This window comes from Macrotis lagotis, chromosome 2 (genome assembly GCF_037893015.1).
Source record: "Macrotis lagotis isolate mMagLag1 chromosome 2, bilby.v1.9.chrom.fasta, whole genome shotgun sequence".
Taxonomy (NCBI): Eukaryota; Metazoa; Chordata; class Mammalia; order Peramelemorphia; family Peramelidae; genus Macrotis; species Macrotis lagotis.
In genome coordinates this window covers 196,550,547-196,794,339 of record NC_133659.1, presented here as the reverse complement: position 1 = coordinate 196,794,339, position 243,793 = coordinate 196,550,547, and the positions used below count along the sequence as shown (strand labels likewise).

At 41.9% G+C, this 243,793-nt stretch overlaps 5 protein-coding genes and 1 pseudogene across 15 annotated transcripts; 3 read left to right on the top strand and 3 right to left on the bottom strand.

The window, feature by feature from the left end:
• Nucleotides 1-1,200: 1,200 nt before the first annotated feature.
• On the bottom strand, nucleotides 1,201-9,360 carry ACBD4 (acyl-CoA binding domain containing 4). Of its 2 annotated transcripts, none has more exons than XM_074224345.1 (9): nucleotides 9,183-9,360; nucleotides 8,710-8,830; nucleotides 8,533-8,617; nucleotides 8,107-8,227; nucleotides 7,484-7,567; nucleotides 6,603-6,703; nucleotides 6,374-6,458; nucleotides 5,677-5,813; nucleotides 1,201-1,858 (listed from the first exon to the last, which is right to left on the bottom strand). In XM_074224345.1, exons 1-9 carry the CDS (start codon nucleotides 9,268-9,270, stop codon nucleotides 1,736-1,738), a joined length of 945 nt encoding a protein of 314 aa, XP_074080446.1. In that variant the 5' UTR covers nucleotides 9,271-9,360; the 3' UTR covers nucleotides 1,201-1,735. The 2 variants fall into 2 exon arrangements, with proteins under 2 accessions (XP_074080446.1, XP_074080447.1); XM_074224346.1 differs by having other exon boundaries at nucleotides 1,203-1,858; nucleotides 9,127-9,196.
• A 2,092-nt stretch (nucleotides 9,361-11,452) lies between these two features.
• PLCD3 (phospholipase C delta 3) lies at nucleotides 11,453-41,334 on the top strand. The gene is given in 18 exon segments (XM_074224357.1): nucleotides 11,453-11,682; nucleotides 22,105-22,266; nucleotides 22,581-22,809; nucleotides 23,986-24,115; nucleotides 27,873-28,101; nucleotides 28,426-28,627; nucleotides 29,089-29,233; nucleotides 30,851-31,003; nucleotides 31,354-31,458; nucleotides 33,994-34,026; nucleotides 34,028-34,102; nucleotides 35,677-35,841; nucleotides 36,782-36,941; nucleotides 37,641-37,757; nucleotides 38,466-38,632; nucleotides 39,164-39,299; nucleotides 39,453-39,602; nucleotides 40,008-41,334. Coding segments are annotated over 18 exon segments (2,607 nt in total). The 5' UTR covers nucleotides 11,453-11,522; the 3' UTR covers nucleotides 40,097-41,334.
• A 2,008-nt stretch (nucleotides 41,335-43,342) lies between these two features.
• On the bottom strand, nucleotides 43,343-109,421 carry NMT1 (N-myristoyltransferase 1). The gene is made up of 12 exons (XM_074224344.1): nucleotides 109,013-109,421; nucleotides 82,991-83,102; nucleotides 78,723-78,867; nucleotides 58,584-58,702; nucleotides 57,560-57,651; nucleotides 55,976-56,092; nucleotides 54,873-55,043; nucleotides 53,919-54,027; nucleotides 51,342-51,512; nucleotides 49,669-49,836; nucleotides 48,316-48,453; nucleotides 43,343-47,189 (listed from the first exon to the last, which is right to left on the bottom strand). Exons 1-12 carry the CDS (start codon nucleotides 109,147-109,149, stop codon nucleotides 47,169-47,171), a joined length of 1,500 nt encoding a protein of 499 aa, XP_074080445.1. The 5' UTR covers nucleotides 109,150-109,421; the 3' UTR covers nucleotides 43,343-47,168.
• An 8,982-nt stretch (nucleotides 109,422-118,403) lies between these two features.
• Nucleotides 118,404-148,966, top strand: DCAKD (dephospho-CoA kinase domain containing). 10 transcript variants are annotated; one of them, XM_074224351.1, is made up of 6 exons: nucleotides 118,404-118,622; nucleotides 119,543-128,959; nucleotides 135,553-135,713; nucleotides 136,263-136,466; nucleotides 140,180-140,267; nucleotides 143,457-148,966. In XM_074224351.1, exons 3-6 carry the CDS (start codon nucleotides 135,602-135,604, stop codon nucleotides 143,731-143,733), a joined length of 681 nt encoding a protein of 226 aa, XP_074080452.1. In that variant the 5' UTR covers nucleotides 118,404-118,622; nucleotides 119,543-128,959; nucleotides 135,553-135,601; the 3' UTR covers nucleotides 143,734-148,966. The 10 variants fall into 10 exon arrangements, with proteins under 10 accessions (XP_074080452.1, XP_074080456.1, XP_074080451.1 ...); XM_074224350.1 differs by lacking the exon at nucleotides 118,404-118,622 and having other exon boundaries at nucleotides 118,682-119,758; nucleotides 120,906-128,959; XM_074224348.1 differs by lacking the exon at nucleotides 118,404-118,622 and having other exon boundaries at nucleotides 118,682-121,136; nucleotides 121,214-128,959.
• A 31,127-nt stretch (nucleotides 148,967-180,093) lies between these two features.
• Nucleotides 180,094-180,364, bottom strand: LOC141511391 (cytochrome c oxidase subunit 6B1-like; annotated as a pseudogene).
• Nucleotides 180,365-223,795: 43,431 nt separating this feature from the next.
• C1QL1 (complement C1q like 1) lies at nucleotides 223,796-232,157 on the top strand. Its single transcript, XM_074220603.1, has 2 exons — nucleotides 223,796-224,454; nucleotides 231,909-232,157. Exons 1-2 carry the CDS (start codon nucleotides 223,855-223,857, stop codon nucleotides 232,086-232,088), a joined length of 780 nt encoding a protein of 259 aa, XP_074076704.1. The 5' UTR covers nucleotides 223,796-223,854; the 3' UTR covers nucleotides 232,089-232,157.
• The last annotated feature ends 11,636 nt before the right edge of the window (nucleotides 232,158-243,793 follow it).

Here is a 243,793-nt window from a genome sequence, read left to right as displayed (position 1 = left end):
AATGTCTTTAAAAACAAGACCAGGCTAATAAGGAAAATTGTTTAACATGACCCTACTTGTATAACCTAAATCGGATTGCTTGCTGTCTTGGGGAGGGAAGGGAGAGAAGGAGAAAAATTTGGAAATTTTACAAAAAATGAATGTTATGGGACAGCTAGGTGTTGCGGTGGATGAAGCACAGGCCCTGGAGTCAGGAGTCCCTGAGTTCAAATCCTGCCTCAGACAATAATTACCTAGCTGTGTGGTCTTGGGCAAGCCACTTAACCCCCTTGCCTTGCAGAAACCTAAAAAAAAAGTTGAAAACCATCTTGTAACTAGAAAAAAAATATTATTAAAAGTGAAAAACAATTCAGGGGCCCCAGGTTAAGAATTCCTGCCCTAAGGAGACTTCTTCCCCTCAAATGAACTTGATGATTTCGAAGGTTCCTTCCAGTTTCAAGTCGGTGAGTCCAGGAACCAGCGGTCACGTGACCGCCATCTCCGACAAGGTGCTTCCCTTCGCCTTGGGGAAATGACTTGCTCCAAATGGGGGCTGAATGCCATCCCTCTCCCTTTTACCCCGTACCCCAATTGATAGGACGCTCCCCAGTGCGTGTGGGGGGACAAGTCAAGGAGGCCTCGCGGCAGGGAGCTTGGCCTCACGGAGGCGGTAGCCCTGGCCTGGCCCCGGGGCGCCCCCAGCGGGGCATCTTCAGCCTCGGGTGAGCCCGGCCCGGGGCCGCGTGTGGAAGCGGGGCGGCGGCGGGCCGGCGGCCCAGCTGCGGGAGGCCCCCGGGAGGCCGCGGCCCCGGGCGCCGCGCGGGGCTCAAGGGAGCCTTTTCTGCGATTAACAAGTATTTCTGTGGAGGGGCGGAGGGCCGGGACCCGGGGGGTGGGGGGCCGGGGGGCCGGAGGAGTGGGAGGCCGGGGGCCCGGGGGGGGGGCCGGAGGGGTGGAGGGCCGGGGGGCCGGAGGAGTGGGAGGCCGGGGGGCCGGAGGGGTGGGGGGCCGGGGGGCCGGAGCGGTGGGGGGCCGGGGGGGCCGGAGCGGTGGGGGGCCGGGGGGCTGGCCCGGGCCCCTCCGGCCTGTACGGGGAAGTTTCTTCCGCATAATCGGGAGTCGCAGGAGTGGGGGGCCCCTCCCTCCCGGGCCCCGCCCCGCCCAGCCCCCCGCGCCCCTCACCCCCACGGAAGCTCGCGGAGGGCGAAAGTTTCCTGTATTTAATGCTGGCGCCCCGAGGGGTGAGCACCTGAGGGCCGCCCCAGTGTCCCGCCCGGCCAGCGCCCCCCCGGACCCCCCGGCGGCGCGGGCATCCCAGGGCCCAGGCGGGCACCGCAGTCATATGCCCTCTCCGGGAGCTCCGAGGGGCGGCCGCCCTTGGGGCGAATACTGACTGGTCTCGGGATTCCAGAATGTCAGTCCAGGAAACACCAGGGGCCAATTCCACCCAGTAATCTTACAGGTGGAGAAACTGAGGCCCAAAGGAGGGAAAACTTAGCCGAGATCACACAACTAGCGAGTGGCATAGCTCACAGTGAATTTAAAGGGTCAAAAAGGACCCTCGAGATCTAGTCCGACCCTCGCATTTGGCAGGTGAGGAAAACCAGGCTGGCGGGTGAGGTCCAAGCCCTCCCTGCTTCCCCAGGTGCAGAGTGGGAGACTGGGGGGGGGGGCAGGGGAGGGCAGCTGGGAAAGCAGAAGCACCTTCCTCTCTCCATCATCTCCTCAGGCAGCAGCAGTGTCTCCTAAGGGCCAATCACCTCTTCTGTCTCCGAAACTGGCGGTAAAGCCACTGAACCACGAAAGGCCACAGCAGGAGGAGGAGGAGCGCGGGGGTAGAAAGCTCCAAGGCCCAGGGCCCCTGCTGGGATGGGGGGTTCTACAGAAGGGAAGGACAGGATAAAGGTAGGGGGAGAGGCTCATAACCTGAACACAAGCCTAAGCCCACAACCCAGGCCAGTCTCCTCAACATCCCCATTTTTGCCTCTTCCCAATATCCCTATTGGTCAGTATGCCATTCTGATCCCTTCCTCTCCCCAAGCCTGCCCTACCTCCATCTCCAACAGAGCTTGCCCAACCATCACCATCCCAGCCTCTCTCTCTTTTTTTTTAAGGTTTTTTTTGCAAGGCAAATGGGGTTAAGTGGCTTGCCCAAGGCCACACAGCTAGGTAATTCTTAAGTGTCTGAGACCGGATTTGAACCCAGGTACCCCAGCCTCTCTTAAAGATGATCCAGACAGCGAGGATGGAGCCAGGGGAAGGATATGCAAACCAGAAGGTACTCAGCTAAGAGTTAGTTGTTTTACCCCAAATTTCCTTTATCTACAGCCCCAATCTTGCTATCTTTTGTATGCCGTTCCTTAAAACTCTTAATTTTACATAGATGGGAGTGTAGTATATGTAGTGGGGGGGGTGGAGGGAGGAGGTAGAAGGGCCTAAATTAAGGTCAAGGTTCATTCACTGTCCCTACCCCCACTTAAGATCCTCAAATTCCATTTTAAAAATTATTATGATATATGAAAACAAAGAAAGTAAACATTAGATTCAGAGAGCAAGACCCAATAGCAGTGATGAAGGAGGGTCAGAAGAGTTTTGGTGCTGATATCTAATCTAGTAAGGGTGAACTTATATCAATCAAGGTGATGTCCAGTAGCAAACTCTAAAGTGACTCCATTTGAGGGTTGTTTTTTTTTTGCAAGGCAAATGCAGTTAAGTGGCTTGCCCAAGGCCACACAGGTAGGTAATTATTAAGTGTCTGAGGCCGGATTTGAACCCAGGTACTCCGGACTCCAGGGCCGGTGCTTTATCCACTATGCCACCTAGCCGCCCCTATTTGAGATTTTCTTGATAGAGGTACTGCAATGGTTTGCTATTTCCTTCTACAGCTCATTTTATAGATGAGGAAACTGAAGTAAACAAGATTTAAGTGACTTGCCCAGGGTCACATAACTTACATTAAGTATCTGAGGGCAAACTTGAACTCAGGTCTTCCTGACTCCAGGTCTGGCACTCTCCTCTGAGCCATCTAACTGCTCAATCAAGGGATCAGTAGGGTAAAGTTCATGGTGAAGGGAGAAAAGCCCAGGGTCAAAGGTAGGCCACCTCTGGATTAGTTCCAAGGAAGAGGCAAAGTACAAAGACCTTTTCCACCCAGCTTCATCTGAAGCCATTCTCTAACCCTAGATATCCCCCTCCCTTTTCTGAAGCACCATTTCTTTCAAGAAGGACCACCTTCTTTAGGAAATTGTCCCTGATCTCCCAATCCATGTCCACTTTGGCTTCCTCTTCATTCACCTAGCACTGCTGTGCAGCTGTAATGTATGATTGAAATCTGTGTCATATTTAGGCTCTTGGAGGCTCTCTGGTCAGGCTTCCAGTGCATTAAAAAAAGGTTGCAGCCTGGTTCACAGACATTTCTTGTCCTTATGAGGTCAGCCACCAGTTATTGAACTATGGCCTGTGGGTACATAGCAAGATTTAAAGATGATTTATTAAATGTTTACACTATAAGGGCACTTAACCTGGACTCCAGAAACCATTTAAAAAAAAATATTTTGATCACTATTTTCAGTATAATTGGTTTCTTTGTAATCCTATGTATTTTATTTTGTGCATTTAAAAACATTCTTCTGAGAAGGGACCTGAAGGCTTTACCATAATGCCCCCCCCCAAAGTTAAGAACCTTTGCTTTAGAGGCATCAAAATTTGCATCAATGAAGAGTTTAAAGGACATAAATCCTTCCAGTATGGAAGAAGTAGTTGGCTTGTCCCATTCTCCTACAAGATAGCACAGATGGGAAATAACTTACCCAAAGTCACACAACTAATGAATGGTTTAGCAAGAGACTGAAGAATATAAGCTACATGAAGTTAAGAATGCTACAGTACCCAGGCACAAGGTTTTCCAGTTATTGCACACATAATAAAATGTTTTTTGACTTGAACATAATTGTTCAGCTCAATAATAACCAGCAAGTGAAACAAAAAATAGCTTCCCTGGGCCAGGATGGAGGCCTGGATGGGATAAAGATCTTCCCCACCCACTACCTTTAGGATGCGCTGATCTAGGTTACACATCTTTTCCCCAAACACCCTTGGGTCCAGCCCCCTGCTTTTCTAGGAGGGTGATAATCTAATGGGAATGAGGGGAGAAGAAGACAAGCATGACAGTCCTTTAGAAAGCCATGTCGGGCATTTTCAGATCTGTCCCTGAATCCCCAGTTGCTGAAGATCAAAAGGTGATAGCTATCCTTGCCTAGCTAGGAAGTAACAGTGGTTGTGTTACAGCTCTTCCTGTCTCACGCTGTGGCCCCGTACCAGGTTTTCTTGGCAAAGATACTGGCGTGATTTGCCATTTCCATCTCCAGTAGTTTAAGGCACAGTTCATTTGCCCAGTTACACACTAGTGAGTGTCTGAGGCCAAATTTGAACTTGGGTCTTCATAACTCCAGGCTCACTGTTCTATCTACTGAGCCATCTGTCTATCTCTGATTGCACCCAGATTCTACAACTGAAACATTTGGCAGGAAAAGGGGTGAGAGATAAGGGAGGTGAAGAAGAACTCAGGTACTTCCTCCATGTAAAACATACCACAACCATCATGAGTGAGTAGAGCCATCCCTACTCCTTTAGCCATCTCCCACCTGAGGACTCTCCAAGGCCTAGATGTGGCCAGGTCTGGCCCACTTACAAGCCACCTTGCTTCTCCTCTGCAGTCAGAAGCCCCCAAAATGTCATTAGTGTGTGTGGGGGGAGGGGGAACGAGACAGAGACACAAGGAGGGAGAGAGGGAGGGAGGGGGAGAGTGAGAGAGAGAGTGTGTGTGGGTATATGCATTCTGTCTGTATATGTGTCAGGACAGGACAACTAAATGGCTTGGATGAGAGAGCTCAGGCCCTGGAGTCCTGAATTCAAATCCAGCCTTAGATAAGTCACTTAACCCTGTTTGCTTCAGTTTCCTCCTCTATAAAATGAGCTGGAGAAGGAAATGGCAGACCACTCCAGGGTCTTTTCCCAGAAAACCTCAAACAAGTGAATAATTTATGTCCATATAGATGCCTCCAGAGATCTGTCTGTGTGACTGAAAAAGGAATAAAGTCAGATGGGACTACTAAAGGTGAAGGGGTGACTGTCTTTCATGCTGTTCAGTTTTAGGTGGGGATCTGCTGCCATCGCCTGCCTCTCTCTCACATGTAAGTCTGAGCAGCCTGGATAGATGGGAAGGGTTAACATGGTGGGAGGAGATCCCAGAAAACTGTGGCCAGGATGCTCTGAACTACGGCACTGAGCACAAGATGCTTGAGGAGAGGAGCCTGGGCCCTGAGGGCCCTATTCAGAGGCAGCAGAGGTGTTATGTAAATAGTGCTGGAGTCTGGAAGACCTGAATCTGTGTATGGTCTCAGACACTTATGAGCTAGGTGACCTCCCAGCCTCAGTTTCCTCAAATGTAGAATGAGAATAATAATAATCTCAGGATCAAATGAGATAACATATATAAAGCACTTTGCAAACGTTAATGGGTTAGATAAATGCTAGCTGGTGCTGCTACTGCTACTGTTATTACCACAACTATGACTCTTACTATCTTGGAAAAAGGTCTTTTAGTTTCTAAGGGGGAGGGAAAGATAAAAGTGGGACACTGGTGGGTAAACTGAGAAAAAAGGGGCAGATCTGGGTCTCTCAGGGAGGGGAGCTCACCTGAGTAGGGCGTGGCTGGTTCTCCAGACATCTCAACCTCCCCTGGACATCCTGCATACTCTCCTGCAGGGCTCGAACAGTATTAGCCAGCCAGGCTTCAAACTCCTGTGGACCTTGGGGAGCCCTTCCCACCATCTCTGCACAAACAGATGGAGAAGAGGGGCTGTCCTCACCCTGTGGCATCCCCCAGGTCAGTCCAGGTTCAGATACCTAGCACATCTGTGAAACCTAAGCTATTTTCACACCAGTCCTGGAAGGAGGATAGTGATTATTTTCCTTAATTTGTAAGTCTCAGGTCCAGAATGCTGCAGAGCACTAGAACCAGTCAATGCAGTGGGAGAGATGAGATTATTAACAGAAGATGGTTCTGCTTCCTTCACTGCTATCCCCCAGGGGGAGAAGGGAGGGGCATGGACTTTGCCCAGCCCCACCTCCCAGCCCTTTCCCCAGATTGGAGTTCTGAGAGTCAAGAGCATTTGCTTGTGTGCCAGCCCTGGGCAGAAGGCTTAGCTCCCTGGTGCCCTCCCCTGCTCCCTTCTAGAGTAAAATGCCAACCCTGGACTTTCACAACAACAGCAAACCAGGAGGGAGGGCAGTGATGGAAGGGCCAGAGGTGAGGGCAAGTAATGGGGATAGAGGAAAGAAAGATGCCCAAGGAAAGGATTGGGAGGGGGAAGGTGGGCAGGGTCTGACTGACCTCTGTCTCTTGAAAGCAAGTGGTCACTGCTGATGTCAGTCTCTCCTTCAAGTGCCTCCTTTAGCTCCTCCTGCAGCCATTCATCCTGAAGGGAGAAATCCCAGAGGAGAAAAGACTAAGACTCCATTACCTTCCTGATTCTCACCCCAACCTCAATTCCCTTGCTCCTGGGTGGGTAGGAGGGGCAAGAGTGGGGGGGAGGGTTGCTGGGGTAGAAGAAATGTCTCACCTGCTCAGGGTCTAGCTGTTCCAAGGAATCACAGAAAACCTCAGAATCCAGGTCCATGGAGGCTTTCCCATGGTTACTGGGCACCCTGGGTAGGTGTGCTTCTGTGAAAGGAAGAGAGAGAGAGAGAGAGAGAGAGAGAGAGAGAGAGAACACGTGTGTGTGCACGCACATGTGTGTGTGATTGAGAGAGTCTATGTGTGCAGAATACTATCTTATTATCTGCTACAGTTGCAGACTCCTGCCCAGTCATCCTCAATTATATGAACTTTCTTTGAAATCTTATTCATTCTGTTTTATGTATTTAAATTTTTTTTAATTTATTTAAGTCAGTGGGGTTAAGCAACATGCCCAAGGCCACACAGCTAGGTAATTATTAAGTGTCTGAGGTCAAATTTGAACTCAGATCCTCCTGACTGCAGGGCCAGTGCACCACCTAGCCGCCCTATTTTATGCATTTAAAACAACATTCTGAGAAGGGGTCCAAAGGCTTCACTAGAACTCCAGGGTTCATGACACACACAAAAAAGGTTTAAGAACTAAATAGGGATAACAGGTTCTGGGTTCTCACACCCATTCTTCATTGTAATAAAACGTGCTTACTTATGGCTCTTGGTGGGGGGATGGAATCTTTTTTTTCCCCCCATTTCCCATCTCTATGACATTGCATGGTAAGCAAAGGTTATGCCTCCTGCTTCTTCATTTCTACCTCTTGGACCCTTCTCTCCCTTCTTCCCAGCTCCCTTAGAGCTTAGATGGAGTCTCAAAGCCTACAAGTGACCTGTCCTGACTACCCCAGTTGACAGAGTCCTCAAAATGATTTTCTATTTATGTGTTGTTTGTATGTGGTTGTTTTTTTTAATTAAATCTAAATAATTACTGACCTGAAGTATGGGGGGCTGGTTCCTCAGGAGGTGGTAGGGGCTCAAGGGTAGTTCTCAAATCTCCATTTGGGATCTTCTTCTGAGCTGCAAGGGGAAAAAGGTGGGACAGGTTGTCACATTCAGCCCCTCAGTCTCCTCTTCTTCCCCCATTTCATACAAGCATCTATTTGTTTCCTAGAATAAGTCCCCCAAGAGGGGAAGCAAGGAACAACATCAGTAAAAACTGCATCAAAGCCCACATCCCTACCACCACCTAAGTACCTACCTATGGCATCGATTTTAGAGTTTTCTTTCATGAGGAATTGCAAAGAACATGGGTTTTGAAATCAGAGGACCTGAGTTTAAATCACTCTATTAATTCTAATCAATGTGATCCTGATTAAGTCACCTGACTTCACTGGACCATGGTTTTCCAATTTATAGAACTAGGGTATTGACAAGATGATCTCTACTAACCGTCTGGGGGGGGGTCCCTCAATTCTTCCTTCTATAGTTGGGTAAATGCTTTCTCTCAGCCCTATGATTTTTCAGTCTAAGAAGAACTGAGCAATTCAGAACCTTGACTCTTCTCCACCCAGTTCTGGCCCCTTTTTTGGGTGTGTGTGTGTGGGGGGGAATCTGACCTGTAAGTTTCTTCAAGAAGGTCTCTGGGGGCTGAGGCATGCCAGGAATCATCTCGTACAAGGGCACAAAGTAGTCAAACATGCCATTGTCCACCTCACTCAAGGGAACCGTGTTTATCACCTTATGGGAAGAGGAAAAAGATGGCAGGCAACCCAGCAGTAAATGTGGCCACCCCGCCACCACCCTACTTTGGTCCATAGTCTGTTCAGTTCTGGCTTGAGAACCGCTGGGGAGGAGTCAAGGGAGGCAGAGGCTAGCCTAGAGGCTTGATTCACCAGAACAGAGTTGGAATGGAAACAAGTGTTGGTCAATAGGAGAGAAGATAAGGGTCACCGTGGGCATACCCCAGAGTCCCGATGGTCGGCACCGGTTATCCCAGAAAGAAATAGGTTTAGACTTGGGAGGAAGCACAGGAAAGATTTTACCTTCTGGGCTACCACCTTCATCTCCGCAATATAAGCCACCATTGCCTCCTCCTGGGTCATCTTGCCCAGACTGTGCCAAGCATCCCTGGAGGGCAGAGGGCTGGTCACCAAAGGAACCTCCGAAGGGAGCCTTCCCCAAGAGGGCAGCACAGGGCACCGGGGCCGGGGGCTCTTTACCATTTATAGCGGCCGATGGGGTCCCAGAAGCCGGGCCTGGGCACCTGACAGGGTCCCTGGGTGGCCTGCTTGTAGTAGCTGTAGAAGCGCAGCATCTCCTCGTAGGAGGGGCGGTAGGAACCTGAGCGGGGGCGGAGGGGGTGAATGGTCCTCCTTGCCGCCTCCCGAGGCGCTCCCCGGGGCGAGGGGGGTCCCCGGGGCCGGGGCGCGCGGCTCCTCACCGAGGCGCTCCCCGGGGCGAGGGGGGTCCCCGGGGCGCGCGGCTCCTCACCGAGGGGCTCCCCGGGGCCGGGGCGCGCGGCTCCTCACCGAGGCGCTCCCCGGGGCGAGGGGGGTCCCCGGGGCGCGCGCGGCTCCTCACCGAGGGGCTCCCCGGGGCTAGGGGGGTCCCCGGGGCCGGGGCGCGCGGCTCCTCACCAAGGCGCTCCCCGGGGCGAGGGGGCTCCCCGGGGCCGGGGCGCGCGGCTCCTCACCGTTCTTGGGCAGGCTCTGGATGACCGTGACCGCGGCGTGGAACTGCTTGCGGCAGTCCGGCTCGGGGCCGCGCCGCTCCGTCCCCATTCCGAGCGGCGGCGGGCTCGCTGCGGTGACAGACCTGGGGGAAGCCCCCGGAGCGCCCCCCGCCCCGGCCAGCGCCCCCCTCCCGCCCGCCCCGGGCTCCCCACTGACCTCCGGCCGCCGGAGGAGCGCTTCGGGGGCGAAGGGGAAGTGACAGCAGCCTCGGCCAATAAGCGGGCCCCTTCCACTCCGGCCTTCCGCCTCTCGCCCACTAGGGGAGTGTCTTTCAACTTAACATGCAAATCGCCGAACTACCGATTCCCAATAGGGCGATAGTATCGCGGCTCTCCTCACCGCCCAATCACGAGGGCCGAAGCGGGCGCTCGGCGCCCCCTGGCGGAACCGACGGGCGCGACTCCGCAGCGTCCTCGTGCGGGAGGAGCGGCCCACAGCCACCCGAACCGAGGCCTCGACGGCTCCGCCGGGAAGCGCCGGCCGATCCAAAGCGGGCTTCCCCGACTCGGCTGAGTCGTCCCGAGAGGGAGGAACACGCAGGCGAGGCGGCGGCGGAATGCGGGGACCGCGGGAGGGAGACTAATGGGGAAATGTTGCTTTTCGGGTCCTGCTGGTTACACCGGGGGTGGGGGCAGTCCGGGAGTTGCGCTGCACGCCCCACGTTGTGCCGGCAGGTGGCGCTGTGCCCACGACTTCCCGACCCTGGGCACACTTGGCCTAGAGGGACATTCCGGCCCCCTGCACACCTGCACCCCTGCACCCCTGCACCCCTGCACTCCTGCACCCCTGCACTCCTGCACCCCTGCACACCTCCGGGACCAGGACCCGAGCGCGTCGCGCCTGTCGCTCATCCCGGAATGGCACGAGCCCGAACTCCCACGGGGCCGCCGCGCCGTGCGGGACGCTGCCGCCCTGGGCCCCGGGGAAGCGGGAGCTGCCGCCCGGGGCCGCGGGCCTCCGGGGCTGGAAACTGGAATCTTAGCAAGGCCAGCCTCCTCAGCGTCCTGCACGCTGTAAGCGCTTAAAGGCACGGCTCTTACAACCAATTCTGACCTTTATTCCTCCTCTGCTTGCCAGTTCATGCTGGCTTTACCCCGGGGGCCTCTCTGCACCCGCCTCCCTTTCTCCTCTCATCCTGCCACCATACTGGTCCTCATCTCCTCAGTCAATCACCCGCCTCAAGTCTCTGGGCCCCGAACTCTGTCCTCCATTCAGCTTGGCGCCAGTCTTGGTGCAGTGCCCACTTCACTTCCCTGCAGTGGCTCCCTATCACACCTTCAAGATCAATTATAACGTCTGGCTACCATTTCAACCCCTTCATAGGCATCCCATCCTCCCCCTTCCCAGACTTGCACCTATACCCCTTCCTTCTCCAGCCAGGGACACCGAATTCCTGGCTCTTGGTGACCTCCAGCTCCCCAGTGGGGCATTTTCATTAACTGCCCCCATGCCTGGCATGCTCTCCATCTCCTGATTCTTCTGCCTTAAAGTCCTAGTGAAACTCCTACCTTCTTCAGAATTTTTTTTCCCAGTCGCCCTTGACTCTGGTGTTTTCTCTCCCTTGATCATTTCCACTCTATCCTGCCTCTAGCTTGCTCCTAAGTAACTGTTTGCATGTTGTCCCACCCTTATAACCGAGCGAGGCCTGCCCTTGGTTTTCCTTTTCAGACCTATGGTTAGCTCAAACGTTTCCACTTGCAAAGTACATGTTTATTGCGGGACGGCGCGCCTGAGCCCAGGAAGCCCTCGTCCTTGCGGGGTTGGGGTATTTATTTGCTAACAAAGGCCCTGGGCCGGGTTACTCCACTGACGTCACGAAGCTGGAGCTTGGGGAGAAGGATTCCCGGCTCTCCTCTCCTCGGCACCCTTCTGGCCCCGGCAGCTCCTGCTGCTCCTCCCCGGTTCTCCGACGCCCCGCGCTCGGCTGGGTCTCCGCAGCACCCGGACCAGGCGCTCCTGCCCTTCTTTGCTCCCGACACCCGACTGCCCGAGCTGGGGAGAGGAGGCCGGACTCCAGAGTCCACGAAGCCCGGGACGTCCTTCAAAGTTCCATTGAGGAGCAGCGGCGGGGCCCCGGCCCCCGGCCCCCGGCCCCCGGCCCAGCTGCCTCCCGGCGGTTCCGAGTCGGAGGCAGGGTCCAGGTCCAGAGGGAGGGGGTGCGCCGGGGGAGGGGGCTCCGCTCCCTAGACCTGGGAAAGCGGGAGACCCGCCCCCGGGCCCGGCCTCCCTCCGTCTCCTCCTCCGCCCTCCCTTCACCCCGCCCCCAGCTGCGGCTCCTTCCAGTGTCTCCCCGGAGAGCCATGGCCGGGCCGCGGACGCCTCTCTGCCCCTGCGCCCCGCCACGGTGCCTGCGCGCCGCGTTCCGGGCCGCGTCGTGCCCCTGCTGGAAGAGACGGAGCGCCGGCAAGGCCTCGTCCCGGACCCGGGAGAGGGAGGCGCTGCGAGCGCTGAAGAAGATGGGTGAGTGGCGGGGCGGCCGGGGCCGGGGCCGGGGCCGGGGCCGGGACGCGCCGTCGGGGCCGGGGCCGGGGCCGGGACGCGCCGTCGGGGCCGGGGCCGGGACGCGCCGTCGGGGCCGCAGCCCGGGGCCGTTCTGGAACGGGCCGGGCGGCCGGGGGCGCCCACCCCGCCAGTGCCCAGCGGCCCCGTGCCCCGGGGCGCCGCCGGCCCACTCTCGGCGGGTTTATTGGCAAGGGGAAGGGTCCGGTCTGGGGCAAAGTCTCTTTACCCTGGAATGATGGCCGGGTCGGCGGGCCAGCCTCCTCCGGAATCCCGGACATCGCGTAACGCGCCCCGTCCAGGAATTCCTCGAGGGCAGCACTGGCTTCTGCCCCTTTCTGCCCCCCCTCCCGCCAGCGCTTAGCAAAGGAGATTTTATGGATCGGTATAGGAAAGAACCGATACCCCGGCTGGTGAAGACCAGACAATCATAAATCTGGAAGGCTGAGGGACCTTGGATCCAATCCAATTCCTATCCATCCTCCCCAAAAGAGAGGTCCAGAGAAGCTGAGATTTGCCCAAGGTTTCCTTGCTAAGCCCCAGATAGCTGGGAGAGAGCCTGAGACCTGAGAGTGCAGCGAGGACTGCCTTGGACCCCGGACTTCACCTCCTAAAATGTGTCCTTGCTTATCCCCCCCCATCCCATCCCGGGAAGACAGGACACTAGCGAATGCTACACTGCCAGGCACTGGGAACACTTTACTAGCATGGCCTCCTTTGATCCTTTTGGCTGGTCAGGAAAGGCCCCTTGGTCCTAGTTGTTAGAATAGATGGATGTTGGAAGGAGGATAAGCAGGAGGTTTGAGAGAACAGCTGCGGAGGATCCGTGGAAGCATCTAAGAGTAAGAGCGGTGATGGTGATGGTAAGACTCCTCACCACAAGCCATGTTCCTTTACTTTAATTTGTTAAATGACATGAGACTAGTATTAGATTCAATAGTAATAATTAGAACAATAACAGTAATTGGCACTCTAGCAGTAGACATTAATAGAGGGATGCCAACCAGAGAGGCAGCCTGGCAATGTGGGGTAGGGAGCTGGCTGGCCTTGGAGCTAGGAGGTCCTGGGTTCAATTCTACTTCTAACATAACTGACCATGAGAAATAGGAGAGAATCTTTAAGTTTGCTGTGTGTCACTGGAGGATTACAAGCCTAGACAAAAGAATGCAATTAGTATTGAGAGGGAAGGGAGGGACGCAGTCCTGGCTCTGCCATTCATGTATATAATACTGGGCAAGTTACTTCCTCCCTCTGGGTTTCAGTTTCCTCCTCTCTAAAATGAGGTCTGCTGGATTAGTTGATAAAATCTTAAAGATAAGATTTTCTTCTAATAAGGCTAATCATCATAACAAATGGTCTCTGATTTAATAGGACTATTTTAGTTATTTTGTTACAGTTTAAATAAGTTTGTGGATTGAATTGGGAACACATCTATCACATATACACATATTTATACATATATAATTACATAGATGTGTGTGTGTGTGTGTGTTTTATACACACAGTTGCCTTCTGTCGACCTGGAATACTGCCTTAAACACAGAGATATGCATAGAGAGACACATCTGCGTCAGCAGCTATCTGCAAAAAAGGGGATATGTGGGTAGCATAAAGAATGTTGGAGCTGAGGTAGGACCTGGGTTCAAATTGCCTCAGCCTATCTCTAGAGAAAGTCATCCTCCACTTGAAAGCCTCCTAGGGCAGTCTAGTCCACTTTAGGATAATTCTAATTACAGAAAGTCAACTCTTATTACTTGGGGATCCACATTCCTTCTCAGTTTCTTCTTCCCTTTTCACATTTGTGTGACCTTTTCACACAATGCACATATGGGAACCCAGTGGATTTCCCAGTCCTCAGTCGTTTTATTGGCTAGTCACAGATTTCAGTCCCCAGCTCCCTCCCTACCTCCCTCTACCCAATGGGAGATGATATTCTAGGGAAGAGGAGATGAAATGAAAGCACTTTAAAAGCTGCCTGTTACAATGGAGGGAGAGCTGGGTTTGGAATTAAGAACAGTTGAGTTTCAGATCCTGACAGGTAGGTGACCAGGTGGGTAATCTCTTAACCTCTCTGTGACTCAGTTTTCTTATCCATAAAACAGAGATAATTGCACCTACTTCACAAAGATCTTTGTAAGGACTTAGAAATGAGTCCTGCCCTTATGTGCAAGGCTATTTGTGGTAGTTCTTGTGGCAAGGAACTGGAAATTGAGGCGATTCCCCAGTTGGGGAATGGTTGAACAAATTGGGGTGTGTGATTATGATGGAACACTATTGTGCTATAACAACTGATGAGCAAGATGCTCTCAAAAAACCCTGGAAATTCTTACATGAACAGATGCAAAGGGAAGTGTATTGTGTACAAACAACAATATTGTAGGATGATCAGCTGTGAATGCCTTAGCTTTCTCAGCAATGTAATGATCCAAGTCAACTCTGAAGGGCTTATGATGAAAAATGGTATTCATTCCCAGAGAAAGAACTGATGGTGTCTGAATACAAATTGAAACATACTTTTTAAAAATTTCTTTTTGGGGGGTGGCTAGGTGGCGCGGCGGATAGAGCACCGGCCCTGGAGTCTGGAGTATCTGAGTTCAAATCCAGCCTCAGATACTTAATGATTACCTAGCTGTGTGGCCTTGGGCAAGCCACTTAACCCCATTGCCTTGCAAAAAACTAAAAAAAAAAAATTCTTTTTTTGAGAATTTCACTTTGAAATCTATGCTTTCTTTCACAACTTGACCATTATAGAGATGGTTTGCTTGGCTACACAGATATAACCTTTATCCAAGCCCTTGCTTTCTCAATGAGGGAAGTAGGAAGTGAGGGAGGAAGCAAATGTGGAACTCAAAGGTTTTTTTTTAAGGTTTTTTTTTGGTAAGGCAATGGGGTTAAGTGGCTTGCCCAAGGCCACACAGCTAGGTAATCATTAAGTGTCTGAGGTCGGATTTGAACTCAGGTACTCCTGACTCCAGGGCCGGTGCTCTATCCGCCGCGCCACCTAGTCACCCCAGAACTCAAAAGTTTTTAAAACAAATGTTAAATATTATTTTTACATGTAATTGGGGAAAAATAAAATACAAATAAAATCCAAAAGAGAAAGAAAGTCCTAGGTGCAGTGTTGAGAATCCAGAGAATTCTCCTCAAGTATTAATATAGAAAGCATGAAACTGACTTTCAGTACCTGGAGTTTTGTCTCCCTCCAGTCTTTCTTGTCCCCACCCCTGCAGCCTGTGACTTCAGGTCATAGATTCTTTCTATGAAGCTAGGAAGATTTTATTTCAGATGTAGGCATGAGATCAGAGGATGCTTTTCAGAATGGGGAGGGGAAGGGGAAGTCCAAGGGAGAGAGTGATTTATAGTTGCCCTTCATTCATGACTTCAGGGAGGTGATGCCATGACAAACACAAGAATTGGAATTGAGTGAGGGGGATGCTGTGCTAAGTCACCAGCCTCACCTTCTCCTCCAGAGCCATCTTTGTCCAGATATGGATCAGGATGACTGGAGATGACCCTAGATGTGAGGCAGTCAAGGTTAAGTGACTTGCCCAAGGTCACACAGTAAATGTCTGAGGCTGGATTCAAACTCCCATCCTCCTGACTGCAAGGCCAGTGCTCTATCCACTGCCCCATCTAGTATGAAGTATAAAGAGAGAGCCTAGATTTGTAGGAGAGGGGAAGAAGAGCCCTGTGTCACATTTGGGTAGCAACTCAGTGATGAAGTCAAGTATCCTGACTCTCAGCCTCCTCCCTTTGGGCCCCACTTTGAATCCCATTCTGAATGGGAAGGAGGATTGTTTGGCAGGGTAAAGCAGGACTCTATGATTGGGGGCACATTTGTCTGGGGGTGAAAGGCTTCTACTGTTTATATCCACAAAGGGGCACAGCCCAGGTTGTGTCAAATGTTCCTCCTTCCTTTTTCTGCCCCCACCTTCCCATCCCTAACTTCCAGTCTGGGTCTTCTCTGAAAATGGGAAATGAATAGGAAATCCCAGACCATATAAGAATCATCTTGAGAGAATGGGAAAGCACCTTAGATTTGGAGTCAGAAGACAAATTTGAATGCTAATTCTTCTCTTTATTCCCAGAGGGCCCTTGGACAGGTCACTTAGAGGAAGTTGTCATAGAGGGTAGGGCATTGGGCCTGGAGTTAGAAATATCTTGAAATCCTGCCTCAGACTTTTTCCTAGCTGGGAATTTCTCATCTGTAAAATGGGTATAATTATATCACCTACTTTCCAGGATCACTGTGAGGATCAAATGAGTTAATAATAATTATAAATCATTTACCACAGTGCCTGGCTCATAACCTCTATGGGACTCAGGACTCACTTTCCACTTCCATGAATTGAGAGGATTGGATTAGTTGGGTTTTTTTTTTAGGTTTTTTTTTCCAAGGCAATGGAGTTAAGTGGCTTGCCACACAACTAGGTAACTATTAAGTGTCTGAGGCTGGATTTGAACTCAAGTAAGTCCTGACTCCAGGGCCAGTGCTCTGTCCACTGCACCATCTAGCCACCCCGATTAGTTGGTTTTTGATCATCCCCCTTCCTATTCTACTATCTCCCTCCCAGGTTTTTGCAGAAAAGCCCATTCCCAACTCTATAATCCTCTAATCCTTTTGTCTATGGTCAGGCCATGGTTGCTGAGTAGGCAGAAACCCTGGCTTTATTAGTCGTGGGACTGGGGACTGATCCATAGTCTAGGCAGCAGGCTGAATGAATCCTCTCCCTGGGCAGAGACCTAGCTCACCATGTTCTCTGAGCCCTCTCTTGAAAGGTGAGTCTTCATGGCTGGGTAGGGTCCCTTTTCCTGTCCCTAGATTGTTCCTCTATGGTCACCCAGTGAAATGAGGGTGGAGAATTCCTCTAAAATAAAAAAAGAAAACAGGTCTGGCCAGCCTTGGAGGTGGGGAAGGCCCAGGGGCAGGTAAGGGGTAGTTGGCTGTAACTTGTGTGGCCTCCCCTCTCCTGGTCTCAGTTCCTCTAAAGTTTTTCTGAGGACTGGACCCTTTCTCTGGTTCTCAAGGCTCTCCCATAGTTGGGCTATGTAATCCTAGCCCCCCCCTTCACCTCCTTTGATAGCAGATTCAAGGGAACCAGGGTCTCCTTCCTTTACTTTTCTTTCCTGGTTTTGTTATCCTTTTGAAAGGATTGCCCTAGAATTCTTTGTACTTGGCACTAATGTCAGTCAGGGTGGGGCTAGCCAGGGGAATCTAGCTGGGAAAATTGTTGATTAAGAATCCCAGTGGAAATTGGTAAATATTAGACCACAGGGGAATGAGGGGATTCCAGTATTGTAATCAGGAACTGGCTTTTTCTTAACAGACTGGGGTAGGGAAGTATATAGACCCTGGGACCTAGAAAGAGTGCCCTCCCTACTCAGTGATTTATCTTGCCAATGCCAACAGAAAATGCCCCTTCTCCCCTCTCATCCATTGCTCTGACATGTGGTTTGGCCTTCTGCATGTCTGACATTCCTGCTGCCGACTCACAAACACTCTCTAGGTTCTCCCGAACAGTGTATCTCTCCAAGTAAACATGGAACATCCTACACTCAGAGACCCTTCTCTCCACACAGAAATCAACAGCTTTGCTTTGGAGGGCCCCATCAAGGGGTCTCCCTGGCCAGTATGCCAGTACTCAGACCCTCCCAGCTAGGGACCACATCCATCCCTTGGACCAGAACAAAGAAAGCAGTTTTCCCCACCTCCAAAGCCCCCAACTGCAGGTCAGTTTATGTTTTTAAAAGGTCAGTGGAGGGCAGAGAAGGTGTAGAGGCCCCAGCACATTCCCCCCATCATCTCTGGGTCTGCTTCATGGAAAGTGTCTGGACCTAGGTGCTGACAGGAGCTAAAAATAATTCCAAGCTGTGCTTCTGTGAGGGAGGGCAAGGGAGCCAGACTCTTCCTTTCTCTCCCTTTCCTCCTCCATCTATTCCCCTTTAGCTGAGAAGAACCTACCCATCCTGTTGGATAAAATCAGGAAAGGATCCCATATCTTTGGTAGTTCATATACCTAGTTCCTTCTCCCCAGTTGCAGTGACTAACTCTAACAATAATCTACCTTGATTCCCTCTCTTCTAAAATAGAGGCCATGGCCATGGAAAGAATGCTTTTGGGGTCTTCAGGTAGGCAAGGCCAGAGGAGAACAGGGTCTGTCTTCCCTACTGACCATTTGGTTTCCAAGACTATTCTTTCTCCCTCCTCTCTTCTCTCCTTCCTCAATGTGATTTTTTTTTTGCTTTTTCTTGCAAGGCAATGCAGTTAAGTGACTTGCTCAAGGTCACACAGCCAGGTAATTATTAAGTGTCTGAGAATGGATTTGGATTCAAGTCCTCCTGATTCTAGGACTGGTGCTCTATCCACTTCACCATCTAGCTGCCCCCCTCAAAATATTTTGATGTCTGGGTCTGACTTCTTTTTGACCACCCTTTTCCTAGGATCCCTTTCTCCTCCTTTTCCTCTCCTCTCTTCTTCTACCATCTCCTCTCCACACTTGTCCTCCTCTCCTTCTCCTTTATCACCCTCTTCATCGCTCAGCTTCCTCTCTGGCTACATCACTGAGTAAGGAACTTTGTCCATGACTGGATCTTCTTACAATTACCTGGGATGAAGAGAGAAATGGTCAGAGGTTGAAAGGTTTGATCTGTGGAATAATAATGAAATAATAATTATATTTACATAGCACTTTAAGGTTGGCCAAGTGCTTTACATAGCTTATCTCATTTGATCCTTATAAGGGCTATTATTAGTCCCATTTCATAGGAAGGCTTAGTATAGACAGACCTGTTTGGGTCAAGCCCAGAGTAGGAATGAGGAAGAAGATAAAACATCTGTAGGTACTGGTGACTTCACATTTTTCTTTTAGTTAGTGACAGCCTTAGGCCTCATACCTAACTCCTGGCTTGGGCCTCCCCATTGGTTCCTATCCTCATTCTCCATTTATCTCTCACTCTCCCCTGTGCCATTTCCCAGACTTATAAACTGAGGCATACATACCCCAGATACCCAAGCTGGACATCTATTCTGTTCTGTCAGTGATGCTGGGTCTTGCCCCTACTCCACCAGACTGGGAGGAGTCCCAGGCCAATGCCTGGAGGTAGGTGATGCATGGTGATGGGGGAACATCTGGGACATCAGGTGAAGCTGAATGACACACCCTTCTTCCAGATGTCCAGAGATGGCCCTTCTGGAGAACAAGTGGTTCCAGTGACCATCAGGGCTCTGTGGCTCTGTGGTGTGTGTGTGTGTGTGTGTGTGTGTGTGTGATTAGTGAAAATAGCAACTATCTCAGCGAAATTAGCAGATTAACCAGAAACTGGGTTTGGGGGCCACACTATAGATCTTTAGGTTGTTGGCAGAAAGAGTTGGGTAAAGCAGCCCCAGGGAGTGAGTGATTCACCTCCGTTTCTGGCATTAGTCATTTGCTTCCAATGTGTGGGGGCAGGGAAATGGGAGAATGGGGGGGCAGGTGGGGGAGGGGCTGGGCTCAACAGCTGTAACTCTGAGGCATGATTGGTTGTTGGTTATCATAGGAACAAGGAAAAGTCCATCCTCCAGCTCTCTATTTGTCAGGCAAGTGGGAGTGGGTCTCTGAACTCCACCTAGAACAAAACAATAATATCTCATATCTAAGAAGGAAAAAAAGAATTGTTCACCAAATGTTTGCCATCCATCATCACTGTCTGAGCCTAACAGCAGCTCAGTGAAATAGGAGGCACAATTATTCTAATAAATGTGCACTGAATTATACATTTTACAGCTGAGGAAACTGAATTGAGGACCTTGTTTCCAATCTCACCTCTGACATCAATTCCCTTTTGAGGCCTTGAACAAGTCACTTAGCCTCTTGGTGCCTCAGTTTCTTTATCTATAAAATGAGGAGTTTGAACCACATTGGGCTTGCTCTAGATCTATGATCCTGTGACTTGATGGTTTCCTAAGGTGCATCTGAGGGTAGCTAGTGGCATAATGGATAGCAACTGGACAAGTCATTTAATCCTAGTTCCTCCTAAATAAGATTATATATATAATGACTTTTGAATCTCAATCTGTGATCCTAGCTCAAACTGATAAATAACAGTGATGAGCTCTATTTGAATTTGAATTTCAGGAAAGAAGTTCCTTCTATGGGCTCTCAAATATATATGAGGTAAGGAGAAGCAAGGAAAAAAAGGAAGGTGTAATGGTCTACACTGCCTTTGATTTTCATCTCCTCTCCTCAAGCCACCCATAAAAAGAAAGGATCATGGAGAGGTTGGCTACTTGGAGAGGAGAACAGAGACATGTCCAAGACTCTAAGAATCAGGGAACAGCACCTCTTGGTTCCTAGTTAAGAACATAAGAGCCTAGGGGTGGTTAGGTGGCACAGTGGATAGAGCAGCTTCCCTGGAGTCAGGAGGACCTGAGTTCAAATTTGGCCTCAGACAATAATTACCTAGCTGTGTGCCCTTGGGCAAGCCACTTAACCCCATTCATTGCCTTGCAAAAAAACCTAAAAAAAAAAATCATAAGAGCCTGCAAACACATGGTTAATTCTCCATCTGGGGTGGTCCCATATACTGAAGGAAGATGTCCATCCTTCTTAGTCTCCAGAGAGCAGAAGCAGGATGGGGTGATGTGGAAGCAGGAGTAGTCTATGTACTAAGGGAGGAGAAAGAGTCATCATCTTCCCCCTGAACCCCTGTGTGGTCTGTTCCTTGGGTCCCCTGGGCTTTGATAAATTCAGGGCTGGTCTGGATCAGGGAGAAGACTACAGGCAGGAGGTTGGAGTTAGGGAATCTCAAATTAAAAGATGAAGAAGAGACTAGGAAAGGGAGAGGCCCAGGCTCAGTGGGAGGCCAGAGATCAACTCTCTCCAAAGGCAGAGTAGGTCAAGTAGAGAGCAACCCCACCCAGCCTTCCCCGTCCGGCCAGCTGCCAAGCTGAACCTTTGCCCATGAGTCCGTTGCTCCCAGTTTGCTGCTCTAACCTCCTTACCTGGAGTCAGAGCCTGAGATGTCATTTGTTCCCCCCACCCCCACCCCTCCTCTCCCACTACAGGACAGGGCAACAGGGAATGTGAGGAGTGGGGTTTAGGTTGCAGTGAGAGAGATTTAGGTTAGATAGGAAGAAGAACTTCTTGATCATCAGGGTTCTGAGCCAGGAGAAAGGATGCTGGGGGCTGTTTCTGGAATGCCCGGGGTGTGCCATGTATTGAGAAGGAGGGCATGAGAAACCTTCATCCTCAAAACTGTTGAGGGCTAGAGACAAAAGGGGTCAAGGATAGGAATTCAGGTGGAGGGTGGAGACATAGGCCTTGGTCTCTTGTACCTTCAAAGGCTCAAGCTTCTCCTCCCAGAGTAATAAACATTGATCAGGCTGGTGTGAGAGCAAATAACCTGTTCCTCCCTGCTTATAAGTTTATTCAATACTTAAGATAATGTGGCGAGGGTGGCTTAGAACACAAGTCTCTAGAATGGAGACTTGGAAATGTATTTAGCAGTATATGAGAGGGGAATAATGGGGATTTTGTCTACTGCTCCAAGTAGAAGCATCAGAGAGGATGTGTGTGTGTGTGTGTGTGTGTGTGTGTGTGTGTGTGTGTGTGTGTGTGTCATATAAGAGGGGATGCTAGAAAGTATCTGAGATGAAGGGTCAGTGCTGAGAATTTAAGGACTCAGAACTGAGGATCTTCATGGGATGACAGTTTTACAGATTAGGAAACTGAGTCAAATAGAATTAAGTGACTTATCCAAGCTCAAATTATACTATAGAGCTATGATGTGAGCTTCAAGGTCACAGAGTATTTTTTCCAGGACAGGGATATTCAGTATCAGAGATGGGGGAAAACAAAGATGGAAGAGTTTAGTACTGAGGAGGGTGGAATTAAAGCAGGAATGGACGGTCCGTGGCAGACTTGAGGACGAGGATATTCCAATGATAGGGATGGAGGGCTCAGTGCTGGTAGATGTGGGTCTCAGTATCAAGGATTAGGGCATATTGTAGGATCTTGCAGTAATGGTTTCCCTAATTATTCTCTCTGGGTAATACAGAGAGATACAGTGATACAGTGGATAAGATGAGAAAGATTGGACTCCAAGGTCCTTTCCATTCTATCGAGCTAGTTGGGAAGAGGCCAGAGAAGTTCTCTGAGGAACCTACTTTCTAGCATGAGGCCCCTTCCCCTAAAAGCTCAGGCTGAGAAGCTGGGGCAGGGGGTGACATAACGACCAGAGCACTGACCTTGGAGACAAGGAAACCAGAGTCCAAATGCAGCCTCAGACACTTCCTCAGTTTCCTCATCTGTAAAATGAGCTGGAGAAGAAAATGGCAAACCCCCTGCCATAAAAACCCCAAATGGGGCCAGAAAGAACCAAGGCAACAACAATTCCTCTCCTCAGATCTGAACGAAGATGAGGACGTGCTGGCCATGCTCAAGGGCTCTCGGTTCTGCAAGATCAGGTCGCTCAAGTGGCACAAAGAGCGGTTCTACCGGCTGCAGGAAGACTGCATGACCGTGTGGTTTCAACGGCGCTTCCGACACCCCAAGTCTCGACATATCTGTGAGTGACCCTACACCCTCGGTTATTACTCTCCCCTAGCATGGAGAGAGGGAGTTCACTACCCTCCCCAGGTGTCTCTCAGGAGCTCCCCCCAGCTTGGGGCTGCCCATGTTGTCCTCCTTAGCCTCTGTGTCCCTCCCCAGGGGCCGTTGCTGTTCTCCAGACAGCAGTTAGGGAGTCCAAAGACTGGGGTCTGACTCCCATCCCTGCCACTAATTGGCTCTGGGCTTTAGGTCCTTGGAATATGAGGAGGGCAGCTCCCAGGTTTCTTAGTTCCCCCCCTTTTACTTCCCCTTGTCCCCCATCCTGCACAGTCTACTTGCAACACATCGAGGATGTGCGTGAGGGCCATCAGTCCGAGGGGCTGCGGCGTTATGGGGGCGCCTTCCACTCCAGCTGCTGCCTTACCATCACATTCAAAGGCCAGCGCAAGAACCTGGACCTGGCAGCACCCACAGAGGAGGAGGCACAGCGCTGGGTGCGTGGCCTGACCAAGCTCCGGAAGCACCTGGACTCCATGAACCAGAGGGACAAACTGGACCAATATCCTTTCCTGGAGCAAGCTTCCCAGGACCCTAGACTAGCATTTTGTGGGTGTGGGGGGGGAGGAGGAAGGGGGAGAGAATTCCCAATGAGAAGACTCATGGTCAGACACAGTCTCTGCCTTTAATCTGTCTTCAACCACATGACCCTGGGTGAGCCACTAACCCGCAAAACAAACAAGTACACACACACACACACACACACACACACACACCCCGAACCCCTAAAATGGCAGGCTAAGAAAAGTAATCCACAGGGAAGAGGATGAAAGACAAGGCCCAACTCAAACCCAGCCTCATTGAATCTCAGAAACTAAGTAGGGTCTGCCTGCTTGTGATAAACCCTGGGGATAAAAAGGAAAACAAAAAAAACCGCATTCCTAGTCCTAAAGAAGTTGACATTCTAGAGGAGGAGACAACATAGAAATACCAATGCACTTACAACATACAGACCAAGTAGACAGAGGATAATCCTGGAGAAAGGACAGGATGCAGAGGCTGGAGACAGGAAAAATGAGGGACCTGGGAAGACTCTTTGAGTTGAATCTTCTGAGAGACCTGGGAAGATTTGAGAGGAAGGTGAGGAGGGATAGCATTCCTGGCAGGGAAAAGGATGGGCTAGGCATGGGGGAGGAGTCAGGAAATGGAGTGTCCTCTAGGAGGAACCCCTCAAAAAGCCCCTTGGCTCTATTGTAGAATAGGAGTAAAGGGCAAGAAGACTAGAAGGGTGGGAAGGGGTCCCTGCCAGACTGAGCATACAGATGCAGTGTTAGCCTTCACTGTGATAGAGAATGCTCCGAGACGCCAGAAGCTCCCAATCTCTTGGAGTAGACTTGATCTCTGCCTTCAGGAAGTTTCTGGCCAGTGGAGAAGGCACAGTCAAGCTACCAATCAATCAGCCAATTATTTTTTAAGTACTTAAACTGTGGCCTGTGCTGGGATAGATACCAAGACTGGAGTATTGTCTCTGGACCTGGAGAGGGCTGATTTGGAAGCTCTCAGAGTGATGGGGCTGAGAGAATCCCACTGGGGGTATCTAATGAGAAGATAAGACACAGATATCCTAGATAGAGACTCAGAGTCAAGAAGAGCCCTCTGGGCAAGGAGCCTTGGGAGGGAAGGTGGTAGGGGCAGGGGAGCAGGTCCTCTCAGCGTGTGACTTCCTGAACTTTCTCACCTGGATCCATGGCTACCTACACCAGGCAGATTCAGACCACGACAGCAAAATGAGTTTCAAGGAAATCAAACAGCTACTTCAGATGGTGAATGTGACAATGGATGACATGTACGCTGCCCTACTATTCAAGGTACCTCTTTCTCACCTAGTCCCCCCTCCCCCCTGCCACTTCCCAGTCTGACACTTTCCTGTTCCTGGGACTCTCCTTCGTTCTTCTCTAGATCCCTCTGTTTTGTGACTTTATTTCCCATTCTCTATACAGATTGTAACTGAATTCCTCAATCCCTAAACCCATCCCTGCTACCCCATACCTTCAATTCTCATCATAGGCTTAAAATTAAAAGCTAGAAGGCACTTTAGAGGCTATCTAGTTCGACACCTCATTTTACAGATGAGGAAACTGAGGCACAGTTAAGTGATTTGTCAAGATTAGAGAGCTAGGATTCCAATGCAGATTTAGACTATTTTTTTGCTTTATGTGTTTGTATATTTAAATTTTTTTAATTTAATGCAATGGGGTTAAAAGTGACTTGCCCAAAGTCACACAGCTAGGTAATTATTAGGTGTCTGAGGCAAGATTTGAACTCAGGTCCTCCTGACTCCAGGGCCAATACTCTCTCTATTCACTGTGCCACCTAGCTACCCCTCTATATTTTTAAAATTAATTTTCTAAATGAATAAAATTTTATTTTCTGTTCTTATCACCTTCCATTCCCACTGAAATCCTACTTAGTTTCTGAGATCAAATAAGGATGGTTTGTGAACCCATCCCTTAGGGTCTTTTCTTTCATCTTCTTTCTCACTGACTACCTTCCTCAGTCTAGATTCTATGGTTTTGGATTTGGTTTTTTGGTTTTTGTTTTTTTTTTTGAGGCAGTATGGGTTAAGCAACTTCAGGGTCATACAGCTACTAAGAATCTAAGGTCAAATTTGAACTCAGGTCCTCCTGACTCCAGGACTGGAACTCTATCTGCTATGCCACTTAGCTACCCCTCAGTCTATGCTTTTAGGGGAGAGGCCCTGATACTACAGAGCAACCTACTCAGAGAATTGTCCCTACCCTCTTCCTTAGCTCAACAGATTGACACTCAAAGCTGGAAAGGATCTTAGAGCCAAAGCTCCCTCATGTTACAGAAGGGAAAACTGAGGCACTTGCCCAGGGAAGGGAAGTGGTAGAACTGGAACTCAAGCCCACCACTCCTGTCTCCTAAGCAAGTACTTTATCCACTCCTATTCTTTTTCTAGAAAGATTTCACTGACATCCCCTTGCATCCCCCTCCCAACCTCTTGAACTCAGCTGTTATTGAGAGATCAGGTTCCTCTCTCTGGAGCTAGCAACCTCTGGGGCTGGTTCCCTTAACTGAGAGGTTAATTCAGGTCAGGGTGAGTACAAAAGGGGAATGTAGAGGTCCTGGCCCTTTAGCCTACAGAAATGTAGGAGAAGCTAGAGAGCTCCAAGGTCTCACTGCTAGTGAGTATCTGAGATTGGATTTGAACTCAACTCCTCCTGACTCTAGAGCTCGGGCTCTTATCTAATTTTCCACCTAGTTGCCCTACCATGAACTTGTTTTTTGAAAAATACATTCCATATACTTGGTATCCTTTGTAATCCAGTGGATTTTATTTTAAACATTTTGAGAAGGGATGGTCCATTGGCTTCATCAGATTATCAGAGGTCAAGGATTAAGAATTCTGGTCTGACAGAGGCAGTTAGGTGGTACTATAGATGATCCTGGAGTCAGGAGGATGTGAGTTCAAATTCGACCTCAGACACAATAATTATCTAGCTGTGTGACCTTAGACAACTCACTTAATCCCATTGCCTTACCAAAAAAACAAACAAAAAAAGAATTCTGGTCTGGTAGGTAGATTCCTGGACATGGAATCAGAAAAAATCTGAGTTCAGAATCTCTTTTCCCCTACCCTATGACCCTAGCTAAGTCATTTCACCTCAGTTTCTCATGTGCTAAAGAATTATTATTATTAATAATGATAACTAGAATTAATAGAACATTTTTTAAGGTTTGTAAAAGCTTTGCAAATATTTTCTCCTTTTTCTCCTAAAAGTCCTATAATCTATCTCTATTTTATAGATGAGGAAACTGAGACTGACAGGTAAGTTGACTTGTCCAGGGTCATACAGCTGATAATTGTTTGAGATCAAATCTGAACTCTTATTTTCCTGATTCCAAGTCCAGTACACCACCTAGCTGCCTATAATAATATTTATAACATATGAAAGCTGTTGCCTATAATAACATTTATATAATGCTTTAAAGATGCTTTACAAATGTCATTTGATCTTCACAACCACCCTGGGAGGTAAGGCTATTATCATCCCCATTGTTTGTTATTGTGGTTGTTGTCCTCTAACTCTTGTAGCCCTCTAACTCTTCACAACTCCATGTGGGGTTTTCTTGGTAAAGGTATTGGAGTGGTTCTCCTTTTTCTTCTCCAGCTCTACAGATGAAGAAACTAGAAAAAAAAATAGGGTCACACAACTAGTGAGTGTCTGAGGTCAGATTTGAACTCAGGCCTTCCTAATCCCAGGCCTGAGCTGCCCTAATCCCACCTAGCTGCCCATTCCTGCTCCTATCCCTTCATCTACTTGTTTGTGAGCAGTAGCACAGTCTGTTGGGAAGAGAGTTGGACTAAGGCTTCAGGAAACCTGAAACGGTTTCAGGAAACAGCTCTACTGTTCATGGAAGGCAAGTGATGTAGCCAGAACACCAAGGTGTTAGAATCATAAACTCAAGTAAGACTCCCCTTCTCCTAAATAAAATTAAAAAATTAAAAGAAAAGACTCCCCTTCCCCCAACCCAGCCCAAACAGCCCGTGCTTCATAGCTATGTTCCCTTGGAGGAGGTCGATTTAACTTTTCCTTGACTCAGTTTACTCATCTGTTAGATGGGGATAATAATAATAATAATAATAATGATGATAGCATCTTCCTCAGGGTTGTTATCAAATCAAATGTGATAAATGCAATGAATTCCAAAAATTCTAGTGCTATTTTATTTTATGCTATTAATGTTAAAATAATGATGTTAAGATTTTTAGGATAACCTCTCTCTATCAAAGCACTTAACAGATTTCTGAAGTACTATGGAAAAAATGTAAATGTAAAAAAAAAGCTAGCTAATATCATTATGTGACCTTTGGCAAGCCACAGTTCACCCACCCAGGGTTCAGTATCCCCATCTGTCAATAATCCCTTCCTTCCTTCCATCCTGGGGCAAAAGAAATGAGATTGTTGTCCATGATAGAAAAGGACCATGCTGCATTTCTGAAAAGACATATGAATCATATGTAACATATTAATAACAGGAGAAATAGTAATGATGATCCTGAGGTCATCACTTGTCAGAGGTGGGAGGGGACCTGTGAGCCATCCAGGACTGTTCCTTCCTTTTATAGACCAGGAAACTGTCTCAGAGATTGAAAATGACTCAACACAAGGAACTTGACAGGAATTTCAACCAGATACAAAGCCAGTGTTTAATTTTTTTTTTCTCTACACTACCACTTTTCAAGACCTGGGTTCGAGGTTCAGCTTATTAGCTGTGTAATCCTGGGCCAGACCAATTTTTTTTAATTGCTCTAGGCCTCAGTTTCCTCATCTGCAAAATGGGCGCATTTCATACTTCTAGTTGTGTTGTAGGTAAAGGATTCTGGTCATCCCTGAAGTGTTATAGAAATGGGGGCTGCTGTCTTCTAATGATGTTTTGCAAAGCATAGCGACCCTAAAAGCTAGCTACTATTATTATACAGGTGTCATTAACATTATGAGTTTTTTATATTATGTTGGACTTGATAAGGTATATGGTGGGAGAGGGGTGGGATGGAGAGCCTAGGTCCCCTTCCACAAGATGTCTCTGCGTCCCCAGGAGTGTGACAGATCTCAGAATGAGCGACTTGAGGATGCTGAAATCGAGGAGTTCCTACTGAGGTTATTGAGACGGCCTGAGCTGGAGAAAATCTTTAACCACTACTCTGGGGAAGACCAAGTCATGAGTGCTTCTGAGCTGTTGGAGTTTCTACGTGACCAAGGAGAGGAGGGGGCCACTCTAGCCCAGGCTCAGCACCTGATCCATACCTATGAGCTTAATGAGAAAGGTGCCTGTGTGGGAGAAGATGGGCTGGGCAAGGCTTGGTGGGTTGACCTTGAAAGGAAAAATAGAGGGGAGAGAGCTGGGTAAGGGATGGGAGCAAAGGTGGATTTGGAAGAGTAGGGAGAGGTCAGAAAACCTGGGGGGGTTGGAAGGTTGGGAATGAGTGGGAAGATGAGAAGAAGGCTGGATTCAGGGGCCTAGGTAGGAGGGGTCTGTCACACTCCTTAAAGAAAAGGGCTGTTAGTGGGAAGGTTAAGCCTCTCCTCCTCCCTCCTATCCCCCCTCAAGCAGAGCTGACTCCTCTTTCCTCCTATTCTCCTGCCTATAGCTAAACAGCATGATCTTATGACACTGGATGGTTTCATGATGTATCTGCTGTCACCTGATGGTGATGTCCTAGACCCAACCCACAAAGACGTGTACCAAGACATGAATCAACCCCTCTCCCATTACTTCATCTCCTCTTCCCACAATACCTACCTGACCCAGTCCCAAATTGGTGGAGCCAGCAGTACAGAGTCCTATATCAGGTATGATTAATGGGATTCCAGAGTTGGAGGGACTAGGCCCCAGTGACCCTTCCTTGGGCAACAACAGGAAGGCCAAGAGAAAACAGCTGTTAATGCTCAGGGTCAACATGGTCCTAGAAATATGGGATCCATCTCAGGCCCCTTGAGACCTGACCTCAGGTCATCTTTGTGGTGTAGTGGAAAGAATGCAAGGTTCAGATCTTAACCATTTAAAATTGTAGAGCTATGAAGCCTCTCTTGGCCTCAGTTTCCTTTCTTTTTTCTTTTTTGGTTTTTGCAAGGCAAGGGGGTTAAGTGACTTGCCCAAGATCACATAGCTAGGTAATTATTAAATTTCATTGCACCACCTAGCTGCCCCCAACAAACAGGCCTCAGTTTCCTAATCTGAAAAATGAGAAGATTGGACTTGATGGCTTCTCACATCCTTCTTGCTAGGCTGAGCTAGGCTCTCTCTTCTTCAGGGCATTTGCTACGGGCTGCAGATGTGTGGAATTGGACTGTTGGGATGGACCTGATGGAGAGCCAGTCGTTTATCATGGGTACACAATGACTTCTAAGATCCTGTTTCGGGATGTCATACAAACTGTGCGGGACCATGCCTTCTTGGTGAGCTCCTGCCCTGCCCTGATCCCAGCCCTCAGCCCCCGACTCTTGGGTGATGAGACATCTGCCCCAGGCCAATCTTGACCATGCCCATCCTCATCGCTCAACCTTCCCCTACTTCCACAGTGACCTGCTATGGACTTGCTCTCCTTTATCTTATGAGCTTTCTCAGCCCACCTCCTTCTACCCTCCACTGCCCAATCCTGTGGCTTCCATCTATCTTGTCAAGGCCTCCCCCTTAGTCCCATCCATGGTTGGTGTATGAACAGCCCAAAGTCTACAAAGCCTCATGATCTCATGTTTTGGGGGTTGGAGCAGATTTCAGAGAGTCCTGCTATTTGGTTCTTAGAATTAGGATCAATCAACATTTATTAAGCACCTTCTATTTCAATGAACAAACATTTGTTAAACACCTATTCAATGCAGCAAAGGAACTTACATTCTAATGCAGGAGACAATATGTGCATATGTGCTGTATATGAAGTAGATAGGAGATAATATTAGAGGGGAAGTCCTTGAGGGAACATAGGCTATATATATATCTTTTTTTTTTTTTTTTTTTTGCAAGCCAATGGGGTTAAGTGGCTTGCCCAAGGCAACACAAGCTAGGTAATTATTAAGTGTCTGAGACCCTATTTGAACTCAGGTACTCCCGACTCCAGGGCCGGTGCTCCATCCCACTGCGCCACCTAGCTGCCCCACTAGGCTAAATCTTGAAGGGAACTAGGGATTTTAAAAGGTAAGGACAGAGGCCATTTTAGCCAGAGGAGAGCCAGTGCAGAGACATAGAAACTAGAAATGTAGCCTTTTGGGTGAGGAACAGTAGTTGCCATAGTGGATAAAGCACTGGCCTTGGAGTTGGAATTCAGCCTCAGACAACTTGTTACTTACTGTGTGACCTTGGGTAAGTTACTTAAACCTGACTGCCTCACGTCAGGGTCATCTCCAGTCATCCTGATTCTTCTGGCCACTGAACTCAAATGGCTCTGGTGAAGAAAGAGAGGCTGGTGACTTAGCACAGCATCCCCTCACTCGAATCCAATTCAAGTGCTTATTATAGCATCACCTCCCTGACATCATAGACTTTGGTCTTCAAAAATGAAGGAACCCCCCCCCCAAAAAAAGAAACAAGTCAGCTGATGTCTTTGAAAAATCACAGATTTAGAGCTAGAAGGGATCTTAGAGGTCAACAAATGCAACTCTTTTATTTTATACATGGTGAAACTGAGGCAGACAGCAGGGAGCTTTCTTCCAAGGGTCACACAACTATTAAGTGTTTGAAGCAGGATTCAAATTCTAGGTTTGAATAGGGTTTAACAGTGGGAGAAATGTCTTGAGAAACAGGAAAGTTTGTAAGGGTTTAGGTTGTGAAGAATCCTGAATGCCAAACAATCATAGATATGGAGCTGGAAGGAACCTCATCTAGTCCATTCTTTCTATTTTTACAAAATAAGAAAACTGAGGCTTTGAGAGGTTATAGAGATAGTAACATTGGCGTCGGATTCCCAGACTGTCTGGATTGCCCACTTTGACCCTGCATGCCTTACCCTGGGTAGGATGGGACCCATCCTGAGGGAGGAACAGAACCCTGATCCTGGGGGTCTCCCTGTTCTCCACCAGATGTCCCCATACCCTGTCATCTTGTCCTTGGAGAATCACTGTGGGATGCAGCAGCAGTCCACCATGGCTTACCATCTACGGACCATTCTGGGGAATATGCTTGTGACAGAAACTCTGGATGGGAAAATTCCCAAGGAGCTGCCCTCTCCAGAGGTGATGCCCCCAGAAGATTGGCAAGGAGTAGGGGGTGGGGTGGAGGAAGAGTGAGACAGTGATTCTGTTCCTTGTGTAAGGGCAAACTTCTCCCTCAAGTTTGGGTTTGGGAGACTCTAATATGGTCATATAAAACTGGGTATCCCAAGAGGGGAGGAAGATCTTGGCCAAAGGGTTCCAGGTCTTGGCCAGGTAGAGCATCAGGAAGAGAATTGTGCCATGAACAATAGGGTTCAGGACCTTTGAGAGTTTGTAGAGGGAACTTGGCTGTCTGTATTAGGGGAGTAAGATGGAGGAGTGGAGAGCAAGGGAGGAAGGAAGGACTGATGCTTCTCTCTTGACCCCCATAGCAACTGAAGGGCAAGATTTTGGTGAAGGGCAAGAAACAAATTGCCCATCAGAAAGGAAAGACTCAATCTGACCTGCCTAATGAGGACAAAGAAAATGAATTTAAGGTTTGGGAGTGTCCTCGAGGTCAAAAGTCTCCAGGAGAAAGGGAAGGAAACAATCATTTGGTAAGTGCCTATTGTGTGCTACTGGGGCTATTATTATCCCCATTTTACAGAAAGGGGAACTGCCTTGAAGTGACTTGCCCAGAGTTATGTACCTGAGCCTGGCCCTCTATCCACTGTACCACCAATCCTACTGCCTCTAGGGGCTAAGGTTCATTCAGTTCAAGACCTTAAAGAATCCCCCTCAGATTCCTGAGAGTTCTAGGACCTTGTGGGGTCTAGGCCTTTGCCTAGTCAGATGGGTGAATAGAAAATTGTGCTTAGAGTCAGTAAGACCTGGGTTCAAATCTTTCCTTAGAGATTTCCTAATTTCCTGTGTGAACCAGAGCAAATTAAATCAAAATTTTAGCCTCCCTCAGTCTTGGTGTCTTTGTTCCTAAAATGAAGGGGATGAACTCAGTGACCTCCAAAGTTCCTTCCAGCTCTAATCAATGATCCCCTGGTTCCATAGTTTCTCTTCTGCTTTGTTCTAATTCTTCACTGATCAAAGAACCCTAAGCAGAGAAAAACCCATCTTCTGGAACCTCTCCATTCCCTGACCTGGTTCAATTTTCTCTGGATTCAGAGGTCAGCTGTTCCTAGGTCCTAATTTCATGTTGCCACCTGTGTACCCAAGTCTGGGGTCTTCTTCTTCCTTCCTTTTTATCCTAGCTATAGAAGAGTGGGTTGGTAAGGACATATTTAGGGAATAAGAGTGAAACACAATTTCATAAACAATAGCTATTGGGCAGGTAGGTGATGCAATGGACAGGAGGATGCTGGGCCCAATGTTGGGAAGACTCATCTTTCCCAGTTCAAATCTGATGTCAGTCAGGCACTTACTAGCCTTGTGACATTGGGCAAGTCACTCAACTTGGCTTCCTTTTCCTCATCTGTCAAATGGAGAAGGAAAATGGCAAACCACTCTAGTATCTTAGCCAAAGAAACCCAGATGGGGTCATGAAGAAGTGGATACAATTAAAAAATGACTGACTAGTTATTAGAAATACATCTAGCATAAGGATTCTTTTTTAAAATTATTGTTTATTTTAACACTTATTTAAAACTGTTTTGAGTTCCAAATTCTCCTCTTCCTTCCTTCCCCTACCCTACCCCATCCACTGAAAAGGCAAAGCAATGTGATATTAATTATACATGTGAAATCATAGCATATAGGAATTCTTAACTTTTTTTGTGAAATCTTTGGGCAGTTTGGTGTAGTCTATGCCTTCTTTCTCAGAATAATATTTTTATTTTTAAATTTTTTTAACTTATTTAAGGCAGTGGGGTTAAGAGTGCCCAAGAGCATACAGCTAGGTAATTATTAAATGTCTGAGGGCAAATTTGAACCCAGGTCCTCCTGACTCCAGGGCCAGTGCTCTGTCCACTGCGCCACCTAGTGGCCCCCAGAATAATATTTTTAAATGAATAATATTAAATCCATCTCTTTGCAAAGGAAGTCAATTATATTGAAATACCCTTTCCAAAAAAATTTTTTTTTAAAGTTCACAGACTTCAAGTTAAGAGCCCTTAATCTAGAAACAAAATAACTCCCAGGTTCATTGGTATTTAAGTTTTCAAAGTTATTCCAGCCAGCTAGAGTTCCCTAGGTTTATTGGGGTTCATGATCTAGGGTGTCTAGTCCATGGAGAGATTATCTTCTTCCACCCCACAATATCCTCATGCAGATTTGGGTTTGCTCAGTTGGGTACTGTTGATTGAGTTTATTGGACAGTATTCTATACTCCAAAATTTACTCTCAAACAATGACAACTAGCTTTTATATAGTGTTTTATGGTTTGCAAAGTACTTTGCAAATATTATTACCTCTGATCTCACAAAAAATCTAGGACATAGGTGCTGTTTTTAATCCCTATTTTACTAATAAAGAAATAGATGAGGCAGACAGGGGTTTAAGTGACTTACCCAAGATCACATAGCTAGTAAGTATCAGAGGATAAATTTGAACTCAGGTCTTCCTAATGCCAGGCCCAACCTAGTTGCTATGTTTGATGGTGTTTGAATGTTCCAATACCTCCCATTTCTACCCCCAGCCCCAACAAAACCTTTCTATCTAGTGTAGAAAAATAAGGAAATATAAAAGAAGAAACATAATGTTCCTATTATATCAAAACATCAAAATAGTCCAAAGGATACACAAATTGTCTCCAAGGATCAAAAAGACAATGCCTTTCCTTATGAGAATCTGATGGAGGAGGTTATTGAGCTAAAGGGAGTGACCATTCTATTAAGAGGATTAAATATGGAGTCTGGATGGCTGTTTTTGGGGAATGGGACACAGGAAGAGAAAAGGATATTTGGAGCATAGATTTTGAGCTTGAAACAGAACCTTCAGTTTACAGATGAGGAAATCATCCCAGAAAGAAGAAAATGATTTGATCACTCTAGTAGTGAGAGAATTAAGATTCAAACCCAAGCACTTTCCCCACTATCCTCATGATGGTTGGGGGGGTGGAATTCTCCCTTGGTGTCCCACAGTTGTTGAGTTCATGTGGGGTTTCGTTGAAAGGAAAAGTTATCTGAGCAGTAACAGAAGAAAGAGCTTGGGTCTTTTTCATCAAGTGGGGAGAAGGAAGAAGATGAAAAGGTTTTTGGGGGTAAGGATGATATTCAATATTTGGGGGGGGATCCTTGGGGAGAAGTGATGGGTCATGGAAGATCTAGCCCTACTTTTTAGGCCTTCATCATTTCACTCAACATTCCAAGGATTCTGGCCTCTTTTCTTTCTTAAATGTTTTATTTTATTTTACTTATTTAAGGCAAGGGGTTAAAGTGACTTGCCCAAAGGTCACACAGCTAGGCAATTATTAAGTGTCTGAAGCCAGATTTGAACTCAGATACTTCTGACTCCAGGGCTGGTGCTCTATTTGCTGCACCATCTAGCTACCCCTTCTTTCTTGCATCATATTTTGGAAAATTTAGCCTTTTGGGGTCTCACACTGTTCACCTTTCATGCTTTGTATACTTTCAGTGGTCTCTCAACCCTCTTCCTGGCCCCTGAGCCACCCTGTTTCAGAGATCTGGAGCGCCCAGTACCCTGTCTTTCTTCTTTTACTGTGGCCATTATAAGTAGATGCCCAAGTCTGGAATTGGTTCTCCCTTTTCCTCTACCTGATGTATTCACACATAAAAAAATGTATTTTCTAAAGATTTATTTGCCTTTTTGGAAGAAAATAGGAAGCTAGGTAGTTCAGTGGATAGAGTGCTGGGCCTGGAGTCAGGGTTAACCTGAATTCAAATATGGTCTCAAAGCATATCTAGCTGTGTGACCTTGGGCAAGTCACTTAACCTGTATTTGCCTTAATCCACTGGAGAAAAAAAAATGACTTCAGTATCTTTGCTAAGAAAAACCCATGGACAGTATGGTCCATTGAGTCATGAAGAGTCAACATGATCGAATGACTGAATAGCAACAAAATGGGAGTGAACAGAGAATATACCAATTCAGATATAATTCAGTTATTTGAAGTACATCTTGAAGAAAATCTAAATTTCTTGTCTAGATATCATTTGTAGCCCATTCTATCTACACTTAGCTTGGTCTAAGACCTTCTCTAGATCTGGAACCCATTGAGGTCCAGTTTCAAAAAGAGACTAGATTTTTCTATCTATATCCACCTACTCTTTCAGTAGAATTAATACCATTCGTATTAATATTTCTAACAGAGGTTGACTCACCCAGTGTCACACAGCTAGTAAATATCTGAAGTCACAGTTGAAGTCTTCCTGACTGCAGACCCAGCGCTCTATCTACTGCACCATCGAGTTGCGTTTTGTTCCATAAAAGTAAATAAACTTTTGGAAAACGCACTTTTATGTGTGAATACATGGGGAAAGGGAGAACCGATTCCAAACTTGGGCATCTATTTATGATGGCCACAGAAAATAATAATATTGATATTGAATTATAGTATATAATTCTATAAATATATAATAATTACATTGAATTATATTAAATAAATATATAATTGTTTTATTGTATTATATTAATAATATTTAATGTTATTTTACACACTTAAAAACATTATTCTGAGGATGGGTTCACTAGCCTGCCAAAGAGGTCCATGATACAAACAAAAAAGGAAAATTGCAAAGGAGGTCTAAATATGAAAAGAGAGGGAGACTTGAAACCTGTCTTTTTTGACTCCCCTCCTACTTCAGTTGCCAAAAGGCAAAACTTCCACAAAGAGAAGGAAATCATTCACTTTTAAGTTGGAAGAGTCTGTCCAATCCTATAGAGAGGAAGAAAAGGAAAGAAAAGAGGAACAAGATGAGGAATCTGAGGAGAAGGAAGGAGAGGCAGAGGCTGGAGAGTGCAGTAAACAGGTAAGTGGGGGACTGAGGTCCAGAAGAAAGGGGACAGCCAGCTTGGGAGTTCAGTCCAGAAGGAAAAATGGAAGGAGAGATGGAGAAAGTTAGGGTTTCCCTCACCACAGTATTTCCCTATGCTCTTAAAAATTCATTTTTTCTAAACATTGTTTTTCCTAATTAAGAAAAATCTTTCCCCTTCCCTCCACTGAAAAAAAAAAGAAAAGAAATAAAGTTCTTCTAACAAACAGGGTCAGTCAAACAAAACAAATTTCCTCAATGATCCGTGTCCAAAAAAATGATATGTTTCATTTAGTAAGTTGCCTGAGTCCACCACCTCTTGGGCAAGAGGTACCCTGTTTCTTTACCATTCTCCTGTAAATCACATTTGGTCATTGAGTTGATTAGAGTTCTTAAATCTTTCAAAGTTGTTTCTCTTAATAATATTGTTGTTGCTCTCAAATCATGACATCACCTTCCTGATGACTTGGTCCTCTTCAAGCACAAAGGACAGACAACAACAGCAGCAATAACTGTACTAATTGTTCCTGTTTCTGCATTGATTCATGCAAGTCTTCCCAGGTTTCTTTGAAGCCATCCCTTTCATTATTTCTTACTGCTCTATAGTATTCCACTACATCCACATACCATAATTTGTTCAGTCATTCCCCAATTAACAAGACATCCCTTAATTTTCAGGAAAAAAAGAGCTACTATAAATATTTTGTTGAATATGGATCATTTCCCCTTCTTTGATCTCTTTGAAGTTCAGGCTTTCCCTATTCCCTTCCTCCTTTCCTGACTCTTCACGTTTGTGAAACTGTTCAACTTAGAACATCTGACTTGGGGTGGGGGGAGGATGGATGGTCTGGATGGTGGAAGCCTGGGTGGGGAAATGGCTTGTCTGGGTCCAGAACTTGTGTCTGAGTCTGGAGCTGAGATTGTTTCTGCCTCCCAGACCAAGACAAGTCCCCAGATCTCCTCCAGACTCTCAGACCTTGTCATCTACTGCTGCAACTCCCAGTTAAACACCTTGGACCTGACTGGGATCCAACCCCAACCCTGCCGGGTCCCTTCTCTCAGTGAATACAAAGCCAAGAAATTCATCAAGGAAGCTGGTAGGAGTCCAAGGAGTGGGGAAGACTGTGGAAAAGAGGAGGGGGAGATTGTCTGGGCTGGTGAGGAGCCCCTGATTAGGGAGACCTGGGGAGGAGTCTCAGGAAAGGCAGTTGTAGAAGCCAGGGGAGTGGGCAGAGGATAAAGAGTGAGAGAGAGAGAGAGAGAGATAGAGATAGAGAGAGAGAGAGAGAGAGAGAGAGAGAGAGAGAGAGAGAGAGAGAGAATCCCAGGGAGGGCACTCAGGTTGGAGGGAGGGCAGAACTGGGATGTTGGGGGCACAGAAGCCAGGCACTCAGGGTCTTAACAGTCTGAGAATGTAGACTATGTCTGTCTTAACAGTCTGCAGTCTGCAAACCATAAAAGCTGTTTGTACCAAAGGGTTAGTATAGACAAAATATTCAAGGCCAGCTAATGGAAGGAGAGATCTGACATGGGTTGGGGTGGTCAGTGTTTGAAGAATAGGTAGAATGGATGAGGAAGCCACCAGAAGATACCTTCCCAGGCAATACACAAGCATTACCTCAGGCTGAGAGGGGCAGGAATGGGCAGGTTTCTGAACTAGCCATGAGAGCCCTGTCCCCCAAGTCCCATCCAGGTTTCTGCTGTAGTATTGTTCCTGGGTGGTGGGTACTATCTCAGGTAGTGTGAGAGGAGGGGGGAAATTGGAATCCTACCCTTGACCCTCTCGCCCTTCCCAGGAAACAACTTTGTCCGACATAACATTTGTCAGCTGTGCAGAGTCTACCCATCGGGACTGAAGATGACCTCTGCCAATTTTAACCCCCAGGAAATGTGGAATGGAGGCTGCCAGCTGGGTAAGCTATAGTGGCTGGAGGGCAGGCACATGGACATCCTAGATGCATGGTAGGTAAGGGAGAATGATGGACATATAGGAAGACAAAGGGCACCATTCTGCCAGCTGGTAACTGGGGGAGAACAGATAGTGCCAGGGGAGCATGGGGAGGTTGGTACCTGGGTATAGGGGGCATCAGGAGAGGTATATAGGAAGTAAACAAATGACAAATTAAAAGGTGTGCATATATGTACACATGTGTGTTTGTGTGCCCATACTATGTATATGTACTACATGCACATGTGTGTGGGTATGTGTGAGTGACCAGGTGGGCACTAATGCTGGGTAGGACCCAGAGTTGACTCCCAGCTCTACCCTCTGGTACTTGGTATCTACCCTCCTTCCCCTTTCACCCTAACTGGTAAAACTTAACTCTTTTCTCCTTTTCCCTGCTTCAGCTGACTTATCTTCTGGCATTGACTCAGCTTAGGTGGTATAACGTGCTCTGGGTAGGTTGGACAGGGCGCCCACTGGTGCCTTAAGGTTTGAGCCTTGTTAGGAGGGAGGACTTGGGGAAAAGGGGGTGGAAGAGGAAGGAGTTGTGGGAGGCCTAGTAGCAAACTTCCTAAGCTGAAATAAGCCAAAAGCAGATAAAAGAGGTGGTGGCAGATCCAGACCCTTGATCCTGCTTATTTGAGGCTCTCCTGCCCCAATCCATTTCTTCCCACAGTGGCCTTGAACTTCCAGACTCCTGGGCGTGAGATGGACCTGAATAATGGACGCTTCCTGGTCAATGGGAGATGTGGTTATTTTCTGAAACCTCACTATTTACGACAAAGAGACACAACCTTTGACCCTGAACACCCCAGACCCCCCCGGGCCACCCTCATCATCCAGGTCAGCACCACTGACAAAACTTTGTACCTACTTGATGAACTTCTTGTCTGGGGGGGATGATGGTGGATGGCAGTGGATGGCAGTGAAAAAGAAAACTGCCCAGACTCTTAGTGGAAGGAACCTCTGGACATTCAGGGTTGGGACAGTGAGAGAGGATAGAGGGAGTGAAGCTGGGTGTGGTGAGGAATGGAATGTTTACTTGTAGAGGAAAGAAATGTGTGAGAGGCCTGAGGAGGAGGGGAGAGGAACAGTTTTTGCCAAGGCCTGGGAGGAAGAAAAGGTGAAGTGTGGGCAAGTAGTGGCAGGCATGCTTTGCCAATGTAAAATGAAGACAAAACCAGAAGCCCTGGGAAACTGGGGAGAGGATGTGGGGGGGGGGGGTCTGACCAGTGCAAAAGAGAGCTTGAGCAAGCCTCCTAGTAAGGCTTTCAGAGGGGGTGCTTGGGATTGACTCAGTTCTAGGACTTATGGAAGGAAGGGGCTGGTGTGGAGCCCCCCCCCCATTATGCTCTCCCCATTTCCCCTCCTCAGGTATTAACAGCTCAACAATTGCCCAAATTGAACATAGAGAAGCCAAACTCTATTGTGGACCCACTGGTTCGGGTGGAGATCCATGGGATACCCAGTGACTGTGCCCAGAAAGAGACTAACTATGTGCTCAACAATGGTGTGTGTGGATGATGGGAAAGGGGTCTAGAAGGTTGGGGCCAGTGGGTTTGTGCTCCTTTGGGAGGTGGAAGGGAACAGGTTCTAGCACATTCCAACTGGTACCTGTGTGAGGAGGAGGGGTTGCCTGAGAGGCCCTGTGTTCTATCTATAGGCTTTAATCCTTCTTGGGAGCAGACTCTGCAGTTCACCCTCGGGGCCCCAGAGCTGGCCTTGGTCCGATTTGTAGTGAAAGACTATGATGCCACCTCCTTCAATGATTTTGTGGGCCAGTTCACCCTACCCTTGGGCAGCCTAAAGCAAGGTAGGAACAGTGAGTTGGAGAGAGCTGAAGGGGTGGTGCTTTGGAAGTGATGAGATGGAGGGGGAGGTGAGCATGTGATGACATGGGGGACCCCTCTCCTCAAATCACTCATCTCATTGTCATGATCCTCTGAACACTGGTTTTTCTTTCCCAGGCTCTTTTTTTTTAAGTTTGTTTTTTTTTTTTTTGCAAGGCAAATGGGGTTAAGTGGCTTGCCCAAGGCCACACAGCTAGGTATTATTGTCTGAGGCTGGATTTGAACCCAGGTACTCCTGACTCCAGGCTGGTGCTCTATCCACTGCACCACCTAGCCACTCCCTCTTTCCCAGACTCTTACTGTTGGGTATCAGTGTTATCATATTGGGACAGAGTAGCATTGACACTAAAGCCTGGTTTCTTCCACAGGATACCGACACATTCACCTGTTCTCTAAGGATGGGGCTTCTCTCTCTCCAGCCACACTCTTTGTCCACATTCAGATCAAAAACCAGTGAGGGAAGGGCAGAAGGCAACCGATTCCTTCATCACCAGTACCTACTTTCCTGCTTGGAACCCAGAGGCATGGTTTTGGGCAAGGGGAGGATCTGGCCATTCTCCTAAGCAAGGAGAGCCTGTGGAATTGCCATCATTCCCTCCTGGGCCCAGAATGGTTGGAACATCCTCCTCTTGGCAGTTTCAGGTCCTACTGCAGAGATGTGGATATGAGAGTGGTTATCTGTCTATGGAGCTCCTGCATTCTGTAGGCGTTGGTCACAGACCTTGCCCTTTCCTGGATGTCTATAAGTCTTTCTGTGCTCTAGGAAATAGGTGGTCTCTTCAAGGTGCTGCTCTTTTGACCTAAAACAAGGCCAATTTGGCTCTACTATTGTCCCTATGGCCCTTGGAGCTAAAGCCCTGACCTCTTCATTCCGTAGACAATGCCAGATCTTTTCTAAGTTTAAGAGCCATCATTGCCCACTGTGATCCCATTGGCTCTCCTGCCTGTGTTTGGAAAGGATCTATATTTATTCTCTCCCAGGTAAAGTAGAGGTTAGGAGACAGGAAAACTTGAAGCAGTTTTTTCCCTTGGGGATTCTTCAGGGGCAAATAGTATTACAGATAATCTTATAAAGAATAAAAGTTTATTTTGACATTTCTATTTCACACTTCCATGTCACTGCACTTCCAGCCACAGGGAGGAGTGGGATGACTGTCCCCCATCACAATTCAAACCAGCAAACATTAAGTATTTATTCTCTGTGGGACATCAAAATGAATATTAAGACAAAAAAAGAGGCTTGTCATCATGGAGGCAAAAAACTGGAAAACCGGTCTGCCTCCAAGGATAAGAGAAGCTAGGAAGGAAAGCTAGATTAGTGGTCTATCTCCCTAGGACTTGGTATGCAGGGGTCTGGAGAGGGTCATAGTGTTCCTGGGGGAACCTTAGGCTAAATCCCAGTTTAGTACCTTTGCTGTGATCAGCTCAATAGGATTGAGACCAAGTCACCAAGATCTCCTCAACTGTCCTGCCCATTTTTCTTTACCAGAATCTGAATGAAATTATCAAAAGCATGAGACTGAGTTGAGTAACAACCAGAATTTTTAAAACTCAGGGCTGGAAATCAAAGAGGTGAAACAATGGATAAAAGCAGAGTCATTGATCATAGGCTCATAAAACCTACAGAAAAGCACATGGCAAGAGAAATTTATTTGAAAGCAATTCATGCTGTAAATAAAGACTTGGAAAGTTTTAGTGAAGTGTGCCGTCAGTCTGACAAAAATGCCAAAAAAATTCCCCAAAAAACATGACCCTGGGTTGCATTAACAGAAATGGGGTAGGGGAAAGGAAGGAAATGTAGGTGATTTAAAAATATTTTTTTTAGTTTTTTGTTTTTTTTTTTTTGCAAGGCAAACAGGGTTAAGTGGCTTGCCCAAGGCCACACAGCTAGGTAATTATGAAGTGTATGAGACCGGATTTGAACCCAGGTACTCCTGATTCCAGGGTGGGTGCTTTATCCACTACACCACCTATTTTAAAACAAACTGTCAAGGAGGAAGGTGACAGTTCCACTGAGTTCTGGGCTGGTTAGACCACACTAGAGTACAGAAGTGGTTTTTGAACATCACCTTGGAAAGTCATTGGAAGGGGGAGGCTAGGTGGTGTAGTGGATAGAGCCCCGGCCTTGGAGTCAGGAGTACTTGAGTTCAAATCCCGCCTCAGACACTTAATAATTACCTAGCTGTGTGGCCTTGGGCAAGCCACTTAACCCCACTGCCTTGCAAAAACTAAAAAAAAAAAAGAAAAAGTCATTGGGAAAGCAGACTTGGTGATTGAGGGGGGGAAAGATTTGGAAACTATAGAGATAATTACCCTAAAGAAAAGAAGGCTTACTGGAAATGCTACCCAAATGAAGGGCATTATCAGCACATGTTATCCAGAAGTGGAAAGTGAAATCTTGTGTGCAGTGAGAGGAAGTTACCAGGAGGCAAATTTCAATTTAAAAAGAGCTTTCTAACAAACAAAATGGTCCAAGAAGATATCTCAAAGTTGATAGCTCCCCAATCAGGAAATATTCAAAAAGGACAGTGATGTTGTAGACAGTAGTCTTCTATCTATTAGGTAGACTACAGTCTCAGGTTCATTACAACCCTATGATCCTTCTAACCCTTAGGGGGGCACAGCAATAATAAAATTCCTTTCCCTTTTAGGGTTGGCCCATTGCAAGATGAACTTTTTCTTGTTTACAACTCAGCTCACCCAGAAAGATGTCATCTGTTGTTAAAAGACATACAATATTGCCATTTACAAAGTGCTTTTACCTTCCTTCTCCCACCTGAATCTCACTATTCCAAACAAGGAAAAAATAGATGTTATTTGACTTATATTAGGTCATAGAGCTGGACCAGTTGCTAAAATTTACTTTTCTTGACTCCCGAGTTCCCCCACTGTACCACACTACCTATCTATCCTGGAAGGAGAGATTCTGCCTCCACAGAAGGCGATGACCTTGGCCACAGTGGGTGACATGCTAATTAAAGGACTAAAATTTCAACCAAAAAACTGGAGGCAAAGAAAACAATGACTGCTGCCTCTGCAATCCCCAGCTATTTGTCCCAAGAATGTTTATGGTCTATGGGTGTTGAGGCCAAGCCAGTTGGGTTTTCCTAGGGCAGCTCTACTGGCCACCCAGGCACTGTTCCTACTCCAAAAGCAAACCCCTAACCCCCTCCAAATTCAAGGAACTGTCAAGATCCAAACAGTGAAAGCTGATCCTGAGCCCACCTCCTCTACAGGAGAGCCCATTGGGCAGCCAAGGGGGTGGGAGCTCAGGCAAGGGAAATCATTCTATTCTGGAGTCTCTTGCTTTTCTCACACTGAATGAGCCTCAGACAGCATTGGTTCCATCATGGCTGTAGAGCTTGGGAGGAATGAAGAAAAAGCCAGGTCCTCTTTGAATAGGAGACTCAAAACCAAAGGAAGTTCCAGGTCAGACAGATCTTGTGGTTTTGAGACTAAATCTTGAGTTCTGCTGACCTGCCTTGCCTACTAGGTCAGTGGAGGGTGCCCAGCCCAGTCCAACCTCACTTCCTGTTCCAGTGCCACCTGATGCCGACAGGAATGCAAGTAAAGCAGAAAGGTTTCAGCTGCTTTATTAGAATTAAGGAAATCGCAATCACTCAATGACTAGCCACACACTTTTCTTTATCCCCTGACCCTCTGAAATAGAAGCCACTTCAACCCTCCCCCGCCAAAATACCCCCACCCCCACATACCAAAAAACTTGAGAACAAAAAGATAAAGCTTCATTTCCTCTACTGGGCACTATCCAGAGAAGCTTCCCCAACCTGGAGGTAGCCCCACCACAATCCAGGGCCCACCTGCTCAGATCCTCATCCAGTGTTCTCTCAGTGGCAAACCCCCTTCCCCAGAGGGAGATGGGATAATCAGACACATTTTTTTAGTTCTTCCAAGTCACAGTTACAAATTGATGATCTTATGTTTCCCTTAACAAGGGTCTCAAAGGGATGACCAGATTCCCACCCATCTCCTTCCTCAGCTGAGCTAGATATAAGCAGCAAGAAGTTCTGGGAGCAGAAAATCTTCTCCCCATTTGAGGAAATCACTTTCTTTAGCCAAGTCTGGATAGCAACAGCTACAAAGGACTCAACTCATCATCCACTTGCTTTGGGACCATCATGATTTAGTCCAGTATAGATAACCTGAAGATTTCCTGGCCCAGCTCCATTAGAAGTCCACTCCACCATAAAACTTAAGTTAGTAATGGTTTATCTTTTGGGAGGTGTGGTTAGGAACTTTCATGTAGGCGCCAGAGTGGCCTCAACCAGGGAAAAGAAGTTGAAAATAGGTCAGAAAAAGCAAAAACTTAAATTTCCCCCCCACAGACTTGAAGGATTAACAGCAATGCTTCATTGTGTCCCCACTAATCTGAAGTGGATTGGACTGGCTTTTTCTAAAAATCTTGACCTTAGAGCAAAGCATCAGCTTCTTCAGACATAATAGGACTTATGCAGTAAAGGGTAACTGGGGTGAGGGAGGAGCTTGTATCACAGGAGGCCTTCTCTCTCAGGTTTCTGGTACTTTAATTGCAAGAGCCAGTGGGAGTCTACCAAATTGTCCCATAGGATCAGCAGTCACATGGTGAGAGCAATTCCAAAGAAGTCTTTGGAAAAGAATGTGTTTAAAGCCAACCTGGGCAGCAATGTATGAGGCCAGAAGGACAGGGCACGATAAAGAGGCAAAAATTTGCAGGAAATCACAGGATGCCACATGGGTCCATTAAACCCCTTTGGTTAGCGCCCCAGGCCCCACCCCCTCCAGGGGTGCAGTTGCGCCATTGACCCTCAGCTTCCATGGTTACTCCAAGAACTGGAAAGAGGACCTGGGATCAGACAGTGGTTCTTCCTTCTGGGTTTAGGCCCAGAAATCCCAAGGGTGGGATAGAGGAGGGGATCAAACTCCAGGGGCTGCTTTAACAACAACTCATTGCTGACCTGAAGATCTAGATGAAATGGCCCAGCAAACAGAAAAGGATCAGGGAAATTCAAAGTCTTGGCATTTTGATAAAATGATTAATTCTATTCATGAGCAAAGTCAAGCTCAGGATCTTGCACCTAGCCACATGGTGCCAACTGTATAAGGCCTTAGACTTCACAATCCTGGAAAAAAGCCTATGCCAAAGGTTCTGTTTACTCCTGGGCCAGTGGGATGAAGTATGTTTCCATTTCATGATCCAGATTAACGAAGAAGAGCAAATTTAAGCTTTCTCAATGAGATAAATGAAAGAGCACCCTAAATTCCACCGATGCTCCTCCATGTCTGAGGTGGTTCAAAGCAGGTCTAGAACAGGAGAGTACAGGATTTTCCCTTTTTACCCCATTGTCTAAGGCAGGAAAGATCTGGGTAATTGAGCCTGTTAGTTTTTGGTGAGCTTGAATCTCTATGAAGACCAAGTCTGGGTGGGACCTTGGCTCCCTAATCCCTCCCATTTAATTTTGCATGAAAATCCTGCTATCCAACAGGCTTTGGTTTCAGAAGTCTTACCTTAAGGGGCTCAAAGACCCAGTATTATCCATTGAGTCCTAAAGTAATAGGTATGGTTTTTTAAAATAATTTACTGGGGAAAAAAATTGAAGGATAGGACTCTAAAGATCTTTGAAAAAACTTAAATCATCAGTATGGAGACTTTGATCCATTTCTATAAGCCTAAAGAGGGCAAGCAGGATTCCCATCAGTTCCCAGAACATCCAATTAGTCTACTCGTTAAATACTGTGTCTAAATTCATACAAAAATAGCCCCAACTTCAAAACTGTCTTCCTGAAAATGTCAACCAAACCCATACCTGGGAACAAACCCTTGACTCTTGACAAAGAAGGCTTCAATCAGTGGGACCAGAGATGACCTGGTCTTTCAACTGAGGTTTCACTTTCACCTGAAAGAGCCCAAAAGGGAAAAGCAGCAAGAAAAACCCTGTACATCGAGTTCTCTATCACTGAGGATGTTGGGGGTTTTTGCCTTTAGAACAAAAACTATGAGATTGTACTTAGGTGAAAACAAAATTTCAAAAAACAATGTTCCCTGGCCCTCTCTGTTCAAGCACCTCTGAAAAACAATTATATTGCTCTTTTTTTTGAAAGTCAAGGGCAATTAAAAAGCATAAAATAACCCAGTACTGAAAAATACAAGCCAAGACAAGAGTGTAAAAAACCCCTTTCTTGTAGCTAAGTTGCCTAAACTGTCTAAAACCAACATCCTTCTCCCCAGTCCCAGCTGCACCCTGGGTTGACCCCTGGGGAAGGAGCCTAGAGGATTACCCAGAATGGGCAATGGGAAACAGTTTAATGTGATGAGAACAGCTGGAAGGCACGGGCTCATGACTGGTGGCAGAAAGGCATTTGGGTGAGCAGCCCCATGGGCATCATCATGTCCTGACAGTTGTCTCTCATGCATGCATGTATCTGGGGCAGCAAGTACATGCTTCTGCTAACAGAAATGGATCCAACTAACAGGAATGGCACTGCAGTGCAATCAGTACTGTCCCAGAAGCTACAAGGAGGTCAGAGGTCCCCTTCAAGCTGATAGTCACACTAAGCAGAAGATTTAACATCCCATAGGAGAATTCTTCCTACAAAAGATGGCAATAACCATCCAGATAGCCCTTTAAAATGGAATCAGCAAATTACTTTCCTAGAGAGTAGAGACTGTAATGATGGGAATGGAAGTAGGGTAGAAGTTAAATCTTTAATGGAACTGCCCAGGAGAGCTGTGTCCATGTCACTTTCTCCCCTACTCATTTCTAATAGAACCCAAGCTATTCTTTGGAGCCAGGTAGAAGCACTGGCAGCCTGGGTCTGACTTTCACTCTACAGCTCTATCGATGGGACTCACTCAGCCAGCAAGCCCATTAACCATGTTATCAACCCTAAGCATATCAACAGGATTCAACAAAGATTCTCTTACTCTACTTTGCTCTTACTTAAATACCTCCCCCCCCTTCACCTGGTTCCACTCCCAAAGTAGATGGGAACCAAAGTGGGGTTCTTCACACTTGCTTCATCCTTGCCACACCTCCCCCCACCCCAATGTCAATACTAATGCCATTCTTCAGAGGGCAATGACTGGTGGCACTAACATGCTGACTCCCTGGCTCTTATTTTAAGGATTTTTGCTTGACACAGCTTTTCATTAGGGACTGAACATCCTTGTAAGTCTGGAACATGAAAGATATTTAAAATATTATATATATATAATATATATATTTTTATTATTCACCCGTTAACTCCATAATATGCCAATCATGAGCTAGTTTTCAGCAGTTACATTCCCTTGATCATGGCTGCATGAGGATGTAATTAATTGGAAAACAGAGACCAGAGAAGCCGCCAGAAGTGACAGCCTACGCCATTGTGATACAATTGTCAAAGTCAGTGGCTGTTTGGTGTAGCTGGTTCATTTCTGTTCCCTCAGCTGAGGATTCTCGCTTCCATGAAAATCAGACCAACAGCGGCGGGTTCCATGTCCTGCTCTGAATTCTCAGTGGCTTTGTCCAATTTTCATTGGCAGCTGATTACTGCAACACCAGTCCAACCTAGGGCAGTCAATTAAAGACAAGATTATTTTTATGTTTCTCAAAGATCTGAGCTGTTCCTATTGCTATTCTGAAGATCCAAAAAAAATTCAATGAGCACAAATTATCATGACTTTGGGGAAGGGAGGAAATCTGCTCAGGGAACTGGTTTTAAGAAGGACTTAACATTGGTGTTACAGACTTTTACGCCAAATCTCTTCAATAAGGATTTAAACTCTATGAAAATGTAAGAGAAAGTGCTGGTTCTGAATCCTACAGCAATATTGATCAGGAGATAAAATTCCATGGCCACTCTTTTAAAATGTTGACCAAACCACTACCCCAGCAGCAGGGAAGGGCAAGGGAAGTAAGGCCTAGGGAGGAGTTCCTGGGGATGACACTTGGGGACAGACCAATACCTAAAGGCAGAGGGTATTCACCCTAACCAAAGTAACACCTGCACAAGACGACATGGGGAGGTCTAGTGCTCTTGGCAAAGCATTTGTAGATTTTTTCAGAGTGTCTCACCATTCACAGGAAACTCCAATGTCACCATGCCTGGGCTTACCCAAACTATTTTTTTGCTAAGGAAAACATCTGTCTGGTATGCAGAAATGAACTTCCTCACTGCACCTCCAACTATATACATTAATACCCTAGGTAGCCATTTACTTTATTTACACCTAGGCATACTCCACAGCTATAACTCTGCTCCCAAGGCAGCTCTGAAAAGTTCATGTGGGCTGGCCACTAAAATTTTGGGTCCTCTGGACTTCCTAAAATGGCCCAGAAGTCTCTAAAGAAGAAATGAGGTGGCTCATTGTAGCAATACCCTTCCTACTTTGATGTCTCTCTCTCTCACTGTTCCCTCTATAGAGATAACCTTTCCATAACATAAAATTAGGTAGAACTAGCTTTGCTTGTCAGGACATCTGAAAGATTTTATTTCTTTAAGGCTCAGGAAGATATTTCCTAACAAAGGCCTAAAGTTCAGAAGAGCTAGTATCCCAGACTACAGAGCTACAACTCATAAAGATTTGAGTAGTTCAGACACTGCCAGAGATGCCGCCACCACTGTCTGGGTTCCTAACTCCAGCCACTCAAGGAGCTGCAAACAGGGTTAGGAGCAGGACCTGTGGATGCATACCTTCTCTGCTCCCATGCTGGGACACTTCCAATTGTAGAGATAATACTGCAGGTTGCCATCCCCAATTCCAAATTTCAGTTTCTCCAAGAATGTCTTATTTTCCATGAGATCCAGTGCGTTGAATACATCGAATCCTTTCTGTACAGGTGGCAGGGACAGAGATGAGAGGAGTGAAAAAAAGGAAGGCTAACTAGACCAGAATAATTCTCCTACCAATGGGAGATTCCTATTGTCTACAATATCACAACCCAAGTCTTTAGCTAGGAATTCAAAGCCTTCAACCATCTGTGTTCCTTATCACCTTCCCAGAAAGGTTTCCCTTTCCAGTTAGTCTCCTTAGTGTCACAGGCACAAGGCTTATATATTCTGGGTTTTTGCTTAAGCTGTATGCCCTCTACAAGAATGAAAACCTTTCTCCCTTAAAGATTCATCTGCAAGATCAGATTCTAAACTCCACCCCCCCCCCCTTTTTTTAGGTTTTTTGCAAGGCAAATGGCGTAAAGTGGCTTGCCCAAGGCCACATAGCTAGGTAATTATTAAATGTCTGAGACCAGATTTGAACCCAGGTACTCCTGACTTCAGAGCTGGTGCTTTATCCACTGCACCACCTAGCCGCCCCCTAAACTCCCTTTAGAAAAGGTCTCTCTTGACTCTATCTTGTTCATTCCTTTCTCTTTATATCCTAAAACAACCTGATATTCAACTTATGATTTTGCCCTTGGTGACACTACTTTGTAATTGTTCTTAATTCATTTTATAACAATGTGTTTAATTTTCCAAATTAGATGCCTCACAAGCTTTAAAGAAGGAATTGTGTTCTTTCTTTCTCTTTATGGCATGTGTTCCCTAACAGTTTCCCATACTGTTTTTGGCACATATAAATGCAAATTGAACCAGGGAAATGTTAAAGCTGGGGACCCTACTTGTTGTCTCAAAGAAGCCTGAACTTCTATGCACACTCTTTCATTAGAAAAAATGACTCACCAAAGATAGAGACCATCCTGCCTTCTTCCACGATGGGGAGGGGGGGGGCGGGCGGGGGGATGGAAGGAGAAACTCTTTATTCTCAGAGTAGGCCTGGCTATTCAGGCTCCTTGGCAGCACCTCCTTTGAGAACCAAACTCACTGAAATCAATCAGGAGGCATTCAGAAAGGCTTTCAGTTTGTCTATAAGTCCTTTTCTATTTTTTGGAGGGCTGCTTGGAAAACAGCTGTGATCCTACCTAAACAAGGTAAGAAGATGTCTTGGGCTGTAAATCCTCCCCTTTCCTGCCAGCAGCTACTATCCTGGAGCTCTGAGTGTCTAGCTTTGACTGTTTACCCACCCTGGCCTCTGCCAGGCCAACTCCTTACCGATTTGGCGAGGACCAGGGCATCACTCATGAGGTCTAGAAGTGGGGTCTGGGTGTGAACATTGTAAAAGGAATAAGCAGCTTTCAGGCTCTTGTGGATCGGGTGGTTCATGATGGTGGAGGGCAGAGTGTAGAAGCTCAGGAAGTCCGTCACCTCACCATTTGCATTCTGAAGGAAGAAAATGAAATGGGTTATATAAGACAAGAGTCCAGGACACCCAAAAAGATTATGAAAATGGGTAAAAGCATCACTTGTACAAAAATATTCATAGCATCTCTGTTTATGGTGGCAAAGAATTGGAAATTAAGTGAATGTCCTTCAACTGGGGAATGGCTTAACAAACTGTGGTATATGTATGTCATAGAACACTACTGTTCTATTAGAAACCAGGAGGGATGAGAATTCAGGGAAATCTGGAGGGATTTGCATGAACTGATGCTGAGTGAGATGAGCAGAACCAGAAAAACACTATATACCCTAACAACAACATGGGGGAAGATGATCAACTTTGATGGACTTGCTCATTCCTTTCAGCGCAACAACCAGGGACAACTTTGGGCTATCTGCAATGGAAAATACTATCTGTATCCAGAGAAAGAATTGTGGAGTTTGAACAAAGACCAAGGACTATTACCTTCAATTTCGGGCAAAAAAATCTCATTATCTTATTATGTAATTCTGCTATCTCTTAATTTTTCTTCCTTAAGGATATGATTTTTCTCTCATCACATTCAACTTAGATCAATGTATACCATGGAAACAATGTAAAGACTAACAGACTGCCTTCTGTCCCTTACCAGTCTGGTCATGAAAAACAAAAATCATCTGATTTTAACCAGTTCCAGTAGAGACAAGGCTGCATCTTTTATCTCTAGTACTTGTGAGGGATTATGATCAGGGAGACTGAATGAAATAAAATGATGATAAGTATAGAAGGTTGGTCAGGTCTGGATTTGGAGTTTAGGATTAGAATCAATTTTATGGATCTAGGGCTAAATTGGATCTCAGGTCTGCCAAAAAAATAATTAACCTAAACACTCAGAAGGCTTTAGAACAGGAACATCATAACCTTTTCTATTTCTTTGTGTGTGTGTGTGTGTGTGTGTGTGTGTGTGTGTGTATGCGCGCATGCGCCAAAGACCTCTTAGACAGTCTAGTGAAGTCTATAGACTAGTTACCTCTCAAAAGCCTATGTTTAAAAATAGAATACACATAAAGGAAGCCAAATGTATTGAAACAGTTTTAAAATGAGTCAAGTCTCTTGGGGGTTGAACCACTATCAATGGAAACAAGTTCCCTGCTTCATACCAATCTCACACCAATTCAGATTTGTTTCACATGGGTTAGGTCGGAACCAGATCAATCTTGAGCACAAAGTGAATTCAGCATTCACCTGATTTGCTGAATTCTACTGCTTTCACCCAGGAGAGAAATATCAGAACAGAGTGACAGAACAACAAACTCAGAACATGCCAAACTCCAATAGGAAATTCTCCCATCCTAAAGGGAGGGCTGGCTCTGGCTAGTCTAACTTTCGGTCACTAAAAATCTGACAACAGGATTACATGGGAAAGGGAAAAAAAGAGATTTCCCCTTTGCTCTAGGGATCCAGCTATCCTGCTATTCCAGAACGCTGGTGGAGGCCTCAGGGGTCAGAGATCATGTCTCCTTACCTCCACCACAAAAGTGTCAATGATGTTCTCCTGAGGAAAGAACCAGTGTTCCACCTCTTCCTGGCTCATGACGGGGGTCAGGTGGAACTGCTTCAAGTACTTGGTCAGGAGTTGATGCACCACTGGAATGTCCTTCTTTTCCATGGGCCGCAACCCAGATGTTTTTGGAGTCTAAAGAGAGAAGACACAGTTAGATGAGACTCTCAGGTTCCAAAGAAGACCTAACATTAAGCTCTATGCATCATCCAGAAATTAGACATTGCCACAGGTATATATGGTGTGGGTGAGTTGTGTGAGATCCTTCATGACCTCATTTGAGGTTTTCTTGTCAGAGATACTGGAGTAATTTGTCAATTCCTTCTCCAGTTCATTTTATAGATGAGGAAACTGAGGCAAATAGGTTAAGTATCTGAGGTCAGATTTGAACTGAGAAAGATGAGTCTTTCTGATTCTAGGCCCTGGTACTCTATCCACTATGCCATCTAGCAGCCCTACAGCTATATGTAGATGATGGGAAAGATGCCAAATTCCTCTCAGATCTAAATCTTTCCACAGTTACTTTTTTTGGGACAATTCCTAAGTAGAATGAAAAAGTGGAAGCAAATGTTATACTTTGATGTCATTTGAGTCTTTAGATCATTACTATGGTTAGGTTCAACCATCTGAAAACAATTTGGTGAAGTCAACAATTTAGTCACTCTCAGGGACAGCTTGGTACAACTTGTTTTTCCAATATCATAATCTATTGTTTACTAGAATGTATCCCTGTAAAACAAGAGGGTATGATGGATAAAAAGCAAGTCTTGGAGCCAGAAAGCCCTGGTCCAAGCCCTGCTCCTGATACATGGCAGTTGTGCAACATTGATAAGTATCTCTTGATGCTCCAGGAAACTCTCCAAAATTAAGAAAGTTAAAGAGAAGGCATTGACCTGCATCAGAAGAGGAAGACTCTTTCCTGGAAGCCCCTATACTAAGGAAGTCACAGCTCCAGCTCAATTCTGTCTCCTGGGCTTTAAATTACCTGATATATGGATCTAATTCTAACTCTCTGGGAAGAAAAATTCTGTCCCCATACCTGGCCTGGAGCTCCTACAATGACACCTAAAGTTCTCCAATAGAAAACATTCTCTTTCTTTAGGGAGGGCTGGACTCAGGTGATCAGGAAAGGATGTTGCACAAAATGACCCTACTTACCTTCAGTCACTAAAAATCTAACAAAAGAACTAAATGGAGGGGCGGCTAGGTGGCGCAGTGGATAAAGCACCGGCCCTGGAGTCAGGAGTACCTGAGTTCAAATCCGGTCTCAGACACTTAATAATTACCTAGCTGTGTGGCCTTGGGCAAGCCACTTAACCCCATTTGCCTTGCAAAAACTTAAAAAAAAAAAAACTAAATGGGAAATGGGGAAAAAAAGAGATTTTCCTTTGCTTTAGGGATACAGCTATCCCACCACTCCAGAACACTGGTGGAGGCCTCAGATGTCATGGATACAGAATAACAATAGTGGAATTTCAAACAGAGAACAAAAGTGACTTTTCTGAGAACTATATTTATTGGCTGCCCATTTGGTAGAATTATGAAAACTTAGCACTAAAACAGGAAGGAAGGAAGGAAGATATCAAAGTAAATTTCTGAAACAGAAAGTGTGCTTGAATCTGTGCTACAAATCATCATCAGGACAGGGCATCAAGAGACACCAAACCAGGAAAGGGAGATTAGCATCCTGAGTGACTCACCTGTAACAGGTTGGGGACCTAGTAAATGTAGGTCCTCCATTCTACCCCAGCTCAAAGTATAGTGTTCATTCAAAGAAACTTATTGATTAACCATTGAATGGAAATTTTCTGAAGCCAGAATGGGGCTTTGAAACAGTTCTTCTTTCTAGGATTCAGTGGCACTGGTCTTATTTTGCAAAATCAAAAAAAACCCAAAAACAATGAATCAGGTCTCAAATTCATGTAGAAAAACATGGGTTCAAGACCTGTTCTTTGCTGCTAACTCAAGCAAGTGGCTTCTGAAAAATTACCATCTGTAAAATGAGAAGGCTGAACTATATGTTCCTCTTGATCCTTTTTGGTTCTAAAATCCTATAAATCTACTGAAAACTGACTGGTCATCTACCTCCCATCTCTAGAAGAAAAGCAAGAACAAAAAATCTAAAGATTTAGTTATCTATTCCAAATTCTGTTCATGAGTCTAAGAAGGTGCAAATAATTTATAAGTAGTTGGTTTAGTAAGCAGACAGGGAACAATGTTATGAAAGTAGCAAATAACAAAGAATACATTTGTTGGCTTGGAAATGCATTATTGCACATATGAATTCTGTGGCAATAGATTTACCTATCTGTTTCTCCAACTTTTGTAAAAGGGAGTAGTTGGGTTAGCTAACCACAAAAGTTATTTCTATTTCTGACATTCCCAGGTTCTAATTATTCTTTACTTAGGCCAATATAAAATTGAACTGGTATTCTCTAAATTTATGAGAAATAATAGTGAAATTTTCTGCCATATGCAGAACTTGTCTTTGAGTCACAACCAAGTACCACCACCATCACCAACATGATGATTAACACCCACCTCTGGCAGTCGGTATAGCTTCATGGTTCGCTGCATGGTCATGTTCCTACTCAAATGTGAGAATTTCACTTCAATCAACTTCCGAGGGTTAAGAGACCGGTGCCAGTACCTGAAGAGACATAAGATTCCTATCCTTAGAAGATGTTGGCTACTTTGGAGACAAGGACATGTAAGTCTCTAGATGGCCAGAAGATGGCATGAAAGACCCACACTCAACTTCAGTTTGAGATATAAACAAATATTTCTCAGGGTCTGAAGAACCAGGTCATGCTTCAGATCTTCAGATGGTTGTACCACATCATGAAATATAAAGCATTTTCATTTTTTGTCTTTAGCCACCTCTCTAAAGAAAACTAAATCTCAATAAGCAGACATGTTTTCTTTCTACAGCAAGTAAATTAGGAGGGACAACATTCTTTCTCCTGGAACTTGGGGTCAAATCAACAAAAAAAGGCAATATTATCCCTACTTAATGCCACTGTTAACATAATTATCATTATCATTTCTTTATATAATGCTTTTACTTTTTTTTGGAGGGGAGGTGGGTTTGCAAGGCAATGGAGCTAAGTAACTTGCTCAAGATCATACAGCTAAGTAAATATTAAGTGTTTGAGGCCACATTTGAACTCAGGTCCTCCTGACTCCAGGGTTGGGGCTCTATCTACTGTGCCACCTAGTTGCCCAATGTTTTTTTATTTTTAAAACATAATTCAAATTTTTTTATTTCAATTTATCCAAATAAAGGGAGTCAAACCCAAGTTTCTCTCCCCATTTTTAAAGAGGAGTTAATCCAAGTCAAACAACAATTTAGGGACATGGCAGGAATTGGAACCTAGTTTTGTGAATCTCAGTTTAGGGTGTTTAGTGGGGCTTAAGGAAAAGCGAAAATCCTTGAGGTCAAGATACAAACACTCACCAGAACTATTCCCAGGATTGAGCAGGGTGGGATTTTACCTGCAAGTGCCGACAGGTTTGGGCAGTACTACCCCAGCAGTGTAAACAGCCTGGAAGATGCCCTCCAAGTGGACTCTCCGAGTTATCTCTCTAATCAGCACTGGTGCGACCCGCTTGGAACGCAATTTCTTATGGACACAAAGAAAGTTGATCTCTACCATCTTCTTCTCTCTGGAGTAGGAAGGAAAGATTCTGAGGAAATTAAGAGGTCTGAAGCAACAGCTGAAAAGACAAAGCTCTTTTGGCAGAGATACTTTTTCCTGACCTTTTATTAATTGATAGATTTAATATTGAGTAAGAACTGCTTCTATGTTTGGGTGCTGGCTGAAGAGACAGATTGCTAGACTTGATTTTATTTAGATTTAATTATCTCCCATTGGTTCTGAGGGTCATAAAATCCACACTTTGCTGACTACTATCCTGGCCTTGTTAATTCAGAACAGTTTAGGGTATGTGTTTTTTGAGGGGGAGGTGAGGGAAAAGGAATTGAAGATGAATTCTATCTGGAGAAACAAAAATGGGGAAGCTGAACTGTCTGATTTCCACAGTCAATAATGATGACAATAGTATTTTTACAGCTCACTGTGGTTTTCAAAGCACTTCACTTGTCATCATCTGTGGCCTTGGATGTCACATGGCTGTCTGAGGTCCAGTGCCCTCAATAAAATGAATGTATTAGATTTGATCACCTCTGAGGCTCACCCCAGGTCTAAAGTCATGACTCTATGACTATCATCAGGTCACACCAGAAAGGTGGAATAGTGTGGGGAACCCCAAATTTTGAATGATCCACAGCTGGAATCTGGTTGGGGACTTATTTTCTCTTCTATTTCTAAATGTATACAAATGAGAATTTAGGGTGAGGCCAGAAACTTAAAAGAAATTGCTCTGTGTTTCAACCTTAGCTGGAACATGCCACCTTTAGCTGGTCACCCTGCAGGAAGCTGTTAGTCTCAAAGAACAATAAAAGCAGCATCTCAGTACAATAGGCATTATGGAAGGTTCCTAAGTTTGGATGTCACCTTTCCCACTCCTCCAGTTTCTTTGACCCATTCATTCCAAGGGAGAATGAGAAAACCTGTCTGGGTAGCAGGGAGACTTACGTGTCATAGATATGGATGCTTGCAGGAATTGCACTGATGAAGCCCACTAGTTTTTTGCTTGAGATGACTCGTACTCCACAGTGCCACTGGGGGAGCCAGCCTGGGGGACGAAGAGCCCTGTAAAGCAGAGGAGAAGAACATGTTGGGTTATGCCATGACTAAAGGCTGAGACTCCACTTTTACCCCACACTCCTCACAGCCAGGGGCTGCTTCTCTTTAGAGGAGAATTCCTTCAATGTAACTGGAAAATGAGTTGGCAGCCCCTTCTGCCAACTCGTTTCTCTCGGCTTTATCATTTCTTACTTAATTTGAGATTTATCCAGAAGAAATAATCCAATTCTTTCTCACCCAATCTACCAGTCATATCTCTACTGATGACAGAATAATAAGTATTATAATCAATAAAGGGCCTCTGCAGAAAGGCCCTTCAAATTTAAGATGAGATGAAATAATTTAATCCTAAAGGAAGAGATCAAAGAACAAATCACAGAAGTTTCAGATTCTTTGAGCAATACACCAAAACTTTGGGGATGCAGCCTACTTACTTTATCAATTCAAAACAAACGAACAGAAGGCTTCTTTCAATGTTTACTGAGCAACAATTCCCTATGGCTTCAGGTTTTCTTTAGTCTCAAATTTTTTGATTTTAAACAAAAGATAAATTTTGTATTAAAATAGTTAAATTTAAGGATACATAAATTTTTAGCAAATAAAACATTTTAAAGCAAACTAACGCTCAAATATCATGAGTTATCTTTCCTTCACCCCCCTCAAATGCTACAATATTCCTGAGTCTGCTGAGTTAGGCCCCTTCTTAATGCTCTGCTGCTTCCCTCTTACTTTTTTCGGTGGTCAGTCTAAGCCCTGGTCAACAAAAGAGTAATTAAATTAAGTCTATGAGGTTTCCATTTTCACATAACTGGATATGCTGCCTTAGCTGCTTAGAAATAAGCCTTTCCTCAAAATGACTTTTCTAATTGTTTATTCTGTTTTTTTTTAAGGTTTTTGCAAAGAAAATGGGGTTAAGTGGCTTGCCCAAGGCCACACAGCTAGGTAATTATTAAGTGTCTGAGACTGGATTTGAACCCAGGTACTCCTGACTCCAGGGCCGGTGCTTTATCTACTGCGCCACCTAGCCACCCCTTGTTTACTCTTTAATAAAACCAAGGGTCCAGGTGAGGCACACAACTCTTGCCTTCTCCTAAGGTTTACTGTTCATTATGACAGCTTCAATGACTAATGACTTCAACACTCCATTCAAGATTAAGTTCTTCCTTTTTCATTCAGGCTTAGGACAGACATGTAATTTGCATTGAGGCACTAAAAATTACAACCTAATTCTCTTCTTTTAATTTGTCATTCTGTGTACAACATGGAAACAAAGTAAAGACTGAAAGACTGCTTTCCGTGGGGGGGTGGGGGGAGGGAAGTAAGATTGGGGGGAAAATTGTAAAATTCAAATAATATCTTTAATTAAAAAAAAAATAAAAAAATAATTTGTCCTTCTGAAGTGGAGAGCAATTCCTGGTACCCAACCTTCCCACCTCCCACTCTACCTGCCATAAGAAAGAATTTGAGACTCACCACAAAAGGAACTCTGGTGAGTAATCAAATCGGAACATGTTGTCATCATCTTCCACATAATTTTCATTTAGGAGGGTATACAGTTCTTTCAGCTGAAAAGAAACAAGGGGATCTATAAAAGAATTGTTTTTGCTACATGAGGACTTGAGGAATGCATAGCCTCCTTTTATATGTACAAGGCATGACACTTTAAATATGAAGATCAAACTCTGAACTCTCTTTATCCTAAGTTTGGCAGAGACTATAGAAATAAATGCCGTAGTTCCTTGTGGAAAGCTGAGACACAGAGGGATAGAGGAGTAGTAGTCTCACAATGGGTTAGTGATAGAATAAGAACACCATTCAACTTGAAGTGAAACCCTCTATTAAAAAAAGATATTTGTGAAGAGTCCCATTTACTATGTGTAAAAAGTTTTAGGGAAAACTAATTCTAGGAAGATGGTTTTAAAAAAGAATCTTCTAAGTTAAATCACTATGCTCTGGTTACCAGTCTTTGACTCGATGAAACTTCTTGGCCCAACTTGACCCAACCCTCTGGAGTCCTCATTGTATCCTAGCAAGAGATCTAAATTTGGCATTCACATTTAGAAATGCAGAGCAGTTTCTATCATTATTGCCAAAGATCCTAATGAGTGGAGATGCCTCAATGGAGTAAATATGCTTTGGGGAATTCAGGGTAAAGTAAGGGTAGAGAGAAACCTTCATGAAGATATAGACTAGAAGGCCAAGAGGGGAAAGGCATTTGAATAAGGTAGTAGAGGAAGATAGCCTTTAATCTGTCAGAAAAACCAAGAGAAGTTCACTAGGAGTCTTAGGAAATTCCTGAAAGCATAAAATCTACTTTGATTTATTTATTTATTTGCTTCATCCCCTGTGAAAAGGGATTTCCCTAAAGAATTCCTGAACAAAAGCAATCTCAGGATGGCTCTTTGTTCAGGTGGGGTGAGTTTCAGGAGTTATGAACTCTAAAAATCTGCTACCCGGCTAGTTAAGGAGCCAGTCAACTGAGTCCAAGGCTACTTACCACGCCTCGGTCCCCTAAGTCCAAGGCATCCCAGGTGAAGCCCTGGGGCAGGGTATAGGGTTCTTGACGGATGTTGTCTTTGTCAGGCTCCACAGGACCATGGGTATTCACAACTTCTCCTACAAGAAGAAAATTAGGATAAAACTTTCTTCTTTTGTGTTTATTCATTTTTGAGTCCCCTTGGTCTCCTGGGGGGAATGGAGAAAAGGTCTCGGTTCATAATCAGCTAAAGTAAGTTACTGTATCCCTGGAGCAGTAGTTAACTTCCACAGCTATTTCTGGCCTGAAATCTCAGATTGTCATGTCTTCACCTCAAGACAATTATAAGGATTCAAGATGGGTGAATTTTTGTAACCCCTTCAAGATGTCCCTTTAGTAACCAAATAAGAAATATTTATTTCCAAAAACTTGGCATTTTGTCTCTTGATCAATTTGGAGACTGCTCCAAATCCTCTACCCCAGCCTAAAACTAAAGAGAATTTAGAAATAGTTCAATTTAACAAGGCTGTTTTTGTGTAAAGAGCTACAATGGCTAGTAAGGAGTGTACTTTCCTGGATCAAACTATCTTTCTTCAGGCGCCAGGCTCATTGTTCTTGATGCCAGTTTTGACTTTCAGAGATGTGAATTGGTCTGTTACCACTGCCAATCCAGAGACCTTCATTGTTCATAGGGTTCCCTCAAAAGTGGCCTTCCTATTGAAACAGTGACTAACTTCTCAAAAGTGCCCATGCTCTTCCAAGAAGTGACCCTCCTGGGCAGAGATCCTATACTACTGGTAATCTGCCGGAATCTTAATGCAAAAGTTCCCTTTAATACAATGCAGGCGTGAGTTGTGTTTTGGCAGTACAAAAAACCAAAGCCTCAGGTTCTTCATTCAGACTTGCTCTGGGATGAACTCTGGTAAATTAACCAACTCACTCTGTATATTTTGGTAAACCATAGAATACAATCCTCTAGGCCTGGAATTAAAAAAAAAGTTTTCTAGTATCAAGTAAATCTTCTTTCAGAAGCAAAGCATTCAATCTATTTTAAAAACTCTAATGGGACTGAAAAGTTCCTAGAAAACCCGGGACAAGAATTCTGCTAGAAACTTTTAGCATTTAGGACATTTTAAGTATTATAGTTTAAATCAGAGAGAAGGAAATTTTCTAAGAAAACAAAGACACCCCACCCCATACTCATTCACTCACTCTTTTCTGTCTCTCTCTAAGAATAGCCCAAAGTTAATAAATGCAAATTCAATTATAAATTATAAAAAAATCTGTTTATTTATTAAATAAATATAAAAATGTTCTTCATGCCACTTCCCTGCTCAGAAGAGCACCTGTGATCAACTATCCAACTTAAATTCCTTTTCTAGGCAATTGTAGAACCCTGAAGAAGTGGTAATAACTCCTGATATCTTCCTTCCTCCCACCCCATTTCTATCTACATCTCTATCTCCTCATACTGACCTATTAGCTAACAATGGACTTTTCACATTTTTTCTGAAATCAAAAATATTCTTGTTTCATTTTTATCAACTCCAGCACAAAACTGGATAATTTTCAATAGGCTACCCTTCTCTCTCATGAGTGCACAGGTTGTTCTAATTCTCAAAAACCCTACTAACTTTCAGTTTCCCTAGGCCTGACCAGCTGGTTTAGGAAGCTTTGAAGTAAGTCAACCTCTCCAAGGGGTGTTGTATAGAATCTGTAGAGTGTGCTGAAGAAAAGAAGAGGAATTATGAATCTGCTGCTATAGTACTTGGTAATAGAACAAATTCTCCCTAGTTCAAAATCAAGCAAAGGCCTTTAAATTTTAAAAAGGAGGGAGTGGGTAAGGACACTGCTTCTGCTGATCATCTAAATTAGAAAGGGAAGAGGAGAATAAGCATTTTCGAGGCACTTACTGTATCCTAAATACAGACATTTACAGATATTGGCTCATTTGATATCTAGGGACTATAAAAAAGAGCAGCTGAGACTCCTAGAAATTCATAAGATAAAAAATCCAGTAGTAAAAGCCATGGCCCTCAATGGTCAATTCAAGGAAGTGCTAGAGGTCCCAACATGTAACAGATCTGTGAGACTTGGGAAAAGTCCATGACTGAACAAACTTGGACTCTGAGAACTATAACTTATTACAAAACGAAACAGGGGCGGCTAGGTGGTGCAGTGGATAAAGTACCGGCCCTGGAGTCAGGAGTACCTGGGTTCAAATCCGGTCTCAGACAATGATTACCTAGCTGTGTGGCCTTGGGCAAGCCACTTAACCCCATTTGCCTTGCAAAAATCTAAAAAACAAAAACAAACAAAAAAAACCGAAACAAAATAAAACCTAAAACACAGACTAGGTGAGACAGGTGAGCTGTATTATAAGTTAATATATAACCATGTGAAGAATCCAGTAACAATAAGAAACATAACTGAAAGTATTTTAGTGAAGGTCAAAGAAGAGAAAAACAAGAAGTAATGTTGTCATTGGAACATATGCTATAGATCACCTGATCAGAAAGAGAAGACAGATGAATTGAGAAAATAAATCAACATATTGACACAGAGGCATGAAATGGTAGTGATAAAACAATTATCTAGACATCTGCTAAAATTCACTCCCTCTTGCACTTCCACTCCCACCCCCCCAATGATGATTTCATCTTTCAAAAGATGGAGGAACCAACAAGATCCATCCTGAATCTGATTCTTACTCTGGGGTGGAAATTATGAAACCCTAGAAAGAAGGAGCTGCTCCCTTCTAGAATCTGTGATAGAGAAGGACAAATCCGGTCAGAGTCTGATATGCAGATTTCAAACTGTTCAGAAGAAAGAGAGGCAGGATTCCATGGCTAAAATATTTCAGGGAATTTATCCCAAGAGGGATCAGAGATACTCAGGAATGAAATTCTGAAGACACAAAAAGAAATAATCCAAATGAGAAAGAAAAATGGGGAGAGCAGCTGCATGGCTGCACAGGAAACTCACCAGTTAATTTAGATTTGAAAAGGAAATGTAGAATTTCAGAAAATGGAAGCAAGACCAGATAATAGAAACTGAATGAAAGAATAGCAGATATATTTCACATTCTATAAAAATGACAGGAATGCTATAGCTCAGAATGATACGGCAGTAAAAGAAACAAGGATAATAAAAGGGGATTTTCTTTTTTTAAACTATAACAGGAGAAAATAGGTCATAGATGGGAAAGGATCTTTCCGTGGGAAAGATGGAATAACTGACAAACAAGAGAAGAAGCTGCTCAGAATTCTTAGTTTGTTTCAGTTTTATTTTCTATACAGAAGAATGACCGTTATATTGAAAATGACAGAACAAAAATAACCAACAAGTTGATAGATAACTAAGGAGACCTTAAGAAAAGCATCTGGCTACTCTTGATAAATTCAAGTCACCTGCCCCAGAAGAATGAGATTCTATGCTAGCACTGGTAATATATGAAAGATCATGGAAAATGAGAAAGATATCACAAAGTTGGAGAAAGGAAAATGTCGTCTCAATTTTCAAAAAAGGGAAAAGGACAGAGATTGCAAAATATGGGTCAGGAAGCTTGACTTCAATTTATGAGAAAAATGAAAGAATGGTTCATTACAGGGAAAACAATAATTTCAAATCAAATTCATGTGCAAATCAAGATGACACCTTCCTGTTGTCATTGGTTCTCTTCAGGAGGAAGGATGAACAACAACAAACCATACTAATCTAATTTCTTTTTCTGATAGAATTGCTAAACTAGCAGATGAGGAGAATGCTGTGAATACAGTTGACTTAGACTTTAGCAAAGCATTTGATAAAGTATCTCAAGCTATTCTTATAGAGATGCAAAATTATGTATTAGATAATGCAATCAGATGGATTCAAAACTGGTTGGATGTCCATGCTTAAACTGTAATTGTCAGTGGTTCAATGTTAACATAGCAAAATACCCCTGGAAAGTTAGGACTGTGACAAGGTAGAACAGGGGACTGGAAAACCAAGGCAAACAAAAAACAAGGGCAACTAGATTTGACCCTTTAATCATAGTTTGCTCACCTCTGGAACAAAATATTGTGTGAAATTTAATAAGATTAAATTCAATAGGGATTTATTAATGTAAAGAGAGAAAAATCAAGTATAAGATAGGGAAGCTGTGATTGTTCTAAAAAAAGACTGGGGGATTTTAGTGCATAGTAAGCTCAATAAAGAGTAGCTAGATGGAGTAGTAAATAGTTCTAGGCCTCGAGTCAAGAAGACTTAAATTCAAATTAAGCCTCAGAAACTTACTAGTTTGAGACACTCTGGACAAGTTGTTAAACTCTATTTGCCTCAGTTTCTTTATCTGTAACATGATCTGGAGAAGGAAATAGCAAATCACTCCAGTATCTTTGCCAAGAAAACCCAGAAGCTTGATGTAGCAGTCAGAAAAAAAAAAAATGAATGCAATAATGTGCTGCATGGGACACACAGACCTCTCAGGGATATTAGACAAAGGAATTATGGAGTCCTGTGATCATGCCTGGCTGATCCAGTTTGTTAAAGATTTCTTGAGGGAAAAAAATCAAGAAGGATCTCCTTAAAGTTGGCCATTAATGAAATTGAAATACTCAGCCTCAAATAGATGGATAACAACAAGGATCAGTCAACCTTTGCTCTCTTGCACTTCTCAGTGGAGTTAATAGCCACTGAGGACATGGAATATTTCTCTCCAGAGGCCTGGAAGATGAGCTGTCAGTGCTTAGAGATTTCCTGAAACTATTAGGTTGGATAGCTACTATGTGGGAAAGCAAAAGCTGGTTCATATTTTCACTTCTATAAGGGAGATCTATATGGCAGTCACATGGGTACTAAAGCTGCCTAACACAAGAGAAAGGATTCGGTTATATCTGAAAAATGGAGATAATCCCTAGAAGTTTAAACAGTTCTACTGGGCATGAATGAATGTTCTGGATCTAGATGTTACAACCAAAAAGAAAACCACTGAAGAGGTCAGCAAAGCCTTTGAGTACAACACGAAAATTTTCAACAAAATGCATAGGACTGGCTCCTTGCTAGTCAAAGAATCCCAGACTGGAGAGCACAAAGCACATGACAGGAAAGTGGATATGAACAGGTGCTCCTACTGTGCTGCTAACCAATAAAAGATAATGCTTACCCCTTCAAAAATAGCCATATTGCAACAGCATAACCTTCAATTCTTTCTTGATTCTGCCGTGGCTTGGCTATTGGACTGATGGCCTGGACTTGATTTTAACAGTTTATGACCTTAGAATCCTTCAGGGATGACCCCAATCAACACCCCTAAACCTCCTATGCTCCATCCCAGTAAACTATGATTGCAGTCTTTCTTTCCTTCTTGAAACATTTAAAGCTAGATTTGGAAAACAATCAATAAAAAGCAGATGTGAAAATCAATATCTAAACAGACATGCTCCCTGCAGTGTAAGCATGTAACTCATATGAAGGGTAGAGTCATGGACTGCCCCAGAAATAACCAAGCCCAGAGATCTCAAACTCTGAAACTGGAAATTTTGAAGCATAACTTAGATCTAAAAACCTCAGTCCTGTAGAAGCTCCTTTCCTGAAGAGAACACTTAAAATTCTGTCAGTGTTGATATTTTAGTTGATGAGACATTTCACTTAGAACAATGGTAAATTGTTAGGGTGGAAGGGGATAAAAGGAATAAAGTTGCTCCAATGTCCACCATTTAAACCCCAGAGAAAGAGGTGAGACCCTGCTTGTGTTGCTGGGTCTGGGGACCAGGTTCTTTACTCTGAACTCTGATGAATTAGTTCTATTTTGACTACTTCCTTTGACAACCCAAGCCTTACTATCCTATCTCTCCTAGATAGTACACTTCATATGAAAGCTAAAGCATTCACTCTTAGAAAAGCCCTAAGGAGTCTGGGCTGATTTTTCTCCCTCTCTTTGTTCACTCAGCACTCAGATGATCAGCCAGTACTTGCTTGTTAAGACAAATTCACACTTTTTTTCTGAGTGGTTTCATGTGGACATGGCAGGCTGGGTTTCCCCAGCAGGGAGAAGTTGGTCTGTTTCATCTGGCTTCCTTCTCTCCACACTAGTGATTTTGGCCCTGACTCAGGCCTCTGAGGGCTCTTGGATTACAGGGAACTTGTATAAATTTTTATCAATGAAATTATAAGTTTAAAAATTTACAAAATTTTATACACTTATTTCAATCTATTTATAATCAAAGCATTCTTTCTGAAATTACCATAAGGTTTCTCTGATTTTCTAGCATACTTCTGACAAAAGAGAACTATCAAAGACATGAAAAATATAGGGTTCATTTCAGTCTGATTTGACAAATACAAAGTTAACTGTCAGGTCCAAAGCAAAATATCAAAAGCTTAAGGGAAAGTCTAGGAGTGTCCTTTCATCAGTTCCAGGCAATGAATAGACAAGTCAGCCTGTGAGGCAGGCAGTGTATACTAAATTAAATGCTACACTGGGAGTCAGAGAGGCTGGGTTCAAATCTTCTGACACCACCCAAGCCAAGGGTCTGAAAAGAACAATATCTCCTAAGACTACAAAATGACCGCTGGCACAGTTTCCCAGTCATTTAAGGTCATAAAAAAAACCCAATCGACAAGTACTTGGTCCCTCCTGGTCTTTGTGGTCTCCTTCCTGCCAAAGAGAGGGAGTATGCAAGTCAACATGATGAAGGAGGCTGTGTCCCACTGTACCAATGCTAGTCATTTGCCAAATAGCCTTTTTATGGTAGTTTACAACTTTCTTCTGTAAAATGTTATATATCATCTACAACTGTTTTATTCTAATCCTGAGTCTGCACTTGAACCATCAGGCAGCCTTGAGCAGGTCTGAACCAAATATATTTGGCATAGCTCGCAGGGTTTGTATAAAATGATTCAGTAGCTGACTTGTTGGTTGACATGGAAGAAAGATGATCAGATGTTTTGATAAGGAGTCTGGAATCTTGTGATCAGTGTTTCTGCCCATAATTTGAGTTCTCTCAATTGAGAGAGAAAAGAGAGATCTTCCTCAATGTTGTGGGTGGGATGAGGCCACTGGGTGTATAAGGAAGTTGAAAAGGAAAGTAAAGGCAAACTGTCCACCTGGATTCAGCAACTAAAGAGAGAGAACATGTTCTGGATCTTTAATGATTGAGCCTCCCCAGAGAACTTTTTTAAATTGAAGATGTGGTCAAATGCAACCCCACTTGGTCTGAGGACAGCAAATAATAAACTGGGTGATTATATCTTAAAAGGAGTGACCCCCCCCCACCTACTCTCCAATCTGTCTTGAGGACTCTGCAAGTCTCTTTGGGATTTCCCAAAAAGTTTTGGAAAGGAGTCCCTCCACCCCAGAAGCATGGTGATAGCTCTCACATGGCAGCTAGAGCATATCTACTGGTTTAGATGAACATAAGACTGGACCTCATATCTATGGATGCTTTTAATTTATCTCCCCTTGAGGCTAGAGGCATTCCCAATAAGATCAGGGGTGAAACAAGGATGCCCATTATCACCACTACTATTCAATATCATATTAGAAATGTCAGCCTCAGCAATTAGAGAAGAAAAAGAGGGGTGGCTAGGTGGCGTAGTGGATAAAGCACTGGCCCTGTAGTCAGGAGAAGAAAAACAAATTGAAGAAATTAGAATTAGGAAGGAAGAAACAAAATTCTCACTCTTTGCAGATGACATGATGGTATACCTAGAGAATCCCAAGAAATCATCCAAAAAAACTACTGGGAAACAATTAGCAATTTTAGCAAAGTATCAGGATATAAAAATAAACCCTCATAAATCCTCAACTTTTCTATATATGTCTAGCAAGATACAGCAGGAAGAGCTAGAAAGAGAAATCCCATTCAAAGTAACCTCAGACAATATAAACTACCTGGGAGTCTATTTGCCAAGATAGACTCAGAAACTTTTTGAAAACAATTATAAACACTTCTCACACAAATTAAATCAGATTTAAATAATTGGGCAAACATCAATTGCTCATGGATAGGTAGGGCTAATATAATAAAAATGACAATTCTACCAAAACTAAACTACCTGTTTAGGGCCATACCAATCAAAATTCCAAAAAATTACTTTAATGAGTTAGAAAAAAACTGTAAGTAAATTCATATGGAAAAATAAAGTCAAGAATTTCTAGAGATTTAATGAAAAAAAGTGCAAAAGAAGGTGGGCTTAGCCCTACCAATCTAAAATTATATTCATCAGTCATCAAAACTGTCTGGTATTGGCTAAGAAATAGAGTGGTGGGCCAGTGGAATAAACTAGGTGCAACAGCAGGAAACGATTACAGTAATCTGCTGTTTGATAAACCCAAAGAGTACAGCTATTAAGATTAAAAACTCTCTCCTTGGTAAAAACTGCTGGGGAAAATTGGAAGTTAGTATGGAAGAAATTTAGATTAGACCAACACCAAGATAAGAACCAAATGGATACAGGATTTAGACATAAAAAACAATACTATAAGCAAAATAGAAGATCAAGGACTAGTTTACCTGTCAGATCTATGGAAAGGGAACCAGTTTATGACTAAGGAAGAGATGGAGAACACTAAAAACAAACTAGATGATTTCAATTACATTAAATTAAAAAGCTTTTGCACACTCTCATAAAACTTATAAACTAAGGACTCTAACTAAATTTTCGAGAGACAGAACCCACAGAGGGTCCCAGTGAGGCAGTTCTCCTACTCAAGGTAACCTGGAAAAGAGCAGAAAGGCTCTGCTCCCTGGGGTCGGGGTGGGATCAGAGGGGCTGCCCCGCCAGAGCAAAAGAACTTCAGCTTCCTGGAGGCAGCCCCAGAGCACTGGGAGCTGCGGCTCACAGCAGCGGGGAGTCTCCGGAGCTACACCCCGGAAAGCACTGAGCACAAATTGGGGGAACAGCTGAGGACCTCTGCCAGAGCACGTGGAGCCCAGCCCTCAGGGCACACACAGAGAGCAGCATGGCCACCTCAGCCCAGATCCAGGAACAGAAGCAGGCAGAGCCAGTAAGCAGGAGCCTCCAGGGCATGAGCCCATTGAGCCCAGGGAGGGAAGTGAAGAGAGAGACTGCAGAGCTCTGTCCTCTGCCCCTGGAACAGGACTCTGGGGCTCTGACCACATTCAAATCCTGATCACAGTCTAGGCCCCCCCCACATCAGCCCCATGGCAGAGGGGGGCGCATATGGTCATTCACAGACCAGGAGGGAGGACAGAGACTCACATACTGAGACTCTTGTGGGAGTGTCCCAAAAGCTCAGGAAGCACCCCAAAAACAGGCTAAGGCTGGGAAAATGAGCAAGCAGAGAAATAAGAGGAACACATATTGAGAAATATTTTGCAAATGAGCCCAAGAAGGATCAAAACACTCAGTCTGAAGATGAGGAAGCACAAGCTCCTGCATCTAAAGACTCCAAGAAAAACAGAAATTGGGCTCAGGCTATGACAGAGCTCAAAAAAGACTTTGAAAATCAAATGAGGGAGTTAGAAGAAAAACTGGGAAAAGAAAGGAGAGAGATGCAGGAAAAACATGAAAATGAAGTCAGAGCCTAGTTAAGGAAATCCAAAAAAAATGCTGAAGAAAACAGCATGCTAAAAACCAGCTTAGGTCAAATGGATAAAACAGTTCAAAAAGTTATGGAGGAGAAGAATGCCTTAAAAAGCAAAATTGGCCAGATGGAAAAAGAGATAAGAAAACTCTGAGGAGAACAAATCCTTCAGACAAAGAACAGAATTCAGGGAGATTGATGAATTTACCAGAAATCAGGACTCAATACTTCAAAATCAAAAAAAATTAGAAGAAAATGTGAAATATCTCACTGAAAAAACAACTGATATGGAAAACAGACTTAGGAAAGATAATTTAAAAATGATTGGAATACTTGAAAGTCATGATCAGGAAAAGAGCCTTGACATCATTTTCAAAGAATTACTACAGGAAAATTGCCCTGATATTCTAGAATCAGAGGGCAAAATAGAAATGGAGAGAATCCACCAATCCCCCCGAGAAAGAGATCCCAAAAAACCAACCCCTAGGAATATTATAGCCAAGTTCCAGATCTCCCAAGTCAAAGAGAAAATATTACAAGCAGCCAGAATGACACAGTTCAAATATTGTGGAGCTGCAGTCAGGATCACACAAGACTTAGCAGCAACTACATTGGAAGCTCGTAGGGCTTGGAATATAATATACCAGAAGGCAAAGGAGCTTAGAATGCAGGCAAGAATCAACTACCCAGCAAGGCTGAATGGCCTCTTCCAGGGAAAAAGATGAACTTTCAATGAACCAGGAGAATTTCAAATGTTCCTGTTGGAATGGCCAGAGCTGAACAGAAGGTTTGATCTTCAGATACAGGACTCAGGTGAAGCATAGAGATTGGAGGAGGGGGGAAAATATGAGGGACTTAATGATGATGAACTGCATGTATTCCTGCATAGAAAAATGACACTGATAATACTCATATGAACCTTCTCAGTTAATAGAGCAGGTAGAGGGAGCTTTTATAGTTGAAGCACAGGAGAAAGCTGAATTCGAAGATAAAATATGGTGTAAAAATGGAGTCAATAGAAAAAAAGGGAAATGTAATGGGAGAAAGAAAAAGGAGAGGGGGAATAGGCTAAGATATTTCATATAATAAGATTTTTCTTTCTTACAATGAGCTATTGCAATGATATGGAAGGGGGGAAGGAAAGGGGGAATGAGGGAAACTTCACTTTCATCAGAGGTGGCTAGGAGAGGAAACAGCATATATAGTCAATGGGGTATAGACATCTGGAGTAAGAAGTGGGGGATAGGGGGAAGGGGGCGATGTGAGTGATGGAGGAGAGGATGGACCATGGGGGGAGAGTGGTCAGATATACCACATTGTCTTTTTTAATTTTTGTAAGGGGCTGGGATTGGATGACCTGTCCGGGACCATAGGGCCAGGTGGATGCTGGGCCTAAGGGGTGGTAGGGGGGCTCGGGGCCTCTTGGCCCCAGGGCTGGGGATCTGTCTGCTGTGCCACTCAGCTACCCTACAGCAGAGTCAGAGTGAAAGGAGAGAGAAAATATAGTACATGGTAGTGGAGAAATACGAAAGGAGGGAGTTGCGATCAGCAATGGCAATGGTGGAAAAACATGGAAGTAACTTTTGCCATGGGCTTATCATAAAGAATGTGATCCACCTGTGACAGAGTTGTTGGTGTTGGAACAAAGACTCAAGCACATTTATTATTATTATTATTATTGGGGGGGGTGCAGGGCAAATGGGGCTGGGTAGCCTGCATGGGGCCACATAGCAGGGTGATCTTTGGGTGTCTGAGGCCGAATTTGGACCCGGGTGCTCCTGGCTCAAGGGCCAATGCTCTGTCCGCTACCCAGCCACCCCTACATTATTACTATTTTATTTTGGGTCTTTCTTTTTCTTTTTCTTTTTTGGTTTTTGCAGGACAGTGGGGTTGGGGTGGCTTGCAAGTCACACAGCTGGGTGATTGTTGGGTGTATGGGGCCAGATGTGGGCTCGGGTGCTCGTGGCTCCAGGGCTGGTGCTCCGTCCATTGCACCACCTGGCCATACCTACAATTATTACTATTATTTTTTTTAATTTTAATTTTTTTCTCTCCCCTTTACTTTATCACTCAAGTGAGTCTATATTTTTTGGGGGGAGGGGTTATTTTGTTTACTCTTAAACAAGAATATTTTATTAATGTATAAAAAAAATTATTTGTACAAAAATGAGAATAAATATTAAATTAATACAAGTTCTTCCTAAAAACAAAACACGTCTTTGAAATAAAAATTGAGTCTTGAAAGAAAAAAAAGCTTTTGCACAGAGAAAACCACAGTAATCAAGATCAAAAGAAATCTTTACAACTAATGTTTCTGACAAAGGACTCATTTCTAAATTATACAGAGAACTGAGTCATATTTTAAAAAAAGCCATTCCCCAATTGACAAATGGTCAAAGGATATGCAAAGGTAATTTACAGATGAGGAGATCAAAGTAATCCATAGTCACATGAAAAACTGCTCTAAATCATTACTTATTAGAGAAATGCAAATTAAAGCTTTTCTGAGGTACCACCTCACACCTCTCAGATTGGCCAATATGACCAGAAAGGATAATGATCATTGTTGGAAAGGTTGTGGGAAATCTAGGACATTATTACATTGTTGGTGGAGCTGTGAACTCATCCAAACTTTCCAGAGAGAAATTTGGGATTATGCCCAAAGGACAACAAAAATGTGCATACCCTTTGATCCAGCAATACCGGGTCTCTACCCTGAAGAGATGATGAAAAACGGTAAAAAAGGGTAAAAACATCACTTGTACAAAAATATTCATAGCAGCCCTGCTTGTGGTAGCAAAGAACTGGAAATTAAGCAAATGTCCTTCAGTTGGGGAATGGCTTAGCAAACTATGGTATATATATGTCATGGAACACTATTGTTCTATTAGAAACCAGGAGGGGGGAGGCTAGGTGGCATAGTGTATAAAGCACCGGCCTTGGAGTCAGGAGTACCTGGGTTCAAATCCAGTCTCAGACATTTAATAATAATTACCTAGCTGTGTGGCCTTGGGCAAGCCACTTAACCCCATTTGCCTTGCAAAAAAACCTTTAAAAAAAAAAAAGAAAAAGAAACCAGGAGGGATGAGAATTCAGGGAAGCCTGGAGGGATCTGCATGAACTAATGCTGAGTGAGATGAACAGAACTAGAAAAACACTGTACACCCTAACAGCAACATGGGGGTGATGATCAACCCTGATGGACTTGCTCATTCCATCAGTACAACAATCAGGGACAATTAGGGACTCTCTGCAATGGAGAATACCATCTGTATCCAGAGAAACAACTGTGGAGTTTGAACAAAGACCAAGGACTATTACCTTAAATTTAGAAAAAAAAACAACTGATATCTTATTGTCTGATCTTGCTATCTCTTATACTTTATGTTTCTTCCTTAAGGATATAATTTCTCTCTCATCACACTCAATTTGGATCAATGTGTACCATGGAAACAATGTAAAGACTGACAAATTGCCTTCTGTGGGGGGTGGGGGGGAGGAAGATTAGGGAAATATTGTAAAACTCAAAATAAAAAAGAAATTTATCTCTCTTCTTCCCTAAGCACAGGTGAGTGAAAAATTAAGGCAAGATGGATGTTCATAGCTATGCTAAGTCTCATGGATTGGGAGATCAAGAATTCATGGGTCCTCAGTCTAGACTGCCTGTTTCTACAACTATAACCTTTTAAGGGTGTACCTTAGAATGACCACTGACTAACAGGAGGAGCAAGTGCTGTGGCCACATCCTCCCAAGCAGCTATCTCTGACTCATTAATGAGTTTAATCCATTAGAGACAGTGATGACTTAATAAGAAACAAAAAGGACAGGGAATTCTGGGGAGGTGTAGGTCACATTGTGTCTGTATACTATCCAAGCCCTGTGGAAGGAGGCAATCTTTCAGGAGAGCCTCTGAAAGGATAAAGATTTGGTCTATCTTTCCTCTTCCCAAGGCTCCCAGGAAAGGGAAGTCCTGTTTTGTGAGTCAGGGAATACTAATTAGTTGATGGTATAGGTCAGCTTTTTGATTTAATAAGAAGGTAAATTTCCCCTTAGCTACTTTATTGACTTTGACCTCAGACCACAATAAGGGCTGGTGACTGTTGACAGAAGAATCACTATCTGTGGGGTGGCTAGGTGGTGTGGTGGATAGAGCATGGGCCCTGGAGTCAGGAGTAGCTGAGTTCAAATGTGGCCTCAGACACTTAATAATTACCTAGCTGTGTGGCCTTGGGCAAGCCATTTAACCCCAATGCCTAGCAAAAACCTAAAAGAATCACTATCTGTGCTATGGTCCTAAAGTTCTAAGGACTGCTCCTAACTGTTTTGACATGGGAAGATCTATTGTGAAATGAGTCTGAGATAAGGAACTATTTAATTTTTTGTTTTCTCCTTCTGGCTGGTAGCTCTGAGATCAGGAGTGTCCAGTAATAGTCCTAAGTTCACTTAAGTGATGGAAGATTCCCTAGAAGACCATTAAGACCAAGGAAGGAATTAGTAGGAGCAACAGATATTAAGACTGAAAAAATCCTTATGAGGTAGATTAGGCTAGTTTTTCCTCTAAAAACAGTGAAACTCAAGCCTCTGGATACAAATGGTATTCTCCATTGCATAGAGTCCCTAATTGTCCCTGATTGTTGCACTGATGGAATGAGCAAGTCCATCAAGGTTGATCATCGCCCTCATGTTGCTGTTAGGGTGTACAGTTCTAGTTCTGCTCATCTCACTCAAGCCTGCCCTGCCTTGGGAGACTAAGGATCAAATCACTGACATAGCTCCCCAGTTGTCTAAGCTCATTGGTGATCCTCAGGCTGGCCATAAAAGTTAACACAACTTGGGGCGGCTAGGTGGTGTAGTGGATAAAGCACCAGCCTTGGAGTCAGGAGTACCTGGGTTCAAATCCAGTCTCAGACACTTAATAATTATCTAGCTGTGTGGCCTTGGGCAAGCACTTAACCCCATTTGCCTTGAAAAAACCTTAAAAAAAAAGTTAACACAACTCTCCTAATTAGGAGAGTTAAAAGTTGTCAACTGAAGCAACATTGTATTTTTGCTGAATCATTTTTTCAGTAAATTATCAAATAAACTTCCTTTTACAAAGTGCTATGCAGTCTACATGTGTCCCATTTCATTCCAATCCTAAACCTGAATCACTAGATTGGACCAAAACATGACAATGTGTTAAGTCATAAACCTGGAAGAACCTCCATGTCCTTAACTATAGATATGGATAATGATACTTGCTCTCAAGTGGTTTTGGTGTTTTTTTTCCCTGATATTGGAAAATTTTTAATTTGTCATTCAGCGCAATTAAATTTCTGTCCAAAACAGCAGAAATACTCAATTTCATTAATTCAACTGAATATCCACAAATTTTATGACAAAATGAAATAATTAGTTTTGAAGAAAACCAAAAGTCCTATATAAACAGGAGTTAAATTTTATTATCAACTAAGCCCAATGGCTCAGAATCATGGGATTTTATCTGATGTTTTTGGTAATTATTTCATTCTTCACAGTAAAAGCTTTCTAGCTTCTGTCTCAGTATTACTTATAGCTAGAGAGAACTTGCTGATCCCTAACCTCTGGTCTATAAGAAACTGGGGGGATGGGGGTGAGAATTTCAGGTAGTACTAATGATAAGAATCTTCAACTCAAAAATTGCATAGAAAAATTTCTCTTTTCCCTTTTCCCTCTCTTCATTTTTCTCCCCAATCATATTTGCTCCCCTGGCCTTTAATGCAAGAAACTGAAATTTTTTTATAAACTATAAAACTATGAAAATAGACCAAAGAACAGAAATAACATTTGAAAAGATTTAAGGTACCCAACCAGTGAAGTAGAACTGTGTTCATAAAGAAGTCAGATTGGTAAAGATAACAAAAGATGAAAAAAATGAAGATGGTTTATACTGATGGGGCTAAAGGGAAAACAGGCATACTAATGCATTGCTGATATGTTAATAAATTGATCCAACCAATCTAGGAAACGATTTGCATTAAGAATAAAGGATTTAGTAAACTGTGCCTACTCTTTGATCTTGTGATAAACATTACTAGACATATACTCCCCAAGGCCAGGCAGGAGAGATCCCAGATATGTAAAAATATTTATAATAGCACTTTCTGTAGAATCAAGGGATAGAAAAGAAAGTGGAAGCCCATCAATTATGAGAAATCTGAAAAAAATTGAGCACAGGAATGGAATGGAATATAATTATGGAGTAAGAAGAGATGAGTATGACATAAATATGACACTCTCAAGAAGCCCACAAGAAATGCTGTAGGGGGCAGCTAAGCTAGAGCACTGGCCCTGGAGTCAGGAGCACCTGAGTTCAAATTTGGCCTCAGACACTTAATAATTACCTAGCTGTGTGGCCTTGGGCAAGCCACTTAACCCCATTGCTTTACAAAAAAAAAAAATCCCTAAAAAAAATGCTGTAGGGCTAAGGAAGTAGATACAAGGGGATGATCACAATAATATAAAGGAAAAGAACACTTGACTTCAGAATTAGATCAATGCAGATCCAATCCTAACTTCAGAGGACTAGAAAGATTAGATGTGCCTCCTTGCTCAGAGGTGGCAGACTCTGGGTACAGAACATTTTACCAGTCATGAATACTATATTAACTTTTTTTACTTGGCTATACTTCTATACAATAGAGGGCAGATAATTTAATGGGGCATGATAATATAGTAAAAAAATCAATATTTCAAAAAAAAAAAGAACATATAAGAAGGAAAAGTAAATTTTCTGAGAAGTAACATAGGAATCAAGTAAAAGACTTTTCTTAATCTTATTCTCCACCCTCCAGTCTGTTAATTCTTTGAATGTGACCAAATCATAAGACTTTGATCTGAAGAACAAGCAATCATCTCTTTTCTTCTGAAAAGTTATATAAAAGTTTAAGAAATAGGTTATCCTCTACACAATCACAAAGATCAATTCACATTTTTTTTAGGTAGGCCTCTGGGAAAAAGGAAAAAAAAGAAAAAGGTCTGACTCTTTGACATTTAAAAAAACCCACAGAGAGCCAGGAAACTTGCTGTTTTCAAGACTTCTAATATAACTGGAAGTATTTTTAAACTTCTAAATAATTCTAACTTTGTTTGGTGTAATAAATACCATTTATTCACAACTCCCAAGTGATAAAGAGCTAGAAAAGCCAGAAAATATTACCTATGAAAAAACACCCATGGGGAAATGCTCTATGACTTCAATGAACAAGGTAGTATTTGTATTATTAATATTCAGGCACTTGTTTTTATACTAATGATTGAAACAATAAACTAGAAAAGAACCTGCCTAGGGGTAATGAAGAGGCAGGGTTGGGACAGTTCAACAGTTCTGTCTTAACCTTACATGTGGTATTTATAAAGATTAGCCCATTTTAAAAGGCTCCCTTAATTGGTGCTGAAGGCTTCTTGATTAAGTACAGGTCTGACAGGCAGACATTTTGACCACTCTTCTATAGAATCCAACATCATGTGCTCTTCATATTTTTGCTGTTGTTTGGTCCAACTTTTTATGACCCTATTTTGGGATTTTCTTGGCAAAAATATTGGAATGGTTTGTCATTTTTCTTCTTCACCTCAGATGAGGAACTAAACCCTTTGAGATTTGTCCAAGGTCACAATAATAAGTGTTTGAGGCCAGATTTAAACTCATAAAGATGAGTCTCCCTGATTTCAAGCCCAGTGCTCTATCCACTAAGTTGCCTAGCTGTCTCTGCCCACACAGGATATCAAAAATACTTTTTTTGATTATGCTAGAACAGTTTTTAAAAACCTTGTCAGGGTGCCTAGGTGGCACAGTGGATAGAGCACTGACCCTAGAGTCAGGAGTACCTGAGTTCAAATACAGCCTCAGACACTTAATAATTACCTAGCTGTGTGGCCTTGGGCAAGCCACTTAACCCCATTTGCCTTGCAAAAATCCTAAAAAACAAAAAATAAAATAAAAAAACAAACAAAAAAAAACCTTGTCCAAAAAAGTTATCTCAACTTATCTTTTCCTGAAGATTTCAAGGTCTCTATATGCAATTTTATAGTTTTTCATGGTAATCCTAAAAGGAAAGTCAATGACTGCCTCCATTTAACAGACAGAGGAAAAAAAAATAGCAAAAATCAACTGTTTTTTTTTCTTCAAAATTCAAGACTAACTAAAGGTGTTAATGGTGGAAGAGGCAGGAATAAAATGCAGTTCCAGGTTAGTACTCTTTTCCCTTAGACCCTTCCATATCTCTCCATGTTAAGGAGAATCAAGAGACTCATTTTAAAATTCATATATGAACTCAATGAAAACACTCTGGCAAAGTTATAGACATTAATTACAACATACCTTTATATGCATTTCAGTGAATGAAGGATAATGCTGTTCTGTTCTAATCTCTCTTAGTCCTTTAGGAAGAATTTTCCTTCCCCCACTTCATTCCCATCTCCAATATTCTGTCCCAAAAAAGAGACAGATCATCTATAGTTTCACAGGGCTCAGCTAGTAGGCCTTAACTGAAGAAATGGATAAGGAAGTATGGGGGGGAGGGGGCAAGTTGATCTGAAAAGCGGGCTATAACTATCTCATTTTTTGGTGATGATTCTGTGGCAGCACACCTTCAGTTTCAGCTTTACATGGTCTCCATGTAAACCCACTCACAGTAGAGTCTTGGCCTATATATTCAGTGTTGTGGGAATGTTACACTGTCAAAGCTTACTTACTGGGAACTATGAGGCTTGCAAATTTCCTTTTCCTGGCTCCAAAATTCTTCCTGAATAGTGGATATCACTTTCTGCCATGTAAGTTGAAAATCACTGACTTGACTTGGCTTTTCAGGAGACAATTATACTAATCCACACTCAGGGTTATGTAGGTAGCTCAATCTGCACCACCCAAAACAAAATCTCAGAGGGAAGGGCAGAGGGTTAAATTTAACCTAACTGCCCCAAGTGGGATTTTTCATGCTGGATTATTGCTTTCCCAATTCAGCTAACCAGAGAAAAGTTCAACAAGAAGCAGTTGGAGAAGTTGCACAAACATATACTCAATGTATCAAATAGTCACATCTCATCACATAATCACATGATCACATCTCAGTTGTTTGTGTCTGTAAAAAGCAGATATGTGCTCTATCAATATGTATTTGGTGTTTGCAATACAGCAAATGACTTCCTAACTGCAAGCTCACCTAAAAATAATATTTTTGATCAGCAGCATCTCTTGGAATGATGAGCTCCCTAAGTTAAAGCAATAATCCCTTTCCAACTGTCCTAAATGTTCCTGGCTCAAGTTCCAAAGTGTGTCTGCTGCCTTCCTTTTTTTTTTTTTTAAGGATTTTGCAAAGCAAATGAGGTTAAGTGACTGGCCCAAGGCCACACAGCTAGGTAATTATTAAGTGTCTGAAGCTGGATTTGAACCCAGGTCCTCCTGACTCCAGGGCCGGTGCTCTAGCCACTTCACCACCTAGCTACCCCTGCTGCCTTCCTTTTGTATTTTAGGACATGATGACAAAATCTGGGTTGCCCTGAGCCAGACTATTATTTATTGCATCCCCTATCAGATCTGATTTTTGAAGGCTGAAGTATCAATATTTTTCACAGGGCAGTGCTCCCAACCATCCAATTGCTTAGTAAGCAGTTCCTGCTGACTCTATGATAAGTTTCTTGAAATGTATTAAGCAGGGGCAGCTAGGTGGCATAGTGGATAAAGCACCAGCCCTGGAGTCAGGAGTACCTGGGTTCAAATCCAGTCTCAGACACTTAATAATTACCTAGCTGTGTGGCCTTGGGCAAGCCACTTAACCCCGTTTGCCTTGCAAAAATCTAAAAAAAAAACTGTATTAAGCAGAATTGTACACAGTAACACAGGTAGATATGGACCTATAACTCCTACTTAGATAAGGTGACCTTGCAGTCAGCTAACACACATTAAAAGGAAAAAGGAATTAGTTGTGTTCTATTCTAAGTGGTATGGAGAAGCCAGTGTAGTTCACACATCCCTAATTTGCCACAGATAATCAAATATTAATACCCTATCTCTGTATACCTAGATACACATCTTTATTCTGTGTTGTATAATTGTAAAGCTGTCCTTTACAACTGTCTTCAGTGAAAATATACTACTTGGCTATTGAGGTTCTCAATAACCTGGACACCATTTGACTTATCCAATCTTATTTTGAATTATTGCTCACTATTATACTAGCAAAAATTTTTTTAAAAAACCACACCAATAACAATATTAATAATAATTAAAGCAGCTAAAATTTTATAGAGGTAGGCATTGTGCTAAGTAAGTACTTTACAATTATTATCTCATATGATTTTCCTAACAATCCTGTAAGGCAGATGAATTTATTTTACCCCCATTTAACAACCAAGGAAACTGAAGGAAACAGAGGTTAATCTACTTGCTGAGGATTGCACAGCTAAGTAGTGAGGTTGAATTTGAACTCAGGTCTTGTGGGACTCCTAGGACTCTACCCACTCACTGCACTGCCCAAGGTTACAGACTCATATGGTTATAAAGAAATAGGGTGAACATGAAGAATACCACCTATTTAGTAATGTTCCAAGTCCTCTCTGGTGCAGGTAAGACAAATTCTATATATCTAAGACAAAGGAAAGAAACACATACCAAGCTTAGGTACAGGTTGGGTGTCCCAAAACTGGTAACTACGCTTGCTGGCTTCCTCCATAGTTTTGGCAGGTCCTTGGCCTACTGAAAACAGCTCAATGGCTTTCTGTATTTCCTGGATTCTCTCCACTGGCAAAGAGTTCACCTGAACAAGAAAAAGTTGGGGGGAGAGAAAACACAATATACTAATAACGCTTATTAACTCTATTAAGTACAGAAACTTCAAATTCATTGCAAAAGAGCTCCCAGTGGCACATGTGGGATGATGGCCTAAAGTATACTGCAGGTACTACAGGACTTGCCATCAGTTCTTTTACATTTAAAAAACCCTTTAAAGTACTTGATTTCAAACCTTTTAGTGTGAGGTATAAAACTTCTATTCTGACCCCAGGAAGGCTTTAGCTTAAATCCTAGCATTCCCCTTGAGGGCCTTGCAAAAAGGAACTGAAAGCAAGGCAACAGCTCTCTCTAGAAAAGAGACAATGAACAATGTAGCTTCATCATATTTCATAGGGTCTCTTAGAGATAGTCTAAGCAGTATTTCTAGATGAAAAAATGAATCAACCAACAAATATTTAAGAGAGTGGGAAGCCTCCTGCAGAAGATAGTTTGGAAAGACACCAGGGACTAAAAGATAAGGAAGAAATTTCCAGGCCTGGGCAGGAAAGCCTATGGGAAGGTACAGAGATAAAAAGCTAAGAACTACATAACTAATTTGGCTATACTGCAGTGTGTGTGAAGGTAAGTAATGTCTAAAAAATTAGAAAAGATAGACTGAAGCCAGTCTTTGGCCTTTTTTTTGTGCAAGGCAATGGGGTTAAGTGGCTTGCCCAAGGCCACACAGCTAGGTAATTATTAAGTGTCTGAGGCCAGATTTGAACCCAGGTACTCCTGACTCCAGGGCCAGTGCTTTAGCCACTTCGCCACCTAGCAGCCCCTGGTCTGAAACCTTTAAATGCCAAACAGTATACTTTGTATTTGGTCAAAGAAATAATAGGAAGGCCCTGGATGTGGCCAGATATGTGCTTTAAGGAATATTACTAAGACAACTATACAAAGGATATATTGGAGAGCATAGATTTGAGGCAGAGGACCAATTAGGAGATTACTGCAAGAATCTAAGCAAGAAATAATGAGGGTTTGAATTTAGGATGCTGACCAAGTAATGAGAAGGGGAAAGATATGAGAAAAATTGTAGGGATAGAACCAGTAAGATGCAGCAATTGACTGGGAAGGGAGAGTGAGGTGGTACAAGGGTAAAAAGTTCTACTTCAGAAACAAGAGAACCTGGGTTAAAATTTTCTCTCACTCCCTATGTGATCATGAATTAGTTATTTAAATTTCTCTGAGCCTGTTTCCTCATCTGTAAAATGGAGAAGAAGGAGAACTGGAAAGCCTTTAAGATTCCTTCCAATAACTACGCCCAAAGGGCAACAAAAATATGCATACCCTTTGACCCAGCAATACCATTACTGGGTCTATATCCTGAAGAGATGATGAAAAAAGGTAAAAACATCACTTGTAAAAAAAAATATTTATAGTAGCCCTGTTTGTGGTTGACAAAGAATTGGAAATCAAGTAAATGTCCTTCAATTGGGGAATGACTTAGCAAACTGTGGTATATGTATGTCATGGAACACTATTGTTCTATTAGAAACCAGGAGGGACAGGATTTCAGGGAAGCCTGGAGGGATTTGCATGAACTGATGCTGAGTGAGATGAGCAGAACCAGAAAAACACTGTACACCCTAAGAGCAACATGGGGGTGATGTTCAACCTTGAAGGGCTTGTTCATTCCATCAGTGCAAAAATCAGGAACAATTTTGGGCTGTCTGCAAAGGAGAGTGCCATCTGTATCCAGATAAGGAGATGTGGAGTTTGAACAAAGTTCAAGGACTATTCCCTTTAATTTAGGGAAAAAAAACCAGATATCTTATTGTCTGCTCTTGTTACCTCTTAGACTTCTTGTCTCTTCTTGAAGGATATGATTTCTCTCTCATCACACTCAATTGGGATCAAGGTACAACATGGAAACAAAGTAAAGACTGACAGATTGCTTTCCATGGGGGGGGGGGGGTTGGGGACAGAAGTAAGATTGGGGGGAAATTGTAAAACTCAAATAACATCTTTAATAAAAATAAATTAAAAAAAAGATTCCTTCCAATAATATAAAGATTAAAGACTGCCTTTTGTGGGGGTGGGGGGGAGGGAAGCGAGATTAGGGGAAAAACTGTAAAATCCCAAATAAATAAAATATTTCTTTTATTAATTAAAAAAAGGATTCCTTCCAGTTCTGATTCTATAATCCTATGACTCTAAGCTTGTGAACCTAGGTACTTAGAAGACTGGTGGAATCCTTGACAGAACCAAAGATAGTGAATCCAAGCTGGATGGATGGAGTTAGAGATTGCTTTGGGATATCTAGTTTGAAATATTTAAAAAGGAGCCAGGGACCCATGATTAGAACCCAGGAGAAAGGCTGGGGCTAGATGAAAGTCATCTTCAGTTCAATCATTTTTTCAGTTGTAGCTGACTCTTCCTAACCCCTAGTAGTATTTTCTTGGCAAAGATACTAGAGTGGTTTGCCATTTCCTTCTCCAGCTTTTTCAGATGATGAAACGGAGGCAAACAGGGTTAAGGATGACTTGTCCAGAGTCACACAGCTAATAAGTATCTGAAGCTGGATTTGAACTCCAGAATAAGAGTCTTCCAGACTCTAAGCCCAGAATTCTATCCACTGAGCCACTTAACTGAGAGTCTTCAGTATAGAGATAATGCACAGACACAAGGGAACTGATGAGCTCAATAAAAGAACTAGTATGGAGCAAAAAAAGGGTCTGGAAGGAAACCCTGACACATACCCAGAGTTAGAGGGTAGGCTGTGGATGATAACTCAGTGAAGAGGCAGACAGGTAGAAGCCAAAATGTATCAAGAGAAGTTGAGAAGGATAAGGATTGAGAAAAGGTCATCAGATTTGGCAACTTTGGAGAAAGAAATTTCAGTTAATACATTTTTTAAAACTCCTCTTTTCTGAACTGTTGTCAGGGTCTAAAGTAATTGTTCTGATTATCTTCAATCGTAACTCTCCTTTTAAAGTAAAGTTAATTTTGGAAATGTAAAAAAAAATATCATTCAGGAATCAAGTTTTGTAAATAAACTAGGCAATTACTGTCTAGAGTTCAAAAATAAACTATACTGTAGTAGGCAGTCAGACAGATTTCCTTAGATGGCTCACAATACAGATTTCAATAGAATAACACCTAAACATCCTAATTCTCAGCTGGACCCCTTCCCAAGGTGACAGTGAATCAAAGCATTTATTTAGATGAATAACTTTTGGCCTCTCTGTTTACAAAAACGAATCTTCCAGATTTATTGTCATAGCCAGAAACATTAGCCTTGGGTTTGGAACTCTGGGAAGCAAGGACCACTATACAGTAACTATTCAATAACATCTAGAATAGCAATGATAAGCAATCATTTTTTTTTTTTTAGGGTTTTTGGTTTCTTTTTGCAAGGCAAATGGGGTTAAGTGGCTTGCCCAAGGCCACACAGCTAGGCAATTATTAAGTGTCTGAGGCCACATTTGAACTCAGATACTCCTGACTCCAGGGCCAGTGCTCTATCCACTATGCCACCTAGCCTCCCCCAATCAATCAGTTTCCACCCAAATATTAAAAGACACTAGGTCAGACACTACAACACTAGAGACACCTTACAGAGGGGTTATTTCAGAGAATTCATAGGTACTAGTGGCAATTTCACAAGACTGGTCTGGGAAAACACAGCATACAACTTTTCTTTTTTTAGGTTTTTGCAAGGCAAATGGGGTTAAGTGGCTTGCCCAAGGCCACACAGCTAGGTAATTATTAAGTGTCTGAGGCCGGATTTGAACCCAGGTACTCCTGACTCCAGGGCCGGTGCTTTATCCACTGTGCCACCTAGCTGCCCCCAACTTTTCTTTCTTAAAGTGGATAAAGCACTAGACTTGGAATCAGCAGATATGGGTTCCAATCTTGCCTAGGTTACTTTCTAGCTATGTGATCAGAGCTAAGGTTAATTACCTGTTCAGTCTCACTTTTATCAAGAATAATAGAAAGATGATTTTGTATTACTTATGTCACAGGGTTGTTGTGAAGGAAGTATTTTATTAACCTCAGAAGGATATTTTTTTTTTTAAATAAAAACTGATGGAGAGAACCCATATTTTCTCCTTATAACACTTATCTGAGAAAGTCTCTGGGCCCTTGGGAAAAAGGTCCTTTACCTTCACAGGTTGGTCCTGGGCAGAATCCAGAGTTTCATTGCTTTTATCTTTCTTCTTTTTCTGCTTCTTTTTCTTCTTTTTGGTTCCACTGTCATTGGCTGGACTCAACCCACTGTAAGACAAAGCAATTAACTAATGCAGGATTTAAGAAAAACTGATCAGTTTGGAACCACACTGACTCATAAAGAAAGCTCTGTGCATACAACCAATGGTTCTCTGAAGCTCTAGGTAGGCATTTAGAGGAGGGTATTGGAGAATACAGTTTTTTTTATTAACCCCAAAAGGGAAGTCAAATGAAGAACATCCCATTTATTGGGAGGGGGCGTTCCCATTTCTAGTCCTACTTCAGATGATGTGTTCATTTTCTTCTTTAGGTTCCTATACTGGTGGGACTGAGTTTAAATAACTAATGACATGGTCAGAAACTTCTGCCTCACCTGTCACTAACACCCCTTTAGATCACTCAATTAGACAGGATGACAGTCAAGTCCCGGCACTCTCTTTAACCAGTAATGCTCTTCTGTTTACTCTGGCCTTCCCCTTCTTTTCCCCCACTGATCCATTAGGTTACGAGTTTCCCCAGCTGGACCTAATGCACAAAACAGCAATGGAAAGTGGGGGATGGGGAGGGGAAATTGAGAGAATTGCAGTTCAGCATTGTTGAGACTTGTAGGAAGCACAAGTCTACTGCCAGGGCACAATGAAATCAAACACACTTGATGAAAATGGGCATGCAGATGAATGAACACTTATGTACAAAGCCCTAGGTGTGCCAAGGAGGTGGTGATGGGGAAGAACCTGTGGGATATGAGAAATTTCTAATGGAAGAGACAAGATACATTAAATACAAAGGAACACAATGAAAAAATTACAAGTGCATACTGACACTGGCAGGAGCAACCAACTAGTAGTGGGCAAGTACAGGTAACCTCAGTTTACCCACTTTGTGCAACAGTCATTTTAGTGGGAGATTCCTCAAGGGACAAAGAGCTATTGGGCATAATAATGGGTATCACTGACAATCCTTGTCATTTGCTAATAATTCTTCCACCATTCTGGACACTATGTTTCTTTTTTTTTTTTTAGGTTTTTGCAAGGCAAATGGGGTTCAGTGGCTTGCCCAAGGTCACACACCTAGGTAATTATTAAATGTCTGAGGCCGGATTTGAACCCAGGTACTCCTGACTCCAAGGCCAGTGCTTTATCCACTACGCTACCTAGCTGCTGACACTATGTTTCTTTTAAAATTTTTTTTTATTAATATTTAAGGCAATGGAGTTAAGTGGCTTGCCCAAGGTCACACAGCTAGGTAATTATTAAGTGTCTGAGGCTGGATTTGAACTCAGGTACTACTGACTCCAGGGCTGGTGCTCTGTCTACTGCACCAGCTAGCTGCCCCCTACACTGATTCTATTTTCTTTTAAAGATTTTATTTATTTTGAATTTTACAATTTCCCCCCTAATCTTGCTTCCCTCCCCCCACCCCCCACAGAAGGCAGTCTGTTTACACTATGATTCTTAATTCAGCCCAAGATCCTATGAACTTTCTTGGCTGCCCCACATATTTGCTATCCTGAAGTTGCACCACCCCACTCCCAAGATCATTATTAAAGGAAAAGCTGGCTACTTATCTCTTCCCCACCCATTTATCTCTATAACATAATATCCTATTTGCTTTAGCCAAATGTTCTAATCTGTCAATACCCTTGTGGATCTTGTCTCTGTCAGTGTTAAATCTATCAAATGTATTATCACTTGCTATATTTTACATAAGTACAGATTAAGTGTTTACTATGTGTTTGATTTACTAATTTAGGAAGGTGATTCTGTCTTGTTCTTTTCTTGATAAAACCATGTTGGGGACCTTTGAGATCATCACTTCCCTTTCTAGATGCTTACTTACTATAATTTTTACTAGGAATTAAAGTCAAGTTCCGATGTGTGTGTGTGTGTGTGTGTGTGTGTGTGTGTGTGTGTGTGTGTGTGTGTTCTACTACTCCCCACTGTTTTCTTTTTTTTTTGGGGGGGGGTATAAACCATTCTTTAATCCCACTCTTCATAATCTTTCAAACAACAATGCCAGTAGTTCAGGATTAACGCATGCTAATTCTTTCAGGATTCTTGGTCTTCTGTTAAGTCTTATTAAAGGGGGTTTGTACCATCCATTCTCTAACAGACTGTCATTCTCCTTGGCAGTGAAAATAGAAGCAAAATAAGAAGTGAGCAGCTCTACTCCCTCTCAGGCATCCCATTGTCATGGAGCAGTGAACCTATCCCTTCCTAAATCTGTTCTTTTTGCCTAAATGGCTTTAAAAACTTCCCACTCCTATTTTTCTGTAAGAAACATGAGCAGCAGGACTTTAAAGAAGCTTGAAAAGACTTGTATGAACTGAAGCTGAGTGAAGTGAGAAGAACCAAGTGGAATCATTGTTTACATTAACAACAAGAGATGATCAACTATGATGGATGCAGATCTTCTCAGCAGTTCAGTGACCAAGGGCAATCCCAAAAGATTTGTTATGGAAAATGCCATGTATATCTAGAGAAAAAACTATGGAATCTAAATGCAAAGCAAAGCATATTATGGGGGGAGGCAGCTAGGTGGCACAGTGGTTAGAGTTCAAATCTGGCCTCAGATACTTAATAATGACCTAGCTGTGTGGCCTTGGGCAAGCCACTTAACCCCATTGCCTTGCAAAAAAAAAATACCTAAACAAAGCATATTATGTTCACTTCCCACCTTTAGTTCTACTTCCTCTTTAAAACAGAACTAACATGAAAATATGTTAAACACAATTGTACAGGTACAACTTTTACCTGCTTGTTCATCAATGTGGGGAGAAAAATGTGGAATTCATAAGCTTGTAAATGGATGAATGTTGAAAACTACCTTTGCATGTAATTGGAAAAATAAAATTTAAAAAGCAAAACAAAAAAACTTATTCTGATCTCTTTGCCAGTCAGAGCTTACTTGTAGCTTCCACATTCTGACAATGCCTTTCAGATCCATGCTACACTTCTGGATGCATTTGACTGTTGTAACCTGGCCTTCATTCCATTTTCTATAAGTCTTACTAAGTGTCTGTATCTATCTCTCTCTAAACAATTTCTCCCTTTTTTACCTGTTGGAAACATTTATATTGCTATTTTTGTAATTTCATTTTTGAGACCTTTCCAATTCAATCCAACAAATATTTAAGTGCTTAATATGGCCAGATCCTAAAAAGACATACAAAAATGAACCTATCAAGGAGCTTTCCTTCTGCTGGGAGAAAACAATACAAACACAAGTAAGTCAATATAAAATCAATACAAAGTGGCACTCAGCGAAGCTAATGGAGATATCAGGAAAGGGCTTTTATAGGAGGCAACATTTGAGCTGATCTTTAAAGTGGGAGGTTGTTTTTCCAGAGTAGAGGTGAGAACAGAGAGCATTCCAGGGAATGGAGATGGAATACCACATTTGGGGCACAGCAAGCAGTCCAGTTTGGCTGGAATTTTATGGGGGGGGGTTTAACATATAGTCAGCCTGAAAATCATATTGAAAAGGGTTTAATGGTTATAACTGAAGAACTTTTATTTTACTTTGGACGTAATAGGGAAACAGTGAAATTTCTTGAGCATAAGAGTTACATGGTCAAATCTGGCTTTTGAATAATTATCAATTTGGAAATACTTTCTGGACTGACTTTCCTTGAAGAATCTTAATCAGATTTAGCTTTATGTAATCTAAGGTATCTGCCTATTCACAGCTGGACTAATCAATTCATCCCAAAATTCCATTAAGGTCTCTCCTTGTTAGAATCAAATACAGAATAAAATTTCCCCTTTTGTTCTCCAAATCACTAGCTATCCTTGAAAATGCTATCAAAACAAAAAAGAGCTGTCAAAAATTTCAGATTACCAATATAAGTAAATACAAAAAAAGTGGTAGCAACTTAAATGTCTATCAAAAGGGGATAGTTAAATTAACTGTGATTAGAGGAACGGAATGAATTTAAATGGAATGGAATGCAATTAAAACTCCTAAATCTTTGGAAACCCCCCCCCAACCCAGAATAAGAATAGAGTATACACCAGCAACAACTACATAACAGAAAAAGCAAATAAGAAAGAATGAAGAATCCTAATGTGAACTTAGCAGGAATAATTGGCATTGATCACAAAGTTTTAATATAGCACACAATAAATAAACTTTGTAAATTATTAGCTGCTCTGATCCTGGCACAGAAAATTCTCTAGCAGATGTTCTTTGATGTCTCAGTTATATGTGATTTCCTTCCCAAACTTTCATTTATTTTCTTTTTCTGTCTAGGCAATCTATACTCTAATGACAGTCCAAGCACTCTACCATAGCTTTCCTTATATAATGAAATTTTTTAATTTTATTTTTTGCAAGGGAATGGGGTTAAGTGACTTGCCCAAGGTCACACAGCTAGGTAATTATTAAGTGTCTGAGACTGCATTTGAATTCAGTTTCTACTGACTCCAGTGTCGGTACTCTATCCACTGAGTCACTTAGCTGCTCCTGAAATTTTTTAAAGCAAACGCTACTCTATCTTCATCTATCTGGTTTTCTTTTGTTTTTTTTTTCTTTTCTTTTCTTTTTTTTTTTAGGTTTTTGCAAGGCAAACAGGGTTAAGTGGCTTGCCCAAGGTCACACAGCTAGGTAATTATTAAGTGTCTGAGGCCGCATTTGAACTCAGGTACTCCTGAATCCAGGGCCGGTGCTCTATCCACTGTGCCACCTAGCCGCCCCTCTGGTTTTCTTTTGAATAAGGTATACTCATAGAAAATCATATTTTAGTAATAGATTTCATTTAACTAAACCTTAGTTATCCTTTAGAGGATTTTGCTTTAGGATCGCTAGTTCATTTTGCTTCTTATTCATATATTGGTGCCTGTATAAAGGTATTGGAAGATTTGGCATTTTATTACTGGCTTCTTTTTTACATTTTGTCTCTCATGAACATATGGAACTTTATTTGTTGATGATTCAGACATAACTTTCAATTACTTTATAAACTGACAGAATGTGTGTAAAATCCTGATACTTTATCCTTTAAAATGTTTCTTATATTTGATGATAGTCAATACTTTTCATTGTATTTATGTAACAGCCATCCTCCTAGCTCATCTCCTTAGCTCTTTTCTGAATATCTAATCCAACTTCCATATCTCTGTAGGATCTTCCTAAAATATTTTTCAAACTCCATGTAATATAAATAGGCACAGTGTCATGTATAATTCCTCCTTCTCTGTTCCACTACTTAAATGGAAATGTCCATTTTAATGTTTAAATTCGGAATTAAAGTTTTCTTTAAAAAATTTTGCTTTGGGGCAGCTAGGTGGCACAGTGGATAGAGCACCGGCCCTGGATTCAGGAGTACCTGAGTTCAAATGCGGCCTCAGACACTTAATAATTACCTAGTTGTGTGGCCTTGGGCAAGCCACTTAACCGCATTGCCTTGCAAAAAAAAAATTGCTTTGGCATCACTTGCACAAAAATATTTATAGCAGCCCTGTTTATGGTGGCAAAAAACTGGAAATTAAGTAAATATCCTTCAACTGGGGAATGCCTTAACAAACTGTGGTTTATGTATGTCATGGAACACTATAGTTCTAAGAATCCAGGAGGGATGGGAATTCAGGGAAGCCTGGAAGGATTTACATGAACTGATGCTGAGTGAGATGAGCAGAACCAGAAAAACATTGTAAACCCTAACAGCAACATGGGAGTGATGATCAACCGACTTGCTCATCCCTTCAGTACAACAACCAGGGACAATTTTGAGCTATCTGCAATGGAGAATACCATCTGTATCCTGAGAAAGAATTATGGACTTTGAACAAAAACCAAAGACTATTACCATCAAATTAGGGGAAAAAAAGAAGCATTATATTACTATGTAATTTTACTATCTCAAACTATATTTTTCTTCCTTAAGGATATGATTTCTCTCTCATCACATTCAACTGAGATCAGTGCATAACATGGAATCAATGTAAACACTAACAGGATGCCTTCTGTGGGGGGATGAGGGAGGGAAGCAAGAATGGGGAAAAAATTGTAAAACTCAAAATAAAATCTTTCTTTAAAAAAAATTTGGTGTTATCTCTTAGACTTTTTGTCTCTTCCTTATGGATATGATTTCTCTCTTATCACACTCAGTTTGGATCATGGAAACAAAGTAAAGACTGACAGATTGCTTTCTGTGGGGGTAGGAGTAAGATTGGGGGGAAATTGTAAAACTCAAATAATATCTTTAATAAAAAAAAAATGGGGGGCGGCTAGGTGGCGCAGTGGATAGAGCACCGGCCCCGGAGTCAGGAGTAACTGGGTTCAAATCCAGGCTCAGACACTTAATAATCACCTAGCTGTGTGGCCTTGGGCAAATCACTCTTTTTTCTTCTTCTTTTTTTTTTTTTTTAGGTTTTTGCAAGGCAAATGGGGTTAAGTGGCCTTGGCAAATCACTCTTTTTTTTTCTCTTTCTCTTTTCTTTTTTTTAAGGTTTTTGCAAGGCAAACGGGGTTAAGTGGCTTGCTCAAGGCCACACGGCTAGGTAATTATTAAGTGTCTGTGGCCAGATTTGAACCCAGGTACTCCTGACTCCGGCCCGTGCACCACCTAGCCACCCCAGGGCAAATCACTTTTAACCCCATTGCCTTAAATAAAATTTTTAAAAAATTTTGCTTTTGGGGCATCTTGGTGGCACAATGGATAGAGCACTGACATTGGAGTCAGGAGGATCTGTGTTCTCATCCAGCATCAGACACTTAATAATTACCTAGCCGTGTGACCTTGGGCAAGTCATTCTTAAATAATTGCCTAGCTGTGTGACCTAGGGAACTTAACCCCATTGCCTTAAATACAAAAATTTTTAAAAAAGGAACTAAGGAACCTGAATACAGACCAAAGTTCACTATTTTTCCTTTTTAAAATTTGTTAAATATTTTTTCTTTCTCAGTTTTTTTCCCTTTTGCTCTGATTCTTCTTTCATAACATAACTAACATGTAAATATATTTAACATGACTGTAAATGTACTGTTTTGGTTTTCAAAAATAGAGGCCAAATAAAATACTACTTCTATATAGCCCACAGTATGTTGTAGAGTGCTGGGCACTTAGCCATTAATACTTGATCAAAATGAGCACTAGAACGGGAATGAATCTCTATCATTCTAGGATTTAATTTGAAATTGTTTTTACTAGGGGTGGCTAAGTGGCGGAGTGGATAAAGCACCTGCCTTGGAGTCAGGAGTACCTGGGTTCAATAAATAAAAAATAAATAAATTTTTCCCCAATTACATGTAAAAATAATATTTAACATTTGTTTTAAAAACTTTTGAGTTCTGGGGTGACTAGGTGGAGCAGTGGATAAAGCACCGGCCCTGGAGTCAGGAGTACCTGGGTTCAAATCTGGTCTCAGACACTTAATAATTACCTAGCTGTGTGGCCTTGGGCAAGCCACTTAACCCCATTTGCCTTGCAAAAACCTAAAAAAATAAAAAAAATATGAAATTGTTTTACTGATTGAATATCTCTGATATCAACTTGTTAACTTACCATCTAACCCTCCTGTAAAACAGGAAGGGAAACTCTCTCCCTATTAGCTCACTAAATAGTTTACTATATTAACATAAATAACCTCTTTTAAAGTAGGAACACCTCTTTGATAGAATCAGAAGGGGGATAATGTAGCCAATCTATATGATCTTAGAGAAGTCATTTAGTCTTTCTAGATTTTAGTTTTCTCATCAAATGAGAAAGTTGAACCAGATACTGAGGCTCCTTCTAGCTGAAGATCTTTGATCCTATGAAAATCCACAGGTGGACAAAAAATGAACCAGGGTTTTAAATAGCCAAGCCCTGGAGACAGATCTGTAGTTTGAGAACTCAAGGCATTACTGGTCTATATCTAGCAGTGGAGGAAGAACCAAGCCCCCAAGAGAAAATTCAGTGTTGAGGTGGAGGGAAATAAAAGTAAAAGATTTCTTTCTTCCCACCTCTACCATTAGCTCCAAGTTCCACTTGGAAGCAAAATTACTTTATCAGAAGAAAGTATCATCTAACAGGAAGCTTTGTGAAGACTCAGAGAGTAACAACATCAAAGCTCTGAAGTTCTGTAGCTATGTGTTCCCTTGACTACACATGTTCCCTAAATATATACCTCATTACCACTATACTCCTAACCTCAAATGTAAGCAAGTGGCACCTGTGGTACCCTATGAGCCCTGCTATAGAAGCTGCTTTATGGGGGACCCAATTCATGAGTACTACATTAGGAACTAGAGCAGAATTTCCTCTGGAGGACAGAATATGTAAAAGAGAGGGGGAGACAGCTAGGTGGTACAGTGGATAGAGCACTGACCCTGAAATCTGGCAGACCTGAGTTCAAATCCAGCCTCAGACACTTAATAATTACCTAGCTATGTGACCCTGGCCAAGCCACTTAACCCCATTGCCTTGTAAAAAAAAAAAAGTAAGATGGTATATCTGAGCTTTTCACTTTTTGAGATTCCATAGCAACAATTTACTAAAGTATCTCTAATTAAAACAAGATCAAACACAACAAAACTAACAGAGAAGTGGAATACAATAGAAAGACTTTGGATTTGGAGTAAGATTTGTGCTTGAGTCTAACCCAGAACATGTCTTTCTTTCTCACTGTATAGATATATAGATCACAGCCCCCCTCTATACCCCAACTCTTAACCTTCATATTATGTGCTGTTTCCTCAAATATTCAACTCCTCAATTTGTCTACTTAACTCTCCTAATTTCCTCATTCCATTTTGGGATAACTAATTGCCAGAAAGTTTTCTGACATCGAGCTTCAAGTAGTTCTTTGCAGCTTCTTCTTCTTCTTCTTCTTCTTCTTCTTTTAGGTTTTATAGGCAAACATGTTAAGTGGCTTGCCCAAGGCTACACAGCTAGGTAATTAAGTGTCTGAGACCGGATTTGAACCCAAGTACTCCTGACTCCAGGGCCGGTGCTTTAGTTCTTTGCAGCTTCTAACTATTGATCTTAATCCCATCGTTAAAAGAAAAGAAATCTAACCCCTTCTACACAAAACAGTCTCTCAAATCCTGGAAGACATCTCTACCCTGAATCTTCTCTTCTCCAGGTTTAACATGCCCAAATCCTTCACATGATCCACAGAGCTGTCATGGCCTCAAGGCTTTACCATACTGGTTGCCCTCCTCTAGACAATCTGGGTTATCAATTTTCTTTATCTGTGGTTCCCAGAATTGAACACAATAATACAAACAGGTCAACAAGGGCAGAGTGGGATTATCATCTCTGGTTCCTGGAAGGTATGTCCTTTTTCATGCAGGCTAGGGTTACATTTGATTTATACTTGTGAAACTGTTTTGTCCTGAAGTGCAAAGCTTTACAGTTTTTCTACTGAATTTCATCTTAATAAATTTAGCAATGCTCTATGGGCAAACTATGGTCAGATCTGATCTACCATTATATTTGTGCTTACCCTTGTTTGCCCACCTGCTTCTTTTGCTTGTCAAGATCTTATTGGATTCTGACTTACTAGTCCAGAGGTTTAGCTATCCTTCCCAGCTTAGGGTCAAGACAAGCCTGACAAAAGTACAATTCATTTTGTTATCTAAAGCACTAAAAAAATGTTAACCAATACAGGGTCAAGCATAAATCCCTGGAGTGTTGCAAATGCTACCTCCTGCTACACAGTCACTGAACCATCAACAATTATGTTTTCTTTAAGTCTGATCATCCAAACAGTGAAATTTTCTGACTTTTATCATCTAGTTCACATCTCTTCAACTAGAAGGAGCCTCAGTATCTAGTTCAACTATGTATCATTCTATAAAAATGATAGGAGATACTTTCTAAAATGCAGGTAAACCACATTCATAGCATTCTCCTCCATTAGTTTAGTAATCCTATCAGAAAATATCAGATTAATCTGGCATGACCTGTTCTTGATAAAGCTAAGGAAGCTCTTTAGAGTTGCTGCTTCCTTTTATGGATAATTGGGAATCATCTTTAATTGATTCATTTAAAAATTTTATCAGGAACTGAAATCAAGCCCCTGGTCTACAGTTTACAGGTTCTATTCTTTTTCCTTTTTAAAAATTAGGATATTTGCCCTTCCTAATTTTGTAGCATCTCCCCAACTCCCACGATCTAATCTCATTGACAACGATTCAGCAATCATATGTTTCAGTTCTTTTGGGACCTGAGGGATGTATATATTTCATCTGGGCCAGGCATTTGACAGGTCATCTAGGTGCTGCCTTATTTATCTTCTATCAACTCACTATGAGAAATCTTTGTCCTTCTATTTGTGGTTCAATTATACACTACCTTGTATTTCTACTGCCTTGTCCTATACCTGGACAATACCAACCCTGGATTACTCTCACCACTCATGTCCTCTGCTCCTACTCCCATACTGCAGAATGGAGTACCCAACTGTGCTTACTGGATCATTATTTAACTCCAAAGGGGACTTCACTGTAAGATAATTCTTCTCTTCCTTACCTGATTTTCTGTTTTGCTCTCAAATTTCTTATCTCCACAAGCTTCCCTCATCTTTCCTTTCCCCAACCCTCTCAACTAAGGGTCTCAATTCATAAAGTAGTTATAAAACTAAGTCATTCATCTTCCCCCTTATCATACTCACAGTCATTCAAATCTACCAAACAAAAAAGACTTGGAGTATGGGACTGAGGAGTCAAGACTCTAAGGACCAGTTGAGACTATATTCAGAAAAGCTCAGCACCAAGAACTTTGGGGGTTTGTTTTGGCCACAACAATTCCTGAAATTATCTAATGAGGGACAAAGTGGTGATATTCATTAATGGATGAAGAAGTAACCCTGTTAAAATAATTGATCTCCTAAAATAATAACATATATAATTCAATTTTGTTAACACACAAGTATATCTGCTTAGTCAGCCCATTCCTATTCAACTGACTTTACTTATTCAGGGGCTATTAATCCTTTTCCATCAATCCCAGGATTCCTAGAGAAGTTACTAAACTCTAGTAGTTATTAAGTGATGAAATAGCTCCCCGCCCTTAATTTTATGGAAGGTATGAGCAAGAAGTATCAAATGACTTAGATGAAATCATGTTCACAATACAGTAGTAAAGGAATAATTGCTAAAAATGATCAAGATTATGGCATTAAGATATTGCTCTGTGGGGTAAAACGATATAGTACATAGTATGAACTAATGAAGAACAATAATCAAATTAAAATGAGCAAAAGGGAATGTGATACAATTTGTAAAGTGCATGTAATTTGGGAAGTAGGTCAAACTATGAGCTCACCCTCTCCAAAAATTTTCAAAATTGAGCTTGCAGTCATCAAAAATACAGTAAAATTTGTAATCTTGCCCATAATTATTTCTAATAAGCTTTATATATTTACTAGAAATATTTTTGGGCTACTCTAAGTATTAGGAATCTAGTAGCTATGGAAGAAAGGGTAGTTGGAATCTTATTGTATTTTATATTTCATCAATATGAATGCCAAATAAACTCCTAGGCCTACACAGGCACAAAAACTAAGAAGCTGGTTTAATTTTCCTTGTACAGGCTTGTACCAAAGAATGGTGTAATTGGGGGAAAAATCCTGTCTCAACTGGCTCACCAAATATAGCCAGTTTTAAGAGCTGAAGGAGAATAGAAACTTGATCCTTTTACAAAATTCCAGGTATTAAGCCACTTTCTTTTTTCTTTTTTTAAATTTTATTTATTTAAGGCAATGGGGTTTAGTGATTTTTCCCAAGGTCACACAGCTAGGCAATTATTAAGGATATGAGGCCTGATTTGAACTCAGGTACTCCTGTCTCCAGGGCCGGTGCTCTATCCACTGCGCCACCTAGCTGCCCTATTAAGCTACTTTCTATAAGAATACATTGTGAATGCTCAATTTTATATCTAAACCACATTAAAAGGAACTACCTGAAGGGCAGCTAGGTGGCGCAGTGGATAGAGCACCGGCCCTGGAGTCAGGAGTACCTGAGTTCAAATCCAGCCTCAGACACTTAATAATTGCCTAGCTGTGTGGCCTTGGGCAAGCCACTTTAACCTCATTTTGCCTTGCAAAAACCTAAAAACGCCTGAGTGAAAACTTCCAAGTGAATTAACTTGATGACAACAGGGGCCCAAAAATTTGCTCTTTGCAGAATTATGAATTTTTCATTACAAGAGGTTAGTCCTAAATGTCTGAGTACTTTACAAGAAACCCCAGAGACCTAGGAAGGCAGCTGACCAGGTCTAGGTCTCTAAGCTCCTGGATGTCCCTATGGTCCCTGTACTTTGGTTCCATTTCTGAAAAAAACTGGGAGTCCAAATTCATCAGGGACATCATCAAAATACTTCTGTTCCTTATAAACTGAGATTCAAACCACAAGAAAAGCTCAGAAATTTCAGCTCATCTCCTCAGAGTTCATCACTTGAATACAAAATGTATTAAGCTAATGATGGAGTTAGTCTTCAAAACAATTTCAGAAGGTTTATTCTCTCTGGATGGCACCTGAAATTAAGTCTAAAGGAAATCACTTCCTCTTCTGTAAAATAAGAAAGCTGGACTCCATTCCCTCAAGTTTCTTTCCCATGTTAAATCCTAGGATCAAAAGCAAAAACCACAACAATCTTTCAGAACACCATTGTTTCACCTTGAAAACAAAATTGATTAGAAGACTGAACAAATATATAAGATCTGGCAGAAAGAGCCACAGAAAGAGTTCTGTCTGAACAATCCCTGTTAAAAAGATATTAAAACTATTAGTGGTTCAATGGTGTGATCTGGCACCTCAAAAAGCTAATGCTAACCTAGGTTACATTAAATCAGGCATAAGGTTCAAACCAAGAGAAGTCATGGATCTGCTAATTCCAGCTCTGTCCAGGTTCAAGTGAGCACACTATTCAGTTGTGGCTGTTATATTTTAAAAAAAGACATAAATAAGAGGTGATGTGTCCTGAACAGGATTAATAAGATAGTAAAGGGACATACCACGAGGAACTGCTGGAAGAAACTAGGGATATTTAGACTGGAGGAGAGATGACCAAGAAGAGGCAAGACAGCTGTCTTCAAGTATAAAAAAAAAAGTCTATTACATGAAAAAGGGACTAGACTTGTTCTACCTGATCACATAAGGCAGAACTGAGAGCAAGAGGGTAAGTTAAAGAGGCAGATTTAAGTTTAATATTTAAAAAACAAAAACTCAACTTTCTAGAGATCAAGGATAAGATGGGATGAAACAACTCAAGAAGTATTGGGTTCCCCTTCATTCAGTAGTTTCCAAAAGAAGGTTAGAGACTGCTTGTTGGAATGCAGTAGGAGGTTTCTGGGGCAGGGATGGGGAAAATTCAATAACTCCAGAGGTCCCTTCTGGATCTTAGATCCTATGATTTACAATTTCCTTTATCTTCCTTATCAGAGGCAGGGTTTTTATCCCAAGGCCTCTCCTAAGAGTGGATGGGTGCTGACAACTAGGGTTAAGCAGAGATAAGCAGTAAGAAGTGGGAACTAGGAAAGTTTATCTCTTCTAGAAAATCCTGCTTGCCTCCTAGAAGTCTCGAGGCATAAATCTCAGAAACCAGCTCTCCTACATGGGATATAAAGCCTCTTTCCTCTGAGCAGGAGTAGGTACTCTTTCTTCCTCCATTTTTTCAAACAGGATAACTCTCATCAACAGAATTAGAGTTAAAAGAATGGGAAGAAAAACAGTGCATAAAGGGAATAACACAATCAAGAAATGACACTCTGAAAAGACAACTAAGTAATTTTAAGTCAAAAAGCCTAAAGAGATGTAGTCAGATGTGTTCCTATGAATCAGGATAAAGGAATAAATTTGGGGGAAAGTAGGGGAGGAACCACATGCCCATAAGTCAATTTAAATGCTTTTTATTAAAAATCAGTTGAAGTGTCTATTTGATCATATCCAGAAAACCAAAATAACTTTCAGCACCCTGAGGGACTTTACAAATAACATGAATTCTATTCTATAATTCTGCTCCTCCTTCATATCTGATGGGATAATAAAATCCACATGAGGATGAAACAGAAAATTTATCACAATGGGGGATGGATGAGCCATTTAAATTGCAATTCAATTCAATATTTAGTAAGTATATATTATATGTAGTGGCTGTGTTTCTTGGGTTGCTATGGCCAAAGAATTCATCACCAAGTGTAGACTACTAGCCAACTTAATTGTCCACCTCCATACTTGGCTCATGTTAGCACTTGTAAGGCAGACAAAGTCTACAACAGAACCAGTATTTTTTAAGCCTTTTTAGCAGAGCAGAAATTACCAGAAATTGTTCTATACTGGGAATATACCTTTAAGAACACAGTTATGGGGTGGCTAGATGGTGCAATGGATAGAGCACCGGCCCTGGAGTCAGGAGTACCTGAGTTCAAATCCAGCCTCAGACACTTAATAATTACCTAGCTGTGTGACCTTGGGCAAGCCACTCAACCCCATTTGCCTTGCAAAAACTAAAAAAAAACCAACCAAACAAAAAATCACGTGGAGTTACCTGTACACTACAATGAAGTACCAGAATGGCACAGAATTCAGAGGAAAGGATGGGCTGATATCTATAGCTCTGGAAAAAATACCTACATCACAGAGCTCCTAGAGCTACCAGAAATATATACAAAGAGGGGCTGCTAGGTGGTGCAGTGGATAGAGCACTGGTCCTGGAGTCAGGAAGACCCGAGCTCAAATCCAGCCAAACACTTAATAGTTACCTAGCTGTGTGACACCGGGCAAGTCACTTAACCCCACTTAACCCCATTGCCTTAAAAAAAAAATTACACACACACACACACACACACACACACACACAGAGACATATACACAAAGGCAATGTGCTAGATGCCAAGAATAAAAAAGATGAAAAATGATTTGGTCCCTACTGTGAAGGGCCTCAAGGAACTTTTAATTTAATAGATGAGCTATTATACAAGTATACATGATTCCACAGATGAGTAATCTAGATAAAGAACACTAAGAAAATAGAAGACAGAAAGAATCATCAAAGGCTTCATGGAGGAAACTGAACCTGGAATAGGTTGGGAATGAAATCCAAGGATGGTCTGTAGAAATACTGCTTGTGGGGTATTCTATAGTGGGGATTCTGTTGTTTATGAGGTGGACTTTGTGGTCACTAGTATCTCCTCCAACTTAAGTTCTGTGATTCTGTGAAATTCATGAAGGTAAAAGAATATAGGCTGAGACGGGAGAACAGTCTAGTTAGACTTATACGTGACTGTATAAAGAAAGTAATATGAAAAATGGCTAAAGAGATTTGAAATTATGCTTTTAGTAACAGTCTAAGGAGTCTGTATTTTACAGTCTGTAAAGGATCCAGAGGAGTTCTGTGGTCACACCTATGTATTAGGAAGAGTATTATCATGGCAGTTATGAGAAAAATGGTTTTAGAGCAGGAGTTGGCAAACTACTACTGCCCAAGGATAGTATTATGGCCTGCTTTTATAACCCCTGCAAACTAAAAATGATTAACGTTTTTAAATAGATTTGCCAGGTTTTAGTTTTTTTACTCTAAGTCTAGAGGAAGACACTGGAGGCAAGGAGACTGGTTAGAAGGCTATAAAATCCAGGAGAGAAATAAAGAGAGCCTAGTAGGGGTGGGAATAGAAAAAAAGAGATATTGCAGAGGTAGAATAGACAGAATTTAGAAGCTAATTGGATATGGAATTGAAAGATTGGGAAGAATCAAAGATGACTGATACTTCAAATCTGTATAACTGGAGAGATAGTGGTCCCACCAAAAGAAATAGTGAGATTGGCAGGTGGTACAGGTTGAGTGAGGAAAGATGATGAGTTTAAATGTAGATTCACTGAGTATGAAGTTCCAATAGGACATCCAAGTGGAGCTGTCCAGAAAAAAGTTAGGAATATACCAAAAGCCAGGCTGATTATACAGACTGGGAAATCAACATAAAGGTGATGCCTAAAGTCATGGGAGTTGATGAGATCACTAAAGTATAGAAAGGGGAAAAGAGAATTTGGAAACAGAGCTTTGTAGGAAAGGTATAAAAGGAAGACAACAGCATAGCAAGAGATTTGACAAGAGAAAAAACAGCAGAGCAGTATCTTAGATGTCAAGGGAGGAAGATTACCAAAGAAGAGGTGATCAAAAGAAATCTAGCTTTAGAACCAGAAAGGATCATGTAATTCAGTAATATCTAACTCTTGTGACTCCATCTTATGTTTTCATGGTAAAGATAATGGAATGATTTGCCATTTTTTTCTCCACAGATGACGAAACTAAGGCAAACAGCTAAGAAACTTGCCCAAGGTCTCACAGATAGTAAGTGTCTGAAGCTAGTTTTGAACTCACAAGAATGAGTCTTCCTAATTCCAAGCCCAGGGCTCTATCCACCACATCACTTAGTTGTCTGTAAAGGACCTTAGAGGTCATCCAATCCAACCCCTCTTCATTTTGCAAATCTTAAAACTAAAACAGAAATTTAGAGGAACATTCAAAGACTTGGGCAATGAATATCACAGCTGAGATTTGGACCCAGGTCCTTTGCCTCCAAATCCAATCTCTTTTCATTTTACAGATATAGACTAAGAAAAGGCCTTTGGATCTAATAACTAAAAAATCACTAGTGACCCTAAAAAGTGGTTTCAGTGGAAACAAAGTCAAATTTTAAGAAATTGAGTAAGTAAAGGTAGCAAGTACAGACTAACTGCAATAGAAAATGATCAATGCAACAAGGTCCTCAAGGCACTGAGAAGGCACAGATGGAATCAAGACTGTCTATTCTATATTGGCAAGGAGCTACCATCTTCCGAGTGTGGAAAAAAGGAGAAGAAAAATGGGTTAAAAAAAGATTTTGAAGGGCAAAGGAGGAGAGATATAAACGGCCTGAATTTTCTTAGTAAGTGAGAGGCAAGGTCAGCCACTAAGAAACAGAATTATAGGTGGAATTAGGGGCTAGAGGACAGAGGTTTGTAATAACTCCTACAGGGAGATTAGGAAAACTACAATTAAAAAAAAGGAATGCCATAAGAGTCTTACAAAGTTCAGTGTGAATTTGTAATTAGCAAAATTTCATGACTTCCTCAAGCAGTGCTAGACAGGTTTAGAGATGGAATGGAAGACAAATAGGAGGATGTTTCAGGATTAGGTACTTATGAGAAATGAAATACTGGAAGGATGACAGGGTTTTGCAAGTGGAAGATGATATCCGGTTGACATGGTTGACCATAAGGTGAAGGCAAATAAAGGAAAGTCAGAAGAGGAGAGAGACAGGCGGCACAGTCTGGTAGAAAGAGCACTTGCTGGCTCTGGATTCAAATCCTGTCTCTGAGACTTAAGACTTGTGTGAGCTTGGGCAAGTCTCTCAACCTTTTGGGGCTTCAGTTTCATCTGCAAATATGGTGAATGGACTGCATGAGATCCTACGAACCTTCTTGGGCCTTAGATTTATTATCTATAAAGTGATAGGTTTGGCCAGAAGGCTGCTAGGGTTCCTCCCAGCTAGGCTGTACTATCTGCACACAGTGCAGGGCCTAGACACTTATTAGCTGTGAGACCCTGGGCAAGTCACTTAACCCCATTTGCTTTGCAAGAACCTAAGAAAACAAATAAAACAAAAATTTTGATCTATGCTTATCAAGGATGCAAATGCAAAGCCTATATCAGATTGCCTTCTGTTGGGGGGGAGGGGAGAGGGAAGGGGGAGAGAAGGAGAGAGGGGGGGAGAGAGAGGGAGAGAGAGAGACAGAAAGAGAAATTGTAAAGCTCAAAACCTTGCAAAAAAAAAATGTGGGGAGTGACACAGTGGATAGAGCAGCAGCCCTGAAGTCAGGAGGATCCGAGTTCAAATTTGACCCCAGACAATAATTGCCTAGCTGGGTGACCTTGGACAGGTCACTTAACCCTATTGTCTTATAAATGATTAATAGAAATTATGACTAGGAGAACATGGAGGGATGGAGGAACCATAGATCACAGTAAAAATATGGAACTCATAGGAAAAGCTGGACAAGAGACCATGATCAGAGAGAAATTTCAGAGTTGTAGATTTTAGAAATTGGAAGTGTCAAACAGTGACAAAATCTAGGGTATAATAGTTTCAAAGATACTGTCTAGAGGTAGAGATGGGTATCAGTAGAACAGGTGAAACTGAAAACTGACCCAAGTATCAAGAGGGTCTTTGGTTGAAGAAGAGTCTGTGTATTTCATAGCATCCCAGGAGATACATAAACAAAATCTGTGACTTTTCTACCAAGGACAGCACAATAAAAAGCACAATTAAAGTATGGAAAGAGCAAGGTTCAAATCCTGCCTCTGCTATTTGTAGTGCCACTGTCAAAAAATTAAACCTGCGTTTCAGTGCCCTCAACTGAAAAACAGAGATTAAAAAAAATATATCCATAGTACTTATCTCAGATGGATGTTTGTGGATCAAAGGAGATAATGTATGTATGTAAAGGGCCTTCTAAGTCTTAAATCCCACTATAATAATCCCTACTCTCCTTCCTGTATTTTCAGTATGAAATTTTGGCTTTATTGTAAAATTTATAATAGACTTGGCTTGCACAGTCATTTGCTCCACACCAATTTTCCTATTTGTCAATATTATCATTTTCAAAAGATTGGACTCCCTCTCTCTTCATAATCTGGTTCTATTAAGTCAGTAACTAAAACCTTTTTGATTTTTTTCTTCTCCAATCTCTTCACCTCATGTCTAAATGATTGCAACAAAATTCCCATTGGTCTTCCTGACTGCAATCTCTCCTCCCATCAATCCACTTAAATATCACTTTCACTTCAACAGTCTTGCTTTAACACTTACAGTGGATTCCTATTTCTTAGAGCATCCAGTCTAGACTCCTCTAACTAGCTTCTAAAACTGATCTAATAAACTTGATGTCTTACTACTCTAAATATATGGGTTCCCTGTCGTCCAAACACTTGACCATTCCTACCTTGGTGCCTCTACTCCTGGTGGTCTCTTCACCTAAGATACCTTTCTTTCTCTCTCTAGCTATCAAAATCCTACCTGTCCTTCAATCTCCTGCTTAAGTTCCCACTGTCTCCACAAAATCCATCATGGGTTCTAAGAGTTCATTTTACTCACTGTCCTCCTCATTTTACAAATGAGGTTATTAAGGGTCAGGAAGATTAAGTAAACTACCCAGAGTCCCCTGAGTTAGAAGAAAGTTTTTGCCATTATATTCTGTTGTCCTGATTTTTCAAGTTTGGTTAATCTCTTTTTTGATACAAATTTTGTATTATACACAAATTTCCCATCAAACTTTTCTGGAAAAACAATTTATTCTGATGCCTACACTTCATATGGATGTGGCTCTTGGAGGCCATGCATGAGCTGTGGTAGAACCTACATCACCTGGAAAAGGTTCTGGCAGGATCCTGGGTCACCAGAATGTCTGTCGGATCATGGACCAGACTAGATAGGCCACAGGGTGATGGATATGACCTAAGTCATATAGGGGTTTCCATGTTATGTAGAAATAGTACATAAAAGGAAGTTCACTGGTGCCTCATGTCACTTCATTTTTTGAGTAGAGAGTAGCATAATAAATACATAGTAGATACTCAATAACTACTTATTGAATACTTAATTAAATCCCAAAAAAGAAAAAGAAAATGTGAAAGTTCAAATAAAATCTACGAACAAAACCACAATACTTTCTAAGGAAAAAGACTTTGGAGTTTTGTTTTGTTTTGTTTTTTAAATCAAAAGTATTCTATGAAAGGAAAATAAATATACTGTTTCAAGCTAGTGGTTTAAGTTTTAAAATATATTTCCTACTTCCCTAATCTTTCCTTGAGGCAACAATATCCCTATTATATTAGATAACACTGTAATTTTCAAAATGGCATCAATATCTAAAACATACATCACAGTTTTAGATCACAGCCCAAGAAAAAAATAATTCAGGGAACAAAATAAGCAATTTATGCTTCCCCTAAGTTTCTCCCCTAAGAGATAACAATATATCTGTTTGGCTACAAGTCAGGCTTTTAGGACAATTTAGTGAAAACAAGCCCTAGTCTTTAATAGCCTTTTGATTCTATTTTTAGACACAGGGAAATCTTTCTGGCAAACCAATTTACTCATGAGGTATGATACTTACATTTGTAATCCTATTAGAATCCAGACAGTCCCAAGAATGGTAAATGAAATGGTATTTATAAGAGACTGTCCAGATGGCAAATCACATGGTATATAATGGAGTATTCCAGAGTTCTAGTCTACATACTGTTGAATAAGCAGGATCATTAATACAGTACACCAGGCTTCTCATGTTTGCACTGGTCAACAATTTATATAAAATTGCCTTCCTGTACTCTTTTGTACAATACAAAGATTTTTAGGACTGCCAAAGAGTTTCAATAAAATAAAAACTAGTTTTGAGGCAAATAATTTTTAAAATTTTTATCCTCTAGCTCACTAGTCAATACTTCAGTATCAAGAGCTTCTGATTCTGGGAGAAGGTAGGTAGCACAGTGGATAGACCACTGGTCTTAGAATCAGGAGAATGGGAGTTTGAATCTAGCCTCAAATACTTGAAACTTACTAGGTGTGTGACCTTGGGCAAGTCACTTAACCCTGACTTGCCTTGAATCCAGGGTCATCTCCAGTCGTCCTGATTCATAACTGGTTTGTTCTTTGACAAAGACAAAGAATAGGAGAGGGAAGTCATAGTGAGGGATGGCATAATAGACTAAGGAAAGTCAGTTTTTGATCTAAAAAACAGAACACTTTTGGGTAATATCAAAGTCGAGGGTATAGACATCCCTGTATGTAACTGAGATGAAATCTAAGAGTTCATGAGATTTGAGGAAACTGAGAAACTGGAAGTTTGGGTTAGTTTAATAGTTCAAAAAAACTTTTATCATTAACTAAGCTTGGATCTTTTAACTACATTTTAAAACTAAAATTGAGTTCTGCTAAATAAATCAGAATTCTTTGCCAAAGTCAGCACTTAAGCAGTATGCTTAAAAAGAATTCAATATATCTGCTTGAGTCTTTTATTTTTTTTTAATTTATTTAGCAAATGGGGTTAAGTAACTTGCTCAAGGTCACACAATGAGGCAATTATTAAGTGTCCGAGATCACATTTGAACTCAGGTCCTCCTGACTCCAGGGCTGGTGCTCTATCTACCCATCTGCCCCTGCTTGAGTCTTTCCACCCCAAGACAGCAACACTATCTACTTAAGAGACGTCAGCAGGATTATAACATGGCAGAGAGAAATGCAATGCCAATAGCACTGGACGAGGACATAAGAGACCAGAGTTCAAAACTAATTTTGATTCAAGCTATATATAACCATGAGAAAATCACTTTACCCCTCTTCATCAACTGTAAACAGGCAAAAGTGATATATTACCACCTATACCTTTGGATGCTGTAAGCAAAGTACTTGGTAAACTCTTAAGCACTATATCAACTGAAATGATCATTTTAAATGCTACACAGTTTATGAAAAATAGAAAAATATATTAAGTTACTAAGACCTGAGCACTGCCCAGAGGGTACATTTAGTCCCTTAAAGAGTGACTCTAAGTGAAGGCATTAATGTGTTAACTTAGTAAAACTAGAAAAAAGAACTAGTGAGTAGGTTAGTTCAGAAATGTGAAGAATCAGCAAAACTGGTTTGCCATGAGTAGCAGCCTCCCTGAAATAGATTCCCATTTACTTCTCATTTCTTCTCCTTTTGAGTTTCTCTTCTCTTTGAAGCAGCCCTTGATTAGTTTCTTTTTAAATCTCCTCTTAATTGAGAAATAAAATTAGAAAGCTTATTTGATATCAGTAATGAGGTTCTCTGTTTCTGCTTTGATCTGGTTTTGAAAACTGGATGCTGGAGAGAAAAAGGAAAAACACACTGAAAAAGACTCCTTTTCATAAGCCTGAAGCAAACATAAGGCACCCATTAGGCATAGAAAGTACCATACATGGGGCAGCTGAAGAATAAAAACAAAACTGCCTAAGTAAAAGCAAATTTATATAATATACTTCTAAAAAGACTTTTCTTTTTTCTTGTGCCTCTCCATGAAGGAGACACCCTTGTGACAGAGGTAAAGAAAAAAATTTAAATGATCCCTCTGTTAGAATATAAGCTTCTCAAGGGCTGAGCTGTCTCCATTTTGTAATTCTATCTCACCTCAAGCATAATGTTTGGCATAAAGTAGGCATGTTGACTTTCAGAATACTGCATTTTAAATGGCAAAGAACCAGAAAATGAAAGGAGGTCCATTAATTTAGGATTGGTTGAACATGGTATATGCACAGGATAAAACACAACTGTGTCCCAAGAAAAGATAAGGGTATGGTTTCAGAAAAACCTGATTAAGACAGTATAAATTTATGCCAAGTGAGCATACCAGGAAAGGAGAACAATTTATACAATTACCTGATAGATTGTAAAGATAATCAACTTTGAAAGACTTTACTCTGATCAATGTAATGACCAAATACAATTCCAAAGGACTCAAGATAAACTGTGCTTTGCACCTCCAGATAGAGTTAATAGACTCAGATTGCAAATTAAAAAAAACTTTTCATTTTTTTGATATAGCTAATGAGTGAATTTATTTTGCATAATTATAAATATTTGTAATGGATTTTACTTTTCTTGTCATCTCATTGGGGAGAGCAAGATTAATTCAGAACTAAAAATAAAATTGAATTTAAAAAACTGTAAATGAACATGTCAGTGTAGAGAAATATAGTAATAGATCATGTTCCCATCTTACCTCAGAAAAAATACCAAAGAACATGTACACCCTAATCAATGGGCTTTTAACCTGAAGACTTTATCAACATCTCAAGGGGATTGATGACAAGGGAAATAAGAAATAATTCTGTTTTGATATTGCACAGCATAGAGGAACTCTCCAGAGAGCCTATACACACACACACACACATATATATATTCATTATTCTTAACATTATGGAATTCAAGAAATAAATTGACTCCATCTCTTTCCCAGAAATAGTAATTATTTTTCCTCCGATATGGTATGAAATGTTTTATACTATTATCTCTTTGGAAGTTATACATTAAACAAAAACAATACCACCACTACCATAAAGCAAATAGATGTGTAAAGCCTTCAGTATAGCTTTCCTATATTTAAAACAATAAAATATGAATAAAGAATTTTGGAAATTATCTAATCCAATATCTATCCAGGAAGTCAGTTTAAGAATCTTAACACAATTAAGAATATTTATTTTTTTTATTCAAAGACCTAAAACCTTTCTTAAGAAAACAATAGAAAACTAGATGAAAAAACTTGCACACAGGTTCATTTTGATACTGCATTTAACCAGAATGCTTATATTCCATTAATTAAGAAACAATGCAGGGGCAGCTAGGTGGCACAGTAGATAGAGCCCAGCCCTGGAATCAGTAGTACCTGAGTTCAAATATGGCCTCAGACACTTAATAATTGCCTAGATGTGTGATCTTGGGCAAGTCACTTAATCCCATTGCCTTAAATAAATAAAAAAAAATTTAAATAAAAAAAATGCAAAATTACTGAGAAATCAAGACTTAAGGCATTATCTCACAGCCTATTGGGAAAATCATGTGAGAATGCTTATGAGAACACTTTATCATATAATGTTTTTAAAAATTACTATCAATTACTTCAAGGACATAAAGAGTTTACCAATTTGAATTTCAAAGTCTCTTATCATTCATTTATGGAACAATTTATAACTCCTTTGTGCTTGGATCAGCACCAATATAAATACCTAAGATATTTTGGATCTGTCTTTTCCTATTATTAATTTTCACTGAGTATTCTATAGAAAATTTCTACCCCCAATCTGGATTATGAAATTATTTTGGCATTTCACAAATGCACAAAATTTGTAACGTGAGTCTTTATAGACAGAAAAAGAGAAGGTAGTGAAGTAAAATGTGGTGGTTTTTTTCTCTGTGCTTAAAGGACTGAAAAGAGTCTTACATCTGTTGGGCCAAGGGCAGAATTGAAAGTCTCTCTTTTTTACACCAGAAGCAAAGAATTTATTTCAGACAAGTGCTGCAAGCATATTTTTTAAATCTAAGGGCGAACTAGTCCTTCCCATCCAAGATGCCTTCATTTTTCATTTACTCACATTTCTACAACTGGAGTGATATTAGAAGCTCAACTGTGCCAACAGAACAAGCAAAAATACAGAAATTCACTTTTTCAAAAGGCTGCCACTTTTTGATACTGTAAATAACAACAAAAAGCTTCTGAGGAGATTTATAAAGGGGTTTTGGAAATAGAAAAAGAGATTACAGAAAACAAAATTAGCTTTAGTCGTATAGATAGACGATTGAGAGAATGGGGATATACTCACATCCACTGATCTGCAAGAAAAGTTCAACTATCCAAAAAGAAAAGAAAAAGAACAGTTCCCTCACTCCAGAAATGACTTTCACTTTCAGCAATTCTCATATCTTACTCTAACTTCTCCCTGAGAGAATTGCTCCTTCCTTCCTGTTCTGTTTCTTCCTTTCCATCCATTTCCTAAAATATAAGCTATTATAAAAACATATCTTCTATGAAATATTTATTGCAACAAAATTCTGAATTATAAAACCAAAACTCTGAAAGGATGCTCTTTGCTCACTTTCTGAAGAATTCTTGTTGCTAGACCCAAGAACAACACAAGAAATTATAAGCGTGGCTTACAATGATCAACTCACACAGGCTTTAGCAGTCTTATCATATCACACACCATCATGCCTTTTGGTAAAGAACTTAAATTTTGAAATAATATGAAAATGAAAAACGATTGACAAAAATTTGATACGTAACCAAATCTTTCACATTCATATGCACAAATCAATTTCCTTCTTTTTGACTGTACTGTATAAAACTGTCATCTTAAGGCTAGAGAAGGAAGTTTAATAATTACTTCTCTCTTCAAAAAAATTGAACAAGGGATGCCGTATTAGACTTAGGGACACTGCATATAAAACACAAATCTATCTCCTTGAATTTCATGAGAGAGGGTACTTGGATGGTTTTGTTTTTGTCTGGACTTGTGATTTTATCAATTCAATTCATCAAGCATTTATTTAACCTAGATTATATGCCAAGCACGGTAAAAACAAAGACAAAAAACATACAGTCATTGCCCTCAAGGGCCTTCTTTTATTTGAGAAAACTCCCGGTATTAAAATTTTTGCTGCAAATGAATATCAGCAAGTCAGCTATAACTTAAGAATCGTACAGAGTTGCCTAACACACAAAATGATTTGCTTTATTCTTCTATTTTCAGACGTAAAACTTGTGTCCTGATTAACAGCTCCTCTCCACTCTAACTGGCTGCCTCTAACTTTGACAGATAACGGTACAAATATGCTGGCATACCTAATTACATGATGCTCATGAATCTTATGGGCTTTTTGGGACAAGGGGCAACATCTTATAACTATCACCTAGGATTTATAAGGCCCTTCAGGACCTTATACTTTGGTGGTGAAGGACAACAACATAAGGATACAAAATGTTATTTTACAACGTAATTATGGTTTGTAAAGCCTGCTGGGCTTCTTTTCTGGTGAAGGCATTACATTAAAAAGAACTATTTATTGCTAATTTATTGGGAATAGCTTATTCTCTACATCAGGCATCTTTTTCCTCTACAGCTTTCCAATTTTTAGAGGACATTGTGATTGGGGTCCAAAATGTTGTGCCATAAAAATTGTAAACAAAAAAAACACTTCTCCCTGAGTTGGGCCTGTGGCACACTGAGGTACTTATAACAGAGAACTTTTATATAATAGGAGTATTGAATGTCTCAGGCCCTGATTGCACAGTCCCCACCCCTGGTGATGGACAAAGAAAGTGGCCAATCACCAGTGAGGATTTCATCGCCTTAGCAAATGAGAACATGAAGGTGGAGTGAGGCTAGGCTCCGGGCTGTTCCCCAGACCTCCCCCCCCTCCCCAGACCCAGGTCGTGAGGAGACTGGATTAGGAAGTGGGCTCGGAGGAACTCGTTACCCCCGGTTGTAGCTGTTCTCCTCCTCGTTCTCGCAGTCGCTGCAGTGCTCATGGCCGTTCCCGTTCCCTTCCATCAGCTGCAGCGTCGGAGGCGGCGGCGGCGGCGGCTTCACTGCTGTCTCACTCTCATCCGCCATCTTGAGCTGGGAGAGCCGGGCTCCGCGCCCCGCTACATAAGGGGCTGCTATTGGGCGAAGAGGCACCGGCAATGTTTTCTGGGCTTTGTAGTCTTTAGGGCAGGGAATGGGCGGGTAGAAGGGGAGGGCTCATTTTCCGAGAAGGATCAGAATGGACTACGTTATCCAGAAGTCACGAGGTCGGGGGCGGATCGCAGCTAACAGTAAAGTCGTCTCGGAGGAGCGACGCTGTCGGGAGATCTTCGGCTGCCTTTTTCGAAGAAAGAGAGGCCTCCGAGATGGGGGGAGGGCAGAGCACGGGCTGCCCCGTGGGACGCCGGGAGTTGTAGTTCAGCGCCTACTCGGGGACCCTCGCTTGGACTCTTCCTAGACTTGGGATTTGACCTTAACCTACCCTTCGCCAACCCGAGGCCCCCAGCGAGCAGTTCTGTCGCTGCCGTTAATAACCGTTACCGTTCTGGGAGGAGAGTGAGAAAGAGGCCCGAGGGTGCGGGCAGGAGGGGGTGCTCCAGCGCAGGCTTGTTTTGGGGGGAGGGTTTGCGGGAGGAGGGCTGACTGCCGGGAGAGGCGGCGCTGCATCCCGCAGGTGAGAGCGAGCTCGTCCCCCGCCCTCCCCCTTGCACCCCGGGCACCCCCGGGCACTCCGGAGCCCCTCTGTGACTGCTGGGGGCGCAGCCGCTGGCGGGGGCCGCACGGCCCTCCTCCTCGGTAGTTGGGGAGACTGCCCGCGGCCAGCGTCCGCTGGGCTTCTGGGCCCCGGGGGCTGGGAGCGGCTTCGGAGGGCTGGCCCACCTGCGGAGCCCGCCTGCGGAGCCGGCCTGCGGCGGCTAGGTACGGGACCAGAGCACCGGCAGGACCCGAGTGCACATGCGGCCTCAGACACATAATTCCCTAGCTGTGTGGCCTTGGCCAAGCCCCTTAACCCCATTGCCTTGAAAAAAACTAAAAAAAAAAAGCCCCCCGGTGGGCCAGCCACTGCTCAGACTGGGGTCGGGAAAGGGAAAAGACAGATCCTGCCCTGGAGGAGCTCCAGCTAATGGACACGGAGCAAGCCCAGTACAGAATGAATGGAAACCAAGCACCCTGGCCAGAGTGGATGTGGCCTGGCCAGGATTTTATCTGAACTGTGTTCTTTTTTAGGTTTTTTGCAAGGCAAATGGGGTTAAGCGGCTTGCCCAAGGCCACACAGCTAGGTAATTATTCAATGTCTGAGACCGGATTTGAACTCAGGTACTCCTGACTCCAGGGCCGGTGCTTTTATCCCCTGCCACCTAGCCACCCCTGAACTGTGTTCTTTTGAAGAATTTTTGCATTATAAATGTTTTTATGCTGGCTCAGAGGATAGAGCGACGATGAGCCAGGAGTCAGGATTACTGTGTTCAAATGCAACCTCAAACACTTCTAGCTGGGTGACCCTCTGTCTACCTCAGTTTCCTCAACTGTAAAGTGGGTATAATAAAAACAGTACCTGCCTCCCAGAGTTTGTGAGGAAGAACAGATACTTGTATAGTACATATTCAGTTTTCCCCTTAAAACAGCAACACGGGGCAGCTAGGTAGTGCAGTGGATAGAGCACCGGCCCAGGAATCAGGAGGACCTGAGTTCAAATGCGACCTCAGACACTTAATAATAATTACCCAGCTGTGTGGTCTTGAGTAAGTCATTTAATCCCATTGCCTAGCAAAAAAAAAAAAGCAACAACCCACAATTGCACATTTCCATTATGAATCATGAATTTTGTCCCTTTCAAATACTTTTTAAACTTATTTTTCTTTTTTTAGATTTTTGCAAGGCAGTGGGGTTAAGTGGCTTGCCCAAGGCCACACAGCTAGGTAATTATTAAGTGTCTGAGGCCGGATTTGAACTCAGGCCCTCCTGACTCCAGGGCCGGTGCTCTATCCACTGTACCACCTAGCTGTCCCTAAACTTATTTTTCTTGTTTGTTTTTACCTTATATTTCTGTCACAGAAGTGTTTGGAAATTCACCTTTCACATAAAGCCTCCTTTTTAATCAAATCAAATTTGAGGAATGGAGAGAGCCTTTTCTTAACAAATTGCCCTTTCTAAAGGTACCAGATAAAGATAACTTGTCTGTTAGAGCTTCCAGGTCCTGCAGGAGGAGGGCCCTTTTCTGAAGTGAATGAGATTATTGATAACCATCCTTCATCCTTGATGATCCCAAACAGACAACTTTTATGAACAGATACTGGAAATACAGAAATACCCATCTATTGAAGATCCCAGCTTCTGGCATGGCAGTGTATAAATATGTTCCCCCAAAAAGCCAGTCTCATTGATCCCCTTTCATATATGTTTGCCTATGAGTTTAGTTGAACTAATAAACATATGAATGTTACACTATCTTTTGTTAAAGCCAAACTCTTAGCAGAGTGGGATGTATGAGAACCCAATTTCAAGACTCCATCTTGTTTTCTAGCTGGGCTCCTGATGCATAACTGCATAATCATTGAACTCAGAAAAAATGTTAATAAATGTGTATGTTAACCTAATTCTGTTTCGCTTTTTCTTGGGGCTAAACCCTGGAGGTTAATATTTGTTCCTTATTAGGACAAACTCTGAAGGCTAACACATATTTAATTATAATTTGGTAAGGCCAAATATACAGGGGTTCTCATAGCACAGCTTCCTTTTTATCTCATTTTAAAAATTTATCTTTATGATATCTTCACACAATTACTTTGAAACTTTTTATATCATAATCTTTCTGATCTTCCCACCCTCATAACCTCCCATTTCACTACTTCCAGAAGTCATCCTCTCTGTCTGTCTCTGTCTCTGTCTCTGTCTCTGTCTCTGTCTCTCTCTCTCTCTCTCTCTCTCTCTCTCTCTCTCTAGCTCTCTCTCTCTAGCTCTCACTTCAGGAGAATAATTCTCAGTTCTTATCAGCATTCCTATTCCCATTCTTTTCTATCAATCATCTCAGCAGTATTCACATTTATCAGATAAGTGTTAATTAGACTCAGAGGCACTCTCAGATTTAATTCATAGTGGTGCCATTGACCTTATTCTTAGTATCACTTTGAGTATTTTGTCTTCACTATTTTTCTTTACTTGTGGATTTAGTACTCTAAAAAACAAATCTTCAAATCCCCTCTTACAGAAGTCTTTTGTGCTTTTTGGTTCTCTCCTGCTCCAAAGTGAGTTAACCTAAGATAAGTTAATTTTATTTTCTGTCCTTTTAAATTTTCTTTTTCTCTGTTCCAACTTTTTCTTGTCTTTATATGATTTTCAGTCTTGTTGATCTCCTTCAGTCTTGTTTATAAGATCTAACTTTGAACTCAATCACTAGGAAATCTAAAACTTTCAAAGCATTCCCCATTTGTTTTTTTTTTCTGATCTTTGCTTTCTTCTGTGCATTTTAAATGAGTGGGTGTTGGAAGAAACAGGAATCCCCATATTGATGCAGGGATTATGGACATAGGAGATAGTAACACTTCCTCTTGACTTTCATTTTGACCTTGGTCATGCTTTCACCTGAGTCAAGTTTAGCAGATGAGACAGTCATCTTGAGCAACCCTTTGGGACCAGAAGGACTGGGGCATCCTTGTACAATGAATACTGTCTTGGCCTCTCCTTGGAGGATTGCCCCTGTGTATTGGAGAGTACCCAGAACCAGGTGCTAAACCACTCCCCAAGCCCCTCTGTTGTCCTACCCACTATGGAAATGCATTAAGAAAGAAGTCCTGAAAGAGAATTTTTTTTTTCTTCTGTCCCCACCCTGTCAGGTTGTAAACTCTCTCTAAGCTAGAACCATGTGCTTCCAGCCTAGGCTGCTGAAGAACCCTGGCCTTTCTTTCCTCCCTTACTCTCAGGCAGCTTCCCCTAAAATTTTGTTATTTGCTCTTTCCTTGATATTTACTAGCATAATCTGTTAACTTTATGGGCTCTTGAAGTAAATCCTGAGCTATTTCAACTCCAGGGCTAGTTGAGAATTCTTTCACTTTCAACAGTTCTCAGTTTTTATCTGTGGCACAAATTTGTCAGGCAACAATATCACCTCTGGCCAAGGGGAAGATTACTTATCAGACTTACGACCTCTCATCTACATTGTCACAGACTATCCTGTGTGAGTGTTCCCCAAAATTAGAAGGCTTCCTCACTAAGTTTTGGTCTGTGGGAAATAAATGTGTTAACCTTTCCAGAGTTTGTCTGATTTAGGAAGAGAGTAAAATAGAATTAGGTTAATATTCACATTTATTGATATTTCAAGTAGAGAAATAGGCAGGCATGTGTAGGGGGCAGGGATATCTATAGCTAGAGACTCAGACTTCTCTCCTACCCATTCAAATAGAGTCCAGGTCTAAGGTCAGCTTTTTATAGTTCTGTCCATAAAAAGTGGAGATCTGAAACATCCCCTCCAGCTTGTCCAATCAAAGAAGAGTTGAGGCCCCCTACTCAGGATGCAGGGAGGACCAACTCAGGAAGGGAGGGTGGGGAATTTAGGCCATCAGACATTCCAGTAAAAGGAGTGCCTTATCAGCTGTCCTAAGACCCTTCAAAGAAATAGAGATAGTTATAGGGGCTCCTGCTGAGATTAAGAAGACAAAACTTAATTCCCTTTATAATTGGGGGTGCTTACTCAAAGCATTCTTTCCAATTGCTGAATTAACCTGATAACCAGAAAGCTTTAGTAGCTAAACTCTATTCATAAAAATGCAGAAAAATAATTCGTATATATATATATATATATATATATATATATATATGGTAAAGTTCACTGTTCACAGTTCAGGCTTGTAATGGGGATTGGTGATAGACTTTGGAGATGTTGTCTTCTGTGCTGTAAATCTGATATCCCTGATATTGTTCCTGGTTATTATGACTGTCCTTTATCAGATCTACTCTGACATAGCCATGACAATACTCATTGTATGAATTTTACTTTTTCAAAAATTGCATTGTTTTTGATTTGTATTAATTTTGTGGATGGTAGTAAAGGTTTGATAGGTGTAAATAACTTCACAGACTCAGAGTTATTAGGGATTTATAAGTTTATTTCTCAGTGAGCTAGATTTCCTTAAGGAAAAGTAGCAAAGAAAGCAAGCTAGAATTTTTAAAGGGAATTGTGACCTGGTGTTTTTGAGGAGGGTTTAGGGAGAGAGTAGGGTGGTACTAGGGAGGGACTAAGGAGGAGCTAACGTGTAGATCAAGGCTAAATTTACTGTCCCATATCCTGAGGTTAGTTAGAATTCACTGTTGTATTTCTAGTTAGCATTTGGTTATCTCAGTGAATTTCTATGCATAACCTCTTTTTGGTAAAATAGTTTTGAAGCACCAGTGCCAGATTCCTTTTTTTTTTTTTGGATAACAAGATATACAGGATGTGAGTCAGCACAAAATATACAAACTATAAGATATATGACTTGGTACCTTGTTAGTACAAGGCCAGTACAGGAGGGAACAAATCAACTATATGCTGACATAATAATTTCTCTGCCTAGTATACTCTGCTACATTAACCTCCTTCTTCAGGGCTGTCTGTGTTAGCTTCTTCCTGAAATCTGATGAATGCAGAAGTAGGGGAAAATATTTTATCTTGTGTATTCTTTTCAATATTAAATAAAGTTACTTTTATTAATGTTTATAGTCCAGTAGTATGTCTCTGCATTTTAATCCTGAGCCAGAATCATTGGATTGGTCTGAATTAGATCTGGTCCAGAATACCATCTCTTTTATGAATCACTTCCCCCTCCCCTCACCCTAAAACCTCCTCATCTTTATTGAGCTAAGCATTCACCATCCCTGGTTTAGATCCCTTAAAAGGGAGAAAGGATGGTCTTCATTCTAAGGCCTCTTTATTGATTTTTATGGGCTTTTCAAAAGTTGATGGTCTATGGGCTTCACAAACTGATGAAAAATAATACAGCTTTTGTGGGACCATGCCCTCAAGTGCTATTGTTTTTTAAACTTCTCTAGTTCTTGCCAAGGCCTACCAACTTCCTCAGTGGTGAAAGGCTACCCACCCTTCTCCCTCTTCTGGTCAATAGTAATAAGAGTATATGTTAGGGCATCTAGGTGGTAACAATGGTTAGAACACTGGTTCTGGAGTCAGGAAGACCTGAGTTCAAATATGACCTCAGACACTTAATAATTACCTAGCTGTGTGGCCTTGGGCAAGCCACTTAATCCCATTTGCCTTAAAAAGTGTATGTTGATCTCTTATTAGCAGTTCTTATCCTTACTCCTTCCATCTTCTTCCCTTATCTCTGCAGGATTGTATACATTTTCCAACTTGATCTTTAGGCTAGAGAAAATGGCCATGTAGCCTTTGGTCTTCCACCCTCCCTAAGCAATGCCTCTTTTATTTGTACTGTTACCAAGTCAATTTGCCCCTCTACTAAAAAAAAAAAAAAAAAAGAAAAAAGCCAAGAGGTCTTGCTTCAATTGCTGAATATATAAAGTTTTTTTCATTTTCCTTAAGCTGGTGATTTCAGTTTTTCTAGCATCATTAACAATAAAGTGAAATGTTCTTCTTGATATTGTCTTTAACCCTCATATCAACTTCCTTTAGCACCCACCAGGTTAATCCATTTGGGCATGTGTGCCCTCCCTCTGTTCCATTGAAAGGACTTGCCCACTGAAGTCACAGAATACCTTCTACCACTTCAATTATGAAAACTCTGAGCTCATTCTGATCTAATCCAGCTAATTAACACCCCATATATGTCAGTCAGAACTCAGGTTAGACCTATGGTTCAGCTTTGGAATTGGAACAAAATGAGATACTTGTAGATCAGAGGTGCTAAATTCTCCAAGTAGGAGTAAGGTTTGAATTAAAATGTAATTAGAAAATATTTAATAAAATAAAAGTACAAACCAACAAAGGTGATGTTAATTTGTGGGGTTTTTTCCTAAGTCAATTTGTGGCAAAGATATTTCTATTTGATTTTAAAATTGCTGTTGTAGACCATTTTCTCAAAAGTTTACTTATTAATAGCACTTTTCAGTCAGCAATATTAGTTCCATAGATAAATTCCCCCTAGTTTCCTTATGGAAATGCATTTGATCAACCCCCAATGTCTGGTCAGATGAGGGTGATGACTTGAATTTTTCTTTTAAATGATATAGGAGAGGTTAAACTGTCTTTTTCTATTTCTAATAGTGACACATCTGCCAAGTCTGAGGGACTCTGGGCTATTTGCTCTTGGGGCTGTTTGTTTAAATGTCACAGGTGAATGGAAAACTGAGTCAACTTCTTGAGCCTTAGGTCCCTAGACCAATTAAGCTTTTGGGAGACAGTTTCTCTGCCTTTGAAGAAAAAAAGAGTGAAGACACATGTCTGGGACCTTAATAAATATACTCCTACCACACCCTTTTTTTTTTAATCTCCTGGGATATATGTGTGTTGTGAGGACTTGCCATTTTTCAGGCCTGTTCTTCCATCTTTGGTGTCCAACCAACTCTGATATGTTACTTCAGGAAGCTGTAGTGATCAATGCCTATATCTTGGTTAAATCATCTCAGCAACTCTGAAACAGGTTAACAGTAACTGATGGGTCTCAAATCTTTCAGAGTTTGGGGGATGTCTATCCCACAGCCTATAAAGACCCCATCAGAATGGGGGGATGAGAACAATTTGTTTCAACAGTCATGAAGGAGGTTGAAGCAGACTGTCTAAAACTTAGAGCTTGTTCAGATATTGAAGATGCCAAAGTTGTCTACTGCATCCTACATCATTGCCAGGTGACTTTTGTCCTTCCACTGCACTGGTGAGGCTTACTTAATTCTGCCTCACTTTAATCCAACTCATGAACTTGTCAGGATATTATGCAAGATATCAGTGATCCTCTTTGAAAGGAAAGATGAACATTATTTCCCTTGATTGTAAGCCCCTTGAGAACAGGCACCTCACCTTACTTATCTTTGTTTCCTTTACTGTTCTTGTGATAAAGCGGGTAAGAAAAGATAGTTAATGCCTTCTGGGCTCCAAAATAAAGTATGAAGAAAAGTAGATAAACGTTCTTATGGAACTCAGAAACTGACTCTGAAGTCAGTTCCAAAATAGGAATTCCCTAATCCAACTATTCTAAAGAACAACCTGGAACTATACCCAAAGAGTTATAAAACTGATCATGCTCTTTGACTCAGCAATACCAAAAAGGGCTATATCCAAAAGAAATCATAAAAAAATGGGAAAAGTCTCACATGTTCAAAAATATATATCAGCTCTTTTTGTATTGGCAAAGAATTGGAAATTGAGGGAATGCTCATCAATTGGAGAATGGCCGAACAAGTTATAGTGAATGAATATGCTGGAACACGATTGTTCTATAATAATGTTTGTCCTTCATTTTTTAAAGAAGATCACAACATCAGGGAGGAGATGCCATGACAAGCACATGAATTAGATTTGAGTGAGGGGCTGCTGTGCTGAGTCAGCAGCCTCACTCTGTCCTCCAAAGTCATTTGGATCCAGTGGCCTGATAGGACTCAGGACAACTGGTAATGGCCCTGGATGCGGGGCAATCAGGATTAAGTGACTTGCCCAAGGTCACACAGCTAGTAAGTGTCAGAGGCTGGATTCCAAGGCCAGTGCTTTATCTAGTCACAGAACACTTACTGATGCTGAATGAAGGCAAGGTAAAGAAATAGGACAGTCTGACTCACAGATTTAGAATTGGAAAGGACCTTAGAGATCAACACTAATCTCATTTTACAGACGTGTGGTATAAAAACACTTCCACACAGGTTTACCCAACATCAATCACACAGATACTAAATTGCAGGTTCTGATTCTCAATTCTCTGGCTCTAAAAAGAATTTTTCCCGAGCAACGGAATTGCTAAATTTACTCCATAGAAAGAGTTGGGGGGCCTACCCTTTTGGATTACAAGCTTGCTCCACCTTCTAGTTTAGGACTATTTCATAATCCTTGCATTATCTTATAATTGATAATGGACATCATTCTTATTTTTGCAAGTAGAAGTTAAGCCGCCAAGATGAAACTCCGACCTTTATTGGGGTAGGCTAAGGACTCCAGGGAAAACTCATTTGATGGATTTTCCCCACCCAGTTTCTTCCATCTACTACTCTCTCCTTCCACAGTTTTACATTAAACCCAATCCAGACTCCAGGAGCAGAGGGGAGAAATCGTGCCCTTCCTCATCCCGGCTTCTGGGCGAGATCTCCCAGTAAGCAGGGCCACGATTGGACCATTTGCGGGCTCGCCCCCGAGATGGCCAATGGTGGCACTGCTTGTTGCTGGGTGGGTGAGGCCTCGCGAAGTGACTTGGTTTGAAGGGAAAGGCGCTGTGGGGCGAGGTAGGGCCGGCCCTCGGTGGAGGTGCCTCGCTCGCTTCCCCTAAGCTTTCGCGGCCTTCGCCCCCGGCAGTTCCCGGCGACCCCGTGCCCTCGAGGAAGGGGCCACGACCCGGAGCCAGATCCCTCGTCCCGCCTAGTTAGGGCCTAGCGTTCGCGGTTCTTCCTTCCTCCTCCGCGGGCCCCGAGGCCAGGTAGGCGGGCAGGAGGCCAGCAGGGCCGAGCCTAGGTAGAGGGGCGCCGCGGGGCCCGGCCCCACGCAGGCTCGGCGCTGCCCTTCCAGCCGAGGGACCGCCGCGAGGCCCTTCGTAGGGACTGAACCTTTAAAGGGCCCCAGGCCGTTTGGGGTTGTATCCCCGGTGGTGGAGAGGCCGCGAGTTAGGGTCAACGACCCCCCAACACCACCTCCCCCCAAAACAGCTCGCTTTAAAGCTCGGGGCGAGACTCTGCTTTTGCGCGGAAAAGTCTCAAAATGAGGTGGTGGAGGGTCGTCAAAGTACCTTCCTCTGGAGAATGTGACGGGACCTGCTCCAGAGTCTGTCTGCTTTTTTAAGGATGGAAAAGAGTGTAAACATGCCTCCAGGCCTCAGGCCAGAGATATAAGAAATTAGAACCTTAGTTGAAACATTTGTATTTTAGGATTTTGCCACCTGGGAGAGAGGCATCAAAATAAAAGAATGATGCAGAGGTTTTTTCATTTTTTTACTCTTCTGAGTAGCTGATATGCTAACATCCTTACTGATCTCACTCTGTATGCCTTCACCCCTTTCTGAGAATCACATTGGCCCAGTCTGGAGACATTTTGGATTTGTATTGAGTTAGGTGTGTTTCGATTTATTCTCATTTGTAAAAGAACAGAGCTGTGAAAAGGGATTTATTTCTCCCAGATTCTTTGTATGCACAGCCAGATGAGTGTAGAGCCTTGCTTTGAACTCCCTTTATATTTTTTTTCTTAACCAACTTTAAATTAGTCTTCTTGATACTCAGAGAACCGGCTTTAAGAAGATGTCTGCCTGTCATGCCAACTAACTTTATTAACTCTCTTCTGTTTTTTGCCAATGCTACTGTCAAATTACTTAAAATATAGATTGCTCTTGGATATCTTTTTTTTTAGGTTGTTTTTTTTTTTGCAAGGCAAACGGGATTAAGTGGCTTGCCCAAGGCCATACAGCTAGGTAATTATTAAGTGTCTGAGACCGGATTTGAACCCAGGTACTCCTGACTCCAGGGCCGGTGCTTTATCCACTATGTGGATATCTTTACAACTGTGGAGACCATTTTCTTTTTTTGGTTGGGAAGGCTTCCATCTTGAACTGATTGGAAATAAAAGGTAATTATTAACTCCTACTCTGTTGAGAGCCCTAACAACTTAATTTGCATGATTTCAACAAAGTGCAGTAACTCCACGTTCTACCTACTCCCATTCATTAGCAAGACAGGTTTTTTTTTGCAAGGCAATGGGGTTAAGTGACTTAAGATCACACAGCTAGGTAATTATTAAGTGTTCTGAGGCAGGATTTCAACTCAGGTCTTCCTGACTCCAGCTCTATCCACTGTACCACCTAACTGCCACCTAGCTGCCCCCTAGCTGCCCCCTAGCTGCCTCTTAGCAAGACAGTTCATTGTTCAAGTACTGTACTAGTCACCGAGTAGGTTGTAAAGATTACCAAGGACCTCTTTGAATTTGACCTTATAAAAATTCAATTTAATGTGTTAATCTTCAATGTTCTAATAAAAGAGAAAAGTTAACCTCCAGGATTTGATCTCAAGAAAGAACAAAACAGGGGTGGCTAGGTGGCACAGTGGATAGAGCTGGAGTCAGGAAGACCTGAGTTCAAATTCGGCCTCAGACACTTAATAATTACCTAGCTATGTGACCTTGGACAAACCACTTAACCCCATTGCCTTGCAAAAACTTAAAAAAAAAGAAAGAAAGAACAAAACAGAATTAGATTAACATAGACATTTATTAATATTTTTCTAAGTTCACTGATTATGCAGGCCAGCATGGGGGCCTGACTACAAAACCAGATCCCTCAAAATGGAGTTTTGGAATTGGATTCTTAGACATTCCACTATCAAAAGGCAAGAACTGAAAATCTCCTTCTGGCTTTTTTCATCAAGGGAAGGAGTGACCCTCCACTTCAGATGTGGCTGCATATCAGACACATCCTGGGATTCCTAAGAATTAATAATAAGAAGTTTAAAATAACATCATTGTGTTAGAGACAAATTACAGTGTGTCTACCTGAGGCTGATCAGACCAACAGGTTGAACACAAATGGTCCATGTGAACATCTGGGTAGCAAAAATAATCTAGGTGAGCACCTGGTATGTTTACTCTAAACACAAGAGCTGCTCAAGTCTATTGGCTCTTTTGTTGTGTATGTGTGTACGACACACATTTCATGCACCAGTGGTGAGTAGAATGGTCTTTGAAGAAGTTTTTGTAGATTATTTTGTGTTTCTACTGACAGGGTTGCATAAGAAGACAATTTTTAAGGCACCTTTCCTAGCCCCTTCGTCACATCAGGAGGTAAGCAAGTACAATCCTTTAAAGAGCTACTGAATCCCACTGCAGCTTTCAGTGGAGAAATGATCCTGTAGCCTGGGCATCTGTGTGCAACTTTCTGATTTCAGCTCCCAGTGTATTCTGTACCTGCTGCCTTGTCATTTGTTTGTCACCACAGGAATTTGAGATAGGAAAGGTAAAATGGTATGGGTGATGTCTTTTGATTCATGTGTAAATTGGATTTAAGTGAGACAGAATTGCACAAAGTCATAGGCCTCACTCTCTCTTCCATGATCCAATGGCAAGACAGAATCAAGACAACTGGTTATGACTCTAGATGCAGTGGATGACCATGGTGTCTTTGATGTCTAACCCAGTTCTAAGTCCTTAACAACACCTGCTTCAGCTTCCTTGATGACCGCTGAAACAAAGTGTTCTCATCTGCTCCTTCTACCAGTGGAAGACCTCACATGCGTAGGGGTAGACATTCTCCCCTGCTGAAACGCTTTATTGGCGTATGGCTGTTGTATATGCTACCACTTTTTGGAACCAAAGGTGAGAGTCAGTGTGGTCCAGGTGGAAGCCAAAGGTGGAAAATAGCTGTCATACCAGAAGTACTAGTCTACTTGAACACACCCTACACCCCTGATACAAACTAGACTCTGATGAATGACACTTTTTCACTATGCAAAGATGTGGGCTGACAATCATTTGTGTGTATTTGGAAAGGTGCAATAACTAGAGTCTCCTTGGATAGATGGATTGATGCCAGTTTGGAACAGGTGTCCTGGAACTTGTGGTTTTAAAGAAAATATACTGTTTCATTATAATTGGTTTCTTTTGTGGTTCTATGTATTTTTATTTTAGTTTATGTTTTTAAAAACATTCTGAGAAGAGGTACATAGGCCTTACCATGAAACAGAAAAGGTTCAGAAACCCTGACTTAGGGGGAATTACCCTCAGGATCTGTCCTTGGCCCTTTGCTGTTTAACATTTTTATCTATCTCGGATGAAGGCAGAGAAGACATACTTGTCAAATTTACAAAATAACGTGACACTTAGAGAGATAACTAGTATGTTGTAGAGCAGTTTGGAGCCAGAAAGAGCTCATCAGGCTAGAATGATGCACTGTAAAGAATAAGATTTCAACATGAGTTCAGCAAGTCAACTTCACAAATACAGATTAGGGGAGACATGTCTAGACAACAATTCCTATGGGAAAAATTCTGGAGTGTTTACTGGCTAGCTTTTCAGAAGTCAATTTGACATAGAAGTCAAACATGTTAATGTGATGCTGAGTTGCCTTTTTTATATTTTTTAAAGAAAGACATAGTGCTTCCTTTGAGGGGGGTAACATACTGAGCTGGTCAGGCTATCTGAGTTTAATTCTAAAGAGGGAGACCAGAATAAGGATTATAGAGGATTGTAAAATATGCTTGTGAAGGTTTGTTAAATGACTGTATGAAAATCTTGTATTAAATAATTATTACTATGTATAAAAGACTCAAAATAATACAAAATTGAGACAATCTTTAACCTCAGAGGGCTTATATTGTAATGGCAAGATAGCACATCTAGGGTTGCAGTTGCAGGGAAGGGTACTCTGACCTAGAAAGCCACAAGGATGATAAATGGAGCAAAAGAGAAGTTGATTAACATGAGTTTTTTGGAAGCATTGACAGAATTATTTTGATTGCAGTTCTCAGAGCAATTGGCAGGTAGTATGCTGCAGGGCACAGGGTAATTGGCTGGAAGAAAGCATGGTATAGTGGCTGTTAGCTGGCAAAAGAGGTGCTGAATGAGTTTGTACTCACTGACTCATCAATTAAGACAGTTCAGTCTGAGTGGGGGAGTTTCAAAGTTGAGTGGATGACTTAGTTTCAAAGTAAGATCTTTTAGAATTTAGTAGTAAAAATGTGTGACCAGCCCCAAGTCCTATGACAAGAAGAAGATGACTTTTTTGTTGTATGGTTGGAATTTGAAACTATGTCTCTTAGTTGTCACATACTTAATTTTTGAATTTTGTATTTGCTTTTATTGTGTACATCATATATAGGCTATCAATAAATATTGAATTAGTGCCTACTACATGCAGGGCACTGTGCTAAGCATGGGGAAACAAAAACAAGATTGAAAACCTCTCTCCTCAAAGAGTATACATCTTATTGAGGAGGAGAACACACAAAATCAATATAAATAAAGTATCCAAAATACAAAGTCATCTTGGAAATTGGGAGGCAGTAACCCCCAGGTGGAATCAGGAGTTCTTGTGGGTCAAAGAAAAAAAATACATAGACAACAGAAGGAAGTTCAGAAGGATATACAAACGATAAAATTGATTTTTTTAAGTTTGTATTGAATATATGCTCTTAAAACTACATAACTAGTTTGCTGTTTCATCAATGCCTTTTCAAACATTTATTGCTCTGTAAGTTTGCAATAGAAAAAAATAATTTATTTTTTAAAGGCTTTTTGTAGGAAGAGTAAGCCAAACTTTGAAGGAAATTAGAAATTCTAAGGCAGAGATGAGGAGGGAGTTCTTTCCACAGAGGTCAGCCTTATGCAAAGGTAAGGAATTACAAAATAGAATATCTTATGTGAAGAACAGCAAAAAGTCTGTTTTTGTTGTATTGAGGAAAGTATAATGGGAAATGAAGGGAAAAGGAGGTTGCTTCCAGGTTATAAAAGGGTTTTAAATTCCTAATGATGATGGGGAAATGGGCTGTCAGAGATAGAACTTAAAGATCGAATGAAAAACTCACAGATTAACCCCAGAGGTGTAAAAACTCAGATTTCAATTTATAGGCCTACAAAGTTTATATATATTACAGACCACAAAGAATTCACAGATTGAACTTCTGGAGAGGGAGCTCCTTAGCTGTAGGACTCTGTCCTGATAGGAATCCCTTGAATATCCCCCTCATCTTTTTCATTGACCCTAAATCAGATTATTAGGAGAAAGATAGAAATATTTGCATTCCCCGCCCCCCCCCCCCCAGCTGAGAGCAAGGGATTTTACCTCAGAACTCAGGTCCAGCTGTCTCTCACAGGGTTTGATTCTGTTACCTTTATCTTCTCTTGAAAACTCCTGACACCTAAGGGGTTGGGTAAGCAGAGACAAAGGATGGCAAGAATGAAATTACTAGTGTATGGATGAAACCCAAAGTATTTCAGAAGATTTTTTTTTTTATTGGTTAAAAATAAGTGCATTTGGGTTGGTCTCATGAGAGTACAGAGCTAGAAATTAGAACTACTAGATTCCTTTTCTCTTTTAACCACTGAATGAAAATGTATCTCCCTCCATCTTTCTCCCTGGAGACTAGGATTAGTTCTCCCACCTCTCTGTTTCCCCACAAGGAAGGTGGAAATGTCCAAAGTGTACTTTGAACAAAGAAAAGACTGAACCACACTCATTCCCTCCCTCCCAATGGCACTGCTAGCCCTCAGATAAAACTAAGAGGTGGCAGCCTCTCTTACTCCTTAGAAAGGAGTGGCAGCACCCACTGACTCATCTACATCTCTCTGGAGGCCAGTAATTGGCAGATGGGAAAAGAGTGAGTGGTGCCGGCTGCTTAATAGGCTGAGTGAGGCTTGAGAGACTCCCTGGTTTAAATAGCTGCTTCTCCCCCATAATGAAAGATTAGGAATGAGGAAGCTGTATATAAAAATAGTACTTAACAGTTAACTGGAAAACAATATATTTTTGCAACTGTTGGTTCCATGAGAAAATAATTGGGTCCCAAGGCAGGGAATGACTTGTTTTCCTGAATGATTATATTGATCACTGGAGCAAAATATATGCATTCTCTTTGGTAAGCAGTGGGAGGGGGAGTTTCTGGCTTTTGTGCACCACATGAAATTCAGGGAGGGGGAAAGTGCTACATTAGAGATGCAGGTTAATGAAGAAGAGTGCCTCTGGCTATGTGTGAACAATCTTTTTGCTCTAGACAGGGTAATATGAGAAACCAGAGGCTTGTTTCTCCCCTGAGTTCTGAACTTTTCTATAAGGCATGGGGGATGGAAAGGGATTTCTCCTTTCAACATCTCAGTTCCATACTTTCAACAGATTCTTTTACAGAATGTTTTTAAAAATTTCAATGTGAGAGACTTGCCAGTGGCACATGTTTTTGTGGAGAGAGAGCCAGATAGACCCCCTTAGTTCTAGCCCGAGGTTTGTCTCAGGCTGCTGTGTGACTTTATTGCTTGATCTTTGTCCTCTATCAGAAAACCATGCTGACCTTTATGGAGTTAGAGCCTTTGGATTAATTCTCTGTATGATTAGACACTTAGACCTATGAGGTAGCCCAAATATTACAAAGTAATGAAGTAATTCGCGGAGCTACTTTTACTCTCCCCCTCTCCCCACAAAGGCACACCGCCTTGGATGGGTCAGGGGTTCCAGGATTTCTGGTTCCTTTATCCTTCAGCTTTTTGTAAATCTTTCCAATAGCCAAGGTACATAAGAAACAAAGAGAAAACTTTATTTGGTATCTAACCTTTTTTTTTATATCATATAGTTAAGAGTTTGTCAGAATTGTCAGCTGAATTGTAAAACACTCAATTCTTTTTCCTATCAACTGACAATTTTATTCTTGGTATAGTTTTTGAAAGAAGCTATCCAAATATGCTCACCTCTGGTTTCTTACTTTGGATTTGAGGTTTGAGAATCCTGATTCAAAAAGATAAGTTGTTATAAATAAAAACTTTTTGTGAGCACTTTAAGCAAGAATGTGTGCTTCTCCAAGAATACACCCAAAATTTTATAATTGAATTGGTTAGAAATCAATTTGGAGTTTCTGATTATTTTAGTGATCAGTTAACTTAAGGTTAATTCACTCTTCACTGGATCATTTTTGCTGATTTCCCCCCTATTTCCATATGAAAAAGTTTTCATATCCATTCCTTATTCTGGTTTTGGTTATTAGAAATTATTTTTGCAGCTGCCTCTTTCAGATGTCCTGAAGTACTTTGGCCTTGTTCTATTCTGCCCCAAGTACTTTACCTTTTGTTCTTCAATGCACCCATTTTTTCATCAACAATACTATTACAGCAATAAAATACAGTACAATATTTCATTAACTGAATACAGTTATTTACCAAATATAGTCTTGTGTCCCTTTGACATGCTTCTTCTACACATACATGCATTCAGAACCTGTGGTCTAAGGGAGCATACATACTATGGTCATATAATTTGAGACCTTCTTGGGATCATAGAGTTGGAAGGAACCTTCAAGGCCTTCCAGTACAATCCCTCACTTTAGAGGTGAGGAAGCTGATTCTCTGGGACTTTCTTCCCCAAACCATTCCCTCTTCACAATTTTCCTGTTATTGTTGAGGGCACTACAGTCCTCCAACTGACCCAGCCTGGCAGTCCTCAACTCTTCACTTGTGCTCACCCCAACTATTTCCTCAGTAACTTTAGCAACTCCCCTTACCTCCAAAGCAAAGAACAAATGCATTGAAAGCTCTTCCCAGCTTGGCCCCTTCCTGTCTTTCCAGTACTCTCCTTGATTGCCTTGGTCATCTACTCTTAATTATCCTGCTGTTTGCTGTTTTCTCTCCAGATTCAAAGCCTTACTGGCTGAGCCCAGACCTTCAGTGTGTTCCTTGTGAAGTTACTTGCCACCTACTTTGTCTTATACATACGTAACTATGGGCATATAGTCTCCCCCATTAGAATGCGTGCCCCTTGAGGATAAGGACAGTGTTTTTCCTTTTTTTCCTTAGAGTTTTGAGAGTGCCTGGCACAGAATAAGGGCTTAGTAAATGCTTACAGACTGACTTACTTGACTGTCATCGTGTACCTAGAAAGTACCAGAGGTAGGATTTTGAACCCAGGTCTTACTGTCTCCAAATCTAGCACTGTATCCACTTTGTCATACTTCCTCTCTGAGGCTACTGCTATTCTTTTTTCCTCAGCTACTAATTAGTGCAGGTTTGCTTCCCTTTCTCCTCTTCCTCCATGTTCTTCCTTGAGTTCCAGCTTGGATTCCTCTTATCATCTACTATGAAAATTGTTTGGCATCAAGGGAATTTGCTTGTCTTCTTGTGCAGGTGGTCTAACTCATCAATCATCAAGTATTTGTTAAACACCTACTATGTGGCAGTTATGTGCTAGAGATACAAAGAGAATGATCCATACTTTCAAGGATCTTCTGTTGGAGAAGACAACTAACACTTTAATAAGTATGTACAGGGGCAGCTCGGTGGTGCAGTGGATAAAGCACCGGCCCTGGAGTCAGAAGTACCTGGGTTTAAATCCGGTCTCAGACACTTAATAATTACCTAGCTGTGTGGCCTTGGGCAAGCCACTTAACCCCGCTTGCCTTGCAAACAAAAAAAAAAAAGTAAAAAAAAAGCCAAAATAAAAAATAAGTATGTACAAAAAAAAATCCTGCTAATTTTTTGGGGGAGAGGAAGGCATTAACAGAAGGATCAGGAATGGCTTCATATTGAACTCTCTCTTCTCCTAAATTTGGAATCTAAAAACTACAAAGAAGATTAATCCAGAAAAGAAGACAACATGGGAAGTAGCTCCAAGAAAGAGGCAGTTTTATTTGTGAGCTGCCCCTAGAACTGTATTTGAAAGAAACTTATTTTAGAAGAGAGCTTAGATTGAGAATTCTAAAAAAGAAAGAACTGAATGTCATTAGAACTGATTCTCTAGTGCTGTTTCTATAGTGCCTAGTGATTTAATCACCTTGGACTAATTACCAATTCACTCCTCAGTTTGCCTGTCTAATAGGTTCTTTTTTTTAACCCTTTCTTTTTTCTTTCTTTATCCAATTATATGTAAAGATAGTTTTCAACATTCAGTTTTGTAAGATTTTCTTCCTCCCACCTTTCCCTCCCTCTTTTAAGATAAATTGCAAGTAATCTGATATAGGTCATGCATGCAAAATCATATTACACATAGTTCCATATTAGTCATGTTGTAAAGAAAGAATCAGAACAAAAGAGGACCACAATAAAGTAAAAAAACCAAACACATTAAAAAAAGTGAAAATCTTATGCTTTGATCTGCATTCAAGTTCCATGGTTCTTTCTCTAGATGTAGATGGAATTTTCTGTCACAAGTCTTTTAGAATTGTCTGATCACTGTATATCTATCTGAGAAGAGCTAAGTCTATCATAGTTGATTATCATATAAGGTTGCTGTTACAGTGTTCTTCTGGTTCTACTTACTTCACTCAGCATTAGTTCATGTAAGTCCAGATTTTCTGAAATCTGCCTGCTCATGATTTCTTATACAACAATAATATTCCATTACATTTGTACACCACAATTTGTTCAGACAATATCCAATTAATAGGCACACTCTCAATTTCCAATTCTTTGCCCTGGAGTCAGGAGAACCTGAGTTCAAATCCGGCCTCAGACACTTAATAATTACCTAGCTGTGTGGCCTTGGGCAAGCAACTTAACCCCATTGCCTTGCAAAAAAACCCCAAAAAACTAAAATCAAAAACCTGAAAATTTATATTCTTTGACCATTTACCAGTGGTCATGAGAATGACTTATATTCTTATAAATTAGACTCTGTTTTCTATATAGTTCAGAAATGAGACTTTTATCAGAAACACTGGCTGTAAAACCTGTTTCCTAGCTTTCTGCTTTCCTTCTAATCTTGATTGCATTGGGTTTGCTTGTGCAAAAACTTTTCAATTTAATGTAATCAAAATAATCCACATTGCATATGTTCTCTATTTAGTTTCCTCATAAATTCTCCTTTCTGGATCTGACAGGAAAATGATTCTTTGCTTTTCTGATTGGCTTATGGTATCACCCTTTCTGGGTATGAGATTTTGATCTATGCCTGGTTTCAGCTATACAGTTTTCCAGTTTTTGTAGCAGTTTTTTTTTTGTCAAATAGTGAATTCTTATTGTTGAAGCTGAAGTCAAACTATCTAAAAGGTTCTGACTAGTTTTGTGTAGTAGAAAGAACCCTGAACTGGGATTAACACCTGGATTATAATCCTGGTTTCTCTACCTACTACAATGTCCAGGAGTGTGCTGGTAAATATTTAACAGCTTTCTGGTGTGTGGTGGGTAAGGGGGGGAGAATATAGTCATAACACTCTTTAAAGTTTAATCTGCATATTAACTTTTATCATAATCTTTTAAAGTCTAGACTATTAGGACTAATCAAATTCTGATAACAATAATAAAAACCAAGTCCTGATTTTGTTGCTTTTGCAAGTTTCAGAGATGTTGATGTTAACAAGCTGGCTCCTGCACATTCCTGAATGTAGTTTTGGGCAAGGAGTTCTAGGTTTTTTTGCTTCCTCTCTTAAGTGGAGGGACTGGACAAATTAACTTAAAATTTTCTTCCAGCTCAAATTCTTTGATTATGTGATTATTACTCATGAAGTTTAGCCAGCTAGATACAATTGGTTTCCCTGGGGAAACAAACTCCTAAAAATTGGCTATTCATTCAGTAAGCATTTTTGAGTATTTTGCCAGAATAGTAAAAAAGACTTATAGACTTGGTTCTTGTCCAGAAGGAGTACTTGAAGTCTTCAAGAATGCCCCTTCAATGTGACACTATATAGCAAGAAGTAGAACACCTAGAAGACTAAAGTTAGAAAACACCTTAGAAGTCATCCTTTATCTTCTAGCAATGAAATCTTCTCTATTAGTCCATCTATCAGGAGCCTCTATTTGAGCAGCCATTTGGGGAGGAAGAGACTCCTCAGTGTCTATAGATCTTTTTTTTTGCAAGGCAATGGGGTTAAGTGACTTGCCCAAGGTCACACAGCTAGGTAATTATTAAGTGTCTGAGTTTGGATTTGAACTTAGGTTCTCCTGACTCTAGGACCGGTGCTCTATCCACTGTGCCACCTAGCTGCCCTTCAGTGTCTAGTTCTGAAGTTTGTATTCCTTATCCATCTACTGGCAAATAAGTTGACCATTAATTTTTCAGCTTTCATTTTTCTGTCCTGTCCCAAATTAAACTATATGTTTCTTGAGGGAACCATATTTTCTCATGTCTTTATATATGTTTGTGCAATTAGTTATGGTATATTCCTTGACCTTTAAGCCAAGAAGCCCAGAGCTATCCCATGCTTGTATTTTTCATGCTCCTGGCCTTCTATCTAGAGAAAGAACAGCTGTGCTTTGTTTTCACAGACAGATATAGGCAGATGAAATGATTTGCCAGGGATAAACCTGAGGCTAGAACTTGGTCTTTTTAGCACTGGATCTTGGCTATGTTACTCTTTGTTATTCTGTCCAAAGTTAACTCTCTCCCCTCCATGAAGGGGGAGGTGATGGTAATGACATGATATTCAAAAGAACCAGTAATATAAATATCATTTATTTTTGCCTCTGGAGGTATTATTGTTTCCCTTCTTAGAAAATTTATCTTCCTAACTATGATTTCAATTAGATTAATGTTAAAATGAATTTATGGTCTCAGGATTTTCCAAGAAGAGCAGAGAAGTGGCATAGCCCAGATTTGTCACATTAGGTAGATTAGAAATCAGGAGACTGCTAAACTGGGTGACCTTTGGCAAGTTTCCTAATTTTTCTGTGCTGCTACCTCACATGTGAAGTCAAAGGTTTGGAATTAACTATTTTTAAGGTTTCTTCAGGCAGTGAAATTGACTGATTCTGGGGTGGCTAGGTGGCACAGTGGATAGAGCACCGGCCCTGGAGTCAGGAGAACCTGAATTCAAATGAGGCCTCAGACACTTAATAATTACCTATCTGTGTGACCTTGGGCAAGTCACTTAACCCCATTGCCTTGCAAAAAACCAATAAAGAAAGAAGGAAGGAATGAAGGAAGGAAGGAAGGAAGGAAGGAAGGAAGAAAGGAAGAAAGAAAATTGACTGATTCTGTGCCCCTGGGTTTTATATATAATAAAGAGGATGGTTCCATTCAAATTCCTTTAGTTAATGTTACCCCCTAAGAAAAAGAAAGTCATGTGTCTGATGATGCTGTGTGGAAGAAAATATATCCATTTTACTTTAGGAAAAATAGGCATGGATGGAAACAAAGAACTTGGAATATATCTATTGCTGGGTTACCCATTAACTAGGTAATGCAATGAATAGAGTGCTGTCAGGAAGATTGGAGTTCAAATCCTACCCCAGACTCAACTAACTATGACCCTGTGAGGATAATATTAGCAATTACCTCAGAAAGTGATTTTGAGGACCAGATAAGATAATATATGTTACAGAAATGCTAATTGTTTTCATTATTGTCTTTTGCATGCTCTGACCAGTGTTCTCAGGCTCATTTGAATGAAATTCTCATATCTCTTCTCTTTGTGGTGTGAAAGCTATGTGATCCCATTAGGGGAAAAATGATTACAATTGCATTATATAGAACCAATGAGTCCATTGATTTTGTTTGAACATTTTAGATGAAAAATTCTTTGAGGGGAGGATAATTCTTAGTGTCAGTCAACTTGTAGGTTATCCTTGTGAATTTTCCATAATAAACTTTAAAATTCTAAATTGGCTTTCCTTAACACATTTTTGGGTTATCTTTTCCTGCATCACTTGATGTATCCTTAGGGGAAGAAAATTAATTTCATTATCAGCTAACATAATCATAATTAGTATGGTAAATTTGCTGCTGCTGCTGCTGCAAAAAATATAGTCATGTGACAAATTGAAGGTCCATAAGAAATGATTTTGGATTAACAACTGTTTGGGGATTATCTGTCCTATTGTTTCCCTTCAATCCACATAGATAATTGAATCTTGATTCTAGATAATAAGGATATGAAATGCCTCCCCTCAGCCCTCAGCAAGCCCAGGAATTGTATCTCCGTTTGTTTCATTAGCTGCAAAAATGCAGCATTGCTTTAGCAGTAAGAGCATAAGAGGACACTAGATAGATCTAGAAGAAAAAATAGTTTTTTCTAAAATAGAATTTGTCATCGCTTTCCTTAAACTGGTAGGTGGTGTGCTAGGCCTAAAGTGAGAAAAATCTGAGTTCAAATGTGGCAGAAGACACTAGCAACATGACTCTGGGCCAGTCAGGTAATCTTTGCCTCAGTTTCCTCAACTCTAAAATGGGAATAATAGTAGTACCTGCCCCTAGGCTTGTTATGAGGATCAAATATAATAATATTTGAAGAACACTTAGTGCAGCGTCTGATGCATAGTAGAAGCTAAATAAATGCTGGCACTTGGGGCCGCTAGGTGGTGCAGTGGCACTGGCCCTGGAGTCAAGAGTATCTGAGTTCAAATCCAGCCTCAGACACTTAATAATTACCTAGCTGTGTGGCCTTGGGCAAGCCACTTAACCCCATTTGCCTTGCAAAAACCTAATTAATAAACAAACAAATAAATAAATGCTGGCACACTTTTTAGAGTATGAATCTTAAGAGTTTTTCTCTGAAAACGAGATGAGAAAGTTTCATGGACATGTTTTAAAATCTTACCTTTAATTAGCTGACTTTGATCTTTTTTCCCTCTGGGTAACTATCTTCATCAACAGAAAAAAAAAATCTTCATTCTTGACATTAGATTGATTTACAGGCTCAAACATTTCTTTCTTTAGTTTCCCTTCTTTTCCTGGATTCTAGGAGAAGACCAAGAACTTCTTTTCCTCTGTTTCCCCCTTCTTTAATCTGGTCTTATTCATTTTCTAGCTGTGTAACCCTGGGCAAGACACCTAACTCTGTTTGCCTCAGTTTCCTTGTCTGTAAAATAAACTGGAGAAGGAAATAGCAAATCACTCCAGGATCTTTGCCAAGAAAAAATACCAAAAAGGCATCACAAAGCGTTGGATACTGACTGAATAACAAACCTTTCTAGGCTTCAGTTATCTCACATGTAAAATGGACTTGATAGGCATCGAGGTTCTTTTAAGGCTCTATGATCCTGTCATTCCTTAGGAAGTCTCTAATATGTAGGAAGAGAAAAGTTATTACTGAAAACAAAAAAGCATAAAGAATATCAGCAAGAAAAATGAGCAAAGGAATACAAGTGAATTATATTGTAACTCACCACTTCTCATTGGTAAATTCTTCCTGAAAATTCCATTTTGAGGAAAGGCCCCAGGCTGGTCATCCTTCCATTCCTTTCCTGGTTCTTCTTTGCTTCTGATTCCAGAATTTAACATTTTGCCAACATAGAGAACCATTAGAAGGTAAGCTCCTTAAGGGCAGGGACTACACTTAACCCCCTGACTGGGACACATAGTTAAGCCTTAATAAATGTTTGTTGATGGATTGACTGATAACTAGTAGTTGTAAGATAGTAAAATTACTACTCAACTTCCCACCTACCCCCAGCCCCAAAAAGTCACTCACATTGATACCATGGCTTAGCTAGCACCTCCCATGAAGACCCTCTTTGCCCCTTTCTCAGCCTCTCTTTTCCCTAGAATTTCTTCTTGGCAAAAACCCTTGTTCTAGCAGGCTTAGTAGCAACTGAGCATAAGCTGCTGTTTGTTTATGAATTCTCCATCTGGACAACTCCTAGACAAGAAAGGAAGGATTATTTAGCTCAGACAGACTAAACTTGCTCAGCCTGGAGGCCAATATAGGCTTGAGTTGGGTGCTGCTTTGCCATCTTCCTGGGAGGAAACCTCAGAGAATGTCTGGCAAGAGGACTGAGTACCTGGAGTGAATTTTGAAAAGGTCTCTTGTGATTTCTTTGTATGTCTACAGGCATGACTTTTCCTTTTTGTGAGCCTCAGTTTTCCAATCTGGAAAATGACAGGTGACCTATTTTTCTCCTTTTTTTGGGGGGGGGGCAAGGCGATGGGATTAAGTGACTTGCCCAAGGTTACACAGCTAGGTAATTATTAAGTGTCTGAGGCCTCATTTGAACTCAGGCTGGTGCTCTATCCAAGGGCTTACCTTTTTTAAACCACGCCTAAAATTTTATCTGTGGGGGACTTCTGGTGTGGAGCTCTATTAATACAGATCATCATTTTCTTTGTATTGTGTACTAGAAAGTTGTCTCTGGCAATGAAAGGTTAAGTGACTACTTTAGAGTCAGCACAAGGCAGAGGTGATACTTGAACTCTGGTCTTCCTTTGAACTTTCAAATCATTAAACCACTTTGTGTCTCAAAAGGTATTTTATAAGAATGAAAGATTATATCTTGAATGTGTTGTGAGTTCTCGATATGCAGCTGCCAATCTGTATTACTCATTTCAAAACCTAATTCAATAAAACTTCCATCTCTTACAAAGGAAGTATTACTTTTTTTTAATTTAATCTATTTATTTATTTTGAATTTTACAATTTTTCCTCTAATCTGGCTCCCCCCCAAGGAAGTTAGTCTTTACATTGTTTCCATGGTATACATTGATCTAAGTTGAATGTGATGAGAGAGAAATCATATTCTCAAGGAAAAAAATAAAATATAAACGATAGCAAAATTACATAGTAAGGTAACAGGGTTTGCTGTTTTTTTTTTAAATTAAAGGTAATAGTCTTTATTCTTTGTTCAAACTCCACAGTTCTTTATCTGGATATAGATGGTATTCTCTATCACAGTTACCCCCAAATTGTGCCCAAATTTGCACTAATGGAATGAGCAAGTCCATTAAGGTTGATCATTACTCCTATGTTGCTGTTAGGGGGTACAATGTTCTGGTTCTGATCATCTCTCTCAGCATCAGTTCATGCAAAGGAACTATTATTTTTTCTTTTAAGGTTTTTGCAAGGCAATGGGGTTAAGTGGCTTGCCCAAGGCCACACAGCTAGGTATTATTCAGTGTCTGAGGCCAGATTTGAACTCCGGTATTCCTGACTCTAGGGCTGGTGCTCTATTCACTTTGCCATCTAGCCGCCCCCAAAGGAACTATTTCTTAATTAATCCTACTTGATTATTCAAATACTTTCAGCCCTTAGACATATTTGTAATACTCTACAGGTATATAAACTCCATGAGGACAGGGATCATGTCTAAATTATCTCACTCAAATCTTTGAACACTAGAGGCACTGTTCATTAAAGTGGTTGGTTGAATGAGTCAATAAACCACAAAGTATACAAAGAAATACAAAAATAATCCTTGTCCTTAAGAAGTTTACATTCTAGTGAAAAATTTGTCCTCATAGAACTTACAGTGTAACAGGTAGGATTTGTTGCTGTTCAGTTGTTGCAGTTGTGTCTCAAATTTTTATGATTCCATTTTGGGTTTTCTGGTCAAAGATACTGGATTAGTTTGTCAATTACTTCAGCTCATTTTACAGATGAAGAAACTGAGGCAAACAGGTTAAGTGGCTTGCCTAGGTTCAAATTAGTTAGAGTCTGAGGTCAGATCTGAACTCAGGAAGCTGATTTTTCCAGTCCCCAGATCTGGCATGCTACCCACTGTGTCATGTACTGCCCTAGCAGGTAGGATAGGATAATTTAATGCAATGACTATATAAGTCATCCTAAGGCAGAACATAATATGATGGGAAGTACACCTGAAAAAAAGGAAAGTTTCATATTGATGTGTTCTGTTCTCCCTTCTGGTGGGTAAAGCTTTCTCAAATTATAAATTCCTCAAAGGCAGAAGCTATATCTTTCATTTCATACTGTATCCCTTCCCCATGTCAGACAAAAACATGCTTTGTTGGAACAGTTGTATTCTTCCTAAAGTTGTCTTAATCATGCTTTTTTGTTGTTGTTGTTGTTGTTGTCTAGGAATTCCCTGGGTGGACTGGCTGAGCTGATCCAGTCTTGCTGAGGCAGAATGTTCCTTGTGGGCTTGTCAGGGGGCATTGCCTCTGGAAAGAGCTCAGTAGTTCAGGTGTTCAGAGAGCTGGGCTGTGCGGTGATCGATGCTGATGCCATTGCCCATGAGGGTGAGTCGGAGAATGGGAAAGGAGGATTCATTCAGCAAACATTAATCTCTTCCTTTCGATCCTGCACTCAGGGATCTTACAGCCTAATAGGCTGTAGCTATCTCCTTTTCTTTTGTGATTCCAATACTTTTTATACAGCCTTCTTCCCTCATTCTTTCTTTTACTTGCCCAGAAGGAATTAAGGGTGCTCCAGTATTCCTTCAGTACCCATAGATGGCAGAGTTGATACATAGTCTAATTTTCTTTTTTTCTTTTTTCTACTTCTTTTACTGTCCTCTCTTTTAAAAATTCTCTTTCTCTTGTAACCCCTCCCTGACAGTTGTTTCTAAGATTAGGAATTATTCACTCTCCTTAACCCTCTAATTCTTTATTTTTACAAGGAAAAAAAACCTAATTATACCTCTTCCTTTAGGCTATTTAACCCCCTCATTAAAATATACTATTTGTCAGATTATTCCACAGTTCTTGCCTGTAGACTTTTTAATAGCAATAGGACTAAATCTTTCAAAGTCCAGTCCTGTATTTACCTCTTTTCCCCTCCCTTGCCAGTGGTAAAGCTAGGCTACCCTGCCTACTATCGTATTGTGCAAGCCTTTGGACACGAGATCCTGTTAGAGAATGGTGAGATCAATCGCCAGGCCTTGGGTAGCATCATCTTCCACCAGTTGGAGAAACGGAAGCTGCTGAATGCCATCACCCATCCAGAAATTCGTAAAGAGATGATGAAGCAGATTCTGAAGTATTTGGTTCAGGGTGAGATGTCTGAGGCTGGGGTGAGGCAGGGAGGGAGAGGGGGTAGGGAAGGAGATAGTCTGAGGTGTGATTCTTCCCTGATGAATGTTGTCCTTCTTACCTTTGTAGCCAATCAATTATGGTGACAAGGATAGGGTGATGTCAGACAGTTGTACAGTAAGACTAATCAACTAAAACATTTATTTGATATTTACTGAGTACAGAATTCTATTCTAGGCCCCATGAGAAGGAATGCTAGATATGAAATAGAAAACATATTGTCCTCACCATTAAGGAACTTAAAATTTTATATGATGATGCTTTTGTTTCAGTCTAGAGCAGGTGGTCTTGTAACTTACTTTTCTCCCTGGTAATAGGAATTTATTGTATTGAATTATAAACTCTTTTTCTCCAGTCCTCCTTCTAACATGTGGTATCCATTTATTTGCAAGATGGCTAGCCTATGGATTTAAGCCTAAATTTAAACCTATACTACCTATGCAAAGGGAATTTTTCCCTCTTGGGAAATAGGGTAACCTTGATCTTGTTTGTGCCACACTCTAAAGTGTCTGAAGTTAACTGACCCCCAGGCAAGTAGAGAAAATGTAGTCATTCATGAAAGATATAGAAGAATACATACATAAGAACTAATAAATATAATTACGTGGATTAAGATACACTAGTGTTCAAGGGAATAAAGAACAGAATGAGACAATCAGAGGTAAAGATTGAGATGGAAGCAGTCAGAGGGAACATTTTCAGTTAAGGTTTTCTGGAGGAAATGAGTTTTCAACTGGAGCTAAAACAAAGGGTAAGGGATGAAGGAATTCTCAGAGATGGTCCAACTAGGGGACACTAGCCTAACGAAAAGTTTTCAAATAAGAGTGAGGTAGACATATGGAGTCATACACAATAAGATGATTTGCTGCTAAAAATCACTAACACTTTAGAAGAAATTTAAGTTTTCAAAATGTGTCTTTTGATCCCCTTGGTCCTATAGAAAAGATACCTTATCTCCATTTTGGAAATGAGGAAACTGAGATTCAGAGAGGTTCCCACTCATCCAAGCTACACAATTAGTTCATTTTGGAGGCAAGTTTTACATCCAGGTATTTCATGATTCCAGGTCCACTCTTCTGGGCTGCCTCTCTTCTAAGATTGGAAATAAAGGAAGAAGAAAGTAGTTTGAAAAGGTTAGAGAGTAGGAGTCATTTAACTAATGCTTTGATTAGCAATCTTTCAAAAAAATTACACCAAAGTTCTCACATCTCAAAGGGATGAAGTATGGCAACAGCAATAGTGGAAAGTAGTTCTCATTCTCAGATACATACACCATAGCTGTCACTCTCAGAACAAATGCATTTTGAACTCCCCCACCCCCTTTCCCCCAACTCCTGAAGGGTAATCTTTAAAATTTCCCTTGTGGAAGTGGCCATAACTACTAAGAGAAGCATTATATTTAGAACATTCGATTGGGAAGCAGGACTTCTCTAGCCTATTTCTGAGTTTTCAAGTAGTGTTTGTAGCCAAGATCTTTCCCTTTTTACTTTGCATGTTTCTCCTTTACAAAGCCAAGAGACATTCCTTCTTTCCTCAGCTTGCTTTTTCTTTCTCTGAGACCTTTGCTGACAGTGTAAAGGCATCCAGTGACTGGGACTTGGGTTCAGACTGGACCATGAGCTAGGTTTTCTCTCTGCTAGCCTGACTTGTGTTTATTCTTTCTCTCCCTCTGGTTCAGCCCTCCCCTCCCCTGCCCTTTCTAGATGCTAGTGTCTTTGTGCTCCTTAGCCCCTTGGCTCCAGGAATGGAACCCTCTGCCTTTCATTTGTGCCCTTTGCATTCCCTCCCAGGCCAGTTACAAGTACATCTGTAGGGCTTGAAGGCGGCATTGTAGCTTCCCTTCTGAGATTACTCATTGGATAATGTCACCCGCTCTGAAACATTCTCTCTGCTCACCCCCCACCCCACCCTGCCTCACTTAAATAAAAGCCAGAAAGCTCTTTTCAGCTCGATAAGGTGAAAAATGGGGACGACAGCTGTGGCTTCCACAGTCCCAGTTTTCCCCTGATGAGTATAACAAATACAACTGTCAAAGTTGGTATAATCAAACGTCAGATAAGATCACCAGCTGTTGGGGGAGGTCTCTGTGTAGGCAGAAGAATGTCTTAATAGAGTCAGGATAGTTTGTAGAGCTTATCAAGCAGGAGGAATGTGACAGCTGAATGGACCTTTACTGGTGAACCAAAGCACTGGCCACAGGCTCCCATGAGGAGCCTAGAGGAAAGGACAGATCAAGGGAGAGGAGGAGATGGGAGTGGGGAGGCAAAGAGAGATAAGAGGTTTTAAAAGGAGCTTGTGTTGGCTCTGGCCCTGAGGTGGGTTAGCAGTGCTGCCAGCCTCTTTCTCTGTTCCCTTCATGCAGTCTGGTCTTTGTTGCTCTAGAGAGCCCCATGTGTTTTTCTGGCTTCTCAGTCAGTAAAGCTAGGCAACTGGGAACCAGGTGGTCTGAGTTTTCTCCCTGGCTGACTGATCTTGAGTGTCAACCCCCCTATGAGTCAAAGAGGGCATAATCCTGGAGCATTTGTGCATAATTCCTTGTATTTGAAACCCATTTTATAGATTCTTAAGCATTTTCTAGGAGGTAGCTAGGTGGTGCAATTGATGACACTGTTTGCCTCACCTTCTTCATCTGTAAAATGAGCTGGAGAAGGAAATGGCAACCATACTAAGAAAATCTCAGATAGGATCACAGAGTTGAATACATCTGAAAACAACTGGACACACTAGCATTTACATTTAACTTTTTTTTCATTTTATCTTCATAAGATTCATTTGAGTCAGTCAGTACAGGTATTATTCCCATTTTGCACAAGAGAGATTGGGAGATTAAAAGCCTGGTACTAATGTTGCCATCCGTTTTGCCCTCATTCAGTCCTGTTGGATACCAAGAAAATTTCTATTCTCTACTGAGTTTCATTTTTTGACTCCAGTCAGTTTTTTTCACGGATTTGATTAGGTCACGAGGGGACTAGATAACTGCAGCCACCCCCACAGGAATAGAATTTCAATGCCTTGTCCCACTGATTGTTTAAGGAGGGTCACATTCAAATATGGAGGATATCATGATCCAAACTTTTTAGAGAGAACATCCAGCGTGGGGTCTTCCAAAGCCCTGGGTTCAAAGGATCCCACGTATTTTTGTCTCTTTGGAAGAACTGTGGCCTTGTTTAGAGCTATCAGCTTGGACACCTTGGGCAAATAAATACATCTTTCCCCTCAAACACTGGTCTCTGTAGCCACAAGTCCCAGTTTTCTATTTTTGATTGTAGTTCTTTCTTCCTTCCAGTGCCTTTGCACTTGTCTCTTGTATATCATTGCTCTCTTCTCTTCCTTCTGTGCCAACCCACCCGCCATCTTAAAAAAACCCCAAACCTTTAGTAGTTCCCTGCTGCCTGCTGAATAAAATCTAATCTCCATAACCTAGCATTCAGTGTTCTCCACATCTGGCTCCATACAGCTTTATCTTTTTCCTTTCATTAATCTTTTATCAATGAAACCAACCATTCTCTAAAACAAGACCCCAAGGCCTTGCCATTTTCCTAGGTCAAAATCTAACTCATCAGCTGAGTCACCATACTTTTCTTGTCATTTGGCTGAAAATAGGGTATCTAGAACAGGAAAGGATGATGACTAGCTCTTCTTACTCTTTTGGGTGTTTTCCTTCTTCTCTCCAGGCTACCGATATGTGATCTTGGATATCCCCTTGTTGTTTGAAACTAAAACAATGTTACGATTCATGAAGCATACGGTGGTGGTATATTGGTGAGTTGGGGCTCTGGAATGAAGAAATGCCCATTGATCTTGGGATAAAGAGAGATTCCCTCAGATAGTAGTGGGACATTTGTCTGTGCAATAGACTTTACTGTTCTTTCTTTGTCAAGAAGAGAGGTTAAGGGCGGCCAGGTGGCACAGTGGATAGAGCACCAGCCCTGGAGTCAGGAGTACCTGAGTTCAAATCCGGCCTCAGACACTTAATAATTACCTAGCTGTGTGGCCTTGGGCAAGCCACTTAACCCTGTTTGCCTTGTAAAAAAAACAAAAACCTAAAAAAAAAGAGAGAGGTTAAGGCTTCAGTGAACTGACCCCAGAATATTGACCAGTCTGATTTTATATAATTGAGCCTGGGGATGGAGTTTGCTCCACTCTTCTGGGTTTTTTGTCATTGACTCTCAAGGATAATGGTACATGGGGAGAGCTCCCCCATCTGGCTCTTACAGGCAAAGAGGCAGTTAAGACTGTAGTATTGCTGTCATTAATAATAGCTTTTCATGTTCAAACAGATTGTTTTCATGTCCATTTTCATTTCATCCTTCCAACATAAGGTAGGACAAGGATAATTATACCCATGTTGCCAGTGAGGAAGCAGAATTATGGACAGACAGATATTTAGTGATTTGTCCAAGATCACAGAGTGGTTGAGCTCCTATACACTGGGGAACTATGAGAGTAGCAGTGAGAAAGTATTCTACGTTGTCCCCTAGGGAGTAGTGGGACAAGGCAAATAAAAATTCACATTTGGCAAATGGAGGAGGATCAGACTGTCAAGGAAAAATGAGACACAGTCCCTGGTGATCCAGTGAGCAAGAACAGGGCTGTCTTCTGCTCAGATGCTTGCTGGATACCTCTCTCAATCATTTGGGAGGGACTTAGTTCTTCAGGTATTTTGGATTCATGGTGATCACCAGGAGAGGATATATAGGAGGCAATATTAGAAAGAAGTGTTTGGTATTCTACCTTATTATTCGTAATATCCAAGACTAACCTACTTTGTGATTCTTTGCCCTCTATTGTCTTAAAGAGTGCCCTATTTTTATCACAGGAAGTGATTATACTTGGGATATGGTCAAGTCATCCAAATTATTACAAAACTGAATGAAATCTCATCTTTAGCTTATCAGTTCCCTGTCACTATAAAAATGAGCCAGGTTTCAAATTCCTAGGCCTCCAATTGACTTGCTTCCTTCTCTGTGAAATGGGTATGTTAACACTCATGGTAACTCACAGTGTTGTTGTTAGCAAAATACTTTGTAAACTGTAAAGCATGATATAAATGTGAACTGATATTATTAATGCAGAGCCAACCCACCCTAGCAGGAACTGACCCCATGACATTAACCTTATTAGCTGTGTTCTACAGAGAAATGCCAGTAAGAGATGAAATAATTGGGGAGTGCACTGTGTGGGTGAAAAGAGTTTGTGATATATGTCTAATCTACTTATTCCTCCCTTAGTTATCTTGCTAAATTCCCCAGAAGGATATGACCAAAATCTTCCCATTTTTTAAAAGGAGAAATTGAGGTTTGGTGGAAGAATCCAGGAAACCCAGAGGCTGATTTATAACAAAAATGGCAAAAATCAACTTTTAAGTCCAAATTTCTTTAAAAACTACTACTACCAGGGGCGGCTAGGTGGCGTAGTGGATAAAGCACCGGCCTTGGAGTCAGGAGTACCTGGGTTCAAATCTAATCTCAGACACTTAATAATTACCTAGCTGTGTGGTCTTGGGCAAGCCACTTAACCCCATTTGCCTTGCAAAAACCTAAAAAAAAAAACCTACTACTACCTTCTGCCATTTTACCTTTTTTTTTTAATCAGCCATGGTTGCCCACTGATCTAATAGGTATTAGAATAACAGCATTTCTAGGGTTCTGTGCAACCTGCCAACTTCTTTTGCATTTGGGGAAAATAAAAGAAGACACTTGGTGGGAGGAGGGGAGAGTTCTAGGCCTAAAATGGAACTACAGTAGCTCATTCCTTCTCTAGACTGAATTAGCTTCTTTACAACTTCATAACTCTTCTCAAGAGAGGAATGGTACCTCAGGCATAATAGGGAATGCACTGAATAAGGAGTCATGGGACCTTGACAGTAAATTCTAGATGTGAGGAGGATCTTTGAATTTCTAGCAGGAGAACCATTGGAACAGTTAGGTAGCCCTTCATTATAGTAATTAGTAGACCTCCAAGAACTGAGGTCATTTGAAATTTGTTCCATCACTTAGTGTAGTACATTGGACTCAGATGGTTTTTGATAAATAATAGTTTAATGTTGACCAAATAACCTATAAGTTCTCTCAAAATTGCATTACTCCCCAAATATATGTAGCCCTTTACTTAAGGAATTAGCCATACTGACCACATTCTCAGCATAGCTTGGTTGTTTTGTGTAACATTCTAGATGGGGGCAGCAGGCCCTGGGAGGACTTGGGACTGATCATTCAAAGGAGGGGAAGCTTCATGATGGCCCTAGGAAGCTATTCAGAATGCAGCCAGCAGCTCTAGGTCTCAGGGGAGCTAACTGAAAGGGCTTAACTGGTGGAGACAGCCCTTTAAGTAAAGGTCACACTGACTTGGCCAGAAACCCTAAGGGGAGAGGAGGAGAGAGAGCTAATGTCATCAAGTTGGATTGCTGTTATGAAGGGTTAAGTTGAAATTCTGGGCTACAGGGTCATGGCACGACCGACATTTTGTGTACTTGGAGTTCATTCCAAGACAGACTCTTTTTCAAAGGCACTTTAAAGAATTAAAGAAAGAGGACAAGATGGGGTGGGTAGGTGGCGCAGTGGATAAAGCACCCGCCTTGGAGTCAGGAGTACCTGGGTTCAAATCCGGTCTCAGACACTTAATAATTACCTAGCTGTGTGGCCTTGGGCAAGCCACTTAACCCCATTTGCCTTGCAAAAACCTTAAAAAAAAAAAAGAGGACAAGAGATAGAAATGGAAGTTGTTTTCATATCCACAATTCATTTTAAATTTTGCTGGAAGCAAGGAATTGTGGGTAGAACTATAGTAAAACTGGATCCAGAGTATCTGAGTGAGAGGGTCCCAGTATGTACTGAAAAGCTTTTCTTTGTGCCTTTCTCCTAAGATAAAATGCCTGGTGGGTGGATATGGGGTGAGGGCCTCCTTCCTATTTGAGCACTGCTCCCTTTCCCTTTCTCTTCTTCTTACCAGTGACCCCCAGACTCAGCTGTCACGGCTGATGCAGAGGAATAGACTGACTCAAGAGGAGGCTGAGGAACGGATTGCAGCCCAGCTGCCCCTGGAAGAGAAGTGCCAACTGGCTCGGCATATCTTGGACAACTCAGGGGAGTGGGAAGTCACTCGCCGACAGACCCTCCACCTGCATTCCCAGCTAGAGGATTCTCTGGACTTTTTACCATTGAGGCTTGGCCTATTTGCTGGCTTTGTTTGTATCATATACCTATTCTCTCGACATTTCCTGCCTTAATGAGGCCCCCAGCCCATTAAACACCTACCTTCGGGGCTGACAGCCCAGCCTAATGAGGCTGATTCCAAGCAACAAGGTCTTGAACACTGCCCAGGAGAAGACAATGTTCTATTCTATCCCTCCCTTTCACAGACACTGAGGTTTTTCCTTCTGTTCAGAAAGTCTGTTGGACTGAAAGGTTGGGGAAAAGGTTGGCATTATTGTCACAAAAGAGAATCTTTGGAGGAGGCACTGCCCACCCATTGGTTAGGAACCAATTTACTAATATCTTAATATCTCTTTTTCCTTACTCTGACCCAGTGACTTATTTGTGTGCCATAGGGCAGGAGATTGACATAATACACATCTTTAAAGAAAGCTTCCTCTCTTTTTCTCCCTTCATCTGCATTCTAAGTGGCTCCTATGGAGCTTTGGGTACTTGTAGCTCCCTAGTACAACATGTTGTTCCTTGCTAGGAGCTCAATAAATGTCCATAGATGAACATTCTGGTTCTTAGAGAATGTGTTTGACTTGTGCCCTCTATTCAGAGCCCTAGTGGGTAGGTGTGCATGCTTATGTGTTTTGACTTACCTAAAGATAATCTTTTCTGTAAGGCTATTGATCTGGACCATGCATTCAGTTTTGAATGGTACTCTCATTCCTGATGGTGCCTCCAGTGGAAGGATGAACCATCCCCCCACTGACATGTCTCCAGAGTGTTCTTTCCCCACTTTCTTCCCCTGTGAGATTAGTACAGCTTTATAAGAGGAATCTAACTCCTAGTTTGGCATTTCCTGCCTGACTGGGATTGAGAGGAGATGCCTACCTCCCTGGTACCCAGGGCAGCTTGCTGCTTGTGTTGCCCTAGTTATGTCACTGCCTTAGAGTGACAGCAACATTTGAACCAAATGACAAGCTCAGATTTCTGGATTTGCTTCATCACCACCAAATGGGGACAGTCTGTGTCCAGCTTTGGAACTGGAAGCTGAAAATGGATCTATTTTCCCCCAGCCTTCCTCCCCCAACTCTCTAATTCTGACTTCATTGTAGCCTCTCCACTTGGCTGAAGCAGATATCCCACCCTAAGCCCACAAGCAACTCACCTCTGAACCCCTTCCACTTTTTTGTGTTCTTTGCCTCACCTCCCTCCTACCCCTAAGGTATGTATTGCAATTAAAAAAAAAAGTTTTCCTTCAGAACCTAAGCAGACTTGCCAGTGATGTGTTCAACCTGCAGCAGGAGCATCCTATTAAGCTTAGAAATAATTATGATAAATGCTAATAGTGCAGTGGTCACATTTTGTGCCCCTTCCCTCATAGTTTCATGTGCTTCAGAGACATCAGCTCATTAATGCTCAGAGAACCCCCCAAGGGAAAGAGGTTCTTCTGGTTCACTGGCTGAGGAGGGATAGGCAAGGAGGAATTATTGTCCCTGTGGCAAATGGAGATGGCATTACTATGGGTAGTCACATGTTTCCAGGTCACCAAAGCAAGGAGAAGAAGAAACTTGGGGAGTTCCTTCTAGAGATAAGAACTCCCCGGTGCCCAGGGCTCTGAAGTGGGTGGGGGGGAGAGGAAGAGATAATTGGTTAGCCTTTGCTCTTACCCTACCCCTCTTAAGTGGTAGACCGTGGCCATTTGGCCTTTAGGGCTTCTCTGATTCTTCTTCCTGTGGCATCCATATACCTTGTCCCCTGGGGTACAATATAGGAACCTCAAACCTAGCCACTAAATAGCCAGGAAACTCCTGATTGATTAGAGTGCAGGGCTATAGCCGGCTCCTTCTGGAAGGGAGGACTTGGGCCATCCAGAAAACAATTGGAAACTTGTGGTACCCACTCTAAAATGGATCTAGGAAATAGATTTCAGAAGCCCAGAGCTACCAGGTAATGTCCCTTTTTCAGCAGTAGGTGGCAGCAACATCTTGAAATAATTTTTAGTCTTTAGGGGACAGCTGAGAGAGATGCTGTCTATATGGATGCCAACTTTTACAGATTCTTGCTGTTACTGCTGCTGCTGTTACCTGATATTTCTCTCTACTGCTTCTCCCCATCCTGGATTTGAAAATAGGTCTCTTTTCCTTTGACAGGTTGGTGAAACTTAACTTGGAATAGTATTTTGAAATGCATAAAATAAATAGGATTACTTTATAGGGAACTAATTAAAATAATTACCAAAATATTTTTTAAAAACAAATTCATGTACCCCAATTTAAGAACATTTGCTGAAGAGTAAGAGCAGATTCAAAAGGAATTTAAAAAAAAGAGGGACAAGAGAACGTATGAATTTCCTAGTCTCAGAGTTTTCATATAATTACTAGGCTTCTGGCATCTTTATTCCTTCAGGAAGAAGTAGGGACTTCAGACCTGGGGTCTGCCTGCCCATTTACTTAGATTACCCAGCAGGTATTTAAGAACATACTCCAAGGTCATGAGTTATTTTCCCTTTTAAAAATAGGCACAGAGACAAGAGAAACTGCAAAGGTTGTAATCCCAGAAACAATGAATGGGTCCAATCCATTCTACAAACATTCAACTTAACTTCTTAATATCTTACTATATGAAAGGAATATAAAGATCAAGAATGACATAGTCCCTTCCCTTAAGGAACTTATTGTGTAAAACAGGTATTGACATCCTACCTTATGCTTGCAAGAAAGGCCAGGAGCCATCTAGATAAGGTACGTAAATGAAAATTTGGGGATGGATGGATCCAGCCAGTCAGCCCAACTTCTTGTGTCAGTAGTATCATGGAAAGAGATGTTGGGGAAAATACCAGAATCAACCTTCCATAAAGTCATCCTCTGATTAAGAAGTATACCCTGAAATATTCCTAATGCCCCTGTATTTTACATATTAGGGATCTATAGATGACCTAAGAATCATCATCATATTTTTGACCCCTATCTGGGGAATGAATTTCATTTGTTTATTGCCTATTTTGTGTAGAAATATTTCTGATTCTCCTAAAATTATTTTCTTCAAAATCTGAGGAGGTGCAGATAGTAAGCATCTAAGTTTTTGTATGATAAAGATTGTTAGTGGACTTCTAGTCTCTTAGTAGGAAATGGAAGGGAAGGCAAAGTTGAGAAAGAGTGTTGCATGATAGGGAAAGTAACAGAGAAGGCTTTCACCAGAATGTGAGGTGAAGATGGGATTGGAACCTGTGTGAGAGCAGGGTCACTCAAATCTTGGAGAAGACAAACCTAAGAAAAGACTGAAGCATAGGTCAGGGTTTGTGACAGATGGGAAGGCAAGTTGCTAAACTGCTTTATTTAGTGACCTCAAATTCCTATCCCCACCCCACGATAACTCTGGAGATTTGAAAAGAAGTCTCATTCTCATCCTTTGGCTCAGTCACAGCTAGTTTAGGAAAGTCTCCTTTCCTTTGCCTTCTATGGCATCCCACCCCTACTCCCCCTCCTTCCACTTCCTTCACTCACATTCCAATACAATTTTCAGCTAACCGGCACGTCAATAGAACAAACCAGGCGACCAGATTGCTGGCCAATTACAGGAAATCATTCTGCTCCACAGCTCCTTTGAGAGCTCTGAAAGGCATGGGGAGGAATCGGGAGCCCACTCTTAAATTCCCTATGTTCCTCACAACCAAGCACATAGCTTGTGTCTGTGAATATGCGTTAGAGGGGTGACTACAAGGACTGATTTGGGAGAGGGGATTATTGCAGGGGATTATCACCTGATTCTCTCTGAACAGTGTGGGAGTAGAGTAGGAGAGTGGAAAAGCTGCTGGCCAACAGCTCTAAATCTGACTGCCTCTTTATTATCCAATCAATAAGGAACCCACTCATTATATGGGAAAAGGGACCAGGAGCTGAGAAGTGAAGTGGTAGATCCAAGGGGGACTAGGACAGAGGTTAGGTCTGGGGGGTGGGGAGAAGGAAGTCCTCCAAAAAAGAAATAATTCAAGTTCATGGGGCTTGGGATGTGGCAGAGCATCCCCTTGTATAAAGAAATATGCTAGGTAGGCATTGAGATAAATAGAGATGAGAAGTCTGGAATGGAAGCAAAGTCAAACTATTGCAGGGCCAGGGCTTTTTGAGGATAAAATACTGTCAGTCTGGGAAAAAAAACAGAAGACTGGAGCATATGTGGTGTAGTGAATAGAGAATTAAATTTGGAGTTCAGATCCTGAATCAACCTAAGTGTTCACAGAAAAATGTTTATTAACTGACTTCTCTCCATCTGTGTTACTGATCTTTAGCAAGCCACTTTGCCTCTGGGTCTCAGTTTATTTATCTATAAAATGGTCATGGTGGTGGTAAATACAAAGGTCTCTTCCAGCTTGACATCCATGATCCATCCTCAAGGCAAACCCTCTGTCCTCTTTCTATCTTTACTATATATATATATATATATATATCCATCATTCTCTCTTGTTTTTCTTTCTCACATTGTCTTTGCCTCTCTCTTGTATTTCTTTTTGATAGTCTCTGTTGCTGTATTTCTGTCTCTCTCCTTTGACACTGTGTCTCTTCTTTTTCTTTTTTTCTTTTCTTTTATTTTTTTTGCAAAACAGTGGGGTTAAATGGCTTGCCCATGGCCACACAGCTAGGTAATTATTGTCTGAGGCCAAATTTGAACTCAGGTACTTCTGACTCCAGGGCTGATGCTGTATCCACTGCACCACCTAGTCGCCCCCTTTCTTCTTTAAGTTCATTGTTTTCACTTCTGATCTATCATTCATCATATATGGATATATATCTATATATATATTTGGCATTTCTGTATCAGCTTCCCCTGCTCTTCAGGCCTCTCTTATTTCTTCTCAGGTGGAGGAGGCATGGTTGCCACAGGTTCACCTGTGGTCACTGACTCCCCTACCACACAGATCCCAAGCTGGGTTGATGCCAACCCTCTGAAAGGCCAGATTGTCAGAGACTGGGTGCTGGGACAGCTGGCTTTCTCTCCTAGTTTAGCCTACCTGGGGAGACCTACCTTTTTTCCCCATTTGGGTAGGGTCAGAGGAGAGGTGCCTTTGTACCACCCCTTTGGTGTCCCCTCTTATCCCAAACCTGAGTCCTATCTGCAGCCCAAGTCATGGTCACATCCTTTCTTGCCACTCACACATCCCCCAGGAGCTTGAAGCCTGCTCTTTGACTGGGGAGAAGTAAGGAGGAAAAAGAATCTCATTGCCCTGGTCCTCCTAGTCCTCCTGATTCTCCTCCTGGTCCTCTTGATCCTCCCCCTGGTGGTGCTGGTCTGCTGGTCCTCCTCCTGGCCCCTTGGTCCCCCCAGTCCTCCTCCTCCTGGCCCCCCTGGTCCTCTTGGCCCCCCGATCCTCCTGGTCCCCCGATCCTCCTGGTCCCCCGATCCTCCTGTCCCCCCGGTCCTCCTCCTGGTCCCCCGGTCATCCTCCTGGTCCCCCGGTCCTCCTCCTGGTCCCCCCATCCTCCTGTCCCCCCGGTCCTCCTCCTGGTCCCCCGGTCCTCCTCCTGCCTAGCGCAGCGCGGCGGTGCGGGCCGAGGCAGAATGCAGAGGAGCTGTCCGTCCCATCGATCGGGCCCCCGGGGAGCCGGCCCGCAGCCCGCCCCGCCGCTCCCTTCCCCTCCACTACATCACTCGCTTTTAATTGAAGTTTGTTTGAGCAGCTCGCTGAGCAGGCAGAGGCAGAAACCAAATATTTAGCTGCTGCAAATTGGCAGCTCCAGATCAATTACCCACCCAGTGTCAGCGCCCCGCGCCCGCCCTCCTCCCGCCCTCTCAGGGTGGAAGGGGAGCAGAATGCCAAGCAGAGGCCCCCTCCTCCTTCGACGGCCCCCCCATCCTGGCCGGGCCGCCCCTCCCTCCGCCCCCAAGCGGGCTGCTTCGGTCGCCTCCATTCCCGGACACGTTTCTCATCAGACCCAGCCATACATCATCCGGGCCCAGGAGGGGAATAGATTTTCAATGGGAAAAGTTCTCGACGAGGGTCCTAGTTGTGGATTCGCGCCGCGGCCAGCTATGTCTGGCTGCGACAGTCCCGTCCCTGTCCTCCGCCCCCCACTTGGGGCAGTGGGCCTGGGGAGAAAGCTGGAAGGGCTGTCTCAGGGCGGTGAGACCCCCAGGGGGGATTTGTCCTTTGACTATTTGTCCTGTCCCTGGAAATCTGTGAATAGAAGACTGACTCCTGGAAGGAGGAAGAGGGAATAGATTGGGGGGGGGGGGGGCTAAGGGGTGGGGAAGAAGGCAGATTCGGAGACAAGATGGGGGATAACTGGAAGAAGCCAGTCCATCTTCCCTTTCAGGTCACCTGCAGATGCGACATATTTGACTAGAAAACTCCAACAATGAATGTGTATGTCTGAGGGGGTGTTAATCAGCTAGCGTTAATTAAGCCTTAACTCTGTGTCTACCTCTACTGCCTTGTGATAAGCTCTAAGGACAAAAAGAAAGGCAAAACCAAAAACAAAACAGCCCAGGCACAGTTGAATGGGAGACACAACATGTAAACACTGTACAGACAAGATATATTTATATATATTCAAGATAAATTGAGAGTAGTCTGAGAGAGAAGGCATTGATATTAAGGAAAACAGGGAAAGACTTCTTGCAGAGAATGAGACTTCTAACTGAGGCCTGAAGAAAGCTAAGGGAGCCAGGAGAGAAAATGCTCTATTCAGGAGTTGGAGTTGGAGTTGGAGTACAGTGTTCAAGGAACAGCAAGGAAACTAGTATCCCTGGATCCTCTCCAGTAGAGTTGGAAGGAAATAAGATTTAAGAAGGCTAGAAGACTAGAAAGGTGCCTGGCTATAGAAGCTTTAAAAACCAGCCAAAGGATTTTCTATTTGATCCTGTGCTTATTTGGCTACAGGTGATAGTAATGTGCAGGATCAACTATGTCTCCAAGCCCAAGTGGCTTAACATCCTTTTCTTCATCATTAAAATTGAATAATATTTACATATCTGTATAGTTAACGTATCCGGGCAAATATATTCCCATTTCTTTCCCACCCTCAAAGAGAAGCTCCTTACAGACACTCAGACCTTCTTTTGCCTTTTTATCACTCCTACCACTCCCCAATAATAACATGAGTATAGTAGGTGCTTATTGAATTAAAAGGATTATTGTCAGGAAAATATATTTTTTTAAGTTTTTGCAAGGCAAATGGGGTTAGGTAGCTTGCCCAAGGCCACACAGCTAGGTAATTATTAAGTGTCTGAGGCTGGATTTGAACTCAGGTACTCCTGACTCCAGGGCTGGTGCTGCACCACCTAGCTGCCCCAAGGAAAATGTGTATTAATCTTCAAGAGGTTGTTGTTATGAGCCATCATCTTAAGTCAAGCAGTTTTTATCTCTATCCTTCCCAACACACGCACACACACACACACATATAACACACACACCCATATACATTGTCAGTCTATCAGACTTGGAATATTTTAAATGCTTGCTATGTACATGTTCAGCATTTGAAGAAGCAGGAGGAAAATGGAGGAAAAGTGAGTGAAAAGAAAAGTCTGGTTCATCAATGAGTTTCCAACGTGTTAGAAAAGAGCAGCATTGAAGAAACACCTCTAAAGAGTCCCCCCTCCCACCCTATTAGCTCAAATTCTCTTCTTCACTGTGTGGTACAGACTCTGAGTTACCTAAGAGCTCAGAGCAGAAGAAGTAGGAGAGTCTGGGACTCAGATCATAGTTGACCCATCATTTTTTTTTTACCAAAGTATCAAAAGTAAATATAGCAAAGGGTAACTAGGTGATTTAGTAGTCAGAGCATCATCGGTGGAGTCAGAACCTGAGCTCACATTTAGCTTCAAACATTTACTAGCTGTGTGAACCTGGGCAACTCACCTGAACACGATTACCTCCCCCCCCAAAATAAATATAACAAATTTATTAAGGCCAATAAATATCAATAAAAACTTTTAAAAAGATATGCTGGGGCAGCTAGTTGGTCCTGGGGTCAGGAGGACCTGAGTTCAAATGTGGCTTCAGACCATTCAATAATTACCTAGCTGTGTGACCTTGGGCACATTAACCTTAATCCCACTGCCTTGCAAAAACTAAAATGAAATAAAAATTATGCCTTCTCAATGACAGGATATGGGAGGAAAAAGGGAGGAAGTTCAAAACTTAAAAATTTTAGAAATGAATGTTAAAATTTGTTTTTACATATAATTAGGGGAAAAATAAAAATACTAAAAAAAAAACTCCAAAAAAAAAAAAAACTAAAGGGTGAGGAGAAGCAATTGTTCTTTGGCATTCAGGGACTTTCTACCCTATGTGTCCAACCCCACTCCTAAATATTATCCTCACCATCATGGAATACTCTTTGTTGTAGGTCATCATTCTTACATCCCAACTTACATGTGTAGATTTCAACTGGAACCAGTCCAATCTTAACTTGGGTTAAGATAACAGAGGAACTGCAGTATAACAGAATCACAGATGTATTATTCCTATATTGCTATTGTCTGATAAAAGAGAAGAATGTGGGTTTAAAGATGATCTTCCTTGAGAAGAGATGAATTTGGAAGTCCTAGAGATTTAGGAAACTGAGATAGGTGTGGAAGTATAAAGTCCCTTGGCACTACTATCAGAGGATAAGGAAATAGACAGTTTGGAATAGCTAGATGAGCTAATTAAGATTTGTACATGTTGGGGGTACAAAGAAAGAACAGAGGAGAAGCTAGGGGAAAGAATTTCAGTAGGTAAGAGTCTTAAGGATGATAGTTTTGACCTTAGACTGTGGAAGGGACTCAAAGTCAAAATTAAAGGTACTCTGTCTTTAGTAACTAAAGAACCTAAGACAGAGGAAGGAAAATGAGATGGTGACCTCTATGATTTGGACGAGAAATGGAGTCAGTCTATTGAAAAAGAGAAGAATAAGAAATGTCTAGAGAGAATTAATTCTTTTTTTATACTTGGGCTAAGAAAATTGAGAGTAACTTCATCTTTGAATGTTAACTTCTTTATTGTAGAATGAAGTTACACTAAATGACCTCCATGTTTCACTTTAGCTCTGACATTCTACAATCCTAAATCTCTTCCTCTTACTTACAGATTTCTTCCATCTGCTGGTACTCACTGAAACCTAGCAGTCTCATTAAGCTGCCATATCTCTTGGCACATTCTCCTGATCTAGTTTCTTTTTCTCTCATGCCCCCAACACAGAGCCAGGAGGAGTTGGCATAGTACTTGGTCTCAACTAACTTTCCTTTCTTTCTTTTTTTGTCAATCAATTTTGTTTTCAGTTTCAGATTTTCTCCCTTCCTCACCCCTCTCCTTCCCTCACTCCTCTCTTTCCCTCACCCATTGAAAAGCCAAGACATATAAAACCCATTACAAATATGAAGTCATAGAAAACAAATTTCTATAGTAGCCACAAGAAGAAAAAATATGAAAAAGAAAGAAAAAAATGCTTCAGTCTCCCCTCTGGGTCCATTAGTTCTCTAATAGGAGATGGATAGCATTTTTAATGATGAGTCCTTTAGAACTATGGTCAGTCATTGGTGGCCAGTTGCAAAGTCTTTCATAGTTAATTATCTTTACAATATTGCTGTTACTAAGTTGTTCTCTTAATTTTGCTTATTTTATTTTACACCTTCATGAAAGTCTTCCCAGATTTTTCTAAAATCATCCCCTTCATTCTTTATAACACAATGGTATTTCATCATATAATTATTTATTCATCAATTGTTGAAAATTCTTCAATTTCCAGTTCTTTGCCACTACAAAAAGCTGCTACAAATATTTTTGTACATATGGGTCCTTTTTCATATTCCTTTGTTCTCTTTGGGATATAGATCTAGTAATTGTATTGTTCCATCAAAGGGTATGCTCAGTTTAATAGTTTTTTGGGCATGGTACCAATTTGCTTTCCAGAATGGTTGAACTAGATCATTGCTCCATCATCAGTGCATTAGTGTACCTATTTTTCTTTAGCTCCTCCAGTATTTGTCATTTTCCTTTTTCTGTTTTCTTAGCCAATCTAATGGGTATAAATCCACATTTTCAAAGCCTCCCTCTATCAGCTTAACTCAGTTATCACTGCTTGCTACTCCTTTAGAGTTCATATTGATGAGGAAACAGGCTCACACAAAACAAAGCAATTTGCCCAAAGTTACACAGGTAGTGAGTGGCAGGGCCCAGATTCTAAGTTGAGTTCTTTTGATTCTAAATCCAATAAATTTTCCACTGTATCATAACAGAGGAAAATTCCAAAGAGGATGCAAAAATGAAGGAGAAGAAAAGCATGGTGATTGGAAGAGGGCTAAAAGTTGAGTTTTTATGGGAGGGGTAAGACAACAATTATAGTGACAGCCTGCTGGTATGTCCAGATCTTTGTGACTGTCAGATGTTATCCTCAAGATTATTCTTTTCTCCCCTACCCCTCCAAGAGACTCACAATCTTTCTCCCCCAACCACTATCCCCTTAAAACACATTGCCCTCTAAAATTCTCAGCCTCTTCAGCTTCCATAACCTCTCTCCAGGAGTGACCATACCTTAGAAACCTCTCTTTTCCCCTATTCCCTATTCCAACCAGCCCAAGTGGATTTGTGCCAAGTGCCAAACTTCCAAGTTAATGTTAAGCTGGTAAGAACCAGATCCATTCAGAAGATACCTTGTTCCCCTTTGAATCTCTGAATGACTAAGGTTGTCTCAGATTTGCTAAGCTCAGCCTTATCACCTCCACCCTAGAGTCCTATCTGATTATTTCTGACATTGCCCATAGATAGATTGGTGCAAAAGTTCCATTCAGAGCTCCTTGGACTCCACAACTGTTTCAGGAAGGAGAGGAAGGGAGGAAGGGAAGAGCGGAAGAAAGAAAAAGGGGGGGGGGAGGAAGAAAGTAGAAAGAAAGGGAGAGAGAACTACTTCCTTCTCCTTCCTTTGGTGGGGTAGCTCAGGGTCCAAAGTCTTATTATATAGATCTTGGAAACACACAGGAGTTCTGGTCTCTAGTCTGAAAATGCCCTACCTAGTGACTGTGTTGCATCTCCCTGGATAAGCTACAAGTTCCTTCCTCCTCTCAGTTTCTTCATCTGTGTAATTGGACCATAGATCTTTGGTTGCTCATTATCTCCAGAACTCATTGAGCCTTTCCACTTTCCTTCAGCAGGTCATTATCCAAACCACCCAGAATGAAGTTGTCTTTTCTGAGAAGGGGCTGCCTTAATATCCTTGAGAGTAATTCTGTCCAGGGACCTCAAACTTGTCAAATCCAGAAGTCCTTCCTAGACTCTAGCTTACCTTCTGGGTGATGGTAGTGGTGGGGAGAGAATTAAGAAACAAACAAAGGAAGATAAATGTCCATGGATGGGAGACTCTGCACTATTTAAATAATAATAAAACACAGTCCCAAAGAGAGGGGGATGGGAAATTACCTTCGGACACAATGCTCTTTAGACTAAACATCGTGGTGATAAATATAGCTATGTATTTTTTTTTTTTCTCCCTGGCAGAGCGAAAGACTGAGACTGGGCAAGAAGGCAGAGGGACCCGAAAATATAAATCAATATGTGACTTTAATATATGTGCTCTCAGTGTCTGTGTGTGCTGTGGGATTATTAGTAACCTTGATTCCAGCTCTGTGTCCATGCAAGACAGGGAAATGTGGGGCCCCCGGGGGAGGAGAAGAGAAAATTAGGAAGCCAAATTCTCCTTCTGATTGACACCTGAGTAAACATTATCACGACAGAAAGAGAAGAAAGATGATCAATGTTGGGTATTTTTAATCACGTTCTAGGCAAGAGGAGGAAAAAAATTAAAGAAACAGGCCTTTGCTTGATTTCATAGCTCTATCTGGAAAGAAAACTGGGAAGGGGTCCGGGCAGCAACACCCCCCTCCCCCCACAGTCACCGGGTTTGGGTATTGGTGGGCAGGAAAACTAGCTGGGTCACCAAATCCCTGGGGAATGATGCTTTCTGCAGAGAGCAGATCACTGGGGTTACCAGGAATGGGAACATAACAATGGCTTTCAAAGGAAATTGGGGGCAGCCACTTTGAAAAGAGTTCTTCCAGTGGACAAAGGCCACTGACTTTAATGGGAATTTGAAGGGCAACAGCTTTAATGGGGGTGGGGTTCAGGAGGCATTGTGTCTAACAGGAGGTCAATTATACTGTCTCCAGTAGAGGGTGAGGAGCACTGGCTTTTTAATAGGGGGTTTGGAGTCCCTCTGGTTGACTCTGGTCCATTTGTGGAGGGCAGTCTAGATTTCTCTGGATTCCTTCTTTCTATACCCAATCAGGGATTCTGGAATTAGGAGGGAGGTCTGCTTCTGAATTCAGCAACAAGCACATACTGTACCTCCTATTGACACTGCAGAGCTGGGGCTGAGAAAGAGACAGTAAAGTAGGTAAGGGAGCTGTAAGTCTCCAAGGATGGATCTCTTTGTGGGGCATAGCCTGGTTTCAGTGAGGGCAAGGGACCACTGTGATCTCTACCTCTTCACTCCTCAGTCTCATCTGGACAGATCCTTTATTTAATTATTTAATTATTATCATTATCACATGATTTATTTATCTATTCACTCTTTTTTTACCTGGTTAGTTATGCATTTGTTTACTTGTTAAGTTCTTTCCCCTGCCTCTGAGATTCTGAACAGATCTAAAGCAATTATTGGTACCCTCATGAATCTCCCCAAGAATGATTAAAAAGGGCCCCTACTTAGAAGGAACCTTAAAAAACTTCTAGTCCAAAGGTTCTTAGCTTTTCTTGAGTCATGGATTCCACTGGCAATCTGGTGAGGTTTAGGGACCCATTCTCGGAATAATGTTATTAAATGCATAAAGTAAAATATGTAGTATTATAAAGGAAATCAATTTTATTGAAATACAACACAACATCAAATTCTCAGGGGAAAACCGACGCTGATAGGAGTTTGTCCAAGGACATATAGGTATTACAGAACAGAATTAGGATTTGAACTCAAGCTCTCTGAAGCCCAAGTCCAAGACCATTTCCACTACATCACATTGCCCATTGAGAAGGAAAATCCTGGGAGTAATTAGCTCTGGGGTTATGTGACTTGCCAGAAGTGACTCAGTCAGTCTAGTACAATATGGAAATACACTGAGATTTGAGATGGTGGTTTGGAAGAGAGGATGTCTAGAGAGGCTGTTCCTTTCAACATCAGGGAAAGGAGGGGAGGGGACAGGAAGGGATGGTTTGTTTGTTTTTTCCCCCCATAAAAGTGGGCACTCTGGTGCCTGGGAAGCAGGATTCTTCTACCCTGGATTTGTAGCTGCTAAAAACTGGAGCAGAAGGAGGGGGAACTATATTAGAACCTGTGATCAACTATTCCTAGAGACTGATGAGCATAGTGGCATCAGCAGTCTCATTGTGTTCTCTCATCTTCCTGCAGAGTCTGTCTCTGTGATGGAGAGAAAGAGTCCCTGGGAATCCCTTGGGGTCAGGAGAACATGTAATCATATTAATCCAATCCAATGGAAAAAGCACCTCAAGGTTTCCAAAGTACTTTCCCCCACGGCTTTATCACCAAAATCAATCAAGTCATAAAATAAGGAGATGTTACTTGCTAAGTGTTGATCACCACAGTGGATAATGGAGAAGGATTTCCTATAGATTTCGAGGTCCCCTAAAATGCTTCTGTCTCTAGGTGATATTGTCTTGATTACATCAAGCTCTGAATGGTGCAGAACCCCCTGAATGAGAATCCTAATCACTCTCAAGTGTTCAGAGCAACTATACATACTCAGAAAAAAAGCAAACCATTTTCCTGCTTCTTGGGTCATTATGTGGAGTTGTATGGATGAATCAGCTATAAAACTCATGTCTATACATTAGATCTTGGACATACTGGATCATGGATGACAAACCAGGTCCAAAATGCAATAGAAGGAGAGTGGCCTGGATTGCATTTGAGACATTGTGCAATGCTTTTCATTACCCCAGACTTCTTCCTAAAATAAAAGACCTTCCTTTTTTAAATTCAGTCTTCTTCCAATGATCCTGTATGGCTTTGGTCATGGAGGGCAGCTAGGTGGTACAATGGATACAGGGCTGGCCTGGTGTCAGGAAAACTCATCTTCCTGAGTTCAAAACTGGCCTCAGGTTGTAACTATGTGACCCTGGACACTTCACCCTGTTTGCCTCAGTTTCTCATCTGTAAAATTAGCTGGAGAGGGAAATGGTAAGCCATTCCAGTATCTTTGCAAGAAAACCCTTTGCAAGGATCACAGAGAGTTGTACACAACTGAATAACAACTCCAGTGCTTTCCCTGGAGGTACTTACTATATGATTCTGGGCAAGTCACTTAATCTCAGTTTTTCCTTGTCTGTAAAATGAGGATAATAAGCACTTTCTGGGGCGGCTAGGTGGTACAGTGCATAGAGCACTGGCCCTGGAGTCAGGAGTACCTGAATTCAAATCCAGCCTCAGACACTTAATGATTACCTAGCTGTGTGGCCTTGGGCAAGCCACTTAACCCCACTGCCTTGCAAAAAAAATAAGCACTTTCTTCCCAGGGTTGTTGGGAAAATAAAATGATATTTTTGTTAAAAAAAACTCCAACACTTTGCAAAGCTTAGAGTACTATGTAAATGCTGTATATAAGGATAATTATTGAAATAGTGCTGAAAATAGAGTTAATAGTTATTAGTTTAATTCCTCAGCAGACACTGGCTAGTGATGTGGCTATAGGCAAGTGCTATTCATATTATTATCTTATTTAATCCTCACAACTCCCATTTTACAGATGAGGAAATTGAGGCACAGATTAAGTGACTTATTTGTTGAACTGAATACATGAATATATCTGTGAACAGAAAAGCATAGGGTTAACTTTTTAGGGCTCCAATGTTCTTATCCAGAGAATGGGGATAATAATAATAATAATAATAACTATTATTATTATTATTATGCTACCTACATTACAAGGTTATTGTGAAAAAAGTGCTATATTAAATATGAATTATCAAACTCCTACCCCATCCCATTTTGTCCATAAGGAAACAGAAGAAAAGAGAGTAAGTGTTTTGTCTGAGATCACACAGCTAGTAAATATTGGAAACAGGATTCAATCCCAGATGTCCTAATTCAAAGTTCAGCTCTGCTCTTCTCCATCCCAGCTGCCTCATGTATACATAATTTCAGGCACTGCAGTATTATGGAAAGATCAGAGGATCAGAGTTTGAATCCTGACTCTGCAATTTACTGTCTGTGTGACTTTGAGCACTAAATCAACCAGATTGGGCTCCAATTTCCCCATCCACGAAACTTGATGTTTGGATTAGATGACCTCAAATATCCCTTGAAACTCTAAATTTATGATCTAGTGATCCATATGGTCCCTTATAACTCTAATCCTATGCCTTTCTGTTCACAGATTCATTTATATATTCAATTCTACAGTCATTTAACCAATCTCTGCTTCAATTTCCTCATCTGTAAAATGGGTATAACTCACAGACTTGTTGTGAAGATTAAATGAGATAATATATGTAAGGTACATATATTACATGCTATCTTCTTCCTCATCATCATTATTAACCTTTCTTTTCAAATATCTTTTTTTTTTTTGTCTCCTAAAGTATTTTTTATTGTGCAGTCTTTTTAGTTGACTCTTCATGGCTCTCCATTAGGGGTTATCTTGGCAAAGATACTAGAGTGGTTTTCCATTTTCTTTTCCAGATCATTTTACAGATGAGGAAAATGAGGCAAACAGGGTGAAATGATTTCGGAGCTAGGAAGTGTTGGAAGCTACATTTGAATTCAGTTTTTCCTGATTCCCGACCTAGCACTCAATCCACTACTATTAACTCTATTCAAAATAGCCTGGGGAACAATTTACCCAGCATTTTCCAGATATGGATTTTGCTTTTATATCTTTCCATCCTTAGCAAGCTCTGTCCAACCACTCTATCCCTGTTTATTGAAATTCTACCTAATCTTCAGCAAAAATCAACATTTCCAGGAGCGGCTAGATAGCGCAGTAGATAGAGCACTGGCCCTGGAATCAGGAGTACCTGAATTCAAATCCAGCCTCAGACACTTAATAATTACCTAGCTGTGTGGCCTTGAGCAAGCCACTTAACCCCATTGCCTTGTCAAAAACCTAAATAAAATAAAATAAAATAAATGCTGTATGAATGATATATACATATATATATTTATCTCATATAGACCTCTGTGCACCAGTTATAAGTACCTTTTGTAAACAGTGGGAACTGGTAGAAAGATCCCAGGTTGAGATTCAAGAAATCTGTCCTCAAGGGTATGTTGGTAAATGTGTAACAACCAACTTTCCAGAAAAAAAATATACATGACACATTTTTTTTGAAATTCATTTAAAATTTTTTTTCAGTTCTAAACTCTTTCCCTTCCTCCAGGCTTCCCCTGCAGCCCTAAACTGAGAAGGCAAGCAATATGATAGCCATTATTCATGAAGTCATGCAAAACATTTCCACATGATATATTTTTAAGTTTAATCTCCATTATTAACATTTTCTCTATCACTTTCTTAACTCCAAACAATCAACAACACAATAAATCCAGTCTTGATTTGCATTGGACAACTGACACTGAACATTTAACAATCAATCCTAGCACACTACTGATGATGGTGATGATAATGATGGTGGTGATGATGATTATGATATAGTACTTAATATATATCAGATATGGTGCTAAGTACATTGCAATTATTATCTCATTTGATCCTTAGGACAACCCTGGAGGTGGGTGCTATTTATTATCATTTCCATTTTACAGATGAGGAAACTCAGGCAAAATCAGTTAAGTGACTCGCTTGGCGATCAAATATCTAGCAAATGTCTGAAATGTCTTAAAGGTTGAATTTGAACTCAAGTCCTCCTGACTTCAGGTCCAACACTCTATCCTACTTTATTACCTAACTGCCAGAGAAAGTCCCTGTCTTAGCTCCATCTCTGATATATTGGATGGTCTCAGTCAACCCATTTTCTCATGCTGGATCTGCGTCCCCATCTGAATATCCTCGGAACTCCCTACCCTTCACAGGTCCTATAGAGAACAAAAGAAAGACAAGAAGTTGTCATTTCATAATAGTTCTACTTCCTGTGCTGCCCACTCCTAAGCCAACCCTGTATTTTTATTTGGAAAGGCAGTTCTCACGGTGTACTTCCTGTTGTCTTATAGTATATATGATATAACCCCCATCCTTTCAACTCTCCTAGACTCAGGCAACTTTCCCTATGCTTATATCTTTTCCCCAGTATCTTTCCAGCTCCTGGTCACAGGCAAAACCTCTATCTCCAGGCTGGACTATATTTTTTCTACTCCTTAGTCACTCTTTCCTTTCCAGAGGACCTCTTAAATAAAAAGAATTAGCAACATGTATATAACTACCTACAGTGTGACCCTGTTTAACTGATTTATGTATATTTTAGAAAGCTTTCTGCTCTACAGTATGTAGGCATATCATTCATACTTGATTAACTGTGTTATTTTGGTCATTCCTATAAAAAGGTGAATATCGGGCCCTTGGTCTGGAATGTAAGCCCTCATTTTTACATTATTTCTTTGGGGAAAATGTTATTCAACTTACATCATTTTGACTTACAGTACCTTTTCTGGAAAGAAAACCAGCCATAAGCTGGAGGACTCCCTGTAGAGGTGAAAATGCTTTGTAAATAAAAATACAGACTCTTATCTGTCTCCTCCCCAAAATCTTCCCTGACTCATCTCCAACCTTGGCTCTGTTCCTTCTATTCTCCCTCCCTCCCCTTCCCCCTATCCCCATTCTCCTTGCTTTGCCTTAGACTGTCAGACTCACTGAACTTTCAAGCCAGAAGGAATCTGAGAGATCATTTGACTCATCCCCCTTATTATAAAAAAGAGGAAACTCAGGCCCAGGGTAGGAAAGAGACTTACCCAAGGTCATCTTGACTTTTGCCAGACTAAAGAGTTTGCCCTAGATTCTCTTTGGGTCTGTATCCTGGAAATGTATTCTGCATCAGCCAGACTGAGAGTCTTCAAAGGATTCCTAGGTTCCCTTCAGACTGTTTTTCTCCTTTGGAGTGCCCATTTTCTCCTTTTTAGTACAAAACCTGACCCATGACCTTATTCTCCTCTCCAGGGGTTTTAGGGCTGATTTGTGGGCAAAAGGGATAGAAAAGGTAAATCCCAATTATTCAGTCTGACCACCTAGCTCCTGGGACACTTTCCTATGTCCCAGTTCTTATCTCTTCCCTGTTCTCTCATATCCCCAATCTGCAACGTCAACACATTCCATCTGTCCTATTAATTTAATTGATTAATTAAGTTCTAACTAGAGTGGTGACTCACCCTGGCAGCTGCTGACTGGAAGACCAACTGTGCCAAAGAAGGTAATGGGAATCCCAGGAGGGGTAGCCAAGAGTATTGGAAATGGGCATGAGAGGGTCTTGGAGCAGGATGGCTCCTAAATAAGAGCTGCTTGGGAATGGGTTAGTAGCATCCAACTCTGTCAATCAATCTGTCAATAAACATTCAATAAGCGCCTACTAAGTGGTTACAACTCTCTCAGGAGTCATAGTCTTAATATACATGTATATGTGAGACAAGAAGAAATAAGTGGCAAAGATAGGGATGTCAGTGATGGTGAGCCACAGTGTCCCATCAAGAACTTGATACTTCTTTTTACCCTAGTAAGATATGGAAAGGATTAAGCTAAGCCCATTAAAAAGCAAATACTCTGGTTTCTGGAAGGAGTTAGGATGCCAGCTGAGTATACTCAGCCAACAGCAAAGCCCAGACTCCAACAACATCTGGGCTGGAACCTGGCCATGGAGACGGCCAACTCAGCACCTCTTCTCACCAAAATAAAACCCTATAATCTGTCCAGAACATGCTAGGAAAGGGACAGACAGTCAGAAACAGCATCACTGCCAGAACATAATATATAAAGACTGTTGACTTGAGAGGCAGGAGAACAGGGTTCTCATCCCAGCTCTGATTCTACTAGTTATGTGACCTTGAACAAATCATTTGGTCCTTTGGATAACAGTTTGCTTATCTTAAAATGAGAGGGTAGAATGGATGGTTCCTTCCAACTTCTACTATTTCCAGGCTCTATATTTCACTTTTCTCTCTCCTTTCTGGGCAACTCTTTACTAAGGCAAGATCAAGGTAAACCTTATATCCTTCCGCATGTCATTCAGGAACTATGAACTATGGTTAAATCAACTCTGCTACTGTTCCTGAAGTGTAGAACTTCTCCCCTATAATTCCTCTCTCCATTTCTAGAATTCTTTGAACTTAAGTGTCCCTTCCTAACCACAACACCCTTCTGTGTGTTTTTTCTCCCACTAGAAGGTAAGTTCTCTGAAGGCAAGGTCTGTCTTTACTTTGGTATTTGTATCTCTAGGGTTTAACATGTAGCAGAACTAAATACATGCTTTTTCATTCTTTTTTTTTTTAGGTTTTTTTTTGGGGGGGTTAAGTGGTTTGTCCAAGGCCACACAGCTAGGTAATTATTAAGTGTCTGAGACCGGATTTGAACCTAGGTACTCCTGACTCCAAGGCTGGTGCTTTATCCACTACGCCACCTAGCCACCCCTTTTTTTCATTCTTTTTTCCCCCATTCATTTATTTTACTCAACTAGGTCCTCACCACTGCATGACGATTCTATTTCTTATCAAAGAGTCAAAAGCACGTTGTGTATCTTTTACCTCAATCCAGGCTTAACTATTATATTGTCTTGTTGTAACTCAATGCACCCCCCCTTCCTTCTAGTATTTTCTTTCTGATGGGTGAACTCACCTGAGCATTGAGTGAGGGTGTATGTAGAGCAACAGGTTTCCTTTATGACTCCCTGAAATTCAACCCAGATGAGCAAACTGGAAAACCCTTCAGTGCCTTTAAAATCTGCTAAATGCAGATGAGAGCAGAGCCAAAGGTTAAGCATTAGGAGGATTTCTGTCACCTGAAGCAATCAGGGAACTAGGAGAAGGAGAGTACTGAGAGACCCTGAGGCTGATTCTCTAGAGATTTTCAATATAGAAGGCAGAACCTTGAGGTTGGACTAGGAAGAGTTCACCTAGAGTATCAGACAGCCTAGGGATACCACATCCAGGATGTGCTAACCTTCACCTCATTCTGCAATAAGTGGCTTATGCAATTACTCACGGTCAAATAGTCATGGGAGGGGAAAGGTGGTCTGTCTCCTAGAAAGTCCATCAAAGTCCTAAGGGCAACTAGCTGGTGCAGTGGATAGAGTACTAATCTTGAAGTCAGAAACCCAGGAGTTCAAATCCAAATTCAGATACTTACCAATTACTAGTTATGTGGCCTTGGACAAATCACTTAACCCTGATTGCCTCACATCCAGGGCCACCTCCAGTCATCCTGACTCATACCTGGCAACTGGACCCAGATTGCCCTGGAGGAGAAAATGAGGCTGGTAACTTAGCACAGTGTTCTCACTCAAATCCAATTCACAAGCTTGTCATGGCATCACCTCCCTGATGTAGTGATCTTTGAAAATAAAGGATGGGGCAGCTAGGTGGCACAATGGATAGAGCATTGACTCTGGAATCAGGAGTAGCCGAGTTCAAATCTGGCCTCAGACACTTAATAATTACCTAGCTGTGTGGCCTTGGGCAAGCCATTTAACCACATTGCTTTGCAAAAACTAAAAAAAAAAAAATAGGAAAAAAAAGAAAAGAAAGGACAAAACTTTATTATGTCCTGTGTCTTCAAAGGATTATCAAGAACCCTTTATAACTCCCCCAACTCTGGAAAAAAAGAGGAGAGTAAGGAAGCAGCAGATGGGGATATGGTAATGAGGAAGGCATGGTGATAGTTATCAGTCTCATCCCCAGGATGTGGTGAGAATGATGTGCAGTGAAGGGACCATGCTCTATAGAAAAGTCATGTTAGAGAACCATCTAGACCCAATATGACCTTTAAATTGTGATGCCCTAGAAAAAGTCCTGCTCACCCCAACTTGGCTATGGCTCTGATCATAGCAATCACAAAAGTCTCAACTTACTTCAGAGATCATATAGTCCAGCATCTCATCATTCCAGATTTATCTTTTAGAGAATACTAGATAGGTATTCAACTTCCATTTCTAACACTGGTCATCTCTAACACTGAATCCTTCCTCATTTCTGGCACCAAGAGTTCTGAATATTCAGTCCCTCCTATCTCTGTCATTGTATTGGAAATCGAGGAGTCCTGACTTTGGTCAAATCATTTCTTTTTTTCTAAGCACTGATTTCTTTAACTGTAAAATGAGAGGTCTGGAATAGATGATATCTTGGTCTCTCTCAACTCTGCCATTTTATGACTACCTCTGCCATTTTATGACTACCTTTCTACTGAAATAAACTTTTTTTTTTAGTTTTTACAAGGCAATGGGTATAAGTGGCTTGCCCAAGGCCACACAGCTAGGTAATTATTATGTGTCTGAGGTCAGATTTGAACTCAGGTCCTCCTGACTCCAGGGCGGGTGTTCTATCCACTGCGCCACCTAGCCACCCCTAAACTTTTTTTTATTAAAGATTTTATTTGAGTTTTTGAGTTTTACAATTTTTCCCTCAATCTTACTTCCCTCCCCCCACCCCCCCCATGAAAGCAATCTTTCAGTCTTTACTATGTTTCCATATTATACATTGATCCAAATTGAGTGTGATGAGAGAGAAATCATATCCTTAAGGAAGAAACAAAAAGTCTTAGAGATAACAAGATCAGACAATAAGATATCTGTTTCCCCCTAAATTAAAGGGAATAGTCCTTGAACTTTGTTCAAACTCCATGGTTCTTTACAGATGGTATTCTCCATTTCAGATAGCACAAAATTGTCCCTGATTGTTACACAACAAGCAAGTCCAACAAGGTTGAACATCACCCCCATGTTGCTGATAGGATATACAGTGTTATTCTGGTTCTGCTCATCTCACTCAGCATCAGTTCATGCAGATCCCTCCAGGCTTCTCTGAATTCTTGTCCCTCCTGGTTTCTAATAGAGCAATAGTGTTCCATAACATACATATATCACAGTTCGCTAAGCCATTCCCCAATTGAAGGACATTTACTTGATTTCCAATTCTTTGCCACCACAAACAAGGCTGCTATGAATATTTTTGTACGTGATGTTTTTACCCTTTTCATCATCTCTTCAGGGTATAGACCTAGTAGTGGTATTTCTGGATCAAAGGGTATGCTCATTTTTGTTGCCCTTTGGGCATAGTTCCAAATTTCTCTCCAGAAAGGTTGGATGATTTCACAGCTCCACCAACAGTGTAATAGTGTCCCAGGTTTCCCACAACCCTTCCAACAATGATCATTATCCTTTCTGGTCATATTAGCCAGTCTGAGAGGTATGAGGTGGTACCTCAGAGAAGCTTTAATTTGCATTTGTCTAATAATTAATGATTTAGAGCAATTTTTATATGACTATGGATTTCTTTGATCTCCTCATCTGTAAATTGCCTTTGCATATCCTTTGACCATTTGTCAATTGGGGAATGGCTTTTTGTTTTAAAAATATGACTCAGTTCTCTATATATTTTAGAAATGAATCCTTTGTTGGAATCATTAGTTGTAAAGATTGTTTCCCAATTTACTACATTTCTTTTGATCTTGGTTACAGTGGTTTTATCTGTGCAATAGCTTTTTAATTTAATGTAATCGAAATCATCTAGTTTGTTTTTGGTGATGTTCTCCATCTCTTCCTTAGTCATAAACTGCTTCCCTTTCCATAGCTCTGACAGGTAAACCAGTCCTTGATCTTCTAATTTGATTATGGTATTGTTTTTTATGTCTAAATCCTATAACCATTTGGATCTTATCTTGGTAAAGGGTATGAGGTGTTGGTCTAATCTAAGTTTCTTCCATACTAACTTCCAATTGAAATAAACTTTTTGAAAACTTCTCTTCTCCTTTTCCATTAAGTATGGAAAAATCACATATCAAAGGTTCAGAGGTCAGAATTTGGAAGTCTGGCTCCTTCTCATATGAACACTAATCCTAAAACTTGGAAAGGAAGGCATTTGTTTTGTTACATTCTAAATCAGAATGATTTGCATGAAAAAGGGGTTTCTCTGGTGTTCTAATCTCTTATTTCAATTAAGGGTTACCAAGGAGATCTACAGATACAGAGAAATAATAATAATTGGTAGCATTTATATATTTCTTTAAGATTTTCAAAAATACTTTACATCATTTGCTCATCACTGCAACCCTATCATTAGCTCCATTTTGCAGATAAGGAAACTGAGGCAGATAGAAATAACTTACCTAGAGTCATATATTTAGTAAGTATCTGAGGACAGTTTTGAACATGGCTCTTCCTGATTCCAGATCCAGAAGTCTATCCATGGTGCTGCAGAATTGTCTCCTAGGCAGAGGAAATAAGCTACTCAAAGGCAGAAATGATCTCATTTTTGTCTTTGTATTATTATGTTTAGTATATAACAGATGTTTAATACCTACTTGTTGAATTCAATGCTCATACTCTACCTCTAGAGTGCTAGAAAATGAAGAAGGATGGAAGAGAATAGAACCAGAATTGGGAGAGGAGGTAGGGAAGGAGGGTAGTCAAGGCAATCCCCCTAGACAAGAGGAATATGAAACCTAGCTGCAGTGGCCACTGATAGATAAAATAATAGGGAAAGTCTCAGAAGATTGTGTTGTTACTGTAATTTCATCTCTCCTCATTGTCTTGTAAACCTAAGGCCTCAGATAGCTCACAGCATAGTCCAATACACAAGTTTCTCTGCAAAGTTACATATAACATAGGGAAAACCACCCAGGTTACCCAGACTCTCCAGAGCCTCACTGATCTGTCCCAGCAAGGTCTGTCTTACTTGGCTTTCTATTCTTATTAAGTTAAATCACTAAACTCAGGTAAACTGAAAGCCTGGGGATAGGAAAAACAACAGCAAAAACTGATGGCAGGATTGTTGCTGATGATCTTTAAAGGAAAAAGGGCATCAGGAGAGGAATTGATAGAATAGAGAAGGAAAAATGTCCTGATCTTCAGAAAGAGAAGAGAATGAGACTTATAAACTATAGACCAGTGAACTTGACTTTAATTTCTTCCAAAATTCAGAATATATTATTAAAAAGATGATTAGCAAATATCTAGAAAAAAGAAATAGAGATGGGGAAAAAAAGGACATCATGGCTTGCTTAATCAAGACCAAGTCATGATAGGCTATCCTAATTTCGAAATACTATAGATCAAGTTTATCTACACCTATATATAAGGCAACATGGCCTAGTGAAGAAAGAACTGGACTTGGAGTCAGAAAGTCAGTCACCTCTATATTACTATCAGTATGACTATGGGCAAATCACTTAAATCAGTAGTGGGGAACATATTTTTCTGTCAAGGGCCATTTGATATTTATCACATTATTGGGAACTCTATTTGGTCAAACATTTAATTAATTCACTCCTAAAAAAACTCCTAGATTTATTGAATTTTGAGTCCCTCCCTGTGGTTGCCTTGGCAACAGCAGACCAATATGGCCTGTGGGCCAGAAGTTCCCATCCCTGAAACCTTCTCCGTCTCAGTCTCAGCCTCAGCCCCCCTACCACCCCTTATAAAATGTGGATTGTATTACTTGTAGAGCCTACTTCACAGCAACATTTAAATGAGATCATGAAGGTAACAGGATCTGTGAACCTACATAAATCTTTATATAAGTCCTTATATAAATCTTAGCTAATACTATTATCTAGGATTAGGATAAAGGGCCAGGCCTGGAGTCAGGAAGACCTGAATTCAAATTTGATCTCGAATACTTCCTAACTATGTGACCCTGGGCAAGTCACTGAACCCTCTTTGTCTTAGTTTCCTCATCTGTAAAAAGATCCAGAAAAGGAAATAATAAATGATTCCAGTAACTTTGCCAGGAAAACACCAAAAGGGATCACAAAGAGCTAGACATGACTGAAAAACAAACAACAAAGATTTTAGTCAAACATTTGATAAAGCCTTTCAAAGTCTTCCTGTGGAAAATTTAGAGTAATGTGGGCTAGCTGATGGTATAGTTGGATAGAATAAGGTCCAGTGAGCTAGACACTGTGATAAATACTTCATTTGACTCACAACAGTTCTGGGAGGTGGGTACTTTTATCCCCCATTTTATAGCTGAGGAAATTGAGACAGACAAAGATTGCCAGAGTCTCAGGGCTACCAAGTGGCTGAGACTTGATTTGACATTCAATCTTTCTGACTCCAAGTCCAGTGCTCTTTCCAGTGAGCCATCTACCAGACAGTATCCCAGAGAGCCCTGCTCAGCCCTGGGCTATTTAACATTTTTATTAGAGATTCAGATAAAACCTTTTATAGCATGCTTATCAATTTTACAGGTTATCCCAACATGGGAGAAGGGGTAGCCAAGAAGCTGGTTAATAGAATTAGGGTATAAAAAGGATCTTTCACTTAATAGCACTATTTATTTATTTATTTATTTATTTATTTATTTATTTATTTATTTATTTATTTTGTGATTCTATGTAAAGATAGTTTTCAATGTTCATTTTGTAAGATTTTGAGTTTCAAGTTTTTCTCCCTCTTTTCCTTTCCTCTCCCCTCCCTCAGATAGCTAGTAATCTAGTATAGATTATACATGTACAGTAATGCCAACATAGTTCCATATTAGTCATATTGGGGAAAAAAACAGAACAAAAGGGGGAAAACTCTGAGAAAGAAAAAAAATTAAAAGTGAAAATAGGGGAGGCTAGGTGGCACAGTGGATAGAGCACTGGACCTGGAGTCAGGAGTACCTGAGTTCATTTTTTTTAAATTTAAAAAAAATTTTTTAATTTAATATTTATTTATTCTCATTTTATACAAATAATGTTTTTTATACATTAATAAAATATTGTTGTTTAAGAGTAAACAAGATACCCCCTCTCCCCCCCAAAATATAGACTTGCTTGAGCAGTAAAGGGGAGAGGAAAAAAATTAAAATTAAAATTAAAAATGTAATAGTAATAATTGTAGGTATGGCCAGGTGGTGCAGTGGATGAAGCACCAGCCCTGGAGCCGGGAGCACCTGAGCCCATATCTGGCCCCATTTACCCAACAATCACCCAGCTGTGTGACATGCAAGCCACCCCAACCCCATTGCCCTGCAAAAACCAAAAAAAAGAGAAAAAAAGACCCAAAATAAAAATAAAATAGTAATAATAGTAGGGGTAGTTGAGTGGCAGACAGAGCACTGGCCCTTGAGCCCAGAGCACCTGGGTCCAAATCTGGCCTCAGACACCCAATGGTCACCCTGCTATGTGGCCCCAGGCAGGCCACCCAGACCCATTTGCCCTGCCCCCCCCCCAAACAATAATAATAAAAAATGTGCTTGAGTCTTTGTTCCAACACCAACAACTCTGTCACGGGTGGATAACATTCTTTATGATAAGTCCATCACAAAAGTTACTTCCATATTTTTCCACCATTGCCATTGCTCCTTTCGTATTTCTCCACTACCATGTACTATATTTTCTCTCTCCTTTCACTCTGACTCTGCTGTAGGGTAGCTGAGTGGCGCAGCAGACAGAACCCTGGCCCTGGGGCCAAGAGGCCCCGAGCCCCCCTACCACCCCTTAGGCCCAGCATCTACCTGGCCCTATGGTACCGGACAGGCCTTCCAATCCCAGCCCCTTGCAAGAAGTAAAAAAGAAAATGTGTTATATCTGACCACTCTCCGCCCATGGTCCATCCTCTCCTCCTTCATTCACATCCCCACCCCTTCCTCTTGTCCTCCTTCTCTCCTTCTTACTCCACATGTCTATACCCCATTGAATATATATGCTGTTTCCTCTCCTAGCCACCTCTGATGAGAGTGAAGATTCCCTCATTCCCCCTTGCCTTCCCCTCTTCCATATCATTGCAATAGCTCATTGTAATAAAGAAAAATCTTATTATATGAAATACCTTAGCCTATTCCTCCTCTCCTTTTTCTTTCTTCCATTACATTTCCCTTTTATCTATTGATTCCATTTTTATACCACAATATATCTTCAAATTCAGTTTTCTCTTGTGCTTCATCTATAAAAGCTTCTTCTACCTGCTCTGTTAATTGAGAAGGTTCATATGAGTATTATCAATGTCAATTTTCTATACAGGAAAACATGCAGTTCATCATCATTAAGTCCCTCATATTTTCCCCTTCTCTTCCACTCTCTATGCTTCACCTGAGTCCTGTATTTGAAGATCAAACCTTCTGTTCAGCTCTGGCCATTCCAACAGGAATATTTGAAATTCCCCTGGTTCATTGAAAGTCCATCTTTTTCCCTGGAAGAGGACATTCAGTTTTGCTGGGTAGTTGATTCTCGGTTGCATTCTAAGCTCTTTTGCCTTCTGGTATATTATATTCCAAGCCCTATGAGCTTTTAATGTAGTTGCTGCTAAGTCCTGTGAGATCCTGATTGCATCTCCACAGTATTTGAATTGTGTCCTTCTGGCTGTTTGCAATATTTTCTCTTTGACTTGGGAGTTCTGGAACTTGGCTATAATATTCCTGGGGGTTGGTTTTTTGGGATCTCTTTCTTGGAGAGATCGGTGGATTCTCTCCATTTCTATTTTGTCCTCTGCTTCTAGGATATCAGGGCAATTTTCTTGTAATAATTCTTTGAAAATGATGTCAAGGCTCTTTTCCTGATCATGACTTTTGGGTATTCCAATAATTTTTAGATTATCTTTTGGTTTTGAAGTATTGTGTCCTGATTTCTTGTAAAATCAGCAGCCTCCTTCAGTTTCATTCTACACCTGAAGGATTTGTTTTCCTCAGAGAACTTTCTTATCTCTTTTTTTCCATCTGGCCAATTCTGTTTTTGATGCATTCTTCTCCTCAACAACTTTTTTTTTTTTTTAGATATTTTCAAGGCAATGGGGTTAAGTGGTTTGCCCAAGGCCACACAGCTAGGTAATTCTTAAGTGTCTAGGGTCAGATTTGAACTCAGGTACTCCTGACTCCAGGGCAGGTGCTTTATCCACTAAGCCACCTAGCCACCCCTCCTCAATAACTTTTTGAACTGTTTTATCCATTTGACCTAAGCTGGTTTTTAGCATGCTATTTTCTTCAGCATTTTTCTGGATTTCTTTGACTAAGCTGCTGACTTCATTTTCATGTTTTTCCTTCATGTCTCTCATTTCTTTTCCCAGTTTTTCTTCTATCTCCCTCATTTGATTTTCAAAGCCTTGTTTGAGCTCTGTCATAGCCTGAGCCCAATTTCTGTTTTTCTTGGAGTCTTTAGATGCAGGACCTTGTGCTTCCTTATCTTCAGACTGAGTGTTTTGATCCTTCTTGGGCTCACAGGCAAAATATTTCTCAATGGTGTTCCTCTTTTTTCTTTGCTTGCTCATTTTCCCAGCCTAAGCCTGTTTTTGGGATGCTTCCTGAGCTTTTGGGACACTCCCACAAGGATCTCAGTGTGTGAGGCTCTGTCCTCCCTCCTGGTCTGTGAATGACCATAAGTGCCCCCCTCTGCCACAGGGCTGAGGTGGGGGGGCGCTCTGCTGTTCTATAGGGGGGCCTAGACTGCAATCAGGATCTGAATGTGGTCAGAACCCCAGCATCCTGTTCCAGGGACAGAGGACAGAGCTCTGCAGTCTCTCTCTTCACTCCCCTCCCTAGGTTCAATGGGCTCATGTTTTGGGGGCTCCTGCTTCCCAGCTCTGCCTGCTTCTGTTTCCTGTATCTGGGCTGCCAAAAGACCAAGTTGCTAGCTATGTGCCATGAGGGCTGGGCTTCACAAGCTCTCTCTGCCAAGGGTCCCCCTGCTGTTCCCCCAGGTTGTGCCCAGTGCTCCCCAGGGTGTAGCTCAGGAAACTCCCCCTCTGCTGTGAATCATGGCTCCCAGTACCTTGGGGCTGCCTCTGGGAGGGTGAAGTTCTTTCGCTCTGGCGGGCTACCCCTCTGGAGGGCCACCCCTCCAACCCTGGGGAGCAGAGCCTTTCTGCTCCTTTCCAGGTTACCTTGAGTAGGAGAACTGCCTCACTGGGTCCCTTTGTGGGTTCTGTCTCTCAAAAATTTAGTCAGAGCCCTTAGTTTATAAGTTTTATGAGAGAGCGCCTAAGAGACGTTCCTCTCTTGTCACCATCTTGGCTCTGCCCCCCAGTACCTGAGTTCAAATGTGCCCTCAAACATTTAATAATTACCTAGCTGTGTGACCTTGGGTAAGCCACTTAACCCTATTGCCTTGCAAAAACTAAAAAAAAAAGTGAAAATAGTATACTTTGGCCTACATTCAGACTCTAATTCTTTCTCTGGATGTGGAAGGCATTTTCTACCACCAGTATTTAGGAATTTTCTTAGATTGTTGTATTGTTGAGAAGAGCTAAGTCTATCATAGCTGATCACACAATGTTGTTGTTAATGTGTACAATATTTTCCTGACTCCAACTTCCTGACTCCAACTCACTCAACATTGGTTCATAGAAGTCTTTCTAGTATTTTTTGAAAAATGACTACTCATTTTTTTTACAGGACAATAGCATTCCATTATTAAATGTAAAATCTTAAACCTGAGTCCAAATGATAAACTTCCTAAGTACAAGATGGTGAAAGCTTTGCAGCAGTTTGTCTAAAAGAAATCAATGGTTTTTAGTGGATCCAAAGTTCAACAAAAGTCAATACTAGGATAAAGTAAAGCCCTCCTCTCAATGAATACAATCTTAGATAGCCTTCAGCCCAAGGGGCAGAATGGAGATGACCAGGGAGGAGACTGTTCTAGTGTACTTTGTCTTGAATCACCTGCAGTATTGTCTTCCATAATGGATGTCATATTTAAGAAAGGATAATTGATAAGCTTTAAAACATCTAAGAGAGCAACCAGGATGAAGGGCCTTATACTATGGAGGTATGAAGGTAAGTTGAAGGGGTTGGGGATTTCAAGGATGGATGGATAGATGGAAAGGAAGGAAGGAAGGAAGGAAGGAAGGAAAGAAGGAAGAAAAAAACCATTGGCTAGCTTTCTTTGAGGTAAGAAGTAGAGGGGATTCAAAAATCAGATACATGGTGGACTGGATGTCTTTGAGGTCTCCCAACTCTGAGATTCTTTGCCTAACTTTTGTCATTGTTTTCAGGTTTGAGTATATTTAAGAAACACCAGCCCAGAAGCTATAGATACCCCCAGAGTAAAAGAGAGACTGATTTACCCACTCTGATTTCACTGCTTTCTTGGCCACAGTAAAATTATGAAAAGTATCTGGGATTAGGGAAATTACTTCTGCACAGGTCTAGAGGCAAGAAAAGATTAAATGGGAGTGGATCAGTGAACTGAACAGTCAGTAGTGTAGAAGTTATTGAGGTTAACCAAGATTAGAACCCTTACCTTTAGTTCCCCAAATCAGAAGTGAGATGAAGAAAGGGATTTAAAGCTAAGATGTGAAATTCTCTGTCCCCACTGAGGGCTGAATAGGGGAAAACAAGGTACAGGGAAGGTCAGGGTCAGAGCAATGGGCCTAGGGAATTGGGTGGCTTGGGTGGGATGCTCTGGTTCTGGTATCCAGGTTCAAACTCTGCCCATTAGCATAGCATCCCTTCTTCTGAGAATAGAAAAATCAAAAAGTTAGTCATTCAGAGACAATGGCTACATTGCTCTGTGTGGGGGGAGGGGAGTTCGTCCAAGACAGGTCAGGGATCTCTCTCATCAGTGATTGCAAACCTGCCAGGCTACTCCTCTGAGTCTTTTCCCAGTCTCCAGCCCACTCAGATTCAATTACCAGCCCAACTTTCAAATCAGGCTCCAGCCGGTAACTTTACCCGAGAAAATGATTATTTGATTATTTCAACCTTGCTCCAAACGCTGTTTTAATTGGATTGAAGAGAAGGCGATTTCAACATGAAGGGGAACACAGGGGAAGGCAGACACATGGGAATGTAAGGGAAGGGAACATAGCTGAAAAACTACTGAGTCTGGGTTAAGATAGAAAGGGTCCTGATTGCTTGACACTGGACTTTCTCTGATTCAACAATGAGTTCCCTATCCCTTAATCTGAACCCCACAGCCCTGGCACTGAATCCCTGGCACTAGAGCCCTGGCACTAGAGCCCTTCTATCTCTGATACTGAGCATTCTATTTTATTTTTTATGTAAATAATATTTTATTTTTCAAGTACATGTAAAGATTGTTTTCACCATTCATTTAAAACATTTTGAAATATAAATTTATTTATTTATTTTTCCATCTCCATGCAAAGACAGTTTTCAACATTCATTTTTTGGTAAGATTTTGAGTTCCACATTTTTCTCCCTCCATCCTTTCTCTCCCTTTCCCCTTGAGAGTGAGCAATATGATATAAGTTATACATGTATAGCTTATCAACATTCATTTTGTAAAATTTTGAATTCCAAATTTTTTTCTCCCTTCCTCCTTACTCTTCCCTCTCCCCAAGATGTCAAACAATTTGATATATATTATACCTATGCAATCATATATGTATGTGTGTATATATATATATAATATATATTTCTACATTAGTCATGTTGCAAAAGAAGAAACAGAACAAAAGAAAAAAACACCAAAAAAGTAAAAAAAAGTGAAAATAGTATGCTTCAATTTGCATTCAGACTCTGGGTGGCATTTTCCATCACAAGTCTTTTGAAATTGTGAAGAGCTAAGTCTATTCACAGTTGATCACACAATGTTGCTGTTACTGTCTACAATGTTCTCCTGGATCTGCTCATTTTACTTAGCATCAATTCATGTAAGTCTTTCCAGGTATTTCTGAAATCCACCTTAAGTCCTCTATTCTTTTTTTTTTTAGAAATATTTTATTTATTTTGAGTTTTTCAGTTTTTCCCCTAATCTTGCTTCCCTCCCTGCCACCCCCCCCCCCCACAGAAGGCAGTCAGACTTTACATTATTTCCATGGTATACATTGATCTAAGTTGAATGTGATGAGAGAGAAATCATATCCTTAAGGACTTCTATTCTTTTTTAGGAATATTTTTATTTACTTGTTTTTTCTACAACATGCAACAATAATTTTCACCAATCATTTTTTTGCAAGGTTTTAAGTTTTATATTTTTCTCCATCCCTCCCCTCTCCCGTCAGAAAGCAATCTAACATAGGTTCTACATGTGTAAATATGCTAAACATAGATTTATATTAATCCTGTTGTGAAAGAAGAATCAAATTCAAATAGAAGGGGGTGGCTAGGTGGTGCAGTGGATAGAGTACCGGCCCTGGAGTCAGGAGAGTACCTGGGTTCAAATGTGATCTCAGACACTTAATAATGACCTAGCTGTGTGGTCTTGGGCAAGCCACTTAACCCCATTTGCCTTGCAAAAACCTAAAAAAAAAAAAAAAGAATTCAAATGGAAGGGAAAAACTTTAGAGAGAAAAAATAATTACATAATAATAAGACAACTTTTTATAATTGAAGAGAGTAAACATTGATCTGCATTTAGATTCCTCAGTTCCCTCTCTGGATATAGATGGTATCTTCCATCATAAAATCTTTTAGGATTGTCTTTGATTGTGGTACTTCTGAAATGAACAAGTCCATCATAGTTGCTCATCACCCAGTGTTGTTTGTTGTTGTGTGTATAGTGTTCTTTTGGTTCTACTCATTTCACTCAGCATTAGTTCCAGACTTTTCTGAAATTCCATCTGTCGTCATTTCGGTTTTTTTTTAGGTTTTTTTTTTGCAAGGCAAATGGGGTTAAGTGGCTTGCTCAAGGCCACACAGCTAGGTCATTATTAAGTGTCTGAGGCCGGATTTGAACCCAGGTACTCCTGACTCCAGGGCCGGTGCTCTATCCACTGCACCACCTAGCCTCCCCCTCCCCTCATGATTTCTTATAGAACAATGGTGTTCCATCACATTCATATACCACAATTTGTTCAACTATTTCCTAATTGATGGGCATTCCATCAATTTCCAATTCTTTGCCATCACAAAAAGAGCTGCTATGAATATTTTTGTACATGTGGGGTTTTTTTACCCTTTTTTCTTGATCTCTTTTAAGTCCTCTCTTCTTGATGGTGGTACTCCTATCCTTAATACTGAGTTCCTTATTTCTAATTCTATTCTCTCATTGAGCCTTTTCTGTCACTGAAAGTCCATCCTCTGTACTGAACACCAATCCCTAAAACTGATCTCTTTCATCCCAGACTCAGCTCTCATTCCTGAATCTGAACCCCCTCCCACCCTAACACTGAACTCTTATCTCTGACATGAACCTTTATTCCCCCAAAGTGATGACTGTACCCACCCCCATCCCCAATTCTTGACAGTGGTCTTCTATCCTCAATATCTCTATCTTTAACATTGACAACCATTTTTAACTCTATCCCTGTCACTGAACCTGCCCTCATCTGTGACACTAAGCTCCCATTCCCAAAGGTGAACTTTCCTTATTCCAGATACTAAACCCCATCCTTGGGTCTGTACCCCTTGTTCTAGCCCTGAGCCTCAGCCATGACACTGAACCTTCCCTCATCTGTGACACTGAGTTCTCTAGCCTTATAAGTGAGTCTTATCCTTAGCACAGTACTCAGTTCTAAGACTGAACCTCTCCCCATTTTCAGAACTGTCAATGATTCTCAATGTTCAATATACAATAACTTTCTAGAAACCATTAGAAGTGGGACCACTTCATGAATATTTTCACCAGTTGATAAATGTTATCTGGGTTCATAGATTTAGAGTTGGAAGGCACTTTAGAGGCTGTGGTATCCAATCCCCATGTTTAACAGAAGCAGAAAGACAGAATGAGAAGGAATTAAATGACTTGTTCAAATGTTACCTGGCTAGTAAAGATGAGTGACAAATCCAGACTTTGTGGTTCCAAGTTCATCATTCTATCCACCTGACTCACACCGTTCATCCTTCCATAATCCTGACAGATCCCTCAGATATTCTCAGGTTACCTGCAAAGAATGATAAAAAAGTATATGTGTATATACATTTCCATATGCAGACACACGTGTGTATGTGGTCACACACATACCACATGCACGTTGTAGGTGGATGCTATACAGCTGTGTATCTACACACAAATGAATGTCTATATATGCATGCTTGTATAAGTTTTATAGGTATGTGCTCACAATGTACATTTGTGCACATGCAAACATGTTTATAGATAGTCATGTATACATGCAGACACACAGTTACAATATAAATCTGCATAGGCACATACACATATACACGTGTGCATTGTGCATGCATTCTTGCATGTCTGAGTAAAAAAAAATTACTTCAGAGTGACCTCATTAGACCAAGAGCAACTGGAGGGTAGAGACTATATCTCTCTACTGTTCAATTAAATTCATTTCAATTCAACAAACTCTTACTTTGTTTAAGGCCTTCTACTAGATCCTGGAAATACAAAGACAAAAATAGAAAATAGCTCTTTCCCTCAAGGAGCCTGCATTCTTTTGGGAGGAAACATCCCATTCACAGATAAGTAAATATAAGAGTCTCCATCAGATTGGGGGGTAGAGTGGAGAGGAAGGTTCCTCCTGGATAGACACCAAAGCTAGGGCTCAACATTCTGCCTCTCAAGACCAAGGAAATAAGCTCAAAGTTGACCATCCTATGTTTAGTCTCCAAGGGCATCCCTGGGCACATCCCTTTGTCCTCCTTGCTCTTGATGACTAGCATGGGGAAGCAATGAGATCCTACCTACCTAGGAGGATGGGGTAGGTGTGCAACCAATAAAGCAGGAAGCTGGAAGTCTAAAAGATCTTAATAAGTCAAATAAACTCTTATTAAGGACTTACTCAGGGGCGGCTAGGTGGCTCAGTGGATAAAGCACCGGCCTTGGAGTCAGGAGTACCTGGGTTCAAATCTGGTCTCAGATACTTAATAATTACCTAGCTGTGTGGCCTTGGGCAAGCTACTTAACCCCATTGCCTTGCAAAAAAAAAAGACCTAATCTACGTGTGTTAGGAACTGGGGATACAAAAAAGAGGCAAAGACAGTCCCCTGCCCTCAAGGAGTTCACAGTTTAATGGTTGATGCAAAAAATAAACAAATATATACAGGCAAGCCATATACAGGATAAACAAGAAATAATTGAAAGAGAGATGGTCTTAGAATCAAGAGGGATTGGGAAGACCTCTCGTTAGAAATGAGATTTTAGTCAGGACTTAAACTTAGTTTGAATTCTTCCTCAGGCTCTTACTAGTTCTGTGATCCTGGGCATTTAATCTTGTTTGCCTTAGTTTCCCCATCTATAAAGTTGAATAAGAGTGTATCCTCAGAGAATTGTTGTAAAGATCAAATGAGATAATCTAGGTAAAAATTTCTGTGAACTTTAAAGTGCTTTGTCAATGTTAACTAGTATTATTGGGAAGCACCCCAGAACTTTCTAGCCCTCTATCATGTATCTAGCCTACTGTTCCACCTCCATGTTGGAATGTTCTTGAGTGTGGTACCAGGAGTCCAGGAATTCATGACATATACTACGAATTCCTCAGCAAATAGCATCATCCCAAGATGGCATAGCTAGGTAATGACAAACTCTAGATATAGCTATGGTCTCATTCTTTTCATAGCCTTGTAAGATCCTAAAGCATAATTTATTAGAATGCACACACATATACATATACATATATATGTATATATATATATATGTATATATATATACATATATATATATATATATATATACAGAATGAAGACTTAAAAAGACATCATTATTACCCTTAGAAGTTAATATTTTAGGGGCAACTAGGTGGCACAGTGGATAGAGCACGGGCCCTGGAGTCAGGAGTACCTGAATTCAAATCCAGCCTCAGACACTTAATAATTACCTAGCTGTGTGGCCTTGGGCAAGCCACTTAACCCCATTTGCTTTGCAAAAAAAAACTAAAAAAAAAAAGAAGTTAATATTTTACACTGCTATTTCAATCAACCAACAAATCAATTGGTGTTGTTCTTTGTTTCTGAAGAGAATCAAAAGGATTTCACTATGTTGGGATTGAGGTGTAGTGTGTCTGTGACTGATCAGATCAATATAAACTTGGAAGGTTCTACCACGGGTTGGACAAAGATAGTTCAAATGAACATTTGTGCATCTTAAGTTTCTTTTGAGCTACAGACCATAGAGCTCATAGAGCATGGCACCTTCTTTGATGCTGGTACACCATGCTGTGTGGTCTTTTGCCAGAATCTTCCATGTCAGGTATCTAGGTGGTGCAACAGATAGTGTGCTGGGCCTAGAATATCTTCTTGAATTCAAAACTGACTACTGACACTTACCAGCTGGGTGACCCCGGGCAATTTGCTTAACCCTGTTTACCTCCATTTTCTCATCTGGAAAATGAACTGAGGAGGAAAGACTTAAGTATCTTTTCTTTTCTCTCTCTCTCTCTCTCTTTTTTTTTTTTGATTCCAACATGTTTATTTTATCATGATTCAGGTTCCCCAGAGCAAGGGTAGTCACAGATCATATTCCCCAACTCTGAAAGAAGAAGGGATCCAGCCCCAGTCATTGGGGGTGGGGACAAGGGAAGAAAAAGAAGATGGAGCAGCTCAGATCTTCCCAGGGAAGGTTTCTTCTGCTCTGCAATCATCTCAAGTATTCACCCAGGACAGGGGACAGATGGACTTGTAGACACATTTATATCACTGGCAGACAGACACATCACCACCACCTTTCTCAGTCATGGCCTTCTCACAACAATGAAAATCTAGACTTTGCAAAGTTCTGCCAGCAGTTATGGGTCTGGTTCTGGTTGGGGAAGCGGCTGTCAAGTGGTGCAGTGTGGTAGTTTCGCATCTTGGTCTTGATGTCTTCAGACATGGCAACTCCTGGACTGAGGTCACTTTTGTCACTGTCCATCTCTGTCTCCACTGCTTCTCCCTCTGAAGCCTCCAATTCAATGTGACCCTCAACACTAAGCTCCAGTATCTTTTCGAATAAAACGCCAAATAGGGTTATAAAGAGTCAGATATGATTAAAAACAAACAAAAAGACTCAACAACAGCAACTAGGTTCCTTCTAAATTGAACATTCTATCTTCTTATTGACTTTGAGAGCCCCTGTTTGGGAGCTAACAGACCAGGCAAAGAGACTTTCCTAGAAGTATTCATTTCAAAAGAATTTTGGGGGCCAAGGAGATATATGTAAAAAGTCCAAACAATACATATCCAACTCAAATTTCTATTCAATAATCAATATTTATTAAGTATCTACTGTGTGCCAGTCACTGTTCTAATTTTTTTTTTAGGTTTTTTTGCAAGGCAATGGGGTTAAGTGGCTTGCTCAAGGCCACAAGCTAGATAATTACTGTTCTGATTTGATCATGGATTTCAGCACAGGCTGATGAAGAAGTGATCAGAAGAGAGTGTATCCAACCTTGGAAGCCTTCCAGGAGGAGTATGGTATCAAGACAAGTCTGTAAATCATGGTGATTGACTCCTAGACTAGGGACAGTGATAGGAATTATATGATCCTTTCTATACTAGGAGAACCAAGGAACAAAGGTAGATGGGGAAGAGCAATCATGATAAACCTTAGGGAACTGTGGGCTGATTGACCAGGCTGAATCAGAGGGGCTGTGTCAAAGTCTAAGGACCTCTGTTCCCTGAAATCTTTAAGTTGGAGTCAACCTGGCAACAGAATCTCAGACAAGCAAGAATACCAAGCCTTTCAGCCAAGCATCCACTGAAGATGAGTGTTTCAAAGAAGCATATCACATGGGGAGGAAAATTATATTGTCAGAAAAGAAAACTGGAGCCTTCTTCATTCCTTCACTCATTAATTTCTGGGGAAGTATTAGCTGTCAGCAACCAGCAGCTCTCAAAGTCAAATTACAAAATTTGAATTCTTAATTTCTCATAATCCATCATTGACTGCCTTCCCAGGCTAATATTAGCAGCAGCACTTCGCTCGAAGTAGTCATTGACGTCTCCCTCCCTTTGCAAAAAATCCCAATTGATAAAGTCAGGGCTGAGGCTGGGGGGCAGAAGGTTATATGAGGGAGAAAGTAGGAATTTAAGAATGAAGGAGAGAGACTTGGAGAGGAAGACAGAGATGGAGAGGGAGAAGACAGAAAAGAGAGAGTTAGAGAGAGGGAGGTTAATAAGGGAGATCAATCAATTGACAAACAGGTATGAGGTATTTACTATCTTCCAGAATGTGCTAAATAAACATTAAAGATCCAAATACAAGCAAAAATAATCCTGGCCTTCAGAGGACTTGCATTCTGATGGGGGTGGGGGTGAGAGGAATACATATAAATAACTAGGTACATACAAGATATATATGGAGGAAATAGAAAGTTATATGAGAGGAAAAGGTGCTATGGACTGGGATTTAAAGGAAGCCAGGGAAATTAAGAAATGGAAGTAAGGGATCACAGCAATCTAGACATGAGACATAGCCAGTGCAAAGACATGGAGAGGGGACATTGCATATTGTGTTGAGGAATTTCAAGTAGACCAAAGTATTTGGATCATAAAGTTCCAGAGGGAGGAGGAGACACACAGACAGAGGCAGACACACACACACACACACACACACACACATACACACACACACACAGAGGGGGGGAGAGAGAGAGAGAGAGAGAGAGAGAGAGAGAGAGAGAGAGAGAGAGAGAGAGGTGGAGATAAAGGGATACAGAAATGGAGAAATGAAAAGATAAGTACAGATATCAGTGGAGGTATTGATGGAGATTCTAGGATGGAGACAGGTGGAGGTATGATGAAAATAAGAGTAGAGTCAAAGACAGATATAAGGCAAATATAAGGGCTTTGTTATTCTTTTGTTTTTTTAATGGGGTGGAGAAGAAAAGGTTTAAGAGATTGTCTCTCATCCTCCCTACCAAAATGAGGAGAGGCCAAGAGGAATAACCATTTATTTAGCACCTACTTGTATCAGTGTTTTAAGTGCTTTTTGGAAATATAATCTCATTTTAGAATGCATTTAAGAAGACATTAGGAATCATAGACAAGCAGGAAAACATTGCATTTTTTAATTTAAAAAGGAATTCAGCTATTTTGTAATTTAGTCATGTCTGACTCTTTGTGGACCCCATTTGAGGTTTTCTTGGCATAAAACTGGGGTGGTTTGCTATTTCCTACACCAGTTCATTTTACAGATGAGGAAACTGAGGCAAATTAGGGATAAGTGACTTGTCTAGGGTCACAGAGCTAGTACGTGTCTGAGGCTAGATTTGAACTCAGATCTTCTTCACTTCAGGCCTGGCACTCTCTTCACTGTGCCACCTGGCTGACGCTAAAAAAAATTTAGAAAAGGAAAGCAAGTATAAGTAACAGATATTTACAGTTTCTTGTATAACCCTTTCTGGTTCTATAATGTGTATGGAAATACTCATTTTATTTGGTATTTAAATTCATAATAAAAAATTTAAAATGAAATTAGAAAAGAAGAAATAGAAACAGAGTAACAAAGGATAGAGGGAAATGGAGACAGAGATAGAGACATCAGCCAGGTAGGAAAAGGGAAAAAAAGATACAATGACAGGAAGATGGAGACAAGGAGTTATGAGGATGAAATGGGGAAAATGGAGGACCTCTCAATTATTTTCCACTTTAAAAAATTAATTACCCCAGGCTTTAGACAGTATAGACAAAATGAGTGCTTGCATGACTATTTTCTTTGCAAATCACTGGAGCTGTGTAGACAGTCATTGTTCCCTTATATTGCATTCTCCTTTCAATCACAACTCTAAGACCTTTTCACTGAAAAGCCATCTTTCCAGCCTTCTGCCACAATCCTTGTCCCAGCTCTGCCTTCTTAATACATTTTTATAATTGAGTGATGAGAATTGTGATTTGAGACTATTAAAGTCAGAATATGGTGTAATATAGGCCTCTCATTTTTAGTCTTGTCCAAATTTAGGGAGAGGATTAGCTTCTAAAGAGATTAGAAAGCCTTCTCAATATGGGAGGGGAAAGAGGAAGAGAACTTGGAACCAAAAATAAAACTAAGATTTATATTAAAAAAAGAAAAGGGATCAGAAAGTTCTTGTTATGCTGTGATCTCATCAGAACATCATTCTAAAGCAAAAAACAACAGCCCAGGATTACATTTTAGCAAAGCCTCTGGTATGCCAATAACCTCCTGTCCAGGATGAATATTAGATTATTTACTTTGGTCTTACCCACCTCTTGTCAATTCTGCTTCATTCCAGTATACCATGACAGTTAAGGGGAGGAAGAAGGAAATGTAAAAACTGAAATGGAAGAAGAGAAAGTTGAAGCAGAGGTCTCATAGTGTTGACCACAGAAGCCACAAGAACAGAGATATGGCATGACAAATGTGGTCATGAACAAAGCAATCAGAGGATACCACCCTAGGAGGTCTTCCTGTCTGATCCAGAATTGTTATTTCTACTATCTGCTAACATAAGATTCTTCCTACTTTGCATTCTTTCTAACAAAGGCCATTCCATCTTTTAATGCAAAAGCAACCTGCCTGGACTGATTATTTTCTTTTGATCAAATGTGGCATTTGTATAATAAATCATCTTTAACTTTTGGTTGAAAAACAATTAGATTATTATTATTTAATTTGTCAAATTAAGGTTTAACCTGAACTAAGACTAGGAATTTTGGCACCTGGGGCAAATAGCATGAAATAAACCCCCAAATTAACTTTTCAAGACAAATTTAGTTTGGAGAGAGACACACTGGGCTGCTGGTAGTAATTTTGTCATGATTGGGGTGGTAAAGGGCCTGGGAAGAGATCACTTAGGGGTATGGTAGAAGATGTCATCTAATAAAGTCTTATTTTTACTAATTTTTCTTGCTATAATTAGATGCTAAGCTAACATGTAAACTTAAGCCTTCTGATTTCAAAACTAGTGCTTTTTCTACTAGGCCATATAAGCATTGTATAAATGTGAACTATTATTATTGGACCACTAGTAAGGGATGGAAATTAAATCTAGACACCACAGCCTGATATTCAAAGTTCTCCTTAATTTGGCTCCAATTTGTCTTCCCTTTCTTTGTTGTTTAACGGTTTCTAGTCATGTTGGACTCTTATGACCCCCTTTTTAAGGAGGATTTCTTGGCAAAGATACTGGAATGGTTTACTATTTCCTTCTCTAGCTCTTTTTACAGATGAAGAAATTGAGGCAAACAGGGTTAAGTGACTTGCCCAGGATCACATAGCTAATAAGTGTTTGAGGCCACATTTGAACTCAGGTCTTCCTTACTCTAGGTCCAGTCCTCTATGTACTGTGCTGTCTAACTTGTCCTTTTCCCTTTCTAATCTCCTAACATTTTAATCCAAACAAACTGACCTCACTGTTTACTGGGTATATAGGTGGCACAGTGGATAGAGTGCCCTGCCCAGATTCAGGAAGACCTGAGTTCCAATCTAACATTAGATTACTAGCTCTGGGAAAATCACTTAATTTCAGTCTGCCTCAGTTTTCTCAATTGTAATATGGGGATAATAATATCCTTTACCTCCCAGGGTTGTTGTGAGGATCAAAAGAGGTAATATTTGTAAAACATTAAAATCAATTAATTAAATTATTAAAATTAACTTAATATTTTAAAGAAGTGCTCAGCACACTGTAGGTGGTTAATGAAGGCTTAATTTCCCTCTTCTGCTGAGCTCTCTTTTCCTGTTCCTAAAATTCAGATTATTCAGCTCCTTTTTTATCCAAATCATCCCTTCCAATTCTCCATCAGTTCAGTTCCTGGCTCTCTCACTAAAAGCCCTGTGGCCCTGGGCAAGTCACTTTATCATTTCTGGCCCCAGTTTCTTTATCTATAAAAGAAGGGGGCTGGAATAGATGATCTCTGAAGAATCTTTTCAACTCATCGATGGTCTGAGGAGCTCCAGGACTGTTTTTTCCCTTCTTCTTATCATTTATCATTTAGCATATGCTACTTCGCTTTGAGCTTTTTAAATGTGTGAAGGTCTTGTACCTGAAACCAACCAGTAAACTACTCTTTAGCAGGGACCATGTCTAACACTCTTCTTGCGAGCCCAAAATATCCTGGCACTGTGACTTGCGCAGTGAAGGCGCTCAGTAAATATTTGTTGAGCTATTGATTGATGGAGGCAGAGACGAGCAAGAGACAAATGGAAACTGAGAATTCAGCAACATCCTTTTTCAGCCCGGAATAGTGAATTCACCAGGAGAAATGGCAGAGAGACAGAGAAGCAGGACAGAGATTCTGTCGGCCTGCCACCCCAAAATCTCTGGGAGTTGAGCCCCTTTATTGTCCATTTCAATAGATCCTGTGGACCCTTGGGCAAGTCACTGCATCTCTTTACATCTCTTTTCATGTACAAAATGGGGGGGGGGGAGTAGATGAAAAGATTTCTAAATTCTTCGGTCCTGTGATCCTCATATAGCTCGCCTATAATCTAGCCCAGCACCAAGACCCTCCAGATGTGCCTTACCAGATGTGTGCATCAAACCGAATTAGCTTTCTGGTTTTATTTCGACATCCTTCCCCCTCCCCACTCCCATCTCCGATTCAATGACTTTTTTTTTCCAACCTCCCTAATAAGCTCGAGGATCGGGGATTAAGGGGGCTTGGGCAGGAGAGGGATGTTCTTTCCGCTCAGCTATCTTAAGTAACTAAAGTTTATTCCAATTTGGAGGTAGGGAAACAGGGCTTAAAGGTGAGGTTAGCTCCTACCTCGTTACTTCTTGGGTGGAGGTGGGGGGATTCCTGAAGGCTCTCCAGCACCCTTAGGCTTTCTTCTGAGTTAAGTTCTCTGCCTCTGCTGATTTGGTGGAGCGAGCAACCCACCCACTCACTGTAGTGAGAAACGCAGCCCCCTCCCCTCCAATTCTTAACACTCCCCTCCCCCATCCTCTGAGCCTTCTCTCTTTGAGGACCGTCTTCAAGGGGACTATTCTGGGCTTCATTGCTAAATTATACATGACCCGTCCAGCGGCTGCAAATCCATCTCCACAGTCCAGTGGGGGCAGGGTCCCGAAGCAATCACTCTTTTCCCCTCTAGAAAGCTTGCATGTAGAAGGGGTGGGGGTCCTGCTTATGATTCCCCCAGGAATAAGAACATCTGAACACTCAATTTCAAGAGTGTGTGTAAATTTGTGATTCTCAACACCGAGAAATATGGGTTTTCATTTCTTCTCTGACACACTCACTATCTCTGTGAACTTGGACAAATTGCTTCCCCTTTCTAGGCCTCAGTTTTCTCCTTTGGAACATGGAGGGGCTGAACTGGATGACCTCCTAAGACAGGGCCAGTTCTGATAGGCGGTGGTGCCATGAGATGTCAAGTATATCTATAGTTAGGGATTCTTTGACATCTAGAAAGCCAAAGACTGTAATTAAAAAAAAAAAGACCTGAAAACAAAAGAATCTCCTCCACAACTTCCAAAATATGACATAATTTATGATTTTTTTGTTTAATCAATTAACAAATATTTATTAAGCACTTACTATGAACCAGACATTGTGTTTGCACTGGAGATTCAAGTGAAAAGAATGAAACAATGCTTACTCTCAACAAGATTATATTCTAATGGAGGACAAAAGGACATGTAAAAATATATATGTAGTATAGACATGTAAATATACATGTTATATATGTATACCATCAATATAAAGTTAATAAATGAGAATAAATATAGAGCGGTTGAATACAAAGTAGTTTTCGAGAGAAGGTGCTAGTCATTAGGGAGATCAGGATTTAATCAATATGTTCCTAGGTTTCTGTGCAAACACACAAACCTTTGAGGGGAAAATAGAACTTCCATTCTCTGTAGTTGAACAAAAGTTAACAAATTTTTGTTCCTGGGGCAGCTAGGTGATATACTGGTTAGAATTCTGGGCTTGGAGTCCAGAAGACCTGAGTTCAAATCTAGTCTTAGATATTAGCTATATTGTCTTGGGTAAATCACTTAATCCTATTTGCCTCAGTTTCCTCATCTGTCAAATGATCTGGAGGAGGAAATAGCAAACCACATCAGTACCTTTTTCAAGAAAACTCCACATGGGGTCACAAAGAGTCAGGCATAACTGAATAACAAGAAAACCATTTTTTTTACCTTCCAAATTTGAGATACCTTTTGAGCCTGAGGTCTAGACCAACTGTTTTTTTAATTCTATTTTACTCCAATTGATCCTTTGTAAGGGTGAAAGGGTGTGTCTCCTGCTAACAATGTACAATCATTGTACAATGTACAATGCTGGCAAATGTTTAACAATCAATGCTCTGGAAAAAAAAAGATATAGTATCACTTTTAAATATAAACTATATTATTAACATTTTCTCCATTGATTTCTTAAATCTAGACAAGCAAAAAAACTCTAAATCAAACCCTACAACATTTTTTTGACTCTGGTGTGTGAATGCTCCATTGAAAATTAAACAATCAGCTTTCTGAAAACAGTTGGAGATGGCTCCAGTATATACATGAGTGGTTTCATCTTGTCTGCTGAGTAAAGTCCAAACTTCATCTCTGGCATTCAAGACTCCCACGATTTGGTGCTATTGCCCTACTTTTTCAACCTTAGTTCATATATCTTTCCACCATATAGTCCAAGCTCCCATCAAACTGTCCCTCAAACATGCCTTGTGCTCTCCTGACTCCATTCCTTATGCTTGGAGCATACTTTCTCTCTCTTTTCATTGTTGACTTCTTTCCATCCTTAAAAGCCCAAATCAAATTCCATTTTTTTCTTTTTCTTTTTTCGGTTTTTGCAAGGCAGTGGGGTTAAGTGGCTTGCCCAAAGTCACCAAGCTAGGTAATTATTAAATGTCTGAGGTGGATTTGAACTTAGGTCCTCCTGACTCTGGGGGCTGGTGCTCTATTCACTGTGCCACCTAGCTGCCCCTAAATGCCATCTTTTCTATGAAATCTTCCCTGATTCTCTGGTTGGTAAAATGACCTTCCTTCTCAGATTCCATATATAATTTTGTCTTTTACATTCTATATAGGTAAACGTATTTTATATTTGGGAGTCTAATTTTATATAGATGTGTAGGGAATGAATGTGTATTACTCTAATGTGAGTAAGTGTGCATATATGTAGCACTCAGAGATAATATCATTCACATTATTTGAGTCTATATCTTTTTCTTTCTTTTCCTTCTCCTCCTTTTCTTCTTCTCCCTTCTTCTGTCCTATCTTACTCTTCTTGACCCCATTTGAGGTTTTCCTGGCAGAGATCCTGAAGTGGTTTTTTCCTCTCTCATTTAACAGAGGAGGGATTGAGGCAAACAAGGTTAAATGACTTGCCCAAGATCTTACAACTAGGAAGTATCTGAGATCAGATTTGAACTCAAGAAGATAAGTCTCCCTGACTCTAAACCTGATATTTTATCCATTGCCATGTCTAGCTGACTAAGGTCTTATTTTTCTACTAGAATAAAACCAAATTACAGGCATTAAATCTTATACAAATTTCATGTTTAACAGTGATATTCATAAATTAGTGGCTTAATAATAAAAGATTATTGAACAACCATTTATTTTATTTTTAAAAATAAAATGATCAGTTTTCTATCTTTTACATCATCAACATTATTCCAACTATCCTTCTCTTCTTTCTAGACACCTCTTCCCAGACAGCCTATCCCTTATGACAAATTTTTTGAAAGGAAGAAAAAAATCAGTACACAGTTGGTCAATATAGAAAAAATAATTAATCAAAAACCTTTTATGTACAATGCACTGTGCTATGTATGGGGGTACAAAGACCAAAATCCTTAGACTTAGAGAAGAATTGCCTTCATGGAGCTTACATGAATATATAGGACTGTGAGGAAAAGTGCTTTATTTTTGGGAATGTAATTTTATGTAGATATGTGAAGAATAAATATATATATCACATTTGTGAGTGAGTGAATATGTATATAGCAGTGATTCTTCCTCTGTGGGTGTGACATTCTATTACTCTTCATGCCCACCAAATACCCCTTGGCATTAATGAAGGTCCATGGAACAGTGGGAGCTGTGATATGATTTTGAAGGGATAGTGTTACCTTGGCAAAGGGCTCCCTAATACCCCTCTTTTTTTTAAGGTTTTTTTTTTTGTAAGGCAAATGGGGTTAAGTGGCTTGCCCAAGGCCACACAGCTAGGTAATTATTAAGTGTCTGAGACCAGATTTGAACCCAGGTACTCCTGACTCCAAGGCCGGTGCTTTATCCACTATGCCACCTAGCCTCCCCTAATACCCCTCTTCTTAATAATCTTTTCTCCCCATTTGAGCCAGACATCCTTACCCACTCACCTACCTACCTACCTACCCATCTATATACCTACCCACCCACCCATCTACCTATCTACTTACCTATCTACTTACCCTACCAACCTACTTACCTACCTATCTACTCAACTACTTAACCACTTACAAACCTCCCTATGTCCCTCCCTCCCATACCTGGATAGGTTCCAGGAAGAAAGAGAAGGGGAAGATCCTATCTTTGAAGTCCTTGAATCTCCTCATTGAGCAGTCTGTCAGAATGGTGGATAGCCTCATACTCCCTTCAGGCAAAGTATATGGATGCTTAGAATCAATATTCTCAGATAGACTCTAGGGAACTTGACCTCTTCCTCTCTCCCATTGCTCAATTCCAAGTAACTTTCCCCTCCTCACCTTCATCTTCCAAGGGGATTCTGTCCAATTCAACTCACCAAACATTTCTTATGCCCAGCTTTCTGAAGTCAGAATTATCCTACTCACTCACAAGATATAAAAGACAATAATTAACTTAGGAGAAGGGTTTCTAGATGAACATTCAGGAATAGGAAGAGCAAAAATTCCCTAGGTGAGTCAATTTCCTCCCTACCTTGCTTCTTCCTACCTTTTGTCTTTGTTACTATGGTCTCCCAACCTTGGGCACCCTCCCAGTCCCTTTCTGCTGACCAGTATCTCCAAACTCTTCCATCACTGAGATCAAAATGCCCTGAGAGATCATCAACTGTAACTTCTTTTTTTAGCAAAAGAAACTGAGGTTTAGAGAAAATAACTTGCTCAAAGTCACATAATGAATTAGCAGCTATGCAGGGACCATGATTCCAGTTTGAGTGCTCTTTTCTATATAACATATTATCTTTCTCCTGGTCTTCCCTGATCACATCATCATAATCATTATTACCAGGACACCACCAGCACCAGTACCACCAGTACCACCCTACCGCACTACCATCTCCACCACTACCATCACCACCACCTCCATAAGTACCACCACCACCACTACCACCACCATTACCACCACCACACCACCACCACCACCACCACCACTACTACCATAAACATTAGCACCAGAGCCATCTCCACCACCACCACCACCACCACCACCTCCACTAGCACTAGCACTAGTACTACCACTATCATTACCACCTCTACCACCACCACCATCAGCACTAGAATCATCTTTACCTCCACCTTCATTACCACCTCCACTAGCACCAGCACCACTAGCACCAGTACTACCACTATCATTACCACCATCACCACTACTTCTACCACCAACATCAGCACCAGAACCATTTCCACCACCACCATTACCACCACGACTACCACTACTACTACCACTACCACCAACATCAGCACAGAACCATCTTCACCACCACTACCACCACTACTACCACCCCACCAACATCAGCACCAGAACCATCTTCACCACCACCCCTTCATCACCACCTCCACTAGCTCCAGCACCACTAGCACCAGTACTATCACTATCATTACCACCATCACCACTATTACCACCACCAACATCAGCACCAGAACCATTTCCACCACTACCATTACCACCACCACTACCACTACTACTACCACCACCACCATCAGCACCAGAACCATCTTCACCACCACCCCTTCATCACCACCTTCACTAGCACCACCAGCACCAGTACTATCATTACCACTACCACCACCACCACCACCACTAAAATCACCACTACCATCACCACCAATATCAGCACCAGAACCATTTCCACCATCAGCACCACCAGTACTACCACTATCACTACCACCATCACCACCACCATCATCACCACATCAGCACCAGAACCACCTCCACCAGCACTGCCACTATCACTACCACAACCACCTCCACTAGCACCAGCACCAACAGCACCACCAGTATCACTACCACCATGATCACCACCACCAACAGCAATAGCATTTATAACACCTACCTATATGCCAGTCACTGTGCTAAGCACTATACAAATATCTCATTTGATTCTCACCACGACACTGAAGGTAGGTGCTCTTATTATTTTAATTTATAATTGAGGAAACTGAGGTAGAGATTAAGTAACTTTCCCATCTAATGGGAATGATAAGAGTAATGATAGTAATGATAAGAATAACTAATGTTTATATAGCACTTACTATATAACCAGGTATTGTGATAAACCCTTTCCAACCATTGTCTCATTTGACCTTCACAACAAGCCTGGGAGGCTGGTACTATCATTATCATCCGTGTTTTACAGTTGAGAAAATTGAGGGTCACAGAGCTATTAAATATCTGAGGCTGAATTTCAACTCAGATCTTCCTGACTCCAGACCCAGCCTGTTTTCCATGTTTCCCCTCTAAACAGGAGGAATGGATTCCGCTTGGAAGGAGTTACTTTTCACTTCAAGCAGGAGGCATTGTTGAGTTACTTACTTTTAGCTTTTCATTAATCCTCTCCCATTGGACTGTAAGCTTCCCAAGGGCAGGGATGAGTTCATTCATTTGTTTCAGGTTCCCCCTAATACCTAACTCAGGAGAGGGGTTAGCACTCTGGAACCACTCAGTCACTGCTCTTTTGATTGACAGTTTGATGGACAGCTAAAGGAGACCTAGGAAGCTGGGCTTGGTGTCTAGCTAGAGAGGTTCAGGGTCGCAGGGGGCCCAGGGACAAAAGAATGAATTCTACAAATAGCAGCAAATTGCTCATTGATTTCTGTCCGGTTGGGGGGAGCTTTGGGACCACAGGAGAATGGGATTGAGTTTTAAATAGAGAGACTGGAGAAATGACTCATCTTGGGGGTAGGGAGTGTGGGACAATGATGAGGATACCTAATTCCCTCCTCTGCTGCCATCCAGAAGGGGCCTTCCCACCTGACAATCTGATGGGAATGGAGTATCTCATACCTCTGAGGACCTGAGATTCCCTGGCAGCTGGAGCTGGCTCATTCTGCAGAACCTAATTGGATGGTACCCTAAGAGTTAGGGGGAAAGCAGGAATAGAGGGAGGGTATCCTTTCAAGCTTTCAAAGCAAGAAAAGAGAGAGTCTCTCTGTCCTCAGGAGAGGCTGCAAAATCCAACTTTATCCCTGGGTAACTTTGAATGACTCATTTAACTCTGTGGGACTCGGTTTCCTCACTTGAAAAAGAGTGGGATTGGCCAAGATGATCATTAAGGACCCCTCTATCACTATGATTCTAATCATTTTAGCCTGGGCCAAGCACTATGTGACTCTGGACTAATTACTCACCCTCTCTGAATTCCACTCCAATAAAGCCATGCCTGCAGTTCCTATCTTTTCATTCTTCACTTCCTCAACCTCCTACAATTCATGTGAGTGATAAGGAGAGCGAATAGTTATGAAAGATAATATTCAGGTGACATTCCTGGTCCTTTGCCTTTGAATTTATTTTCAATTATTGATTTTCAATTTATTTATTTGAATTCTGCATGTATCTTGGATGGGTGTGGTGGTGGTGGTGGTGGTGGTGGTGGTGGTGGTGTGTTTGTGTGTGTGTGTGTGTGTGTGTGTGTGTGTGTGTGTGTGTGTGTGTGTGCATGTCTCCCTCCCAGAGGAGGAGGACCACATTTTGCCTTTCTCTGACTCCCCTGCACCTGACTCATAGTAGGCATTTAATAAATTCTTGTTGACTGACTAGCGACTCCTTTATTCCTCTTACTTGGAAAATAGCGTCTAGTGCCCTGACCTTTATGTCTGAAGGCCTTCATCTCAGTTCAGCCAAAAAGCCCCAGGCAAAAAGGGATGAAAAGAAATTGGGGACAGGCAGACTTTAATGAAGATCTAAGTAAAATATTAACCCTACTCCCTTCCCTGCAGTACAGGGCAGAGCTCTCCCAGCAAGAAGAGTCCCCTCCCCTTGATTATACCACATAATCTTCTTTGTTTTTTTTTCCTTATCCTTCTAAATCCCAGTAGGAAATAGTAGGAAAAAGTATGTTCTCTGTATCAGTTGAAGTCAGATACATACAGAGGCACCCATATCCTCCCCAAACTTCAGACCTGAAGAGGATTCCTCTTGCAAATGGTTATGTTCAAAGCTTAAAGACCTTCTGTGATAGTAAACTCATTACCTTCCAAGGTAGCCCAAGAGAGCTTTCCAAAGCTCTCTTACTTCTGGACAGCTCTAACCTTAGGAGAGAGAGAAGAAAACAAAGAAAGAGAGCAAGGATGAATCTCCTCACAGATCAGACGGGGAAACTGAGATTAAGGAATAAGAACTTCCCCAGGTCACTCAGTGAGTCAGAGCAAGCATGGGAACAATATTCAAAGGATTCATAGGAGCAATATTTATAAAATCAGTAGACCTTACAGTCTACAACAAGGGTTAAGGATTGTAGTCTTCTCAAACAGATTATAATGGTGGGGAAAAGGGAGACCAGAAAGGGGAGAGCATATTCCTACCTCAGAGGCAAGTCCCACAAGCAGATGCTCCCAGGAACAGTGATTTCCTGTCACTGGCCAGCCTGCCTGCCCAGGGTAGTTGCTACCTCCATCTAATTAATGGCTCCTGTTTCAGAGTCCTTGATTAAGGGATAATGAGCAGTTATTCTGACTGAACCAACAAGGAGCTACTCATTGCCAGTGGGGTCAGAAATTATTAGAGATAGTACAGGATGAGGGTAGGGGTGAAGACCATTCCCTCCACATTTTACCCAGATCTACTGTCCCAGATATCCTTCTGACCCCTGCCACCTTCAACATCTCCTGTTCTTCTGTCTCACAACTTCTAACCCCCCCCCCCCCAATCCATTTATTCTCTTAGTCTCTGTCTGTCTCTCTTTCTCTTGGTCTTCCATCACTGGGTCTTTTTCCTTATCCTATCTTGCCTTTCCTATTTCCTTCTTGCCAAAGCTCAGATTTCCAAACCCCCATCTCCTCTCTTATGCCCTCTTCTTTTAACTATTTGGATCAAGCTGGTAGATTTGCTGTCTTCTTGACCCCTGCTACCATTACTCTGACCCATCTTTCTTCATCCTACTCTTTATTCCCAAACTACAATATCTGAAGCAAGAAGAAACCTTTAATCTAGTCTTAATCAACCCCAATCTCTGCAGATAAACACATGTAATTTTATAGATGTGGAAAATAAAGTTCAGAAAATGTTTAGTCAGAGGATTCTGCCACTTATAACATATGTGGCCTTGATTAAGTCCTCAACCTCTCTGAGACTCAGTTTCCTTATTTGTAAAATGATGGACTTGGACCAGGTAACCTCTAAAATGTAGGAGCCACCTGATTCTGAGGAGACCCCTGAGAGATGAGAAATTCCATGTTTTCTAGACAGGAGATTCCTATCTAGAATACCAAGGGAAGGGTAGAAGACTGGGCTCATGTAACAAGGCTCCTAGTCAAGTGCTGACCCTTCTTTATTGATCAGCAACAACTTAGGCCTCTGATTTCAGAATTTGAATTGGACTCTTCTGGTCTAAACCACAGGTAGTGCTGCCTCTCCCTATCCTTGACCAACCTAGCTCCTGAAGAAGAGGAAGAGAGATACAAGCAGAAAGCTTGTATAGAAGTCAGAGGGTAGGGCCCCCCTCCCTGGTCATTTAGAAAAGAACCTCTTTCAGCCAGCAATTTAAATCAACAGCAGCAATCTCAAAGATCTCACCAATCAGACCTGGCTCTCTTTGCAAAGGAGCTAAGCCCCCTGCCCACAGTAATAAACCACTCAATAGACAGTTTCTCTTGACAACTAAGTCCCTGGCTCAATGAGAAGGAAAAAAAGAGGCAACCAGCCCTTCTGGAGACCTGATTCTTTTTTTGGGGGGGAAGGGAAAGTAAATGAGAAAAAACATCTCCCTGCTCAAATTAGGTCAGAAGAAAATGGTCAGTGCTGACTAGTCAACCTTGGTTACTTGGCTGTAATGAGTTTATATATATATATATATATATATATATATATATTTATATAGCTGCAAAGGATTGTAGAGACCATCCAGTCCAACTTACTCATTTTACAGTTGAGGCAGACAGAAGTTGAGTGATTTGCTGGAATTATCTAAAACTGGACTTGAACTCAGTTCTTCCTGACTCCAGGCCCAACTCTATCTGCTGTACCACCGAGATGCAACTGTGGAAACATAAAGAACCTGAATTTCAGAGAGGCCTAAAGTGACTTGATTAAAGTCACACAATAATATATTCAAATCTAATTCTTACTTTATGGCCAGCTCTCTTCCCAGTGTAGGACCCTGGATGACCTAGGATGGTCAATTTTCCATAATCATACTTTGGTGGTAAATACTGACTGTTCAGGTTCAGTGTTCAGGAATCAGCAGAGTTTGGTTAATAAAAGAGGTCATACTGGCTGATTATCATTGGTTCTAGGTCGTTAGAAATGGCTGGTCAGTGGTGAATGGTTGCTTATTTCAGAACTGTTGTTTTTTAGGGGGTAAGGGCTGTGTGGTCATTCCTATGAATTCAGGCTTCCTTCTTCCCCTCCCCCACCATATTCTGTGCCTTAACAGCACAGAAAAAGAATAAACAGCATCCTCATAATAATGGTTATTATTTTATTAAAGCAATTACATTTTTATAATAACTCTTTGAAGTTTGCAAAAAGCTTTACATATGCCATTTTATTAGCTAATTAGGGATGAAGTGACTTACCCAGAGTCACACAGTGTCTAAGTCTAAATCTGAACTCAGACCCTCCTGACTCCAGACCCATCTTTCTACCTATACCACTGAGCTGCCTCTGATGAGAATCTATACACTGTACCACTTACTGTCCCCAGTGTTATCTTATTTGAGCTTCACAATAATCCTGTGAGGAAAGGTTTCTCCCCATTAAGCAGCTAACAAAGCTGAAGCAGAAAGAATGACTGCCCAGCTTCACACAATTAAGAGTCCAAGGCAGGATTTGAACTTAGGTTCAAAGACTATTAATCCACCTTAGGATGAGTAAGAGAGCTTGTAAAGGGTGATGAGGAATGGGAGGAAGGAATCAGATATCAGAGTCCATGCTACTGATCATTAAGGCAGGGTCAGTTCTGATCTTTCTACCCATATCCAGACCCTGCCACAAAACTCCAGACTGCTGCATTTCCCTTGGTGTGATGGGTAGGCAGTTCCTTTCATCCATGGATATAGACAGAATGGGACTTTCATCTTCCAGGGAGTCCTCCAGGATTAGATGGGCAGAAATCCTGGATCCTTTGGACTCATGGGAGAGAAGCATCACACAAAGCAGAGAAAAGTGGAATTAAGGGGCTAGTATTGATGCTCCTCCAGGGTCTGGGGGAGTAGGAGGGAAGAGCAATCATTGATGAATCGATTCTCATTATTGGACTGCTTGGAGAGACTTCGAAATACAAAGCTAAGGGAAAGGGTGGATTCCTGGTGGAAAAAGACAAAATCCAGCTCTGCCACGTGGAATACAAATGAAGCAGCCATCCTGGCTAACTCTTTATAGCCTTCTGCAGTACAGATCTGTGGCATGGGAGCAGAGCCCCAAGGTCAGTCAATAAACATTTATTAAGTGTGCCAGGCACTGTGTTATTCACTGAGGAAACAGAGAGGCAGCGATTGTCTTAACTCTCAGGGCGGACTAAAGGGGGAGATGATAGGAAAAACATATACAAGAGAGATAAAGGATAAATTGGAGATGATTGATAGAAAGAAGGAACTAGCAATAAGAAGTATGGAAGATAGGATTTTAGTAGGTTCTTGAAGGAAGCTGCAAATTGGAGAATAAAGTGGGAGGACATTTCAGGCCTGAAATCAATAGCCAGTGAAATTTCTTGGAAATAGGAGACAGAATATCTTGTTTAAGAATCAAACAGGAGAGTAGCATCATTGGATCACAGAACATTGGAGTTTGGGCAGGTAGAGTAAGGTGTAACAAAACCAGAAAGGTAGGAAGGTGCTAGATTGTAAAAACCTTTGAATGGCAAACAGTGTTATATTTAGATCCTGGATGGATAAATTCAATGTGTCCCTAAAAAACCCCATAACTCCTCTAGCACATATTTGACAAGAGGTTACCCTTTTATTGTTTGAAGTCCTACAATGTGGGGTAACCCACATCTCCTTAGACAGTTCATTTCATTTCTAGATAAATCTAACTGTTATGAAGTTTTTCAAGGTATGATGACCAAGTCAAAAGTAGAAGGGGCTGCCTTGAGAGAAGCTAGTGAGTTCCCCTTCACTGAGGGGTCTTCCAGGTCTTCCAGTAAAGTAAGAGTTCTTTTTTTTCCAGTTGATATTTTATTTTTCCAATTTTATGTTATGAAAGTTTTCAACATTCATCAACATACATATGCATATTTTAAAGGTATATAATTTCCTTTCACCCTCCCTTCCTATCCCCCCTCAGTGGCAAACAATCAGGTGAATATTGTACATATACATTTGTGTTAACATGTTTACAGATTAGTTATTTTTGGTTTACAATTAGTCATTTTGGAATTGGGATTAAGGGGGAAAAAGAAAAAACATGAGATAGGAAAGAAATACATAAAAGAAATTTTCAAAAAATGAATGTGTGCTCATTCAGATTCTGAAGGGGTTTTGTTTGTTTTGTTTATCTTCCTCTGGATGGGGATAACATTGTCCATAACAGGTCTTCTAGGGTTGTTCTAGCTTTCTGAACTGCTGAGAGGAGCTGCATCTATCAAGGTGGATCAACTCACAATGTTGTTAATATATACAAAGTTTAGACTAAAAGTTCTTAACATGTTCTTATCTAAAAATTATGTTGATGCCTATTTCAATACAATTGGTTTCCTTTCTAATTCTATGGATTTTATTTTATGCATTTAAAATCTCTTCTGAGAAGGAGTTCATGGGCTTCACAAACTGCCAAAGGGGTCTATGTCAAGGAAAAGGTTAAGACTCCCTAGAAACAGGCTGGATGATACCTTGGACGATCCCTATGACTTTCAGGTAGACATGTTCATCTTTATTATCTACTACATTAGTGACTCTCATAGTTGAAATTTCAATCTAGGGTGTCTGACAGAGAGCTATTTGGGGGTGATATAGGTCCTTTACTGAAATCAGAGGAATTTAGATTATGCTAGTCAGTATTATTTGAAATTTTGATTGGATAGTTTCTGAGAAACTTGGGAAGACTTGAAGGAACTGATGTAGAGTGAGTAGAACCAAAAGAATAATGTATATAACAACAATAATATTGTAGAGACCAGCAAATTTGAAGATTTCCTGATTGAAACATATTTTGGGGGGGAATTATTTGTTTGTTATATGTTTATATCAAGACTTTTGCTTTTCTTGCTCTCTCAGTGTAGCAGAAGGAAAAGGGAGTAAGGAAGTGAAATGGGAAGTAAAGAAGGCAGATTTTTGAAAAGAAATTCAATTAAAATTTTCCTTCCTTTGTACAAAAAAAACTTTTAATAGTAGCTCATAGAATCACAGAATTTTTGCAAGGGGGGTGAGTAAGTGGGTTTACCATTTCTGGCTCTATAGAGACACTATTATAATTATGTTGTTTCGGGGGCAGCTAGGTGGCCCAGTGGATGGAGCACCGGCCCTGAAGTCTGGAGTACCTGATCCAGTCTCAGACCTGGAGTACCAAATCCAGTCTCAGACACTTAATAATTGCCTAGCTGTGTGGCCTTGGGCAAGCCACTTAACCCCATTGCCTTGCAAAAATCTAAAAAAAAAAAATCATTATGTTGTTTCCCCCAGTAGAATATAGTCTTCTCATGAAGAATTGGACAATGACTGAAAAATGACTGAATAACAATTATATATATATATATATATATATCTGTTCCTGCTAATGTGTGTATATGTGCATACACATTCTTATAAGTCATTAAAGTTTAAAAACTATATACCCTTAAAAACTTGGGACACCCTGCATGGATACATGCTATGTCTTTCTTGCTTAGAATGTGAAACCCTTTCAGTACAGAAAAGGTTTTACTTTTTTAAAAAATTTTATTTATTTAAGGCAATGGGGAATAGTGACCTGCCCAAGTTCACACTGCTAGGTAATTATTAAGTGTCTGAGACCATATTTGAATTCAGGTCCTCCTGACTCCAGGGCTGGTGTCCTGTCTACTGAGCCTAGCTGTTCCTAAAGGTTTTACTTTTTAATTTGTTGTTCAATCATTTCAGTCAAATCTGACTCCTCATGACCCCATTTCAAGTTTTCTGGCAAAGATAGAGGGTTTGTCATTTTCTTTTCCATCTCACTTCACAGATGAGAAAACTGAGGCAAATGACTTGCCCATGTTCACATAGCTACTGTCTGCGGTCAAATTTGAACTTAGGAAGATGAGTCTTCTTGACTGCCAGATCTATTCATTGGACTACCTAGCTGCCCTCTCAGCCTTACAGTAGGTACTTAATAAGTGTTTATGGGTTGACTGACTGTCTCCACACCCATAAAATGATCTCTAAATTCTCTTCCAGTTTTAAAACTGATGATCTTATGATCTTTCCATATTTCCAATCAAAAATAGGGAATAGAGGCTATCTTTTAACTCTGTTTAGTTCTATTGCCTGCCTACTCTTCATCCTACTGCCCATTTCATGCTCCACCTGAAAGCCTAGTTTACCTGTGCCTCCTTCCCCAGATGTGGCTCATTTCAACAGATGTGGAGACAGAGAGAGAGAGAGAAGGGACATTGAGGATCTTGACTGCCTACTTCCTAGTCAGCTGTCCTCATCCATTTCTATGAGTACTATTTTTCCCATGTTTACCCTCCCAGAATTGGGTATGTTTATACGCCTTGGGCAAAGTTAAAAAATTGGGCCCCTTGGGTAACCCTGTTCCACCCTAGACTTGGAGTCTTCACTATAATACACATGACACATAAAACAAAGGTCTACATCCCTGGATGCAGGAGATGTGTACTTATTTTTTAAATACATGCTTTTTGTATAACTTATATCATATTAATTACCATCTCATGGAGAAAAGAGGGCAGTCAAAATTGTTTTTACATGTAATTGGGGGAAAACAAAATATTATTATTTTTTTAAAATACATGTTTAAAGTATCTTTCCTTATGGGTCCTTGCATATTCATTGTATTGAAATTGAGTATGAATATATTTCTAAGTATGTGTATTTATGTTTGTATATACTGTAAGAGTATGTGAGCATAGCTGTGTTGTATGGGAAGTCAACTATATGAGTACATGTGAGTCTTTGTATGTATGTATGTATGTTTAAATTTGTGTATGTTGTGTGCCCATAAATAGGTTGCACCTTGGACAGCAACCTATTTTGCCTACTCCAGTCCCAAGGGATCTCCCTGCAAGATCCCTCACATACCATAATTCAGAAAAGGCCCTACCTCTGTCTGTGCAAGGCCCCATCCCTCTCTCATAATTATGGAGAACAAACAAGAGCCTTGGATGGTGAAGGAGATGCTATTAGCTTAACCTTTAAGGGGACTGTAGACTGGGCACAGTATCTCCCCAGCCTGGGTCCAGCTTCTGAGCATTACTAGAGACAAGAAAAAGGGTTTTGGCTGCAAAAGGAGCGCAGGGCAGGAAAGGGAGGAACAGAGAAAAAGGGGATCTGCTCTGGGTCACTAAGAGAATGAAAGAAGTGTAAGGAGAGGCTTAGACTAGAAGGATGGGGAAAGAAAATGGAAGTTAGAGATCAGATATTTGGATCCAAAATTACAGGATACACTCAGAGAGAAAAACCTCATTGAAAACCCCAAATGTGGGGCAGCTAGGTGGCGTAGTGGATAAAGCACCGGCCTTGGAGTCAGGAGGACCTGGATTCAAATCTAATCTCAGACACTTAATAATTACCTAGCTGTGTGGCCTTGGGCAAGCCACTTAACCCCATTTGCCTTGCAAAAACCTAAAAAAAAAAAAAACCCAAATGTCCCCTTAGATGTTATCTAGAGCAAGCTCATTATTTCATTTTATTTATTTTTTTGATGGGTGGGTGGGGAGTTAATAAGATTTATTACTAGGACCATTCATAATCCAAGGGTGGAAGGTAAAGGCAAAAAATATTTTTTAAACAAATAAAAGAATTAAAAAATATTGCAAATTGGGGTTAATACTAAAACAACCCCCAAAGGTATATTTTAAAATATGTATAATAATTGATTCTCATAATCATGACCTCAAGTCATGATTAAGTTAACAAATCTAATTATTTTAAAGATGAGGAAACTTGTTTTGCATGACAGCACATATATAATCTATATTTTAATACTTGATTCTCAAGGAGTGGGAAGGGGAGGAACAGAATGAATCTGGATAAAAATCATGAAATTATAAAAATTATAAAAAATGCTAAAAATTTTACAGATAATTTGAAAAATAAAATAAAAACATTCTTAGTATTGGGCAGAAGGGGGAAGATGAGGAAATTGAGGGCCCAGTGACCTACCTTAAATCTCAATGAGTTAGAGGCAATGGTAAGACTAGAATCCAGGTCTCTTCACTGAAGCCTGACTAAGAAATATTAGCTAGAAGATTTTTAAGGTACAGAATTTCAGCTCTGAATTCTGTGGAAGGTGACAAAAAGAAAGAGCCCATTCACTTCCATTCTTCTGCTATGGATTGGGCCCCATTCTACTCCTCCCTAGAAGAGAGTAGGCATGGCCTTGGAATTTTGAGGATGTGGGATTGGCACTGGGATTGAATATTCCCAGAGTTCAATGTTTCCAGAGTGCTCCAACTTCTGATTCTACCAGGAGAAGCACCCCCATCCCCCCTCTCCCCTCCTTTGTCCCAGAAGGGAAGCACTACATGAGCCTCAATCCCTTTCCTCCTGGACAATAACATTCACAATGCCCCCGCACCTCTAAGACTCATCTCAGGGTTCACAGAAGAAGGAGGATGGGAAACAGCAGAGATGGGGATGAAGGATTGGGGAGGGGGGAACCTGACTCACATTTAGCCCACAGCTTCAGCAGTGGCGAGACAGCAAGGAATATTTTTAGGAGCTCATTAAACAGGGAAGAAAGAAAGGGAAGGGAAGGAAGGAAGACGAGGATTATGCATTATTTTTCATCCGAATGACAGCTCTGAGCATCTCCACTGGATCTGTCATGCAAAAGAAATGGCATGTCTAATATTATTATAGTGAGTGTGTGTGTGTGTGTGTGTGTGTATGTGTGTGTGTGTGCCAGAACACACTCAGGCCCGTGTGAGACTGACTGGGTGGTGGGTCTGACTTTTGAGTGTGAGTCTATGACAGTCAGAGACTTAGACATAGACATACAAACAGCAGATATGAATCGGGGTTGGGGGACACAAAGATAGAGAACTGGAAGATGACAGTGTGTAGCACATTAACATTTGGGTGAGACCAGAGAGTGACTTAAGAGCCTGAGTCTATGTGTGAAACTAGGGGCTAGGGTTGAAATTGGGTGTGTTTGTCACTGTGTGTGTGTGTGTGTGTGTGTGTGTGTGTGTGTGTGTGTGTGTTTATGTATATGTATGAGAGAGAAAGAAACCAAAGTGTGTAATTTTGATTCTGGGAGGCTTTGTATAATGGGGTGTGAATATTGTGGGACAACTTAGCTTCTGAGTAATGGGTTGTAGATAATTCTGGAAGCCTAATAGATGAAGGGGGAGAGTATGCGAAATGTAGGGAGGGGAGGAACAGGTGAGGTTGGATGAATGGAAATCTATAGCCTACTTCCACATGTGTGTTTAAATAGGTGTGAGTATGAGACATGACTGAATTCTCCCCAGAGAGTAATGAAGAAACTCAGGTGGGTGTTGGAAACTTTCCATACCTTTTTCAGATAGGAGTTAGTAAAGGGTGAAAGGGCAAAGATTTAAGTTGGGAAGGAGGGACTGCAAATGAGTAGGAGTCTGTTCCTAAGAGAAAGGGAAATGGGAGGTTGTGCAGGTCTATGAAGGGGCTAGATGAGTGTATGAATGAACAACATTGATTTTATTTTTTTTTAGAAAGATTTTATTTTGAGTTTTACAATTTTTCCCCCATTCTTGCTTCTCTTCCCCCACCCCACCACAGAAGGTATTCTGTTAGCCTTTACATTGGTTCCAAGTTATACACTTATCTCAGTTGAATGTGATGACAGAGAAATCATATCCTTAATGAAAAAATAAAGTTTGAGATAGTAAAATTACATAATAATATTTTTTTTTCTAATTTGAAGGTAATAGTCTTTGTTCAAAGAACATAATTCTTTCTCTGGATACAGATGGTATTCTCCATTGCAGAAAGTCCAGAATTGTCCCTGATTGTTGCACTGATGGAATGAGCAAGTCCATCAAGGTTGATCATCACCTTCATGTTGCTGTTAGGGTGTATAATGCTTTTCTGATTCTGCTCATCTCACTCAGCATCAGTTCATGCAAATCCTTCCAGGCTTCCCTGAATTCCAACAGGGATTTTATTAAGAATTAGTAACTATGTGAAAAGCACAGTGCTAAGTACTGGAGGTACAAATAGAAAAGTAGAGACATTCCCCACACTCAAAAGCTTAAATTCTTAATGGAGAGGCTTGCAAATGATAAATGAGGCAGCAACTATAACATTGTAAATGAAAAGAATGACAATAATACTTTTTTTAAAAAAGAGCAACAGCAACAAAAAACCCCCCAAAATACCACAACCCTGAAACTGAACTCTGTAATTATAATCACAAAGCTTGGCCTAGAAGAAGAGATGAGAAAAATAAAATACAATACTCTCCCTTCTTTGCTGAGGTAGGAGACTATGGGAGTGGAATGGGGTATATGCTATTAAACTCCATTGATTAGATTGGGTAGCTTGGCTGAAATGTTTCTTTTTTTCTCTCATTTTGTTCTTTCTTACAAGGGATGGGAAGGAGAGGAAATAAGCATATACTCAGAAATGAAGGTGATGTAAAAACAAAAAATATCAACCCCCCCATTAAAAAAATGATAGAATTTGATTTCTAATAGCTAGGTTAGATGTTCTTTCCATGGTACCTCTGAACATCCACTTCCCATTTTTTGAAAGAAAGTTGGGAAGCAATGGACATTTCTGCCCCACTCTTGTATCCCTAGAATTTTAATCTCAGAACTATAATCTCCTTGAATATAATCCTTTTCTCCTAGGGAGCAAGGGTAGATTGGAGCACAGACTTCCCAGTCCTAAACAGAAGTTCAAATCTGGCCTCAGATACTTACTAGTTGTGTGACCCTGGACAAGTAACTTAACCCTGTTTATCTCAGTTTCCTCTTCTGTAAAATGAACTGTAGAAGGAAATGACAAACTATTTCTTTGCCAAGAAAATCCCAAATGGAGTCATGAAGTATCAGATATGACTGAAAAACAACTGAACAATAAAAAATATTACAGCATAATTGGTTTCCTTTGCAAGCATATGCTTTTATTTTATGCATTTAAAAATATTCTGAGAAAGGGTCCACAGGTTTCATGAGACTGCCAAAAGAGCAGTCCACTACACTCACAAAAGGTTAAGAACCCCTGGTCTAATTCAAACTCTTTATGGTCCAGAGACTTAGCATCAGCATGTCCAACAGCAGTCAATAAGTAACATAACTACTTTTTGTTGAAGTTACATTCTTGAACTTCAAATCCATAACTTCCCTAAGGAGCCATTCCATCTATACTTTGGGATCTGGGACTTGTGGGAGAGAGGTTGGACACAATTTTGAAGAGAAAAGTAGATTTGGGATCTCCTGTGGGTTGAGATTTAGAGTAATAGTAATAACAATAATGACAATAATAGTTAACATTTATCTTTTTTTAATTTTAATTTTATTTTTTTCCAATTACATTTAAACAAAATGTTAACATTCTTTTAAAAAAATTTGAGTTTCATATTGTCTACCTCCCTCCTTTTCCTCCCTCCTGCTTGAGAAGGCAAGCAATTTGATATAGATTATACATGTGCAGTCAGGCAAAACATTTCCATATAAGCCATGTTGCAAAAGAATACACAGACCAAAAAAATAAAAGAGGCAAACACTGAAAATAATGAAGAAAGTTAAAAAATGGCATTTTTCTTTTTTTGTGGAAAACTTCTAGAAGATAAAGAATTTATGATTTTTTTAGTTTTTAACCAATCTTTTTTTGCAAGATTTTGAATTTTACAATTTTTCTCTCCCTCCCTCCCTTCCCTTCCCCTGACAGACATAATCTGATATAGGCTCTATATTTATAACCATAACATTTATCTTTTTTGCTTCAATTTGTATCCCAGACATTTAGTACAATGTCCCATGCATAGTAGCTACTTAAATAAATGCTTGTTGGAGACTCAATGCTTTAAGTTTTCTAAAGAGCTTTACACATGTTATTTCATTTGATCAAATCAACTCTGGGAGGTAATTGTTCCTAACATCTCCATTTTACAAACGAGGAAGCTGAGGCAAACAGAGGTTAAAATGACTTGCCCAGAGTCATGCTGATAGTGTCTCAGGCAGAATTCAAACTCAGATCTTTTTTGACTCCAAATCCCACACCTTATTCACTCTGCCACTTAGTTAAGAGTCTTCCCAGCCAATTGAAGGGAAGGAAAACTGGGAAAGGGGCTGCCTTGGCCCCCCAAATTCTAGCTTCACTCGGGGTTCCCTTCAGATTGGGCGAACCCTGTACAACTTCAGTCCCCTGCGGGCCCAAGCTTGTCCAAGACAGGGAAAGGACATCAGGGAAGATGTGCAGTTCAGGCCTGGACAGCACTCGGTAACTAAAGCCGACCTCATAAGTGACTAATTGATTTCTGTTCCCTGATTAAATGTTCAGCACTTTACATGGCAGCAGAAGGAGGTCAGCGCTACCTCCTCCCTCCCCCACCCCCCCTTCAGCAACTCGTGGGGAGAGACAAAGAAATTGATTTTCCAATCGATGCTCTGAGCAATGATTAAATGTTCTCTGCACAACGGCCCTAATGAGTCCCGGAGGCGCGCCGGGCCTTTAATTAGAGACTCCCACGGGGGCCGGAGCTAGGGGGCTGCCCAGGGGCTGGGGGCTAGCTGAGCGAAAGGGTTGGGTCCCAGGAAAGACGTCTGTCCCTTGGGTGGAGACCCTACAGAAGGGTCTAAGAGCTATGGACGTGTGTGTATGTGTGTGTACCAGGATCCTCCAGATTCTCCCTATAGATACACTCCTCTCCAGGGCACCCCGATAATCAGAGCCTGGGGGGCTGGCTCTCAGTTCTGCCTCGAGGTCAATTTGGTTGCCAGAATGGCACCCGGAGGCTTGGGCAGGAAATGAATCCCCCATAAACGCCACTGTGTTTTCATTACTGACTGCCCGGCCCCACTGGCCTGGCAGCCCCATTGGAGGAATTCAGACTAAAGACTTTAGAAATTCAAATGAGGCTCTCGGGGGAAAACTGGGCTTAAACATTCCCTAGCGCAGGCGGCTTTATTGAAGGAATAAACTATATTTGCAAAGTAAGATATTGAGCCTGTCACTTTCTCTTAGCGTTATAATGAGATCGAGTGAGGGAGGGAGGCAGGCAGGATGGGGTTCCCAGAGGGGAAGGAGTAGGATCAGGGAGCCTCTGCCACCCTTCACTCCGCCCCCCCCCCCCATCAAGCACTCTACCATTGACCTGTGGGCAAAAACTCCCAGTTTCCTTTGACTGGGAATTCTCATTCTTTCACTTGATTCTCCAGTGCTTTGGTCGAAGACCCCTAGGACGAGAAGAGGTCAGTCTATAGGCAGGAGGATGCTCAGAATGGTTTCTGCAAGACCTTGGAAGCCCAAGTCAATTTATTTTCCCTCCAGCTCACTCTATACAATCCCTAATCTCTACCCCATAGTCTATCTCATCAGTACATACCTGGGGTAGAATTCTGCAGCAAAACCGGGAAAAGAGTTGGAGGAAGAAAATTCTGTTCTCTTAAGTCTTTTAATGGTAGTGAGGAGTCGGGGAAGAGAGCAGGGAATGAGACATAAGCCCCAGAATTAGATAGAGACCCAGAGAACAGATACTTAGGAGTAGGGGAGGAGTAGGGTATAGAGCAGAGCTAGGAAGGAGGAGGGAGCAATAAGACTGAGAGGAGAGGGTAGGTGTCCAAGGTTGTTGGGAAATAAGAGTGGGTTTACCTTACTGGAGGAGAGAGTATGAGTGGAGAGATCCCCACAAATCAAGGGTCTCATGGACCCTTTGGCAATCTTAGTGACCTGTCTCAGAGAAGAAGCATAAAATAGAATTCATAAAATTACAAAGGAAATAAATTGCCTTGCAAAACAGTTTTCAAAAGATTAAAAATCCTAAATTCATAGTCATCTTTTCAGAGCTAGGTCCCCTTGGGAGTCTATACATCCCATGTTAACAGCCCATCTCCTAGAGGAAGGGGCAAAATCCTGGAGTGGCAAAGGATTTTAATTGTAGCTGAAACAGGGTTCTTTGGCCTTGAGTTAGCCTAGATGTTTCTCCTTGGGATTTTCTCAGTCTCTTTTAGTTTTTCTGTTTTAGCACTGGTCATGGGGATCAGCTGTCCAATACAGAGAATAAGGGATATATACTGGCACTATAAACATAACAGGAGGGTACCAAAATGCCAAATGTGTCCTTCTTCCCTTGTTCAACACTGCCCTCTCCTCACTCTCATACATAACCAGTGTGCATCTAGTAGGGAGTTAGACAGCTGCTGATCAAATGATGAAAGACATCTTTAATATTATTTTTTCCAAATTAAAAAATTAATTTTTATAACCAATTTAAATTTCATTTTTTTTCCATACTGAAGGACAGGATGAGGTCAAGAATAAACTGGCACAGGCTTCTGGGCTTGAAATTCAGTTTTACAAGCCCTGATGCTTAGAGAAACCCTATTAGCCTTGAGCCCAGCTTTCCCCAGCTCTGAGCCATAGTGCCATCCAGAGCAGCTGTGGCTGTATGACTGTGCCATGTCACACAGCAATGACAAACCTGGGGGAAGGGATATCTAGTATGGCAGGTCATGGAACAACATGTTTGTCACTAGAGCCCTGAGCCCCAAGAAGAAATCGGAGCTGGCAGTGTGTTTGGTGGAGAGACAAAGCAAGAGATAGGCCAAGAATGGGCAGAATAGACCTTCCCAGGGCAACCGGAGCAAAGTCCTTAATTGGAGATTCCAGACCCTCTCTTCTGTGGAACTCCACTCATGCACAATTGCTCCCCTCTATGGGGGTGGGTGTAACTGCATAACAATATTCTGTTCACTTTCAGACTTTGGTAGCAAGGGAGGGGTGGGGGGCAGTCCAGGGACCCTGCAAATAATGAGATATTTAAGGCAGACAAAAGACAAGGCCAGATATCTCCAAACACCTGAGACCTGGGAGGAAGAACAAAAATTGATTATAGGTAAGGAAGCAACAAGCAAACAAGGAATCAAATCACCTACTACCTGCAAGGCGCTATGATAACCACCTTCCAAATATCTTTTCATTTGATCTTGTCAACCCTGCCAGGTAGGTTTTAGCATGATTCTCTTTTACAACTGAGAAAACTGAGGCAAACAGAGGTTAAATGATTTGCCCATAGTCACAGAACTAGTAAGTGTCTGAGGTTGGATTTTAATTTAGGGTTTTCTTACCACATATGCACATCCTTTGCCCCCCCACTCTGTTCTTTCTCTCTCCCTCTTCTCCTTACCTCTCCCCCTTTCCCTCCTTTCGCCTCTCTCACTGTCTATATACATTTATATAAATATGGATATGGATATGTAGACATATATATGGCATGAGAAATGATCTAGTAAAAGTATGAATTTCTGGAGCCCATCTCAGACTTCCTGTGGATCCCTCCTTCATTCCCTTGTCCTTTTATCCTTATGCCTTTGGTTTTAGGATGACTTTCCGGCTAAAAATTCCAAGAAGTCTTTACTACAAAATGCTCACATTTTCCCTCTGAGATTATCTATAATTTATCTTGGTTTTACAGAGTTGTTTGTATGTCCCCTCCGTTCCCCATTAGATTGTGAACTCCTTGAAGTCAGGAACTATTGCTTTTCTTTATATTCCCAGAGCTTAGCCATGGTGCCTGGAACCTAGGTTGGTTCTTATTCTTTGTTATCAAAGAAGACCAAATTGACATCACTATGTTAGAGGCAAGTTACAGTGTGTCTGATTGTTACTAATCAGACCAATATGAGTTTGGAATGCTCTACCACAGGTCAAGCACAAATAGTCCATAGGAATATTTGGGGAGGCACATAGTAGATGGTTAATAAATACTTATTAACTTGACTAGTTACTTTTTGGGCCCAAAAGGAATCTCAGACAAGTGTCAAGGGCTTTAGTTGCTATTCTCTTAATGTGGTTTGCTCCTCAATAGTCCTCCCTACCTTTCAATCTCCTAGCTCCTAACTTAATCCTATAAATTTCTTACAGGTAGCAGTAAACATATCTCTACTGGATATTAGAAAGGTTTGTGCCATTGTGCCTGTACTCAGCTCCTCCTGGTGGTGGATGGGGCACATAGGTGAGATTGATTATCAAGCTAGGGAAAGATCCCTTATGAAAAACAAGCTAGAGCCTCCTCCTGTCTTCCTATCCATCTCTTAACTGCAGGAGATATTGCCCGAATGTGGATCTCTCCTGGCCCTTTCCCTAGAACTCAGCTGTGCTTCTTGTGGGTGATGAAATGGGCAGTGATGGGTAAGCTTGGCAGCAGGGATGTAGTGGCAAGGCATGCCTGCCCTCGGCACTTTCTTTCCTGACTTGTCACCACTCCCGGGCTGCCCAGTCAGCCATCGAAGCAAAACCACAGTGACAAGATCCAGAGAGGGAGGGAAGGGGAACTGAGCCTTGGGTATGGGGGAGGGGGGAGAAGGGAAAAGGGAGAAGGGAGAAGAGAGAAGATGTCGGTTTAGGGCTTTTCTTACAATCCACTGGAACAGTAATGTGACAGCTTCCCATTTAGGGGCAAATTCCCTGGGAGAAAAGTCAGGGAGAGAGTAGGAATCTGTCTCTGTCTGTCTGTCTCTGCCTTTGTTTCTTCCCATTTCTGTCTCTTTCTCCAAGACTGATGGACTCTCCCTCTTTCTCTTTTTCTCTATCTCTGTTTTTGCTTCTGAGTCTGACTCACTTTCCTCTCTTTTTTATCTTTGTTTCCCATCTCCCATGGTCTTCCTCTTTATCTCTCTGACAATATCCCTGTCTATCTCTTTCTGATTCCATCCTTTTCAAATACCATTGCATTTTCTGTTGGATGATGGAGTTGTAGACAAAAATGAAGTAGGTTCTGCTTTCAAGGAGCTTCTGTTCTATCAGATGAGTAAATACTTTGTCTTCTTTCTCACCTTCCATTCTTTGTATCTCCAATATTGCCAAAGGTGAAATAATGAAGTTTTCATCTACCATATAATGTCAGGACCCCAGAAGCTGGGCCTTCTATGCCTGAATGTGACTATGCTTAAGAGAAATATGTATGTTGTTGTTTAGTTGTGTCCAATTCTTTTGACCTCATCTGGAGTTTTCTTGGCAGAGAGACAGGAGTGGCTTGCTATTTCCTTCTCCAGTTCATTTTATAGGTTAGGAAATTGAGGCAAAACAAGGTTAGGTGTCTTGCCCAGGGACATATAGCCTTGTAAGTTTTTGAGGCTGGATTGGATCTCAGAACCTCATGACTCTAGGGCTGATACTCTATCCATTGCTCCACCTAGCTGTCCCTATATATGAGTATGAATATATGTTAAAGAATATATAGAAGTGTATGAGAGCATGTGATTTTGTATGTTTGGATGTGTGTGATTTTTGTGTTCAAGGTAGAGGTTGCTGGGAGTTTATGAATACTGTATCTCTAAAACAGATGCTCAGACATTCTCCTTTGAGAGCATGTGAGGGGGGCAGTGTGGGAGAGAAGGCATTTTCTTCTAATATCCTCTCTGACCATAGCAGGAAGGTTCCCTGAAGCCAGGGCCTTAAACCCTAAATACTGGGTAATATATAAATGCTTAATGCAAAAACACTCATATTCTTCCCTCTAGTAGTAAAGCCCATGGGGTCCTCAATTCCAGCCTGTTCCTCCATCTACCATCTTTCCTCAAATCAGGTCAGGGTTCTGGCTAAATCAAGGCAAGTAGATGAGAGTAGGGTCCCTACCTCCTCCCTCTGCTTGTCAGTCACTGATCTGTTCTGTGTTCCTATAAATATTTACAAATCCCAGTTGCTGAGAAGCAAGACATCCTTCCTCTGGCTGAAGCCCATAGGCTGTAGGCTTAGCAGGGAGAAGCTCAAAAGGATAGGAGGTAAGGAAGAAATGTAGCAGTGGGGGTGGGTACCAGGACTCCAGGTTTCTAATCTCAGAAATATCTGAGCTAATACCATATCCTCCAGCAACTTCTGTGACTTGTAAGAAAATAGATATCTAGACTCCCCAGGTTAGAAAGGTCACTCTTTCTTTTCCTTATGTAGTATCACATCCTTCCTCCTGCCTGATAGAAGTCTTTGAGGCAGCTGTCTCCCCTGTAAGGTCCATCCTTCTGCTTCCAGGCAAGTATGATTCATCTCTCTCCCTCAGAGCAACTAGCTTTCCCTTTTCCCCCCAAAAAACCTCTAGAAAATCTCTTTGGAGCCCAATGTTATTATCTCATGACTCTTAATGTTGCTCTCAGGGCACCCCCAATTCACTCACCAACAACCTTCTAAAACAAAACTTTAGGGATACACCACCTAGACTTGAAATCTGGAAGATCACTCAAATTTGGGCTTAGATACTCACAACTGTGTGACCCTGAGCAAATTATCTAACCTGTTTGCCTCAGTTTCCTCAACTGTAAATTGGGAATAATAAGAGCACCTTCCTCCCAGGATTGTTTTGAGGATCAAATGCCTGTACATAGCACAATGTCTAGCCTACAATGGGCACTTAATAAATGCTTGTTTTCTTCCTCTCTCCCTCCTTCTGGATCTCCTCTCTAATACTTCTGAGAATTTGAGAAGGATTATCCCCTTGTTTTATAATTCTCTAGTTCAGTTTTCTAGGAGCATTATATTGCAGCATATTATCTTAGTTATCTTTCAGTCTCATTGCACATTCTTAATAGACTGTAACCTCATTGAGGGCAGGGTCTCTTTGTATCCCCTCTAGATTGGTTAATTTATTTTTGTAGCAAAGAGGATAGAGGGCTAAAGTTAGAATCAGAGAGACTTGGTTTCCAATCCTGTTTCAGATACTGACTCTGGATAAATCAATCTCTATGAATTTCAGTTTCCTCAAATATAAAATAAAGATAATAAGAACAAATGAGATTATGTAGGTAAAGGGCTTTGTAAGAAATATCCATTGTTAAGTTAATGGTGATTGTGTTTATTCTCCAAGTACTTTCCCAGTTTCTTCTAGTTCAGTAGGTTCCATACTCCAGAAAGCAGATCTCTGCTTCCCACATTATGTGATCCTTTTGTTTCTACAGTTCAGACATAATGAAGATTCCAGGTCAAACCCAGACTCCAATATTCCCTAAAATCACTACAGTCTTGGGGCTCCATGACCTTGTGTTTAAAAGTCCTGGCTGGAAAGTGAAGAGATAATAACTAGTCCTCTTGGCCAGTTTATAATTGTCCAGACTGTGCTCATGATCCTCATAAGAATGATCAGGAGGTGATGTTTTTTGTCTTTCTCAAAGAAGATCATGAAATCAAGGAAGGTGATACTATGACAAGCACATGAATTGAGTTTGAGTAAGGGGGTGCTGTTCTAGGCCACCAGTTTCACTTTCTCCTCCAGAGCCATCTGTGTCCAGTGGCCAGGTATGAATTAGAATGACTAAAGATAGCCCTAGATCGTAAGGTAGGAAGGACTGAAGACTTCAGGTTGTGGTGCAGAAAGGAAAACCTTCTGACATGGAATGAATCAATTCTCTTGTTGGTAGAATTGGACATCTCAATTGGCCAATGATCCTGGGAGTGAGAAGTTGGAGGAGGGGTAAAGATGGAGCAGATCTGCAGGTGAGTAGGGGAAACTTCGACTCTTTCTTTTTCTCTTCGATTCCCCCACATTGCTTTCCTCAAGAAGGGCGACTTAGGAACAATTCTAGTTCATGGATTGGAATAGAGTGGGGAAAGAAGGTGGGAGTTGCACCTCAACTTTCCACAGTTTCCTTAGCTTAGATTAAGAAAACTGGAAACAGATGGGAGAGAGATGGAGGTGAATGGGAATAAGGATGAAATGATTTGAGAAAATAGGGATGAGGAAGAGAAGGGAGAGGAGGGGGAGCATAAGGTTGTTAAATGGGGTGAGATTAGACCAAGTCTCTGATGGTAAGAGTCATTTTATTTCCTGAATTTGAGAGCAGAAACTAGTAACTTCCCTGGTTCTTAGGATGAAAAAGCAGAAAATTTGGAGGATGGGAATTCCAGACTATGCTCAGGAAGAGAGACCAAAGGGTAGCAAAGAAAGGGTTAAACAGATTCTGAAAATAAAAAGCTGAAACTGGGCATGGTGAGTGCCTCTCCCGGAGAGACGGATCTATAGAGGGAAAAGTCAGTGCCGCTCCTCTCCCTGCCGCCCGCTGCCTGGCATTGGCTGCTAATTAAACCTCCTCTCCATACCCCCTCCCCTTTCCTGAGCTGGCATGCTGAGGATCCCCAAGCACCATCAGATTTGGAGAGGCTAGAAGAAGAGGGGGTAGTTAGGGTGGGTAAGGGGGGACAAATGCCTCCCGATTTATCATAGGGATCCAGAAGGGCTGTGGTCCCAGGGATCACATGTACAATACACACTTTCATATGCACAGCCCCCTGACTAGGGGTTAGAACTAAGACAGGCAGAAGGACAGACAGACAAATAGACCCAGGAGGTGCTCAATAAATCTTTGCTGCTGCCAGAGGTGGTGGTGGGGTGTCTGGAAAGTACCTAGTGATGGTGGAGGAGGGATGAGAACAGTTGAGAAGCAAACAGACATTCAAAATGCCCACAGAATCCATCAAAATGTTCAGTTCAGGATATCCTTAGAGGCAAACAAATGAAATCAGGAATATCAAGCCATGTCTTTCCTTCTAAGAAGGAAGACAGTACCTCAGTTTCCCTGGCTCTCCCATAACAACAGGATATTTCCTAGCAAAGACTCTCGCATAGAAAAGCCCTGGAGGGATGAGCAATCAATCAATCAATCTTTTGCTTTGTTTGAGAACTCCCTCAGAAAAGGAAAGGGGCCAGTCCCTTTGAGCCTCAGTCCCAATCTCCTCTTTGCTTGCTTCAGCAGCTCTCCTCTCATCATTCAGTCTTTTTGGAGGATGGGAAAGGCATTCCAGAGGGAGAAATGCTAGAGGTCCACTGAGAACCAGAGAAAGGGACCCAGGAGTTTTGATCAGCAGAATGTAAGCACCCCAAGAGCAGAATGGATTCTCTTTAACAGCAAAAACTTTTTGTCCCTGTCACATAGTGGGCATTTAATAGATGTTGATCCAGTGGAATAGGTGACCCCCTTTCCCTTCTCTGAGAGAGAGAGAGAGAGAGAGAGAGAGAGAGAGAGAGAGAGAGAGAGAGAGAGAGCTGGGGATCTCAGAAGAGTAAAAATCCCTGCAACCAGGGATTAGAGATTCAAACATTTCCTGTCATCCCCCCCCCCAAAAAAAAGCCATTCTCACCCATGGCTCCCAGAGGACCAACAGAACTCTTTTTCCAGAAATCTACAAAAAAAAAAAATCTCCTTTGCTTCTTTCTTCCAGGCCAGTTGATGAGCTTCTCTTACACACACACACACACACACACACACACACACACACACACACACACACAAACATACAATCCCTTTCCCTAAAATGCGCATTTACACTGGGCTGGGGGTGGGCAGCAGGCAACTTGGGGGCTTAGAGGATGGAGGGGAGGTCAGAGTCCTATGTGGAGGGAGCTTGGAAGAGGAGCTCGAGATTCATATTCACTGGGGCTCAGCCTCCTGCTCCCAACTCTCTCCCTGTGAGTCGGAGGCATAATTGTGCTGCCTGTCACTTGTTCATAACGCTATCTGTCTCGGAGGCTGACCCCGTAACACCCGCCATTATATTGGCTCCTGTAGGGGCTGCCGAGCCTCATTACTTATACATGCAGCTCAGAGGAGCGGGCTGGGCGGTGGGGGGGGGGGGGGGAGATGGCCCCTCTGATTAGGCAATTTTCCTGATCCAAGGCCTTTGGTGGGGGGGGGGGGGGGTGAAGAAGCTGTTTTCCCATCTGCTCTCCCTTTTCTCCTCTCCTACCTTGCCGTCCCTACCCAGAACAGGGGTAAAAGAAAGCTTGGATTTTGGGGGGCAGAGAGGGATGGCCTCCCTCTGCTGGTTGGATGAGAAAAGGAGCAAGGAGAGACTAAGGGTTGAAGAACCCATGGGGTTAAGAGCTGATAGGGCTCACCCCAGCTGCTCCCCCAGCTGGCTAAAAGAGTAAACAGAAAATGGGCAAATGTTTCCCCCCCTACTCCCCACCTTCAGCATATGCTCTCAGAGTACAATGAATAAGAATTTCACTCCTCCCTCCTCCCCCCACCCCACCCCACCAATCTCTGAGACCATTAATCTAGGTTATTTAGGATCTGCTAAAATGCTTTGCCTGAGTGCTCAGCCTATTTTTTAGGGATAGGGGATGAGAGAAGGGGGGAAATAGATACCCATTTGGGTCAAGTCAGGTCTCCATTCTTCCTCAGAAAGAGGGAGTAAAGATCTCATTTCCCATGCCTCTCTCCGTGAAGAGTTCTAGTCACCATACCCCTCCAAGTTTCCACCAACATACACATACTAATAATGCACACAGTCACAAGTAGGAATTTCTCTGTAGCCTGGTACCTTGGGAGAATGGAAGTATTTGATGAAAGCTCCTTTGAGCATTATCACATTTAGAATTAAGACCCAGGAGGCCTGAATTTCAGAGCTTTGCTTAATCTTGTAACTTTTCCATGACATTGTCCCTAACTCAGGGACAATCCCCAGAAGTACACATAATAATTTTCATTTGCCCAAAATATGATGAAAATCATAAAAAAAGAAAAAGTGAGGGAGGAGAGGAAGAAGGCACTTAAACTTGGATCCTAAGTATTTTTTCAGTATTGAATATAAATCAATGGATTTTCCTTTAACATGTTAGAGCTGGAATGGACCTTAGAGGTCTTATTTTTCCTCATTTTACAAATAGAGAAACTGAGTCAGGGAGAAGGAAACTTTTGTTAAAAGGCATGTAACTAATTGGAGACAGTAAGGACTTGAAATCATGATTTCTGTAACTTAGTATGGTGCTCTTTCTATTATATTATGTCACAAAGTCAACATTTTGGGGCCTAAACAGAAAGGGAAAAAACACCCCAAAACCAAAACTTTATACCACCAGAGACCACAAGGGGGGGTTGAAACCAATAACTTGAACTAGGACTAAAGAGAAAGCAAAGAATGAATGAATGAGAATGAATGAATGAATGAAAAAAATGAATGAATCTGACAAGAACCCCCTAGAAGAGAATCATTAATGCTTCAAAACTGAGGAGAGCTGAAAAACATGACCTAAAAATGTGAGAAGGCTCAATTGTATATAAGTCCCCTCAAATTTGGTTAGATAATTAAACCCTCTGTGTGTGCTGATAGATAGTAGATAGTGAGGAACAAAAGGGGTTCCACCAGAAAAGACAGAGAAAGGGGGAGAAAGGCTGAGATGCAAGTTCTTTATCTTTTAGATGGTAAATTCTTGCCTCTACCTTTATCCCAAATGATTGCTGTAAAGAAGGAAGCAGAGACCAGTGGAAAAGATGTGTGCCATCTCACACACACACACACACACACACACACACACACACACACACACAATACTACACACCCTTAACACATTCACACATATTCATTCAACTTCAAACACACCATAAGCATTCACATCCACATCCCAACTCTCACTTCCTCACAGTGACAAATATGCATAATTCTCCCTTGGTTCCCCTACTCCTTTGCTGGAATTGTGAGCATCATAGGGAATAATGGGAGGTGCTGGAGGACTTCTTCCCTACAACCAAAATGCAGTGAAACAAAACAAAACAAACCAAAACAACTCAAAGAAAAGCTGAGGACATCGACCTCCTTGTTGTTCACTGGCTCCTAGACAAAAACCCAGATAAGCTCCCAGCAGTGTATGGCTTTACCCTCCTCCCATCCCAGTATCCAGGTTTCCTTTCTACTAACCTAAGTTCCCCAGGGGGGCAGTCCTTCTAGGTGTCAGGGAAATTTGCTATTCCTTCAATTGGAAAAGCCATCACCTTTTTTCATGTCTTTGCATAGACTGTCTGCCCCTTCTTCCCTATCCTTTCAAATTCTTAGTTTCTTCCAAGGCTTAACTCCAGTACCACCTCTGGAAAGAGACCTTTCCTTCCCTCCCACCCATCATCTTTCCTCAAATTATCTTGCATTTACCTATTTACACAATTGTTTCCTTCTCGTAAAACTGTAAATCCCTTGAGGTCAAAGTTCTGGTTAACTTTTGTCTTTGTACCAGAAAACCCTAGCACAGTGGCTGGTACATAATGGATAACTTAAAGAATGCTTATTGGGACAGTAAGTGGTTTTGAGGAGCAAACAGTTTAGGTATCAAGATTACTCTATTCCTACTCCCCCAGTCAAAAGATGGAAGATCAAGATATGTTATTTGTCCTGTGGTTCAAAATGTCCTTTGGATGAAGGCTGTTGATCAAATGAGATAATGCCTGTAAAGTTCTTTGTAAACCCTATACTGCTATATAATTATTACTGTGATCAAATCCCATTCCCAGGGCTTACAATATTAAGTAATACAACAATAAATTAAATCATTGATAATATGATAAATAATATAATAAATGATAACAATGATTACAAATATTATTGTCATTGTGTTCTTCTGCCTGGATGATCTTAAGAGATTGGGTAGGAATGAGTTTGATAAAAAAGAGAATGATACTGATAGCTCACATTGATATAAAGCCTCATGGTTAAATTACATACATTATCTCTTTCTCCTCATAAGAACTCTGTTATTAAAGAAGTGATATTGTATATTGCATAGAGTATTGGACATGGGGACAAGCAGACCTGTTTTCAAATCCTGTCTCTGGTATTTACTAGCAGTGTGATCCTGGGTTAAGTCACTTCAGTTTTGTCTAAAATTCAATGATGTCTTTTTTTAAATTTTTTTTTAGATTTTTTTTTTGCAAGGCAATGGGATTAAGTAGCTTTCCCAAGGCCACACAGCTAGGTGATTATTAAGTGTCTGAGGCCAAATTTGAACTCAGGTACTCCTGTCTCCAGGGCCAGTGCTCTATCCACTGCACCACCTAGCCACCCCCCCACTTTTTTAAGTTTGACATTTTTTTAAAAAGAAAGATTTTATTTATTTTGAGTTTTACATTTCCCCCCCATTCTTGCTTCCCTCCCCCCACCCCCACAGAAGGCAGTCTGTTAGTCTTTACATTGTTTCCATGGTATACATTGATCTAAGTTGAATGTGATGAGAGAGAAATCATATCCTTAAGGAAGAAAAATAAAGTATAAGAGGTAGCAAAGTTACATAATAAGATAACAGTTTTTTCCCCTAAATTGAAGGTAGTAGTCTTTGGTCTTTGTTCAAACTCCACAATTCTTTCTCTGAATACAAATGGTATTCTCCTTTGTAGAAAGCCCAGAATTGTCCCTGATTGTTGGACTGATGGAATGAGTGAGTCCATCAAGGTTAATCATCACCCCCATGTTGCTGTTAGGGTATACAGTGTTTTTCTGGTTCTGCTCATCTCACCCAGCATCAGTTCATGTAAATCCCTCCAGGCTTCCCTGAATCCCCTCTTGGTTTCTAATAGAACAATAGTGTTCCATGACATACATATACCACAGTTTGTTAGGTCTGACAATTCAAAACATTTTTTATTTAAGGCAATGTGATTAAGGGATTTGCCAAGGTCACACAGCTAGGCAATTATTAAATGTCTGATATCAGATTTGAACTCAGCTCCTCCTGACTCCAGGGCCAGTGCTCTATCAATGATGTCTTTTTTAAAATTTATTATAACTTGGGGTGTCTAGGTGGTGCAGTGGATAGAGCACTGGCCCTGGAGTCAGGAGTACCTGAGTTCAAATCTGGCCTCAGACACTTAATAATCACCTAGCTGTGTGGCCTTGGGCAAGCCACATAACCCCATTGCCTTGCAAAAATAAATTATCATAACTAGGGGGCATTTAGGTGTCACTGGCCCTGGAGTCAGAAAGACCTAAATTCAAATCTGGCCCCAGACACTTAGTACTTACCTAGTTGTGTGACCTTGGGCAAGTCACTTAACACCATTTTCTTGGAAAAAAACAAAAAAATTCATCATAATTCTAATATCTATGTGGTAGGAGGTTAAATGAAATAATCAATGTAATTTACTTTAAACATTTCACAAACACCCGTTATCATCATCATGGGACAGCTAGGTGGCAGAATGGATAGAGCATGCCGTCTAGAGTCAGGAAGACTGGAGTTCAAGTCAGATCTTAGACACTTACTAGTTGTGGGACCCTGAGCAACTCACTTAACCCTGCATACCTCAGTTTCCTCATCTGTAAACTGGAGAAGGAAATGGCAAATCACCCCAGTATCTTTGTCAAGGACACATTAAATGGGATTACAAATGGAAATGACTGAACAATAAAATCATCATTTATAAAACTTTTGAGAAACTATTATTTTCTCGGTGTGAGAAAACTTTGATCAAAGTGGTGAAATGCCTTGGTCATGGTTACACAGCTAATAAATGAGAGCCAGGACTCAAACCCAGGTCTTTTGATTAAATCTAAGGCTCTTTCCATGACTCCGAAATCTAAAGGTTCAAAAAAAGAATTAAGATGGGAAAGAGACTGTGACCCAGGACCTGGGGCATTATTGATTTGAGGGTTTCCAGGCTGGGATGTCCTCACCAAAACTAGCCAGTGATGGCTGCATGATACCAGAGGAACAGGTAGAGGAGCTGTCCAGGAGCTAAGGCCTGTATTGTTCTCTCCTCTCAAAGAAAAGAGCAAAGAGTAGGTTTTCTCTCCCTAAGCATGACTCCTCTTGAGAGAGTCTCCAGTCCTGGAGGGTTTCTCTTTCTAGGATTTGGACAGGGCACTCACCCTTACCCATCCAGCTCTTTGGAGGCAGCAGAAACAGTGCTAACAGCAGCTATTGGTCCAGTCTGGAAGGCCAAGATGGTTGTTAATTAAAGTGCTGGCACTAGATCCTCACTGCAAAGTTTGAAGCCGTTATTTTCCACTCCAGCGAAGCGGGGAAAATCCGGCTGGGCTCACAGAGACGCCAAGTCGAGCCGGAGGGAACCATCTTTTGGGCTGGGGGCTGGGGGGGCATCAGAATAAGCTTGTCTCTCTTTAGTGGCATATGTTATGCCCCCCCCCCCAATGCCAACCGGGCTGGAAAGGGGAGGGCGGTCAGAGAGGAGGGTTGTCTCTTCCAATAACTCCTGAATGGAGAAGAGAAACACACAGAGAAGGGAACTTGGGGAACAGACCTCAAAGGTTTTAAGAAAGGAGGAGTTTATGAGGGGTCAATTTGGGGCCATGTTGTCTCAACAAGACATAAAATCAGAGTATGATATATCTGAAGGAAGTTTAACTTTAGGAAGTTACTTTATACGGAGGAAGAAACTGAGACTGTGAAGAGAAAGTAGTTTGCCCAAGGTCACACAGCCACTAAGTGGGTGAACAGAGATTTGGGCAACATTGTTTGACTTGAAATCCAGGGGTCTGTCCTGACTGTGCAGCTGCCTCTCCATGTGCTAATTACTATGCAAATTTATATCTAGTGCTTAAGTCAACAGCTCTTCCATTCTTACCCATAAGCCCAAAGCTCCACCTAGCCACAACTAGGTAAAGTCTAATGGGGATTTTGTTCTCCACTTGCGATGGGAAAGGGTCAGTTCTTCCTAAGTCCTGAATAGTGCTTCATTTCTTCATCCACCCTTTCTTCCTAGACTTCACTCTGACATACAGCATCCCCATTATACCGGTATTCTCTGGCAGTTAGTTGGGAGTTGAAGGCAGTCCAAAATGCTCTTCAACTCAAGACTGAGTTAAAAAAAATACCTGCACACATTTGGAAACTTTCCAACCTTGTAACTTAACACCACACCAGCCATGCCTTTAAGGCAGCAATTTGGTCAAGTAGTTCAGAAATTCCCGAGAAGAGCTGGTTCCTGAGTAGAGTGTTTTTCTATCAGGAGGGGACGGATAGAGCGTAGAGTGGAGTTTAGCAACTTCAGACCCTGGTGATTTCTCAGGGACTTACTTTCTATTTCCCGATATGGTTGGAGAGGGCCTCTGGGGAGGGATGGCAGGAGGGAAGGGCACTCACCCTTCAGCCAGAAAAGGAGGCATCGCTTGAAATGGCAGAGCCCCTGTTGGGCAAGATAAATAGAGGGTGGGTGGGGGAAGCACTAGAGCAGTGCAGCTCTGCCTCAAATAATATGACAAATATTTTGATGGAAGGAGACACATCTCAGTTTATGCAACCTAAACACTTTAATGCAATCGAGAAAAGGGGAGCAACCCAAACTTAATAGGAAAAAGGAGCTGAGTGATGAGATGTGGGAGACTGGGGGGGCTGGGAGCAGAAGGGGTAGAGAGTGTGAGATTAACCCCTTAAAAACCAAAGTATTCCCTCTGCATACACTGCAGTCTTGGAAGGGACTATCCCCTGTAGAAATTCTTTTTTTTTTTCAGACCTTGGGCAAACATCAAGTAGGTCGATTTTTTTCCTGGGGTGGGGGAGACATTTCTCCACTGACCGGGGTAGGAATGGGGATTGGTTGTGCCTCATACTGGAGCGGATGCTGGAAGGAGGATGCTGCCTCTGTGACTCTCAAGGGCCAGTCTCCTGACGGCAGATGTGTCTACAAGCCTGGCTGTTAAGTCAGCGGAGCAAGAGACCTCTTCTCGAGGCTCCTTCAGAAACATTCAGTCTGGAATCAAAGCTTTCGACCGGGCGCTGATCAGGCCGGGCGCTCTGGATAAATGCTGGCTTCCCTAGCCGATTAGACCCCAGTAATCCCATCTCGTTTCCATGTCTTCCGCACAGCTAGAGCCCCGGGCTGTAGCCCCTGCCTCTATCCCGTCTATCCCGTCTCCCCCTTCCTTCTTTGCCCTCCCTTTTCTCTGCCCTTTCTTTTCCCAGCTGTCTCATTATCCCTCTTCTGCAAAGGGCGAGAGTCGGTGGAGAACCTCCAAAGCCCGACCCAAATGGAAGCGGATTGATACCAGCATCCTGACGCTTGCCGCCGCTCTCATCCCTCTCTTTGTCCACTTCAGTCCTCACTTTGTTGTGTGTCTGACTCTTTGCTCTCTCTGACTTTCTCTCTCTCTCCCCGCGCCCCCTCCCGTCAAATCAGACGCCCGGAATCTCAGTCCTTTTTTTGTCTCCTTATCTCCACGTCCGTTTCTCCCCTTGGATCGCTCTGCTTTCTGGTCTTTCTGCCTTCTTTCTCGTGGATAAGTCTAGCCCCTTCCCCTCCCCCTTCTTAGTCTCATTTCTCCCTGACTCTCTCTGTCTCTCTGTGTCTCTCACTGTGTCCGTTGGTTTCTTTCCTCTCTCTCTCTCTCTCTCTCTCTCTCTCTCTCTCTCTCTCTCCCTTTCTCTCTCTCTCCTCTCTCCTCTCTCTCTCCCCCCCCCTCTCTCTCTCTCCCCCCCCCTCTCTCTCTCTCTCCCTCTCTCCCCCCCTCTCCTCTCTCTCTCCTCTCCCTCTCTCTCTCTCTCTCCCTCTCTCTCTCTCTCTCTCTCTCCTCTCTCTCCTCTCCCTCTCTCTCTCTCTCTCTCTCCCCCCTCTCTCTCTCTCTCTCCCCCCCCTCCCCGCCAGCTCCCCTCCCGGGAGGCGGGCCCCAGCCTCCGCAGCCCGCTTGAGCCTCGGCCCCGCCCGGTCCTCCGCCTCCCCCGCGGCCGCAGAGTCCGGGGGCGCGGCCGGGGGCGCGGCCGGGGGCGCGGCGGCGGGGGCGGGGCGGGCGCGGGGCGGGGGGGCAGCGGGAGGCGGAGAGCGGGCGGCGGCGCTGCTCAGTCCGGGCGGCGCGGCGGGAGGGAGGCAGGGCGGGAGGAGGGAGCAGGGCTCGGCCGCGCCGCGCGCTCCGCCCGGCCCCATGCCCGGAGCTCCGCAGGCCCGCCCCTGAGCACGGGCGCCCGGCCGGCGCCCCCCCGCCCCGTTGGCACCATTGCCCCGACGGCGCGACCGGGCGGCCCGGCGCTCGCTAGGCTCCGCGCCGGGAGGAAGACGCTGCTGGCGGCCGCAGTGGGAGTGGTGATGCTGCTGGTCCTGGTCGTGCTGATCCCCGTGCTGGTCAGCTCCGGCGGCCCCGACGGCCACTATGAGATGCTGGGCACTTGCCGGATGGTGTGCGACCCCTACCCGGCCCGGGCCCCGGGCGCCACCGCCGCCGCCCGCCCCGACGGGGAGGCCTTGAGCGAGCACGGCGGCGCACCCCCGCCCTCCACCCTGGTGCAGGGACCCCAGGGGAAGCCTGGCAGAACCGGGAAGCCCGGCCCCCCGGGACCTCCGGGGGACCCCGGCCCCCCGGGCCCCGCGGGCCCTCCCGGGGACAAGGGCGAGCCCGGGAAACCGGGCCCCCCCGGGCTTCCGGGCCCCGGGGGCAACGGGGCCATCAGCACGGCCACCTACACCACGGTGCCCCGGGTGGCCTTCTACGCTGGTCTGAAGAATCCCCACGAGGGCTACGAGATCCTCAAGTTCGACGACGTGGTCACCAACCTGGGGAACAACTACGATGCGGCCAGCGGCAAGTTCACGTGCAACATCCCCGGCACCTACTTCTTCACCTACCACGTCCTGATGCGAGGAGGGGATGGCACCAGCATGTGGGCCGACCTCTGCAAGAACGGGCAGGTGGGGACCAGGAGAGGCTGGGGCTGGGGTGCAGTGGGGCCCGGGGCAAGGTCTTGAGAACCGGAAAACTTGAGCACAGGGTCTCCGAGGTAGGTGGGTATCAGGGAATGGAGGTGGGGAGGTGACTGGGAATAGGGAGCTGGGGGGGGCACGGTGTGTAGATTCGGAGTAAGAGCCCGGATTTTAGTCCTCTTTGCCTCTGTGACCTTGGACAAGTCATTTCCCCTTTCAGGATCTCAGTTTCCTTCTCTATATAATAAGTAGGTTGGAGAAGAGGATCTCTCAATTCCCATCTAGAATCCGAAGACCAGGACGACAGGTGGGCACTGAGAATGAGTGGGGAGGACCCAAGGGCTTTAAAGAGAGACCGTTGAGGGGAGAATTAGAGATAGGCAGGGCCAGAGGGTCAGGAGAGCAGGGGTGCTAGGAGGCAGGAAACAGAAGGGATTGTGAGCTGGGATGGGAGGGAACGTTGACAGCCGGTGAAGCAGGTACTAGAATCAAAAGGGCTTAGCATAGCCAGGGCTCACAGATCATTAGACCTCAAATCCCACTCTCCAGGGCCTTCCAATCCTTGGGGGCTTGCTAACTGACCTTCTTTCAAGTAGAATCTGCACCTAACCCTGTCCCTATCTCCCAGGACCTAGTAGGGTAGTCCCTGTGGGAAAAGTTTGCTTCCCAGAGACAGGGCTTGCGGGTGTCTGAGTTGTGCTGCAGTTCCTCTCTCCTCCTTATTTGCTTGGGGGGAAGGGTGGCATCCAAAAATCTGCCCAGGAGAGTCTTTCCCCTTTTGCCTGCCTACTTCCAATCCCCAGGAGCCCATAAACCTGGGATGGCACTTAGAAATGCAGGAAGAAATTGCAACTGTGACTGATTTCTTCACCTTGAGGGAGAAGGAAAGAGGAAGATCAGAAACTCCAAGCTTTTAATGCCATCGCCTACCCCCCCCCCACCAGTTCATTTCATAATTATTCCTTTGACTGAGCCTGGGCCGAAATGTCCCTCATGGCTGTCCACTGATGGTGGGAGGGAGGATGTGTGGTCAAGCTAAGTCCTCAGATTGTGGGAGCAGGAGAAAAGGACTCTCAAGCAACTGAGCAGAAGGGGGAGGGATGACATTGGGACTTTAGTATCAGATTAGTCTTTTTTCTCCAATATCCCTTGTCTTCTCAGACTCTGCCTGCCTGTCTGTCTGCCTGAACATAAGTACAGCTAAAGGTGGAGGGGGTAGAGATTAGGCAAAAGCCATAGTGATGTGTCTGTGTGCCTGTCTCATCCTTTTTTACTGTCCTTTCATCTCTGCCCTCAGTTGCTAAATTGGGCAAGCTAGGCTACCCCAGGTCCTGTAAGGGGTTAGCCTTGATTAGAATGCAATTCTGCTTATTAATCAGCAATAAAAGATTCAGCAATGTCACCTTTCAATGCTGAGCCCCAAGTTTCTCCTTTTTCCCCCAATGAAAGTTTGAATTAAGAGCTTGCAGGGATTGGGATGAAGGGCTGTGGGCTTGGTCTTTCCAAGACAATTGACCAAGACCACCCTTCCCAGGCCCTGCCCCACACTGGGTGACCTGAAGGAAGGTGCCTAATGCCAAAAAATACACTAAAATCACTTCTGGAGCAATAATGACAGCTTACTTCCATCACTAGCTTTACATCCAGGCGAGGAGCACAGTCTGGGCAGAGCCTGGCAAATCAGGGCCCTACTCTTTGGGGATGGGGAGAGGTTCAGGACCAGTGAATGACTCAGGCAAGCAGCCAGTAGGGGAGGAGAAAGTCCCATCATTTCGAGGCACAGACACCTTTTATCTTTGCCTATAACCCCACCCACACTGTCAGTCTCAGACCTTGACACTAGTCCTGACCCACACTTCTCACCCCAGTTAAACTGGCCTTTTGTAACTAATTCATGATATTCATTCTAATCAGGTTTGGGTGGGTGGGTGGGAAATAAATGGACTGTGCCCCAAGTCAGTATGCTCTCCATCTTTCAGAACAATTCAGAATGTGGGCACCTAGGACTAGCCCCTAGGGAAGATTTAGAAGAAGGAAAGGAAAGGGGGAAAGGAAAAGGAATAGGAGGAGAGAGGGATAGGGGGCAGAGACTGAGAGAGGGGAAAAAGAGAGGAACTGGGGAGGGGCAGATTTAAGACAGCCAAAGTTGTTGCCTGAGAAGCGGAATTCTTTCCATTCAGCCCCCCCCCCCATTCTCTCCCCTAAAGCTAGAGAGAAAGGGCTTCAATCATTCTCCAGGAGCTGGTCTCTCCTGAGTCTTCATTCTCTTCTGCTGGGAGTGTATTCTGGATACTCTGGGCAGGCTATTCATTTCTGCTACTGACTGCTTCTCATATCTCTGACGTCCAGCCTGTGCTTTTTGCTTGCTATACATGGATGCTCCCATCTCCCTGATCACCACCCCATCTCCCTGACCACCACCCCATATCCCAGGACTATTTCAAAGGAAGGGATGGATAGGTCCTTAGATACTGGGGGAGTCATAGACACCCAGACTGGGTCCTTGGTGGGGGGATGGGGGTAGAGTAAAGGGAAGGAGGGAGTATAGTGTTGGCTCTGACCCAGTCATATATTAGGCAATGCAGTTACAAAATAGAGGGTATTTCCACCACTACAAATTTATAGGTCATTTATAGGAGTTAAAGAGAAGGGTCTTAAAATCTTAGAGTATATAATGGGGTATGGAGGTCTATTGGGTATGGAGCATAAAAAGGAATTAGGCATCTGTAATCAGTATTAGTTACTAAAAGAAGAGGGATTCTGGTCCTAATTCTATCACTGTGTGACCTTGGACAGGTTTCTTCTCCTCTCTGGGCCTCAGTTTCCTCTTCTGAATAAGGAATGAGTTGGAATAGATGATCTCTAAGGTCCCTTTCAGTCTGGGAATTCTGCAATACTGATTTTGGAAGATTTTTTTAATAGGGAAAAGGGAAGAATTTTAAAATGTGCTTTAAAGAGGAGACTGAGGCAAGGCAATATAAAAATTGAGGAAGTCAATATTAAAAAAAAGCCCACTTCTTTCCTTCTAGTGGGTTCAGGAGTGTATGTTTTACCCCTAAAGCTAAGGGAAGATTCAGTCATGACTAGTTATGAGAGGTGAACTATGTCAGAGCCCTGGACCCAAAATCCATTTGAATAGTGGTGCTGGAGGGAAGGCAGTCCCAATATCTCTCCAAAGCAAGTGAAATACATTTACCCTGTAGTAAGATTATGTTGGAGTAGAAGACTTAGGAAAGGTTGCTTGAGAAACCATCTACAGATCTAGACCCTTAGTAGTATCTGTTTAATGAAGGGACAAAATGTCCAATCAAGAGTCAAGATACTTGAAGCAGTTTATCAGTGGCTGGTTTCTTTAAAGTAGCTATTCAAGTCTAGGGCAGGTCAACCCCAAATAAACCTGCTGACTAAAGAGATTTCAATAAATGTATAAATGTATAAACTCAAAAATTCCTGCAAGAAATAAGATTAGGTTGAGAATCAATTTCCAGCTTTCAACTGACCCGGTAACATTGTGTCACCTTTTTCTGGGCTTATTCCATAACTTTAAGCTTTCATCTGAGACCTAGAATAAGAAGGGATTTTAAAGTCAATCTAGCCCAATCTCTCATTTTATAGGGAGATTAATTGACTTGCCTAAAGTCAAAAAATTTCAGAGAAATTGTTTGAACCCAGATCTTTTTACTCCAGAATTCTTTATGCACTGCCTCCTGTTTTTTAGTTTGTTTTACAGGGAACTGGTCAAAAGGAGGTGATCCCATTCCTGCTAGAAATAAGGTCAGTTGGGCAGTTGCTGAAAATTCCCTATTATTTTTCTCCATGGGAATCATCAGATCTCAGATTTGGAGGTCATCTAGCCCAACCCTCCAGGAAAGGGCAGCATGAACTTGAGGTCAGGAACACAGGAGTTCAAATCCCACATCATATACTTATATCCTACTTAAATCAAATATAAGTAGCTTTGTAACCCTGGGCAACTCACTTAAACCTCTTATCTGCAAAATGGGTATTGTTGTAAGGATCAGATATGATAGTAAACTTTGTAAAGCTTAAAGTTTTATGGAATTGCAAGTTTCTGTTATATTCTCTACAATATTACCACAAGTGGTTGTTCAACCTTCACTTGACTACCAGACATCAAGTATATGATTGTCTTCTATTCCCTTTCCTGATCTTCCTCATCATATCATTTGGTAAACTCAAATCCCTTTTTTTCCTTTTTGTCTTTGGTGTTATTGAGGTTCAGTTCCCTGTCCTAAAGACTAGAAATGGCATGATCTTGATACTTGGTTAGACAATCAGGATAATTTCAGGTACAACCACGGTAATTAATAAATAATTATCATAATATTTCTAGATGTCTGTCATATCACCAGGAGATTGCTAATGCAAGGTTATTACATCATTCATTCAGCAAATATTAAAATGGATTTGGTTATTAAAAATAAACTGTCTTAATGAGTTAATGCCAGATTAATCTGAGTAATGAAAATGAATATCAGTAATATATTAGCAGAGGTACCAAAATGCACACATAATAATAATAATAATAAATGATACTAAGAACAGGGAGAGAACACCAAAAGTTAACTACTTTTTTCTCTGGGATGCTCAGAATTTCAAAACCCTTCCCCAAACCTAACCCCCACCATGCCCCCAAAATCTTTATTTATCATATCGAAAATCTAAGTTGAAAGTATCAAGGGTGAAAACAGAATCTTCTTACCCATCTCCCAGATGAAGAAACTGAGTCTTTCCACCCTTTTTCTAATCCTCCCTTGCAACCAGCTGGAGAATGATTGTGAATCCAACCAGAAGCTTTTTACAGCCTGGAATGTGTTAGAGAAAAATAGACCAAAATTTGGGTGTTCTCATATTAAATTAATGGCATGCAAGTATTTGCAAATCCACTCCACCGTTGACCTGTACTGATTCTTTGGGCCTATAGGAGGCAGTCAGTTTTCTAGCAGTACTCTGCCCCTTAAATGACTACTTTAAGGATCATAAATTGGAGGGAGAGTAGATTGGGAAGAATTATGGAAAGGAACAGATCAGGAGAGGCCTATTTTTCTCCCTTAATTGATCACAAATATTTCTAGGGTTATAGGTAGGAATAGTGAACTAAATGCCTCTCTTATATCTGAAATTTTCTTATTTCTTTTTACATTCTGGAATGACCCTTGTTCCTAGGATTCAGAGTCAGGGTGACCCCCCAACTGTTCTAGGAAAAGGTAGGGTAGGGGACACTTATCTTTCCCCAAGGCCACAGCTAGAATTCACAATACTTACAACTCAGAAACTCAAAAGGACATTTCCATGAGAGGGATTGCAGACAGGGAAGAGAGTGAGGGCAACCCTTCAGAATGGGATGAGTGAGGTAATGGTTACTCTTCCCTTTGTCACACCAGCAGGTGAGGGTCAGGGAGCTTCAGATGCAAGATTTTCCCCAAAGTCTTGTTTTGGTTTTAAGTTTAATATCTTTATACACTGCTTCCTATATGTCAGCTTCCTTTCTAGGGATCTGATCAAAAGGAGGTGACCTCAGCCCTATTACAGAAAAATTGAGGGTAGTTAAAACAGTTATTGCAAATTCTCCATTCTGTCTCTCTGTAAAAATCATAGAGTCTCAGAATAGGAAGGGATGTCAGAGGCCATTTAGCCCAATCCTACATAAATAGATATTAAAGCTTTACTAGTTTAAACCTATGCCAAGACTTTGGGGATATCCTGTATTCTCTCATTTGTTCCTCAGAGAAGGTATGACATATATTTTCCCCATTTTACAGATGAAACAACTTGCCCACAGTCAAATATCTCTAGTGAGTAACACAGCTGGGACTCCAACCCAGGTTTGGTTGATTCCAAGTTCAATATTCTTTCCATTTCTTATAGTTACCTTCAGAAAACAAAGTACCCAGCAGACACATGATCCTGAGATTTAAAGTCTCAAGATGAACCAGAGAGAGAAAATATACTGACATTTCCATTCCCTGCCCTGAGCTGCTGATGCCTCATTCCCTTTTGTTGTCTCTTCCCTTCTAACCCTGAAAGGAAGGAGACAACTCCAAAGAGAATCTTATAGGGAAGAAACCATGTGATCATATCCCTGACCATGAGTTAGGTAGGGCCTGCAAACTGAACCCTTCCAGAGGCTTCCTTTTAAGTTGGATATGGAGGAAATTCTTCATTGTCATTCTTCAAATACAAGGTGTCCCTAAGTCTTAATATAGTTTTTAATCTTGTTTGAAACTAGCATCTCCAATTACCCTGCAAAGTGAAAGAAGAAGAAGAAGACTGTATCTGAACCCAAAATGCAACAAAAAGTAGATTGTGGATTATTTGGGGAGTGAAAAGACTCCCTTACCAGAATTGCCTTTTATATATATATAGTTGGAAAGATCATTGAACTGGTGAGTCAGAAAAACTGAGTCCTAGTTCCTATCACCAACTATCATGTAGAATTTAGATGTATTATTATAAACTTGGAATCTCAGTTTCCTTGTCTATAAAATAGAAATAATAATACTCTATCACTTCATAGTTGATTGTGAAAATCAGATGAGCTTCAATGATGGTAAAATCCCTTAGATGACTATTATACTCTCTAAATATGTTTTATTTATATGTATATATGGAAGAAATTGTTATTATGGAATGGGATAATTGATTAGGAAAGTAATAAAAATGACTCTTCAGCTATAAAACAAAATGTAATACCAGTTCCCCCTTCAGTCATTTGGGGTAAGGGGAGGGGAGAGGAAGAGAAGAATTTTAAGTTTTTCTGATTCCCTCCTCCTTCCCTATAGTAATTAGTATCTGAGGATAAAACAAAATACAACAGAGCTAAAGAGGGCCTAGAGATGAACTGGTTTAAGGTTCTCTGTAAAAGGGATGGGGGGATAAATCTGTCTACAAGTCCCCTCTTCTTCTGCACCACTCCCCACCTACTCTCTTTGGCAAACCAAAGAGGAAGATTCCATCTTAACTCCAAAGAGCAATAGACTATGTATGGCTTGTTTGTTTCTTTTGGTGGGGATGAGTTCACCTTATTTTCCTTCAATTGTTTCCCTCTGATCAAGTAAATGAAAAACCATTGGAGGGGAAAGAAGGGACCATGGTAATGTTCTGTCCCTCTGTCTTCCAAGAGGTGCAACCCTTCTCTACAACAGCACTAATTAAAAGAATTGTGACATTCATTCCCCTAATTTCTCTCCCCCATTCTCTGTCCCTCTTTCTCTCTCTCCCTGTCTTCCATTCCTTCCCCCTCTGCCTTTTTTCTTTCCTCACTTTCTTCTATTATTGCCCGCACTCCCCACCTCATCCTCTCTCCCTCTCCTCTGTGTCTGTCTCTAACCCTCTGCCCCTTTCCTCCTCCCTGTTCTCCTTTCCCGGTTCCCCTGCACCCCCTGCCTCCCGTTCCTCTCCCTCCTCCGCCCGGCACTCAGGTCCGGGCCAGCGCCATCGCCCAGGACGCTGACCAGAACTATGACTATGCCAGCAACAGCGTGATTCTGCACCTGGATGCTGGGGACGAGGTCTTCATCAAGCTAGACGGCGGCAAGGCGCACGGCGGCAACAGTAACAAATACAGCACTTTCTCCGGCTTCATCATCTATTCCGACTGAGTCCCGGCAAAGCGGGGCGGGGGGCAGGGCTTCTCTTCCTCCCTCGCCTCTCCCCAACACCCTCCCACCCACCACACCCTAGGGGCAACCTCCGAGCTACCCTCTCACTGCGACCCGGCGGGAGGAGAGGAGGAATGTCCCCGATCTCCTCTTGTCCCCTCCCTACCCCCCACCTCCCCTGCCAGACCCCGAAAGGAAAGAAGGGGCTGGGGGTGGAGGACGGAGGCAGCCTGAGTCTGCTGTAACACCTGTGACTTTAGGAGCAAGACTAGGGCCCCGGGATAGCTCTAGTTCCCAGACCACCCCTTTGGTCTCGGGGCTAAAAAGACCTCCACCCCTTCCGCACTGTATATTATGTATAATAGGACTGTAATATGGTCTCAGAGTGCCGCGTCCCCCTCCCAATTCTCCCAATCCAGGGGGAAGGCTAGGGAGGAGAAATGATCAGAAGGTGAGCTTCTTTTCCACAGGGGCTCCTCCCTCTCCCTGCCTCTCATCCCGGGAAGGTCAAGGTTGGAAATGTCCCGGGGAGCCTTCCTCATTCCCCCATTCTTTTGGCCCCAGCGATACCCAAAGCCCCTGGCCCGGCTCCGCCGCGCCCCATCTGACCAAAGCTATAATAAAAACACCACTCGTCCATCCCGTTGACTCCTCCTCCCGTCCGCCAGAGATGGGGAGACTGAGTGAGAGCAGGGTGGGAGAGGGGCGCGGCGTGGCCCTGATCCTGAGCCTTGAGAGATGGAAAACAGGTGACGGTGAGAAGGCCTGCCTCCCGAGAAACAAGTGAATTCCATATTTATGGAAGGAAACGTTTGGACCAGACGATTTCTTCCGGCACTGATCTTCGATGGTTCAAACGCTCTGGGCTTTGGACATCAGTTTCTATTGGCTAACCCTGTCCTTGAGCCCCGAGATACTGAGAAAAGCACTCTACTTACTTTCATTTACCCTGGCAGGGTTTTTTAGCGGTCATCTTGTCCATTCTCTGCCTTTAGACCAGACTAAACCCATACAGATGAATTGACTTTCAGGGAACCTTGCAGGGGTACTGTTTTTTCCCATTAAAGCAAAGTGAAATGTGAGATATCGAGAGCAAAGAATTTACATAGGGGAAATTTCAAAGGGAGAGAGGGGTGTGGAAGACAGTTCTGCTCCCAAAAGATTATTTCAATTACCAAGTCCAAGATAGAACATTGGACCATCCAGATCCAACTCCACCTACAGCAGTCTAATCTCAGCAAGGCAGAGGAGAAAAACAATCTGATGGTCAATGCTTTTGTCTTTGCTCATCATTCCTTTAAAGAAATTATTGATGCCCAATGACTTCTTTATCACATTCATTTCCAGATCTATTCCTCACTCCTTCTCTACCCACTCTTTCAGGAATGCATACATACACACACACATACATACATACATACATTTATGTTGCCAAAATACCTCACCAGAATCCTGCCTCTCTCCCACTTTTGAAATGAGAGAAGACTAGTGTATAGACTTTTCTAAGCCCAAGCTTGATTATTCACACAGCATTCAGTTTCATTCTCTCTTTTTTTTTTTTTTTGAGGTTTTTGCAAGGCAATGGGGTTAAGTGGCTTGCTCAAGACCACACAGCTAGGTAATTATTAAGTGTCTGAGGTCAAATTTGAACTCAGGTCCTCCTGACTCCAGGGCTGGTGCTCTATCCACTGCACCACCTAGCTGCCACAACATTCAGTTTCATATAAATGCTTATCTGCATTCTTAATATTCCTTGTTTCTTTCACACATCATAATTTGTTTAGTTATTCCCTAATCAATGGATGTTTATTTTTTTTTCAGCACTATGAAGTGCTGCAATTAATATTTTACTATATATGGGACCTTTCTTTCTACTTAGTATAGCCTTTAGATATATGCCTAGGAGGGGAAAATCTCTGGGTCAAAAGGTATGGACAGTTCACTTACTTTCTGAGAACTCCAAATTACTTTCTAGAGTGTTTGGACCAATTCTTAGTTCCACCAGGAGTGTATTAGTGTACCTTTCTTTCTATAAGCCCTCTAATATTGACTGTTGTCATCTTTTGTCATCTTTCACAATTTTCTAAGTGTGAGGTGAAGCCTCAGGGTTATTTTAGATTAGTATTTTCCTTATTTGGCTCAATCAGTCAGATGTTAATAGTTTACAATTCATCTTTTGAGACCTGTTTATAAATATTTTGACCACTTTTCTATTGATGAATGGTTCATGGTCATTTATATATTTCTGTTAATTCCTTATCTATCTTGCATAACAGACTCTCAACAGAGATATTTGATGAAAAGATTTTTTTTTCTCCCAATTGACAGTTTCCCTTCCTATCCTACATGCATTGATTTTGTTCTTCAAAACCTATTGGTCTTGTTTCATAAAGCCTATCAGGAGACAAAACCAACTAAATTCAGTGTCACAGGTTTTGAGTTTAGTTGAAAATTAAAAGAACAAGAACAAGAGATAGTTGAATCCAACTTAACTGAAGAAAGAAAGAAGGAGAAAGAAGTGGAGGAGTGAGAAAAGTAAGATGCAGGAGTAGGGAAGGGTTCCAATGCTGGAAGTTCTAGTTTAGTAATCTGGGGAGATTGGTACCTCCAAGATAGAGTCCATTTTTATCAAGATCACAATCTATTCCAAGAAGATATGTCATTTCCAGGTCTAAAATGAAGCATAAATATACCCAATTCTCATTTATCCACCCTAAAAACAAAAGGAAGTATGAATTTAAAAAACAACAAGATGGGGCAGCTAGGTGGCGCAGTGGATAAAGCACCGGCCCTGGAGTCAAGAGTACCTGGGTTCAAATCCAGTCCCAAACAATAATTACCTAGCTGTGTGGCCTTGGGCAAGCCACTTAACCCCATTTGCCTTGCAAAAACCTAAAAAAAATAAAAATAAAAAAACAAAGTAATGCAGAATTTAGTTTTATTTGCCAATGGAGAGCATTAATTATTTTTTCATTTATGGATTTCTTTCTAAATTTTTTTTGGTTCAGGCTAATACTAAAATGAATTTGCATTCCCTAAGTACACACTCAAAGAATGGGAATTAAGAGAGGCCATTAGAATTTGCCATGGATAACTCAAACTTCAGGGGGGGTCTCCTTTTTGGGGTCAGGAAAGCCACTTCACTCTGTGTAGATACCCAAAACTAGCTTCCTCAAAAAATCATTGTTTGTGATGAAATTATGGCTACCCTAGACCTGGGCATTCAGTCTTACAGCAGGCAGAAGTTCTGTGGATGCCTTTGATAGAGCTGCTCTAGGTAAAACTGCATTTAGCAGCCAGAGGGCAGCCAGAGTATGGGGAGAAATACCATATTTGAAGTCAAAGGACCTGGAATCTAATTTTGGCTCTAACATCAGCTGTATGACCTTAGGCAAGTCATTTAATTTCCCTTCAGGTCTTAATTTCCCTACTAGTAAGATAAGGCAATTTGACTAAATGATTTTTAGGGGCCTTTCCAACTCTAAATCCTATGTCCTTTCTTCTTCATTCTACCTTTTTTCCTTGGGAAGAGTAGGAACTGGTATTATAGCAGATATCACCACTGTTTAAGTCCCATGAAAGGGGAAAACACAACTTCACTGTCACTATGCCTAATAATAATAATAATAATAATAACAGCAGCAATAAGCTGGCATTTATAAATATTATGTTATATTCTTACATTAACCCTGGAAGGTAGGTGCTAATATTATTTCCACTTTATAGTGGAATGGCTAGGTTAAATGATTTGTCCAAGGTCACACAGTGTCTGAGACTGGATTTGAACCCAGATTTTCCTTACTCCGGCCTACATCCCCATCCTGGAGCACCCATACGCTATGGCCCCATCTAGATACCATCTTAAAAATGTATTTCTAATCTTCCAAACCCATGTTAAAGTTGTTGTCTTTTGTTTTTATGGTCTGTCCCTTTTCTCCTCTAGAGAATCATATCACATTGCAGATGTAAGATACACTAATTCTTTAAAGCCCTTCTCATTATATTGGTATATACTTCTCTACTTCAACACCGCCAATAATTGAGATTTGATTATGTTTATACCCTATAATATTCTCTTATTTGTCATTTCCTAAGGCCTTGGATAGAAAGCAGGGAATTCACCCCTGCCCTGTAGCTTTTGTTTTTAAAATTTCCCTTCTGCATTGTCTAGCCTGTCTGATTCTCTCTAATCCTACCAGACCCTGAAGATCCCAGATCTCCAGAAGTATTAAAGTCTTCACTTGTCCTTATCATCCCCCCAGAGGAGATGTTCTCTCCACCCTACCCCTAGCACTATCTCACTCTTGAGTCTTTTAGCTAACTTGGCTGAGGAAGAGGATGTGAACTCATAACTGGAACAGCAATACTTTCAAGAGTTCCCTCTAGGCAAAAGATAGAATATATCTTGTACCAGTGAACTTGGAACAGTCTTCACTATCCTCTATAAAAACGACAGAGTTAGATTCAATGAACTCTAAGGTCCTTTCCAGCTATAAAACTATGATTCCCCTGAGCATCCCACTCTCAGGTTCACTCTATGAAATAGATATACATGAAGTTTAGATATTGTTCATGTTTAGGTTTTCCCCAAGTGTGAGTAGCAGAGAATGGGACTGCCTTTATTTCAACTCACAGAAAATATGTAAAGAGATAAAACTTATAGGGGCCTATCACCTAATAGGAAAGAAGGAAACACACATTTATTATAGGCTAATGTGTCCTAGAAACTGTGTTAAGCACCTTAGAAATATTATCTCATTTGATCCTTACAACAACCCTGGGAGGTATGGGCTACTATTATTACCATTTTATAGCTGAAGAAACTGAGACAACAGAGGTTAAATGACTTGCCTAGGGTCACATAGCTAGTAAGAGTTTGAAGTCACATTTGAATTCAGGTCTACCTGACTCCAGATCCAACACTCTATCCACTGTACCACCTAGCTGCCTCTAGAAAAGCAAAAAGCATTCAAATAAGCTCCATTTGAGGGAAGAGGATTCCCATCTCTTCATTACACCTGTCTTACATTCCCCATTCTTTCAAGGAATATGTCCTTGGGGCTGATGCTAAGGTGAAAGAATGTCATTTAGAGAATTTCTCTTTCCTGGAGTTCTACACAATCTCCCTAAGACTAATGATATCACCCTGTGGTTGAAATCTCCCTTAGGAAGTTAAATATAATTCAGAGTTTGCCAAACAAACAAGCCCCTTCTCATCAAACCTTCAGGGTTCAAATCACTCACGGTGTTGTTCTCCAAGAAGGATGCCACATAGGAACCAAGTGAATTATACTTGCAAACTCAGGAACACTAAAACTTGGGACTACTACAAGGCAACCAAAAAGTTAATGGTACCCAGGAAATCTCCCTTCTCTGAGTAGAAACCTAGGTTCTGAGACCACATTGCCTATAAAACCAGAGGTCAAAGTTCAATGACAGCCTTTGAGCAGGTTCAAGCCATGTGCTTCTGCCAGAAATCACCATTACTGTTTCTGGAAGAGTGGCAAAAAAAGGTAGAATAAGATGAATAGGAAAAAGTAAAAGACTTTGTGTGTGTGTGTGTGTGTGTGTGTGTGTGTGTGTGTGTGTGTGTGTATTAAACAGAGAAACAGAGAAGAGAGGGTGAGAAGGAGAGAGGGAGACAGACAGAGTTGAGAGAAGAGAGAAAGAGGAGAGATGGGGGGGAGAGAAAGAGAGAAGAGATACACACAGAGTGTACTTTTACAAGAAAGAGTCAGCTTACTTTTTATAGGACAAAAGGAAAGGTGACTTTTCCTAGATCAGCCAGTCATAAGGAGCTCCCTATATCATATCACTTGCCTCCCCCCAAATGGCTTTTCCCCTATAATTTCAGCAGTTTGACTGCGATTCAAATTTGACCAGGGACTGTCCTGATCTACTTCCTTTACACAGGATTACTTGCAAAGGGAAAGAGCCCTAACAAGTCAGGGGAATCAGGAAAGGCTTCTATGGAAGTCTAGTGGCACCCAGATTGAGCCATGAAGGAGACTAGGAATCATGAGAGGCAGAGAGGATGATGGAGGGCATTTTGGGATTGAGGGATAATGTGCAAAGACACAGAGTGGGGAAACAACTCATAAACCAGTTTGGCTGAAAAGTAGAAAATAGGAAGGAGAGTAACATGCTGTCAGAATTATAAAGTAGACTTGAGACAGATTGTAAAGTTTTTTATAAGGAAGGAAGGAAGGAATGGTTAACATCAACCTTGAGGCTATTCAGCCATCTCTCCTTGCCTAAACACAGTTCTCACCCATTCTAACCCTAGTAGGAGAAATTGGGTTTATTTATAAGCATGTGTCCATGACACACTGGCCTTGAGCACAGCTAGTAAATGCCCAAAAGAAAAAGACTATCTGCATACTGGAAGGAAATTGTGGATTGAATGTGGTTAAGGGAGGTTGGCCTCTGGCTTCTATTCTAGTTAAAAAGGGACTTCCTTTTTCCATTTCTCCCATTATCCCTTTGCAAATCTTCCTAGGGGAAAAGTGGAAATATTGACTCTAAAATGCTTAGCAATCATCATCCAGCCATTCTTTTTTTTTTTTTTTTTTTTTAGGTTTTTGCAAGGCAATGGGGTTAAGTGGCTTGCCCGAGGTCACACAGCTAGGTAATTAAGTGTATGAAGTCAGATTTGAACTCAGGTGCTTCTGACTCCAGGGCCAGCGCTCTATCCACTTCGCTACCCAGCCGCTTCCCCATCCAGCCATTCTTAATAGTGCCACAGAAAAACTTCCCTCTTTGGATTGGTGACTTTCTTTCCCTGAAAACTCAGGAGTCCTGACCACAATGCTTTTCATTCTCTCCTCTAACTGGCCATCTACTCCTCAAACAGCCTGCCTCCTATAGTTCTAGAATCCTGAACCATTATCAAATCAATCATTCTTGAATGGGGAGTGGTCAAGCTTAGCTCCCATTCACCAGCTGTGCAACTTCTGGTCCAAAGTGCCCCTTTTTGCTCATGATTCCCTTATATGTCATTTCTCTCTTAGAACAGAAGCTCCTTGAGGACAGAAATTATCTTTGCTTAGGTATTGTATTCCCAGCTCTTAGCAACATATTTGGCACACGGCAAGTGCTTGATAAATTCTCTTTTAAAAATTTTATTTATGACAATGGGATTAAGTGATTTGCCCAAGGTAATTAATTGCCCATGTCAGTTATTAAGTGTCTGAGGCTGGTTTTGAATTGAGATCCTCCCGACTCCAGGGCCAGTGCTCTGTCCACTGCACAACCTAGCTGCCCAATAAAAGCTTTTCTATTCATTCATTCACTTTATCTGGGAGATAGCACTGAGGTGTGGATTATAACCCCCATGGATAGACTTGACCAGTTCCTGTACTGGAGGACTTTGAGTGACTTTCCTTCTCTGACTTTCTATACTGCCATCCCCACATCATCACTACCCTCCAACTGTGACCATTTAATAAAATTAGGTTAATACTTGCTCATTCCCTGTGGGGTCTGGAGATTGAAATCTGCGGGTCCCCACTAACCCAATAAAACCCCTGTCAGGTCAGGATGGAGCTGAAGCCTCAGTGGAAATAGTGATTAGATGAGTAGACTTGCTTTCCCCACTCCCAATCGCCCCACTGTAGCCCCCACTTCTTCTCTAATGACCACCAATGGCCTAAAATTACCCTGCTACCCCACCATGGGCTGCTCAGGTGAGAGGTGGATAAACTACTTATGAGTACCACAGGCTTCCCTAGCTTAATTAGAAAAGATAAAGGAAACCTCTCTTTGCATGGGTAAGGTGTTTGCTTTACTGTTTCTCAGAACTTCTCTGACTCTGTGGTCTTTTTTCATCCTGATACCACCCCTGATGCTTGTAGAGATGAAGCCATTTGTCCAGGGTTGCTAAGGCAGAGGTAGGTCCAAAAAGACTCCCTCCAAGTCTCATACTTTTTCCCTTTAAACCACACAGCTCAGTAGCTGCCTAGGGAAAGGAAAAGGAAGTCCAGTAATGCCCTCTGATCCTATAACTCACAAGATTATCAAAGTACAAGTTCCTGTGAAGTTCCTATTATGTGATAGGTACTAGGGATAAGAATACAATGAATGAAAACAATTCCTGTTCATAATGAGCCCCATTCTAGTGACCCTTGGCTCTAGAGCTGAGAGGAACCTCAGAGATCCGGTTCTCCAACCTCCTCATTTTACAGATCAGGTGATTGAGGTCCATCAAGTTCAAGTGACTTGCCCAAGGTAATAGTAGACATCAGAGACAGGACTCAAGCCCAAGGCCTTTGACTTCAGAAATACTCCTCTTTTTCATTGCTGCACACTACTTCCAGGATTGTCTCCCATCAGATTGGTAACTCCTTAAAGCCAGGGAATCTATTTGCCCTATCACCCTGGGAATATCGTTTAAGGTAGTGCCTATATATCCCCCAAACACACTGATAGCTTCCTAAGGGCAAGGACTGTGGGCTTCTCAGAGGACTAGGGGCTATCTCAAACATGGGTCCCTAGAAATAGAGACAGGAATGACTGAACAAGTTAGGGTATATGAATGTTATAGAGTACTATTTTTCTATAAGAAATCATTTGTAGCTGTACTTTAAAGCAGGATAGAAAGAATTGCATGGACTGATGCTGAGTGAAGGGAGTAGAACCAAGAGAACACTGTACTCATTAACATTGTGAAATAATCAACTATGATGAATGCTCCTCTCAGCAGTTCAGAGATTAAGGACACCCCTGAGAGATCTACAATGGACAATGCCTTCACATCCAGAAAAAAATAACACAAATGTTAACTTTTTAAAAACTTCTCCTATGTTTTTTCCTTCCTATCTCATGGTTTTCTTTCTTTCCCCTTAGTTATAATTCCTCATGTACAAAATGACCAATATGTAAATATATTAAACACAAATGTACATGTACAACTTATACCAAATTGTTCGCCACCATCAGGAAGGGAGGGTGGTAGAAAAATGTATAACTCATAAATCTGTAAATGTATGAATGTTGAAAAATTACCATAGCATATAACTGGAAAAATAAATTAAATTTCAATTAAAAAGAAAAAAAGAAATAGACTCACAAGAGTAGTTTGAACATGGGGAGGTAGAGGTGGGAAGTGGTATGGATAGACTGAAAGACTGATCTATGCTACCCTAGAGAACAAGTACCTTCTGAAAGTGGACATTCTATTAGAAGGACATATTATTAATTGATGAATAATATCCTCTGAGGAAGGGTATGATGGAGGAGATGCTCTTTAAGGTTCTTCCCTAGAGCAGAAGTGATTTTACCCAGGGGGCTGCTGGTCAGAAGTGTCAATCTTGCTCTTGTTGTAAGGACTAGGAAGGAGGGGGTAGTTCCACTGCTGGGGGCTACCCTAATTGGATGACTTTGCAGGAAGGCAAATCAGGTGAGTTCCACTCTCTGCAGCCTCTGGCTGCAAAACATATCCCTGATCACAAGGTCTTGGGGTTAATTGCCTCCAATCTCACTTGCAGGAACTGATATTTCATTTACTGCTCTGAGGGGAAGCTGCCCAGAGAATCAATCCAGGGGCATGGGTTGTAGGGGATTGGGGAAGATGGACAGAATAGCAGCTGCTTTGCAGGGAATTACTAGATACATCCAACAGAGCAGAAAGTGAAGGCCCAGAGATGACCAGGCACCTCTTCTAGGGAAAGTATCTTGTCCCCTTAGCTGCCCAGCAATATGTGGGGTATTACTTCAGAGTCTTAAGAGTGTCTCCTTTGTGGATTGTCCCTCCCCTTTTCCTTCTCTGTTCCTCTCATTCCAATTTCCACTAAATTTATCAATCTTCTCTCCGCCCCCCACCCCAACCCCAGTCAGCTGTGACAGGTTGGATATGTTAGCAGGGTTATTTTCACAAGTGAGGAAGGTATATTTGAAAATCGGAACTGGAGGTGTGAGCTCCACTTTCTCTTCCAAAGACTAAACCTTAAAATCCTACAAATGAGGTGAAAATAAGGTGGGAGTGAAAAACTACGTACAGCAAAGGCTGAGGGTTGGGATAGAAGGGTTCTGAGAACTGGGGTGGGAGTGGGGGGAGGGGAAGGCAGGAAAGGGCAAGGGGGGCATCAAAGCATACTTTATTGTTTCCAATCAAATTCCCCACCCTCAGGAATGAGAATCATAGAATGTCAGAACCAAAAGGAAACATAGATAATAATAATAGCTGACATTTATATAGGCTTTCCGGTTTGCAAAGCACTTTAGATACATTATTTCATTATATGTTTACCAGGGCCCTAGGAAGAAAGTATTAGTATTAACTCCATTTTAAGGCTAGGAATAGGGATAGGGAGTCAAGCTGTGATTTCATTGGTATAGGAAACCCTCTTTACCAAAACAACTCTACAAGTTGAGATTGTAGGGTTTTCTAGGACATTTAGTGTTTACGTGACTGTTTAGTCAATGTTTAAACATCACATGGTTAGTCTCTTTCCCCAGGCTGGATTCCTTGGATTCAAGGGCTCTTTCCATTGTACTACATTGTTTCATGTCCATTTTATATACTAGGAAAATAAGATTCATTGAGTTTAAGTGATTTGTCCAGGGTCAAATAGCAAGTGAGGCTGGAAATTAGAATTTAATCTAGGGTCTCATACTTCCAGTTACCAAGTCCATCATTCAACTGCAACACAACTCTTTATTCTAAAATTCTCTAGTCCAATATTCTCATGTTATAGATGAAGAAACCAAGGACCAGAAAAAAGGAAGTAACTTGCCCAGGGTCTCTCAACATTAATTACCTGCAAAAACCAAGTCAGGTCTCATATTCTTTTCCTTTTGCCATCCCTTCTGTGTCAGTATACTTGAGTGGAATCTTTTGCTTACTGTATTCTGTATTCCTATTGAGTATCAAAAACATTTGGTGATTCAGTGAATTGAGTTCTCATCATAGAGTCAGGTCAACCTGAGTCCAAATCCTGCCTCAGACACTTCCTGAGTAGCCTTGCATAAGTCACTTAACCTCTGTTTGCCTCAGTCTCCTAGACTGGAAAATAGAAATAATAATGCTTTAGGGCTTAACATACAGGGTTATTATGAAGAATAAATTTTGTATTGCTTAAAGCTCTACATGAATATGAGTGATTACTGTCTTCCAACATAAGGAATAGTATATTAAGTTTTACAAAATTTTACAAATATTCTCTCATTTTATCCTTATAACAGTTAAGAAGGGATTAAGAATTATTATTATGGGGGCAGCTAGGTGGCATAGTGAATAAAGCACCGGCCCTGGAGTCAGGAGTACCTGGGTTCAAATCCGGCATCAGACACTTAATAATTACCTAGCTGTGTGGCCTTGGGCAAGCCACTTAACCCAGTTTGCCTTGCAAAAGCCTAAAAAAAAAAAGAATTATTATTGTCCCCATTATAAAGATGAGGAAATTGAGGCAGAAAGAGGTTAAGTGATTTGCCTAGGGTTATATAACTGGTTGGTGTCTGAGCCTGAATTTTAACTCAGGTCTTCCTGACTCCAGATCTGGTAATTCTGTCCACTTCTTTACCAAGTGCCAGATATAGGAAATGATATAAAACCACAGGAAAGTATTACCAGATTTTCTGGCGATAATCAAGAAATCTTGAATTGTGACTCTGAGGGAGTTGTTAAGTGTTATGTACCAGACACTGTACTAAGTACTAGGTATACAAAACACAAATCATCAAGACAATCCCTGTCTTATATCCTAATA

Coding starts and splice junctions, on each gene's coding strand:
- ACBD4 (XM_074224345.1), bottom strand. CDS start 9,270: ATGGGGACGGAGCGGCGCGGCCCCGAGCCGGACTGCCGCAAGCAGTTC. Junction 8,228..8,532: donor TGAAGGTGGTAGCCCAGAAG/GTAAAATCTTTC, acceptor TCTTCCCATAAG/GTGATAAACACGGTTCCCTT. Junction 6,459..6,602: donor AACAGCTAGACCCTGAGCAG/GTGAGACATTTC, acceptor TTCTCCCTTCAG/GATGAATGGCTGCAGGAGGA.
- NMT1 (XM_074224344.1), bottom strand. CDS start 109,149: ATGGCGGATGAGAGTGAGACAGCAGTGAAGCCGCCGCCGCCGCCGCCT. Junction 54,028..54,872: donor AAACCTGTCGGCACTTGCAG/GTAAAATCCCAC, acceptor ATGTCTCTTCAG/GTACTGGCACCGGTCTCTTA. Junction 47,190..48,315: donor CCAGCATGGGAGCAGAGAAG/GTATGCATCCAC, acceptor TGACTGCCCTAG/GTTGGACTGGTGTTGCAGTA.
- DCAKD (XM_074224355.1), top strand. CDS start 135,602: ATGTTCCTTGTGGGCTTGTCAGGGGGCATTGCCTCTGGAAAGAGCTCA. Junction 136,467..140,179: donor TCTGAAGTATTTGGTTCAGG/GTGAGATGTCTG, acceptor TCTTCTCTCCAG/GCTACCGATATGTGATCTTG. Junction 140,268..143,456: donor CATACGGTGGTGGTATATTG/GTGAGTTGGGGC, acceptor TCTTCTTACCAG/TGACCCCCAGACTCAGCTGT.
- C1QL1 (XM_074220603.1), top strand. CDS start 223,855: ATGCTGCTGGTCCTGGTCGTGCTGATCCCCGTGCTGGTCAGCTCCGGC. Junction 224,455..231,908: donor ACCTCTGCAAGAACGGGCAG/GTGGGGACCAGG, acceptor CCCGGCACTCAG/GTCCGGGCCAGCGCCATCGC.